Below are 288,358 nucleotides of genomic sequence, written 5' to 3'. Positions count from 1 at the left end.
TAAGATCTACTAATAAAAAGGTGCCTGCGATAGAAGAAATTAATGTTTTGAATGGAAAGATTGATGAACTTATGAAATTATTTGCTACTAAAAGTGTTTCTTCTGATCCTAATGATATGCCTTTGTCTACTTTGATTGAGAATAATAATGAATCTATGGATGTGAATTTTGTTGGTAGGAATAATTTTGGTAACATCGCGTATAGAGGAAACTTTAATCCTAGGCCGTACCCTAGTAATTCCTCTAATAATTATGGTAACTCCTACAACAATTCTTATGGAAATTTTAATAAGATGCCGTCTGAATTTGAGACTAGTGTTAAAGAATTTATGAATTCGCAAAAGAATTTCAATGCTTTGCTTGAAGAAAAATGGCTTAAAGTTGATGAATTGGCTAGGAACGTTGATAGAATTTCTCTTGATATTGATTCCTTGAAATCTATTCCACCTAAGCATGATATCAATGAGTCTCTCAAAGCCATGAGAATTTCCATTGATGAGTGCAAAAAAAGAACCGCTAGGATGCGTGCTAAGAAAGATTGCTTTGTGAAAGCGTGTTCTTCTAATTTCTATGAAAATAAAGATGAAGATCTAAAAGTTATTGATGTGTCCCCTATTAAATATTTGTTTTGCAATATGAATCCTGATAATGATGGGACTGAATATGACCCACCTTTACCTAGAAGGCATTCCAAAAAATCGGAGTTTTTAGATCTTGATGCAAAAATTGTTAAAAGTGGGATTGAAGAGATCAAAACTCTAGATATTAATGAACCCACTATTTTGGATTTCAAGGAGTTTAATTATGATAATTGCTCTTTGATAGATTGTATTTCCTTGTTGCAATCCGTGCTAAATTCTCCACATGCTTATAGTCAACATAAAGCTTTTACTAAACATATCGTTGATGCTTTGATGCAATCTTATGAAGAAAAACTTGAGTTGGCAGTTTCTATCCCTAGAAAACTTTATGATGAGTGGGAACCTACTATTAAAATTAAAATTAAAGATCATGAATGCTATGCTTTTGTGTGATTTGGGTGCTAGTGTTTCCACGATTCCAAAAACTTTGTGTGATTTGCTAGGTTTCCGTGATTTTGATTATTGCTCTCTAAACTTGCACCTTGCGGATTCCACCATTAAGAAATCTATGGGAAGAATTAATGATGTTCTTATTATTGCAAATAGGAATTATGTACCCATAGATTTTATTGTTCTTGATATAGATTGCAATCCTTCATGTCCTATTATTCTTGGTAGACCTTTCCTTAGAACGATTGGTGCAATTATTGATATGAAGGAAGGGAATATTAGATTGCAATTTCCATTAAGGAAAGGCATGGAACACTTCCCTAGAAAGAAAATAACATTACCTTATGAATCTATTATGAGAGCCACTTATGGATTTCCTACCAAAGATGGCAATACCTAGATCTATCCTTGCTTTATCCCTAGCTAGGGGCGTTAAACGATAGCGCTTGTTGGGAGGCAACCCAATTTTATTTTTATTTTTTTGCTTTTTGCTTATTTTTAGGAATAAATATTTGATCTAGCCTCTGGTTAGATGTGTTTTTATGTTTTAATTAGTGTTTGTGCCAAGTTTAACCTATTGGATCTTCTTGGATGATAGTTATTTGATCTTGCTGAAAATTCCAGAAACTTTCTGTTCACAAAAATAATTGTTACAAATCACCAGAACGTGATAAAATATTGATTCCAATTGATACTGATCAATAATCGAATTATCTAGGTCTTCCTATTTTGGCTGATTTTTTGGAGTTCCAGAAGTTTGCGTTAGTTACAGATTAATACAGACTGTTCTGTTTTTGACAGATTCTTTTTTTCGTGTGTTGTTTGCTTATTTTGATGAATCTATGGCTAGTAAAATAGTTTATAAACCATAGCGAAGTTGGAATACAGTAGGTTTAACACCGATATAAATAAATAATGAGTTCATTATAGTACCTTGAAGTGGTGTTTTGTTTTCTTTCGCTAACGGAGCTCACGAGATTTTCTGCTAAGTTTTGTGTTGTGAAGTTTTCAAGTTTTGGGTAAAATATTTGATGGATTAAGGAACAAGGAGTGGAAAGAGCCTAAGCTTGGGGATGCGCATGGCACCCCAAGATAATCTAAGGACACCAAAAAGCCAAAGTTTGGGGATGCCCCGGATGGCATCCCCTCTTTCGTCTACTTCCATCGGTAACTTTACTTGGAGCTATATTTTTATTCACCACATGATATGTGTTTTGCTTGGAGCATCTTGTATGATTTGAGTCTTTTCTTTTTAGTTTACCACAATCATCTTTTCTGTACACACCTTTTGAGAGAGACACACATGATTCGGAATTTATTAGAATACTCTATGCGCTTCACTTATATCTTTTGAGCTATATAGTTTTTGCTCTAGTGCTTCACTTATATCTTTTAGAGCACGGCGGTGGTTTTGTTTTATAGAAACTATTATTCTCTCATGCTTCACTTATATTATTTTGAGAGTCTTAAACAGCATGGTAATTTTCTTAAATTGGGAAATTAATCCTAATATGTTAGGTATTCAAGACTAGTAAAAAACTTTCTTATGAGTGTGCTGAATGCTAAGAGAAGTTTGATGCTTGATGATTGTTTTGAGATATGGAGGTAGTGATATTAAAGTTGTGCTAGTTGAGTAGTTGTGAATTTCAGAAATACTTGTGTTGAAGTTTGCAAGTCCCGTAGCATGCACGTATGGTAAACGTTATGTAAGAAATTTGAAACATGAGGTGTTCTTTGATTGTCCTCCTTATGAGTGGCGGTCGGGGACGAGCCATGGTCTTTTCCTACCAATCTATCCCCCTAGGAGCATGCGTGTAGTGCTTGGTTTTTGATGACTTGTAGATTTTTGCAATAAGTATGTGAGTTCTTATGACTAATGTTGAGTCCATGGATTATACGCACTCTTACCCTTCCATCATTGCTAGCCTCTTCGGTACCGTGCATTGCCCTTTCTCACATTGAGAGTTGGTGCAAACTTCGCCGGTGCATCCAAACCCCGTGATATGATACGCTCTTTCACAAATAAACCTCCTTATATCCTCCTCAAAACAGCCACCATACCTACCTATTATGGCATTTCCATAGCCATTCTGAGATATATTGCCATGAAAATTTCCACCGTTCCGTTTATCATGACACGTTCATCATTGTCATATTGCTTTGCATGATCATGTAGTTGACATCGTATTTGTGGCAAAGCCACCGTTCATAAAAAATTTCATACATGTCACTCTTGATTCATTGCTATCCCGGTATACCGCCGGAGGCATTCATATAGAGTCATACTTTTTTCTAGTATCGAGTTGTAATCATTGAGTTGTAAATAAATAGAAGTGTGATGATCATCATTCATAGAGCATTGTCCCACTAAAAAAAGAGAAAGGCCAAATAAAAAAAAGGCCCAAAAAAGGGGGGACAATGCTACTATCCTTTTTTCACACTTGTGCTTCAAAGTAGCACCATGATCTTCATGATAGAGAGTCTCTTGTTTTGTCACTTTCATATACTAGTGGGAATTTTTCATTATAGAACTTGGATTGTATATTCCAACAATGGGCTTCCTCAAATGCCCTAGGTCTTCGTGAGCAAGCAAGTTGGATGCACACCCACTTAGTTTCTTTTGTTGAGCTTTCATGCATTTATAGCTCTAGTGCATCTGTTGCATGGCAATCCCTACTCCTTGCATTAACATCAATCGATGGGCATATCCATAGCTCATTGATTAGCCGCGTTGATGTGAGACTTTCTCCTTTTTTGTCTTCTCCACATAACCCTCATCATTATATTCTATTCCACCCATAGTGTTATATCCATGGCTCACGCTCATGTATTGCGTGAAGGTTGAAAAAGTTTGAGATTACTAAAGTATGAAACAATTGCTTGGCTTGTCATCAGGGTTGTGCATGATGAGAGCATTCTTGTGTGAGGAAAATGGAGCATAACTTAACTATATGATTTTGTAGGGATGAACTTTCTTTGGCCATGTTATTTTGAGAGGACATAATTGCTTAGTTAGTATGCTTGAAGTATTATTACTTTTATGTCAATGTTAAACTTTTATCTTGAATCTTTCGGATCTGAATATTCATACCACAATTAAGAGAATTACATTGAAATTATGCCAAGTAGCATTCCACATCAAAAATTCTATTTTTATCATTTACCTACTCGAGGACGAGCAGGAATTAAGCTTGGGGATGCTTGATACGTCTCCAACGTATCTATAATTTTTTTGTTCCATGCTATATTATATTCTGTTTTGGACATTAATGGGCTTTATTATACACTTTTATATTATTTTTGGGACTAACCTATTAACCGGAGGCCCAGCCCAGAATTGCTGTTTTTTGCCTATTTTAGAGTTTCGCAGAAAAAGAATATCAAACGGAGTCCAAATGGAATGAAACCTTCGGGAACGTGATTTTCGGAACGAACGTGATCCAGAGGACTTGGACCCTATGTCAAGACATCAACCATGAAGGCACGAGGTAGGGGGCGCCCCTACCCCCTACCCCCCAGGCGCGCCCTCCACCCTCGTGGGCCCCACGTTGCTCCACCGGAGTACTCCTTCCTCCTATATATACCTACGTATCCCCAAACTACCAGATACGGAGCCAAAAACCTAATTCCACCACCGCAACCTTCTGTACTCGTGAGATCCCATCTTGGGGCCTTTTCCGGAGCTCCGCCGGAGGGGGCATTGATGATGGATGGCTTCTACATCATCACCATAGCCTCTCCAATGATGTGTGAGTAGTTTACCACAGACCTTTGGGTCCGTAGTTATTAGCTAGATGGCTTCTCTCTCTCTTTGGATCTCAATACAAAGTTCTCTGTGATTCTCGTGGAGATCTATTCGATGTAATCTTCTTTTGCGGTGTGTTTGTTGAGACCGATGAATTGTGGGTTTATGATCAAGTTTACCTATGAACAATATTTGAATCTTCTCTAAATTCTTTTATGTACGATTGGTTATCTTTGCAAGTCTCTTCGAATTATCAGTTTGGTTTCGCCTACTAGATTGATCTTTCTTGCAATGGGAGAAGTGCTTAGCTTTGGGTTCAATCTTGCGGTGTCCTTTCCCAGTGACAGTAGGGGCAGCAAGGCACGTATTGTATTGTTGCCATTGAGGATAACAAGATGGGGTTTATATAATATTGCATGAGTTTATCCCACTACATCATGTCATCTTACTTAAAGTGTTACTCTGTTCTTATGAAATTAATACTCTAGATGCATGCTGGATAGCGGTCGATGTGTGGAGTAATAGTAGTAGATGCAGGCAGGAGTCAGTCTACTTGTCGCGGACGTGATGCCTATATACATGATCATACCTAGATATTCTCATAACTATGCTCAATTCTGTCAATTGCTCAACAGTAATTTGTTCACCCACCGTAATACTTATGCTCTCGAGAGAACCCACTAGTGAAACCTATGGCCCCCGGGTCTATCTTTCATCATATTAATATTCCAACACTTAGCTATTTTTATTGCCTTCTATTTTACTTTGCATCTTTATCATAAAAATACCATAAATATTATCTTATCAGATCTCACTCTCGTAAGTGCCCGTGAAGGGATTGACAACCCCTTTATTGTGTTGGTTGCGAGGATTTATTTGTTTGTGTAGGTGCGAGGGACTCGTGCGTGGCCTCCTACTGGATTGATACCTTGGTTCTCAAAAACTGAGGGAAATACTTACGCTGCTTTACTGCATCACCTTTTCCTCTTCAAGGGAAAACCAACGCTGTGCTCAAGAGGTAGCAAAACGCTATGCATGAAGAGCTACACAACTTTGAGAGAAATCAAGTGTGGACATTGTTTGAAAGCCCGACAACAACCACAACATCATCGGTACCAAATGGCTGTTTCGCAACAAGCAAGATGAAGATGGACAAGTAGTTCGCAACAAAGCACGTCTCATCGCCCAAGGCTACACTCAATTCGAAGGTATGGACTATTGTGAGACATATGCCCCCGTTGCTAGACTTGAGTCCATTTGCTACTTGCTTATGCTAATCATCATGATATCACCTTGTACCAAATGGACATTAAATGTGCTTTTTCTAATTGGTGAAATTGAGGACGAAGTTTATGTTAAGCATCCTCCCGGCTTTGTGAATCCTAAGAAACCTAATCATGTTTACAAACTTCACAAAGCTCTTTATGGTCTTAAACAAGCTCCTAGAGCATGGTATAAATGTTTGACAAAGTTCCTTATTGAAAAAGGCTTTGAAATTGGAAAATAGATTCTACTCTTTTCACTAAAAGGGTTAATGGAGAATTATTCGTGTGCCAAATCTATGTTGATGATATTATATTTGGTTCGACTGACCCTCACTTTAGTGAGAAGTTTGGAAAGCTAATGTCGAGAAGTTTGAGATGTCTATGATGAGTGAACTCAAATTCTTTCTCGGTTTGCAAATCAAGCAAACTAAGGAAGGTACCTTTGTCTCTCAAACAAAGTACACCAAGGACTTATTCATGAAGTTCAATATGCAAGAATGGAAAGGTATGACTACACCTATGCCTACTAGTGGACATCTTGATTTGACCAAAGATGGTGAATCGGTTGATCAAAAGGTTTATCGCTCCATGATTGGTTCATTATTATATCTATGTGCCTCTCGTCCCGATATTATGCTAAGTGTGTGCATGTGTGCACAATATCAATTGGCCCCCAAAGAATGTCATCTTAAGGCTGTGAAAAGGATAGTGAGATACTTTATACACACACACCAAATTTTGCATTTGGTATCCTAAGAGGTCTTCTTTCGATCTTGTTGGTTACTCCGATTCGGACTATGCCGGAGACAAGGTTGATAGAAAGTCCACTTCGGGTACATGTCAATTTCTTGGTATATCTCTTGTGTCTTGGTCCTCCAAGAAACAAAACTCGGTATGCTTATCCACCGCAGAAGCGGAATACATTGTCGCGGGTTCATGTTGTGCTCAATTGCTTTGGATGACCCAAATTCTTAAAGACTATGGGATATATGTGAAACATGTTCCATTGCTTTGTGACAATGAAAGTGCTATCAAGATTGCTCAGAATCCCGAGCAACATTCTCGAACTAAGCATATTGAAGTTCGTCATCATTTCAGTCGAGATCACGTTGCCAAAGGGGACATTGATCTTAAGCATGTTCGCACCGATAAGCAATTGGCAGATATATTCAGAAAACCGCTTGATGAGAAAGTCTTTTGCCGTTTGAGAGGTGAATTGAACATCATTGATGCTTCAAACATGGAGTAGGAACTCCATTTGGATACATGCAAGGCATGAGCCTTTGACTAATCCTTGATATTTCTTTCTTGTTGCTACTTATATGTCTTGGATATATTCGCACCCTTGCATGCTATCTAACCCTTGTAGGTACTTGGATGAATCTCAATCTATGAGATTGCAACCCACTCACATCTTGAGCAATTTCTACATCACCAAGTCTCTACACAATGGTGGTTGAAGACAAGGAAGCATGAAACCCCTCAAACATATCATTTGACAATTCTATATTAAGTCTTATGATTGTCATTTTGGATACACAAGTGCTCTTCCTTGCAAGACTAACCCATGTAGGTAGATGAACTCAAATTCCAAGTGGTGCTCCCAAATCTTGATGAGCTACATCAACCTTGAGCAACCCACATAAGTTCAACTACATGATCAGGATCAACACCACCACCCAAGGTATGTTATTCCATCTTAGAGAAGCTTTACTCCAAGACATGGGTCAAAGCAACTCAACAAGATGTGAATACATCAAAATGCTTAAACGAAAAATGCTAACCCCATTTTGAACTTAAACGATGAGTATGACCAATGATCAAGTGACCTCACTTGACTCCTAAGTCAATATACTCTAACATAGGTGACTTTGTCACCGACCAATTCTAGATGAAGTTCTCTTGTGTTTCTCCGTGTTCTTGCATTTGTCTCATGCATATTTGTTTCCCCTTTCAAAAACAAAACAAAAATTCATCTAGATTTTTCTTTTCTTTTCTTTGTTCTACTCTGCATTCCCTGCATCCAATTCATTGCAAATCTTTCAGCTAATTCCTTGCAAATCCTTGTGAGATCTTAATTGTCTAGTGAGCTGAGGTGACAAGTGTTTTCACTATGATGAACTCGGTCACACCAGTTTGTTTTCTTCAGTCCAACCGAATTCTTTCGGTGCCACCGAAGCACACAACTCAGTGCTACCGATTTAACTGCAGAAAAGACAGTTTGTCACTTGTTCCTGCATTCTTTTTACTCCAGCTCCACTCAATGATTCTTGTCCTCTACCAGCATCACATTCGACTTGCTGCTTTGCTCTGTGACTCAAGGACCAAACCCATTTGAAACAAAAATCTAGAAGAACCCTTCTTGGAAATTGATGTCAAAGAGGGAGAGAGAGATCACATCAAAAGCTTAATCATTTTTATAAGGGGAGAGAATGCTCAGGGGGAGAGTGTAGAAACCCCAGATGCTTGGTGTTCAAGAGGAGAGAAGTCACATGTCTTTAAGAGGGGAAAGACATGTTCATATTTGATTGTTTGCATTAGCTCTGTTTCTTGTCTTTGCTCTGTTTTTCTGTTCCCTATCTTCTCCCAGTATCACATGCTAGATTCAGGGGGAGCAAGACATCTAAGGGAAGGAAATTCTTGAATTCATTGCACATCTTTACCTTTGGGGACATGTCTATATCCAATAGAGTACTCAGTACTCACTCTCTACATGCCATCCTAGTCTTGGTACTCTTGTGGTTTCTATTGTTTGCTCTTCCTAGTAGGTGTATCTGTGTTATCTAACCTTGTTTACTCAGGTTCACTCCTTCCTAAGCCAACTCAAGACCACAAGGTAATTATATGCATCACAGTCATGTGTATGAGGATTTCTTGCTGTTGTACATACTGTTTGCAAGAAGGACTCATGAGCATGAAGGTACATTTCCCATATTTACATCATTTGCTCTGATGCATATAGCCAAGATACATGTAACTCATTGCTTGCTCTGTCATGATTATGCACTCATATGCTCTTATGTTCCATATTCACATGATTGCATACATGTAGGGGGAGCCTATGCATGTTACATGTCCTTGCAAAGCTTTACTTTTTATTCCCTATATCTTTATCTAAAGCTTTGATGTATGTTGTCATCAATTACCAAAAAGGGGGAGATTGAAAGCACAAGTGCTCCCTAGGTGGTTTTGGTAATTAATGTCAACATATCTCTTGTTGGACTAATGCTTCTACCTAGTATGTTTTAGATAGGTTCAACAATGGAGTGGCATGGACTAGAGGATGTGGAACCTCTTCAGGTTGTTGAGGACAAAGGATTGGCTCAAGCTCAAACCTCAGGACTCTACATTTTCTATTTTATTGATCCAAGATCACATTGAGTCCATAGGAAAGCCAATACTATTAAGAGGGGATGAGGTGTTGCTTAATGGCTTGCTTGCTCAAAGTGCTTAGTGATATGCTCCAAAGCCCTCATCCACTTTCTCACATCCACATATGTCCCAAACCAAAAGTCAAACTTGGCCCCACCGAATCTTTCTATCCGGCGCCACCGAGTTCTATTGACATAGCCACTGCCAGAAACCCTAATCAATTCGGTCTCACCAATAGGGATCTCGGTATCACCAAGATGGGATTGCAAACTCTCTATTACCTATTTGCAACCGAAATATGCAATCGGTCCCACCAAGATTGCAATGCAAACTCTCTGTCACCCCTTCGTAACATTTTGGTCCAACCGAGATGAGCGAATCGGTCCCACCGAGTTTGCCTGACCAACTCTCTATTTGTCTATTACCAAAATCGGTCTCACCGAGTTTGTTTAATCGGTCTCGCCAAGATTACGTTATGCCCTAACCCTAACAAAATCGGTCTCACCGAGTTGACATGTCGGTCCAACCAAAAACCCTAACGGTCACATTATGAACTAAATTGGTCTGACCGAGTTTAACTATTCGGTCCCACCGAGTTTTGTAAATTGTGTGTAACGGTTAGATTTTGTGTGGAGGCTATATATACCCCTCCACCCACTCTTCATTCGTGGAGAGAGCCACCAGAACATGCCTACACTTCCGACATACATTTTCTGAGAGAGAACCACCTACACTTGTGTTGAGGTCAAGATATTCCATTCCAACCACATAAATCTTGATCTCTAGCCTTCCCCAAGTTGCTTTCCACTCAAATCATCTTTCCACCAAATCCAATCCTATGAGAGAGAGTTGAGTGTTGGGGAGTCTATCATTTGAAGCACAAGAGCAAGGAGTTCATCATCAACACACCATTTGTTACTTCTTGGAGAGTGGTGTCTCCTAGATTGGCTAGGTGTCACTTGGGTGCCTCCCTCAAGATTGTGTAGTTGAACCAAGGAGTTTGTAAGGGCAAGGAGATCGCCTACTTCATGAAGATCTACCCGAGTGAGGCAAGTCCTTCGTGGGCGACGAACATGGTGGGATAGACAAGGTTGCTTCTTCGTGGGTGGAGCCCTCCGTGGACTCGCGCAACCGTTACCCTTCGTGGGTTGAAGTCTCCATCAACGTGGATGTACGATAGCACCACCTATCGGAACCACGGATAAAAAATCGCCGTGTCTCCAAATTGCGTTTGCACAATCCAATCCCGTCCCTTTTCATTCTTGCAACTTGCATGCTTTACTTTCCACTGCTCATATACTCTTGCCATGCTTGCTTGATATGTATTGTGAATGATTAAACTTGTGACAAAACTCCACATCAACTTAAGAAAATTAAAAACTGCAACATTTCTTCTTAGAGTCTATTCACCCCCCCCCCTCTAGACACCTCTTCTCGATCCTTTCACACATGTACTAAGTTGCCTATTAATACAATTTTAGCATGAATAATAAACGTTTATAATGATATAAGGAAACATAAATAACAACTTTATTATTGCCTCTAGGGCATATTTCTTTCGGGGATCTCTCCCCCTCTCTCCCGGTGGCGCCGGAACGCCGTCGGGGCAATCATCGTGTGACGGCGATCTACTCCAACAAATCTGTCATCTTCACCAACATGTTCATCACCTTGCCCCATCTATATTCAGCGGTCCGCTCTCCCGTAACCCGTTGTACCCTTGACTTGAACATGGTGCTTTATGCTTCATACTTTTATCCAATGATATGTTGCCATCCTATGATGTCTGGGTAGATTTTTGTTGTCCTATCGGTAATTGGTGAATCGCTCTGGTTGGTTTAATTTGCATGTGGTTATGTTGTCGCCCTTTGGCACCCATCATATGAGCGCGTGTGTGGATAACACGATAGGGTTGGCTGTATGTTGATAGGACTATGCATTGGAGGGCAAGGGTGACAGTAGCTTCAGCCAAAACATAGAAATTGATACATACGGGATTGAAGGGGGACCAATATATATCTTAATGCTATGGTTTGGTTTTACCTTAATAAACATTAGTAGCTGTGGATGCTTGCTAATAGCTCCAATCATAAGTGCATAGAATTCCAAGTAAGGGACGATATGCTAGCAGTGGCCTCTTCCACATAAAAACTTGTTATCGGTCTAGTAACGTAGTCAATTGCGAATGGACAATTCCGCAAATCCTACCACCACTAATCCACACTCGTTTTACTAAACTTAATTGTTTCTTTATTTAAATAGCACCTAACTTTTATTTTCACATTCTTTATTATCTGGCAAACCTATCTTACCACACCTACACAGTACTTCTAGTTTTATTCTTGTTCTCGGTAAACCAAACGTTAAGGGTGCGTTGAGTAGTATCGGTGGTCGAGAGAACTTGAGGGAATACTTGTTCCACCTTTAGCTCCTCGTTGGGTTCGACACTCTTATTTATCGAAAAAGGCTACAAACGATCCCCTATACTTGTGGGTTATCAGGGGTCGCCTGTAGTCTAGCCTTCCATTGATGAATCACGAGCGGCCCACTAGTCCGGCCCATGAAAGATAGGCCGGCAACCCGAGGACCCCTTAGTCCGGGACACCCTCAGTAGCCCCTGAACTAGCCTCCAATGCCGAGGTCAATAATCTTCATCAGCTCCATGCTTCATAAAATCTTCGGCTTGAGGGGCGAGTTCCTTCCGTTACATATATCCAGCTAATGACAGCTCGGCCACCCACAATACTTTGGTTAGCGAGGTACTGCAGAGCTTGTCGTATCGTCTTCTTCACTCAGTTTTTAATGAAGCCCCTCAATTTCTATGTGCTAGAGTAAAACAAAAGGTCCAACAGTCTTTTACAGAAATGCCCCTTACGGGCCAGGTGAAGACACCTATTTAGCAGACCAAGGGTGTGAAAGTTGCCGCATCCCTGTCTCCAAATATCCAAAAAGCCAGAGCAAGCTCTAAACAATGGCGAGTGATCCAGGCTCCTCTTCGCACCCCACGGCCCTCTTGAGACTGGTGAGCTGCTCCGTTTCCTGAATGGGCTTCAGCAGTCTTGAGACGCGGGGGTATCTACCCGCATCAGATCGCGCACCCACCCGCCCCGGATTGACTTCCGCGAACGGCGAGGCTTTCGCATAGAACTTCCCCGTCCCAAGCAGGGAAGAAAGGGTATGCTTCATGCCCTTCCTTCTGTGAGGTTTAGGATTCCCGATTCACCCCTTTTTGAGGGGTCTACTAGAATTTTACGGGATCCAACTCCATCATCTCACCCCAGGATTAATTCTACACATCTCGGGCTACGTCGCCCTCTGCGAGATGTTCCAGGGTTGTGAGGCCCATTTCGAGCTATGGAGGCAATATTGCTGCCTGGTCCCTCTCACCCGAGAGGGGGAGATTCATGAGGTCCGCGGAGCCAAAGTTTTGCGCATTGCTGGGACAAGGTACCCTGTGGGGACTCCCAAAAAGGATGTCGAGGAGTGGACCTCAGAATGGTTCTATATCAAAGACGTCTCTCTATTCGATCCAACCCGGAGGGGTCTACCCAAATTTTAACTCGCCGCTCCAAAGAAGCGGTTTTACTGGCGGCCGAAGAGCTCTTCCGAGAAGGATAGTGCTGAAGTAGCATGCTTGGCCACTCAGGTGAGGTGTCTAACCCATAACAGGTTGACCATTATTGGTGTGGCGGCCCCAGCCATTGCTCGGTGCGTTCAACCCCGCCAACAAAGGGTGCACCCGGTGTGGTGATATAATGGGGCGAATGACTCAACCTATATACCCATAAGGGGCCTGCCGACAAGGCGGCAAGGGCGGTTGTGCTGGCCGATCTCTTCAAGGGAGAAGAGCATGATTTTACTCAATTAAGGCTCAAGGATAGTTTCTCGAGCTATAGACCCATCGAGACGGTGAGGCCGACCATACTTTATAGTTCGGACGACCCCCCCGGCTTATTTTAACTAGTCATCTGATTTATCTGAACAGAGCTGGAGAAGCTGCATCAAGACCGTGCATTGCCTCGCTCCTCAACTGGATAATTATTCTCGTGACGACGACCTGGGGTTTCATGATGATCCCGAAACGTCCATTGACTTCGAGGAGGGAGTCTTCTACGAGAGAGTATCGACGGTTCTAGAGTGGTTGTTTTGGCCGATCACCCCGGGACACTTCCCTCCTCCACTTTAAGTGACAAAAGGCCTTTTGTCGAAACAGACACTCAACTCATGTCGCTCCGAGTATGCTGACTTCTACTCCCAAGGGCCATCGCACAACGCCTCGGATATCGGCGAGATGGGCACCAGTCGCTCCAGCGGCGAGTGGCCGTAGGGCGTCCAAACGTGCGACGGTCATGGGAATTGAGGAGACCGCTCCTCCCCCAAAGAGGTGACATTCACACCATACCTTCGATATCCTTATCTTCAAGAAACACAATGAGTGTCAGTAATTTTCTTTAGTGCAGCCTACAGGAGATGTGTTGAACCATCGGCGTCCAAAGACGCCAAAGAGAAGACGAAGGGTGACCCCAAACTGAGGTCTCCAACTGTGGTAGGTGGGACTTCAGAAGTCCATGTCGAAGAACAACATCCCAGGGATTCAGAGGACGTCTTGGTTACCAATTCCGAGGTTGAAAGCGTGATGAATCACCAACGGAAAAAGGCGTCGCTACGACAATCTACATTCTTCGATCATGAGTTTAATGCTCTTAGTTTGGTAGACGCATACCTTAGAGCTACTTGAATGGGGCTTGAGGGAGTAGTCAAACTTCTATCTGCCAGTCTGCAGTTATGCTATTGGTTTTGATAACCGGACGCATAGCCTAACCCAGCAGCCATCTTAAAATAGCGAGTGTATTTGGGCACTAAACCTAGTAGCCCCAAGCCTTAATTCGGGTGAGACGGCCGAGTTAAGGGTTTGACGTTTGAGAATGTCATACTATCATGCAGACTACTCGGGAGCAGAAAAAGAAGTGGACTGAAGACCTCAAGCTCACATAGACACAGTTGAAATAAGTGGAGGCCGAGCTGGAGAGGGTGAAATTTTTATCCAGAGAGGCACATGGTAAGTAAAAGACTTGATATGTCTAAAACGAATTTGATGGATCAGACATCTTTCCTAATGAAAGATTGTTCCACAACAGGTGAGTCGATAGATCAACTTCAGAAGGATCTGATCACTGCCAGAGAAGCACAAAGGTACGCGGAGTCACAGGAAGAGGCTGGCTACCGCATGTTGACCCGAAGTCATGACAAAAGGTCTAAGCTTTAGGCATAACAAGAATAGCAGACCCAAGAAATTAAGAGCTTGAAATCTCAATGGCTCTATCCCATGAGGAGAACCAGAAATTGAAAGCTGGCATGTTCGGTGAGTGCGACCTCATTTTCAACACATTGAGTGCGCATGTGATGCCGCCATATAAGAAATGACATGTCTCTTTGCAGTTTGATACGTCTCCAACGTATCTATAATTTTTAATTGTTCCATGCTGTTATATTATCCTTCTTGGATGTTTTACAATCATTTTATAGCAACCTTATATAATTTTTTGGGACTAACTAGTTGACATAGTGCCTAGTGCCAGTTGCTATTTTTTGCTTGTTTTTTACTTTGCTGAAAATCAATACCAAATGGATTCCAAACGCAGCGACACTTTTTGGAGATTTTTCTGGGCCAGAAGACACCAGTTGGGCCAAAGAATTACCAGAGGGGGGCTCCGAGGGGAGCACAACCACCAGGGTGCGCCTAGGGTCCCAGGCACGCCCAGGTGGGTTGTGCCCACCTCACTTGCCTCCTACACTTCCTCTTTGCACTAGAAATACCCCAATATTCCAGAAACCCTAGGGGAGTCGACGAAAATCAATTCCAGCCGCCGCAAGTTCCAGAAACCACAGATCCAATCTAGAAAACATCACGAAGGGGTTCATCATCCTCATTGGTGCCTCTCCGATGATGTGTGAGTAGTTCATTGTAGACCTACTAGTCCGTAGTTAGTAGCTAGATGTCTTCCTCTCTCTTTATTTTGATTCTCAATACAATGGTCTCTTGGATATCTATTTGATGTAACTCTTTGTGCTGTGTGTTTGTTGGGATCCGATGAACTTTGAGTTTCTGGTGAAAATTATGTTTCTATCCATGAAAGTTATTTGAGTCTTTTGATCTCTTATATGAATTATTACTTATAGCCTCGTATTTTTCTTTGAATCTTTGGTTTAGTTAGGCCGACAAGATCTATTTTTCTTGCCATGAGAAGAGGTGCTCTGTGATGGGTTTGATCTTACGGTGCTTGATCCCAGTGACAGAAGGGGAACCGGCACCTATGTATTGTTGCTATTAATGATAACAAGATGGGGTCTATTTCTACATAAATATATCTTGTCTAAATCATGTCATTTTTCTTATTGCATTACTCCGTTTCTCCATGAACTTAATACACTAGATGCATGCTGGATAGCGGTTGATATGTGGAGTAATAGTAGTAGATGCTGGCGGGAGTCGGTCTACTAATCTTGGACGTGATGCCTATATAATGATCATTGCCTGGGTATCGTCATGATTATTTGAGGTTCTATCAATTACACAACAGTAATTTGTTTACCCACCATATGCTATTTTTCTCGAGAGAAGCCATTAGTGAAATCTACGGCCCTCGGGTCTATTCTTTATTATATTTACCCTCGCGGTCTATTTTTATTTGCTTTTATTTTCAGATGTATTAGTCCAAAAATACAAAAACACCTTGCTGCAATTTATCATTATTTATTTTGTTTCGCGTTCCCGCGAGATCTATTTATCCAATCTACTACAATTTTACCTATCTTTTTACACGTGAGGGATTGACAACCCCTCTCTTACGTTGGGTTGCAACTATTTGTTCTTTGTGTGCAGGCGCTATTTACATGGTGTTGCGTGCTTCTCCTACTGGTTCGATATCCTTGGTCTCATCATGGAGGGAAATACCTACCGTAGCTGTGCTGCATCATCGTAGTTCAAGCCACATCGAAAGGAATTTCTGGCGTCGTTGCCGGGGAGACATCATCAACATCTATGAGGTTCCTAATCACAAATCTCATCTCCTTGCAGTTTACATTATTTGCCATTTGCCTCTCGTTTTCATATCCTCCACTTCGCAAGAAATTGCCGTTTTGTTCCCCCTCTTTTTCGTTCGCCTTTTTCAAGTCAGATCTCTTGTTTGCTATCTCCACTTGTATTACCATGTGCCATCTCTTTGCTTGCATCTTTGCTTGCTAATAATCTATTGATATGGATCCTCATCCACTTTCTAATCTTTTCAAAAGATCCAATTATGATGTACCAATTGCTAGTGAATTGAGTTCACCAGATTATCTTTATGAAGTTCTGCTTGAGATCTATGAATCTGATAATTGTGATGAAGTGTTGAACGAAGAAATTTATAAAGTGATTCATGATAGCTCCTTGAATGAAAAGCACGATTGCAATGATGTTATTATAAATTCTATTAATGTCAGTTGTGTTAATTATATGCAAACCACCGGGCTTGGGGATGCTAATTTTGATATGTCCACTACTTATTGTAATTATCATGATTGGGGCGATTCTTCTTATGATCTTGAAAATTATTTAAGCCTCATGATGAATATGAAATTGATAATAATGTGTGCAATAATATTGAAGTGGGTTTGGAAGAGCGTCAACTTTAGCTAAAAATAGTCCCACATATTTGGATAGTGTTCAATCTTACGAAATTATTGATAAAAGTGGGTTTGGAGAGGTCATGACTTTATTTGATGATAATCCCACTATTTTGGAAGAGTGTCAACTTTGCATGCATCTGGATCATGAAGAGAATATTTTATGTGATAGTTATATTGTTGAATTTTATTATGATCCTACATGTAATTATTATGATAGAGGAAAATATGGTTATAGAAATTTTCATGTTACTAAATTACCTCTTGTTATGTTGAGATCATCAATGTTTTATTCCTCTTCTTTGCATATATAAGATGTTTCTTGTCTTGATAATTTGTTTGCTTACAACATTCCTATTCATAGCAAGTATGTTAGACTTAAATGTGTTTGTGATATGCTACATCATACTCTCTTCGTGTTTCAATTATTATCTTTCATGTGAGCATCATTGAAATCTTATGCCTAGCTAGGGGCATAAAATGATAGCACTTGTTGGGAGGCAACCCAATGAATAAAATTTATTTTTGTCTTTTTCTTTCTGTTCTTGAGTGTTTGCACAATTGTCCTACTGTTATGATTGTGTTTTTTATGTTTTAATTAGTGTTTGTGCGAAGTGAAGCCTTTGGGATCATGTTGGGTGATAGTTGATTTGATCTTGCTGAAAAACACAAAATTTTGCGCTCACGAAAATAATTCTCTTTTTTTAACAGAAGTGTGATAAAATACTAATTATTTTTACAGACGATTAACATACAAATTTCACACGTTTTCCTAATTTTTCAGAATATTTGGAGTTACAGAAGTATTTGAAATATTCAGATTGCTACAGACTGTTCTGTTTTTGACAGATTCTGTTTTCTTTGCGTTGTGTGCTTATTTTGATTGATCTATGGACTCTTTTGAGGGGTTTGAGCCATAGAAAATTTGAAATATAGTAGATATAATGTAAAAATAAAATATGAATGGTTTTGCACCAATACTTATAGTAGTGGCTTGCTTTCTTATACTAACGGATGTCATGAAGGTTTTGTTGAGTTTTGTGGGATTGAAGTTTTCTGGTTTTTGGTGATATTACGATGGATGAAGGAATAAGGAGTAAGAAGAGCCTAAGCTTGGGGATTCCCATGGCATCCCAAGCTATTATCTAAAGAGAAGCAAGCAACTAAGCTTGGGGATGCCCGAGTGGCATCCCCTCTTTCTTCTAACGACCATCGGTATTTTACTTGGAGCTATATTTTTATTCGTCACATATCATTAGTTTTGCATGGAGCGTCTTGTATGATTTGAGTCTTTGCTTGTTTTGCTTTGTATTTTTAGTCATGAATCCTTTCTGGACACACCTATTTGAGAGAGCCAAAACTATGCTATGACTTGTTAAAATTGCTCTCTATGCTTCACTTAAATCTTTATGAGCTGTGGAATTGCTCTAGTGCTTCACTTATATCTTTTTGTGCATGGTGTGCTTTAGTATTTTTTATTAAATGCTCTCATGCTTCACTTAGATTTATCTGAGAGTTAGTAAAAAAATTAAGAAATTCTCTCATGCTTCACTTAAATTATTTTGGGAGAAGAATTTTTTATTGCTCATCTTCTTCACTTAGATTTGTTTGAGCTATCAAAACCAACATATGAAGTTAGTCCCAAAGTGATAGATATTCAAGAGGGATATGATAAAAACTTTCATGAAGATCATTGGACAAAATAAACATGATTCCTTGTAATAGTTTTGCGATATTATGATATAATATGTGAGTCATGTTGATGAGTAATTATGCTTTAGTAAGAATATTGGTGTTAAGGTTTGTGATTCCCTATGCAAGCGTGAAAGTCAATAGTTATGCAATGAAATTACATCCTACTTGTGGTAGATAATTCGGTGTTAGTTATGCTAAATGCTCGCTTATGAGATTTTTCGTTTCTTGGTTGGATGCTTCTCAATATTTTGCTAGGCTTCATTTTGCACTAAGTATGATTACTTGTACATCCAAAATCCTTTAAACCATTTTTGCCATATGAGTCCACTATACCTACCTATATGCGGTATACTTTTGCCGTTCTAAGCAAATTTGTATGTGCCATCTCTAATTTTCAAAATAAATTTCTCTTTCTTGTGCTCGTACCGATTATGAAACAGTAGGGGGTGGCTCATATATTTCCATGCTAGATGTGTTATTCTCTAGATGAGTGTTTATTCACTTGTCATTGCATGAGAGTACGACAAAGGTATTAAGGATGCCCAGTCCCAAAATGAAAAATGAATTTACTTTATGTTGTCAAATAATAAATTCCTTGGAAAGTGTTGGTATGGAAGGCACCCATGGATACGATTAGCCATGGAAAGTGAAAGTATGGTGGAAAAAGTAATAAACTTTATTTTCTGTTTGGGAACCGCCTATGATATATCTAGCATGGAAACTATTGGGAACGACTCAATCATTTGCGTTGACAGAAAAAGCATGCCACCCAAAATGTTTTTATCTCTTTCTTTTTTTCTTTGAGCTCTGGCACCTCTACAAATCCCTACTTCCCTCTGTGAAGGGCCTTTCAATTTACTTTATGCAATTTTAATTTGAGTCTCCATCTTCTCTTATAAAGCACCAAATAAGGGGCACTATGATCGTACTTGCGCATTGGGTGTAGCTAATATGCCAGTGTGTTTCATGAATGGATCAATGATTGAGCATAATGGGCTAGGGATAACTTGCTTTAGTATTGATATTTTGAAAGACATGGTTGCCTGTTGACATGCTTGAGTGTTGAAATCTTCATTTCAAAACTAGACTATTGCTTTGAATCATATAAAAGTCCAAATGTCCATGCTACAAAGAAAAGAATATGTGATGAACATGTTAGGCAGCATTCCACATCAAAAAATCTGTTTTTATCATTTACCTACTCAAGGACGAGTAGGAATTAAGCTTGGGGATGCTGATATGTCTCCAACGTATCTATAATTTTTTATTATTCCATGTTGTTATATTATCCTTCTTGGATGTTTTACAATCATTTTATAGCTACTTTATATCATTTTTTGGGACTAACTTATTAACATAGTGCCCCAGTGCCAGTTGCTGTTTTTTGCTTGTTTTTTACTTCGCAGAAAATCAATACCAAACGGCGTCCAAACGCAGCGAAATGTTTTGGAGATTTTTTGTTGGACCAGAAGACAGCTATTGGGCCAAAGAAGTACCAGAGGGGGGCTCCGAGGGGAGCACAACCCACCAGGGCGCTTGGGGGCCCCAGACTTGCCCAGGTGGGTTGTGCCCACCTCGGTGGCCTCCCGCACCACCTGTTTGCTCTATAAATACCCCAATATTCCAAAAACCCTGGGGAGTTGACGAAAATCAATTCCAGCCGCCACAAGTTCCAGAAACCACAGATCCAATCTAGACACCATCGAGGGGTTCATCATCCTCATTGGTGCCTCTCCGATGATGCGTGAGTAGTTCATTGTAGACCTACGGGTCCGCATTTAGTAGCTAGATGGCTTCCTCTCTCTCTTTTGATTATCAATACAATGGTCTCTTGGAGATCTATTTGATGTGAGTCTTTTTGCGGTGTGTTTGTTGGGATCCTATGAACTTTGAGTTTATGATCAGATCTATGTTTTTATCCATGAAAGTTATTTGATTCTTTTGATCTCTTATATGCATGATTACTTATAGCCTCATATCTCTTCTTCGAATCTTTGGTTTAGTGAGGCCGACTAGATCCATTTTTCTTGCCATGGGAAGAGGTGCTTTCTGATGGGTTCGATCTTACAGTGCTTGATCCTGGTGACAGAAGGGGAACTGACACGTATGTATCGTTGCTATTAAGGATAACAAGATGGTGTCTTTTTCTACATGTAAAGTATTGGCAACTACTCGATCATTCTCGTTGACAGGAAAAGCATGCCTCCCAAAATGTTTTGATCTATCTTTTTTGGTTTGAGCTCTGGCGCCTCTACAAATCCCTACTTCCCTCCGCGAAGGGCCTTTCTTTTACTTTATGCAATTTTTTTATTTGAGTCTCCATCCTCTCTTATAAAGCACCAACTAAGGGGCACTATGTTTGTACTTGAGCATTGGGTGTAGCTAATATGCGAGTGTGTTTCATGAATGGATTAGTGATTGAGCATAATGGGCTAGGGATAAGTAATTTTAGCGTTGATATTTTAAAAGACATGGTTGCTTGTTAATAGGCTTGAGTATTGAAATTATGATGTCAAAACTAGACTATTGCATTGAACCATATAAAAGTCCAATTGTCCATGCTACAAAGAAAAGAATATGTGATGAATATGTGAGGCAGCATTCCACATCAAAAATTCTGTTTTTATCCTTTACCTACTCGAGGACGAGCAGGAATTAAGCTTGGGGATGCTAATACGTCTCCAACGTATCTATATTTTGTTATTGTTCCATGATGTTATATTATCATTCTTGGATGTTTTACAATCATTTTATAGTAATTTTATATCATTTTTTGGTACTAACCTACTGACATAGTGCCCAATGCCACTTGTTGTTTTCTGCATGTTTTTTTACATCGCAAGAAATCTATACCAAACGGAGTCCAAACGTAGTGAACCTTTTTGTGGTTTTTTTACCTGAAGACATCCAGTGGGCCAAAGAAGTACCGAAGAGGGAGCCCGAGGTGAGCACAAGACACCAGGGTGCGCATGGAGGCCCAGGCGCGCCCTGGTGGGTTGTGCCCACCTCGGTGGCTTCCCGCACCGCCTCTTTGCTCTATAAATACCCCAATATTCTAGAAACCGTAGGGGAGTCGACAAAAATCAATTCCAGCCACCGCAAGTTCCAGAAACACCAGATCCAATCTAGACACCATCACGGAGGGGTTCATCATGTCCATTGGTGCCTCTCCGATGATGTGTGAGTAGTTCTTTGTAGACCTACGGGTCCGTAGTTAGTAGTTAGATTGCTTCCTCTCTCTCTTTTGATTCTCAATACAATGGTCTCTTGGAGATCCATATGATGTAACTCTTTTTGTGGTGTGTTTGTTGGGATCCGATGAAATTTGTGTTTATGATCAGGTCTATCTTTTTATCCATGAAAGTTATTTGAGTCTTCTTTGATCTCTTATATGCATGATTGCTTATAGCCTCGTATTTCTTCTCCGATATTTGGGTTTTGTTTGGCCAACTTGATCTATTTATCTTGCAATGGGAAGAGGTGCTTTGTAATAGGTTCGATCTTACGGTGCTTGATCCCAGTGATAGAAGGGGAACCGACACGTATGTATCATTGCTATTAAGGATAACAAGATGGGGTCTATTTCGACATAAATAGATCTTGTCTACAGCATGTCATTGTTCTTATTGCATTACTCCGTTTCTCCATCTTATATTTACTAATTGGACGCACCATACGAGGTTCCACGTTAATCCTTCAAATTAAGATTATTGTCCGTCCGATCTTGTGTTTTAACTGTCTAGAGCCATCGGATGAGGTCTCATGAGTGCTCACGTCATGTCCCACCTCCCACGTCCTTGGATGAGGATTCATGAGTCCACACGTGATGTCCCACCTCCCACGTCCTTTCTAGCAATCTGTTCCATGAGTTCAAAGAATATCTTCCTCCATGCCACAAAAAAGAGAGAACATCTTCCACGCTGTAAAAAACAAACAATCTCTAGCGGACTCCTTCGTCGCCCGATCCTATACCCCTACCGAGCCGCCGACACACCATCTACCCATGCAGCCCGTGCTCCTCCTCCTCCGGTGCTCCTCCTCCCGTGCCTTCTCGACGCTTCATGTCGTAATCTAATAATTATGATCCAGGCAGCCTCTCGCCGATCCGTTCGTCTGCAGTCTTTGAATCTCGACTGCGCCAACAATGCCGCAAGCCATCTTGGCTGAGGATAAGGTAGTTCCAATCTCAGCTTCCATGCCCGACAAAACTGCAGTCCAATGCATTCGAGAAGGCGGTGCATCGATGGCAGCTCGTATCAGATTTGATAGTCACAAGCCATCTTGGCTGAGGATAAGGTAGTTCCAATGTCAGCTTCCATGCGTGACCAAACTGCAATCCAATTCAGTCGAGAAGGTGGCGCATTGATGGCAGTTTGCTCAGATTTGATAGCCGTCATTTTTGGTGAAGTCGTCTGTCAGATTGCAAGTATGCAAGGGGCAAGAAGGGACTATGTTTTTGTTTTTTGAGGATTTTTTATGTTGTGCTCTTGCAATTTGAGATTTGGTATATGATGAGAAAGTACAACCAATAGTTATGTTCTCAGATATTTTAATCATATTCTTTCTTTAGTTTCAGACCTATGTATTACATGGATGGCTTGGATTTCTAGGTGCTATACAATTCAAAAAGGGATTCACTTAACCAAAGACATGGACATACTTCTGCATTGGTAGCTCAAGCACTTCTTCTAATTTTGTTGAAAAGCGAATTAGTTGTTTGGAGCATTACATGCTTTGTTCAGTCTACATCTCCATGTTTCTTAAAAGCAAAAAATACGTGTTTGTTTAGTGGATCTATTATTTCAATTTTATGCCCATCTAATGACCCAACATGTATGTGCATCTTAGGAGCACAAACTATACTTTATTCTGATGGAATTTTTATGATAGTGTGGTTCCAGACATGGATTGTATATGTATGCATTCAGGAGGTCAAGTTATCCTCTTGGTAGGATTTAATCATATTTTTCTGATTGGTTAGTTTTAATATCGTACTTTTTAAATTGATGTACTATAAATAATTAAGACATAGGTGAGTTGATTGTTGTACAGTTTATGCATCTTTTGTAAGGAGCTCGGACTTGCGTAGTAAGAGTTGTTATGTAATTAAGATCTGACCAAATAACACTAATAAACTTGCTAGAAATTTGTGTGTGTTGACCGAATCCATGATACTAAACTATATGTTTCAAGAATGCCGCCAGTCGGACTCGAACCGAGATGCTTGAGCACTGCTTCCTAATATAATTATGTTATACATGCATATGTAGACTTTCATGCATCATGAGAAGATAAGTTTAGTGTCCATTGGTTTCTTTAACAATATCAGAACCAGGCATACATCTCATATAATGGGTTATATTAAAGGAAAGAATCATGGTGTATGCTCCACATTCATATTTAAAGTGGGTCCCCTCTTTTCTGCATTTCTTCTTTTTTACATAATATGGAAAGTTCTGTAGCAAAAAGGACGCTCACTGAGCACGTGTTACCGATTACCTAATGAAAGCCCAGCTGATGAAGAGGATATCAAGTCGAGAGCCGCCAACGAGGATGTATGTGGCTCGATGAGCTTCTGATCCAATTCGGGTGCAGGTATTGGCTTCATACAACTCTATCTTCTTAACACTAATTTACTATTTTCGCATCATGCATGGATGATGAGCTCATATGACATCAAAGAGCATGGATCATATGATTAGTTGTAAGGGGGCTACAATAAGAAAGGATTACTGATGCTTACCATACATTACGTATATAGGCACACACAGTTTGTTATTGGTATGTATAAATATATGGTCTATGTTTTCATTTTCACCATATACGAAAGAGAGCAAAGCATATCAAAAACAGGAGGAGCGAACTACATCTATTGAATCCATGATTTGCTATACTAATTAATAGGGGGTAAATTAAGCTACATATATGAATCATGTTCTGGGCAACCTGTAGAGCCCTAGGCAAGTACAAGTTGGTCGCCTGCCAGCACACTACTGTCCCACCTAAACTGGCAAGCATGTAACACAGGCAGATTACTAGAGAAGGATTCAATTTGTATGACATTCAGAAGATGATTTTCACAAATAACTGTCAGTTTAATTGTTGTTTTGAAAGTGGTCTTCATGCTCAATATATTTTGTGAACCATTATGGCGAGCTGCATGTATAAATTATAGAAGGAGAAGCGACCGAAGTCCTAAAGTATATTACTGGGACCAGATGACCCAAAGTACTAGAACAGGGAAATAACCAAGAAAAGAACTACAAGAGTTCATGCCAAATATGCATCAGAAAAAGTGGGTAAGAATTGTAGCTCATGTTCTTTCTGCTGGTTTTGTTATAGAAATCTTGCTGTAATAGCACACAAAAAATGCTACGAGCAGTACATAATGCAATAAATTTGTGGAATTTCATTGTTGTATACCTGGTTATAGCAACAACAAGAATAAAAATAGAAGGTAAAAGCTATTTGCTAGGATACGTAGATCTTTCCATTGTAGATTTTTCTATTATCATGGTTTTTAAGATACGAGTTATAACATATAGAGTAGAAGGTTCTTTACCATGTACTCTAGATCGTTAGTTTTATTGCAGTCTATTACATGAGAGTAGATATCTCGTTCTTATCTTGAATTGTTATTATAATTGACACTTGGATGACCACGAAGTATTGTGAAGCACAGAAAAAGGGGTAAATTACAAATTTCAGTAGCACCTTGATGACTTACACTTTTGATTTTGTGACAGCTGGCAACACCATGCAATTGTATACTGCTACATGAGTGTGCGGCAGGTAAAATTGATGTGCTACATGTGTGTATAACTCTAAATGTCAGCCCGTGTAACCCTGAAAATTAGAAGAAAAAACTATTGATGCTTCAACATTATAGCTTTCTAGGTAATCTTTCTGCATGTCTATGTTTTTTTACTACACAAGAATGCATATGGAACTTGGTTATAGAAAATAAAAATTTATCTGGAACTTCCCTCTACCAGCAAGCCATTTCGTTGTTTAAACAGTCCATATTTTGTGGATTTCTTATTTCCTAAATACAAGTCTCATTGCTTTTAGGACATCTAATACATGAATACTAGCATCCAACTTTAGTGCTACTATTATAAGCAATATGTAACATGGCCAATACAAAATGTAGTAGTTTGTTTCTAGATTATGATCACAAGAGAAGTGAGCAGGCATACTCGATGAAAACCGGCCAATAGTATGATATGAAAGCATTCTCACCATGCTAAATAGATACTAGCTCCATATTTTAATTATTCTTCCCTTGAAATGCCATTTTATTTATGTTTTGAACTCAAAACATGCGACATTGTTTACCTCCTACAACTATCTTTATTTGCAAAAGATGTACTTTGAGGCCTTAAGTTGGATATGCTCAGATGGACACAATTTGTTTTGTGTTTCTACTTATTTCTGTCAGATAGCACATATAGATTGTCACTGCAAATTAGTTTGAGGGCCAAAGGGGTGGATTGTAGATATGTCCTACGTGTACAAGTGATTGAAATTGAAGGTTATAACATAAATTAATTGTTGCATACTTCCTCTTTATCATCCAAATGTTTTCCTCCCATGTTATTTAAACAAATATATCAAGGTTTTCTATTTGGCACATATAGGATTATGTTATTATGATATCAGCGTCATCTACTTTAAAATGTCATAGTTTTCCCCAAAAGTTTCTATGTACAGATTGGTATTTTTTGTAATTTCCTCTGATATTATAGTGTTATTCCATATTGCCACAGTGAAATATGACAATGTTTAATGATTTTTTGATTTTTTTTCTATATTAATGATCATTATGGAACAAATGCAATCTATTTATCTAATTAGGTTTGCAAGATACATAGCTTTTTAATCATGTTTTACTTGCATTGCAAATTTGCAGATGGTTATAGAAGCTAATAAATCATTAGTTTTTTATGCATTTCTTTCTTTTGCTGACATACTTTGCTACTCGGGATTTCAAAAGCGTGAAATTGCAATCTTACGTTTGTAATTGTATTTGTTTCCGCATTTGAATTTTCACCATCCATATGTAACAATGTCATGAAAAATAGTGTATCCTATTTGCGAGTTTGAGAAAACATTACTAATGTGTGTTATTAAGATAGAAAGCGGTAGAAACAAACGATGCAAACATTTGTCTTTCAGTGTAACTTGCAAATAAAGATATTTTGCAGTTTTTTGAACTGAGCTTAAAGGACCCATTCAAGGTTTCCTCCCACGCACACAATATATGATGACATGTTAGTGCCACTAGATTTAGATGGCAGGAAACCATAGAACAATTGTACTCAAGCTATAATGAAAGGAAAAGGTTGTATCTTTTTGTGATGGAATATAAATGTATCCCTCTAGAATAAGGCACGATACCTAATAATTCAGCCCTCCGGGAGACTTAAACATTGGAATATTGGTGGATATTGTCATGTTATCATGCATTATCAATTTGTTTCATTTTTATGTAATGTGAGTATCATATCTAACAAGCAGTCTCGAAAGTAAACAAGACAATGCGGTATTACTGAAATATAATTAGTAAACCGCATACTATATGTAAATTTCTAATCAGGACATATTCAAAAGAATATATCATTTGTGCTACACGGTAACCAATATGCATTATTGTCTGTTATAGTTGCAATTATTCCATATTATATTGTTATTAATTTTATAATTTTCATTCCAATAAACATTGCATACAAGAAAGATATTACAGTAATTTCAACTTACATACATCTACCTACAATATGCTAGCCCGTGCCGACGCACGGGTTGACGACTAGTGAACTTAATACACTAGATGCATGCTGGATAGCGGTCGATGTGTGGAGTAATAGTAGTAGATGCAGGCAGGAGTCGGTCTACTAATCTTGGATGTGATGCCTATATAATAATCATTGCCTGGATATCGTCATGATTATTTGAAGTTCTATCAATTGCCTAACGGTAATTTGTTTACCCACCGTATGATATTTTTTTCGAGAGAAGCCACTAGGAAAATCTACGCCCGCGGGTCTCTTCTTTATTATATTTGCCTTCGCGATCTATTTTTATTTGCTTTTATTTTCAGATCTACTACTACAAAAATACAAAACATACATTGCTGCAATTTATCATTATTTACTTTATCTCGCGCTCCCGCGAGATCTATTTATCCAATCTACTACAATTTTACCTATCTTTTTACCCGTGAGGGATTGACAACCCCTCCCTTATGTCGGGTTGCAAGTATTTGTTCTTTATGTGCAGGAGTTGTTTACGTGGTGTTGCGTGGTTCTCCTACTGGTTTGATAACCTTGGTCTCATCACCGAGGGAAGTACCTACCGTAGATGTGCTTCATCATCCCTTCCTCTTTGGGGAAATACCGGCGTAGTTCAAGCCGCATCACAGTTCTCTTGACCGGACGCACCGAAGAGGAGGCCAGCTCATTCAGACGGGACCTACTGAAGGAGCTATCCGCTGCACATGAGCGAGCCCGAAAGGCCATGAAAAGCATGTTCAAGACTTTGTGGCCAAGCTCCCCTCTGGAGCTGCCTTGCTTGCCCACAAAGTCTTGAACATGCTTTTAGCTTGGCCACAAAGTCTTGAACATGCTTTGATGGCCTTTCGGGCTCGCTCATGTGCGGCAGATAGCTCCTTCAGCAGGTCCCGTCCGAATGAGCTGGCCTCCACTTCGGTGCGTCCGGCCAGGAGAACTGTGACGCGGCTTGAACTACGTCGGTATTTCCCCAAAGAGGAAGGGATGATGAAGCACATCTAAGGTAGGTATTTCCCTTGGTGATGAGACCAAGGTTATCAAACCAGTAGGAGAATCACCCAACACCACGTAAACAGCTCCTACACATAAAGAACAAATACGTGCAACCCGACGTAAGAGAGGGGTTGTCAATCCCTCACGGGTAAAAAGATAGGTAAAATTGTAGTAGATTGGATAAATAGATCTCGCGGGAATGCGAGATAAAGTAAATAATGATAAATTGCAGCAATGTACTTTTTGTATTTTTGGATTAGTAGATCTGAAAATAAAAGCAAATAAAAATAGATTGCGAAGGCAAATATAATAAAGAAGAGACCCGCGGGCCGTAGATTTTACTAGTGGCTTTTCTCAAAAAAATAGCATACGGTGGGTAAACCAATTACCATTGGGCAATTCATAGAACTTCAAATAATCGTGACGATATCCAGGCAATGATAATTATATAGGCATCATGTCCAAGATTAGTAGACCGACTCCTGCCTGCATCTACTACTATTACTCCACACATCGACTGCTATCCAGCATGCATCTAGTGTATAAAGTTTATGGAGAAACGGAGTAATGCAATAAGAACGATGACATGTAGACAAGATCTATTAATGTAGGAATTAGACCCCATCTTATTATCCTTAATAGCAAAGATACATAATGTGACGTCCCGATTCGATCGTACACTAATCATACATGCAAATGTGTACGATCAAGATCAGGGACTCACGGTAAGATATCACAACACAACTCTAGACACAAATTGAAATAAAACAATGGAAAACCATTTTGGAGCTCGGCCTCCAGTGAGGCCTCCAAATTCAAATTTGAAATTTCATCGAAATTCATATGTTTACATTTCAAAAAATTCTGAAAAAATACGGATATAGATGAAGGCATAACACACATGTGTGTAAATTTTCAGTTCAAAATACATTGAAATGAGGGTTGTGTAAAAAAGACAAATATGAGGTTGCTTAACACATGATACTATTAATCCTTCCAGGCCATGAATTTGTCTTTTTTGTACAGGTCGCAACTCAAGGTATTTCATCATGAATTTGTACACACATGTGGGTTACATCCTTACATACACGCATATTTTTTTCAGAATTTTTTGAACCATAAAAATTTGGATTTGAATTTTCAAAAATAAAGGCCTCCATGGAGTTCGGCCTCCAAAACGCCTCTCTCATAAAACAAGCTTTATATTAAAAGCCATGGGCCTCGAGGGCTCGAATACATCGCTCGATACACAAGAGTCAGCGGAAACAACAATATCTGAGAACAGACATAAGTTAAACAAGGATGCCTTAAGAAGGCTAACACAAAAGAAGCAACGAACGAAGAGGCAAGGCCTCCTGCCTGGGAGCTCCTAACTACTCCTGGTCGTTGGCGGTCTCCAAGTAGTAGTAGGCACCCTCGGGGTAGTAGTAGTAGTCGACTGTGGTGGCATCTGGCTCCTGGGCATCCACCATCTGGTTGCAACAACTGGAAATAAGAAAGAATGGGGAAAAGGGGTAGCAAAGCAATCATGAGTACTCATACAAAGTACTCGCAAGCATCAGATCCATACTAAGTATGCATTGGTATCAAATGGAAAGGTTGTTTTGTGGACTGAACTGCAGAATGCCAGAATAGAGGGGAAGGCCTAGCCTATCCAAGACTAGCATTTTCAAGCAGCTCCAAGCATCTTGCAGCATGTAGAAGAGCAAGGAATAGCAGTTTATATTTAACAAACATGTTGTAGCATTAATGCCCAGAGATCCTTCCTCGACTCCCTGCGAGGAAGCAATCCCGGAGCCAACATATTCATCACATGGCTCAAGTAACTAGTTCTAGTTGTAATAAATTAGGATACAAATCTGAACGTCCATTACCGTGGACACGGTATTTGATTAGATAACTTCCCTGCAGGGGTGCACCACGTTACCCAACACGCTTGATTACTCTGGCTGGACACACTTTTCTGAGTCAATGCCCGGCCTTGGAAGATCAACACGTCGCAGCCCTACCTAGGCTCAGCAGAGAGGTCCCCTCGGTCTACATCCTAAGCACTCCGGGGTCTTGGGCCCATCGCCCGTTGCACTCCGGGTCGTTGTGTGCATGGTGGATACCAGCACCACCCATGAAGTGGATGGCATGATCCGCCCATGGCACAATGCTGAATTGGACATCTGACAAAGCTTTGGTTGATACAACAATGTCGAGGCCCATACTTATTATCGTGTGGTTGTTAGTGCGTAAAGGCCAACTCAGAACAAATACCCAAACCTGTTAGTGCATTGGGGGCTCGCGGAGACGAGCAGAGACTCACGATAATGTGACCCCGTCGCCCTGTCTCGTGGACTTACGTCAAGGGCCCAGAATGTCGGGCCGTGCCTCATAGAAAACTCGCGGGTGCTCTACGGGCCCGTCCGACTTTCACATTAACTCGCGGGTACCCCTCGGGGCCGACCCAACTTCAACAATGGTCCCATGTAAACTCCGGGTAACCGTGTGTCCACAACATCAAAGGAGAAAACCCGAGGAATCACCCTCGGTGGATTCCACTCGATGTAATCATCAAGGTGAATGTGGGAGGAATCACCCTCGAGGTCCACACTTGAGAGGTTGCACGACAGAGCCATATCGGGAATGGTGAAGGAGGAATCACCCTCGTTGACCGTGACTGAATAGTTACACTATAGAATTATCATCAGGAGTGCGTTACGAGGTATCACCCTCGGCACTTGATAGTAGCTCTGCAGAGTCGAGCAACAAAAGGGGTGTGATGTGATGTGAGGTGTCGGGCTCTGGTCATCGATCGCGTTGATCGAGTCGTCGATGATGAAGCAGGGGAAACAAGGACAAGGTGGGGGTCACTGATGGATCACTAACCAACCTATACTAAGCAGTTTAGGATAAGCAGGTAGGTAACAATAAGCAGGTTACAAAAGTAGGCTATGCATCAGAATAGGAGCAATCAATTACAGTAGGAAAATCTAATGCAAGCATGAGGGGATGGAATGGGCCATATCGGGATGATCAAAGGGGGGCTTGCCTGGAAGCTCCGCTGAAAGGGAAGAAGGGTAATCGTCGACATAGTCAATCACAGCGTCATCAGCGGAGGTTTCGGGGTCTCCGGAGAGAAGAGGGGGATGAAACAATAAATACAGAGCAAACAAGTGCAATACTATGGATGACAAGACAAAAGCAGCGCTAGGGGTGTTCTAACGTAGCGCTAGGAATGTTTTCCTGGTGTTTGGCATTTTCAGACAAACGAACCGGAGGGGGAAGGTTGCAAGTTCGCTATGCTAGGGATGTGCGGCAGACGAACGGACTGTGTAATCGGGTTCCTCTCACTTTTCTGAGCAACTTTCATGTACACAGTATTTTCATCCGACCTATGGTTTATTTTAAATGATTTATCAAAGTTTTAAACATTTTCTGAAATTAATATTAATTCAAAAATAAAAGGGGAAAAGACTAGGGGTACCTAGAAGTGTACCGAGCCAGTGTATGGCAGGTGGGGTCCAGGGCCCAGTCAACTAGTCCAGTAAGCATGTTGACCACTCAACAGGTCATAGGGGTCCACATGTCATTGTCTTAGACATTTATTTTAAATTTGTTTTTCTTAAAACTAACCGTGGGTCCACATGTCATCTACTATTGGACTAATTAACTAATAGTAGTAATCAGACTAACTAACTAAATTAGTCCCTAAACTAGTATTTGAGGCGGCCACACACACAGAACACACACTCACGCGCGCGCACACACACCCACAGACACACACACACACACACTCGGCCATGGCTGTAGCCATGACCAATAGCAGCAGCAAGCGGTAGTTTGTGGTAGTAGCAGCAGCACCAGCAGCGAAGCAGCACTAGCAGTGGCAGTACGCAGCAGCGGCAGCTAGCCGGAGGAGCAACAAAGCAGCAACGGCGACACCTAGCTAGCAGTACAAAAGTAGCAGCAGCAGCGAGAAGTAGCAGGCAGCAAATAGCCGCGGACAGGGGCAGCAGTGGTAAGCGGCAGCAGCAGGCAGAAGCAGCAGAAGAGCAGCTACAGAAGCTGAGAGCAGCAGCGGGAGTAACGGGCGGCGACGGGCGCGCACGGCACGGGGAAGGGCGGGGACCGCGGTGAGGCCGGCCGACAGCAGCAGGCACGGCCGCGGGCGAGCAGGCGGCGACACACAGGGCCATCAGGGGCGAGCAGTGTCGGCGGAGTCAGAGCAGCAAGCAGTGGCAAGGGGCGGCGGACGGCAAGCAGCAGCGAAACGAGCAGGCAACATGGGGCGGTGCAGGGCTGCGCGGGCAAGGGGGTGGCCTTGGCCGGTCGAAGGGAGCGGCCGGACAAGGCTGCTTCCGGCGCGGCCTCGGGAGGACTTGGGCGGCTGTTACGTCGACGGAAACTAGGGAGAAAGGCAGGGGATCGGCGCTGCTCACTTAGGGGAGGTCGGTGGAGAGGTCGTACTGGGCTGGGGTGGACGAGATGACGCATATCGACGGCGAGGACCCGGCTGTCGTAGTTGGGGACGAAGACGCAGGCGGCGGTGGTGTTCCTCTTCGGCTGCGATCCGGTAGTGCACACGACGTGGACGACAGTGGCGCGGGTCGTGGGCACGTCAAAGGGGAGTGGGGGCGGCGCTCACCGGGGTGGTGCACACCGGCGACCACAGGAGCTGTCGGGGCGTGCTGGAGGAGAAGGAGCGTGCGAGGGAGAGGAGGGGAAGTGGATCTGGGGCTGGCTAGGGTTAGTGGGGGGAGAGTGGCAGGGGGAAGAACTCGAGGCGCCAAGGGGGCGGCCTTATCCCCTCGCCGACGGGGACGGCGAGACGGTCCGGCGGGGATGAGCGGGCGCGGGTGCAGTCGGTCGAGCAGTAGAAGGAGGAGGGAGGAGACCGAGAGCTGGGTTGGGCCGGCTGGTGGGTGAAGGCCCACGGAAACAAGGGGGAGGGCTTTCTTTTCCTTTTATTGTTCTTTTGCATTTTCTTTAAAACTTTTCTGTTTTCTAGGTAGTTTTATTTTATTTTAGGTTTTATAAAATATTGTCTAAGCCCCTAAATTAGTATTAGTAGTTAGGACACTGCCACAAATAACTTGGCACTTTAATAAAATAGTTTGCATTTATTTATTCTTTAAAATGCATTTAAATAATTTTTAAGCCACTGTTTTAATTACTTTAGGGTATTTACTCACATTATAAAAATGTGGTTTCAACATCGCAAATATCCCTGGAATATTCGCCACACTTTGAACATTTTACTTTGCATGTTTGAGAAATTTGAATTTTAGACATTTATTTCAAATTTGAATTTGGATTGTGATTTGAATTAACTGAGGATTAGCAACAGTATTGTGATGACATGGCACCATTAACAGAGAATTACTGTAGCTTAATTATCTGGGTGTTACACATACGTGTCGTTTCCCCTTCTGTCACTGGGATCGAGCATCGTAAGATCGAACCCATCACAAAGCACCTCTTCCCATGTCAAGAAAAATCAATCTAGTCGGCCTAACTAAACCAAAGATTCGAAGAAGAAATATGAGGCTATAAGTAATCATGCATATAAGAGATCAAAATACTCAAATAACTTTCATGGATAAAAACATAGATCTGATCATAAACTCAAAGTTCATAGGATCCCAACAAATACACCGCAAAAAGAGTTACATCAAATAGATCTCCAAGAGACCATTGTATTGCTAATCAAAAGAGAGAGAGGAAGCCATCTAGCTACTAAATGTGGACCCGTAGGTCTACAATGAACTACTCACGCATCATCAGAGAGGCACCAATGAGGATGATGAACCCCTCTGTGATGGTGTCTAGATTGGATCTGTGGTTTCTGGAACTTGTGGCGGTTGGAATTGATTTTCGTCAACTCCCCTAGGGTTTTTGGAACATTGGGGTATTTATAGAGCAAAGAGGTAGTGCGGGAGGCCACCGAGGTGGGCACAACCCACCTGGGCGCGTCTGGGGCCCCCAAGCGCCCTGGTGGGTTGTGCTCGCCTCGGAGCCCCCCTCTGGTACTTCTTTGGCCCAACAGGTGTCTTTTGGTCCAAAAAAGATCTCCAAAACGTTTCGCCGTGTTTGGACGCCGTTTGGTATTGATTTTCTGCGAAGTAACAAACAAGCAAAAATAATAACTGCCACTGGGCACTATGTCAATAGGTTAGTCCCAAAAACTGATATGATGTTGCTGTAAAATGATTGTAAAACATCCAAGAATGATAATATAACAGCATGGAACAACAAAAAATTATAGATAGGTTGGAGATGTATTAGCATCCCCAAGCTTAATTCCTTCTCATCCTCGAGTAGGTAAATGATAAAAACAGAATTTTTATGTGGAATGCTGCCTAACATGTTCATCACACATTCTTTTCTTTGTAGCATGGACATTTGGACTTTTATATGATTCAAAGCAATAGTCTAGTTTCAACAAGCAACCATGTCTTTCAAAATATCAATACTAAAGCAAGTTATCCCTAGCCCATTATGCTCAATCATTGATCCATTCATGAAACACACTCGCATATTAGCTACACCCAAGGCTCGAGTACAATCATAGTGCCCCTTAGTTGGTGCTTTATAAGAGAAGATGCAGATACAAAATAAAAATAAAAATTGCATAAAGTAAATAGAAAGGCCCTTCGCGGAGGGAAGTAGGGATTTGTAGACGTGCCAGAGCTCTAAGGGAAAAAGATAGAGATAAAAAAACATTTTGGGTGGCATGCTTTTCCTGTCAATGAAAATTATCGAGTAGTTCCCAGTACTTTCCATGCTAGATATATCATAGGGGGTTCCCAAACAGAAAATAAAGTTTATTCCTTTCCCACCATACTTTCACATTCCACGGCTAACCGAATACACGGGTGCCGTCCATACCAACACTTTCCAAGGAATTTATTATTTGACAACATAAAGTAAATTCATTTTTCATTTTGGGACTGGGCATCCCTAATACCTTTGGCGTACTCTCATGCAATGACAAGTGAATAAACACTCATCTTGAGAATAACACATCTAGCATGGAAACATATCAACCACCCCCTACCGTTTCATGAGCGGTACGAGGACACAAAAGAGAAATTTATTTTGAAAATTAGAGATGGCACATACAAATTTGCTTAGAACGGCAAAAGAATACCGCATATAGGTAGGTATACTGGACTCATGTGGCAAAGCTGGTTTAAGGATTTTGGATGCACAAGTAGTGATCATACTTAGTGCAAATGAAGGCTAGCAAAAGATTGAGAAGCATCCAACCAAGAAACGAAAAATCTCATAAGCGAGCATTAAGCATAACTAACACCGAATAATGCACCATAAGTAGGATGTAATTTCATTGCATACCTATTGACTTTCGTGCTTGCATAGGGAATCACAAACCTTAACACCAATATTCTTACTAAAGCATAATTACTCATCAACATGAATCACATATTATATCATCATATCGCAAAACTATTACAAGGTATCAAGTTTATTTTTTCCAATGATCTTCATGAAAGTTTTTATTATATCCCTCTTGAATATCTATCACTTTGGGACTAGTTTGATATGTTGCTTTTGATAGCTCAAACAAATCTAAGTGAAGAACATGAGCATGAAAAAATTTCTTCTCTCAAAATAATTTAAGTGAAGCATGAGAGAATTTCTTAAAAAATTTACCAACTCTCAAATAAATCTAAGTGAAGCATGATAGCATTTCTTCAAAAATACACACCGTGCTCAAAAAGATATAAGTGAAGCAGTAGAGCAATTCCATAGCTCATAAAGATTTAAGTGAAGCATAGAGAGAAATTCTAAAAATCATAGCATAATTTTGGCTCTCTCAAATAGGTGTGTCCAGCAAGGATACATGACTTAAAATAAAAAGCGAAACAAGCAAAGACTCATATCATACAAGATGCTCCAAGCAAAACTCATGATATGTGACGAATAAAAATAGAGCTCCAAGTAAAATACCGATGGTCGTTAGAAGAAAGAAGGGATGCCACTCGGGCATCCCCAAGCTTAGTTGCTTGATAATCTTGTAGATAATAGCTTGGGATGCCATGGGCATCCCCAAGCTTAGGCTCTTCTTACTCCTTATTCCTTCATCCATCGTGATCTCACCCAAAACTTGAACACTTCAATCACACAAAACTCAATAAAACCTTCGTGAGATCCGTTAGTATAACAAAGCAAATCACTACTATAAGTATTCATATTTTATTTTTGCATTATATCTACTATATTACAACTTTACTATAGCTTATACCCTTCAATACAAACCATAGATTCATCGAAATAAGCACACAACGCAAAGAAAACAGAATATGTCAAAAACAGAACAATCTGTAGTAATCTGAATACTTCGAATGCTTATGTACCTCCAAAGATACTAAAAAATTAGGACAAGGTGTGAAATTTGTAGATCTATCTTGTTTAAACAATTCAGAATTTTATTATGCTTCTGTGAATTTTCAAAATTGTTTTTCTGGACGCAAAAGTTTCTGTTTTTCAAAATGATCAAATCAATTATCACCCAACATGATCCCAAAGTCTTTACTTGGCACAAAAACTAATTAAAACATAAAAACACAATAATAACAGTAGCATAATTGTGCAAACACTCAAGAACAGAAATAAAAAAGACAAAAATAAATTTTATTCATTGGGTTGCCTCCCAACAAGTGCTATTGTTTTATGCCCCTAGCTAGGCATGATGCAAAGATCTAAGTGTTGTCATCTTTTGTTCTAGATCCATAAGATGCCCTCATGATTGATTCATATGGTTGCTTAATTCTTGTTCTAGGGAAGTGTTCCATACCCTTCCTTAGTGGAAATTTAAATTTAATATTGCTTTCTTTCATATCAATCATGGCACCAATAGTACGTAAAAATGGTTTAGCAAGAATAATTGGACAAGATGGATTGCAATCAATATCAAGAACAATAAAATCTATGGGCACATAAATCCTATTTGCAAGAATAAGAACATCATTAATTCTTCCTGTAGGCTTTTTAATAGTAGAATCCGCCAAGTGCAAATTTAAAGAACATTCTTCAATATCAGTAAGACCAAGCACATCACATAAAGATTTAGGAATTGTAGAAACACTAGAACCTAAGTCACATAAAGCAAAACACTCATAATTTCTAATCTTGACTTTGATAGTAGGTTCCCATTCATCATGTAATTTTCTTGGAATTAAAATCTCTAATTCCAACTTTTCTTCCAAGGCTTTCATCATAGCATCAACAATATGTTTAGTAAAAGCTTTATTTTGTTCATAAGCATGGGGTGAATTTATCATGGATTGCAACAAAGAAACACAATCAACAAAAGAGCAATTATCATAATTAAAGTCTTTGTAATCCAAAAGTTTGGGCACATCACTAGTTAAAGTTTTGACCTCTCCAAACCTACTTTTATCAATTTTCTCAACAAGATTTTCAGCCTCCAAATTATCGGGACGCCTTGTAGCTAAAGTTGAATCTTCTTCAGTCCCTTTTATCATCAACCTATATTTTACTAAACAAGGAATCAATAGAAGAAACACCAATCACTTTAAGATCTTCATCATTTTTATGAAAGCAATCGCTAGAAAATGCTTTTTCTAAAAATTCTCTTTTAGCTCTAAGCATAGCGATTCTTTTCTTACTTTCATCCATAGAAACATATAAAGCCTTAATTTATTCATCAACCTTAGGCACAAAAAATTTCATCTTGAGATTTTCTACATCATGCGAAATTCTATCAATGCTTCTAGACATATTATCAATCTTACTCTACTCTTACTCTACTTTTCTTCTATCGTAGTATTAAAATTCTTTTGAGCATTGATAAATTCTTTAATATTATTCTCAAGATCTGAGGTGTTCCCATTATTATTGTAAGAAGGATTACCATAGGAATTACCATAATTATTAAAGGAATTCCCCGGAAAAGGTCTAGGATTAAAATTACCTCTATAAGCATTGTTATTAAAATTATTTCGCGAAACAAAATTCACGTCTATGGCATCACTATTTTGCTCAATCAAGGTAGACAAAGGCGCATCATTAAGATCAATGGGAGCATTTTTATTAGCAACCAACTTCATAAGAGCATCAACTTTTTCACTCAAAGAATTTATTTCTTCTACCGAATTAACCTTTTTACTAGTAGGAGCTCTTTCGGTATGCCATTGTGAATAATTTGCCATAATATTATCAAGAAATTTAGTAGCTTCACCCAAAGTAATTTCCATAAAAGTAACACCCGCGGCGGAATCTAAAAGATTTCTAGAGACAAAATTCAATCCCACATAAAAATTTGTATGATCATCCAAAGATTCAAAACATGAGTAGGACAATTTCTTAGCATCAATTTCATTCTTTCCCAAGATTGTGCAACATGTTCATGCTCAAGTTGCTTAAAATTTATGATTTGTGTCCTAAGGGAAATAATTTTCGCGGACGGAAAGTACTTAGTAATAAAAGCATCCTTTCACTTATCCCAAGAATCGATACTATTGCCAGGCAAAGAAGAAAACCAAATTTTTGCACAATCTCGCAAAGAAAACGGCAATAATTTCAACTTAACAATATCATTGTCCACATCTTTTTTATTTTGCATATCACATAGTTCTACGAATGTGTTAAGATGGGACACGTCATCCTCATTAGGAGTACCGAAAAATTGATCTTTCATAACAAGATTCAACAAAGCAGCATTAATATCACAAGACTCCGCACTAGTGGCGGGAGGAGCAATCGGAGTGCTAATAAAATCGTTGTTCTTGGTATTGGAGAAATCACACAACTTGCTGTTCTCTTGAGTCATCCGGACTACGCAACAAGATTGCACTCAAAAACAGATCTGACGAGAAAACAGCGAACAAAAAAGAGGGCGAACAAAATGACAAATTTTTGCGAAGTGGGGGAGATGAAAATGAGAGGCAAATGGAAAATAATGTAAATTGCAAGGAGATGAGATTTTTGATTAGGAACCTGGTAGATGTTGATGATGTCTCCCCGGCAATGGCGCCAGAAATTCCTTTTGATGCGGCTTGAACTACGTCGGTATTTCCCCAAAGAGGAAGGGGTGATGCAGCACAACGACGGTAGGTATTTCCCTTAGTGATGAGACCAAGATTATCGAACCAGTAGGAGAACCCCGCAACACTACGTAAACGGTACCTACACACAAAGAAAAAATACTTGCAACCCGATGTGTTAAAGGGGTTGTCAATCCCTTTCGGGTAACAGTGCCAGAAATTTTCGAGTTGACGGGAGAAAAATATGATAGATTGGATAAATAGATCTCGAATAAACGCAAAATAAAATAAAGTACAGCAAGGTATTTTTGGTTTTTGGAAATATAGATCTGAAAATAAAAGTGAATAAAAATAGATCTCGAAGGCAAATATGATAAAGAGGAGACCCGGGGGTAGTAGATTTCACTAGTGGCTTCTCTGAAGGAAAATAGCATACGGCAGGTAAACAAATTACTATTGGGCAATTGATAGAACTTCAAATAATTATGAAGATATCCAGGCAATGATCATTATATAGGCATCACGTCCAAGATTAGTAGACTGACTCCTGCCTGCATCTACTACTATTAGTCCACACATCAACCGCTATCCAGCATGCATCTAGTGTATTAAGTTTATGGAGAAATGGAGTAATGTAATAAGAGCGATGACATGATGTCGACAAGATCTATTCATGTACTCCCTCCGTTCCTAAATATAAGTATTTTTAAAGATTCCAATATGAACTACATATGAAGCAAAATGAGTGAATCTACACTCTAAACTACGTCTACATACATCCGGATATAGTTTATATTGAAATCTCTAGAAAGACTAACATTTAGGAACAGAGGGATTAGGAATTAGACCCCCATCTTGTTATCCTTAATAGCAACGATACATACTTATCGTTTCCCCTTCTATCACTAGGATCGAGCAGCACAAGATCGAACCCATCACAAAGCACCTCTTCCCATGGCAAGAAAAATCGATCTAGTCGGCCTTACTAAACCAAATATTCAAAGAAGAAATACGAGGCTATAAGTAATCATGCATATAAGAGATCAAAAGACTCAAATAACTTCCATGGATAAAAACATAGATCTGATCATAAACTCAAAGTTCATCGGATCCCAACAAACACACCGCAAAAGGAGTTACATCAAGCAGGTCTCCAAGAGACCATTGTATTGAGAATCAAAAGAGAGAGAGGAAGCCTTCTAGCTACTAACTACGGACCCATAGGTCTACAATGAACTACTCACGCATCATCGGAGAGGCACCAATGAGGATGATGAACCCCTCCGTGATGGTGTCGAGATTGGATCTGGTGGTTCTGGAACTTGCGGCGGCTGGTTTTCGTCGACTCCCCTAGGGTTTCTAGAATATTGGAGTATTTACAGAGCAAAGAGGCGGAAAGGGAGGCCACCGAGGTGGGCACAACCCACCAGGGTACGCCTAGGCCCCAGGTGGGTCGTGCCCCCCTTGGGGCACTCCTCTGGCACTTCTTTGGCCCAACTTGTGTCTTCTGGTCTAGAAAAAATCACCAAAAAAATTCGCTGCGTTTGGACTCCATTTGGTATTGATTTTCTGCGAAGTAAAAAACAAGCAAAAAACAGCAACTGGCACTGGGCACTATGTCAATAGGTTAGTCCCAAAAAATGATATAAAGTTGCTATAAATTGATTGTAAAGCATCCAAGTTGCTATAAAATGATTGTAAAGCATCCAAGTGCCAGCATGCAACAATCAAAAATTATAGATACGTTGGAGACGTATCAAACTCCGGCGCCCCGACCCAGTCTTGCTCAAGGACTCCCTTTTAGCCACTCCCTCAATTCGTCCATGGTCGGATCTGGCGCGAATAGTAAGTGGGAGGCCTCCATTATCACAAGCAACGACATCAATGATCTGAAGCGTGCCGGTTACCTTCCGGCCAACGTCGTTCATCGGGCTCCTGAAGAGGGTCAGGTTGTCCCCACACCCCAACCAGGCGAGAGGGTGGTGTTCATACCCACTTTATCTGGGACTAGGCTTCTGATACGCCTCCAACGTATCTACTTTTCCTAATGCTTTTCCTCTTGTTTTGGACTCTAATTTACATGATTTGAATGAAACTAACCCCGGACAGACGCTGTTTTCAGCAGAACTACCATCGTGTTGTTTTTGTGCAGGAATAAAAGTTTGAGGACTTCATGTATTCACCGTGTGTTAATGCTTTGTTCTGGTTCTCTATTAAAAGGAGGCCTTAATATCCAATAGTTTCTAGTATGGACCCCGCTGCCACGGGAGGGTAGGACAAATGATGTCATGCAAGTTCTTTCCATAAGCACATATGACTATTTACGGAATACATGCCTACATTATATTTATAAACTAGAGCTAGTGCCGTAATGCCCTAGGTTATGACTATCACATGATGAATATCATCCAACAAATTACCGATCCAATGCCTACAAATTTATCTTATATTGTTTCTTGCTAAGTTACTGCTGTTATCGTTACTGTTGCACTTGCAACAAAAATACTGCTATCACTGTTACCGTTACTATTGCTGCTGTCACTACTGTCAAAACTATCATATTACGTTGCTACTGATCATGTTGCTGCACATAATTAATCTCCAGGTGTGGTTGAATTGACAACTTAGCAGCTAATACTTGCAAATATTGTTTGACTCCCCTTGTGTCGAATCTATAAATTTGGGTTGAATACTCTGCCCTCGAAAACTATTGCGATCCCCTATACTTGTGGGTTATCAGGACTTTTCTAGCGCCGTTGCCGGGGAGCACAGCTATATTTGTTGAGTCACTTGGGATTATTATCAATTTATCACTATGAAGAATCTGAAGGATGGTATGACTAAGATTTATCCCTCTAAGATGAGGGGAGGTAAGGCATCCAATTCTGCTTTAGATTCACCTTATGTTATAGCAAACTTGCAACACCACGACATGCTATTAATCTTGATATGTCGCAAGTTATTGATGATGCTACTTCTACTATGAATGATACTTGTGATGATGCTAGTACCTTTCTTGATAATGATGTGCCACTTGGTGACTTTCTTGATGAACAAATTGCTAGAGTAATACAACATGATGTTGTTGAATCTGATGATGAACTTGAAACTGAAACTCCTGAAACACCTGCTAGAACCAGCCTTCCAAGATATGAATTGCCTAAGGTACCGGAAGGTTATGCTATGAATGAGGAGACAACTAGAGATATTCTTGCTTGTAAGGATAGAGATGATCTAGAGAAATTACTATGCAAGTATAAAGAAAAATCTCTGAATGCTAGAATGCAATATGATCCTAAGTTTGCTACCTCACCTATCTTTATTGATGATAAGGATTATGAATTCTCTATCGACCCAGAGTTAATTACTTTGGTTGAATCTGATCCTTTGCATGGTTATGAAACTTAAAATGTTGTGGCACATCTTACTAAGTTGAATGACATAGCCACCCTTTTTACTCATGATGAGAAACTCACTATTACTATATTCTCAAATTATTTCCATTCTCGTTAAAGGGTGATGCTAAAGCTTGGTACAATACTCTTGCTCCTGGTTGTGTGCGTAGTCCCCAAGATATGATTTATTACTTCTCTGAAAAATATTTTCCTGCTCATAAAAAACAAGTTGCCTTACAGGAAATATTTAACTTTGTGCAAACTGAAGAAGAGTGTCACCCACAAGCTTGGGGGAGGCTTTGCCACTTACTTAATGCTTTGTCTGATCATCCTCTTAAGAAAAATGAAATACCTGATATCTTCTGTAATGGACTAACCGATGCTTCTAGGGACTTCCTAGATAGTTGTGCTGGTTGTGTTTTTAGGGAACGAACTGTTGGACATGCTGAAGAATTATTGAATGATATGTTGAAAAATTATGATGATTGGACTCTTCCCGAACCACCGCCTAAACCCACTCCGAAGAAGAGGGGTATCTTATATCTCAGTCCTAAAGATATGCAAGAGGCAAAGAAATCTATGAAGGAAAAAGGTATTAAAGCTGAGGATGTTAAAAATTTACCTCCTATTGAAGAAATACATGGGCTTAATACACCACCATTGCCTAAGGTGGTAGAGGTAAATTCTCTAATGAAATTCAATGACAATGGAAGTCCTCACAATATGCAACCTATCCAATGTCTTTATGAGTTTGAAAACTACATTAAGAAACAAGATCACTTCAATGCAAATGTTATGAAACAATTGAAATACAATTCTGATATGATTGCTCGCTTGAGTGACTTGTTATTTAGAATCTCAAATGATGTTAGAGGTGTTGGAAAACATGCTTCTACAGTACAAACCCAGTTAGAACAAGTTGCTAAATCTGAAAGAGAATTGCTTGATGAAATGAATAACATACATGACTTTGCTGTTAGAGTTGCAACTAGAGGATGTAAAATGACTCAGGAACCACTTTATCCTGAGGGACACCCAAAAAGAATTGAAAAGGATTCACAAAGGAACAACGCCACTGCACCTAGTCCTTCTAAAAAGAAGAAGAAAAAGAAAATGATAGGACTTTGCATGCTTCTAGTGAACCTAAAGTAGAAAAACCTCCTGATAATGAAAATGATGTCCCTATCTTGATGCTGAAACTCAATCTGGTAATGAACATTCACCTAGTGATAATGAAAAATATAACGCTGATGTTCATGAAGATACTCAACCAAACAATGAAAAAGAACCAGATAATGATGTTGAAATAGAACCACCTATTGATCTTGATAACCCACAACCCAAGAATACACGATATGATAAAAGAGACTTCATTGCTAGATAACACAGTAAAGAAAGAGAACCATGGGTTCAAAAACCTATGACTTTTCCACCCAAGTCAACTAAAAAGAAAGATGATGAAGAATTTGAACGCTTTGCTAAAATGCTGAGGCCAGTCTTTTTGTGTACTCGCTTGACTGATATCTTGAAAATGCCTCCTTATGCAAAGTACATGAAAGACATCATCATCAATAAGAGAAAAATACCGGAAGCTGAAATCTCCACCATGCTTGCTAAGTATACTTTTAAAGATGGAGTACCTAAAAAACTTGGAGATCCGGGAATACCTACTATACCTTGCTCCATCAAAAAGAATTATGTGAAAACTGCTTTATGTGACTTAGGAGCTGGTGTTAGTGTTATGACTTTCTCTTTATATAAAAGACTTGACTTGAATAAACTTACACCTACTGAAATATCTTTGCAAATGGCTGATCAATCAACTGCCATACCTATCGGTATTTGTGAGGATGTGCCCGTTTTGCTGCTAATGTTACTATTTTGACTGACTTTGTTATACTTGAGATGCCCGAGGATGACAACATGTCGAATATCCTTGCTAGACCCTTCTTGAATACTGCAGGGGTTGTTATTGATTGCATTGAAAGCAAGGTCACTTTTCATATCAATGATAATGACCATACGGTGCACTTTCCGAAGAAACAATTCCAAGTGAATGGTATTAATATTATTGAAAACTTTCTGACAATCACTATTGGAAGTTTCCAACTACCTCCACTGATACGTCTCCAACATATCTATAATTTATGAAGTACTCATGCTATTATATTATCCATCTTGGATGTTTTATGGGCTTTACTATGCACTTTTATATTACTTTTGGGGACTAACCTATTGACCCAGAGCCTAGTGCCAGTTTATGTTTTTCCCTTGTTTCAGTGTTTCGCAGAAAAGGAATATCAAACGGAGTCCAAACGGAATGAAACCTTCGGAAAAGTTATTTTTTGGAAAGAAAGCAATACGGTAGACTTGGAGTGCACGTCAGGGGATCAACGAGGAGAGCATGAGGCAGGGGGCGCGCCCACCCCCCTCGTGGGCCCATCGTGGCTCCCCTTACCGACTTCTTTCGCCTATATATTCCCATATACCCTAAAACCTTCAGGGAACAGAAGAGATCGGGAGTTCCACCGCCGCAAGCCTCTGTAGCCACCAAAAACCAATCGGGACCCTATTCCGGCACACTGCCAGAGGGGGGATCGCTCACCGGTGGCCATCTTCATCATCCCGGCGCTTTCCATGACGAGGAGGGAGTAGTTCACCCTCAGGGCTGAGGGTATGTACTAGTAGCTATGTGTTTGATCTGTCTCTCTCATGTTCTTGAGGTGGTACGATCTTGATTTATCGCGAGCTTTGCTATTATAGTTGGATCTTATGATGTTTCTCCCCCTCTACTCTCTTGTAATGGATTGAGTTTTCCCTTTGAAGTTATCTTATCGGATTGAGTCTTTAATGATTTGAGAACACTTGATTTATGTCTTGCGTGGGATAACCGCGGTGACAATTGGTTATTCTATTGATTCACTCGATGTATGTTTTGGTGATCAACTTGCGGTTCCGCCCATGAACCTATGCATAGGGGTTGGCACACGTTTTCGTCTTGACTCTCCGGTAGAAACTTTGGGGCACTCTTTGAGGTTTTCTGTGTTGGTTGAATAGATGAATCTGAGATTGTGTGATGCATATCGTATAATCATACCCACGGATACTTGAGATGACATTGAAGTATCTAGGTGATCTTAGGGTTTTGGTTGATTTGTGTCTTAAGGTGCTATTCTAGTACAAACTCTATGATAGATCGAACAGAAAGAATAGCTTCATGTTATTTTACTACGGACTCTTGAATAGATCGATTAGAAAGGATAACTTTGAGGTGGTTTCGTACCCTACAATAATCTCTTCGTTCGTTCTCCGCTATTAGTGACTTTGGAGTGACTCTTTGTTGCATGTTGAGGGATAGTTATATGATCCAATTATGTTATTATTGTTGAGAGAACTTGCACTAGTGAAAGTATGAACCCTAGGCCTTGTTTCCTAGCATTGCAATACCGTTTACGCTCACTTTTATCATTAGTTACCTTGCTGTTTTTATATTTTCAGATTACAAAAACCTATATCTACCATCCATATTGCACTTGTATCACCATCTCTTCGCCGAACTAGTGCACCTATACAATTTACCATTGTATTGGGTGTGTTGGGGACACAAGAGACTCTTTGTTATTTGGTTGCAGGGTTGTTTGAGAGAGACCATCTTCATCCTACGCCTCCCAGGGATTGATAAACCTTAGGTCATCCACTTGAGGGAAATTTGCTACTGTCCTACAAACCTCTGCACTTGGAGGCCCAACAACGTCTACAAGAAGAAGGTTACGTAGTAGACATCAAGCTCTTTTCTGGCGCCGTTGCTGGGGAGGTGAGTGCTTGAAGGTATATCTTTAGATCTTGCAATTGAATCTTTTTGTTTCTTTTTTTATCACTAGTTTAGTCTATAAAAGAAAATTACAAAAAATGGAATTGAGTTTGCCTCATACGCTTCATCTTTTTAATATCTTTCGTGAGTATGATGGAAAAGAAAATTGTGCCAAAGTGTTAGAAGAAGAATGCATTAAAATGTTTGGGACTAAATCTTTGAACGATGAGCATGATTGCAATGTTGTTAGTATGAACTCCTTGAATATCCATAGTATTAATGATGATTGCACAAGTTATGATGAAAATGTCTCCTATAAGCATGTCAATTTTTGTGGAGTGCATTGGGTTTGCAAGTACACACCAAATAGGGATGATAGATATTGCAAGAGGCATAAGTATTTAGAAACTAAATGCTTGCAAGAAAGGCTAGATGTTTGTGCTGAAAATTTAAATTTTCTTAGCCGTACTTGTGAACTTTGCAATGAACATGATCATTTCAGTACCCAATGCAAATTGTTTCATGATTGTATCGTGTCCAAAAATTGTGATGACTTGATTTCCCTTGCACATCATAATGAACTTAGTTTGCTCTTGGGTTATGAAGAAATGAAACGTATAACTAAGGTTATTCCAGAATTTGCCCTTGATAGAGTTCTTCATTTTGATCTAGAGGAAATTTATATGTATTGCGCGGTGAATTGCATTGAAAATCCTTATATTGCCAACTACATAAAGAAAAGAAAACAAATAGAAGATGAAGAGAATACTAATGAAAGGGAAGAGACTTCCCAATATTCTCCTATTATTTCTTATGATGAAGCAGGTAACGAGGAGGAGCCTTCTATTCAACCAATTTCATTAATAAGGAGCTTCAAAAAGAGGATTGAACCCACACATGATATGGTGAAGAAGAAGAAAAGGAAAAGGAAGAGAGGTAAAAAGATATCTCTCCCAAATAATGTTGCTCCTATTATTGTTGTGCCTCATGAAAATGAATCAAAAATAATTGTGGAAGATGATGCACTTGATGATGATCTCGTTATGCCTATTGCTTGTTGTGATGATTATGATTGGGAAGATAATGATACTTCTTTTGATCTTGAATTTTTTTTGGCACTTGCTTGGAAGAATATGATAATTGCTATACTATTGGTGTTATCCATACTACTAATGATGAGAGTGATTATGCTTATGATATGAAAAGGCCCAAGCTTGGGGATGCTATGTTTGATGAAGATGATGTTTTTGAGAACATATTTGCTGCAATTAATGTTCGTCCCAAGCTTGGGGATGCTATGTCTAATGAAGATGATATTTTTAGCCTCTCAAGTTTCGATATGCAAATTTACAATGACAATAGCATGCCTCCTACTTATGATGATTATATTGATGAAAGTGGGTTTGGAAGAGTGACAACTTTAGGAAGTAATGATCCCACTCTTTTGGAGGATGTTGAATCTTATAATATTTATGAGAGTGGATTTGGAGAGGTCATGACTTTATTTAGTGATGTATCCACTATTTCGGAAGAGGTTTCAATTGATTATCATGAGAACAAAGTTGCTACTTACGATGATTATTGTGATGAAACTTATGCTATAAAAAGTAGTGATGATTATATTTATAAAACTTGTCATGATTATGATTACCCTTTTTCTGAACATTACTCTTTTAATGTGGAAACAGTTTATAGTATTCAAGTCTCTTATGATACTCCCACTATTCCGAATGAGAAGAATTTTGCTTGTGTGGAGAGCAGTAAATTTTCTATGCAAGTAGATCATGAAAAGAATGCTTTAGGTGCTGGTTATATTGTTGAATTCATTCATGATGCTACTGAAAATTATTATGAGGGAGGAATATATGCTTGTAGGAATTACAATAATATCAACTTTCCTGGCTATGTTCTTAAGGTTTTGAAGTTATGCTTGTTTTGCCTTCCTATGCAAGTTGATTCTTGTTCCCATAAGTTGCTTGCTCACAAAATCCCTATGCATAGGAAGTGGGTTAGACTTAAATGTGCTAGTCATATTCTTCATGACGCTCTCTATATGTTTCAATTCTTATCTCTTATGTGAGCATCATTGAAATCATCATGCCTAGCTAGGGGCGTTAAACGTTAGCGCTTGTTGGGAGGCAACCCAATTTTATTTTAGTTTCTTGATTTGTGGTTCTGTTTAGAAATAAATAATCCATCTAGCCTCTGGTTAGATGTGGTTTTATGTTTTAATTAGTGTTTGTGCCAAGTAAGACCTATATGATCTTCTTGGATGATAGTTATTTGATCTTGCTGAAAATTCCAGAAACTTTCTGTTCACGAAAACAATTGCTAAAAATCACCAGAACGTGATAAAATACTGATTCCAATTGCAGAAGATCAATAATCAAATTATCTAGGTCGTCCTAGTTTGGTATATTTTTCTGAGTTCCAGAAGTGTTCGTTAGTTACAGATTACTACAGACTGTTCTGTTTTTCACAGATTCTGTTTTTCGTGTGTTGTTTGCTTATTTTGATGACTCTATGGCTAGTAAAATATTTTATAAACCATAGAGAAGTTTGAATAAAGTAGATTTAACACCAATACAAATAAAGAATGAGTGCATTACAGTACCTTGAAGTGGTGTTTTGTTTTCTTTCTCTAACGGAGCTCACGAGATTTTCTGTTAAGTTTTGTGTTGTGAAGTTTTCAAGTTTTGGGTAAAGATTCGATGGACTATGGAATAAGGAGTGGCAAGAGCCTAAGCTTGGGGATGCCCAAGGCACCCCCAAGGTAATATTAAAGGATGACCAAGAGCCTAAGCTTGGGGATGCCCCGGATGGCATCCCCTCTTTCGTCTTCGTTCATCGGTAACTTTACTTGGAGCTATATTTTTATTCACCACATGATATGTGTTTTGCTTGGAGCGTCATTTTATTTTCTTTTGCTTTGCTTGCTGTTTGAATAAAATACCAAGGTCTGAAATTCTTAAATGAGAGAGAGTCTTCACATAGCTACATAATTATTTAACTACTCATTGATCTTCACTTATATCTTTTTGGAGTAGTTTGTCATTTACTCGTGTGCTTCACTTATATCCTATGAGTAAATGGTCGAATGATTTCAATGTCATAAATCTGAAATTATATATGTTTCATATGCCTTTCCCATGGGGAGTAATGCATTCACATATAAGAAGTAGAGGTGGTAAATTTATTGAAGGTTAGCAAACATTGTATTGGTCACTTGAACAATTCATGAAAGAATATTGAAGGAAGATAGATTTCACATATAAATATACTATCTTGGACATCTTCTATGATTGTGAGCCCCATTAATTATTTTCAAACCTGAGCAAATTAGTTGAAGTTGGACAAGGAGGACAACATAATGAGTTATTCTTGGGTATATATGTATAGAAGTTATATTGTTATGGATCCTCTAACATGTGGTGCTTGCTATTTAGAATCCTTTGCTAGCCAAAATATCTGTACTAAGCGGGAATACTGCTTGTGCATCCAAATTCCTTGAACCAAGTTTCTCCCATGAGTGTCCACCATATCTACCTATATGCGGTATTTACCTGCCGTTCCAAGTAAATTTGCATGTGCCAAACTCTAAACCTTCAAATAATAATCTGTTTTGTATGCCCGAATCGCTCATGTAGAGACTAGGGGCTAGCAGTATATTCCATGCTAGGTGGGTTATTCTCACAATGAGTGGACTCCGCTCATCATTCACGAGAAAATGGCTGGTAACTGGGATGCCCAGTCCTATGATCAAAAGATTAAAAACAAATTCACAAATAATTAAACAAAACTCCCCCAGGATTATTGAAAGTTGGACGGCACCCGTTGTTTCGGACAAGCCGTGGAGTGTGATCGTTGGTGGAGGGGGAGTAAAATCTTTACCTTCTGCGTGGGAACCACCTATGATGTATCTAGTATGGAAAATATTGGGAACTCTTTGTCATTATGACAATGAAAGCATACCTCCCAAAATTATTTTCATCTCAGTTTTTGCTTCGAGCTCTGGCACCTCTGCAAATTCCTGCTTCCCTCTGCGAAGGGCCTATCTTTTACTTTTATGCAAGAGTCATTAGTATTCCGTCTCATTCCAACCTACTCTTTAGTTGGCAAGCATCATGTGATGGAAAGATCTAAGCATAGATGGCCATTCAAATATATTTGATCATGAATTATTACTGTTGACATTACCCTTGAGGTAAAAGGTTGGGAGGCGAAACATTAAGCCCCTATCTTTCTCTCTGTTCGATGAATACTATGTGTTCTAAAAATATGCTTTGAGTGGTAGCAATCATGGAAGACTAAATGATAGTTGAGTATGTGAAGTTTGCTGAATCAAAGATCTGACATAGACTCTTGTTGAAAATAAGATGAATTGCAATTGTTTGATGACTCAGAACATAGTTTGTTAGTTTTCAAGAAAGTTTATGATCTATACTTTAACATGTGAATAGTTTGTTACTTGATCATGCAAGGTTCTATGAGTTGAGCTACTGTTATGACATATAATGATGCTAGAAAAGGTGATTGAAATTATCATTGATCAAACTTATGCACCTGCTAGCATTCACACTTCATAATTTATTTCTTTTATCATTTACCTACTCGAGGACGAGCAGGAATTAAGCTTGGGGATGCTGATACGTCTCCAACGTATCTATAATTTATGAAGTATCCATGCTATTATATTATCCATCTTGGATGTTTTATGGGCTTTACTATGCACTTCTATATTACTTTTGGGGACTAACCTATTGACCCAGATCCCAGTGCCAGCTTTTGTTTTCCCCTTGTTTCAGTGTTTCGCAGAAAAGGAATATCAAACGGAGTCCAAACGGAATAAAACCTTCGGAAAAGTCATTTTTGGAAAGAAAGCAATATGGGAGACTTGGATTGCACGTTAGGGGATCAACGAGGAGAGCATGAGGCAGGGGGGCGCGCCCACCCCCCTGGCGCGCCCTCCACCCTCGTGGGCCCCTCGTGGCTCCCCTTACCGACTTCTTTCGCCTATATACTCCCATATACCCTAAAACCTTCGGGGAACAGAAGAAATCGGGAGTTCCGCCGCCGCAAGCCTTTGTAGCCACCAAAAACCAATCGGGACCCTGTTCCGGCACCCTGCCGGAGGGGGGGGTCGCTCACCGGTGGCCATCTTCATCATCCCGGCGCTTTCCATGATGAGGAGGGAGTAGTTCAGCCTCGGGGCTGAGGGTATGTACCAGTAGCTATGTGTTTGATCTCTCTCTCTCTCGTGTTCTTGAGGTGGTACGATCTTGATTTATTGCGAGCTTTGCTATTATAGTTGGATCTTATGATGTTTCTCCCCCTCTACTCTCTTGTAATGGATTGAGTTTTCCCTTTGAAGTTATCTTATCAGATTGAGTTTTTAATGATTTGAGAACACTTGATTTATGTCTTGCGTGGGATAACCGTGGTGACAATGGATTATTCTATTGATTCATTCGATGTATGTTTTGGTGATCAACTTGCAGGTTCCGCCCATGAACCTATGCATAGGGGTTGGCACGCGTTTTCGTCATGACTCTCCGGTAGAAACTTTGGGGCGCTCTTTGAAGTTCTATGTGTTGGTTGAATAGATGAATCTGAGATTGTGTGATGCATATCGTATAATCATACCCACGGATACTTGAGGTGACATTGGAGTATCTAGGTGACATTAGGGTTTTGGTTGATTTGTGTCTTAAGGTGTTATTCTAGTACGAACTCTATGATAGATCGAACGGAAAGAATAGCTTCGTGTTATTTTACTATGGACTCTTGAATAGATCGATCAGAAAGGATAACTTTGAGGTGGTTTCGTACCCTACAATAATCTCTTCGTTTGTTATCCGCTATTAGTGACTTTGGAGTGACTCTTTGTTGCATGTTGAGGGATAGTTATATGATCCAATTATGTTATTATTGTTGAGAGAACTTGCACTAGTGAAAGTATGAACCCTAGGCCTTGTTTCCTAGCATTGCAATACCGTTTACGCTCACTTTTATCATTAGTTACCTTGCTGTTTTTATATTTTCAGATTACAGAAACCTATATCTACCATCCATATTGCACTTGTATCACCATCTCTTCGCTGAACTAGTGCACCTATACAATTTACCATTGTATTGGGTGTGTTGGGGACACAAGAGACTCTTTGTTATTTGGTTGTAGGGTTTTTTGAGAGAGACTATCTTCATCCTACGCCTCCCATGGATTGATAAACCTTAGGTCATCCACTTGAGGGAAATTTGCTACTGTCCTACAAACCTCTGCACTTGGAGGCCCAACAACGTCTACAAGAAGAAGGTTACGTAGTAGAAATCATCCACCTACTGTTAAAAAAAATATGAAATGCTTATTGTTGGGGACATTCATATCCCGGTTGAGGTAACTTAGTGATTTACTAAAGTTCTTCGGTTTCATGCTAATCGAAAGTGGTTGTTAATAAGACTTGATCAACCTTATTAATGGATCTTTTTTAGAGGTATGAAGTTGATGAAATTTGTAAGCACTAACTTCAGCCCCTACCTTTTGTTTTTTGTTTTATTAGTTAAATAAAATAAAATGCCATGTTTTGTCTGTTTTCTGAATTTCCCGTGCAATAAAAACTGACCCAAAAATAAAAGTTCTCAGAATGCTCTGAAATTTTAATACGATTTTTTCTGAATATTTAAGAATTTCCGGTGCAAATAATATTAGAGGGAGGTGCACCAGGTGGGCAAAACCCACCTGGGTGCACCAGGACCCCCAAGCGCGCCCTGGTGGGTTGTGGTCCCCACGTGGGCCCTCTCACTTATCTCTTTACACCACATCATCACCTACCTCCGGAAAAAATTCTCAATTGCTCTCTCTCTCTCTTGTGTTCTTGCTCTCAAACCCGCGGATTTTGATCTCTTTGCTCGAAGCTCCGTTTCCGAAACTGTTTCGGGGGATTGTTGCTTGGTATGTGACTCCACCATTTGTCCAATTAGTTTTTGTTTTAGTGGTTTATATTTTGAATAATTAGCAACTCTTGGTGCTGCTGTAGATGAGCTTGCATGTTGAATTCTTAGAGTTCTAAGTAGTTCGAATGCTTGCTATGGCCTCTATGTATCCCTATGAGTAGTTGCTATCAATCTAAGAAAGTTTGGTTGACAAACTTTTTGTCACCCAATTTTTTTTAGAAAATTGTACGCGAACATGATGAACTTATTTGGAAGGAGTTCTTCGAGGAGGAGGTCCTCGGGGGCATCCCCTAGTGATAGCTCCGCTCGTTGGTCTTATGTTGAACCAAGTGAAAGTTCCATACGAGATGTGGCCACCAAAACATGCTTATGGCCTTGTGATGAGTATATGTTGCGTGTGGGCATTAAGGAGGATTTTTAGCAATATGTTCACAATGCCGGTCTCGGTCCCTACATTTCAGATAAGTGTGATCAACACCACACTCTCACTGAATCATTTGTCAAAGTATTTAAATTCCATCCTCGTGAGTCTAGGGTGTCATTTAAACTTTATGAAAATTCATTCACCTTATCACTAGAGAGTTTTGCTCACCACTTCAAACTCTCATTCTGGGGTTCGCTTGACGAACCACCAAGGGCTGAGTACCAATCATTCTTGACTAGTCTTTGCTACGGTGAAACGAGGGGAGTGACGCAAGGTAGAATAAAGAGCATCCATTTTCCTGCAATTCAGTACTTTGCTTTATTTAATGGGAAGTGTATTGTAGGCAAACAAGACTGTAGTACACTTTGTGCTCCAGACTTGAGCCTCATACGCACCGCTCTCACCAGTGATAGGAGTTATAATCTTGGGGCGATTGTTGCATGCAGGTTACAACATAATGCTAATAGTGGCTATTTCTATGGTGGAATTTATGCCACCCATTTAGCGAGAGAGTTGGGTGTTTCACCCTTGCCCTTTGATCCTATTCTACCCACACAGTATTTAGACTTTGATGCTATGAAAACTCATAAGATCCTTAAAGGAGATATTCATAATTTCACCTATAACTTGTTGTTTAAGCAAGCATCTGTTGTGCACACATATTTGCCTGCGCCTGATCTTTTTGACTATCACAGCAAGGGAAGATATTTTGTTCTTGAGAGCGAGGCCCGAGCTCACACGCGGCAGTCGAGGCAGCACGGCAGGCCGCGACATCCACACCGAGAGCCTCCGTGAGCTACCACGCCGACTACTATCCAGGCTACTTATCGATTACCAAGTTAGGCCAAAAGCCTAATCTTGGGGGAGTACGTGTTTCTCACCGACATTACATTCATGTTCACACTTATCATTTCAGTTGTCGGTGTTCACACTTTTTCATTGTATTATCCATGCTTAAATTTATTTTCTTGCTTTCTTCTTGTATGTTTGAAAAACCTTAGAAAAACCAAAAAATTAGTTGTAGTTAGTTTACTTTCTATGCATGATTAATTGTAGCACTAAAAAGGAAACCCAAAAAGATTTCCTTGTTCTTCTTTTGTTTGTTGGGAGCTTTCCCGTGTAAATAGTTTTTTCTCGTTTTTGTTTTTCCCTTTTATTTGCTTGTTGAAGAAAACCAAAAACTCCAAAAATATTTCAGTGTGTTTCTATGAATTTCTGTTCTTTTTATTGAGTTGTACCGAGGAGAAGACCACGATGAAAATGTGGAGTGGCTCTCATTTGCATAATTGTTGATCTAATGAAGAGCCCATATTACCTTGTCTTCTCCTGTTGAATAAAATGTTTGCAGACTCCAGCTTAGTCCACGACACTCTTGCACTATTATTATTTTCCCATCGTTTGGTCGTGCAAGTGAAAGGCAATAATGACGATAGTCGATGAACTGGCTGTGGTAGAGAGAAACAGGTATGAACTCGACTTGTTCTATTTGTGTAAATATGTTTAACCTAGTATCCATGATTCAGCCCATTATGATTAAACATGTTTGCAATGACAATTAGAGATTATAGTTTCTCATGCCATGCATAAGTAGCTAGAAGTGAATAATGATTTATCTTGGATATCAACATTGCGTTAAAATGATTGTGATGTAGTATGATGATATGGTATCCCCCTCTGAATGTTCGAGTGGCTTGACTTGGCACATGTTCATGCATGTAGTTGAATCAAGACCAACATAGCCTCTATGATATTTATGTTCATGGTGTTCATATCCTATTCATGCTAGTGTCCAATGTTACTTACGCATAATGCATGTTCATGACCGTTGTTGCTCTTTAGCTGGCCGCTTCTCAACCTGTTTGCTAGCCTTCACCTGTACTAATTGAGAATTCTGCTTGTACATCAAGAACCATGAACCCAAGTTATTCTAGATGAGTCCACCATACCTACCTATATACGGTATTACCCTGCCCTCCTAAGTAAATTTGCATGTGCCACCTCTAAAAAATTCAAATAAAATTCCTCTTTGTGTGCTTGGATCGCTCATGGAACGACAGGAGGTGGTCGGTATCTTCCATGCTAAGCGGGTTATTCTCAGGTCGAGTGTTTATTCACTTCCCATCGCAGGAGAAAAGGGCGGTAATAGGGATGCCCAGTCCCAAACTGCAAAAAAATGATCTCTCAAATAATCAAACAAAAACTCCCAATGGAGTCAAAAACTTTAATTTTATCGCTTGGGAACCGCCACTAGCGTGCTTAGCATGGAAGACATTGATAATTGATGGTCGTGAAGTAAATGAGAAGGGTGCATGTCGAAAAATATCATTTACATCTGTCTTAAAAACTTGAGCTCTCGCACCTCTGCAAATCACTAGTTCCCTCTGTGAAGGGACTATCTATTTACTTTTATGTTGTGTCATCACCTTCTAAAATAAGCGCCAGAACCTGAGAGCACTGCTGTCATGCTGATGTGTTGTGTGTAGCTAATGTTGGGTGCATCATGCACTGGTGCGTGTCGGTCCTAAACAAACAGTTTTTTACCCCTTTCCGCGACGACATTTGGAACCGTCGCCAAGTGAGTGTGTGCGATAGGGTGTCCTTCCCACACGACCCAGAAATCGTCGGGGATAGGCCCTCCTGGGACACAGGCTGGGGCCATGTGCGATCGGGCGAGTCATCGAAACCCAATCATTTCCGTAGGTATGTACATCCCACATGGTGAATCCCAAAAATCATTTCCGTAGGTATGTATATCCCACACAGTGAATCCCAGAAATCATTTCCATAGGTAAGTACATCCCACATGGTAATCCGAGAAAATCATTTCAGTAGGTATGTACATCCCACACGGTGAATCCCAGAAAAACATTTCCGTTTGTATGTATATCACACAGTCAATCCAAGGAATATGTTTCCATTCTTATGTACATCCCAATCCAGGGAAAACGTTTCCGTTCGGATGTAAATCCCACACAGTTTTATGTGTAGGCTCGTGTGTGAAAGGTGTAACTATCACACACTATCTTCCTTGGTTAACTGTCTGCTTTTATCAACTATATCACACACGATTTGATGAAGAAAACTGTGTGGCATTGGGCTATCCATCGCAACAGCTTTTACTGCTAGAACCGTTTGCACAGGTCCATGACACATTTAGCAGGTTTATTAGTTTACAATTAATAATTCCAGTATTACACAAATTCACATTTCAAATCGAACAGCTGTTTGCCAATTTCATATCATGCACATAAATATATTATAACATCACGGTACGGTAGCTACATGAAAACAACACAGTACAACATATAGCTAGTTCAACTTCATAAGAACAATATATTCATTTCCCTAATCGAGATCATCCAGGCTCGTCTTATCCACCTCTGCTTTCAGTTCAGTAAGAACCCGTTTTGCATGGGCCAACTAGGAAAGTGCCTCCTCCTTCGCCAACACCATCTTAGCAAAGTCTTTTTTTAATCTCAGCTCTTTCTCCACCTTCAACTTTTTATCCCGCATCTTGAAATATGCTTCAGCGTTGACAAGACTTTCTCTAAGCCTAGCTGTGTTCACATCCTCATACATGCACCAGAGCTTCGTTAGGCACATCTTCAAAGACTGTGGCCACTCTTGATCAACCCACTCCAAGTAAGAACACTTCCGTTCATCCTATAATATGTAAAACTAGATTAGTAACAATTGTAGGAAATGGGTTTATAGCAACATAGAAAATCACCAATGCTTATTTTGAAAAACTGAAGAAACAAGTTAATTATGACATATCTTCTCAAAAAGATCAATGTGCAAATGAAATAATTGGTACTGAGACAACAACCAAATTCTGGAACATCAGAAGCTATAATTAACTACAATGACGCTACAAGTTCTTACTCATGTACAATAAATAACAAATTGAACATTTTATGAGGAAGGTAAATATAACTGCAACAGCATAGCGACAGTGTTTGGATGACAACAAATTGATACTAACAGGTGTGTACATGCACAAATTTAGTAACATAGAACTAATAGAACTAAGCCCGTCCACTATGTATGCCAAAACTGGTCTAAAGACAACTGTTGCTACATCTCGCACCGGTGCCCTGAACTGGCGAGCTGATGCAGTGGAAAAAAATCAGGGACCCGGACTCCGGAGCACGTAGTTGCTCCGATGCCCAGTTCCTTCGTGCCATAAAGATTTAGTATTTTACTGCTTGGCTGCTCGGATGTGTGGACCAAAGTTGGTTGCACAAACTACAGAAGCGGTGCCAAATAATTTTCTAATGGCACCGCTGATGAGATGGCAACAATTTAAGATACTAGGTACAAACTGTGACACTGTCTTAGGATGCGTTTGGTTGAAGGTGTGGTATGAATGGGTTGGGACCGTGATAGTGTCTGAATCACATCTAACAAATGATTTGTAACAACGGAAGAGGGTCTGACCTTCTCTACACATGCCAGAAACTTCCTCCCAGTGTCCATAGAATCAAACGCAAGTAGCTTCACGCATGGAGATTGATGGTGGCAACGAGCAGGTAGATCTTCAGCCACCCCGCTCCATTCGTTGCCACTTATGGTCTTAGGGTGCTACAAGAGGAAGAAACGACTGAAATCGACCTCTGGGTAAAAATCCTTCATTCCAAGTCATAGCCCGAGAGAGAGAAGGGAGGCATACCCGGGTGGTGAAGGAGTAGTCGCCAGAGGAGGAACCGCTGGAGATGTCTTTGTAGAAGATCATGGCGACCCCGGCGGTAGGATGCGAGACGGCGAGAGCGAGGAAGCGGCCATAGCTTTGCAAGGAGGGAAGGTAGGAGGAAACAGGGGAAATGTGACTTGTGGTCGGGGAGAAAAGGGGGTGGTAAAGGGGGGAAGGGGGGCGGGGGTAGATATTTTGGCGGTAGGCCAAATTTTTGGAAATGTGGAGGGAAACTTTGCACGCGGTGTCGCCGGACCATTCACTTTGAACGATTGTGTGCATCGCAAACGAGTCTTCTGCTTTACGTGCATGGGATGAGTTTGATAATTCAAATTTTGGTCTCAAGGCATGGGCACATTCCCTTTGAACGCGCACGGTGCCGCCGGACCATTCACTTTGAACGATTGTGTGCATCGCAAACGATTCTTCTGCTTTACGCGCATGGGATGAGTTTGATAATTCAAATTTTGGTGGAAATTTCCCCGGGTACATCATTGCATAATTTAACATCGCTTGCTAATTTGGGCACAAAAGAGCGTACAGCAGACAGACCACACTTATTGAATCAAGCAATTTTAGTAATTACACAGAGCCAGTTGACCTAAACATTGCTCTAACAAAAGACCAGCATTAAAAACAAAGCATAAGTACGCATAATTAAAAATCCGCCACCGCGCCGGCCTATGCATCGCCGGTGTGAGATGAGACGTCGATGACTTGTCTTGGCGACATGCCGCTGTTGGTGGACTCCGCGTCCCCCCTGCTGAAGTCGACCGCGTCATCGTCCTCGTCCGTGTCCTCGGCGCCGCCCTCAAGGTTGTAGTACTCGTAGTAGTGGCTACGCCAGAGCTCGCGTTGGTACTCCACCGCAGATTCCTCGACGGACAGACTCTTCTCTACCTCGACCTCGGCCACGCGCAACTCCTCCTCCCGGCGCTCCTCGATCTTCGCCGCCTCCTGCATCTCCAGCTCCCGCTCGACAACCTCATGAAGAAACAGGTGCTCCATGGCCACCGCCGCCTTTTCAGACGTGGGTTGCATGCTGGAGTCCGAGGTGGCCTAGAATATCTTGGTGTGTGTGCATCCTCTATCTTGGCGTGGATGGCCTCGACCCAGGCCAGGGCGACATCAGCGGCACGTACGGCAGCTCGAGCGCTCTCGGCGTTTGCAGCCGCCGTCTTGGCTGCTGCAGCTGCCCTATCGGCTACCGCAGACGCCCTCTCAGCGGAAGCGGCCGAGCTCAATGCGGATGTGGCGGCACTCTCGGCGTAGACGGCCGCGCTCTCGGTGCAAGCGGCGGCGCTCGGGGGGGGGGGGGGCGTGGCCATCGTACGGGCCTCCACGAAGCGTTTCCACGGCGTCATCTTTGCAAGAAGCGGGTGCGGGAATGGGGTTCGGGATTCGTGGATTCGAGGGCTGCCGGCACTAGAGCAGACGAGCCGGCGAAGCTTAAGGAGGGAGACTTAAATAGCCCAGATATTTTCAGCACAAACGGTTCCCAGAAAACAACTGTGTGTGATGTTGTAGATATATTTGTATTAGCTATGAAAGACAAATTTGGAATAAAGTGCCAACGGATGGTGTTTTAAATGAACGAGAAATTTTGTAGTACTAATACAACTTTCATGTCAAATTTTGGAAAATTTCAGGGGTCATTTGACCTTCTAAGACATTTAAGTGATTTTCTAGCCATTTAATGACCGTAATTGAAATTTGAACTACATGTACATGCAACAGCTAACCATAACGGTTTGAAAACTCAAATTTGTGTACTTGTGTGCGATTTAATTCCATGTGCAGTAAATTGGAAGGAATCTTCAAACATATTGGTCTAACGGCTATGATTCTATTAAGCATGGAGTGACATGGCATTTTAATTCCAAAAAAAAATCAGAAACACATGAAACCTTGGTTGATGTAATGTCATGCCACCAAGATGATGTGGTAAAAAAATTTGGCATGTTTGACCAAAGTTTGGACACACACCCATCACAAACCGGAGCAACTCACTAGAAGGCTCGTGGTTCCGAGAGGGAACAATGCATGTTTAATGACGAACGAGAGATAGCTTCCTCTTACGGCCTTCAAATTTTTTTCTACGTCTAACGTGCACTACTACAACTGTAATGTGAAATTTTTGAAAATTCTAGGGGTCATTTTACCTTTTAAAGACATTTAAGTGATTTTCTAGCCATTTAATGACCGTAATTCAAATTTGAACTACATCTACATGCAACGCGTAACTGAAACGGTTTGAAAAATCATATTTGTGTACTTGTGTGCGAGTTAATTCCATGTGCAGTAAACTAGAAGGGATTTTCAAACATATTTGTATCACGACATGGACACATATGCATGAATATGTATGCATGGAGTGGCATGATACATCTCCATCATATCTATAATTTTTTATTGTTCCATGCCAATATTATACAACTTTCATATACTTTTGGCAACTTTTTATACTATTTTTGGGACTAACATATTGATCCAGTGCCCAGTGCTAGTTCCTGTTTGTTGCATGTTTTTTGTTTCGCAGAAAATCCATATCAAACGGAGTCCAAACGGGATAAAAACTGACTAAGATTTTTTTGGAATATATGTGATTTTTGGGAAGAAGAATTAATGCGAGACGATGCCCGAGGGGGCCACGAGGCAGGGGGCGCGCCCTAGGGGGTGGGCGCGCCCTGGGCCCTCGTGTCCACTCCGTAAGGCGGTTGGTGCTCTTCTATCGCCGCAAGAAAGCCAATATCCAAATAAAAATCGTGTCCAAATTTCAGCCCAAACGGAGTTACGGATCTCCGGGAATATAAGAAACGATGAAAGGGCAGAATCAGGGAACACAGAAAGAGAGAGAGACAGAGAGACAGATCCAATCTCGGAGGGGCTCTCGCCCCTCCCATGCCATGGAAGCCAAGGACCAGAGGGGAAACCCTTCTCCCATCTAGGGAGAAGGTCAAGTAAGAAGAAGAAGAAGAAGAAGAAGAAGAAGGGGTGCTCTCTCCCCCTGTTTCCCAGTGGCGCCGGAACGCCGCCGGGGCCATCAACGTGTGACGGCGATCTACACCAACACCTCCGTCATCTTCACCAACATCTTCATCACCTTCCCCCATCTATCTATAGCGGTCCACTCTCCCGCAACCCTCTGTACCCTCTACTTGAAGATGGTGCTTTATTCTACATATTATTATCCAATGATGTGTTGCCATCCTATGATGTCTGAGTAGATTTTCGTTGTCCTATTGGTAATTGGTGAATTGCTATGATTGGTTTAATTTGCTTGTGGTTATGTTGCTGTACTTTGGTGCCCATCATATGAGCGCGCGCGTGGATCACACCATAGGGTTAGCTGTATGTTGATAGGACTATGTATTGGAGGGCAAGAGTGACAGAAGCTTCAACCTAGCATAGAAATTGATGCATACGGGATTGAAGGGGGGGCAACATATTTTAATGTTGTGGTTGGGTTTTACCTTAGTGAATGTTAGTAGTTGCGGATGCTTGCTAATAGTTCCAATCATAAGTGCATAGAATTCCAAGTTAGGGATGACATGCTAGCAGTGGCCTCTCCCACATAAACCTTGCTATCGGTCTAGTAAAGTAGTCAATTGCTTAGGGAAAAATTCACAACTCCTACCACCACTTTTCCACACTCGCTATACTAACTTTATTGCTTCTTTATCTAAACAGCCCCTAGTTTTTATTTACGTGCTCCTTATATTCTTTCAAACCTATCCAAAAACACCTACAAAGTACTTCTAGTTTTATACTTGTTCTAGGTAAAGCGAACGTCAAGCGTGCGTAGAGTTGTATCGGTGGTCGATAAAACTTGAGGGAATGTGTGTTCTACCTTTAGCTCCTAGTTGGGTTCGACACTCTTACTTATCGAAAGAGGCTACAATTGATCCCCTATACTTGTGGGTTATCAAGACCTTTTTCTGGCGCCGTTGCCGGGGAGTTATAGCATGGGGTGAATATTCTCGTGTGTGCTTGTTTGCTTTATCACTAAGTAATTTTTATTTGCTATTCTAAGTTGTTCTCTATCTGTAGTTATGGATATGGAACATGAAATACCAAAAAAATTAGGTTTACTGGCTACTCACGGAGATGGGGAACCTCCTAAAACCCTCGATGCTCATTATGTGAAAGATATTATGTACTACTTCGATAATCCTGAGAAAACCCCATTCAATTATATAATGGGAGACACGTTGGATCAACGTGAATACTTTAGGGATGATCGCTTGACTCAAAAGGGAAACTATTATGGGATCAAATTTATATGTTGTATTGGTATGCTAGACAACTATGCTTGAGATATGATTATACTTGTTGCTCTAGGATGAAGGCTCCACACCTTCCCTTTTCATGCAAATTTAATGATAATGAAACCTTAGCTTCTTATGCTAATGGTATATATGATTACTATGATGTGGAACAAATAGAAGAATTCGTTGCTTTTATGGGTGCTTATGAAATTGAATCTTTGTTTAAAGAGTGTGAAAATCTTGATGATGCTGTTTACAGACCTGAAAATTTTGCTATACTTAAATATTGCTATGAGAGTTATGAATTCAATACCGATATTGATGATTTTATTGAGAAAGTCTCCCCTGTCCAAGAAGAGACTAATATTTTGTATGAGTCTATGGAAGAAGAAATTGATGAAACTGTGAGCTCATTGGATGAAAAAGATGATGAGGAGAGCAAAGAACAAAAGGAGGAAGATCGGATTAGCTACCCGTGCCCACCTTCTAATGAGAGTAACTCTTCAACTCATAAATTGTTTAATTTTCCTTCATGCTTACCGAAGGATGATTGCTTTGATAATTGCTATGATCCCGTTGATTCGTTTGAAATATCCCTTTTTGACGAACTTGATGCTTGCTATTCTTGTGGACAAGATGCCAATATGAATTATTCTTATGGAGATGAACTTGCTATTGTTCCTTATGTTAAACATGAAATTGTTGCTATTGCACCCACACATGATAGTCCTATTGTCTTTTTGAATTCTCCAAAGTACACTATATCGGAAAAGTTTGCACTTATTAAGGATTATATTGATAGGTGCTGTTTTATTACTACACATGACGATTTTGATAGACATAATATGCATGTGCTTGCTGCTCCTACTTGCAATTATTATGAGAGCCGCCTCTCCATGTTTCTAATATGATAAAATTGCAACAAAATGTTTATACTATGCATTGGCCTTTACTATGTGTGCATAAATTGTTTTTTATGACATGCCGATGCATAGGAAGAGAGTTAGACTTCGTTGTTGCATCATATTTGTTACTTTGTACTCACTACTAAATCACAAATCATTGTTAATTAAAATTGGCTTTGATATACCTTGGGATCAGGGTGGATCCATTACTTGAGCACTATATGCCTAGCTTAATGGCTTTAAAGAAAGCGATGCCAGGGAGACAACTCGGAAGTTTTAGAGAGTCATTTATTTATTTTGTGTACTTTTATAAAGTTTAAAAATAAAAATAATGTGCCAAGATTTGCCTTTAGGATGTTTACATTGCTTGTTGATTTGTGCGGTGCAAGACAGAAACTTTGACTGTAGTGCGCGATTTTACATTTTTTACTGGAACGACAAACGGTTCTGAAACTTTTTGCACTGTCTTTCTATACAAACTTTTTATTTTTACTACTTTTTAAAGAATTTTTGGAGTACCAGAAGTATGGTGAATGTTCAGATTACTACAGACTGTCCTGTTTAAGACAGATTCTGTTTTTGATGCATAGTTTCCTTGTTTTGATGAAACTATCAATTTCTATCAGTGGATTAAGCCATGGAAAAGTTATATTACAGTAGCTACAATGCAAAAACAAAATATGCATTGGTTTGCAACAGTAATTAGAGTAGTGATTTGCTTTATTATACTAATGGATCTTACCGAGCTTTCTGTTGAGTTTTGTGTGGATGAAGTGTTCGAAGACCAACGAGGTCTCGATATGACACTACTACAAAAACAGCTATAGCCAATATGGACACTAATGGCGCACTGTACATGTGGTGCGCCATTACTAAATACTAATGGCGCACCATGTGTTGGTGCGCCATTAGTGTGCAAATACTAATGGCGCACCACATCCATGGTGCGCCATTAGTAATTTTTTTTTTCAAAACTACTAATGGCGCACCGTGGGATGGTGCGCCATTACTAGTTCAACTAGTAATGGCGCACGACTCCCACGGTGCGCCATTAGTAATTATGTTTCAATTTTTTTTTCAATTTTTTTTATTTTTTAAACTAGTAATGGCGCACCGTGGGATGGTGCGCCATTATTAGTTCAAACTAGTAATGGCGCACCACTCCCACGGTGCGCCATTACTAGTTGAACTAGTAATGGCGCACCACTCACACGGTGCGCCATTAGTAATTTTGTTACAAATTTTGTTTCAAATTTTTTTTTTGAAAAACTACTAATGGCGCACGCTGGGGGTGGTGCGCCATTACTAGTTGAACTACTAATGGCGCACCACCCCCACGGCGCGCCATTAGTAACTTGGCCCATTCCACCGAATGCACCCCCCCTCCCTGGACCGCCTTTTCAGTTTAAAAATAAAATAAAAGAAAATAATGGAAATGTCAAAAAAATAAAAGAAAATAAGTTTCCCATGTGATATGTGGTCTAGTTGTTGGGAAAATTTACAAATATGAATTTCGACTTTATTTGCAAAATCTCTCTGGAATTTGTAAAATGGGCATAACTTTTGCATACGAACTCGGATTAAAAAATTTATATATGAAAAATCATCTACTCGAAAAGTTACATAAGAATTTAATCGGGGCAACCCCGTTAAACATTTTCAAAATCCTCAAAAACCTAACAGACAAAAAGATACGGGGCTTTCAAGATCTAGAGGCAAAAAAATTCAAAAAATTTCAAACTTACTAGTGGCGCACCGTTTGCTAGGTGCGCCACTAGTAATAGAAAAATATTGGTTTTGAATTTTTTTTGGAATTTTTTTTCAAAAAAATGATTCGTAATATGACAGGGAAGTTTGAAATATTTTTCAAAATTTCATCATACTCATGAATATGAACAAAGTCCTAGACATCAACAAGGTTTAATAGGATTGATATGATAGATATATCAACAAGTGGTTGTTAAGTGAGGTGGTGCTGGGGTTGGATAGAACTGCGAAGTTAAGCGTGCTTGGGCTGGAGTAGTGTGAGGATGGGTGACCTTCCGAGAAGTTTGACCACTTAGTGCGATTTGACTTGAGATTAAGCCATCGTGACCCGAGATTAAGAAAAAAACGAAAAAAATTGAAAAAAAAAATTGAAATTTTTTTGAAAAAAATATTTCTGGAAAAATATTTGAAAGAAAATTGTTACTAATGGCGCACTTCTATGTGGTGCGCCATTACTAAGTGAGATAGTAATGGCGCACCATGGCCTATACTAATGGCGCATCACTTGTGCGCCATTAGTATACCAGATACTAATGGCGCACCAGTGGTGCGCCATTAGTAAAAAATACTAGTGGCGTGGTACTAGTGGCGCACCAGTAGTGCGCCATTAGAAGGCAAAACTGGTGCGCCACTAGTAGGCCTTTTCCTAGTAGTGTGAGGAAAAGGAGGAGAGACAAGAGCTCAAGCTTGGGGATGCCCAAGGCACCCCAAGTAAATATTCAAGGAGACTCAAGCATCTAAGCTTGGGGATGCCCAGGAAGGCATCCCATCTTTCTTCAATAAGTATCGGTATGTTTTCGGATTCGTTTCGTTCATGCGATATGTGCAAATCTTGGAGCGTCTTTTGCATTTAGTTTTCACTTTTCTTTGATGCACCATGCTGGTATGAGATAGTCCATGGTTCATTTATAGAATTCTCATTGCACTTCACTTATATCTTTTGAGTATGGCTTTATAGAATGCTTCATGTGCTTCATTTATATCTTTTGAAGTTTGGATTGCCTGTTTCTCTTCACATAGAAAACCGCCATTTGTAGAATGCTCTTTTGCTTCACTTATATTTGTTAGAGCGTGGGCATATCTTTTGTAGAAATAATTAAACTTTCTTGCTTCACTTATATCTATTTAGAGAGTTGATAGGAACTCGTCATTCACATGGTTAGTCATAAAATCCTACATAAAACTTATAGATCACCGAATATGATATGTTTGATTCCTTGCAATAGTTTTGCGATATAAAGATGGTGATATTAGAGTCATGCTAGTGGGTAGTTGTGGATTGTAGAAATACTTGTGTTGAAATTTGTGATTCCCGTAGCATGCACATATGGTGAACCGTTATGTAATGAAGTTGGAGCATGAGGTATTTATTGATTATCTTCCTTATGAGTGGCGGTCGGGGACGAGCGATGGTCTTTTCCTACCAATCTATCCCCCTAGGAGCATGCGCGTAGTACTTTGTTTCAATGACTAATAGAATTTTGCAATAAGTATGTGAGTTCTTTATGACTAATGTTGTGTCCATGGATTATACACACTCTCACCCTTCCATCATTGCTAGCCTCTTTGGTACTGTGCATTGCCCTTTCTAACGTCGAGAGTTGGTGCAAACTTCGCCGGTGCATCCAAACCCCGTGATACGATACACTCTATCACACATAAGCCTCCTTATATCTTCCTCAAAACAGCCACCATACCTACCTATTATGGCATTTCCATAGCCATTCTGAGATATATTGCCATGCAACTTCCATCATCATCATATACGTGACTTGAGCATTTATTGCCATATTGCTTTCCATGATCGTAAGATAGCTAGCATGATGTTTTCATGGCTTGTCTGTTTTTTCATGTCATTGCTACGCTAGATCATTGCACATCCCGGTACACCGCCGGAGGCATTCATATAGAGTCATATTTTGTTCTAGAATCGAGTTGTAATATTGAGTTGTAAGTAAATAAAAGTGTGATGATCATCATTATTAGAACATTGTCCCATGTGAGGTTATCAAAATAAAAGTGGCCAAAGAAGCCCCAAAAGAAAAAGAGAGAGGCCAAAGAAGCCAACAGAAAAAGAAGAAGAAAAAAGAAAAAAAGAAGAAGAAAAAAACAAAAAAATGAGAGAAAAGAGAGAAGGGACAATGTTACCATCCTTTTACCACACTTGTGCTTCAGAGTAGCACCATTTTCTTCATATAGAGAGTCTCTTGAGTTATCACTTTCATATACTAGTGGGAATTTTCATTATAGAACTTGGCTTGTATAGTCCAACGATGGACTTCCTCAAATGCCCTAGGTCTTCATGAGCAAGCAAGTTGGATGCACACCCACTTAGTTTTAGTTTGAGGTTTCATACACTTATAGCTCTAGTGCATCCGTTGCATGGCAATCCCTACTCCTCACATTGACATCAATTGATGGGCATCTCCATAGCCCGTTGATTTAGCCGCGTCGAAGTGAGACTTTCTCCTTTTTGTCTTCTCCACACAACCTCTACCATCATATTCTATTCCACCTATAATGCTATGTCCATGGCTCACGCTCATGTATTGCGTGAAAGTTGAAAAGGTTTGAGAACATCAAAAGTATGAAACAATTGCTTGGCTTGTCATCGGGGTTGTGCGTGGTTTGAATATTTTGTGTGGTGAAGATGGAGCATAGCCAGACCATATGATTTTGTAGGGATAACTTTCTTTGGCCATGTTATTTTGAAAAGACATGATTGCGTTATTAGTATGCTTGAAGTATCGTTGTCTTAATGTCAAAAGATAGACTATTGCTTTGAATCACTCATGTCTTAATATTCATGCCATGATTAGATTACATGATCAAGATTATGCTAGGTAGCATTCCACATCAAAAATTATCTTTTTTATCATTTACCTACTCGAGGACGAGCAGGAATTAAGCTTGGGGATGCTGATACCTCTCCGTCGTATCTATAATTTTTGATTGTTCCATGCCAATATTATACAACTTTCATATACTTTTGGCAACTTTTTATACTATTTTTGGGACTAACATATTGATCCAGTGCCCAGTGCCAGTTCCGGTTTGTTGCATGTTTTTTGTTTCGCAGAAAATCCATATCAAACGGAGTCCAAACGGGATAAAAACTGGCGGAGATTTTTTTTGGAATATATGTGATTTTTGGGAAGAAGAATCAACGCGAGACGATGCCCGAGGGGGCCACGAGGCAGGGGGCGCGCCCCAGGGGGTGGGCGTGCCCTGGGCCCTCATGGCCACTCCGTAAGGCGGTTGGTGCCCTTCTTTCGCCACAAGAAAGCCAATATCCGGATAAAAATCGTGTCAAAATTTCAGCCCAATCGGAGTTACGGATCTCCGGGAATATAAGAAACGGTGAAAGGGTAGTGTCGGTGTTCTGGCAATGGGGGTCCCCAGACTTGCCTGCCTGCAACCCATGGCGTGGCTCTGCGAGTGAGGGAGTCCTGGACTAAGGGGTCCTCGGGCGTCCGGCCTGTTATTCATTGGACCGGACTGATGGGCTGTGAAGATACGAAGGCCGAAGACTAGACCCGTGTCCGGATTGGACTTTCCTTGGCATGGAAGGCAAGCTAGGCGACCAACTGTGAAGATTCCTTCTTTGGTAAACCGACCCCATGTAACCCTAGATCTCTCCGGTGTCTATATAAACCGGAGAGCATAGTCTGGATAGGGGACATTCATTACCATGATGACATAGGCCAGGCTCCTAGGGTTTAGCCATTACGATCTCGTGCTAGATCAACTCTTGTAGCACTCATATTCATCAAGATCAATCAAGCAAGAATTAGGGTATTACCTGCATAGAGAGGGCCCGAACCTGGGTAAACATCGTGTCCCCCATCTCCTATTACCATCGATCCTAGACGCACAGTTCGGGACCCCCTACCCGAGATCCGCCGGTTTTGACACCGACATAGGTGCTTTCATTGAGAGTTCCACTATGCCGTCGACAAAGGGTTTGATGACCCCTTCAATCGTCGATGATGACGTTGTCCAGGGAGAAACCATTCTCCCCGGACAGATCTTTGTGTTCGGCGGATTCGTACTACGGGCCAACTCGCTTGGCCATTTGGAGCAGATCGACAGCTACGCCCCTGGCCATCGGGTCAGATTCGGATGTTTGAACTATGCTGCGGACATCCGTGGAGACTTGATCTTCGACAGATTCGAGACCGCGGCAATCGCTCCCCACCGCCCCGATGGACATGGCTTAAACCTGTCATCGGGCCGCATTCAGGAGATAGCTCCTGCAGCAACTCTGGCCTTAGATCCGGAGCAGATCAAGTCGTCCCAGGATGGGAAGCTCAACCTCATCACGGGGGCTACCAATTCCCCAGCGTTCGAGCCGCACGCAGATTCTACTGCGTATGATATCCGCATCAGCGGAACCCCGGACTCGTCCCCGGCGACAGGTTCCGAACCCTGCGAGTCCGCAGATATTGAATTCGATCGGGTATCGATCTTCAAGTTCAGCGCCGCAGATGTCTTCCAACACTCGCCCATGGGTGATGTACTAAACTCACTAAAAAACCTATCTCTGGCAGGCGACTCACCATCGAAGAATGTTCGGTTCGAACTTACGGCTGATGATGGAGAATTTTGCTTCCCAGCCGCCACTCCCTTCATAGCCACTGTCGAAGACCCAACCAACACGCTCGACCTCGGCCCCAAAGACATCGACAGTATGGACGACGATGAGGGGCAAGGCCAGAACTCACTACCCGCTAGACGCGGGATGGCCACTTCATGGTACGACGTGTGTATGATAGATACACCCAAGGACGCCTTCGACGATGACAAGGAGGACCCAGCTGAGGATAAACCTCCTGGTACACAGTCCGAACACCGGCGTGCCCTGCGCCGCTCCAAGTCAGGACGCTCAAGAGAAAATAATACTAGCACCGGAGAAGACAACACTCCGGACGATGAAGACCCTGTTGAGGTAGGATCCGAACAGGAGGAACAGGAAGGCGGGCAAGACACTCCTGATGAACAGGCAACATATGGAGACTCAGAGGATAGCAATTATCTCCCACCCTCCGAGGAAGAGGATATCCTCGACAACGAGGATTTTATCGTGCCTAAGGAACCTCTCGAGCAGGAGCGCTTTAAATGCCAGCTCATAGCCACTGCAAGGAGGCTAAGAAAGAAGCAGCTGCAGCTTCAAGCGAGCCAATATTTGCTCAATGATAGATGGACCGAGGTCTTCGCCGCCGAAGAATACGGCCTTATCGGCCCAGACAAGAGCCACACCAAGAGCAGGTGGCCCCCTCAATACGATGGCAGGGCGTTGGGGCCCACACTACCATTGAATAAGGTTGTAGGCCGACCACAGTTCGGCCCGAATAAAGCAGCAGCCCAAGCAGAGCACCATACCAACCCATCCGGCCGTCAAAACAAGAACAAAACAGCTTGGGGGAACACTCGCGACATCCAACAGGACCTGGAGGGTAGAACAGGACACACGAAGTCAACACACAGATCGCGGGGACATGCCCCGACCGGCGATGATGGTTACATATTCGGACACAACAGAGCCGACCACACCCGGTCCAAACTCCGTAAATGGAGTCCGCCGGAGGTGCTTCATAGCGTGGCTCAACATAGAGGAGCCGCACACCGTCTCTGCTTCACTGATGAGGTAATGGAGCATGAATTTCCAGATGGGTTTAAACCCATTAACATCGAATCATACGATGGAACAACAGATCCCGCGGTATGGATTGAGGATTACCTCCTCCATATCCACATGGCTTCCGGATACAACCTTCATGCCATTAAATACATACCTCTCAAGCTTAAAGGGCCAGCTCGGTACTGGCTAAACAGTTTGCCAGAAAATTCTATTGGTAGCTGGGAAGACTTGGAAGACGCCTTTCGAAACAACTTCCAAGGAACGTATATCCAGCCACTAGATGTCGATGATTAAGTCATATTGTCCAGAAGCCCGGCGAGTCAGCCAGGGAGCTCTGGACTACGTTCTTAGTCAAAAAGAACCAAATTGTCGACTGTCCGGACGCAGAAGCCCTCGCAGCCTTCAAACATGGCATCCGGGATGAATGGCCAGCGCGTCACCTTGGCCAGGAAGGACCCAAATCCATGACAGCCCTTACCGCTCTAATGATTCGCTTTTGTGCGGGAGAAGACAACTAGCTCGCTCGTAAAAGCAACAACGCCAGCGGCCCGGGCACTTCCGAAATTCGAGACGGCAATGGTAAGCCACGACGAATGGAACACAATAGTCGCAACAATACTGAAAGATTACGCGACACAGCGGTCAACGCCGGATTTCACAATCTGAAACCCGGTCAACGGAAGAAGCCACTAAAGGCAAACCAGGATGGATCATCCACCCTTGATAGAATATTGGACCGACATTGTCAGATTCACGGTCATCCTGATAAGCCAGCTAACCATACCAACAGAAACTGTTGGGTCCTCAAGCAGGCAGGCAAGCTTAACACCGATAGCAAGGGGAGGATGCCACCAGGCGATAAAGACGACGGAGCGGCTCGATAGCCGAACATCAGGGTCTAGAAGCAGTTTCCCTCCGAAGTTCGACCACTCCCAGAACGGAAATAGCAGTTCGGCTTCCGCCACCCACCTACCATACTGGCGAGATTTACACCACGCATACATCACTACGCACTCAATATACCATGGGCATTGGCGGAAGCACAATATGGACAACCCTGCAAGAATCCCCATAACGTTTTTACCCGTTTTTCTTATTTTTCTGTATCATTTCTTAAGAACAGGTGAACAACACGACAGCATCTACAACGGACTCTATCGGAGTTCGGATCCGTACACTCACCTAAGGGGCTACTTCCGTTAAGGATTCCCCTCCCTGAGGATGGGCGGCGCAGACGTGTGACAGGAGGTCCAAAATAACTTCCGAGCCTGTACTATGCCCTTTTTCCTCTGTTCCCGACCCCGAGCATGTCAAATAGCCGGGCTTGTGGTTTCTTTTTTTATATATACATAAATTCGTCATTGCCGTATTGCTCCGCTCCTAGTAAACCTCGTCCGAACTAATCTTTCATACTCTTTCAACAATGAGTATGGCCTCAATGGCTGCGTTACAGATGCACCTTGGCACCCTGCCAGGGGCTCGGTATGGGAACAAAAGAGTTGCCAGCAAAAGTCCGAACAGCTCTATAGCGTACTTCGGCGTCGCAAGTTCGGCCTTATATGCATTAGCTCCGAATCATTGTCTTGGGTCAATAGTTGGGTTGCCCGGCTCCTATGCTTGCTACCCTACGTTCCGCTCTATCGGCTAGGGTAGTAAAGGGAGAACTACTGCGATTGTGCCCTGGTCTAAACCGGACGAGCACCTCAGTAGAGAAAGCCGAAAACTGACTGTCATGATGCGGCGAGAGCTGATCAACCACTTGGCGACTTCTTGGAATCCTTCGTGATTCTCCGTGTCACACGAGGGATCTTTTTCAGATCAAATATGCAAGGCATTATACGCCGCATACATACCAGGGGCTATGTCATAGCCCCACCATAAAACTCCTATGGCTAAGTGAAAGTGTTAACGCCTTATAGTCCGATTGCCTGGTTTGCTGCATTATCACCTCCTTTACGGACCAAGACGTTGGATAAATATTAATTAAATGCCTTTCCGAACACCCCCGTACTTCCTACGAGGGGGCTGAAGCCGACGACTGGAAAACTTTCAGATTATATTAAAACGGCCGCAGAGGAGGAATTCAAGCTTTGGAGCAAAAAAAGAAAATAGATCAATTATAAAATTGTCTTTTACAATTCTAATACACCTCACTCGAACATTACGTTCTTCGAGCATTGACCTTCTATCAGGCGGCGGCTTCCAGGACGTCTTCAAAATAATGCTCCGGCTCATTACGGTCCTTGCCCTTGGGCGGACTCTTCGCCGCAACGTCGACGGCCTTCATCTTCCCCCAGAACGTCTTGACTCGGGCAAAGGCCATCTGTGCACCCTCAATGCATGCCGACCGCTTCGCAGCGTCGATACGCGGCAGCACGTCAACAAGACGCCGCACCAGGCCAAAATAGCTCTTGGGAACAGGCTCACTCGGCCACAACCAGATTATGACGTTCTTCATGGCGTCGCCGGATATCCTATGAAGCTCGGCCCATTGGGACATCTGTTCATTTGGCAACAGAGGGCGTTTTGATGCGCCAAATTGTGACCAGAAAAGCTTCTCCATTGCATACCCCTCTTGCACGTGCTAAAATTGCGCCGCATCGGAAGAACTCTTCGGCAAGTCCAAAAATTCGGCCGGAGAACTCTAGACCTGGTTTAGCTGAGCATAGTCTGGATCGCCAAACTTAGTCTGAAGCAAAAAGGGCTTACCGGCCACTATATCCTTAGCCTGCCGAATCTCTTCATGAGCTGCCCTATATTCAGACCGAGCTTCACTCGCCTCTCGTATGGCCTTATCAAGTTCAGCAATTTTGGCTTTATTCTCCTTCTCAAGGAATTCACAGCGGCTGGCAGTATTCTTGAATTCAAGCGCCAGTGCGGATATTCTCTCATCACTTTGGCGCCGAGCTGCTTGTTCGGCTCTTAGATCATCCGATGCCTTCTCAGCAGCCGCATCACTACACCGGGCCTGCTTCTTGGCCCGGGCTAGCTCCGCCCGAAGAGCTTCTACGACGGCAGCACCATCTGCAACCACGCACATTTCATATAAAACCCTTTTCGGCGTTAGGCCTACATTACAAGAACATTGGTGTAAGGAATGCTCGAAATATATACCTTGCGAGTCGTTAAGATGCCTGTTGATCAATGCAATGTCATCTTCTTCAATATCCAGCTTTCGCTGCAGTTCGGCCACTTCCGTATTTCGGGTAGCCGCAGGAGGGGAGGCAGCCTGTATTCCAAGTTAAATCAAGGTTAGTAACTGAGCATATCTTTTTGATCCTCCGATCGCTTCCTTCGGAACGCAATCCGAGTCTCAGGGGCTACTGCATATACAACAGGTGCATACTGTCAATATTATTCAATTGGCAAAACTACATCACAAACCTCAAAACCTCTTAGAAGGCTCGAGAAGGCCTTGTTCAATCCGCTTTTCGTGGATAGAACCTTTTTGACCACCATAATCATCAAGGCACGGTGTTTCTCTGAAATGGATGCTCGCCGCAGCATGTCTGTCAGCATTTCCGGCGCTCCGGGGTCTTCGGAAACCGCCGCCGGAGTATGGCATACCTTTGAAGGAATCTGCTTACTCTCCCCCAGAATCGTCTCCGGCTGTTAAACGGACGGTTCGGGGCCGTCATTCTTGATTCCCGAACCCTGGGTGACAGAGGCACCACCTTCGGGTAATGCCTTATTCTTTTCCTGCACTGCTTGACGATTGGGAGGAGCCCTTCGGGACGATACCTCGGTATCATTCCCCCTGTTGGGCGAAGAGGCCGGAGATGGCGTGTCACTCTCCATCATCTCCGGAAGAAGGTCTCCCGAGGAGGAGGACGATTGAGAAACACCAGGCGTTAACCTACGTGGATGTGCATATGTCGGATGATTACTTCACTAATAGGAAAAGAATGAGGTACGTTTAAATTGCCACAGCCTCACTTACGTTTGGCCAGAGGTTCGTCCTTGCCAGAAAGCCTTACGACAACATCGCTCGCCCGGCCCAAACTGCACGATGATGGCATTTTTCCTCTCTTGGAAGGCTTCCCCTCCTGATCTTCGAAAGCAGCCCTCCTTTTGCCATGGAGAGCTTCCTGCGCACCTTTGCCCTTGGGAAAAAGACTTTCGGTTTCCCCGAACACAGCGTTTAATTCGTCCTCAGGGTGGGTATCACCTTCGGGCTCCCCGCTCTCGCCCCCCTCTGCAGACACCTGGTATGGTGTGGGAATCAGCATTCTCGTCAGCAGGGCGGTCGCAGAGTCTTCGGGAAGGGGCGCCGGACACCAGATTAACACCGCTTTCTTTATCTAGTCCGATATAGGGACGGATTGTTCAGTACCTTGTCAAGAGATGCTTGAATAGAAGGTGTTCAGAGTTTGAGTACTTACCGTAGTGTCCGGATGATTGCAGTCAAGGCCGACATCTTCGGTGGTGTCCGGCCATTGCTCTCGTTCCCTGAAATATAATTTCCACATTCCTTCGTGCGTGGTGCCGAAGAAGTGCTAAAGAGGCCGCCGCCCTTCTGGATTAAACTCCCACATACGGAGAGGCCACCGCTGACATGGCAGGGTCCCGCGGACTAGCATTACTTGAACGGCGTTCACAAGACCGATGCCCTTCTTGGTAAGGCTTCGGATGCGACCTTGCAGAGCCTGCACTTCATTGATGGATCCCCAGTCGAGTCCCTTATTGATCCATGAAGCAAGCTGAATTGGAGGGCCGGGTCGGAACGCAGGCGTAGCCGCCCACTTGGAGCCCTGCGGCTCATTGATATAGAACCACCCCTGCTGCCATAGGTCGAAAGATTTGGCGAAAGATCCTTCAAACCAAACCGCGCTGGCAAGCTTGCCTATTGTGACGCTACCGCACTCTGCCTGCTCCTCCTCTGTCACCTGCGGCCTCACGTCAAAGGTCTTGAGCGACAAACCAAAGTGCGGAGGAGTCCGGAGGAAGGCCTCACATGTGACGATAAATGTCGAGATGAGGAGAATAGAGTACGGGGCCAGATCGTGAAAGTCTAGCCCATAGTAGAACATGAGCCCCCGGACGAAGGGGTTAAGCGCAAACCCTAACCCATGGAGGAAGTGGGACACAAACACTACCCTCTCGCCGGATTTGGGGGTAGGAATGACCTGCCCCTGTGCAGGATGCCGATGAAGGATTTCCGGGGTCAGATACCTCGCTGCGCGAAGCTTCGCAATATCCTCCTCTGTGACGGAAGAAGCCACCCACCGGCCTTGACAGCTGGACCCGGACATGATTAGGGCTGGTGGTGATGGGAACCCAAGGGTTGGAACTTGGGGTGGCTAGGGTTGAGGAAGGAGCAAGCGCAAAGGAAGAAGACGAGTCTGGGACCCTATATAAAGGCCCCAAGTACTAAGCGTATCCACCTGGGTCTCGAAACGTACCTATCTCCAGAGAGTTGTACCCAGGGGACGGTTGGGTTACCCACGCCTGCATTAATGAAAATCCCGTGAATAAGGGAACACGATCTCTGCGTTGGCAAGACGTGCCAGTAAACCGCGTCCCGAGACATGGGGCGACGTGCCAGCCAACAGTTGGAAATAGTAACCGGGCAGGCGTGATGCGATGTCGTAAACAGTTATCAACAAATTAGACTCGTGGAATATTGTATTTCCTGCAATTATGTACACAAGTCCTGATATATCTACCACATCCGAAGACTATTCCGGAGTTCGGAAGGAGGAAACCCGCCTTGCAATGCCGAAGACAAACTGCGCGCCGGACTCCTCGTCATTGAAGCCAGGTTCAGGGGCTACTGAGGGAGTCCTGGACTAAGGGGTCCTCGGGCGTCCGGCCTGTTATTCAATGGGCCGGACTGATGGGCTGTGAAGATACGAAGGCCGAAGACTATACCCTTGTCCGGATTGGACTTTCCTTGGCGTGGAAGGCAAGCTAGGCGACCAGCTATGAAGATTCCTTCTTATGTAACTGACCTCTTGTAACCCTAGATCTCTCCGGTGTCTATATAAACCGGAGAGCATAGTCCGGATAGGGGACATTCATTACCATATTCACATAGGCTAGGCTCCTAGGGTTTAGCCATTACGATCTCGTGGTAGATCAACTCTTGTAACACTCATATTCATCAAGATCAATCAAGAAGGAAGTAGGGTATTACCCCATAGAGAGGGCCAGAACCTGGGTAAACATCATGTCCCCCGTCTCCTGTTACCATCGATCCTAGACGCACAGTTCGGGACCCCCTACCCGAGATCCGCCGGTTTTGACACCGACAGCGAGCGGACCCGTACGGCCCATCTTCACCAACAAGCATTCGAGACCCTCGTGAGGGGCCAAGCCTAGCGAGGTGGACGACGCAAGACCTCTTCGGGAGTGGCCTCACCAGGCTGGCTCATGAGGGGCGGAGAGATCATGGCAAGGCAAACCTCGCGAGGTTCTCATGACGTTAGCCATGACTATCGAGACCAGGCGGGCGCCAGTGCACATAGTGTCCTTGTTTCCTCTTTGGTGCTAAGGAGGCAAGCGCAGGCGAGGAGTACCGAGGCCTCAGGCAAAGGTTTCCATATCGGTGCAACGAGACCAAGACCAGCAGGACCGCAAGACGGAGGTCATCGTGGAGCCCAAGCCGGCGTCACCACCAGAGCCTTTGGCAGGCGAATACCACCTTTAGTCAGGATAGCTTGTACTAGCTGTCCCCTTTCAAATTGGCCGTTGTTGGCTCCCTTCCCGCTCAATATTTGGGAAGAGGACCAGGGCCTCTATAAATAGGTCTAGCCACCACAGTAGGAGAGATCCCATCTGAGACTAGGTCCAACCCATCCTCACACCCACCAAGCACAAGAACACCTCACCTCAGGAGGCTGTTCTTCCCCTTGTACTGTTCATCCTCTGCCCGGGAGGCAATCCACCACACCACACTGGAGTAGGGTATTACACCACAACGGTGGCTGAACCAGTATAAATCTTGTGTCTCTTGTGTTGCGAGTTCGTCGAGCTAAGCTTGGAGATTCCGGTGATGCTGAGGGCGTGATTTGGTAGGGGGAGATCATCGTGCGCACCCCAGTGTTCGAACCTTGAGGGTTTTACCGGAACCCGAGATCTGGCATTTGGTGCGCGAGGTAGGGGTGCGCCGGAGTTTTCCTTCCGTCGATTCACGCTCCACCATCTTCACGCCCATTCTCCATGGCCAGCGCCGCTCTTCCGGCCGGATCTACGGGCACCCACGGTGACACCTGGGGGCTCTGAGACCTTGCTCCCGCCTTGCGGCAGGTGTAGTGGCCACCCAAGTTCAAGCCGGAGATGCCGCCGTGCTACGATGGCGCGGCGGACCCGTCGGCTTTCCTGCTGGCGTATGAGGAGGCCGTTCTTGAGGCCGGGGGCGACGACAAGGTCATGGCCAACTGGCTTCCCATGGCCCTCACTGGCGCACCGCGCGCCTGGCTGCTCAACCTCCCCGGATCCACGGTGGCATGTTGGGAGGAGCTACGCGGTCTCTTTGCTGCGCTCTATGCGGCACCGGCGCACCACGCGGTCACGACCATCCTCGGCGGCTCGCAAGCACCGCCCTCGGATCGTCACATCAAGCCGTTCCTTCGTCAGATCGGCGCCACTTCCAAGTGCCCTGGGGCTCCGCCGGGCTGGGCTCCGCCCAAGGCCGACCCCTCCTTCGACTCAGAGGATCATCCCGTCTCCACCATCGGCTCGAGTGTGCTCCCAATGCTTTGCACACCCACCATCTGCAACGTGTCCGTCACCAAGACGCTCATCGATGGCGGCGCCAGCCTCAACATGCTCTCCGTCGAGGCCTTCAGCCTTCTTCACATACCGCTCGAGCGGCTCCGCCCCAGCAAGCCTTTCTTAGGGGTTGGTGGAGGCTCCGCCCACTCCATGGGGCGGATCCGCCTCCCTGTAACCTTCGACACGCGCGACAACTACCGCACCGAGCTGGTCGCCTTCGACATCGCCTGCATCGGCCTCCCGTACAATGCCATCCTCGGGTACCCGGCCCTGGCTCAGTTCATGGCAGCGACCCATCCGGCCTACAACCTCATGAAGATGCCTGGGAGCAAGGGTGTCCTCACGGTAGTTGGGGACACCAAGCAAGCCCTGATGACGCTCAAGCTTGCCCTCAAGACCGCTGCAACAATGCAGCCCGCCGACGCGGACACCTCCAAGGCCAAGGAAGCCGCACCATCCAAGAAGAAGCAGTTGTTCACTCAAGACAAGGCAGAAACCAAGCAGGTGCCAGTCGAGGAGGACGTGTCCTCGGGGGCAACCTTTACCATAGGCGCAACCTCGAGCCTGATCAGGAGGAGGCGCTGGTGAAGTTCTTGCGCGCAAACAAGGAAGTGTTCGCTTGGGAGCCCGATCAGCTGGTAGGGGTTACAAGAGGGGTGATAGAGCACCACCTGTAGGTGTGCCCCAACGTACGCCCCGTAAAGCAGAGGGCGAGGTGGCAGTCCACGGAGAAGCAAACTTTCATCGTCCAAGAGACCCGCAAGTTGGAGGCTGCGGGTGTCATTTGCGAGGTTCAGTACCCCGAGTGGCTGGCGAACCCCGTCGTTGTGCCAAAGAAAGGCGGGAACGAGCGTATGTGCGTCGACTTCACTAACCTCAATAAGGCCTGCCCCCAAGATCCGTTCCCGCTTCGCATCGACCAGATCGTCGACTCCACCGCTGAGTGCGAGTTGTTGTGCTTCCTGGATGCGTTTTCAGGATATGACCAAATCAAGATGGCGGTAGAAGATGTGGAGAAGACAGCCTTCCTGACCCCGTGTGGGGTGTATTGCTACACTTGCACGCCGTTCGGGCTGCGCAACGCAGGCGCAACCTTCCAACGGCTCATGCACATAGCCTTGGGTCGACCGCTCGGGAGAAACATTGAGGCTTACGTCGACGACATCATGGTGAAGTCTCGGGAGGCGAGAACTTTGATTTAGGACCTGGAGGAAACCTTCGCGAGCCTCCCCCAGGTGGACTTGCGACTCAACCCGGAGAAGTGTGTGTTTGGCGTCCCTTCCGGCAAGATACTGGGTTTCCTTGTGTCCCATAGGGGGGGTCGAGGCCAACCCAGAGAAGGTCAAGGCCATCAAAGACATGAGTCCACCGCAAACCCCCAAGGAAATGCAGAAGCTTGCTGGACGGGTGACTGCGTTGGGACGTTTCAATTCCAAGCTGGGAGAGCACGCCCTACCCTTCGTCAAGCTGATGAAGAAGAAGGGCCCATTCGAGTGGACCCCGAAGGCCGACCAAGCATTTCAAGACCTCAAGAGATATCTGACCAGCCCTCAAGTGATGGTGGTGCCGCGACCTCTCGAGCCCCTAGTGCTTTACCTTGCCGCCACTCCCTACTCTGCCAGCGCGGCTTTAGTGGCGGTTCGGGAAGAACACCAAGGCAAGGGCGCATCACGCCGAGCTATGCCCCCAGCAGGGACGGTGTAAGACCAGGAGGGCGCCGCAAAGGCCGCAGCTGCGGCAGCAGAGGATCAAGCTCAGCAGGACGACGCCCCAGAACCTGCAGGGACCCCGACAAGCGATCAGGCATTGGGGGCTCCACCACCTCAGGAGGCACCCCAACCCCCGAAAGGCGCAAGCCTCATCGGTGCACCCGCCCTCGTCGAGCACCCGGTCATCCCATCAAGGTCGTCTCAGCCTACCCATTGAAGAGGGTGCTCAGGAGCCCCAACCCTGCCGGGAGAGTCGCCGAGTGGAACATCGAGCTGCAGGCATTCCAGTTGGAGTTCAGCACCACTAGGGTCATCAAGGGAGCCGCACTCGCTGACTTTGTGGCAGAATGGACAGACGCCCGGCGCTTGAAGTAGGCGAGGATCGTCCCCTCTCACTGGGAAGTGAGGCGCCCGACGGCTGGGTCATGTATTTCGATGGTGCCTTCACGTGACAGGGCGCGGGGGCTGGGGCAGTGCTCATCTCGCCCACTCAGGACAAGCTCTACTACGCTGTACAGCTCTGCTTCCAGCAGGGCGAGAAGGTCTCCAACAACATTGCAGAGTATGAAGGCCTCATAGCCGGCCTGAAGGCTGCAGCGGCCCTGGGGGTGAAGCGTCTCACCATCAGGGGCGATTCGCAACTCCTCGTCAACTTCTCCAACAAGGTATACGAGCCGAAGGACGAACACATGGAGGCATACCTCACGAAGGTGCGCAAGATGGAGAAGCAGTTCCTGGGCCTGGAGTTGTAGCACGTGCCCCATGGCACCAATAAGGAAGCCGACGACATCGCCAGAAGGGCATCCAAGCAACAGCCCCAAGAGCCCGGCATCTTCGAGGAGAGGCTCTTCAAGCCATCGGCAACACCACCGCTTTCATGGACAGCGCAGCCTCGGGAGGAGCTCCCACAGCCACCTGCCACGGGAGCCCCAGCCTGTGGCCTGACCTCGGGAGCGCGTCTACTCTTGGCACTCGAGCCCGAGGAGGGACGCTGGACCAAAAAATTCAAGGAATATCTGATGCAAGAGGCATTGCCGAAGAAGGAGGAGGACGCGGAGCGTGTGGCCTGGCAAGCCACGGCATACTGCATCCAGGATGGTGAGTTATACAGGAAGCGGCCAAATGAAGTTTCTCTACGTTGCATCTCCAGGGAACAGGGGAAAGAGCTGCTAGCCAACATACACGGTGGGGACTGCGGGCACCACTCATCGTCACGAACCTCGTCGGCAAGGCGTTCCGCAGCGGATTCTACTAGCCTACGGCGCTCAACGACGCAGCTGAGCTGGTGAAGTCCTGTGAGGCCTGCCAATTGCACGCCAAGCAAATCCATCAGTCATCTCAAGGCCTCTAGACCATTCCACTCTCGTGGCCGTTCATAGTCTGGGGACTGGATATCCTAGGCCAGTTCCCTCAAGTGCCTGGGGGCTACCGATACCTCTACGTTGTCATCGACAAGTTCACCAAGTGGGCGGAGGTGGAAGCCGTCCGCACCATCCCAGCTGGCTCTACGGTCAAGTTCATCAAGGGCCTCATGAGCTGTTTTGGGGCCCCCAACCGCATCATCACCGATAATGGCTCGCAGTTGACCAGTAATCTCTTCAAAACGTACTGTGCTAACCTTGGAACGCAGATCTGCTACGCTTCAGTGGCGCACTCCCGGAGCAATGGTCCAGCCAAACTCGCCAACGCGGAGGTCCTGAGAGGCCTCAAGACCAGGACCTTCAGGAAGAAGCTCGAAGCCTGCGGCAGGGGCTGGCACGACAAGCTCCAGTCCGTGTTGTGGTCCAGCTACACCACCTCCACCAAGCCAATGGGCGAGACCCCATTCTTCCTCGTCTACGGAGAAGAAGCGGTTCTCCCTCACGAGGTCAAGCATCACTCCGCACGGGTCCTGGCGTTTGATGAGACGCAGCAGGACGCCACGCGGGGGTGGACCTCGTGCTGGGGGAGGAACACCGCCGCGAAGCTGCACTGCGGGCGGCAAGGTACCAGGAGGCGCTGCGGCGGTACCACTGTCACAGCGTTCACTCCAGGATGCTCGAGGTGGGTGACCTCGTCCTGAGGCGGGTGCTCTCCAGGGAAGGGCTGCATAAGTTGTCACCCATGTGGGAGGGCCCGTTCAAGGTCGTCCATGTCTCCAGGCCTGGAGCCGCACGCCTGGAGACGCAGGATGGGATACCCATCCAGAACGCGTGGAACATCCAGCACCTCCGTAAGTTCTACCCTTGAAGAAAGGCCCAGCGCCTATGAAGAAGGCCCAGTGCCTGTGAAGGTCTCCACTCGTGACAATCTCACGTAATAATGAGTGGGGCTGTACACGGCCCGGAGTCTCAGGAGTGTCGCCCTCGGGCCAAGGGGCTCCCTCCCACGTCTTAGTGGCAGCACTTAGCTCCGCGCTGGTGAGAAGACATGAAGACTAGACTAGGTGCCGGACGCGGCTTTTCATTTGCTTTCTGTAGTTTGCTCGCCACCCTTTAATTGAAGTTTGCTTCTAGTGTTCTTTGCTGATTTGGTTCCGTCGCCTTCTGCCTCTGTTTCTGTCTTCAATTTCGCATGTACTCTCTCTCGCATACCTCATGAGGGGGCTGGACAGGTGCCCCCATGAGCATTTTTCCTTTTTCTGCTTTTTGCGAGGCACCCTCGTTCGAGCTCGCAAGCTGGCGCACCTCTCCTAATCCTTGCCCCTCGGGTACCGCAATACGAAGCGCTGGGTCAAGGCCAGCGGCACTTGCGACCAAGGCTCGGGTAAACGATAAGCCTCCTAACAAGTTTTTTGCAGTTCCTAAGCGCCTACCAGGCCAAGGAGGCCTCGACACGCACCAGGAAGCAAGCACCTCAAGAAGAGGAGACTACTCCGAGCACGTCAAGCTAAGTTATCTCTACATAAAACGACGATGTAGCGACACAGCACAGGAACAATAGACATAGCATAATAATTGAGAAATCATAGTTCGTTGCACGCCCCTCCGTGGCCCATACTGGTTTCTTTCTTAATACAGGAAGGAAAGGAAGAACGAAATAAAAGCAGCGCGTGCCCCTACAGCGGTCCGCGAGGGCGGGCTCTTGGCGGCGTCCCGAGCTCAGTCAGACCCCTCCTCGCGGTTGGCGGAGGCGCGGTAACGAGACGACCCGCTGCCGCCTTCGAAGCGGGCGCGGCGGCTGGTCGTAACCACCGCTATTGGAGCTGTCGCCGGAGGAAGAGCCACCGTAGCTGGACGAGACATGGTCGCTACCAAGGGCGGGTTCGCCCTCATCCTCGTCACGAACATCGCCAAGGCCGAGCACCTCGTAGTCGTCGTTGACCTTGGGGCAGCACCCGGCGCAGCGACAATCTTCCCCAAACACCCTCACGTAGAGTGTCGCGTCGCCATCGTACTTGAAATGCAGGGTGCACCGCCATCCCAGGCCACACGCGCGGGCAAATGTCTGCCAGTCACGGGCCAGGGCTATGTTGCCCGGGACGGAGACCTCAACCGTGACCCAGGAAGCCCTGCTGCAGCAGCTGTCTGCCTATAGCCAGAGCCCGCCTGGACCTGCGGCCGGCAGCTAGTCAGTGAATAAGCGCGGGAGCTGAAGCCAGTTGCCGGCCGGGTTCTCCGACCAGACGACGAACTCCAGGAGCACCTCCGCCGAGTGGAAGCGCGGCCGGGGAGGCCGCGCGACCATGGCACGTATCCCTTCACCGACAGGGCTGCCACGACCGAGGCAACCCCTACCACGCGAAGCGGCATTGCCGCGGCTGCGGGGGGCCGCGGTGCGGGTCGCAGTGTGCTTGCGGGGACGGCCGCATCCGCGCTTGGGCACCGGAGAGCCGGGCCCCTCCTGACGGGCCTTCCCCTTCTCCGCGGCGGAGAACCTCTTTGACGGCGCCATTGATGTCACTATTGGCAATGGAGCAAAGGGGGAGAAGCGAGCGGAATGGGAAGAGATGGGCAACAGGGGCCTCTGCCTCCCTCCCCATTTATAGTAGGAGAAGGCCAACCAGCGCCCCTCACGATCACACGTAATGATGGTTTTTCCTTGCATGGAGTAGGTGTTGGAAATATGCCCTAAAGGCAATAATAAATTGGTTATTATTATATTTCCTTGTTCATGATAATCGTTTATTATCCATGCTAGAATTGTATTGATAGGAAACTCAGATACATGTGTGGATACATAGACAACACCATGTCCCTAGTAAGCGTCTAGTTGACTAGCTCGTTGATCAATAGATGGTTACGGTTTCCTGACCATGGACATTGGATGTCGTTGATAATGGGATCACATCGTTAGGAGAATGATGTGATGGATAAGACCCAATCCTAAGCATAGCACAAAAGATCGTGTAGTTCGTTTGCTAGAGCTTTTCCAATGTCAAGTATCATTTCCTTAGACCATGAGATCGCGCAACTCCCGGATACCGTAGGAGTGCTTTGGGTGTGCCAAACGTCACAACGTAACTGGGTGACTATAAAGGTACACTATGGGTATCTCCGAAAGTGTCTGTTGAGTTGGCATGGATCGAGACTGGGATTTGTCACTCCGTATGACGGAGAGGTATCTCTGGGCCCACTCGGTAATGCATCATCATAATGAGCTCAAGGTGACTAAGGAGTTAGCCACGAGATCATGCATTACGGTATGAGTAAAGTGACTTGCCGGTAACGAGATTGAACAAGGTATTGGGATACCGATGATCGAATCTCGGGCAAGTAACGTACCGATTGACAAAGGGAATTGTATACGGGATTGATTGAATCCTCGACATCGTGGTTCATCCGATGAGATCATCGTGGAACATGTGGGAGCCAAGATGGGTATCCAGATCCCGCTATTGGTTATTGACCGGAGAGGCGTCTCGGTCATGTCTGCATGTCTCCCGAACCCGTAGGGTCTGCACACTTAAGGTTCGGTGACGCTAGGGTTGTAGAGATATTAGTATGCGGAAATCCGAAAGTTGTTCGGAGTCCCAGATGAGATCCCAGACGTCATGAGGAGTTCCGGAATGGTCCGGAGGTGAAGAATTATATATAGGAAGTCAAGTTTCGGCCACCGGGAAAGTTTCGGGGGTCACCGGTAGTGTACCGGGACCACCGAAAGGGTCCCGGGGGTCCACCGGGTGGGCCACCTATCCCGGAGGGCCCCATGGGCTGAAGTGGGAAGGGAACCAGCCCCTAGTGGGCTGGGGTGCCCCCCATGGGCCTCCCCCTGCGCCTAGGGTTGGAAACCCTAGGGGTGGGGGGCGCCCCACCTGACTTGGGGGGCAAGTTTCCCCCCTGGCCGCCGCCCCCCCCTTGCAGATGGGATCCAGGCTGGCGCCCCCCCTCCCAGGGGGTCTATATATAGTGGGGGGAGGGAGGGCAGCAGCATGACAGCCCTTGGCGCCTCCCTCCTCCCCTGCAACACCTCTCCCTCTCGCAGAAGCTTGGCGAAGCCCTGCCGAGATCCCGCTACATCCACCACCACGCCGTCGTGCTGCTGGATCTCCATCAACCTCTCCTTCCCCTTGCTGGATCAAGAAGGAGGAGACGTCGCTGCTCCGTACGTGTGTTGAACGCGGAGGTGCCGTCCGTTCGGCACTCGGTCATCGGTGATTTGTATCACGGCGAGTACGACTCCATCAACCCCGTTCATTGGAACGCTTCCGCTCGCGATCTACAAGGGCATGTAGATGCACTCCTTTCCCCTTGTTGCTAGTATACTCCATAGATGGATCTTGGTGATGCGTTGAAAAATTTTAAATTCTGCTACGATTCCCAACAGTGGTATCAGAGCCAGGTTTATGCGTAGTTACTATGCATGAGTAGAACACAAAGCAGTTGTGGGCGTTGATGTTGCCAATTCTTCTTGCCGTTACTAGTCTTATCTTGATTCGGCGGCATCGTGGGATGAAGCGGCCCAGACCGACCTTACACGTACTCTTACGTGAGACAGGTTCGACTACTCCATAGATGGATCTTGGTGATGCGTTGAAAAATTTTAAATTCTGCTACGATCCCCAACAGTGGTATCAGAGCCAGGTTTATGCGTAGTTACTATGCATGAGTAGAACACAAAGCAGTTGTGGGCGTTGATGTTGCCAATTCTTCTTGCCGTTACTAGTCTTATCTTGATTCGGCGGCATCGTGGGATGAAGCGGCCCGGACCGACCTTACACGTACTCTTACGTGAGACAGGTTCGACCGACTGACATGCACTAGTTGCATAAGGTGGCTAGCGGGTGTTTGTCTCTCCCACTTTAGTCGGATCGGATTCGATGAAAAGGGTCCTTATGAAGGGTAAATAGAAATTGGCATATGACGTTGTGGCTTTTGCGTAGGTAAGAAACGTTCTTGTTAGAAACCCATAGCAGCCACGTAAAACATGCAACAACAATTAGAGGAGGTCTAACTTGTTTTTGCAGGGTATGCTATGTGATGTGATATGGCCAAAAAGGATGTGATGAATGATATATGTGATGTATGAGATTGATCATATTCTTGTAATAGGAATCACGACTTGCATGTCGATGAGTATGACAACCAGCAGGAGCCATAGGAGTTGTCTTTATTTTTTGTATGACCTGCGTGTCATTGAATAACGCCATGTAAATTACTTTACTTTATTGCTAAGCGCGTTAGCCATAGAAGTAGAAGTAATCGTTGGCGTGACAACTTCATGAAGACACAATGATGGAGATCATGATGATGGAGATCATGGTGTCATGCCGGTGACGAAGATGATCATGGTGCCCCGAAGATGGAGATCAAAGGAGCAAAATGATATTGGCCATATCATGTCACTATTTGATTGCATGTGATGTTTATCATGTTTTACATCTTATTTGCTTAGAACGACGGTAGCATAAATAAGATGATCCCTCACTAAAATTTCAAGAGACGTGTTCCCCCTAACTGTGCACCGTTGCGAAGGTTCGTTGTTTCGAAGCACCACATGATGATCGGGTGTGATAGATTCTAACGTTCGAATACAACGGGTGTTGACGAGCCTAGCATGTACAGACATGGCCTCGGAACACATGTGAAACACTTAGGTTGACTTGACGAGCCTAGCATGTACAGACATGGCCTCGGAACACAAGAGATCGAAAGGTCGAACATGAGTCGTATAGTAGATACGATCAACATGGAGATGTTCACCGATGATGACTAGTCCGTCTCACGTGATGATCGGACACGGCCTAGTTTGACTCGGATCGTGTATCACTTAGATGACTAGAGGGATGTCTATCTGAGTGGGAGTTCATTAATCAGATGAACTTAATTATCATGAACATAGTCAGAAGGTCTTTGCAAATTATGTCATAGCTTGCGCTTTAGTTCTACTAGTTAAAATATGTTCCTAGAGAAAATTTAGTTGAAAGTTGGTAGTAGCAATTATGCGGACTGGGCCCGTAAACTGAGGATTGTCCTCATTGCTGCACAGAAGGCTTATGTCCTTAATGCACCGCTCGGTGTGCTGAACCTCAGCATCGTCTGTAGATGTTGCGAAACATCTGACAGACACGTTTTGATGACTACGTGATAGTTCAGTGCGTAATGCTAATGGTTTAGAATTGTGGCACCAAAGACGGTTTTTGAAACGTCGCAGAACATACGAGATGTTCTGAAGACTGAAATTGGGATTTCGGACTAGTGCCCATGTCAAGAGGTATGAGACCTTTGACAAGTTTCTTAAGCCTGCAAACTGAGGGAGAAAAGCTCAATTGTTGAGCATGTGCTCAGCTGGCTGAGTACCACAGTCGCTTGAATCGAGTGGGAGTTAATCTTCCAGATGAGATAGTGATGGTTCTCCATAGTCACTCCCACCAAACTATTAGAGCTTCGTGATGAACTATAACATATCAGGGATAGATATGATGATCCTTGAGCAACTCGCGATGTTTGACACCGCGAAAGTAGAAATCAAGAAGGAGCATCAATTGTTGATGTTTAGTAAAACCACTAGTTTCTAGAAGGGCAAGGGCAAGAAGGGATACTTCATGAAACAGCAAATCATTTGCTGCTCTAGCGAAGAATCCCAAAGTTAAACCCAAACCCGAGACTAAGTGCTCCTGTAATGAGGGGAACGGTCACTGAAGCAGAACTACCCTAGATACTTGGTAGATGAGAAGGCAGGCAAGGTCGACAAAAGTATATTGGATATACATTAAATGAATGTGTACTTTACTAGTACTCCTAGCAGCACCAGGGTATAAGATACCGGTTCGGTTGCTAAGTGTTAGTAACTCGAAATAAAAGCTGCGGAATAAACGGAGACTAGCTAAAGGTGAGATGACGATATGTGTTGGAAGTGTTTCCAAGGTTGATGTGATCAAGCATCGCATGCTCCCTCTACCATCGAGATTTGGTGTTTGCGTTGAGCATGATTGGATTATGTTTATCGCAATACAGTTATTCATTTAAGGAGAATAATGGTTACTCTGTTTATTTGAATAATACCTTCAATGGTCTTGCACCTAAAATGAATCTCGATTGTAGTGATACACATGTTCGTGCCAAAAGATATAAAATAGTAATGATAGTTCCACATACTTGTGGCACTGCCATTTGAGTCATATTGGTATAGAACGCATGAAGAAGCTCCATGTAGATGGATCTTTGGACTCACTCGTTTTTGAAAAGATTGAGACATGCGAACCATGTCTATTGGTATATATGCATGAAGAAACTCCATGCAAATGGATCGTTTGTACTCTCTTGATTTTGAATCACTTGAGACATGCAAATCATACCACATGGGCAAGATGACTGAAAGGCCTCGTTTTCAGTAAGATGGAACAAGAGAGCAACTTATTGGAAGTAATACATTTTGATGTATGCAGTCCAATGAGTGCTGAGGCATGCAGTGGATATCGTTATGTTCTTACTTCACGGATGATTTGAGTAGATGCTGAGAATATTTACTTGATGAAACACAAGTCTGAATTATTTAAAGGTTCAAGTAATTTTAGAGTGAAGTTGAAGATCGTCGTGACAAGAGGATAAAATGTCTATGATATGATCATAGAGATATCTGAGTTACGAGTTTGCCACACAATTAGGACATTGTGGAAAGTGTTTCACAGTTAATACCGCCTGGAACACCACAGTGTGATGGTGTGTCCGAACATCATAACTGCACCCTATTGGATATGGTGCATACCATGATGTCTCTTATCAAATTACAACTATCGTTTATGGGTTAGGCATTAGAGATAACCGCATTCACTTTAAAAGGGGCACCACGCAATTCCGTTGAGACGACACCGTTTAGAGAAACCTAAGTTGTCGTTTCTTAAAAGATTGGGGCTGCGATGCTTATGTGAAAGAGTTTCAAGCTGATAAGCTCAAACCCAAAGCGGATAAATGCATCTACATAGAAAACCCAAAACAGTTGGGTATACCTCCTATTTCAGATCTGGAAGCAAAAGTAATTGCTTCTAGAAACGAGTCCTTTCTCGAGGAAAAGTTTCTCTCAAAAGAATTGAGTGGGAGGATGGTGGAGACTTGATGAGGTTATTGAACCATAACTTCAACTAGTGTGTTGCAGGGCACAGGAAGTTGTTCCTGTGGCACCTACATCAATTGAAGTGGAAGCTTATGATAGTGATCATGAAACTTCGGATCAAGTCACTACCAAACCTCGTAGGTCGACAAGGATATGTACTACTCCTGAGTGGTACGGTAATCCTGTCTTAGATATCATGTTGTTAGACAACAATGAACCTACGAGCTATGGAGAAGCGATGGTGGGCCCATATTCCGACAAATGGTTAGAAACCATGAAATCCGAGATAGAATCCATGTATCAAAACAAAGCATGGACTTTGGTGAACTTGCCCGATGATCGGCAAGCCATTGAGATAAATGGATCTTTAAGAAGAAGACGGACGTGGAAGGTAATGTTACCGTCTATGAAGCTCGACTTGTGGCAAAGAGTATTTTCACAAGTTCAAGGAGTTGGCTACGATGAGATTTTCTCATCCATAGCGATGCTTAAGTCCGTCGGAATCATGTTAGCATTAGCTGCATTTATGAAATCTGGCAGATGGATGTCAAAACAAGTTTCCTTACCAGTTTGAGTAAGGAAAGGTTGTATGTGATACAATCAGAAAGGTTTTGTCAATCCTAAGGATGCTAAAAGGTATGCTAGCTCCAGCGATCCTTCCATGGACTAGAGCAAGCATCTCGGAGTCAGAATATACGCTTTGATGGAGTGATCAAAGTTTTTGGGTTTGTACAAAGTTTGTTAGAAACTTGTATCTACAATAAAGTGAGTGGGAGCACTACAACATTTCTGATAAGTATATGTGAATGACATATTGTTGATCCGAAATGATGTAAAAATTTCTGGAAAGCATAAAGGGTTGTTTGAAAGGAGTTTTTCAAAGGAAGACCTGGATAAAGCTGCTTACATATTGGGCATCAAGATCTATAGAGATAGATCAAGACGTCTGATGATACTTTCAAAGAACGCACACCTTGACATGATTTTGAAAGAGTTCAAAATAGATCAGCAAAGAAGGAGTTCTTGGCTGTGTTGCAAGGTGTGAGTATTGAGTAAGATTCAAGACCTGACCACAGCAGAAGAGAGAGAAAGGACGAAGGTCGTCCCCTATGCTTTAGATGTAGGCTCTACAGTATGCTATGCTGTGTACCGCACATGAAGTGTGCCTTGCCATGAGTTGGTCAAGGGGTACAATAGTGATCCGGGAATGGATCACATGACAACGGTCGAACTTATCCTTAGTATCTAGTGGACTAAGGAATTTTCTCGATTATGGAGGTGAAAAGGAGTTCGTCGTAAAGGGTTACGTCGATGCGAACTTTGACACTAATCCGGATGACTCTGAGTAGTAAACCGGATTCGTATAGTAGAGCAGTTATTTGAAATGGCTCCAAGTAGCGCGTGGTAGCATCCACAAGATGACATAGATATTCGTAAAGCACACACGGATCTGAAAGGTTCAGACCCGTTGACTAATAACCTCTCTCACAAGCATGACATGATCAAACCAGAACTCATTGAGTGTTAATCACATAATGATGTGAACTAGATTGTTGACTCTAGTGAACTCTTTGGATGTTGGTCACATGGTGATGTGACCTGTGAGTGTTAATCACATGGTGGTGTGAACTGGATTATTGACTCTAGTGCAAGTGGGAGACTGTTGGAAATATGCCCTAGAGGCAATAATAAATTGGTTATTATTATATTTCCTTGTTCATGATAATCGTTTATTATCCATGCTAGAATTGTATTGATAGGAAACTCAGATACATGTGTGGATAGATAGACAACACCATGTCCCTAGTAAGCCTCTAGTTGACTAGCTCGTTGGTCAATAGATGGTTACGGTTTCCTGACCATGGACATTGGATGTCGTTGATAACGGGATCACATCATTAGGAGAATGATGTGATGGACAAGACCCAATCCTAAGCATAGCACAAAAGATCGTGTAGTTCGTTTGCTAGAGCTTTTCCAATGTCAAGTATCATTTCCTTAGACCATGAGATCGTGCAACTCCCGGATACCGTAGGAGTGCTTTGGGTGTGCCAAACCTCACAACGTAACTGGGTGACTATAAAGGTACACTACGGGTATCTCCGAAAGTGTCTGTTGAGTTGGCACGGATCGAGACTGGGATTTTTCACTCCCTATGACGGAGAGGTATCTCTGGGCCCACTCGATAATGCATCATCATAATGAGCTCAAGGTGACTAAGGAGTTAGCCACGGGATCATGCATTACGGTACGAGTAAAGTGACTTGCCGGTAACGAGATTGAACAAGGTATTCACTACAGGAATCAGCTATTTTGCCGTCTGCCATGGCGGATGGCAAAGGCACGAACGGCGGACGGCAAAGGCCTTTGCCGTCAGCCGCGGACGGCAAAAGGCTCCGGCAAAGTAGGCTACGGTAAACAGCTACTTTGCCGTCTGCTTCCTGGCGGCTGATGGCAAAGGCTCTTTGCCGTCTGCCGCGAACGGCAAAGAGGGCGGACGGCAATAATTGTGCTCTCAGTCCGTTAAGTGGCTAACGGCAGGCCTTTGCCGTCCGCCGCGGACGGCAAACTTTCTAGTGCCTTTGCCGTCTGCCAGCGGATGGCAAAGTTTCTACTGTCTTTGCCGTCCGCCGTATGATGACATCTACACGTCACTACATGGCAGGCCTTTGCCGTCCGCCGCTGACGGTAAACTCTTTGCCGTCTGCCACTGTAGGCAAACTAACCAAATGGGTCAGCTCCCAGGAAGCACAGCTGGATGCCATGTGTCCTCTTTGCCATCCGCGGCAGACGGCAAAGAGGCCGGTGCCGTCGGTGGCAGACGGCAAAGAGCCTGCATATTGGCTCTTTTTTCTGTTTTTTATTAAATCCAACAATTTTCACAGAAAATATATATGACATATATAAATATATTTCACAAGGCAATTACAGAGCAAACATATAAGATATCCAACATGCATAGTTCCATCATACATAGTTCCATCACATAACTTCATCACATAGTTCCACCATACATAGCAAGTTCAACATAGAGGCATCCAACCATATATATTACAATAGTTTCATCCAACGATACATGCATAGTTCAACGATACAAAACAAACAGAGAAAGGGATAAGGAGCACTCCATCTATGCAAGCTTTCGTCAAGTGAATGAAATCTGCAAAATGAAAAATAAGAAAGTTAGAAATAGGTGACTAGAATAAGAAGACTAGAACAAGAAGAGTAGAACAAGAAGAAGACTAGAACAAGAAGAGTAGAACAAGAAGAAGACTAGAACAAGAAGAGTATGTCATTTATGAGCTAACTTACGTGAAATGGATCATATATGAGCTAACTAAGTTGAAATGGGTCGTTTATGAGCTAGCTAAGGTGAAATGGATCATTTATGAGCTAACTTAGTTGAAATGGGTCGTTTATGAGCTAACTAAGGTCAAATGGATCGTTTTTTGAGGTAACTAAGGTGAAATGGATCGTTTTTTAGCTAACTTGGGTGAAATGGATCATTTATGAGCTAACTTAGTTGAAATGGATCGTTTTTGAGCTAACTTAGGTGAAATGGATCATTTATGAGCTAATTTAGTTGAAATGGATCTTTTTGAGCTAACTTAGGTGAAATGGATCATTTAAGAGCTAATTTAGGTGAAATGGATCGTTTTTTAGCTAACTTGGTGAAATGGATCGTTTATGAGCTAAATTAGTTGAAATGGATCGTTTATGAGATAACCTAGGTAAGATGGGTCATTTTGGAGTTAACCTAGTTGAAATGGGTCATTTTAAAGCTAACGTAGGTAAAATGGATCATTTAGGAGCTAATCTAGGTAAAATGGGTCATTTTTGAGCTAACTTGGATGAACTGGATCATTTATAAGCTAACCTAGGTAAAATGGGTCATTTTAGAGCTAACTTAAGTAAAATGGATCGTCTATGAGCTAACTAAGCTAATTATGCAATTTTTGACATAAGTAAGCTAAGTACAGATCCTTTTAGAGCTAACTTAGGTAAAATGGATGGTTTTGGAGGTCAGTAAGCTTATTAAGTCATTTTGGAGGAGAAGAAGCTAAGTCTAGGTCATTATGGTAAGCATTGGAGGAAATAAAGCTAAGTCTAGGTCTTTATGCATGTGTTAAGCAAAACACTAGATAAACTTACAAAGATCCAGGAGGTGTAGGAGCGGGGTGGCTCGTGTCGGTAGCTGGAGAAGGATCGTGCGATGCTTGTCTGGAGTTACGCTGCACCAAAGATCATTTCCAATGTCTTGTTAGCATGATGACACTCAAATGTTAAGACTAGCAAGTAATGTCCATTCAAATAAAACTCACCGTGGTCCCAGGAGTAATCACTGGCATCGGCGGAGCGGTCTGACCTGTCTTCTCGCACACATACTGCACATTTGGTTTTGACGACTCAGTCATACTAGTTAGTAATGAGACAAACACTACATGAATGTTTTGGCTAATCTGCAGAAGAAACTTACCACAAGGAGCTCGTACATGGCCCTTGCCTGCATGTCATTCCGTGCCCTCTCCTCCTCCATCATCTTTGTCGTCCTCTCCTCCAACTCCCGCTGCCTCTCCGCCGCCTCCGCCAGAAGTTTCTCCGTTCTATCTCTCTCACTCTGTATAGCAGCCTGCAACACCACTCACATGACCATTTGTAATCATTGATGGAAGCGCACACAATGTAATGGAGAAAGATAACTAAGTACGTATCACTAACCTTGATGGCGAGTTGCACTGGCCGTTCACGAGGCCTTATCTCAGGAGCGGAGCTCGACTGGCGCGCCTTGATCTCCGGGAGAGTGCTAGGACAATGGATAAGTCCATCTCCAATGGCTATGGAGCCATGGGACCTCCCGCCACCAGATATCATCACCAGCTCTGGATCAATGGGACCCTGGCTCGGGTTAAAGTCCTCCCCTTTCCTCGCCTTCCCCTCATCTCTATATCTCACGAGCTTGTTGTGGGAGGAGATGTTGGTGAAGTTGTTTGCATCATCGAGGTCAGACTGAGAGAAAGCCTTGACTTTCTTGAAAGAGGCAGTGTGGGCCATGGCATACAGGTCGTACACCTCTGGCACCTTATCCGCCTTATTGTAGCGTGCCTGAAAGAGAGAAACAATGAAAATTAGTAATTAAAGGTCTCAAGCTAGCATGATGAATGAATTGCATGAATCATGAAGCAAACCACATACCCAGTTGCGCCCGAACTGATATAAGTTGGAGCTGCCTTGATGGTGTGGCACACCTTCCATTTGGGCACGTTTGTCCTTGGCCTCGTTGTGGAGGGCTAGCCATTCTTTTGAGCACCACTCATCGACCAACACCTCCCAACAATCCATCCGATCCGCACACCAACTCGGAGGCGCCTAAGTTAGCAAATAGAAACTTGAGCGCTACGGCTAAGAATTACTAAATGAAGGAACTTAAGTAGAAGGCCTTAAGAATTACCTTCATGTACTGCTCCTTACTCAGGAACTTATCGCGGCACGCCGGCTTGGTCTTCTTGATACCACACAAGGCGTAGTAGTCTCGAACAGCCTGCACCCGAGCCTCGTGCCATAAGTTCTGGAGTAGGCGCTTGCAGACGTTCTCGATAACATGTGCCGCGTCCTCCTTGTATCCCTCCTCACACCTGTAGAATGTCTGCAATCAAATGAGACAATATTGATTAGTACAATTAATAACTAGCTAGTTGAAGATTTTTAAATGTGTAAAGGAGAAATTACCTAGAACTTTCTGATCACCATGTCTGCCCTCGTGTCGCACACGACACAGTCGATAATATCATCCGGCGGGGCCGGGGCAGCCACGTAGTGCTCCCAGCTCAATCCAAGCTCTGGAAGCCGACCCTCACTAGGCAACGTGACAAACCCCGGGAAGTTTTGCCGGCAAAGAACTCCAAGGAGGGAGTTGGGCCGGCGGACACTATGATGGTTGTCGGGTGGTTGGTGCGACATATGCCAAGGGATGGCTTATCATTGTGGGAGCCAATAAAACGTCGCCGGTGCCTGGAAACGGGATGAGGCGAAGACATGCACGCCGGCGAATCTTACCCAGGTTCGGGGCTCTCCGAGGAGATAACACCCCTAGTCCTGCTCTGCGGTGTCTCCGCATGATCACTAGATCGATAAAAGGTTGCTACAATCACTCCTAGAGCTGTTGAGATCAAGGGAGAAGAAGAACAAGGCTAGCTCTTGCTTCTCTCTATCTATGGTGTGTGTGCTATGCTTAGAGGGCAACTCTATGCTCAGAGGCCAACTATGCTTGGGTGCGAACCCTTTGCATGGGTGCTCTGGGGGGGTTATATAGGCCTACCCCCCGGGGGTACAACGGTAATCCGGCTGGGCTCTGGCCCCAGCCGTCAGTGTCTACGCTCGCCGGCTTCTCCGCCGGCTGCTGGGTCCCGCTGGCTGGTGGGTCCCGCCGGCTGCCGGCTACTCGGTCGACAGGCCGACCCCACCGCATAGGGTCTTGTCGGCGGCTGCTTACTGTAGCCTCGCCTGTGATGACGAGGGCTTTGTCGAGGTAAGCGTGGCTACAGTGGGCCGCCTTGGGGGCTATCACTGTAGCCTTACCTCGTCTTGTCTCCTTAATGGGGCTCCTGCTTCGAGGAAGGGAGTAGCCGGCTTCTGGAGGCCGGCTACGCTCTTGGCCGACTGGGAAAGGCCGGGCCGCCTTCACGCCTCTCTCTGGCCGAAGGGGCCCGCCGCCCGCGGGCCGTACGGGAGTCGGTCGTGGGTGACGTGGAGGCGAACATGGCTACAGTGCCGAGCCGCACGGGAGACGTCCGTCCCGTACGGCCTCCTGTAGCCACGCCTGCCTCGGGCTTCGGGGGTAGTGGGCCGCACGGTGGCCACACCCCGTCACGTCGTCGTTATGTGGAAGTGGTTTGGAGTGGTTGTGGTCTTGGCCGGCTCCTAGGAGTCGGCGTCCTTCTTGGCCGGCTTCTTGGAGTCAGCCACCCCGTAGTCGTCCTGGGGAGGAGTTGGTGAGGCTGGGTCGCCTTCCGGGAGTCGGCTTTAGTGGTAGCCGGCCAGGGAAGGCGGCCCAATGCTCGGAGTTCTTGGAGGCCCGAAGGCCTGATAATTTTTTCGGAAGAACCAGGGGCAGTCGGTTAGGCTACCCGTGGCTATTTACTCCGACAGTAGTCCCCGAAGCTGATTGGGCTTCGAGGTAGATAGGGGTTTTGAGAAGCTCGATCAGCTTCCTATCGTGACAAGCCGGCAGCTGGGAGCCGGCCTTGGTCAGGCGCGCCGCCTGAGTCGAAATCTTCTGGAGTCGGAGGGCAGGAACCCGCTGGCACGTGCACCGGGCCGCGGGCCGGCCACGGGCCGTCGGCGAGCCACGTGGCCGGAAAGCCTGCCAGCCCACGCACGTGACGGGACGTCGCCGCAGGGAGGGGGCCCGCCACGTCCGCGCCCCGGCCCAGGCGTGGATCCTTTGTATCCCGAAACCGCCTGCACGTGCCGTGCGGCAGTTTCGGCTCGCATTCATGCGCAATAATCGCGAGACGTGGGGGGAGTGGGCGCAGTTAATCCCACGTCTCCCCCCCGCGTCCGGCCTCTTCGGCCTCGTGAGGCTATAAGTAGGGGGAGGTGGAGGGCGGCAGGCCCTCGCACGCTCCTCCTGCTTCCACCGTCTTCTTCCCTCGCTCGTTCTCGCGACAGCACCTCGCCGCCGCGCTCTTCCACCGCACGCTCCTCCGCCGCCGTGCTAGCTCTCGCCATGCCTCCCCACGTAGAGCAGCTTGGCAGGGATTGGGACGGCTCCATCATCCATGACGACCACGTCGACTTCCTCCGCGACACGCGGCGGCTGCCCGGCGCGGACAAAGTGGAGGTCCGCCTCGCGCCGGCGAAGGAGATCTCGCCGAGGCCGCAGGAGGACGAGCGGGTGGTCTTCCGCTCGCACTTCTTGCGCGGCTTCGGCCTGCCAGTGAGCGCCTTCTTCCGCTCCTGGCTCGACTTCTATCAGCTCCAGCCGCACCATCTCACCCCAAACGCGGTGGTGCTGCTGTCCGCCTTCGTCACCCTGTGCGAGGGCTACCTTGGCGTCCTCCCCACCCTTGAGCTCTGGGGGGAGTTCTTCCAGTCGAAGCTGGGCACGCGCATGCGGGCCGTGCCGGCTCAGACTGGCGCCTTCATCACGTCGCGGAGATCGGCCGCCGACAACCCCTTCCCCGTCATCACGCTGATCCAATCGGTGAAGAAGTGGCAGAAGTCATACTTCTACGTGCGGAACATCGCTCCGCGGGGCGACTACATCAACCTGCCGGCTTACGTAGCCGGCCCACCGGCGGGTAGGCTGCCCCAGTGGTCCTTCCGGGCTGGGACGCTGTCGCAGGCAGGAAACGCCGCCATCGCCGGACTGCGGGTGATGGTCCAGTCGGAGGGCCTGACGGGGCCCGACCTCCCGGCCGCGTTCGTCATGCGCCGGGTTCTTCCGCTCCAAAGCCGGCCTCATCTGATCTGTCAGATGAGCGGCCAGCTCGATCCGAGCCGAATGTGCACCAAGGAGATGCCGCGCCACGAGGTCGCCTACATGGTGAACTACCTCGCAAACTGCCAACTCTCTGAAGAGTGGCAATTCGGCAAGGAGCCATATAGCCGTGCCTATCCTCCGCCTACGGTACGCTCCCCTTGTCTCTTTTTCTCTCTCTCTCTCTCAGCCTTGTTGCCGAGTATCTCTTGGCCGACTCTGACTTAGTCGGCTTGTTCTTCGACAGAGCCCTCTACTTCGGCCGGCCAGCGGGACAGACGCGGAGCGTCGCTTCGTCCCCGACCGGACCGAACACGACCTGGAGGACCCTGACCTGGGGGCGGTCCATATGGACGACGCCGTCGAGCCGGTCGGTGGCCAAGCCGGCGGCGAAGCAGGCGGCTCTGGGTTCACTGCTACCTTCGACGACTGGCCGGACGAGGATGAAGCCGAAGCCGTCCCGCGCCGCTAGCCGGCATTCGGACGCGGCGCGGGCTCCTCCGGCGCGCAGCCTGCTCGGGGTGGAGGCCAGAAGCGTCGCGCCGCCCAGGGCTTGTTCAGCAGCCGAACGAAGAAGCCCAGGGGCGGGGCAGCAGCCACCAGGCGGGAAGAGGCGGCCGCGAAGGCGGCTCGCTTCCGCAAAGTGGTGAAGCAGCCGCAGACCGTGTCGGCGTAAGCTCTCTTTCTCCGTGTACTCTCTTTCTTTCTTTTCTTTGGTGGTTCTTGAACCTTTGTCTTCTTCTTCAACGATCAGAGCTCCGCTGTCACTTGAGCGGGCGGCTGCCGGCTCCGTCGTCAAGTCGCCAAGGGGCTCTGGGAGCACCACCCGCCGCGTGGACCCCCGCGCCGACCTCCAGGAGGCGACGGAAAGGAACGCGCGGGAGTTGCGGGAGGAGCAGGAGGCATGGGAGGCGGAGGCACGGAAGGCAGCCGCCGCCCAGGCGGCTCGGGAGGAAGAGGCGGTGAAGGCGCTCGCCGAGGCCGCAGCCAAGGCCCAGGCAGAGGCTGAGGCCGTGGCGGCGGCAAGGGAGGCCTTGATGGTCACCCCCCTGCACATCATGGCGCCTGGGGACGTGGAGACCTTGCCAGGGGGAGCCAGCGGTTCTCAGCCGGGGCTGGGAGGAAGCGGCGACGACGTCATCATTTTGGAGAAGGGGCCGGAGCCGACCCCGCCAACTGGGGCGGCCCAAGGCGGTCGGCCTGATCCGCCGCCTGCACAGTCGGCGGAGGGCGAGCCAGCCGCGGGGGCTGAGGTGGCGGTCCGGGTTCCGCCAAGCCGGCGTGCAGGGAAGGCCGCGTCGGAGCCGCAGAAGGCCGCGTCGGAGCCACAGCCGGCCGTGGGCTCCAGCTCGTCGGCCCGAGACGCGGAGGCGGCCAGCGCTACCTCGGGGTGGACGCCATGCGGAAGGACAGCCATGGTGAACGTCGCTGCACAAGACGTCCGGACCCGGCTCCAAAGCCAAGCCGCGGCGCTGAGGCAGTTCACCGACGAATTCCTCGCAACGCGGGCAGCCATCCGGGTTAGTATTCCCATCTTGTTCTTTCTTGATCTTGATTTCTCTCGTGGGGGCGCACCAGCGCACCCACTGGGTGTAGTCCCCGAGTTCCGAGTCGGCTGCTGAGCAGGCGGCTTGGAACTTCTTGGAGGTTTTGTCTTTGCTGTTTTTGTTCTCACTTCGGTCTTCTGTCCGTCTTGCAGGACTACCACAACCTCCGAGCGGCCGCCTTCAACTCCCAAGCTCGGGAGCTGACTCAGAAGACTGACGACCTTACTGAGAGCCGAGGTACGTGGCTTGATCTTTATCTCATGTGGGGGCGCGTCAGCGCACCCACTGGGTGTAGTCCCCGAGATTCGGGCCGACTGCTGAGCAGTCGGCTCGGATCTTCCTTGATGATTTCTTATTGTTCTTCTTCTTCTGCCGTCTCTGCAGCGGCCAACGCCAGTCTGAGGGCACAGCTGGGGGAGTCCCAGACTGCTCTTCGTGCCAAGGACGCCGAGCTCGCCGCCTTGGTGCAGGAGCGCGACCGCCTGGTCAAGAAGCTAGCCGACCAGGAGGAAAGCCACAAGGCGGCACTGAAGGCGACGTAGGACCGCGAGGCCACTCTCCAGGCCGAGTTCGAGACAGAGGCGGCCGGCTGGGCAGAGGCCAGGCAGACTCTGGTCTCCGGCTATGGCCAGATCGAGGATCTGGTTGACGGTAAGCCGTCTATCTCTTCGTCCTTTCTTGCCATCTGCCACTTTGGCTTGTTTTCTGATTTTGGTGTTCTTCTCTTCCTTTCTTCTTCGCGTAGAGTATTTCCCTGGCTATTCGACGGCCGCCAACCAGGCCATCGAGGCCCGTCGCCAAGCGAAGAGGCAGGCCGGCTTCGAGATCTCGCCAACCGCTGGCCGCTCGCTGGAGGAACAGCTCCTGGCGATCCAGGCTCGCATCCAGCCGGCTCACCGGCTGCTCCGCCGGCTTCAGCGTGCCGGGGCGCAGGTCTTGGCCACCCTCTGGCCTGGCCAAGCGGTCCCTCGCACCCCCAGTCGGACCGCCGACTGGCTGGAGGTGGCAGTGGGCCGCTTCGAGGCTTGGAAGGCCTCGGTGGCTCGCTCCAGCGCCAGGCGGGCGCTGGAGTTCGTCAAGGCCTGGTATCCCGGCCTGAACCTGGAGCAGCTGGCTACCTGGCGGCAGCAAGCCGACACGGAGCTGGAGCTGGAGGCGGCGCGGCCGGCCATCATTCGGCGGGCTTCGGCGATCGCCGACTACACCGACACCAGTGTCTTCGCCCCTGAGGTGGACGACAATGGAGTCGCCCAGCCGGAAGATTGGTTCGGGCTGGACCCGGCGTACGGCGAGGACTCGGAAGAGGAGATCGACTCCAGCGACGAGGGCGAAGAGGAGGAGGAGGAGGGTGAAGACGCCGAGCCGGCTGGTGGAGCAGCCGGCCAGCCTCATCCTGACCGCACCTCCAGCACCACGTCGCGCGCGAGTGCGTCGCCTGCCGTAGGTGGTAGCCAAGCCGAGACCAGCTAGGCAGCCACTCCTTCAGCCGGTGAGGCCGCCTTCACCGTCCAGCTCGGCCTTCATGTCGTGCCCTAGTCTTCTTTCTTTTGTTTTCCTGTCTTGTACTTTTGAACAATGTTTGGTTAAGTCTACACAATTCCACCCACTGGGTGTATTCAAACTTAAGTCTGTTGCCGGCCTCTTGGCGGCTTTTATGTATATATAGTTTATGCAATTTGGCCTTTCCTTGTACTTTTTGCTTTTTGTCCTTCTGCTTTTTCCTTTGCCGCCCTCCCTTGGTTGCCGCCTCCCCAGTCAAACAGTTGCTCTGCAATCTGTAGCCGGGGAGTGCCTAGCCGATTGGGGAGGGGGAAGTACTTTAGCTCTGCTGGACTAAAGCTAAGTTTTTTAGGAAGCCGGCCAGCCGGCTGCTTTGACAGCCGGCAGGCATATTTGGAGGCCGTCCCTTTGCTATATAGGTTAGTTGTTCCTTAGCCGTTTTTCGTGCAGGCGTCCTTTCTGTCTTCTCTCTTGCTAGTCGGACAGTCAGTTCTTTGAGCTGCGACTTTCAACAAGAGAGGACTTGGGAGCCGGCGCACTACTTTTCTGACTTTAGGAAAAGCTTGCGATATAGCTCAAGGCGGCCAGTCCACGGGCCGACTAGTCGAACCCGGTGCCGGACAAAAATTCTAAATGTAATAATACATTCATGGATATGACACTCGTCATTCATAGATAAACAACGGCAGTCCCCGAGTACTGTTCGGGGGGCCTGTTGGTTTGTGCTTAATACAAAAGGGGAGCGTGATACATACTGCTTTTCAGCTGTAAAATCGTCTTAGGAGGTTTGCGTTCCATGGTCACTCCGACTCCTTGCCGGAGTCATCTCTCTTGCGTGCTCTTGGTTTTTGCGCGTCGATCAAGTAGTAGGAGTCGTTGCCGAGTGCCTTGCTGACGACGAAGGGGCCTTCCCAAGGGGCCGAGAGCTTGTGCTGGCCGGCTGTTCGCTGGATCAGCCGGAGCACAAGGTCGCCCTCTTGGAAGGATCTTGGCTTGACCTTGCGGTTGTAGTAGCGGCGCAGTCCTTGCTGGTAGATGGCGGACCGGCTGAGGGCTAACAGCCGGCCTTCTTCCAGTAGGTCGATGCCGTCTTCTCTTGCTTCTTTGGCTTCCTCCTCCGTTTACATGGTGATCCGAGGCGAGTCGAACTCGATGTCTGTGGGGATGACACCCTCAGCACCGTACACGAGGAAGAATGGAGTGAAGCCGGTTGACTTGTTGGGTGTAGTGCGCAGACTCCAGAGGACAGCCGGCAGCTCTTCGAGCCAGCAGCCGGCCGATCGCTCCAGTGGTACAACCAGTCGGGGCTTGATGCCGGAGAGGATGAGTCCATTTGCTCGCTCGACCTGGCCGTTTGACTGCGGGTGGGCAACGGACGCTAAGTCCAGTCGGATGCCCTGCGTCGCGCAGTAACGTGCCAGTGCTCCTTTGGCGAAGTTCGTGCCATTGTCGGTGATGATGCTGTGCGGCACGCCGTACCGAGTAGTGATGTCGGTGATGAATGTTACGGCAGTCGACCCGTTCAGCTTCTTAATCGGCTTGGCTTCGATCCACTTTGTGAACTTGTCCACATCAATGAGTAGATGTGTCAGGCCGCCGCGGGCTGTCTTGAAGGGGCCCACCATGTCCAGTCCCCAGACGGCAAAAGGCCAGGTGAGGGGAATGGTCTTGAGGGTGGAAGCCGGCAGGTGTTGCTTGGAACTAAAAACTTGGCATCCTCTGCAGCTCTTGACTATTTCTTTAGCATCCTCCAAGGCAGTCGGCCAGAAGAAACCATGGCGGAAAGCCTTGGCCACAAGGGATCTTGAGGCTGCGTGGTGGCCGCATTCGCCTTGGTGGATGTCTTTGAGGATTGCCACTCCTTTTTCTGGCTCGACGCAACGCTGGAAGACTCCAGTGACGCTGCGCTTCACAAGCTCCCTGTTGATTATTGTGTATGCTGCGGCTCGTCGTTGCACTAGTCTTGCTGAGATCTCATCAGCCGGCAGCTCTCTGCTGACTAGGAACTTGAGGATGGGCTGGGCCCATGAGGGAGCTGTGACTTCTTTTTCTGTTAATGTGGCCACCATGACTCGGGTGGGTGGGTTGGGTGTTGAATTGGAGTCGGCCACCGCTTCTTGTGTCGTTGTAATCCCCGGGCCGACTGCTGCAGTCCCCAGGCCGGGTTCTGAAGTCCCCGTGCCGGGTGCGACTACGGCAGTCCCCGGGCCAGTCGTCGAGGTCCCCGTGCCGCCTGCGGGATTTCTCTAGTCGGATCCGGCTGTTTCTGGCGCAGGCGGTATGAAGATGGAATCCGACTCTGGAGACGGCTTGATGGACGGCTTGAGGAGGCGCTGGAGGGAGACGCCAGTCGGTATGGCTTGTCGGGTGGAGCCGATCCGTGCTAGGGCATCTGCTTGGTCGTTGTCGGCCCTTGGCACGTGAAGGAACTCGCACCCTTCGAAGTATCCGCTCATCTGTTGGACGAGAAAACGGTAGCTCGCCATGTTCGCGTCCTTGGCGTCCCAGTCGCCAGATGATTGCTGGACCACTAAGTCGGAGTCGCCGTAGCACAGGATCCGGCGTATGCCAAGCTCTTTGGCTAGCCGGAGCCCATGTACGAGCGCCTCCTACTCGGCCACGTTGTTGGAGGCGGCGAAGTGGATCTGCAGCGTGTACTTGAGCTTGTCGCCTTTGGGAGAGGTGAGGACGATGCCGGCTCCCAAGCCGGTGCGCATCTTGGACCCGTCAAAGTGCATCCGCCAATGAGTATAGTCGGGAGCCGGCGGTAAGTACTGGGTCTCGGCCCAGTCGACGAGGAAGTCGGCCAATGCTTGCGACTTGATGGCGGTGCGGGGTTGATAGAAGATCGTGTAGGGCGCCAAGGCAATGGCCCATTTGGCCACCTGGCCGGATGCATCCCGGCTTCCTATGATCTCGGCGAGCGGGGCAGTGCACACGACCGTGATGGGGAGCTCTTGGAAGTAGGGCTTCAATTTCTTGGCAGCAAAGTACACCCCATAGCACATCTTTTGGTAGTGCGGGTAGTTTTGCTTGGAGCTGGATAGTACTTCGCTGAGATAGTAGACCGGCCTCTGGACCAGCTGGGCTCGGCCTTCCTCCAGGCGCTGGACCACAACAACAGTGCTGACGACTCGGCTAGTCGCGGCGATGTAGAGGAGCATGGGCTCCTTCTCAGTCGGCACAGCTAGGACAGGCGGAGTGGTCAACATTTTCTTCAACTCATGGAAGGCTTGGTCGGCTTGATCATTCCACTCAAAGTGAGTGGACTTCTTCATGAGTCGGTATAGGGGGAGAGCCTTTTCTCCTAGTCGGCTGATAAAACGATTCAGGGAGGCTAAGCAGCCAGTGAACTTCTGCACATCTCGCAGTTTGGTGGGAATCTCCATCCTCTCGATGGCCTTGATCTTGACGGGGTTGCACTCAATGCCGCGTTCGGAGACCAGGAAGCCTAGCAGCTGGTCGGCTGGCACTCCGAACACGCACTTCTTGGGATTGAGCTTGATTTGGAATCGGCGCAAGTTGGCAAATGTTTCTTTCAGGTCTTCCAGCAAGGTACCGCGCTTCTTTGTCTTCACCACAATGTTGTCTACATAGACGTGGGCATTTCTGCCGAGTTGTTTCAAGAGACATTTCTGCATGCAACGCTGAAAAGTGGCACCGGCATTTCTCATGCCGAATGTCATTGTCAGGTAGCAGAAAGCTCCAAAGGGTGTGATGAAGGCAGTCTTCAGGCGGTCAGCCGGGTCCAACTTGATCTGATGATACCCTGAGTATGCATCCAAAAAACTTAACAGCTCGCATCCGGCTGTGGAGTCTATCACTTGGTCAATCCATGGCAGAGCAAACGGATCTTTTGGGCAGGCCTTGTTCAAACTCGTGTAGTCTATACACATACGCCACTTGTTATTCTTCTTCAGAACCAAAACTGGGTTGGCAAGCCACTCTGGAAAGAACACTTCCATGATAAAGCCGGCTGCGAGGAGCCGGGCTATCTCTTCTCCCACAATTCTTCACTTCTCTTCTGACAGTCGGCGGAGGGGTTGCTTGACCGGCTTCGCGTCAGCTCGGACATGTAATTTGTGCTCGGCGAAATCCTTCGGGACACCCGGCATGTGCTTTGGGGACCATGCAAAGATGTCTCGATTCTCACGGAGGAAGTCGACGAGCTCGCCTTCCTATTTACTGTCCAAGTTCGCCCCAATCACGGCGAACCTCTCCGGGTGCTCCGGGTCTAGAGGTATCTTCTTCGTTTCTTTTGCAGGCTGGAAGGAGCCCTGCGCATCACAATCCTTGGGGTTGGGGGACAAGGCCGGCTGCTTGCCGGCCATGGCCACAACCCGTTCCAACATCTTCTTCTCTTCTGCCACCACGAGGGACTCGGCCAGCCGGCTACTGGCCATGGCACACTCGATGGACTTCTTGTAGTCGCCGGCTACCGTGATGATCCCCTTCGAGCTCGGCATCTTCATCTTCAGGTAGGCGTAGTGGGGCACAGCCATGAACTTGGCCAAAGCAGGTCGGCCAAGCAGTGCATGATAGGGGCTCTCCAAATCCACTACCTCGAACCATATTGCTTCCTGGCGAAAATGATCTTTGTCTCCGAAGAGAACATCCATTTTGATCTTGCCGATTGGAGAGCAAGATAGGCCGGGTACGATACCATGGAAGACGGTGCGGCTTGGCATGAGCTGCATCGCTTTGATGTTCAGCTTGTCCATGGTATCGCGGTACAGTATGTTGATACTGCTTTCGCCGTGTATCAGGACGCGGGAAAATCTGGCAGCTCGCCTCTCCGTCGCAAGGGTGACGTCCAAGACCATAGCATAGGAGCCAGGCGAAGGCATCACCTCTGGGTGGTTGGCCTGGCTCCAGCTGATTGGCTTTTCTGACCAGTGCATGAACTCGGCGGTGCTAGAGGCGACTGCATTCACTTCTTGGTGCTGTCGGCGTCGGCTGCGCTTGTTGTTGGCTTGACTAGTGAAGACGACGTAGGCGTCGTGCGCTTCGGGGAACTCGTCTTGGATGGCGCTGACTGCCGGCCGAGCCGCCGGCTGCTGGGGGGCTGGAGGCGGCTGGCCGGGAGGCGGAGGCGGCAACATTCCCTCACCCTTGGTGATGCGAGTGAGCCAGTGGCATTTCCGGGTTGTGTGGTTGGACGGCTTCGCGCCGCTGTGGAACTTGCAGGCGGCATCGAGTGCTTGTTCGTAGGAAAAAGACGGCTGCCAGGGCGGCCGGCCACCCTTCTTCTTGGGAGCGGGCCGCTCTTCGGGCTGCTCGTCTTCAACTGTGGCCACCTGCCGACTGGACGAAGTCGGCATGGGGCCCTTGCGCTTGTGGTCGTTCTGGTAGGGGCGCCGATTAGGGTCGCCAGCCGCCGTCTTGGGAGCCGGAGCAACTACTTTCCCCGAGGCGTCCACTCGGAGCTCGGTCTTCATTGAGGAGTCGGCAGTGGCGTATTTGTCGGCGATGACCAGCAACTCGTCGAGGGAAGCCGGCTCGTCGCAGAGGAGTCGGTGCTTGAGGAGGGTGCCCTGCCGGCACCCCGCGGTGAAGTACTCGATGGCCTGGACCTCGTGCACTCCCTCGCAGGAGTTGCGGAGCTCGGCCCATCGCGTCAGGTAGTCGCGGGTCGACTCGTTGGGCCCCTGGACGCAGAGGGAGAGCTGGCGAGGCTTGGGAGGCCGCTTGTAGGTGCTGGTGAAGTTGCGGACGAAAACTTCGGTGAAGTCCAGCCAACTGTTGATGCTGTAGGGCTTGAGGCTGTTGAGCCATGTGCGCGCCGTGCCCTGCAGCATCAGGGGGACGTACTTCACGGCGACGCGCCGATTGCCGTTGGCGATGCTGACGGCCGTGGAGTAGTCGATAAGCCAATCTTCCAGCTTCACCGAGCCGTTGTACTTGGGCGTGTCTCTGGGGAGCGAGAACCCTTTGGGGAAGGGCTCGTCGCGGATGCGGGGGCCAAAGCATGGCGGGCCGACATCGTCTTCTTCTTCTAATGCCAAAGATCGAGCAAGGCGGTCGATCCTGCGGCGGGCGTCGTTCTCGCCGACTCCTTCTCGGCGGCCGAGTCAGTCGCCAAGAGTCGGGTGCGTGATAGGCGGCGGAGTGAGGCGTCTTTCTCTTCGAGGCGGGGGAGGAGGCAGATTTCCTTGGTGCTCTACAGCTCGAGGGCGGCCATCCGCGTCGCGCTCGATGGTGATGCGAGTCCGGCTGCGGCTGGCAGCCGGCTCCTTGTCTTTCTTCTGGCGCGCGCCGCTCGCAGTCGGCGCGCGCCGCTCGCAGTCGGCGAGCGGGACGTCGCGGCGTGCTACCGGCGCGGGGGATGACTATCAGCACGGGCGCCGGCTTCGTGCCGTTCTGCAGCCGCGTCGATCAGCTGCTGGATCCGTCTTGTCATGTAGGGGAGCTCATCGGCTCCCAGCCCATTGAGCTCCTCTACGGCCGCCTGAGCGGCTCGCAGATTCTCAAGCGGGGTGGCGTAGACGGGGCGATCTGCGCCCAACTGTTGGCAACGGCTGCGCCGCGCTTCTGGACGAAGCCGGCTCGGCTCGGGCCGCTAGGCGGCGGCGTGCCGAAGGCGGCGCGGTCGACTTCGCGCTGGTGGGCCTCGGTGAGGCGTCTCATCGAGGCTATCTTCTGGCCCTCCGCGATGAGGGCAAGGCGGCGTGCCTCCAGGGTTTCGGCGTCGGCGTCGGCCGGGATGGTGACGGAGAGGTCGTGCATCGCCGCTTGCTGGGTGTCGCGGGCATTCCCGCCCGAGTTGGAGACGTGGCTGATGACCAGCACTTCGGTGACAGCGCTGCTGCCGCTGTCAGCTCGAGGGAGGGGGTCGTCGAAGACCACCACGTCGGAGGGAGGCGTCAAGCGACGCGGTGTCGGAGTCGATGAGCATCGGGTCGGTGGAGCCGACAGACTCCATGTCCACAGCAGGCTCGCCGGAGACGTGAAGTTGGTCGAGGAGGCTGACGAGGCGGCTCTCGGGGTAGTCGGTGCCTGCGTCGGACGCAGGCTCGTCGGAGATGCGAGTCTCGCCGAGCAGATCGGCGAGGCGGCTCGCTGCGCAGGCGTCGTCGACGCCTTGCAGCGCGTCGAGGCAAACGCCATCGGGCGCAGCAGGCTGGCTGCGCTCGCGGGGGAGGAAGAGGGTTCCCGTCCAGAACAGGTCTCCAGACGACGGTGCACCTGGCCCCACGGTGGGCGCCAAATGTCGGGTGGTTGGTGCGACATATGCCAAGGGATGGCTTATCATTGTGGGAGCCAATAAAACGTCGCCGGTGCCTGGAAACGGGATGAGGCGAAGACATGCACGCCGGCGAATCTTACCCAGGTTCGGGGCTCTCCGAGGAGATAACACCCCTAGTCCTGCTCTGCGGTGTCTCCGCATGATCACTAGATCGATAAAAGGTTGCTACAATCACTCCTAGAGCTGTTGATATCAAGGGAGAAGAAGAACAAGGCTAGCTCTTGCTTCTCTCTATCTATGGTGTGTGTGCTATGCTTAGAGGGCAACTCTATGCTCAGAGGCCAACTATGCTTCGGTGCGAACCCTTTGCATGGGTGCTCCGGGGGGTTTATATAGGCCTACCCCCCGGGGGTACAATGGTAATCCGGCTGGGCTCTGGCTCCAGCCGTCAGTGTCTACGCTCGCCGGCTTCTCCGCCGGCTGCTAGGTCCCGCTGGCTGGTGGGTCCCGCCGGCTACCGGCTACTCGGTCGACAGGCCGACCCCACCGCATAGGGTCTTGTCGGCGGCTGCTTACTGTAGCCTCGCCTGTGATGACGAGGGCTTTGTCGAGGTAAGCGTGGCTACAGTGGGCCGCCTCGGGGGCTATCACTGTAGCCTTACCTCGTCTTGTCTCCTTAATGGGGCTCCTGCTTCGAGGAAGGGTGTAGCCGGCTTCTGGAGGCCGGCTACGCTCTTGGCCGACTGGGAAAGGCCGGGCCGCCTTCACGCCTCTCTCTGGCCGAAGGGGCCCGCCGCCCGCGGGCCGTACGGGAGTCGGTCGTGGGTGACGTGGAGGCCAACATGGCTACAGTGCCGAGCCGCACGGGAGATGTCCGTCCCGTACGGCCTCCTGTAGCCACGCCCGCCTCGGGCTTCGGGGGTAGTGGGCCGCACTGTGGCGACACCCCGTCACGTCGTCGTTATGTGGAAGTGGTTTGGAGTGGTTGTGGTCTTGGCCGGCTCCTAGGAGTCGGCGTCCTTCTTGGCCGGCTTCTTGGAGTCGGCCACCCCGTAGTCGTCCCGGGGAGGAGTTGGTGAGGCTGGGTCGCCTTCCGGGAGTCGGCTTTAGTGGTAGCCGGCCAGGGAAGGCGGCCCAATGCTCGCAGTGCTTGGAGGCCCGAAGGCCTGATAATTTTTTCGGAAGAACCAGGGGCAGTCGGTTAGGCTACCCGTGGCCATTTACTCCGACAATGGTGGTCCCAACCCCTGCAGCATGACAAGGCCAACGCATTAGTTATTTGAAGAAACGTGAATGCACAAGGTACAAAAATATTAAATGCACTTACGTACCTCTCCCCATCAGGGAAAATCAACCACCTCTGCTCGTGGGCCGAAGGCCAGTCGACCCGAGGCTCGTGGGCCCAAGACCCGTGGACCGGAGGCTCGTGGACCGGAGTCCGTGTAGCCTCCTCCTCGGACGAGTCCACCCTAGCAGTCATGTGCTCGGGTGAAATAGCTTGGGGTGGCGGCGAGGAAGGCGCCCTAGCAGTCACCCTACCTCCTCTCCCATGACCACGTGCCCCACCTCCTCTCTTCCTACCTCGTCCCCTGCTGGGCACCGCGGTCGACGAAGAAGGGCCTGGCGGTGTGGCCATACTGTCCAGCAACGCTCGGCGGAGAGGTGCGTCTGGAATGGAAGACCTCAGACCACGCGCCGATGAAGAAGGGGCCTTGGCGCGCTCCCGACCAGCGCCCACCATCTTTCAACACCTGCCATGACAAACAGTAAACGAAATTAGTACAACATAAAAAAAGACCGGCATGAATAATAATATGTGTATCACTTAAGTGTATCATCATCAAGTACAACATAAAAAATTTAATACCTGACACTACTAATAATCTTGATCAGTATCCTCAATAAATGCATAATCATCATCATCACTATAATCAATGACGGGCTCATAGGGTTCAGTGGCATCAACATGTGGAAGGCCACCTTGACGTAATCGGTCAAGCAATGACAGGTCATCCGCAGCAGTAACCTCTTCTTGTACCGGCTCTTCTTGTTCCTCCTCTGGGGTGATGTCGGATTCACTGTCGCTGTCTACTTCAATGTTTTGGGGTGCAGTATAGTGGTTCTTGAAACGCTTGTTGGAAAGACGTGTCTCTTGGAAGAATTCTCCTTCATATGTGTCTGGGTTAATGTGAGGTTCATAATCCTCTTCCTTTGGGGGAGATAGTCTAGCACGTGGCGGCACTTCATAAACGACATCCCAACCTTTCAGATTTGGATTAGTTTGGCAGGCTCACGGTAGATATAATACTTGGGCCGCCCGTTGAGCCGTAATATAGACATCAGGAACATCTAAATGGGTGCTTTGGTTGATTTCAACTAGCCCTATGTGTTCATGAGTCCTTCTAGTCTCCTTCGGCTGAAACCAATAACATTTGAAGACTACGACATTCGGTGGGTTTTCACCATAGAATAGAAGTTCATAAATTGCTTCAACTCTCCCATAATACTCGGTACCTCCTTCGCCGATAGCAGATACACAACAATTTGTAGACTTTCGGTCGGCCATAGATAGCTCTTTGCCATAGGTACGAAAGCCATACCCGTTGATGTCGTATTTGTCAAATGAACGGACCTTATAGTCAAAACCATTAGCGACATGTCTCAATTCGGCGTCCATAGACTCTGAATTAGCCTACAAGTTTAATATGAAAGGATTGTTGCATTACGCACAAATTAGCGAATGAAACCGGGATAGCCGCCTACAAATTAGCCTACAAGTCTAATAGAAATTACCGTTTGTTTGAACCAAGAGATGAAACCGGGATAGCCGCCTCCTTGCTTTGCGAGAAGCTCATACTCTTCGACAGAATCCTTTTGGATCACCGCTCCATACGAGAATAAGGCGACGTATCGACTGTATGAAATATCCAGGAATAAGAGCAGTTCAAAGGAAATAGAAGTTGCGAAACTATGTACCGAGAACTTACTCGATGTACGGCCGCACTTCTATCTGGTTGTTGAAGATATACAATGAAATGGTCCGCCATTGTTCGTTATCCAAAGATACTGGATTTGAAACACTGGCTGGTGCGAGATTCCCTTTGAATAGGCTGAGGTTGGATCCACCCTTTTTAGGGTCGTCAGCATTGTACCGAGGCTTCGGATTATGCAAATGACGATTTTTGGCTTCGTAGTGTGCTGTCACGAAGTTTGCCGCCTCCTCAGTGATGAATGCCTCAGCCATCGATGCTTCAATTCTACGTTTATTTTTACATTTTTCTCGAAGCGTCTTCTGCATCCTCTCAGTTGGGTAGCACCAACGATTTTGCACGGGCCCCCCCAATCTTGCCTTGGTCGGGAGATGCAAAATCAAATGTTGCATTGGATTAAAGAAGCCCGGTGGAAAGATCTTCTCTAACTTGCAGATCAACTCCGGCGCCAACTCTTCCATTTCTTCTAGCACGCCAGGCGATAGTTCTTTCGCACAAAGAACACGGAAGAAATAGCTGAGTTCTGCCAGTACTAGCCATTCATCCTCAGGGATGAAGCCACGCAACATCACCGGCATTACCCGCTCAATCCATATGTGCCAATCATGACTCTTGAGACCAAATATCTTCAATTTATCAAGACTGGCTCCCCTCTGTAGATTCGCTGCATACCCATCGGGGAACATCAACTGCATTTTCACCCACAAGATAATTTCCCTCATAGCTGGCCTTCCAAGATTGAACCATGCCTTTGGCTTCGTCCAGTTCTGCTTTCCTTTCGGTTCTTTCATGTTTTGTAACGGCCTATCACATAGCGCCTCCAGATCGACTCTAGCCTTAGTATTATCCTTTGATTTCCCATCTATGCCGAACAATGTACCAAAAAGTGCCTCGGCGATATTCTTCTCAGTGTGCATCACGTCGATGTTGTGTGGGCAAAGGAGGTCTTTGAAGTAAGGCAGAACCCATAAGCATGTTTTGTGAGTCCAGGCGTGCTTAGAATTATACCCCTTGAAGTACCCTGGACGCTCTGGATCTGGCTCGAGAGCGTTTAACTGATCCAGGGTCTGTTGGCCTGTCAATGCAGGTGGTGCAGAGTTTTTGACAACTCTACCTCTGATGAAGTTCTTCTTGTCTTTCCTGAACTTATGGCGAGGATTCAGGAACTGTCTATGCATGTCGAAGCAAGAAAACTTGCGACCAGCCTGAAGCCAACGAAACTCAAGAGGTCCCTTGCATGTGGGGAACGGGAACCTTCCATGCACACACCAGCCAACGAATAGCGCATACGCCGGCAAGTCATGCGTCGAGTACATGTACCAGACACGCATTATGAAGTTCCGTTTGCTATAGGCGTCGTATGTCTTGAACCCATTATCCCAGGCTTCTTGCAATTCGTCCTTAAGCGGTTGCATGTACACATTCATATTTTTCCCCGGATAGTTGGGCCCTGGAATTATCAACGTCAGGAAAATGTTCTTTCTTTGCATAATTTGTCCGGGGGGAGATTGAGTGGAAAGACAAATACGGGCCAACAACTGTATTGGGCTGCCGTCATACCAAACACACTGAACCCATCCGTGCTGATGCCGACTCGAGGATGCCTCGGATCTGCCGCTTTGTCACCATGTAATTCATCAAACTTTTTCCACGCAACACCATCCGATGTGTGTACAATCATCAGATTCCCATCTGCATCTAGTTCGGTTCTTTTGCCCGTTTTGTGCCATGTCATCTGTCTGGCCGTCTCTTCGACCATGAAAAGACGTTGAAGTCTTGGTACGATTGGCATATACCGAAGAACAATAACGGGGATTTTGGCCTGTGTCTTCTCACCCATACCGTTGTCTACCACAACATACCTAGAAGACTTGCAAATGGGACAATAGTTCAAGTCCGCATAGTCAAGCCTAAACAAGACACATCCTTTCTCACAGGCATGTATCTTATCATAGGGCATCTTCAGTGCACGGAGGATTTTGTTCGACTGGTACAGGTTTGCAGGCATTACATGGCCTTTGGGTAGAAAGCGTCCAAATACTGTCATCATTGCATCGTAGCATTCTCTGCCCAAGTTGAACTGAGCCTTCAGAGCCATTACTTGTGAGATGGCATCCAACTGACAAAGCTCAGTGTGCTCATGGAGCGGACGTTTTGAAGACTCCAACATTTCATTGAAGGCCTTTGTAGATTCCTCCATCTCCTCGTCCGAATCCCGAGCATCATCGAAGTATTGCACAATGTTTTCCATCCCGGTACCATGCTCGTCGGTGCGACGACGATCCACCTCAGCTCGGTCACGTTGGGCAAACTCACCATGAAATGTCCACACCGTATAATCGGGCGTAAAACCACTCTTCTGCAGGTGTTTGCCCATTTCAGCCTCTGTCCTCTTTTCCCAATTGCCGCACCGTAAATAGGGGCACCAGGTTTTCCTCTGGCCATTTGCAAATGCGGCTCGCACAAACCCCTTGGTTTTTGTGAACCATTCAGTGCTCCATTTGTTCTGACCAGTGTGACCGATGTACATCCATGCACGATCACTCATCTTGACTTTCAGAGCTACTAGACACACAACAAATATATATATATATATAATTCACCATGTATATATTCATCAGTTGATCTACTTTGTCAATTTTATTACGTCCATGCAACCTACACTCTAATAGGTAATGATAGGTCCTAATCCCACCCGAGTATGTTTAGATTGGGTTCATTTTCCCTTGCTATGCTCCGGATCCTACGCAAAATTTCGGCAGCACCTCCCCGCTGTTCTCCTGATACACGTCTCTGCAATAAACAGAGAGGATGTGTACCCGGAGAACAATAGGGGAGGCACTGACGAAATTTATGCGTCGGATCCGGAGCAAAGCATATGGGAAAACGAACCCAATCTAAACATACTCGGGCTGTCCATGGATAGCGTTGGACAATTCGAAAGAATCAAGGTTATAAATATGCAAATGCATGCATATTTATAACTATGACGCTTTCGAACGGGAGACACATATTGGTTACGCATACTGATGATTCAAGACACATATATAGCTAGCTATCAAGTTTCATCGGAATATATCAAATAATTAATGGGGGAGGAGGACATGTCATTTGTGCTCACCCACGAACGAAGGGGCAGAGCTCGTCAAATGCATGGCGAGGTCGTCGAACACCAAACCTCGCAGCGATGAAACAACTGCACATTTAAAACTACCCGATCAACACAATTATATATGATGTTTTTCATAACAAAATCAAAAAATATATGACCTAACTAATAATTCACAAATATATGACCCCGTCGGCTTCTGGAAGGCCAAAGAACACCTTTTCGGGAGGTGTCGGGGGTCGGGGTGTCGTGTCGGTATCGGGATGCCGTGTCGGGGTCGGGGTCTCGGGTCGGGGGGTGCCGGGTCGGGGTCGGGGTGCCGTGTCGGTGTCGGGGTCGGGGTGTCGGGTCAGGCTCGATGTCGGGGTGTCGTGTCGGTGTCGGGGTCGGGGTGTCGGGGTCGGGGTGTCGGGTTGGGGTGCCGGGTCGGGGTCGGGGTGCCGTCTCGGTGTCCGGGTCGGGGTGTCGGGGTCGGGGTCGGGGTGTCGAGGTCTAGGGGTCAGGGTGTCGTGTCGGGGTGCCGGGTCGGGGTCGGGGTGCCGTGTCGGGTCGGGGTGCCGTGTCGGGTCTGGTTTTTTCCTCTTTTTTCCTTTTCTTCTTCTTCCTATTCTTCCTATTCTTCCTTTTTTTCCTTCTTCTCCTTCTTCTTCTTCTTCTTCTTCTTCCTCCTTTCCTTTTTCCTCTTCTTCTTCTCCTCCTCTCCTCTTTTTTCTTCTTCTTCTTCTTCCTCTTCTTCTTTTTTCTTCTCCTCCTCCTCTTCTTCTTCTTCCTTTCCTTTTTCCTCTTCTTCTTCTCCTCCTCTCCTCTTTTTCTCTTCTTGTTCTTCTTTCCTCAAACTAAACTAAACCTAAAACTAAACCTAAAACTAAACCTAAATCTAAAACTAAAACTAAAACTAAATCTAAACTAAACTAAAACTAAACTAAATCTAAAACTAAAACTAAATCTAAACTAAACTAAAACTAAACTAAATCTAAACCTAAAACTAAATCTGAACTAAAACTAAAAAGGAAAAAAACACAAAAAAACAGAAAAAAGGAGGGGGGCCCACCTGGGGCAGGGCCGGTGGAGGCCGTCGCCGGTGGAGGAGGGGGGCGGGGCGGTGGAGGAGGTGGCCGGTGGAGGAGGTGGCCGGGGCACGGGGGCGGCCTGGGGCGGCGGGGGGCCGGGCCCGGGGCGGTGGGGCGTGGGGCGGCGGGGGGCCGGGGCGGGGGGGGCGACGGGGCGGTGGGGGGCCGGGGCGGTGGGGCGACGGGGCAGCGGGGGCGACGGGGCGGCGGGGGCGACGGGTGGTGAGGCGACGGCGCCGGGCGGCAGTGGCGACGGGGCGGGGGGCCGGTGGGGCGGCGGGGTGGTGGGGCGACCGGGCGGCGGCGAGTGGTGGGGGCGGCGGCGCGCGGCTGGCGGCGGCGGCGGTGGGGTGGGAAGTGGTGGCGGGGCGCGTCGGCGAGGAGAGAACAGAGTAACGGGCGGGGGGGGTACGGGCCGTTAGGTAGTGTCTTCTTTGCCGTCCGCCTCTCTTTGCCATCCGCCCTTTTGCCTCTTTGCCGTCCGCTGGCAGACGGCAAAGAGGTGGGCCGTAATTTTTTTCCAAATGGGCGGGGGGTGGAGGCCACCTCTCTCTTTGCCGTCTGCCAGCGGACGGCAAACTCGCGGACGGCAAAGAGCTTCTTTGCTATCTGCCATTTCTTTGCCGTCTGCAGACGGCAAAGAGCTGGTAGATGGCAAATTAGCTGATTCCAGTAGTGATTGGGATACCGACGATCGAATCTCGGGCAAGTAACGTACCGATTGACAAAGGGAATTGTATACGGGATTGATTGAATCCTCGACATCGTGGTTCATCCGATGAGATCATCGTGGAACATGTGGGAGCCAACATGGGTATCCAGATCCCGCTGTTGGTTATCGACCGGAGAGGCGTCTCGGTCATGTCTGCATGTCTCCCGAACCCGTAGGGTCTGCACACTTAAGGTTCGGTGACGCTAGGGTTGTAGAGATATTAGTATGCGGAAACCCGAAAGTTGTTCGGAGTCCCGGATGAGATCTCGGACGTCACGAGGAGTTCCGGAATGGTCCGGAGGTGAAGAATTATATATAGTAAGTCAAGTTTCGGCCACCGGGAAAGTTTCGGGGGTCACCGGTAGTGTACCGGGACCACCGGAAGGGTCCCGGGGGTCCACGGGGTGGGGCCACCTATCCCGGAGGGCCCCATGGGCTGAAGTGGGAAGGGAACCAGCCCCTAGTGGGCTGGGGCACCCCCCATGGGCCTCCCCCTGCGCCTAGGGTTGGAAACCCTAGGGGTGGGGGCGCCCCACCTGACTTGGGGGGCAAGTTTCGCCCCTGGCCGCCGCCCCCCTTGCAGATGGGATCCAGGCCGGCGCCCCCCCTCCCAGGGGGTCTATATATAGTGGGGGGGAGGGAGGGCAGCAGCATGACAGCCCTTGGCGCCTCCCTCCTCCCCTGCAACACCTCTCCCTCTCGCAGAAGCTTGGCGAAGCCCTGCCGAGATCCCGCTACATCCACCACGACGCCGTCGTGCTGCTGGATCTCCATCAACCTCTCCTTCCCCTTGCTGGATCAAGAAGGAGGAGACATCGCTGCTCCGTATGTGTGTTGAACGCGGAGGTGCCGTCCGTTCGGCACTCGGTCATCGGTGATTTGGATCACGGCGAGTACGACTCCATCAACCCCGTTCATTGGAACGCTTCCGCTCGCGATCTACAAGGGTATGTAGATGCACTCCTTTCCCCTCGTTGCTAGTATACTCCATAGATGGATCTTGGTGATGCGTAGAGAAATTTTAAATTCTGCTACGATCCCCAACAGTAGGGACTCGTCAAGTCGGGCGGTTGCCGAGGCAGCATAGGGAAGCGGAGACGCCCACGTCCAATGAACCACCACACGTCGACCAAGGCCGTAGGTTGTTGGGGCCCGCGGATCTCCGCACTTGCCCTTTGGCTTCGCCTCGAAGCCAAGTCCGAGCGCGCCTTGGGACTGGGGGCTACTGTCGGTGTTCTGGGAACGGGGGTCCCCAGACTTGCCTGCCTACTGCCCACGGCATGGCTCTGTGAGCGGGCCTGTATGGCCCATCTTCACCAACAAGCATTCGAGACCCTCAATAGGGGCCAAGCCTCGCGAGGCGGACGACACAAGACCTCCTCGGGAGCGGCCTCACCAGGCTGGCTCGCGAGGGGCGGAGAGATCAAGGCAAGGCAAACCTCGCGAGGTTCTCATGATGTGAGCCATGACGATCGAGACCAGGCGGGCGCCAGCGCGCACAGTGTCCTTGTTTCCTCTTTAGTGCTAATATGGCAAGCGTAGGCGAGGAGTACCGAGGCCTCAGGCAAAGGTTTCCATATCGGTGCAATGAGACCAAGACCAGCAGGACGACAAGACCGAGGTCATCGCGGAGCCCAAGCCGGCGTCACCACCAGAGCCTTTGGCAGGTGAAGACCACCTTTAGTCAGGATAGCTTGTACTAGCTGTCCCCTTTCAAATTGGCCGTTCTTGGCTCCCTTCCCGCTCAATATTTGGGAAGAGGACCAGGGCCTCTATAAATAGGGCTAGCCACCACAGTAGGAGAGATCCCATCTGAGACTAGATCCAACCCATCCTCACACCCACCAAGCACAAGAACACCTCACCTCAGGAAGCTATTCTTCCCCTTGTACTGTTCATCCTCAGCCCGAGAGGCAATCCACCACACCACACTGGAGTAGGGTATTACATCACAACGGTGGCCCGAACTAGTATAAATCTTGTGTCTCTTGTGTTGCGAGTTCGTCGAGTTAAGCTTGGAGATTCCAGTGAGGCTGAGGGAGTGATTTGGTAGGGGGAGATCTTCGTGCGCAACCCAGTGTTCAAACCTTGAGGGTTTTGCCGGAACCCGAGATCCGACAGGCAGAATCAGGGAGCGCAGAAAGAGAGAGAGACAGAGAGATAGATCCAATCCCGGAGGGTCTCTCGCCCCTCCCATGCCATGGAAGCCAAGGATCAGAGGGGAAACCCTTCTCCCATCTAGGGAGACGGTCAAGGAAGAAGAAGAAGAAGAAGAAGAAGGGGGGCTCTCTCCCCCTCTTTCCCGGTGGCGCCGGAACACCGCCGGGGCCATCATCGTGTGACGGCGATCTACACCAACACCTCCGTCATCTTCACCAACATCTTCATCACCTTCCCCCATCTATCTACAGCGGTCCACTCTCCCGCAACCCGCTGTACCCTCTACTTGAACATGGTGCTTTATTCTTCATATTATTATCCAATGATGTGTTGCCATCCTATGATGTCTGAGTAGATTTTCGTTGTCCTATTGGTAATTGGTGAATTGCTATGATTGGTTTAATTTGCTTGTGGTTATGTTGATGTCCTTTGGTGCCCATCATATGAGCGCGCGCGTGGATCACATCATAGGTTTAGTTGTATGTTGATAGGACTATGTATTGGAGGGCAAGAGTGACAGAAGCTTCAACCTAGCATAGAAATTGATGCATACGGGATTGAAGGGGGACCAATATATCTTAATGCTATGGTTGGGTTTTACCTTAGTGAATGTTAGTAGTTGTGGATGCTTGCTAATAGTTCCAATCATAAGTGCATAGAATTCCAAGTCAGGGATGACATGTTAGCAGTGGCCTCTCCCACATAAAACTTGCTATCGGTCTAGTAAAGTAGTCAATTGCTTAGGGACAATTTCACAACTCCTACGACCACTTTTCCACACTCGCTATACTAACTTTATTGCTTCATTATCTAAACAGCCCCTAGTTTTTATTTACGTTCTCTTTATATTCTTGCAAACCTATCCAAAAACACCTACGAAGTACTTCTAGTTTTATACTTGTACTAGGTAAAGCGAATGTCAATCGTGCGTAGAGTTGTATCGGTGGTCGATAAAACTTGAGGGAATATTTGTTCTACCTTTAGCTCCTCGTTGGGTTCAACACTCTTACTTATGGAAAGAGGCTACAATTGATCCCCTATACTTGTGGGTTATCATGGCATGGCATTTTAATTCCAAAAAAAATCAGAAACACATGAAACCTTGGTTTATGTAATGTCATGCCACCAAGATGATGTGGTAAAGAAATTGGCATGTTTGACGAAAGTTTGGACACACACCCCTCACAAACCGGATCAACTCGCTAGAAGGTTCGTGGGTCCGAGAGGGAACAATGCATGTTTGATGACGAACTGGAGATAGCTTCCTCTTACGGCCTTCAAATTTTTTTCTACGTCGAACGTGCACTACTACAACTGTAATGTGAAATTTTGGAAAATTCTATGGGGCATTTGACCTTTTAAAGACATTTAAGTGATTTTCTAACCATTTAATGACCATAATTCAAATTTGAACTACATCTACATGCAACGCCTAACCAAAACGCTTTGAAAAATCATATATGTGTACTTGTGTGCGAGTTAATTCCATGTGCAGTAAATTAGAAGGAATTTTCAAACATATTGGTCTCACAACATGGACACATGCATACGTATGCATGGAGTGACATGGCATTTTAATTCAAAAAATAGAAAAATGATGAGAAGCACATGAAACATTGGTTGATGTAATATCATGCCACCAAGATGATGTGGTAAAGAAATTGGCATGTTTGACGAACGTTTGGACACGCACCCCTCACAAACTGGAGCAACTCGCTAGAAGGTTCGTGGTTCCGAGAGGGAACAATGCATGTTTGATGACGAACGGGAGATAGCTTCCTCTTACGGCCTTCAAATTTTTTCCTATGTTTAATGTGCACTAATACAACTGTCATGTGAAAATTTGGTAAATTTCAGGGGTCATTTGACCTTTTAAAGACATTTAAGTGATTTTCTAACCATTTAATGATTGTAATTCAAATTTGAACTACATCTACATGCAACGCCTAACCATAACGGTTTGAAAAATCATATTTTTGTGTACTTGTGTGCGAGTTAATTCCATGTGCAGTAAATTTGAAGGAATTTTTAAACATACTGGTGTCAAGGCATGGACATATGCATGAAGTGCATGCCATGGCATTTTAATTTGAAAAAAATAAAAAATCATCAGAAAAACATGAAACCTTGCTTGATTTAATGTCATGCCACCAAGATGATGTGGTAAAGAAATTGGCATGTTTGAAGAAAGTTTGGACACACACCCCTCACAAACCGGAGCAACTCGCTAGAAGGTTCGTGGTTCCGAGAGTGAACAATGCATGTTTGATGATGAACGGGTGATAGATTCCTCTTACGGCCTTCAAATTTTTTCAACGTCTAACGTGCACTAATACAACTGTCATGTGAAAATTTGGTAAATTTCAGGGGTCATTTGACCTTCTAAAGACATTTAAGTGATTCTAACCATTTAATGACCGTAATTCAAATTTGAACTACATCTACATGCAACGCCTAACCAAAACGGTTTGAAAATCATATTTTTGTGTACTTGTGTGCGATTTAATTCCATGTGCAGTAAATTCGAATGAATTTTCAAACATATTGGTGTTAAGGCATGGGCACATGCATGAAGTGCATGCCTTGGCATTTTAATTCCAAAAAAATACAAAATGATCAGAAAAACATGAAACCTTGCTTGATTTAATGTCATTCCACCAAGATGACGTGGTAAAAAAATTGGCCTATTTGAGGAAAGTTTGGACACACACCCCTCACAAACCGGAGCAACTCACTAGAAGGTTCGTGGTTACGAGAGGGAACAATGCATGTTTGCTGACGGACGGGAGATAGCTTCCTCTTACGACCTTCAAATTTTTTCCTACGTTTAATGTGCACTAATACAACTGTCATGTGAAAATTTGGAAATTTTCAGGGGTCATTTGACCTTTTAAAGACATTTAGGTGATTTTCTAACCATTTAATGACCGTAGTTCAAATTTGAACTACATCTACATGCAACACCTAACCAAAACGGTTTGAAAAATCATATTTTTGTGTACTTGTGTGCGAGTTAAAAAATCATCAGGCAATGTAAATATCTGGTGTCCAAAAAAGAAAATGTAAAGATCTGGCAAGACAACCGGCCCCCACATGATTGGCACTCTATCTCGCGGCTCGAGGTTTGGTAGGTGACTGGCAGGGATCATTAATTAGACATGGTTCTGTATTGGAAACCATCAGCTATTATGTTCACTCATGGATTTGCTGCGGGAATTGTGTGTAATTCAAACTACAGTACTCGTAAATTCCGGCGACTGGCGTGTGTACTGTCCCCGTCGATCTAGATTCCGGTCGCCAATATATACTACCTTGCTCACGTCGTCCCGCCTACATTCTCATCTACATCCTCCCCTCGCTCGCCCTCTCTCTCTCTCTCTCTCTCTCAAATCTCAACCATGGCGCTGCCAGTGTGCCCACGCGCCGACGAGGAATCGCCGCCCCCCGAGGATGCTCACTCGATTAGCAGCGACGAGGACCCCTACGCGCCGCCTGACGAGGTTGTGCCAGACCCCCCAACTTTGGTTTGGTTTTGGGGCCAGTACAATCTTTGTCTGTGGAAGTCACTGCTGCCGGCTGAGAAAGCCAAGAAAGTGGCGTTCAAGAAGGAGATGGCGGAGGAGGAAGCCAGGTACTAGGTGGCATGTGAAGCCCGTGATGCCGCCCGGAAAAAGGAGGCGGCGGAGCTTTGGGGGCGGGCGCATTGTCGTGTCGAGGAGGTGTAGAAGACGGGTACTTCGCGAGGAAGGTCATAGGCGCTGGGCGCCTCGTCGCTGCGTGGAGATGGGCCGATAAGCTCCAGCGTGCCACGGGACGAGGAGCTCCGGTGGGTGCCCAACGAAATGGCAAGATCAGTCACGCGCGTCCGCCAGCAAGAGGCAGATCGGTACGTCAAGCGCTGCGAGGCGGAGGAGTCAGAGTACTGCCTCCGCACTGGGAAGACGCCGCGCACCAGGGAGCAGCTGGTGAGGGACTGCCGGAATACTGGCCCCAGGAAGGATTATTAGTTTTAGTATTGTTCGTTTTCAATTTTTTGCATTGTACCTAGTAGTTAAGTATCATCACGTATATGTGATGATATTATATCACTATTCAAGATATCTTCTGATATTTCGATAAATCGGCCGATTTATCGCTTATCGTGGTCTGATTGATAAGGTAAATCGGTCGATAAATCAACCGATATGGCGATAAATCGGGCGATATGCCGATAAACTGGCCGATTTACGCCTTATCGTAGGTCGACCGATAAGTTCCCGATAAGCGATATCCCCAACATTGTATTATGTATATATATATATATTCTGTGATGATCTAATGAACAATTAATATATATATATAATGAATTCCATTTTCTATCTGTTTTTGTATACTAATTTGAATCTAGCTGTTATCATCCACATATACAGAATGGAAAGCGTATATACACACATTGAAAGAGAACGTGTAAGAATGGAAAACAGAGTACACACATTGAAACAGAGCAATAAACAGAGCAATACTATGATTGCTGTGAATACAAAGCTATCCACGTCGAAACAACTTTTCAAAATAAAATGCATCCATGAGACCATGACCAGCAGCCCTTACCTAGGGTAGTTCTTGGCTTTGCCTGAACTCGTGCAGGCGCTCGTCCAAGCGGTCGACACGCTTGCCGTACATCTGGAGCGCGATCTCGAGCTCCAAGTTGGCTATTTCATCGAAGATCACCAGCTCGAGGATGCGACGGCCATGTTCCTCTACTGCGCCCAGGTGGACACCGGGCCAAGGAGGCGGTCGAGCCTACGGACCAGCGCGTTCGCATCCAGCGGGCCGCGGACAAGGCGAACGGCGGCACCCATGCGAACGGCGCGGCGGGCGTCCGGTGCAAGTACGGCGTGGCCGGCATCTGGTGCAAGTACGGCGCTGAGGGCCTCTGCCCAATCCTGGCAAGGAATGGGGGTACTTACGGGACGTGTACCCAGCTGCACGCCATGTCGACAGTAGGCAAGCGCCGATGGATCCGCTCTTGCTGTGCGGCGCGCCGCGCCTCTCGCTCTGCGGCGCTCCAACGGTCTCGCCGTGCGACGAGCCGCAGCCTATCAGCGCGGACGCGCCTAGCTTGCTCTACGGCGCGCCATCAATCATGTTGTGTGGCGAGCTGCGGCCTGTCGGCACTAGCATGTCTATCTGGATCCGCGGCGCTCAAGCACCATGCGCCAAAGGTCTGCTCAACCCTGGCGATGACGTGCATCACAGCATCGTCCATCGCGTTGCCGGGGAGCGCCTTGGCCTCGACGGGCCGTGGCACCTGCTCGTTTTCCTGGTTGACGAGGTTGATGGGAGAGGCGGCGCTTTGGTGGGTTGGCATGCTTGGAAAAGGTGTATGTGCTACAGGTTGCGCTTGTCGCCTCCGTGCGTCGCGCGCCCCCGATGCGCAATATAGCAGGGTGGCGGGAAACAGGTGAGGAAATGGCGGGAAACGGTGGTGTGTTCATAAAACGCCATCAATTAATGGAAACTTAGCATCGAGCTAGCACAAGAAGTAGATGATGATCAGATGAACACGAACCACACTAGGGTTCCCGTCGGTGATGAACTCATCAATCCCAAACGGTTAAATACTAGCAAGCGTTTGCCCACAACACACACGGCCTATTACATCACAAATAGGTTGGATGGATCAATTGTATGCCACGTATCGCACATTGTCAAAAAGTAATGCGGTAGACCTTCTTTAACATGTGTTAAAAAATAAAAATAAAATAAAAAACAAGGACCTCGAGGTTAAATTAGCTAAGGGAATGGGGCATTTCGGTCATTTGACCGAAATGACCCATCCCATCACCTAATTTAACATCGACACAACTTCCCATCCAGTCACCCTCCGATGGCTGCTCCAGCCTGAGCACACTTAACTTGATAGTTTTCTTACATGAGCTACTGGTGGAGCAGCTAGTCCTTGCTGATAGGAATGCCTCTTCGCATCCTTATGGCGTATCCGGATGACCGCCCGTCCCACAATGGCCAATAGATGTTGTGTAGACAAAGCATAACACATACATCTTATTAGAAGCAATCATCTGCGTTATTATCGGTCTTCGCACACATTTCTGATTACATACTTGTTTGCCGTGTATCACACACATCTTGTTATATTGAACCATTTCTGTTCTCTGGCCTAATCACAAACAGTTCATCTGAGTGAACCGTATGATGTACATCGCACACACATTGATCAGGCTGTCTGTTTCTTTTGTGTTGCCTAATCACAAACAGTTCATCCGAGTGAACCGTATGCTGTGTATCGCACACGCCTCCATCTGGCTGCCCGTTTCTTTTGTGTTGTCTCTTTGCAAACAGTTCATTGAACTGAACCGTATGCCCTTCATCGCACAAGCAACTAAAACCTGAACCATGTTTGATGCATCCGTCATTGCAAATGTTTTACACATTTCTAATGGTTTTCATACAGCACCGTTTGCGATTATGGCATCGCACACAGTTTCTCGAAGGGTCTCTGATCGTAGTGTCGCGTTAGCAGCATCCTACAGTAGTGATGAGTGGATATTTTCTACCATGAATTACAATGTTTAGTCGCTGCTTGAACTTTGGAGGTGCTCTGCATTTATGTTTTGCGGTCTGAGAAAGGGCTAGCAAGATACCATTATTGTCATGTTATATCATGGTTGTTTTGATAACGTGTTGCCATTCGAGATATCTTATTATTGCTCGCTAGCTGATTATGCCATTGATGAGTTAATATAATTTTTAGGAGTTATTGTCGGCATAGTTAGTTATAATGTTGGTTGAAAACCTGGGTGTTGTTTAAGCTTATTTATGCAAACAAGAGCAAAAGAGTCCGTATAAGTTTTTCTTTTTCACTTTCAGTTTATCAACTGAATTGCTTTAGGACAAGCAAAGGTTTAAGCTTGGGGGAGTTGATACGTCTCCAATGTATATACTTATCCTAACGCTTTTCCTCTTGTTTTGGACTCTAATTTGTATGATTTGAATGAAACTAACCCCAGACTGACGCTGTTTTCAGCAGAACTACCATGGTGTTGTTTTTGTACAGAAATAAATGTTCTTGGAATGGAACTAAACTTTGCGAGCATTTGTTGTACAATAAAAGAGAATTTATGGAGCCAAGAGCCACCGGAGGGGGGCACCTGGGTGGGCACAACCCACCAAGGTGCGCCTGCCATCCCAGGGGCGCCCAGGTGGGTTGTCCCCACCTGGTGGCCCCGCAGACCCTGAAACCGATGCTATAAAATCCTATTTTTCCAGAAAAAAATGAAGGAGAAAGAACTATCGCGGTCCACGAGAAGGAGCCGCCGTCACCTCCTGTTCTTCGTCGGGAGGCAAGATCTGGAGTCCGTTTGGGGCTCCAGAGAGGGGGATCTTTGTTCTTCATCACCACCAACCCTTCTCCATCGCCAATTCCATGATGTTCCCCACCGAGAGTGAGTAATTACTTCGTAGGCTCACTGGTCGGTGAGAAGTGGGATGAGATTCATCATGTAATCGAGTTAGTTTTGTTAGGGCTTTGTCCCTAGTATCCACTATGTTCTGAGATTGATGTTGCTATGACTTTGCTATGCTTAATGCTTGTCAGTTTGGGCCTGGGTGCCATGAATTCAGATCTGAACCGTTTATGCTATCAACATTATATCCATGTTCTAGATCTGATCTTGCAAGTTATAGTCACCTACTACGTGTGATGATCCGGCAACCCCGGAGTGACAATAATCGGACCACTCCCGATGATGGCCGTACTTTGAGGAGTTCGTGTATTCACCGTGTGTTAATGCTTTGTTCCGGTTCTCTATTAAAAGGAGGCCTTAATATCCCTTAGTTTCCAGTATGGACCCCGCTGCCACGGGAGGGTAGGACAAAGGATGTCATGCAAGTTCTTTCCACAAGCACGTATGACTATTTACGGAATACAAGCCTACATTATATTTATGAATTGGAGCTAGTGCCGTATCGCCCTAGGTTATGACTGTCACATGATGAATATCATCCAACAAATTACCGATCCAATGCCTACGAATTTATCTTATATTGTTCTTGCTAAGTTACTACTGCCATCGTTACTGTTGCACTTGCTACAAAAATACTGCTATCACTGTTACCGTTACTATTGCTGCTATCACTACTATCAAAACTATCATATTACTTTGCTACTGATGACGTTGCTGCAGATAATTAATCTCCAGGTGTGGTTGAATTGACAACTCAGCTGCTAATACTTGCAAATATTCTTTTGCTCCCCTTGTGCCGAATCTATAAATTTGGGTTGAATACTCTACCCTCGAAAACTGTTGCGATCCCCTATACTTGTGGGTTATCAGCTTCCCGCTCCATCCCTTCACCAGGGGATTGATGTTCCTCTATGGTCTAGATTTCCACGATCTGGCCCCGAACTCCTTTCTCCACATCTCGGCCTTTATCGTCATTTGTGAGGCCTTTCTGTGGGTCCAGCCACACTTCGGCCTGTGGCTGAAGGTCTTCAATGTCAAGCCAAAGATAGTCGACGGCCAGCAAGTGATCTATAGGGGGGACAATGATTAGCAAGCTCGCGCGGGTCGAGTGGCCAGATGGCACGTTCATAGACTCCATCAAGGTTTGGCAGAAAGAGTGGTTCTACATCACCGAACCACATGACGCGGCCTGGGCTATGGCTCCCGAATTCAGATCCGTACCTCCCGTGAGACTAAGCACGTGGACCAAGATGGGCCTCAATTGGGGTCACCCATGGAGGCGGAGTCGCTGCAGAAGCGTGTCTCCAGCATGATAAGGGCGGGATCCAAGCTGACCAATGTGGTTTAGGTGATGCTATGTCGCCGCCTTCTTCCCTGCCAACAATGGGCCGCCCCAATGTGGACTTACAAGCCCGAGTATTCAGCCACCATGCTCTGTTTCTATGGAACCACCCATGGAAAGTTGTGGAAGGTGTTGTTTAAGCCTCAAAAGGAGTAGCCAGCCAAGGAGGAGGACATTGGCCTCGACGCCGCGCACCCTCCTAGGAAGGTAACGAAGCTTTATTCTTTTATGTTCAGGTATTTGCCTTTTAACAAGGGATCTGACTCTTTATTTCCCTCACTCGCAGGGCTGGCTTGATAAAGCCGTGCAAATCAACAATCTGGCCCCGCTGCCCAAAGACCCCAGGTCAGCCTTGCTAGAGAAAATTTTGACCGTGACGTCGTACAAGGAGTAAGAGAAGAAAGAGAAGAAGAAGATCGAGATGAGGGAGGCCGGAGAAGGCATCCTCCCAAGAGAGAACCCAGACACCATGTCCAGGGAAACCCAAGCCCCCTCCGCTCACGAGGGCGAGTGGGAAGACGATGGGGAGGAGAGAGACTCCTTCTGAATAAGGAAGAGGGTGGTGTCAGAAGACGTCGAGGGGGAACAACCTCCTCATGCCCCAAAGAAGCAACACAAGGCCAAGTTGGTCCTGCCTGACGACAGCTCAGACTCCTGGGAGGAGTCCATAGAGTCCAATGAGGTTCCTGTAGGAACCTCAGGGTGAAGCTCCCTGCCAAAAGGTACGAATCCGAAGACTCCCAGGGCGTTTGCTTTGTTAGCTTATTACTAGTCGTATGCATATGTTTCATATTACAGCCCACCACGCGACCTCCCCACAGACCAGGTCTCATAGGGGAATTCTCCACCAGCCGAGCTGGCGAAGAGCGGGACCGCATCATGCTCCACGCCCCTCCAGTGGTAGGGGATACCGGGGAGGTGTTGTTTTATAACCCACAAGTATAGGGGATTGCAACAATTTTCGACGATAGAGTATGTCGGATTCAGGGTTCCGCAGACCCTTGAGAGGTTCGAACTCTAGGGTGCGTGCGAAGAACTCCCTCTTCCTAGTTTGCCTGCTCAACGATTCCACAACCTAGCTCGACGAACCCAAGGGACAAGGGACACAGCAATTTATCCTGGTTCGGGCCACGTTGAAATGTAATACCCTACTCCAACTTTGTGGTGTATTTCCTCGAGGGGCTAAGTATGAACTAGTAAAGTGTTTGAAAAGCCTCAGGAGTTGAGGTGTTCTTGAGCTCGAGGAGCTGGTGAGTGTGTGGATGATCTGAATGATCCCTCCCTCTCTATGGTGGTGGCTAACTCCTATATATAGTGGCCTTGGTCCTCTTCCCAAATGTAGGCGGGAAGGGATCCTACAACGGCCAAATTTGAAGGGGGACAACTAGTACAAGCTATCCTGACAAAAGTAGTCTTCGTCTGCAAAAAGGCTCTAGTGGTGACGCTGTAGTGGGCTCCGCGATGACCTCCGTCCCGTCGTCCTGGCGGTCTTGGTCTCGTTGAGCCGATATTGAAACCTTTAGTTGATTCATCGGGACCCTGCGCGTGCACTTGCCTCCTTAGCACCAAAGAGAAACTGGTACGCTGCGCCCGTTGGCGCCTGCCTGGCCTTGGTCGTCATGGCTGATGTCATGTGAACCTCGTGAGGTGCCCTTGCATTGATATCTCCGCTCCTCGGGAGCCAGCCTAGTGAGGCCGCCCCTCATGGAGGTCTTGGTGTCGTCCACCTCGCGAGGCTTGGCCCCTCGCAATTGTCTTGGGTAGTTGTTGCTGAAGCTGGGCCGTACCGGGCCGTCGATGGAGCCATGCCATGGGCCGCAGGAAGGCAAGTCTGGGTACCCCCATTCCCAGGACACCGACAGTAGCCCCCGGGCCCATGGCGCGCTCGAACTTGGCTTCAAGGCGAAGCCAAAGGGCAAGGGCCTAGCGCTGCGGGCCCCAACCGCCTGCAGCCTTGGTCAACGCATGGCAATTGATGGGACGTGGGCGCCTCCGCTTCCCCATGCTGCCTCGGCAACCGTTTGACTTGACGTGACTCTGCTGCATGCACAGAGAAATCATCATTACGTGCGATCGTGGAGGCCGGCAGTTGGCCTCCTCTTGGCTATAAATGAGGGGAGGGTTGAGGCCCCCTTTGCTTCATCTCCTTCTCGTCGCCCGCTCTCTCTTCTTCCTCTCTGCCTTGCCGTCTTGCTGTAGTACCCATGGCGCCGATGAAGAGGTTCTCTGCCGCGGAGAAGGGGAAGGCTCGCCAGGAGGGGCCCGGCTCGCCACCACCCAAGAGGGGACGGGGTCGTCCCCACAAGCATGACGTGACCCCTGCTGCGGCTCCTTGGGGGAGCGGGTGTACCTTGGTGGCCACAGCGGTGTTTCCTCTCGTGGTGGGAGCCGCCCGGGGCGGGGCGGCCCCTGCGCCAAGGGGAGGCGCGCCGTGGTTGCCCGGCCTCCCCGGCCGCGCTTCCATTCGGCGGAGGTTCTCTCGGAGTTCGTCATGTGGTCGGAGAGGCCGGTCGGCACCTAGCTCCAGCCCGCGCTCCTTTGTCGGCGAGCTGCCGGCCACGGGTCTCGACAGCCTTTGGCTGCAGGCCGATGGCTACTGCAGCAAGGCCTCGTGCGCCGCAGTGGAGGTCTCCGCCGCGGGCAACGTGGCCATGGCCCGCGGCTGGTAGGCATTCGCCCGCGCACACGGCTTGAGTAGGAGGTGCACCCTCCAGTTCAAGTACGATGGCGTCACGACCCTCTTCGTGAGGGTGTTTGGGGAAGACGGTCACTGTGCGGGGTGCTGCCCGGAGGACAGCGGCGGCGACGATGAGCTTGGCCTGGACGACGATCGTGACGACGCGGAGGGCTAGCTAGCCCTTAGCGACGGCCGCGGTTCGCCCAGCGGCGGCAGCTCCTCCTCCAGCGAGATCACCAGCAGCGGCGGTTACGACTAGCCGCCACGCTGCCAGGCTCGCTTCAAGGGCGGTGGCGGGTCATCCTGCCGCCACGCTCTAGTGAAGCATGTGGAAGGCTCGGGCTGACCCGGGTCGGGGAGGCCCTTGGAGCCAGGCCTGGTGAGCTGTTGCGGGTGTGCGAGCCGCTTTTGTTTAACCTTTCCTTTCTTCCTGCATTTGAAAAAAGAGTACGGGGCCCTGCAGGGGTGTGTAATGAACGATAGTATTTATGCTGCTATGCTATGTTTATTGTTCCGATGTTATGCTGCACTGCCCAGGCTCCAAATGGGTAAGGTAGGTTAACTTAGCTTGATACGTTCACGGTGGCTTCCCTCCTCGCGAGAGCACGTGCTTCATTACCTGGCGAGGCCGTCCTTACCGGCGGCTTGAGAGTCATCGACCTCAGGGGGCATCATGAAGCAGCGGAGTTGTTAGAAAACTTTGCTGGGTGCCTTATGCTTCCTCGCACGAGCCCTTAGGCATGAGCCAGCCGCGGCTTAATGCACCGCATCGTAGTACCCGGGGGGCACGGACTTCAAGAGGGTGCGTAGACCACGAGCTTACTCGAGGGTGTCTCGCGAGGATAGAAAAAGCCAAAGCTCTGGGGGAGCAGGGCTATGGCGAAGCGTGTTTGCGGCGCGGGGCGAGCCCGTCGCACGCACGCACCTGCCCAGCCCCCGCGCGCGAGACGCACGAGGAAGAGCGACGGGAAACTGCCGCTCCTGCTGGACCCAAACAAAGATGCAAGGGAAAAGACGAAGGGGAAAGACGGCTTTGACAACTGAGAACACAAGAACTCCAAATTTCATTAAAAGCATCACAAACCAACTACAGAAAGCAAGCAAATGAACAGACGTGTCCGACACCTATTCTAGTCTTCTCACCAGCACGGAGCTAAGTGCTGCCACTAGGACATGGGAGGGAGCCCCCAAGGCCCGAGGGAGGCTCTCCGGAGACTCTGGGGCATGTACAGCCCCACCCATTATTACGTGAGAATGTCACGAGCGGAGACCTTCACAGGCACTGGGCCTTGCTTCATGAGTGGAACTTCCGGAGGTGCTGGATGTTCCATGCGTTGTAGATGGGGATCCCTTCCTACATCTCCAGGCACGCGGCGCCAGGCCTAGAGGCAACCCTAAACGGGCCCTCCCACATGGATGAAATCTTATGAAGCCCTTCCCTGGAGAGCACCCGGTGTAGGACGAGATCACCCACCTTGAGCGTCCTGGAGCGGACGCTGCGGCAGTGATACCGCCGCAGTGCCTACTGGTACCTTGCCTCTCGGAGAGAGGCTTGACAGCGGCGTTCCTCCCCAGCACGAGGTCCATCCCCCGCATGGCGTCCTGGCATGCCTCGTCAAACGCCAAGACCCGCACGGAGCGATGCTTGACTTCATGTGGGAGAACCGCTTCAGCTCCGTAGACGAGGAAGAATGGAGTTTCGCCGGTCGGTTTGGTCGCGGTGGTGCGGATGGACCACAGCACGGACTGGAGCTCGTCCAGCCAGCCCTTGCCACAGGCTTCGAGCTTCTTCTTGAAATTCCTTGCTTTGAGGCCCCTCGGGACCTTTTGTGTTTGCACGCTCGGCATGGCCGTTGCTCCTGGGGTGCGCCACTGAGGTGTAGCATATCTGCTTCCAAGGTTAGCACAATACGTTTTGAAAAGATTGCTAGTGAACCGCGAGCCGTTGTCGGTGATGATGCGATTAGGGACTCCGAACCGGCTCATGAGGCCCTTGATGAAATTGACCGCCGAGCCGGCCGGGATGGTACGAACTGGCTCCACCTTCGCCCACTTGGTGAACTTGTCGATGACGACGTAGAGGTAGCGGTAGCCCCCATGCACTCGAGGGAATGGACCCAAGATGTCTAGCACCTAGACCGCAAACGGCCACGAGAGCAGGATAGTCTGGAGGCCCTGAGCAGGCAGGTCGAATTTCTTGGCATGGAACTGGCACGCTTCATAGGACTTCACTAGCTCGGTTGCGTCGTTGAGTGTCGTGGGCTAGTAGAATCCGCTGCGGAACGCCTTGCCTACCAAGGTGCGTGATGCCGACTGATGTCCGCAGTCTCTGCCGTGTATGTCGGTTAACAGCTCACACCGCTGCTCCCTGGAGATGCACTGCAAGGAAACATCGTTTGGTCATTTTTGGTATAGCTCACTATCTTGAATGCAGTAGGCTATGGCCTGCTGAGCCACGCGCTCCGCGTCTTCCTCCTTCTCTGCTAGGATTCCCTGCAGCAGGTATGCCTTGAACTCTTTGGTCCAGCACCCCTCCTAAGGCTCGAGCACGAGGAGCAGGCACGCTCCTGAGGTCGGGCCGTGGGCGGGGGCTCCCGAGGTTGGTGGCAGGGGAAGTTCCTCCTGAGGCAGTGTTGGCTCCGTAGCCGGAGGGGCTGCTGAAGGCTTGAAGAGCCGCTCCTCGAAGACGCCGAGCTCCTGTGGCTGGCGCTTGGATGCCCTATTGGCGATATCGTCGGCTTCCTTATTCGTGCCGCGAGGTATGTGTTGCAGCTCCAGGCCCACGAATTGCTTCTCCATTTTGCGTACCTCCGCCAAGTATGCCTCCATGTGTTCATCCTTCGGCTCGTACACTTTGTTGGAGAAGTTGACGAGGAGCTGAGAGCCGCCCTTGATGGCGAGGCGCTTTATGACCAACGCGGCCACGGCCTTAAGGCCGGCAATCAAGCTTTCGTACTCTGCGATGTTGTTGGAGACCTTCTCGCCACGTTGGAAGCAGAGTTGCACGGTGTAGTATAGCTTGTCTTGGGTGGGCGATATGAGGATGGATCCGGCCCCCGTGCCCTGACGTGCGAATGCGCCATCGAAGTACATGACACAGCTGTCCGGTGCTTCGCTTCCTGGCGAGAGGGGCCGATCCTCGCCCGCTTCGGGCCCTGGAGCGTCGGTCCATTCCGCCACAAAGTCAGCGAGCGCGGCACCCTTGATGACGCTGGTGGTCCTGAATTCCAGTTGGAATGCCTGCAGTTCGATGTTCCACTCGGCGACCCTTCCCACAGCATTGGGGCTCCGGAGGACCGCTGAGACGACCGTAATGGGGTGGCCTTGGAAGTAGTGGCGCAACTTGCGTGAGGCAATGAGCAGCGCGAGCAGAAGCTTCTGCGGCATGGGGTATCGTGACCGTGCATCACCGTAGGATCGAAAGTATGTCTAGAGGGGGGTGATTAGACTACTTGACCAAATAAAAATCTAGCCTTTTCCCAATTTTAAGTCTTGGTAAATTTTAGGAACTTAGAAAAAGTCAACCCTTCAACCTACACATGCAAGTCTAAGAGTATAGAATCGGAATGTAAAACATTGCATATGAAGGTAAAGGGAGGAGTTTGGAGAGGGCAAACACAATGTAGATGCGGATATTTTTCCGTGGTTCCGATAGGTGGTGCTATCGTACATCCACGTAGATGGAGACTTCAACCAACGAAGGGTAATGGCTTTGCGAGTCCACGGAGGGCTCCACCCACGAAGGGTCCACGAAGAAGCAACCTTGTCTATCCCACCATGGCCATCGCCCACGAAGGAGTTGCCTCACTAGGGTAGATCTTCACGAAGTAGGCGATCTCCTTGCCCGTACAAACTCCTTGGTTCAACTCCACAATCTTGACGGAGGTTCCCAAGTGACACCTAACAAATCTAGGAGACACCACTCTCCAAAAGGTAATAGATGGTGTGTTGATGATGAACTCCTTGCTCTTGTGCTTCAATTGATAGTCTCCCCAACACTCAACTCTCTCTCACAGATTTGGATTTGCTGGAAAGATGATTTGAGTGGAGAGCAACTTGGGGAAGGCTAGAGATCAAGATTCTTGTGGTTGGAATGGAATATCTTGGTCTCAACACATGAGTAGGTTGTTCTATCTCAGAAAATGTATGCTGGAAGTGTAGGCACGTTCTGATGGCTCTCTCCATGAATGAAGAGTGCGTGGAGGGGTATATATAGCCTCCACACAAAATCTAACCGTTACACACAATTTACCAAATTTGGTGGGACCGAATCAGAAAACTCGATCAGACCGATTCAGTTCAAAATGTGAATGTTAGGCTTTTCGGTGGGACCGACATGTCAACTCGGTAAGACCGATTTCATTAGGGTGAGGGCATAACGTAATCTCGGTGAGACTGATCACATAAACTCGGTAGGACCAATTTCTTTAATAGGCAAACATAGAGTTGGTCAGGCAAACTCGGTGGGACCGAATCGCTCATTTCGGTGAGACCGAAACGTTACGAAAAGGAAGCAGAGAGTTTGCATTGCGAACTCGGTGGGACCGATCGCTCATCCCGGTTGGACCGAAACTTTACGAAGGGAAACAGAGAGTTTGCAATCCCATCTCGGTGAGACCGAGATCCCTATCGGTGAGACCGAAGTGACTAGGGTTTCTGGCAGTGGCCATGTCAAATGAACTCGGTGGCGCCAGATAGATCAAATTTTAGGGCCGAGTTTGACTTTTTGGTTGGGACATATGTGGATATGAGAAAGTGGTTGAGGGCTTTGGAGCATATGACTAAGCATTTTGAGCAAGCAAGCCATTAAGCAACACCTCATCCCTTTTAATAGTTTTGGCTTTTCCTATGGACTCAATGTGATCTTGGATCACTAAAATGAAAATGTAGGGTCTTGAGCTTGAGCCAATAAGAGTCCTTAGCATTTTGAGGGGTCCACATTCCTAATCCATGCCATGCCAATCATCGAACTTTCTGGAATGATCATCTTGAAATAGCATTTGTTCAATGAGCTATATGTTGTTAGTAATTACCAAAACCACCCATGGATAGTTGACTTTCAATCTCCCCCTTTTTGGTAATTGATGACAGCATATAGATCAAAGCTTCGACAAATGATAATAAGATTGAAATACATCGCCACTTTGAGAAGTATGTGATAAGAAAGAGTTCCCCCTAAATTTGTGCATTATTTAAAATTAGCTTTTTAATGCAAATGCACAATCGATTAGGATCATGGGTTACTCTTCCATGTCACATACATCTTGGTGGAGCGCTCAAGATGATAGAAATTAAAAACATGCACTCATCACCAAGCAAAGTGAATGATCATATATGAGATATAAAAGATAATATAATCCAAGCAAACATTAAAGTTGAATATGATCAAGCACATGATCATACAAGTATCTCTCACAAAGACATAAAGAGTATTAAACAAGCACACACAAAAGTATCAAGAAAATAGCAAGAGAGACAAAGAAGCGAAACACTCTCTCTCGAAGCCTATGATCTATACATTTCTCCCGCTTTGGCAACAAGTTACCAAAAAGTTTGAAAATGCATAGTGCTATGTGTCTCTCTAGGCTTGGCTTCGGGAGGTGGTGTTGAGAGGACTCCAAGGACGAAAGCATCTATAGACGTTGTTGGAGCTGGTGGAGTGGCAACTGGAGGTGGCACTGAAGTTGTTGCTGCTGGTGCTGAAGTAGTTGCTCCAGCGTCAGCCATGGGCACTGCAGGAGACCTCTGACCTCTAGGCACTCTCTGAAAGGCATCTGTGGTAGCCTTCCCTTTCTTCTCCTCTGCTTCCTCCTAGAGCTGCTCAAGAGCTCTCTGTATCTCTGTTACTTTAAGATCAAGATCATAGAACTTGGTCTCAGTGATCCTCTCCAAGATCTCCTGATTTTGAGTCAGGGTGGACAAGCCCTTCTCAATCCTCAAAGTTGCTTGAATCAGATATGCAAGCCGATCTTGTTTTGACTTCAGAAATACTTGAGATGCCTCCTCAACACTTGGCATCTTTGCAGCCTTCTCAGCCTTTGCCTTCTCTCTCTTCTCTTGTGCTTGCACAGATGTAGGATCATCCTCATTCATCACAACAGTGTTGTCCTCAAATTTTGGTCACAAAGGTTAATGCTCCTTGTCCAATAAATAAGTTCCTGTGCCCATCTTGGAGTTGATGAGCACCTGCATCTATGGAGCATACCCACAAGATCTCTTCTAATCTGCAGCTGTCCTCTTGATTGTTTCAACAATGAGACTCATGACCTTGAATTTTTGAGGTACATCAAATATCTGCAGCAAATTGATTGAATCACCTCTGATCATATTGTGATCTCCATATTTGGGCAACAATGTATGCCTCAAGATTGTGTTGATTGTAGCTAGACCAGACAACAAGTAATGTACATATCCAAATTTATGTGTATCCAATGCTTTGTCTAGGATCTCTTTGTACATGTTTTCCATAGAGTTGTGGTCTTTCTTCTTCTTGGCATAGACATCCAAGTCATCTTCATGCTCTTTAGGGGCTTTGATCAATTTTTCCCACTCGTCAACAGTTGAGTAGTACCTTGTACCTTCAGACATCCATACAATTCTACCATCTGGATAGAATGAGCTGTGGAGTAGAATTGCATGATGAGTTCATCATTCCATTTTGTCAGCTTTTGACCTACAAACTTGTCAACACCACCTGCTTTGAAGCTTTCATGTACAACTGGAAAATAGTCTTCATTCTCATCAATGTATTCCTAATCAACCCACTTCATATCTTCTTCTTCCATCAGAATGGTTTCATAGAAATCTTGTTGTTCTTTGGTGTGGAACCTGTAGTCCACAGCAGTCTTCCTTCTCACAGCATAAGGGTCACTTTGTCTCCAAAGTCTGAGACCTGCATCTTTCCTGATCTTCATATCTTCTGCCACTCGATGGCTATCATTGTGATATGGAATCTTTGGTTTAAGTTTCCTTAGCACTTGGGCTTCAGCATCTTCTTCTTCCATCTCAGGCACTGGGGCCTTGTTCTTCTCTTCAGCTGGAATGTTCCTAGTGCTCCTCTTGGACTTAGATGTCTTTTGAGCTTGAGCAGTAGCTTTGGGGGCAGTCTTGGGCTTTCAAGGAGCAGCCCCTGACTTAATAGCGTCCCCCATCAGCTTTCGGAACTTGGGTGCTGGTGCAACATCCTCTTCCTCTTCATCTTGTTCTTCAGATGAATGCCTTTAAAATTTTGCCATGGGGTCCACCTTCTTGCACCATCTTCCTCTCTTTATCTCCTTCTTCTTCTTATCCTCACCAGCAGCCTCTCCTCCAATTGCTTTGGAAGGTTCCTGAGTGGAGGCCCTGGCCTTAGACATTGGAACTCTCTTAGCAGGTGCCTTCTTGTGCAAACCAGGCTTTGTTGCAGCAGCAGTTCCATATTCTTTCTTCAGCACTTTCTTTTTGGAGCTGACTTCCTCCTCTGTAGCCAGATAGTCCTCATCTTGAGAGTCTAAGGTTGTCTTCTTCCTTGTTCTAGTGGCTGCCTTGGGCAAATTGCTTGGAGTGCTCCTGCTGCCCTCATCATAGCTGCTTGAGGGACTAGTGCCCTCACTCATGTGCACTTGCTCTTCTGATTTGTTCTGGCTATCACTCTGGTCAGACATTCTGGCAAGCAAACTGACAGCAGACCCTGTGAATAGGTATAGATGAGATGGAGTGGATGAGCATCACAAAGTGCAGAGTTTTTGCAAAACAGATGAGTCAAAAACTTAGATTTAGTTCTCCACAGAAAGCATTTCAGAGCTAACGATTTGTTGAACTCGGTGACACCGAAGCAACTTTTGGAGTCTAAACTAGTGAACTCGGTCAGACCAAGACACAGTTCGGTGGCTCCGAGATTGCTAGGGTTTCACTGAGAGTTGAATTCGGTCGCACCGATTAGCAACTTTCGGTCAGACCAAAAAGTGCAAGTGCAATGGCCTAAGACAAATCGGTGAGACCGACTTCCACAACTCGGTCAGTTCGAGATGAGTTCGGCAGAAACCTAACCCTAAATTTTCGAATCAAACCTAATCTAAGGGACGTTTTCTCTAGATAGATTGATCTCATACGTGGTAAAGAACATGGCATTGCATTGTCCTAAGAATAGGAGTAAGGAATTAGCACAAAAGATCGAACTCATACCCTAGTTCGGCGGTGAGTTCACTACGGCAGCAACGGTGGGGTTCAATCCCGTTGACAACGACGTAAACCAGCGACGGGAGGTCGCTGGCGATGAGAAGACGATCTAGAGACCCGAGGCGGCCGAGCAAGACACGCGCGGGCTGAGGGGTTTTAAAGAAATTTCCAAAATCTCACCCGTGGGCATATATATCCTGACCTTGTCGGTGTGACCGAGTGGAACAACTCGATGGCACCGAGATAAAGAATCACAAGCGGTTACTGCAACTCGATATGACCGAAAAGTTCAAATCGGTTGCACCGAGATTGAAAACCTAGATCAACTCAGTGAACTCGGTGTGACCGAAGAAGATGGATCGGTCATGCCGAAATGCACAGAGAGGTTTTGGAAGTTTAAGTCTATGACGAATCGGGGACTCCGAGTGCTCCTCACACAGAGTGGTTCGAATCTGACTTGATCAAACTTTGTGATGTAGTAAGAATAGAGTTTGAGACGAGAAAAGCATATATAGCTAGAGGAGGTTCTTAGGCATTCTTGTCCATCCACTTGGCAAAAGAGAAAAATCCAAACAGTCAAAGCAACAAGTGGATGTCCTTGAATGAGTAAAATATGCAATCAACATGCTGACACAATAAAATGGCAAATGAAATATGTGACAAAGCATGCACAAACGCTCTAGCATCTATCAAGCAACTGGCGATGACTAGGTCATCTATATATGAGTATATTGACTTAGGAGTCAAATGAGAACATTTGATCATAGGTCATACTCATCATTTATGCGCAAGTGGGGTTGCCACTTTTACATAAAGCATTGTTGTGTTCACACCATTAGAGTTGCTTTAGCTCAATTGATTAGAGTAAAGCTCCCCCTAGACGTGAGATCCCCCCTAAGAGGGATGAACTAACATTGGGTTTGTCGATGATGACTTCATGTAGATGTTGAAGATGTGGATGCTCAATGTTGATGTAGATCATTCGGAGCAATCCATTGGAGTGAATTGCACTTTTACTACCTACACGGGTTAATCCCACAAGGAACAAACAGGGATATACATAGACATAGAGTGATGTACACACAAGATGATGTCCATGAAAGCATTAGGTTACCTTGTCCCATGTCTTACCAACAAGAGGGTTTGTGACTCCTTGAACTAGTGCAAGATGTGGAAGTTGTTTGCACTTGTCCTTGCCAAGATGATATGAGTGAAGTATGTTGGCGGAGTCACCCTCAAGAACTCTCTAGTTCTTCTTCTTCGGGATCCACATCATCTTGATGGGAATCCTTGGGATTGTAGTCGTACTTGATGAAGTAGAACTTGATGTAGTCTTGGGAACCCACTTGACCAAGGCCTTAGGAGCTTCTTCAAATGCATCAATCTCCTCTTGAAGCTTATCTTTGCCTTTTTTTCTTGTGGTCTTGTGGTGGAAGATCATCTTGAGCTTGTGTCCCTTGGAAAGAAGTAGGATCATACTTCTCTTGTTGAGGAACAAACTTCATCTTGGGGTATTGATCTTCTTCCCACTCAACTCCATTGGCATTAAACTTTTGTTCAAAACCAATGCCTTGATTTTTCCAGTGCCTTCCTTGCTTGTGTACAATTTCCTAAAATTGCTTACTCCCGGCAAGGCTCTTGTAAACACCTTTCTCTATGATTCCCTTCAATAAGCTATTTTCTTGCTCAAGTGTAACTAAGCTAAGAGAATCGTTAGTGGAATCAAGAGAACTACTAGAAGTAACAATATTGGATTTAACATGATTGTTGTTACTACTAGAAGAAGAATCTTTCTTACTCTTGTTGCTAGATTTAACTTGTGGCATGTAAGTAGACAAGAGTAAATGCTTGGCAATGTAAGAAGAAATTTCCTTGCGAAGATCTTCATTGATTGCTTTTAAGAACTCATGCTCTTGCTCAAGGTTGAGCTTTTCAAAGCGTAACTTATCATGAGTCTTTAAAAGTTCTCGATGATCTTCCAAGGTAGTTTCATGAGCTAACTTAAGAGTGTTTAGTTCTTTAGTTAGATGCTCAATCTCCTTCTTATCATCATCATTCGTTTTATCTTGATTAGCATGATTAACAGCACATTCATCATAGTTTTCATCACTGGAGTTGTCAACAAGTAAATCATCATCACCTAGCAAATCATCTTCATCACTGTTGAAATCAACATACTCGGGGTGTGATACCTTTGGGACTTTAGCCATGAAGCATCTCCCAATTCCTTCATTTGGTGAGTCAAATATGTTGTAGGAGTTGGTTGACACAAGTGCTAGACCGGCAACACCTTCATCTTGAGTATATTCGGAGTCGGAGTGATAACTTCTTTCGGAGTGATGGTCGGAGTCGGAGCCGGATATCCATTCACCAACATGAGCTTGATGTCTTCGTTTTGTGTAGCTCCTTGATGACTTGTCCTTCCTTTCCGAATCCTTGCTTCTCCGAGAGGTTATTCGCTCATAACGATCATCACTACTCATTCTCTCTCTTGGTGGTGATTCTTCTCTTCTACTTCTCCTTTTGGGTGAATCTTCTCTTCTTTTGTAGGGGGTCGTACACTCATTGGAGTAGTGCCAGGGTCTTCCGCAATTGTAGCAATTACGCTCACTACTTGAAGATCTTTTGTCATTGTAGGAACTTGACTTGAAACTTCTTTCCTTGCTTCTACTCTTGTAGAACTTATTGAAGTTCTTCACCATTAGGCTCAATTCCTCATTGAAGGTTTGTTCCTCACTTGATGATGTAGGAGCATCACATGAGGCTTTCTAAGCACCACTTGACTTGTTGTGAAGCTCTTCCTTATCCTTGAGTGACATCTCATGAGTAACAATTCTTCCAATGACTTGCGTTGGGTTGAGATCTTTGTAATTAGGCATCATTTGGATCAATGTGCACACGGTATCATATATTCCATCCAAGGCTCATACGATCTTCTTGATGATGAATCTATCAGTCATCTCCTCACTGCCTAAGCCGGCAATCTCATTTGTGATGAGAGCAAGCTTAGAGTACATTTTAGCGACACCTTCACGATCCTTCATTTTGAACTTGTCAATTTGACTTTGAAGCACATCCAATTTGTATTCCTTGACAGAGTCGGTACCCTCTTGGATAACAATCACAGTATCCCAAATTTCCTTTGCATTCTCAAGACGGCTAATTTTGTTGAATTTTTCGGGGCACGATTCGTTGAAGAGAATATCGCAAGCTTCAGCATTGTATTACAGCATCTTCAACTCTTCCGCGGTAGCTTCACGGTTCGGTTCTCTCCCATCAAAGAATTCACCTTCCAAGCCAATACACACAATAGCCCAAACGGCGGGGTTATGTCCAAGAATATGCATTTTCATCTTATGCTTCCAACTAGCAAAATTAGTACCATCAAAGTAAGGACCTCTACGGTGGTAATTTCCCTCGCTAGACGCCATACTCTCCTAGGTTGTGAAACCAAGGCAATGATCACCAAAAGCTATGGAAATCAAGGCAAATGGAGACCAAAGCTCTGATACCACTTGTAGGATCGAAAGCATGTCTAGAGGGGGGTGATTAGACTACTTGACCAAATAGAAATCTAGCCTTTTCCTAGTTTTAAGTGTTGGTTGATTTTAGCAACTTAGAACAAGTCAAGCAATCAACCTACACATGCAAGTCTAAGAGTATAGCATCATAATGTAAAACATTGCATATGAAGGTAAAGGAAGGAGTTTGGAGAGGGCAAACGCAATGTAGACACGGATATTTTTTCCGTGGTTCCGATAGGTGGTGCTATCGTACATCCACGTTGATGGAGACTTCAACCCACAAAGGGTAACGTCTGCGCGAGTCCACGGAGGGCTCCACACATGAAGGGTCCACAAAGAAGCAACCTTCTCTATCCCACCATGGCCATCGCCCACGAAGGACTTCCCTCACTAGGGTAGATATTCAAGAAGTAGGCGATCTCCTTGCCCGTACAAACTCCTTGGTTCAACTCCACAATCTTGAGGAGTCTCCCAAGTGACACCTAACCAATCTAGGAGACACCACTCTCCAAAAGGTAATAGATGGTGTGTTGATGATGAACTCCTTGCTCTTGTGCTTCAAAGGATAGTCTCCCCAACACTCAACTCTCTCTCACAGATTTGGATTTGCTGGAAAGATGATTTGAGTGGAAAGCAACTTGGGGAAGGCTAGAGATCAAGATTCTTGTGCTTGGAATGGAATATCTTGGTCTCAACACATGAGTAGGAGGTTCTCTCTCAAAAATGTATGCTGGAAGTGTAGGCATGTTCTGATGACTCTCTCCATGAATAAAGAGTGGGTGGAGGGGTATATATAGCCTCCACACAAAATCTAACCAATACACACAATTTATCAAACTCGGTGGGACCGGATCAAAAAACTCGGTTAGACCGATTCAGTTAGAAATGTGAACGTTAGGCTTTTCGATGGGACCAACATGTCAACTCGGTGGGACCGATTTCCTTAGGGTTAGGGCATAACGTAATCTCGGTGAGACCGATCACATAAACTCGGTAGGACCGATTTCTGTAATAGGCAAATAGAGAGTTGGTCAGGCAAACTCGGTTGGACCGAATCGCTCATTTCGGTGAGACAGAAATGTTAAGAAAAGGAAACAGAGAGTTTGCATTGCGAACTCGGTGGGACCGATTGCTCATCTTTGTTGGACCGAAACATTACTAAGGGAAACAGAGGGTTTGCAATCCCATCTGGGTGAGACCGAGATCCCTATTGATGAGACCGAAGTGACTAGGGTTTCTGGCAGTGGCTATGTCAAATGAACTCGGTGGCGCCAGATAGATCAAATCGGTAGGGTCGTGTTTGACTTTTGGTTTGGGACATATATGGATATGAGAAAGTGGTTGAGGGCTTTGGAGCATATAACTAAGCATTTTGAGCAAGCAAGCCATTAAGCAACACCTCATCCCCTTTTAATAGTTTTGGCTTTTCCTATGGACTCAATGTGATCTTGGATCACTAAAATGAAAATGTAGAGTCTTGAGCTTGAGCCAATAAGAGTCCTTAGCATTTTGAGGGGTCCACATTCCTAATCCATGCCATGCCAATCATTAAACTTTCTGAAATAATCATCTAGAAATAGCATTAGTTCAATGAGTTGTATGTTGTTAGTAATTACCAAAACCACCCAGGGATAGTTGCACTTTCAATCATGCAGTACTTTGCTGACGAAGTACACCGGGTGCTCAACGAGGGCGGGAGTGTTGGTGAAGTCTGAGGCCTCCTAAGGCGGGGGCACCTCCTGAGGATGGGGGGCCTCAGGAGCTCGGGCATCCGTTGGGGCAACTGCAGCCTCAAGAGTGCCGTCTTGTGGAGCCTGGTCATCCGCAGGTTCCATTGCGGCTTTAGGGGCATCCTCTTTGTGCTGCATCATCTCGACTGAAAGCGCGGTGCCGTGTGGCAGTCCCTTGGCCTGGCGCTCCTCCTGGACGGCCACCAGTGCTGCGTTGGCGGAGTGAGGCATGGCGGCCAGGTAGAGCACCAGGGGCTCAAGAGGACGCGGCGCCACCATCACTGGTGGGCTGGTGAGGTATCTCTTGAGGTCTTGAAATGCCGCATCCGCCTCAGAAGTCCACTCAAATGGGCCCTTCTTTTTCATCAGCTTGAAGAACGCGGGGGGGGGGGGGGGCTCCCCTAGCTTGGAGATGAAGCATCCCAGTGAAGTCACGTAGCCCGCCAGCTTTTGCATTTCCTTGAGAGTCTGCGGCGGACTCATTTATTCTATGGCCTTGACCTTCTCCTGGATTGCCTCGATTCCTCTGTGCGACACAAGGAAACCCAGCAACTTACCAGAGGGGACGCCAAACACGCATTTCTCCGGGTTGAGCCGCAGGTCCACCTTGCGCAGGCTGGCGAATGTCTCCTCCAGATCCTGGATGAGTGTGTTTGACTCCCAGAATTTCACCATGATGTCGTCGATGTAGGCCTCAGCGTTCCTCCCAAGTTGCCGGCCTAGGGCGATATGCATCAACCGCTGGAAGGTCGCCCCAGCATTACGCAGCCCGAACGACATGTGGGTGTAGCAGTACACCCCGCATGGGGTCAAGAAGGCCATCTTCTCAACGTCTTGCACCGCCATCTTGATCTGGTGGTAGCCCGAGAAAGCATCTAGGAAGCATAGCAGGTCACACTCGGCGGTGGAGTCGACGATTTGATCAATGCGCGGAAGCGGGAACGGGTCTTGAGGACAGGCCTTGTTGAGGTTGGTGAAGTCGACACACATGCGTTCCTTCCCGCCTTTCTTGGGCATGACGACCGGGTTTGCTAGGCATTCTCGGTACTGCAGCTCGCGGATGACACCAGCCTCTTGTAGCTTGCGGGTTTCCTGGACGATGAAGGACTGCTTCTCCATGGACTGTCGCCGTGCCTTCTGCTCCACCGGGCGTACGTTAGGGAACACCCTCAGGTGGTGCTTGATTATCCCCCTCGGGACCCCAACTAGCTGCTTGGGCTCCCAGGCGAACACCTCCCTATTTGCGCGCAGGAAGCTCACCAACGCCTCTACTTGGTCCGGGACGAGGTCGGCACCTATGGTAAAGGTGGCTCCTGATGCCCCATCCTCGTCGACTGGTACCTGCTTCGTCTTTGCCCGATCTTGAGAGAACAACTTCTTATTTTTAGCCGGCACAGCCCCCGGGACCTCAGGGGCCCTCCCCGCTTCCAGCTGCGCGGCGGCCACGGCCCTGAAGACGAGCTTGAGAGCCGCCAGCGCCTCCTTGGTGTCCATAGCCACGGTGAGGACGCCACTGCTTCCCGGCATCTTCATGAGGTTGTAAGCAGGGTGAGTCGCCGCCATGAACTTGGCCAGGGCTGGGTACTTGAGGATGGCGTTGTACGGGAGACCAATGCGGGCGATGTCGAAGTCGATGAGCTTAGTTCGGTAGTTGTTGTGGGTGTCGAAGGTGACAGGCAGGTGGATTTTCCCCAGGGGGCAGGTGGAGCCGTCGACGACTCTAGAGAATGGTTTGGTGGTGCGCAGCCAGCCGAATGGCATGTGAAGCAAGCCGAAAGCTTCCACGGAGAGCATCTTCAGGCCAGCTCCGCCGTCGATGAGGGTCTTGGTTACCGTCATGTTGCAGATGGTGGGGGTGCAAAGCATCGGGAGCGCGCCCGCGCCTGCTGTGGTTGTGGGGTGGTCCCTGGAGTCGAAGGTGAGGTCGGCGCTGGTCGACGCCCGCCCTGGAGGAGCTCCCTATTGTACGCGGGCAGCACCCACTTTGGAGAAAGAACTGCTTGACGTGGTGGTCTGAGGGCGGCGCCTGAGAACCACCAAGGAGGGTTGCGATAGCATGGGGCGCCGGTTCCGCGAAGCGCGCGACGAAGAGGCCGCCCAGCTCCTCCCAGGAGGCCACAGAAGACCCTGGCGGGCTGAGAATCCAGGAGCGCGGTATGCCAGTGAGGGCCATGGGGAACCAGTTGGCCATGACCTTTTTGTTACCGCCGGCCGCCCAAATGGCCTCCTCGTAGGCCTAGAGGAAGCCTACCGGATCTGCCGTGCCATCGTAACGAGGCATCTCCAGCCTGAACTTGGGCGGCCACCATACCTGCCACAAGGCGGGGCTGAAAGCTTGGAGGCCCGCGGCGCTTTTGTGGGCGCTCGTCGGTCTGGTCGGGGAAGAAGCGGTGCCCGCCATGGGAGCCGGTTGGCAAGGCAAAGCGGACGGAGAAGCAAGGCTTCGACGCACCCCTACCCTGCGTACCAAATGTTAGATTCAGGGTTCCGCAGACCCTTGAGAGGTTCGAACTCTGGGTTGCGTGCAAAGAACTCCCTCTTCCCAGTCTGCCTGCTCAACAATTCCACAACCTAGCTCGACGAGCCCAAGGGACAAGGGACACATCAGTTTATCCTGGTTTGGGCCACCATGTGGTGTAATACCCTACTCCAGCTTTGTGGTGGATTGCCTCGAGGGGCTGAGGATGAACTAGTGCAGTGTTTGAACAACCTCAGGAGGTGAGGTGTTCTTGAGCTCAAGGATCTGGTGAGTGTGTGGATGATCTGAATGATCCCTCCCTCTCTATGGTGGTGGCTAAGTCCTATATATAGTGGCCTTGGTCCTCTTCCCAAATGTAGGTGGGAATGGATCCTACAACGTGTTGGGGAACGTAGTAATTTCAAAAAAATTCCTACGCACACGCAAGATCATGGTGATGCATAGCAACGAGAGGGGAGAGTGTTGTCCACGTACCCTCGTAGACCGAAAGAGGAAGCGTTATCACAACGCGGTTGATGTAGTCGTACGTCTTCACGATCCGACCGATCAAGTACCGAACGCACGGCACCTCCGAGTTCAGCACATGTTCAGCTCGATGACGTCTGTCGAACTCCGATCCAGCCGAGTGTTGAGGGAGAGTTTCGTCAGCACGACGGCGTGGTGACGATGATGATGTTCTACCGACGCAGGGCTTCGCCTAAGCTCCGCAACGATATTATCGAGGTGTAATATGGTGGAGGGGGGCACCACACACGGCTAAAATATCGTATATCAATTGTGTGTGTAGAGGTGCCCCCCTGCCCCCGTATATAAAGGAGCAAGGGGGAGGCCGGCTGCCCTTGGGGCGCGCCAAGGAGAGGGGGGAGTCCTCCTCCTAGTAGGAGTAGGACTCCCCTTTCCTAGTCCAACTAGGAAGAGAGAGAGGGAAGGAAAGAGAGGGAGAGGGAGAGGGAAAGAGGGGCCGCGCCCCCCTCCCCTAGTCCAATTCGGACTCCTCATGGGAGGGGGCGCGCCACCTTCTGGCTGCTGCTCTCTCTCTCCCCTCAGGCCCACTAAGGCCCAATACTTCCCCGGGGGGTTCCGGTAACCCCTCCAGCACTCCGGTTTTATCCAAAACTTCTCCGGAACACTTCCGGTGTCCGAATATAGTTGTCCAATATATCAATCTTTATGTCTCGATCATTTCGAGACTCCCCGTCATGTCCGTGATCACATCCGGGACTCCGAACAACCTTCGGTACATCAAACATATAAACTCATAATATAACTGTCATCGTAACGTTAAGCGTGTGGACCCAACGGGTTCGAGAACTATGTAGACATGACCAAGACACCTCTCCGGTCAATAACCAATAGCGGAACCTGGATGCTCATATTGGTTCCTACATATTCTACGAAGATCTTTATCGGTCATACCGCATAACAACATACGTTGTTCCCTTTGTCATCGGTATGTTACTTGCCCGAGATTCGATCGTCGGTATCTCGATACCTAGTTCAATCTCGTTACCGGCAAGTCTCTTTACTCGTTCCGTAATACATCATCCCGCAACTAACTCATTAGTCACAATCCTTGCAAGGCTTATAGTGATGTGCATTACCGAGTGTCGGAGTGACAAATCCTAATCTCGAAATACGCCAACCCAACAAGTACCTTTGGAGACACCTGTAGAGTACCTTTATAATCACCCAGTTACATTGTGACGTTTGGTAGCACACAAAGTGTTCCTCCGGTAAACGGGAGTTGCATAATCTCATGGTCATAGGAACATGTATAAGTCATGAAGAAAGCAATAGCAACATACTAAACGATCGAGTGCTAAGCTAACGGAATGGGTCAAGTCAACCACGTCATTCTCCTAATGAGGTGATCCCGTTAATCAAATGACAACTCATGTCTATGGCTAGGAAACATAACCATCTTTGATTAACGAGCTAGTCAAGTAGAGGCATACTAGTGACACTCTGTTTGTTTATGTATTCACACATGTATTACGTTTCCGGTTAATACAATTCTAGCATGAATAATAAACTTTTATCATGATATAAGGAAATAAATAATAACTTTATTATTACCTCTAGGGCATATTTCCTTCAGTCTCCCACTTGCACTAGAGTCAATAATCTAGATCACATCGCCATGTGATTTAACGTCAATAGTTCACATCACCATGTGATTAACACCCATAGTTCAGATCGTCATGTGACCAACACCCAAAGGGTTTACTAGAGTCAGTAATCTAGTTCACATCGCTATGTGATTAACACCCAAAGAGTACTATGGTGTGATCATGTTTTGCTTCTGAGATAATTTTAGTCAACGGGTCTGTCACATTCAGATCCGTAAGTATTTTGCAAATTTTTATGTCTACAATGCTCTGCACGGAGCTACTCTAGCTAATTGCTCCCACTTTCAATTTGTATCTAGACCGAGACTTAGAGTCATCTAGATTAGTGTCAAAACTTGCATCGACGTAACCCTTTACGACGAACCTTTTGTCACTTCCATAATCGAGAAACATATCCTTACTCCACTAAGGATAATTTTGACCGTTGTCCAGTGATCTACTCCTAGATCACTATTGTACTCCCTTGCCAAAATCAGTGTAGGTATACAATAGATCTGGTACACAGCATGGCATACTTTATAGACCCTATGGCCGAGGCATAGGGAATGACTTTCATTCTTTTTCTATCTTCTGCCGTGGTCGGGCTTTGAGTCTTACTCAATTTCACACCATGTAACACAGGAAAGAAACTCTTTCTTTGACTGTTCCATTTTGAACCACTTCAAAATCTTGTTAAGGTATGTACTCATTGCAAAAATTTATCAAACATCTTTGATCTATCTCTATAGATCTTCATGCTCAATATGTAAGCAGCTTCACCGAGGTCTTTCTTTGATATTTCCGATCAACAATATGTCATTCACATATACATATCAGAAATGTTGTAGTGCTCCCACTCACTTTCTTGTAAATACAGGCTTCACCGCAAGTCTGTATAAAACTATATCCTTTGATCAAATTATCAAAGCGTATATTCCAACTCCGAGATACTTGCACCAGTCCATAGATGGATCACTGGAGCTTGCATATTTTGTTAGCACCTTTAGGATTGACAAAACCTTCTGGTTGCATCATATACAACTCTTCTTTGATAAATCCATTAAGGAATGCAGTTTTGTTTATCCATTTGCCAGATTTCATAAAATGCGGCAATTGTTAACATGATTTGGACAGACTTAAGCATAGATACGAGTGAGAAACTCTCATCGTAGTCAACACCTTAAACTTGTCGAAAACCTTTTGCGACAATTCTAGCTTTGTAGATAGTAACACTACTATCAGCGTCTGTCTTCGTCTTGAAGATCCATTTAATCTCAATGGCTCGCCGATCATTGGGCAAGTCAATCAAAGTCCATACTTTGTTCTCATACATGGATCTCATCTCAGATTTCATGGCCTCAAGCCATTTTGCGGAATCTGGGCTCACCATCGCTTCTTCATAGTTCATAGGTTCGTCATGGTCTAGTAACATAACCTCCGGAACAGGATTACCGTACCACTCTGGTGCGGATCTTACTCTGGTTGTCCTAGGAGGTTCAGTAATAACTTGATCTGAAGTTCCATGATCATTATCATTAACTTCCTCACTAATTGGTATAGGCGTCACAGAAACTGGTTTCTGCGATGAACTACTTTCCAATAAGGGAGCAGGTACAATTACCTCATCAAGTTCTACTTTCCTCCCACTCACTTCTTTCGAGAGAAACTCCTTCTCTAGAAAGGATCCATACTTAGCAACGAATGTCTTGCCTTCGGATCTGTGATAGAAGGTGTACCCAACTGTCTCCTTTGGGTATCCTATGAAGACACATTTCTCCGATTTGGGTTTGAGTTTATCAGGATGAAACTTCTCCATATAAGCATCACAACCCCAAACTTTAAGAAACGACAACTTTGGTTTCTTGCCAAACCACAGTTCATAAGATGTCGTCTCAACGGATTTAGATGGTACCCTATTTAACGTGAATGCAGCTGTCTCTAATGCATAACCCCAAAACGATAGTGGTAGATCGGTAAGAGACATCATATATCGCACCATATCTAATAAAGTACGGTTACGATGTTCGGACACACCATTACACCGTGGTGTTCCAGGTGGTGTGAGTAGTGAAACTATTTCACATTGTTTTAACTGAAGGCCAAACTCGTAACTCAAATACTCTTCTCCACGATCAGATCGTAGAAACTTTATTTTCTTGTCACGATGATTTTCCGCTTCACTCTAAAATTATATGAACTTTTCAAATGTTTCAGACTTCTGTTTCATTAAGTAGATATACCCATATCTGCTTAAATCATCTGTGAAGGTCAGAAAATAATGATACCTGCTATGAGCCTCAATATTCATCGGACCACATACATCTGTATGTATGATTTCCAATAAATCTGTTGCTCTCTCCATAGTTCTGGAGAATAGCGTTTTTAGTCATCTTGCCCATGAGGCACGGTTCGCAAGCATCAAGTGATTCATAATCAAGTGATTCCAAAATCCCATCAGTATGGAGTTTCTTCATGCGCTTTACACCAATATGACCTAAACGGCAGTGCCACAAATAAGTCGCACTATCATTATTAACTTTGCATCTTTTGGCTTCATTATTATGAATATGTGTATCACTACGATCGAGACCTAACAAACCATTTTATTGGGTGTACGACCACAGAAGGTTTTATTCATGTAAACAGAACAACAATTATTCTCTAATTTAAATGAATAACCGTATTGCAATAAACATGATCAAATCATATTCATGCTCAACGCAAACACCAAATAACAGTTATTTAGTTTCAACACTAATCCCGAAAGTATAGGGAGTGTGCGATGATGATCATATCAATCTTGGAACTACTTCCAACACACATCGTCACCTCGCCTTTTACTAGTCTCTGTTTATTCTGCAACTCCCGTTTCGAGTTACTACTCTTAGCAAATGAACCAGTATCAAATACCGAGGGGTTGCTATAAACACTAGTAAAGTACACATCAATAACATGTATATCCAATATACCTTTGTTCACTTTGCCATCCTTCTTATCCACCAAATAGTTGGGGTAGTTCCGCTTCCAGTGACCAGTCCCTTTGCAGTAGAAGCACTTAGTCTCAGGCTTAGGACCAGACTTAGGCTTCTTCACTTGAGCACCAACTTGCTTGCCATTCTTCTTGAAGTTCCCCTTCTTCCCTTTGCCCTTTTCTTGAAACTAGTGGTCTCGTCAACCATCAACACTTGATGTTTTTCTTGATTTCTACCTTCGTCGATTTCAGCATCACGAAGAGCTCAGGAATTACTTTCGTCATCCCTTGCATACTATAGTTCATCACGAAGTTCGACTAACTTGGTGATGGTGACTAGAGAATTCTGTCAATCACTATTTTATCTGGAAGATTAACTCCCACTTGATTCAAGCGATTGTAGTACACAGACAATCTGAGCACATGCTCACTGCTTGAGCTATTCTCCTCCATCTTTTAGCTATAGAACTTGTTGGAGACTTCATATCTCTCAACTCGGGTATTTGCTTGAAATATTAACTTCAACTCCTGGAACATCTCATATGGTCCATGACGTTCAAAACGTCTTTGAAGTCCCGATTCTAAGCCGTTAAGCATGGTGCACTAAACTATCAAGTAGTCATCATATTGAGCTGGCCAAACGTTCATAACGTCTGCATCTGCTCCTGCAATAGGTCTGTCACCTAGCGGTGCATCAAGGACATAATTCTTCTGTGCAGCAATGAGGGTAATCCTCAGATCACGGATCCAATCCGCATCTTTGCTACTAACATCTTTCAACATAATTTTCTCTAGGAACATATCAAAAATAAACACAGGGAAGCAACAACGCGAGCTATTGATCTACAACATAATTTGCAAAATACTATCAGGACTAAGTTCATGATAAATTTAAGTTCAATTAATCATATTACTTAAGAACTCCCACTTAGATAGACATCCCTCTAATCATCTAAGTGATTACGTGATCCAAATCAACTAAACCATGTCCGATCATCACGTGAGATGGAGTAGTTTCAATGGTGAACATCACTATGTTGATCATATCTACTATATGATTCACGCTCGACCTTTCGGTCTCCGTGTTCCGAGGCCATATCTGCATATGCTAGGCTCGTCAAGTTAACCTGAGTATTCCGCGTGTGCAACTGTTTTGCACCCGTTGTATTTGAACGTAGAGCCTATCACACCCGATCATCACGTGGTGTCTCAGCACGAAGAACTTTCGCAACGGTGCGTACTCAGGGAGAACACTTTTATCTTGAAATTTGAGTGAGAGATCATCTTATAATGCTACCGTCAATCAAAGCAAGATAAGATGCATAAAAGATTAACATCACATGCAATCAATATAAGTGATATGATATGGCCATCATCATCTTGTGCTTGTGATCTCCATCTCCGAAGCACCGTCATGATCACCATCGTCACCGGCGCGACACCTTGATCTCCATCGTAGCATCGTTGTCGTCTCGCCAACTATTGCTTTTACGACTATCGCTACCGCTTAGTGATAAAGTAAAACAATTACATGGCCATTGCATTTCATACAATAAAGCGACAACCATATGGCTCCCGCCAGTTGCCGATAACTCGGTTACAAAACATGATCATCTCATACAATAAAATATAGCATCATGTCTTGACCATATCACATCACAACATGCCCTGCAAAAACAAGTTAGACGTCCTCTACTTTGTTGTTGCAAGTTTTACGTGGCTGCTACGGGCTTAGCAAGAACCGTTCTTACCTACGCATCAAAACCACAATGATAGTTTGTCAAGTTGGTGTTGTTTTAACCTTCGCAAGGACCGGGCGTAGCCACACTTGGTTCAACTAAAGTGAGAGAGACAGACACCCGCCAATCACCTTTAAGCAACGAGTGCTCGCAACGGTGAAACCAGTATCGCGTAAGCATACGCGTAATGTCGGTCCGGGCTGCTTCATCTCACAATACCGCTGAACCAAAGTATGACATGCTGGTAAGCAGTATGACTTATATCGCCCACAACTCACTTGTGTTCTACTCGTGCATACCATCAACGCATAAAACCTGGCTCTGATACCACAGTTGGGGAACGTAGTAATTATCAAAAAAATTCCTACGCAGACGCAAGATCATGGTGATGCATAGCAACGAGAGGGGAGAGTGTTGTCCACGTACCCTCGTAGACCGAAAGCGGAAGCGTTATCACAACGCGGTTGATGTAGTCGTACGTCTTCACGATCCGACCGATCAAGTACCGAACGCACGGCACCTCCGAGATCAGCACACGTTCAGCTCGATGACGTCCCTTGAACTCCGATCCAGCCGACTGTTGAGCGAGAGTTTCGTCAGCACGACGGCATGGTGACGATGATGATGTTCTACCGACGCAGGGCTTCGCCTAAGCTCCGCAACGATATTATCGAGGTGTAATATGGTGGAGGGGGGCACCGCACACGGCTAAAATATCGTATATCAATTGTGTGTCTAGAGGTGCCCCCTACCCCCGTATATAAAGGAGCAAGGGGGAGGCCGGCTGCCCTTGGGGCGCGCCAAGGAGAGGGGGGAGTCCTCCTCCTAGTAGGAGTAGGACTCCCCTTTCCTAGTCCAACTAGGAAGAGAGAGGGGGAAGGAAAGAGAGGGAGAGGGAGAGGGAAAGAGGGGCCGCGCCCCCTCCCGTAGTCCAATTCGGACTCCTCATGGGAGGGGGTGCGCCACCTCCTGGCTGCTGCCCTCTCTCTCCCCTCAGGCCCACTAAGGCCCAATACTTCCCCGGGGGGGTTCCGGTAACCCCTCCGGCACTCCGGTTTTATCCGAAACTTCTCCGGAACACTTCCGGTGTCCGAATATAGTCGTCCAATATATCAATCTTTATGTCTCGACCATTTCGAGACTCCTCGTCATGCCCGTGATCACATCCGGGACTCCGAACAACCTTCAGTACATCAAAACATATAAACTCATAATATAACTGTCATCGTAACGTTAAGCGTGCGGACCCTACGGGTTCGAGAACTATGTAGACATGACCGAGACACCTCTCAGGTCAATAACCAATAGCGGAACCTGGATGCTCATATTGGTTCCTACATATTCTACGAAGATCTTTATCGGTCAGACCGCATAACAACATACGTTGTTCCCTTTGTCATCGGTATGTTACTTGCCCGAGATTCGATCGTCGGTATCTCGATACCTAGTTCAATCTCATTACCGGCAAGTCTCTTTACTCGTTCCGTAATACATCATCCCGCAACTAACTCATTAGTCACAATGCTTGCAAGGCTTATAGTGATGTGCATTACCGAGTGTCGGAGTGACAAATCCTACTCTCGAAATACGCCAACCCAACAAGTACCTTTGGAGACACCTGTAGAGTACCTTTATAATCACCCAGTTACGTTCTGACGTTTGGTAGCACACAAAGTGTTCCTCCGGTAAACGGGAGTTGCATAATCTCATAGTCATAGGAACATGTATAAGTCATGAAGAAAGCAATAGCAACATACTAAACGATCGAGTGCTAAGCTAACGGAATGGGTCAAGTCAATCACGTCATTCTCCTAATGAGGTGATCCCGTTAATCAAATGACAACTCATGTCTATGGCTAGGAAACATAACCATCTTTGATTAACGAGCTAGTCAAGTAGAGGCATACTAGTGACACTCTGTTTGTCTATATATTCACACATGTATTATGTTTCCGGTTAATACAATTCTAGCATGAATAATAAATATTTATCATGATATAAGGAAATAAATAATAACTTTATTATTGCCTCTAGGGCATATTTCCTTCACAACGGCCAAATTTGAAGGGGGACAACTAGTACAAGCTATCTTGACAAAAGTAGTCTTCGCCTGCAAAAGGCTCTGGTGGTGACGCTGCAGTGGGCTCCGCGATGACCTCCGTCCTGTCGTCCCGGCGTTCTTGGTCTCGTTGCACCGATATGGAAACCTTTAGTTGATTCCTTGGGACCCTGCGCCCGCGCTTGCCTCCTTAGCACCAAAGAGGAAACTGGTACGCTGCGCCCGCTCGCGCCCGCCTGGCCTTGGTCGTCATGGCTCACGTCATGTGTACCTCGCGAGGTGCACCTTGCATTGACATCTCCGCTCCTCGGGAGCCAGCCTAGTGAGGCCGCCACTCAGAGAGGTCTTAGTGTCGTCCGCCTCGCGAGGCTTAGCCCCTCGCGAGGGTCTTGGGTTGTTGTTGCTGAATCTGGGATGTACCGGTCCATCGACGGAGCCACGCCATGGGCCGCAGGCAGGCAAGTCTGGGCACCCCCGTTCCCAGGACGCCGACAGAGTATTCAACCCAAATTTATTGATTCGACACAAGGGGAGCCAAAGAATATTCTCAAGTATTAGCAGCTGAGTTGTCAATGCGACCACACCTGAAAGACTTAATATCTGCAGCAAAATATTTAGTAGCAAAGTAGTATGGAAGTAACGGTAAAAGTGGCAAAAGCAATAGTAGCAGTTTTGTGGCAATTATAACATTGGCAACAGAAAAGTAACTTAGCAAAGATCAATATGAAATGAACTCGTAGGCAATGGATCAATGATGGATAATTATGTCGGATGGCATTCATCATGCAACAGTTATAACATAGGGTGAAATAGAACTAGCTCCAATTCATCAATATAATGTAGGCATGTATTCCGAATATAGTCATACGTGCTTCTGGAAAAGAACTTGCATGACATCTTTTGTCCTACCCTCCCGTGGCAGCTAAGGGATATTAAGGCCTCCTTTTAATAGAGAACCAGACCAAAGCATTAGCACTTAGTGAATTGTAACGCCTGGATAATTAAGCTACAGTGAACCTCTATTAATGATGACACATCACCACGATTACTGTTGCTGATCTTGCGCTAGTTCAAAACGATTCAAATTCAAATTTAAGTTAAAGGCAAACCACAAAAGTTTTCAAACAATAAAACTAAAATGTTCAGGATGTGCCAAATAATTCATAAGTAATTATGTTGGATAAACCACATCTTTTATAAAATGTTTAAATACTCTAAAATAATTAAAACAGTAGTTAAAGCAATTAAATAAATGCTTTTTAAATTGTAAAAATATTAAACTATTTTATTTTGAAGCCAAACTAATTGTGGCAGTATCGTAATTAATAATACTAATTTAGGGGCTAAGTTCATGATTTACAAAACTAAAAATAAAAGGTATTTAAAATAAAACATAAACTATAAAAAGAAAAATAGAAAAGGCAGAAAGACAAAGGAAAAGTAAAGGGCAAAGCCTAGTGTGCTACTGGGCCATAGTAAACTACGGTGCGGCCTAGCCCATCCCGTAGCGATCCCCTACCTCCTGTTCACGGGAGGGACATCGTGGCTCACATCCATGCCTCCATGGTGGATGATGGCGTTGTGTCGATCATCCGGCCAGCCCCCGAGTTGTATAAGACCGTCCCGATGCCCATCGGCGAGCCCTAGCGCAAATCCTCTCCCTTCCCCACTCCGCTTTCTTCCTCCCCCGCCATGGTAGTCTCTATCGTCACCATCGATCCGTCGCCCACCAAGCCACAGAGTGCTCCACGCCGTACCGCCATGTCCAGGAGATCCACCTCGACGTCCTCTTCCTCCTCACCAACGCACGCAAGGCCAGGCGCTCTACATCGTCGACATCAACTTCGTCTTCTTCATCGGTGCTCGAAGCTCGCCGCCAATGATTCACGGCCTCCTGCAGCTACTAAACTCCCACCGGCCTTTCTGGCGCCTCACGGTGAGCTCCCGGTCGAAACCCCTCTCCTCTAGGCTTGGTTCGTTGTTTCCTGCTGCTACTACCATCGCCACAGAAGCTCTGTCGCCGCCGTCGAGCTCGTCACCATCAGTATCATGTACTCTAGGGCCAGGCAAGCATGTCAACGTGCTCGTGGCGTCCCTGTGGTGCCGCCTGAGCCGTTTGTTTGGTCATTCTCCCCGCGTATCCCCGTATCCGTTGAGCTCTTGCTCCGGCCGCCGCTCGCTATCATTGCTTCGGCCAAATTCGGCCATCTCCGCTCGTGTCGTTGATTTCATTCAACAGACGACGTCGCGCCCGATTTGCTAGGTAGCAGCGGCCGCTCAAATCGTTGCCGGAGATGCCCATTTGGTCCTCATCATCGTCCTCTGTACTCGCAAGCCGCACGCAGCTCGCACGCCGGCGTCCCACACGCGTCCGCCTCCGCCCGTGCTCACTAGCCCCGTGCGTCGCTCGCTTCCATACGTTCCGCCGCGGCCTGCCCCCGCCCTGGCCGCGCGCCGGCAGGCCGCGCCCGCTCGGTCGTTCCTCCCGCTCGCCCCTGCTACTGCCTGCCGCTGCTACGCGGCTGTTTTGGTGCTGCTCCTGCTAGTTAGTTGTTGCTGCTGCTCCTAAGCGCTGCTCCTGGCTGCTAGATACTGCTGCTTGCCGCTGCTGATTCCTCCTCCTGCTGCTGCTCTTTCTGCTACTGCTGGTTAGTTGTTGTCGCTGCCGTGTTTGCTGCTCTGAATAGCTGCTGCTAGCCATGGCCGTGTTGTGGTGTGTGTTAGTGCGTAAGTGTGCATGGAGCCGGCCCTATGTAGTTAGATTAGCTTGGTTTATTTGTTGACTAAGTTAGCTTTTAATTAATTGTTTAGGTACAGTCAATGACATGTGGGGCCCACCGGTCCTTTGACCAGTCAACAGCCCACTGTTGACTGCTGACTAGGCAGTCAACAGGGCCGCGCCTGTCATCCCCTATAGCACCCTGCTGTGTACATCTCAATGTGTGCACATAGCATTTTGCTATTATTTTTGATTTAGTATTAATTCCAGAAATTGCAGCATATTAATAAAACTTTGAAAACTAATAGAAAATAAACCGTAACTCGGATGAAAATACTTTGTACATGAAAGTTGCTCAGAATGACGAGACGAATCCGAATACGTGATCCGTTTGTCAGCCACACATCCCTAGCATAGCAAACCTACAGCAATCCACCTGCGGTTCATCTGTCCAAAAACGTCAAACACCGGGAATACTTTCCCGGATGTTTCCCCCTTCGCCGGTATCGCCTACTACTGCGTTAAGTCACCCTAGCACCGCGTATTGCCATGTTATGCTTTGTGATGCTTTGATTGCTCTGTTATTTATTGTGTTCCCCCTTCGTTACTTCTTTCCGGTAGACCCCGAAACCACTGCCGTTACCCCCATGATCGACTACATCGACGACGACGACTCCTTCTTGCCAGAGCAACCAGGCAAGCCCCCCCTTGATCACCAGATATCGCCTATTTCTTCTCTCTACTGCTTGCATTAGAGTAGTGTAGCATGTTACTGCTTTCGGTTAATCCTATTCTGTTGCATAACCTGTCATTGTTGCTACAGTTGTTACCCTTACCTGGAATCCTAAATGCTTAGTATAGGATGCTAGTATTCCATCAGTGGCCCTACATTCTTGTCCGTCTGCCATGCTATACTATCGGGCCGTGACCACTCGGGAGGTCATCACGGGTATATACTTATATACATGATTTATGATACATGTGGTGACTAAAGTCGGGTCGGCTCATAGAGTGCCCGCAAGTGATTCCGATGTGGGGGCTGGAAGGATAGGTGGCTCCATCCCGGTAGATGTGGGCCTGGGTTCCCGACGGCCCCCGATTGTTACTTTATGGCGGAGCGACAGGGCAGGTTGAGACCACCTAGGAGAGAGGTGGGCCTGGCCCTGGTCAGCGTCCGCGGTTACATCAAAATAATACGCTTAACGAGATCTTGGTATTTGATCTGAGTTTGGCCACTGGCCTATACGCACTAACCAACTGCGCGGGAACAGTTATGGGCAGTCGACGTCGTGGTATCAGCCGAAGCCTTCGTGACGTCAGCGACTGAGCGGTGCGCGCCGGGTTGGACCGCGTAACGCAACTTCCTTTGTAATGGAGGTTGCTAGGTCTGCTCACCGGCCGCGTTCGCAACGTGCAGGTGTGCAATGGGCGATGGGCCCAGACCCCTGCGCGCATAGGATTTAGACCAGCGTGCTGACCTCTCTATTGTGCCTAGGTGGTGCTACGACGTGTTGATCTTCCGAGGCTGGGCATGACCCAGGAAAGTGTGTCCGGCCAAAGGGGATCGAGCATGTTGGGTTATGTGGTGCACCCTGCAGGGAAGTTTATCTATTCGAATAGCCGTGATCTTCGGTAACAGGACGACTTGGAGTTGTACCTTGACCTTATGACAACTAGAATCGGATACTTAATAAAATACACCCTTCCAAGTGTCAGATACAACCCGGTGATCGCTCTCTAACAGGGCGACGAGGAGAGGATCGTTGGGTAGGTTTATGCTATGCGATGATACTTAGTGAACTTACCATCTGCTCTCTTCTACATGCTGCAAGATGGAGGCTGCCAGAAGCGTAGTCTTTGATAGGATTAGCTATCCACCTCTTATCCTGACATTCTGCAGTTCAGTCCACCGATATTGCCCCTTTACATAGATACCCATGCATAAGTAGTGTAGATCCTTGCTTGCGAGTACTTTGGATGAGTACTCACGGTTGCTTTTCTCCCCCTTTTCCCCCCTTTCCATTCTTCCTGGTTGTCGCAACCAGATGCCGGAGCCCAGGAGCCAGACACCACCGTCTATGACGCCTCCTACTACACCGGAGGTGCCTACTACTACGTGCAGGCCGCTGACGACGACTAGGAGTAGTTTAGGAGGATCCCAGGCAGGAGGCCTGCGGCTCTTTCTATCTATATCCCAGTTTGTGCTAGCCTTCTTAAGGCAAACTTGTTTAACTTTTGTTTGTACTCAGATATTGTTGCTTACGCTGACTCGTCTATGATTGAGCACTTGTATTCGAGTCCTCGAGGCCCCTGGCTTGTATTATGATGCTTGTATGACTTATTTATGTTTTAGAGTTGTGTTGTGATATCTTCCCGTGAGTCCCTGATCTTGATCATACATGTTTGCGTGCATGATTAGTGTATGATTGAATCAGGAGCGTCACAGGTTGGTATCAGAGCCGACTGCCTGTAGGAATCCCCCTTCCACACTCCTTGGCTGAAGTCGAGTCTAGACATTGCAAAACTTTTACTAACATGGCTGTGTGTCTTACGGGCCCACGTCACCATTGGGTGGTATTAGGATCTTTTATTCCTCGTCTATACTCTAGGACTCTTATCTCTCTTGTACTCGGGTTAAATTGTTTTACTAACTCTAACTCTAGGTTCTCGTAACTACTTCCTCTCGGAGAGCCACTCGATATAGATGATTGCTTGATGCACTAGAAGATTTCGAAGTTACTCTCCGATGTTCCCGCGATACTTTGTGCCATCGCGCTTGCAATTCCATTCCATCGATAAACCCCAATGGATAACCAAGTACACTTGCCATTCATACAATCATTCCCCGTTGATCTTGTTATTACATGATACCCAGAAATTCTATCTAATGTTCCGAGAATATTTTTGTGCCTACTGCCTTGCAGTTCTTTGCCACATGAATACCCCTATGGATAATTTCTCGCACTTACCAAGTATCCACTCATCCCCAGTTGATTCATGTATGTCACCAATCTTTGAAATACCATTCGATCTTCCAAAAATCCTCAGCAGCCTATTGCTCTTGAAATTCTTGCTTGCTTACATTATGGTTAATCCCATAAGTCTAGTAATCTTATTGGCATCCTTTGTCACTATCATTTTGAGTCCGTTGATTCAATATGCTGTGAATGCTCGCAATCCTCAAGATTTATCCTTCCAGCTCAGACATCATTTTAAACATGAGCTGGTTCTCGACCAATCGGATTGCCATCGATTGTACCCCTAAGCCTACGCAACTTATCAATCCTTAATCAGAGCATTTGCTTCTGATCCCTTGTTCAAAAATCATAATTCTTTTGCATTTGAGCTTCGAATTAGTCAGTTGTTTCTATATTCTGATCTCCTTGCATTATTTCTTCCTCTGGTTGAGTACCAATGCTCACATCAGATCCCTTGAGGACCACTGGATCCTTTGTTGGATTCTATCCGATAGCGTCCTTCATATTCAATCACTTTGGAAGTTCTTTCTCCATAGGTAAATCCTATCCTCCGATTGACCAACCATGCTCTGCTTTCTAGCTTGTGTTATTTACTCATGAAGTTTGTGGTATATGTTCCTAAGAGACCCTGATGGGTTGAACCTATGCCTTTTCTAATTTGTGTGAACCCGGAAAGTACTACGGGTCATACTCTACTGTTGTTATGTCAGATAAAATTTCAACACAACTTCGTTGAAGGCGAGAAGTGAATGAAAGGTTAGGCATTAGAGAAGTGGGAGTCGAGCTTGAACTTTGTGTTAATGCCCATGGACACGATGTAAATCCTATAATGGAAGCTTCTTGCAATAATAACTATTTCCTTGAAAATAGCATCTGGATATGTGAATTGATCCTTTGCAATCGTGGTTCCGACCATGTTTTCTCTTTGATTCCATTTCTCGGGCAAGTTAAAGTACTTGTCTTCTATAGATCAATACATCTCCGCAACCTCTATTTTGATCTTCCTTCGAGTATTACCCTCCGCTATATCAAAAATATCAAAGAACTATGTCGCTTCCTATGAGTCTACATCAAGTATTGCTTCTCACCAATTTCAGATTCCCCCCAGGTTTTGAGTTATTAGTCACTCGAAAACACCGATAAGTGAATCGATTCCGCACGCCCATTCAATAACTCAAAGTAATTTTCGTTGCTTACAAGTTTAATAATCCTTCAAGTCATTCCCTAGCCTGATCGGCTATATCATTATTGTGCTAAATTTTAACCGTGCTACCTGGTCCTTATTCCCGGACCACAATTTTCGGCGATGAGCTAAGCTTACATCGATCCTTGTCTTATCGTTTCACCTCGAACAGCAAGCGTGATTCCGAGTTAGTGTCGTATATGTGGTTCCAATAATCTTTCTCTGCATTAGTCCTGTTGCTTGATGTAGCCAATGTTCAATTGATTCTTCGTGGAGCCTCTCATCAAAATTTGTCATGATTATCATCAGCATTCTGAGCTCTTCTAGGATATCAATTGAATTCATGATGGTAAGTACCATCCTCGTCCCTTGGTAATTTGAGTTACCATCGACAACATCTTTAACTTCCTTTCATCACAAACTTGTTCATGTTATGGATGCAACTTGCTATCAGTTTGTAGTATGTTCTTGAAGTATTACTATCCTTTATGTCAAGGATGCTGCAAGGATTGCTCCACCACTTAAGAATTCTTGGTATGGTGCTACTTCTCACCATCACCATTCTTTCTTGGTTCCCATGTTGATTCTAGCCGGGATACCAACAGGTGAACGGTGCTGCTTGGATTCTGTACTTCGAGCAACCCTATTGCTTTGAAGCTAATGGTCGACATTTCATTCTTAGACCATTGGTTATTGAATCACCATTCTCACATTGATCGCGGCACCGACCCCATATTTCGGGTGCACCTTTTAAACAATGTTTAAATATGTATGTTTTCCTCGAGCATACATCATTATACCATTTGATCTCACAAATGTTATCTCCTTGTTCACATATTTGTGAAATCCATCTTGTTGGTAATCTCGATGAATTGTCGCTGAGACCATCAGCCAGCCTCTCATCCTATCCGTGGTTTAATGATGAACTCTTGTTTTGGAACTCGCTTCCATAGATCATTTTCGAGAATCTCACAATGTCATCTTGTCAAATTGTGTTGCACCTTTTCTTCTCAGGCATCCTGAGTATGAGGTATCCTAACACCAATCGGATCTGAATCTCGGTCAGATATGATGGTTGGGACATATTTCCAAGAGTTATAATATTGGTCTCTACATAACCCGGTAAGGTGGTGTCTTTGCTTAGCACCCCTGGCCAGAGGACCTGTTGTTATAGTATATGTATCCTGTTATCAAGGTTAGCCATTCTTCCATGAGAAAATTGTAAGACTTATTCTATAAGTTGTTCCTGATGGATCCTTTGTGAATCCAAAGTCTGATCTTTACCCAATGACCATGTCAATGCTATCTCGAGGCATGTCGGTGGTACTCCGATTTTTCAATAAGAACATTTGAAGCACAATGCTAAATTTTCTTTATCATTTATCCTAACACCGTTGTATGGGTAATGTCATGAAATTTCTCTCCCCTCACCTAACGGGTTTTCTACTTAATATCCTATCATGGTTATCATGCTCTGCTTGTCCTTGAGAAGGATATACCCAAGACATATGTGTTTAAACACATTTTCCTTTTGATTGTTCTGTTTGATCTGATAATCGTATTTCCTTTCCATTGTTTTGTTTAACCTTTCTTGTAATCTGACTTAACTAAGAAGTGAGAATTCTCCTGCTTATATAAACACCTTGGTGTACAATTCTGTCAGCAAGACCCTGTTACTATTGTTGATGACATTCCAGTAACCACCGATGGACGAGAACTTTGCCTATTGGTCCGCCTCGTTTCGACGAGCAGGAAAATGGTTCTCTTCATCCCTTGCCCTTGGTACTGATGTTGTTGCCGACATAACTAATAGGCTATCCTCTGACATACCTTGCTTACATGATTGCGCAAGACGTCATCGCCCTTCCTACTTTTAACCCACATGGTGGGCCCATAACCCATAGTTCCACATGATAGAAACCTGACTCTCCTGCACACCCTGTTGTCAACGTTATTCCTCGCGCTTGACTTCTTATGTAATTCACGGGCCACCTGCCAAGTGATCTATTCTGGTATCAGACGCAATACTTATTCTCGTTGCTCTGAACCCCCTTCACCTTCTGATTAGGCCATCCAACGATTGCCTGCCCATTGGAAACTTCTCATGGTACCTTCTTACTTTACTCTCAATATTTTCTTAAGTATCTATTCGAGAGTTACTTTCTACCACATTCCCTGTGTTATCTGCCAGATAGACAACCTTGTAAGGTCCGTTCTTCCGAAGTTACCCCTTGTCCTTAAGAACGATGGAGTTCTTGAAGAAAGGATGCCGACTTCATCCTGATGACCTGGAGCGGAGAAATGAAGACATCAACGTAGTGGATAGACCTCTAGAAGAGCAACCAAGACCGAGAAGATTAGAAATTTCGTAACCAAATCTTTCCCCCTTACTCGACCTCCTAAAATCTCGAGGCGAGATTTCTTGTAGTAGAGGAGAATTGTAATGCCCGAATAATTAAGCTACAGTGAACCTCTATTAATGATGACACGTCACCATGATTACTGTTGCTGATCTTGCGCTAGTTCAAAACGATTCAAATTCAAATTTAAGTTAAAGGCAAACCACAAATGTTTTCAAACAATAAAACTAAAATGTTCAGGATGTGCCAAATAATTCATAAGTAATTATGTTGGATAAACCACATCTTTTATAAAATGTTTAAATAATTTAAAATAATTAAAACAGTAGTTAAAGCAATTAAATAAATGCTTTTTATATTGTAAAAATATTAAACTATTTTATTTTGAAGCCAAACTAATTGTGGCAGTATCCTAATTAATAATACTAATTTAGGGGCTAAGTTCATAATTTACAAAACTAAAAATAAAAGGTATTTAAAAGAAAACATAAACTATAAAAAGAAAAATAGAAAAGGAAGAAAGACAAAGGAAAAGTAAAGGGCAAAGCCTAGTGTGCTACTGGGCCATAGGAAACTACAGTGCGGCCGAGCCCATCCCGTAGCGATCCCCGACCTCCTGTTCACGGGAGGGGGGTCGTGGCTCACATCCACGCCTCCATGGCGGATGATGGCGCCGTGTCGATCATCCAGCCAGCCCACGAGTTGTATAAGACCGTCCCCATGCCCCTCGGCGAACCCTAGCGCTAATCCTCTCCCTTCCCCACTCCGCTTTCTTCCTCCCCCGCCATGGCAGTCTCTGTCGCCACCATCGATCCGTCGCCCATGAAGCCACAGAGTGCTCCACGCCGTACCGCCATGTCCAGCAGATCGACCTCGACGTCCTCTTCCTCCTCACCAACGCACGCGAGGCCAGGCGCTCTACATCATCGACATCGACTTTATCTTCTTCATCGGTGCTCGAAGCTCGCCGCCAATGATTCACCGCCTCCTGCAGCTACTAAACTCCCACCGGCCTTTCCGGCGCCTCACGGTGAGCTGCCGGTCAAAACCCCTCTCCTGTAGGCTTGGTTTGTTGTTTCCTGCAGCTACTAGCATCGCCAACGAAGCTCTGTCGCCGCCGTCGAACTCGTCACCGTTAGTATCGTGTACTCTAGGGCCAGGCAAGCACGTCAACGTGCTCGTGGCATCCCTGTGGTGCCGCCTGAGCCATTTGTTTGGTCATTCTCCCCGCGTATCCTCGTATCCGTCGAGCTCTTGCTCCGGCCGCCGCTTGCTGTCATTGCTTCGGCCAACTCCGGCCATCTCTGCTCATGTAGTTGATTTCGTCCAACGCGCAACAGCGCGCCCGATTCGTTAGGTAGCAGCGGCCGCTCAAATCGATGCCAGAGATGCCCGTTTGGTCCTCATCGTCGTCCTATGTACTCGCAAGCCGCACACTGCTCGCACGCCGGCGTCCCGCACGCGTCCGCCTCTACCCGGGCTCACCGGCCCCGTGCGTCGCTCGCTTCCTTACGCTCCGCCGTGGCCTGCCCACACCTTGGCCGCGCACCGGCGCGCCGCGCCCGCTCGGCCGTTTCTCCCGCTCGCCCCTGCTACTGCCTGCCGCTGCTACGCTGCTGCTCCTGCTAGTTAGTTGTTGTTGCTGCTCCTAAGCGCTGCTCCTAGCTGCTAGATACTGCTGCTTGCCGCTGCTGATTCCTCCTCCTGCTGCTGCTCTTTCTGCTACCGCTGGTTAGTTGTTGTCGCTGCCGTGTTTGCTGCTCTGAATAGCTGCTGCTGGCCATGGCCGTGTTGTGGTGTGTGTTAGTGCGTAAGTGTGCATGGAGTCGGCCCTATGTAGTTAGATTAGCTTGGTTTATTTGTTGACTTAGTCAAATGTGAAGATGACATGTGGCCCCCAATTAACTAAGTTAGCTTTTAATTAATTGTTTAGGTACAGTCAATGACATGTGGGGCCCACATGTCCTTTGACCAGTCAACAACCCACTGTTTACTGCTGACTAGGCAGTCAATAGGGCCCCGCCTGTCATCCCCTATAGCACCCTGTTGTGTAAACCTCAATGTGTGCACATAGCATTTTGCTATTATTTTTGAATTAGTATTAATTCCAGAAATTGCAGCATATTAATAAAACTTTGAAAATTAATAGAAAATAAACCGTAACTCGGATGAAAATACTTTGTACATGAAAGTTGCTCAGAACAACGAGACGAATCCGAATACGCGATCCGATTGTAAGCCACACGTCCCTAGCATAGCAAACCTGCAACAATCCACCTCCGGATCTGTCCGAAAACTTCAAACACCGGGAATACTTTCTCAGATGTTTCCCCCTTCGCCGGTATCGCCTACTACTGCGTTAAGTCACCCCTAGCACCATGTATTGCCATGTTATGCTTTGTGATGCTTTGATTGCTCTGTTATTTGTTGTGTTCCCCCTCCATTACTTCTTTCCGGTAGACCCCGAGACCGCTGCCATTACCCCCGTGATCGACTACATCGACGACGACGACGACGACTCCTTCTTGCCAGAGCAATCAGGCAAGCCCCCCCCCCCTTGATCACCAGATATCGCCTATTCCTTCTCTCTACTGCTTGCATTAGAGTAGTGTAGCATGTTACTGCTTTCGGTTAATCCTATTCTGTTGCATAACCTGTCATTGTTGCTACAGTTGTTACCCTTACCTGGAATCCTAAATGCTTAGTATAGGATGCTAGTATTCCATCAGTGGCCCTACATTCTTGTCCATCTTCCATGCTATACTATCGGGCCGTGACCACTAGGGAGGTGATCACGGGTATATACTTATATAAATGATTTATGATACATGTGGTGACTAAAGTCGGGTCGGCTCATAGAGTACCCGCAAGTGATTCCGATGTAGGGGCTGGAAGGACAGGTGGCTCCATCCCAGTAGAGGTGGGCCTGGGTTCTCGACGGCCCCGACTGTTACTCTGTGGCGGAGCGACAGGGCAGGTTGAGACCACCTAGGAGAGAGGAGGGTCTGGCCCTGGTCGGCTTCTGCGATTACATCAAAATAATACGCTTAACGAGATCTTGGCATTTGATCTGAGTCAGGCCACTGGCCTATACGCACTAACCAACTATGCGGGAACAGTTATGGGCACTCGACGTCGTGCTATCAGCCAAAGCCTTCGTGACGTCAGTGACTGAGCGGCGCGCGCCGGGTTGGACTGCGTAATGCAACTTCCTTTGTAATGGAGGTTGCTAGGTCTGCTCACTGGACGCGTTCGCAACGTGCAGGTGTGAAATGGGCGATGGGCCCAGACCCCTGCGCGCATAGGATTTAGACCGGCGTGCTGACCTCTCTGGTGTGCCTAGATGGGGCTGCGACGTGTTGATCTTCCGAGGCCGGGCATGACCCAGGAAAGTGTGTCCGGCCAAAGGGGATCGAGCATGTTGGGTTATGTGGTGCACCCCTGCAGGGAAGTTTATCTATTCGAATAGCCATCATCTTCGGTAACAGGATGACTTGGAGTTGTACCTTGACCTTATGACAACTAGAACCGGATACTTAATAAAACACACCCTTCCAAGTGCCAGATACATCCTGGTGACCGCTCTCTAACAGGGCGACGAGGACAGGATCGCCGGGTAGGTTTATGCTATGTGATGATACTTGGTGAACTTACCATCTACTCTCTTCTACATACTGCAAGATGGAGGCTGCCAGAAGCGTAGTCTTTGATAGGATTAGCTATCCCCCTCTAATCCTGACATTCTGCAGTTCATTCCATCGATATTGCCCCTTTACACAGATACCCATGCATAAGTAGTGTAGATCCTTGCTTGCGAGTACTTTGGATGAGTACTCACGGTTGCTTTTCTCCCCCTTTTCCCCCATTCCCTTTCTTCCTGGTTGTCGCAACCAGATGCTAGAGCCCAGGAGCCAGACGCCACCGTCGACAACGACTCCTACTACACCGGAAGTGCCTACTACTATGTGCAGGCCACTGACGACGACCAGGAGTAGTTTAGGAGGATCCCAGGCAGGAGGCATGCGCCTCTTTCGATCTGTATCCCAGTTTGTGCTAGCCTTCTTAAGGCAAACTTGTTTAAGTTATGTCTGTACTCAGATATTGTTGCTTCCGCTGACTCGTCTATGATCGAGCACTTGTATTCAAGTCCTCGAGGCCCCTGGCTTGTATTATGATGCTTGTATGACTTATTTATGTTTTAGAGTTGTGTTGTGATATCTTCCCGTGAGTCCCTGATCTTGAGCATACATGTTTGCGTGCATGATTAGTCTACGATTGAATCGGGGGCATCACAAGTGAATTCATGAACTCCTCAAACTACGGTCATCACCAGGAAGTGTCCCGACTATTGTCACTCCAGGGTTGCCGGATCATAACACGTAGTAAGGTGACTATAAATTGCAAGATAGAATCAAGAACACAAATATATTCATGGAAACATAATAGGTTCAGATCTGAAATCATGGCACTCGAGCCCTAGTGAAGAGAATTAAGCATATCAAAGTCATAGCAACATCAATCTTATAATATAGTGGATACTAGGGATCAAACCCTAACAAAACAAACTCGATTACATGGTAAAACTCATCCAACCCATCACTGTCTAGCAAGCCTACAATGGGATTACTCACGCATGGCGGTGAGCATCATGAAATTGGTGATGGAGGAGGGTTGATGATGATGATGGCGATGATTTCCCCTCTCCGGAGCCAAAACGGACTCCAGATCTTCCTTCCCGATGAAGAACAGGAGGTGGCGGCGGCTCTGTATCGTAAAACGTGATGAATCCTTCTCTCTGAATTTTTTCTCCCCGAACGTGAATATATGGAGTTGGAGTTGAGCTCGGTGGAGCTTTGTGGGACCCACAAGACAGGGGGCGCCCTAGGGGGGCACGCCCTCCACCCTTTTGCAGAGGTGGTGGGTCCCCTTCGGTTGATTCTTTCGCCAATATTTTTTATTTATTCCAAAAATATTCTCCGTGAAGTTTCAAGTCATTCTGAGAACTTCAATTTCTGCACAAAAATAACACCAAGGCAATGCTGAAAACAACGTCAATCTGGTTTAGTTCCATTCAAATCATGCAAATTAGAGTCCAAAACAAGGGCAAAAGAGTTTGGAAAATTAGATACAATGGAGTCGTATCAACTCCCCCAAGCTTAACCCATTGCTTGTCCTCAAGCAATTCAGTTGACAAACTAAAGTGATAAAGAAAAACATTTACAAACTTTGTTTGATCTTGTTGTTGCAAATATGTAAAGCCAGCATTCAAGTTTTCAGCAAATATTATGAACTAACCATATTCACAATAATATTTAGGTCTCACATTTACTCATATCAATGGCATAATCAACTAGAGAGCAATAATAATGAATCGCGGATGACAACACTTTTTCAAAACAACAAGATGGTATCTCACTAGCCCTTTCTGAGACCACAAAACATAAATGCAGAGCACCCATGAAGATCAAGGACTGACTAGACATTGTAATTCATGGCAAAATAGATCCAGTCACAGTCATACTCAATATAAATTAATAGCAATGCATACAAATGATAGTGGTGCTCTCTAATTGGTGCTTTTTGTAGGAGGATGATTACTCAGCATAAAACTAAATAGATAGGCCCTTCGTAGAGGGAAGCAGGGATTTGCAAAGGTGCCAGAGCTCGAGTTTTTTAAATAGAGATAAATAATATTTTCAGCGGTATGCTTTCATTGTCAACATAACAACCAAGAGATCTCGGTATCTTCCATACTAGATACATTATAGGCGGTTCCCAAACAGAATGGTAAAATTTATACTCCCCCACCACCAACAAGCACACTCCATGGCTGGTCCGAAATAACGGGTACCATCCAACTAAACAGTCCTAGGGGAGTTTTGTTTGCAAATATAATTTGATTTGATTTGAGCATGGAACTCGGGATCCCGATTACCAGCCATTTTCTCGTGAATGATGAGTGGAGTCCACTCATCGTGAGAATAACCCACCTGATATGTACATTTTGCATCATGTTTTCTTACTGTTATTTATGATGTTTTTATCCATAATAATGCTTTTTGGAGTAATTCTAATGCCTTTTCTCTCATAATTTGCAAGGTAGACACCAAGAGGGAGAATTCCGGCAGCTGGAAATCTGGACCTGAAAAAGCTACGTCAGGCTACCTATTCTGCACAACTCCAAATAATCTGAAACTTAACAGGGATTTTTATGTAATAAATAAGAAATACTGGAGCCAATAACTACCAGAGGGGGGCCACCAGGTGGGCACAACCCACATGGGCGCGCCAGGGCCCCCTGGCGCACCATGGGGGGTTGTGGCCTCCTCGGCCCACCTCCGGCGCCCATCTTCTGGTATAAAAGTCATTTTGACCTAGAAAAAAATAAGAGGAGGACTTTCGGGAAGAAGCGCCGCCGCCTCGAGGCGGAACTTGGGCAGGAGCACTTTTGCCCTCCGGCGGAGCGATTCCGCTAGGGGAACTTCCCTCCCGGAGGGGGAAATCATCGTCATCATCATCACCAACAACTCTTCCATCTTGGGGAGGGCAATCTCCATCAACATCTTCAACAACACCATCTCATCTCAAACCCTAGTTCGTCTCTTGTGTTCAATCTTGTTACCAGAACTATAGATTGGTGCTTGTGGGTGACTAGTAGTGTTGATTACATCTTGTAGTTGATTACTATATGGTTTATTTGGTGGAAGATTATATGTTCAGATCCTATATGCTATTTAATACTCCTATGATCATGAGCATGTTTATTATTTGTGAGTAGTTACTTTTGTTCTTGAGGTCACGGGAGAAATCATGTTGCAAGTAATCATGTGAACTTGATATGTGTTTGATATTTTGATAGTATGTATGTTGTGATTCCCTTAGTGGTGTCATGTGAACGTCGACTACATGACACTTCACCATATTTGTGCTTAAGGGAATGCATTGTGGAGTAGCAATTAGATGGTGGGTTGCGAGAGTGATAGAAACATAAACCCCAGTTTATGCGCTATTCCGTAAGGGACCGATTGGATCCCAAAGTTTAATGCTATGGTTAGAATTTATTCTTAATACTTTTCTCGTAGTTGCGGATGCTTGCGGGAGCGTTAATCATAAGTAGGTGGTTTTTTCAAGTAAGAACAACACCTAAGCACCGGTCCACCCACATATCAAATTATCAAAGTAGCGAACACAAATCGTGCCAACGTGATGAAAGTGACTAGATGAAAATCCCGTGTACCCTCAAGAATGCTCTGCTTATCATAAGAGACCGTTTTGTTACTATTATCGTTACTTGCTTGTTACAAATTATGTTGCTATCAAACTACTCCCCTACTCACAATTTGAACACTTGCAGACATTACCTTACTGAAAACTACTTGTCATTTCCTTCTGCTCCTCGTTGGGTTCGACACTCTTACTGATCGAAAAGAGCTACAATTGATCAGCTATACTTGTGGGCCACCGAGGCTATTTTCTGGCGCCGTTGCCGGGGAGCGAAGCGCCTTTGGTAAGTGGAATTTGGTAAGGAAACATTTATATAGTGTGCTGAAATTTATTGTTACTTGATACTATGGAAGAAAATCCTTTGGGGGGTTTGTTCGGGTATCTTCAACTCTTCTGGAACCACAATTAGTTACCCCTCAACCTACTGCACCTACTAAAAATATTGAATATGAAATTCCTTCGGGTATGATAGAACAACTGCTAGCTAATCCTTATGTAGGAGATGGAACCGAACATCCTGATATGCACTTGATATATGTAGAACAAATTTGTGGATTGTTTGAGCTTGCAGGTTTACCCAGGGATCAAGTTATGAAAAAGGTTTTCCCTTTATCTTTGAAGGGAAAATCATTGGCATGGTATAGGCTATGAGATGATATTGGATCATGGAATTGGAATCGTTTGAAATTGGAGTTCCACCAAAAAAATTATCCTATGCATCTAGTTCATCGTGATCGGAATTATATATATAATTTTTGGCCTCGTGAAGGAGAAAGTATCTCTCTAGCTTGGGGGAGGCTTAAGTCAATGTTATATTCATGCCCCAATCATGAGCTCTCAAGAGAAATTATTGTCCAGAATTTTTATGCTCGGCTTTCTCGTAAAGATCAAACCATGCTTGATACCTCTTGTGCTGGTTCTTTTATGAAGAAGACTATTGAATTCCGGTAGGATCTTTTGGAAAGAATTAAATGCAACTTTGAAGATTGGGAACTCGACGAAGGTAAAGAGTCAGGTATTAAAATTAAATATGATTGTGTTAAATCTTTTATGGATACCGATGTTTTTCAAAAGTTTAGCACTAAATATGGACTTGACTCTGAGATAGTAGCCTCATTTTGTGAATCATTTGCTACTCCTATTGAACTCCCTAAAGAGAAGTGGTTCAAATATCACCCACCTGTTAAATAAGAAATTAAAGAACCAGTATCTTTTAAAGAAGAAACTATACTTTATAATGTTGATCCAGTTGTTCCTTCTGCTTATATTGAGAAACCACCTTTTCCTGTTAGGATAAAGGAACATGCTAAAGTTTCAACTGTGGTTAACAAAAGCTATATTAGAACACCTAGACCTGATGAACAAATTAAATTAGAACCTAGCATTGCTATGGTTAAAGATCTCTTAGAAGAAGATATAGATGGGCATGTTATTTACTTCTGTGAAGAAGCTGCTAGAATAGCAAAACCTGATAAAAGGGATAAACATAGACCTGTTCTTGGCATGCCTGTCATCTCAGTTAAAATAGGAGATCACTGTTATCATGGTTTATGTGACATGGGTGCTAGTGTGAGTGCTATTCCTTACACTTTATATCAAGAAATTATGAAAGACATAGCACCTGCAGAGCTACAAGACATAGATGTTACTATTAAACTTGCTAATAGATACACCATATCACCTTTTGGGATTGTTAGAGATGTTGAAGTCTGGTGTGGGAAAATAAAATACCCTACTAATTTCTTGTTCTTGGTTCCCCACAAGATGACTTTTGTACCATTATCTTTGGTAGACCTTTCTTGAATACAAATAATGCTAAGATAGCTTGTAATAAACAAAGTGTTGGTGTTAGCTTTGGTGATGAGTCTCATGAGTTTAATTTTTCCAAGTTTAGTAGAAATCCTCATGAAAAAGAATTGCCTAGTAAGGATGAATTAATTGGTCTTGCCTCTATTGCTGTTCCACCTACTGATCCTTTAGAACAATATTTGCTAGACCATGAAAATGATTTACATATGCATGAAAGAAATGAAATAGAAATTTTTTTCTTTGAACAACGTCCTCTGCTTAAACACAACTTGCCTATTGAAACTCTAGGAGGCCCTCCTCCACCTAAAGGTGATCCTGTGTTTGAATTAAAACAATTGCCAGACACTTTGAAATATGCTTATCTTGATGAAAAGAACATATATCCTGTTATTATTAGTGCTAACCTTTCAGAACATGAGGAAGAAAGATTATTGAAAGTTCTAAGGAAGCACTGGGCTGCTATTGGATATACTCTTGATGATTTATAGGGCATTAGTCCCACTCTATGTCAGCACAAGATTAATATGGAACCTGATGCTAAACCCGTTGTTGATCACCAACGTCGGCTAAATCCGAAGATGAAAGAAGTGGTAAGAACGGAAATATTAAAACTTCTGGAAGCAGGTATAATCTATCCTATAGCTGATAGTAGTTGGGTAAGTCTTGTTCATTGTGTTCCTAAGAACGGAGGTATTACTGTTGTTCCTAATGATAAGAATGAACTTATTCCACAAAGAATTGCTACAGGCTATAGAATGGTAATTGATTTTAGAAAACAAAATAAAGCAACTAGAAAAGATCATTACCATGTGCCTTTTATTGATCAAATGCTTGAAAGATTATCTAAGCACACACACTTTTGCTTCCTTGATGGTTATTCTGGATTTTAAAAAATACTTGTTTCTCAACCTGATCAAGAAAAGACCACTTTTACTTGTCCCTTTGGAACATATGGTTATAGATGTATGCCTTTTGGTTTATGTAATGCACCTGCTACCTTTCAAAGATGTATGGCTGCTATATTCTCTGATGTTTGTGAAAAGATTGTTGAGGTTATCATGGATGACTTCTCTGTTTATGGGAAGTCTGTTGATGATTGTTTAAGCAATCATGAGCGAGTTTTGCAGAGATGTGAACAAACAAACCTCGTCTTGAATTAGGAGAAGTGCCACTTTATGGTTAATGAAGGCATTGTCTTGGGTCATAAAATTTCTGAAAGAGGTATTGAAGTGGACCAAGCTAAGGTTGATGCAATTGAGAAAATGCCATGTCCTAAAGATATAAAAGGTATTTGTAGTTTCCTAGGTCATGCTGGTTTCTATAGGCGATTTATCAAAGAGTTCTCTAAATTTCTAGGCCTCTTACTAGTCTCTTGCAGAAGGATATTCCTTTTGTTTTTGATGATGATTGTTTAGAAGCTTTTGAAACAGTCAAGAAAGCCTTAATTTCTGCACCTATTGTTCAACCACCTGATTAGGAACTTGCCTTTTGAAATTATTTGTGATGCTAGTGATTATGCCGTTGGTGCTGTTCTAGGACAAAGAGTTGACAAGAAACTGAATCTTATTCATTATTCTAGTAAAACTCTAGACAGTGTTCAAAGAAATTGTGCTACTACTGAAAAAGAATTCTTAGCAGTGGTGTTTGCTTGTGATAAATTTAGACCTTATATTGTTGATTCCAAAGTTACTTTTCACACAGACCATGCTGCTATTAAATTTCTTATGGAAAAGAAAGATGCTAAACCCCGACTTATTTGTTGGGTTCTCTTGTTGCAAGAATTTGATTTACATATTATTGATAGAAAAGGAGTTGAGAACCCAGTAGCTGATAATTTGTCTAGGCTTGAAAATGTGCTTGATGACCCACTACCTATTGATGATAGTTTTTCTGATGAGCAGTTAGCTGCAATAAATGTTTCTCATAGTTCTCCTTGGTATGCTGATTATGCTAATTACATTATTGCTAAATATTTACCACATAGCTTTACATACCAACAAAAGAACAAATTCTTCTATGATTTAAGACATTACTTTTGGGATGATCCACATCTTTATAAAGAAGGAGTAGATGGTATTATTAGACGTTGTGTACCTGAGCATGAACATGCTAGAGATAGAACCGCTCACAAGGTATTGCAGTCTGGATTTTATTGGCCTACCCTCTTCAAGATTGCCCGTATGTTTGTCTCATCTTGTGATGAATGTCAAAGAATAGGTAATATTGGTAAGCATCAAGAAATGCCTATGAATTATTCACTTGCTATTGAACCATTTGATGTTTAGGGATTTGATTATATGGGACCTTTTCCTTCCTCTAATGGGTATACACATATTTTGGTTGCTGTTGATTATGTTACTAAATGGGTAGAAGCTATTCCAACCAGTAGTGCTGATCACAACACCTGTATTAAAACGCTTAAGGAAGTTCTTTTCCCAAGGTTTGGAGTCCCTAGATATTTATTGACTGATGGTGGTTCACACTTTATTCATGGTGCTTTTTGTAAAATGCTTGCTAAGTATGATATTAACCATAGAATTGCAACACCTTATCATCTTCACTCTAGTGGTCAAGTTGAATTTAGCAATAGAGAAATAAAATTAATTTTGCAATAGACTGTCAATAGGTCCAGGAAGAATTGGCCTAAGAAATTAGATGATGCACTTTAGGCTTATAGAACAGCATATAAAAATCCTATGGGTATGTCTCCATATAAAATGGTTTATGGAAAAGCTTGTCATTTTGTCGGATTTTGGGTTCCGGCAAAACCCTTGAGGTTCGAACACTGGGGTGCGCACGAAGATCTCTCCTCCCCCTTTCACTCTCCCTAACCGCGATCTCAAGGCTCCGCGCGTCGAACTCGCAGAACAAAGGACACAAGGTTTATACTAGTTCGGGCCACCGATGTGGTGTCATACCCTACTCGAGTGTGGTGTGGTGGATTGCCTCTTGGGCTGAGGAAGAATAGTTACGAGGGAAGAACAGCCTCCTGAGGAGAGGTGCTCTTGTGCTTGATGAGTTTGTGTGGATGAGGATGATCTGAATGGCCTCGGATCCGTTGCCTCCTATTGTGGTGGCTAGCCCTATTTATAGAGGCCCTGGTCCTCTTCCCAACTAACTAAAGGTGGTCTTCGCCTGCTAAAGGCTCTAGTGGTGACGCCGTCTTGGGCTCCACGGTGACCTCCGCCCTGCCGTCCTGCTGGTCTTGGTCTCGTTGCGCCGATATGGAAACCTCTGCCTGATGCCTCCGGACTCCTCGCCTGTGCTTGCCTCTTTAGCACCAAAGAGGAAACAAGGACACTGCACGCGCTGGCACCCGCCCGGCGACCGCCTCACCCCGGTCATCATGGCTTGCGTCACAAGAACCTCACGAGGTGCCCCCTTGCCTTGATATCTCCGCCCCTCACGAGCCAGCCTGGTGAGGCCGCTTGGACTTGGCTTCGAGGCGAAGCCAAGGGGCGCTCGGACTTGGCTTTGAGGCGAAGCCAAGGGGTAAGTGCGGAGCACCGCAGGCCCCAACAGCCTGTGACCTTTGTTGACGCATGGCGATTGATGCGACGTGGGCGTCCCCGCTTCCCCACACCGCCTGGGCAACTGCTCGACTTGACGAGTCCCTGCTGAATGCAGAGAAAAATCATCATTACCTGTGATCGTGGGGATCACCGGTTGGCCTTCTCCCACTATAAATGAGGAGGGGGCGGAGTCCCCGTCGCTCATCTCTTCCTGCTCCGCTCGCTTCTTCTCCCTAAGAGGTTCTCGACCGCAGAAAAGGGGAAGGCCCGCCAGGAGGGGCCCGGCTCACCGCCGGCTAAGAGGGGGCACGGCCGTACCCGCAAGCATGCCGCCGCCCCCATCCTGGCCCCTCGCGGCCGCGGCCGCGCCTCTGCGCGCGGTGGGAGTCGCCCAGGTCGTGGCAGCCCTGTTGATGAAGGGAGGCGCGCCATGGTCGCGCGGCCTCCCCGGCCGTGCTTCCACTCGGCGGAGGTGCTGCCGGAGTTCGTCGTGTGGTTAGAGAACCCGGCCGGCACCTAGCTTCAGCTCTCGGGCTTCTTTGCCGGCGAGCTGCCAGCCATGGGTCCAGGCGGTCTCTGGCTGCAGGCGGACAGCTGCTGCAGCAAGGCTTCATGGGTCGCGGTCGAGGTCTCCGTCGCGGGCAACGCAGCCCTGGCCCGCGGCTGGCAGACGTTTGGCCGCGCGCGCGGCCTGGGCCGGCGGTGCACCCTCCACTTCAAGTACGATGGCAACGCGACCCTCTATGTGAGGGTATTCGTGGAAGATGGTTGCCATGTTGGGTGCTGCCCTGAGGACAACGACGGCGGTGAGGTGCTCAACCTCGGCGACGGCCGCGACGAGGGTGAAGGCGGGCTTGTCCTTGGTGCCGGCCATGGCTTGTCCAGCTACGGTGACTCTTCTTCTAGCGACAGCTCCAGCAGCGGCGGTTACGACCAGCCGCCGCGCCTGCTTTGAGAGTGGAAGTGGGTTGTCTCGTCGCTGCACCCCAGTGAAGCGCGAGGAGGGGTCTGGCTGAGCCCAGGAGAGCGCCATGGGACCATCCTCGTGAACTGCTGCGGGGGCACGCTCCACTTTTGTTTCGTTCTTCCTTTTCTTCCTGCATTAAGAGAGAGACAAGTATGGGGCCCCGCAAGGGCGTGCAAGGAACCATGATTTCCAAGTTGTTGTGCTATGTTTATCATTCCTGTGTCGTGTTGCAGCATCGGCGTTTTATGTAGGCGCGTAGAAATAACTTAGCTTGGTGCGCTCGAAGTAGTTTCTGCCTCGTGAGGCATGCATTTCCCAGTGCTTGGCGAGGCCTCCTTGGCTTGGGAGGCATCTCGGAACTGCAAAAATTCGTTAGGAAACTCTTATTCTTCCGAGCCCTGGTCGCAGGCGCAGCCAGCCACGACCCAGCGCTTCGCATCACGGTACCCGAGGGGCACGAATTAAGAGAGGTGCGCCAGCTTGCAAGCTCAAGCGAGGGTGCCTCACGAAGAACAGGAAAAACGCTCAAAAAGGCACCTGTCCAGCCCCCTCGCGAAGCATGCGAGGGAGAGTACGGGTCAAAACAAGGAACCGAGGGCAGAAACGGAGGCAAAAGGCGATGGAACCAAGTTGGCAAGGAACACCAGAAAGCAAATTTTCATTAAAGAGGGGCAAGCCAAGTACGGAAAGCAAATGAAAAGTTGCGCCCGACACCTAGTCTAGTCTTCTCACCAGCGCGGATCTAAGTGCTGCCACTAGGACGTGGGAGGGAGCCCCCGAGGCCCGAGGGTGGCACTCCTTAGACTCCGGGGCGTGTACAGCCCCACTCATTATTACGTGAGAGGGTCACAAGCGGAGACCTTCACAGGCACTTGGCCTTGCTTCACAGGCGCTGGGCCTTGCTTCATGGGTAGAACTTCCGGAGGTGCTGGATGTTCCAGGCGTTTTGGATGGGGACCCCATCCTGCGTCTCCAAGCGCACGGTGCCAGACCTGGAGACGTGGGCGACCCTAAACGGGCCCTCCCACATGGGTGAAAGCTTATGCAGCCCTTCCCTGGAGAGCACCCGCCTTAGGACGAGGTCACCCACCTCGAGCGTCCTGGAGCGGACGCTGTGGCAGTGATACTGCCGCAGCGCCTGCTGGTATCTTGCCGCCCGAAGCATGGCTTCACGGCGGCGTTACTCCCCCAGCACAAGGTCCATCCCCCGCATGGCGTCCTGTTGCGCCTCATCAAACGCCAGGACCTGCGTGGAGCATGCTTGACCTCGTGAGGGAGAACCGCTTCTGCTCCGTAGACAAGGAAGAACGGGGTCTCCCCTGTTGGCTTGGTGGCGGTGGTGCGGATGGACCACAACACAGACTAGATCTTGTCGTGCCAGCCCCTGCCGCAAGCCTCGAGCTTCTTCTTGAAGGTCCTGGTCTTGAGGCCTCTCAGGACCTCCGCGTTGGTGCGTTTGGCCTAACCATTGCTCCTAGGGTGTACCACTGAAGCATAGCAGATCTGCGTTCCAAGGTTAGCACAATATGTCTTGAAGACATTGCTAGTGAACTACGAGCCGTTGTTGGTGATGATGCGATTAGGGACCCCGAATCGGCTCACGAGACCCTTGATGAACTTGACCGCAGATCCGACGGGGATGGTGTGGACAGCTTCTACCTCCGCTCATTTGGTGAACTTGTCGATGGCGACGTAGAGGTAGCGGTAGCCCCCAGGCGCTCGAGGGAACGGGCCTAAGATATCAAGCCCCCAGACTGCAAATGGCCACGAGAGCGAGATGGTCTGGAGGCCCTGAGCTGGCTGATGGATCTGCTTGGCATGGAATTGACAGGCCTCGCGGGACTTCACCAGCTCAGTCACGTTGTTGAGCGCCGTAGGCCAGTAGAACCCGCTGCGGAACGCCTTTCCGACGAGGGTTCGTGACGACGAGTGGTGTCCGCAGTCTTTGCCGTGTATGTCAGCTAGCAACTCGTTCCCCTGTTCCCTGGAGATACAATGCAATGAAATGTCATTCAGCCGCTTCCTGTATAACTCACCGTCCTGGATGTAGTACGCCGTGGCCTATCGGGCCACGCGCTCCGCGTCCTCCTCTTTCTCCGGCAGCGTCCCTTGCGTCAGGTATTCCTTGAACTCCTTGGTCCAGCACCCCTCCTAAGCCTCGAGTGCCAAGAGTAGGCGCGCTCCCGAGGTCGGGCCGCAGGCCGGGGCTCCTGAGGCAGGTGGTTGGGGGAGCTCCTCCCGAGGCGGTGCCGGCCTTGAAAGCGGAGGTGCTGCCGACGGTTTTAAGAGCCACTCCTCGAAGACGCCAGGCTCTTGGGGTAGTCGCTTGGATGCCCTTTTGGCGATGTCGTCGGTCTCCTTGTTGGTGCCATGGGGCACGTGCTCCAATTCTAGACCCAGGAACTGCTTTTCCATTTTGTGTACCTCCGCGAGGTATGCCCCCATGTGCTCGTCCCTTGGCTTGTATACCTTATTGGAGAAGTTGATGAGGAGCTGTGAGTCACCCCTGATGGTGAGGCGCTTAACCCCTAGGGCCACCGCAGCCTTAAGGCCAGCTATGAGGCCTTCGTACTCCGCGATGTTGTTGGAGACCTTCTCGCCTTACTGGAAGTAGAGTTGCATGATGTAGTAGAGCTTGTCCTGAGTGGGTGAGATGAGCACCGCTCCAGCCCCCGTGCCCTGGCGTGTAAACGGGCCATCGAAATACATAACCCAGCCGTCGGGCGCTTCACTTCCCGGCGAGAGCGATCGGTCCTCGCCTGCTTCATGCCCTGGGGCATCCGTCCATTCCGCCACAAAATCGGCGAGCGCAGCTCCCTTGATGACCCTGGTTGTGCTAAACTCCAGCTGGAATGCCTACAGCTCGATGTTCCATTCGGCTACCCTTCCAGCAGAGAGGGCGGGGCGCCACCATCACCAGAGGGCTGGTCAGGTATCTCTTGAGATCTTGAAATGCTCGGTCAGCCTCCGGGGTCAACTCAAATGGGCCCTTCTTCTTCATCAGCTTGAGGAATGGTTGGGCGCGCTCTCCCAGCTTGGAGATGAAGCGCCCTAGCGATGTCACGCAGTCGGCAAGCTTCTGCATCTCCTTGAGGGTTTGCGGTGGGCTCATGTCTTCTATCGCCTTGACCTTCTCCGGGTTGGCCTCGATCCCCCTGTGGGACACGAGGAAGCCCAGCAGTTTGCCAGAAGGGACACCAAACACGCACTTCTCCGGGTTGAGTCGCAAGTCCACCTGGCGGAGGCTCGCGAAGGTCTCCTCCAGGTCTTGAATCAAAGTTCTCGCCTCCCGAGACTTTACCACAATATCGTCAACATAGGCTTCAGTGTTCCTCCCTAGTTGCTGACCCAGGGCGATGTGCATCAGCCGTTGGAAGGTCGCACCTGCGTTGCGCAGCCCGAACGGCATGCAAGTGTAGCAGTACACCCCGCACGGGGTTAGGAAGGCCGTCTTCTCCACATCCTCTACCGCCATCCTGATCTGATGATAGCCTAAGAATGCATCCAGGAAGCATAGCAGGTCGCACTCGGCGGTGGAGTCAACGATCTGGTCGATGCGTGGAAGTGGGAACGGATCTTGGGGACTGGCCTTGTTGAGGTTGGTGAAGTCGACAGACATGCGCTCCTTCCCACCTTTCTTTGGCACGACAATTGGGTTCGCCAGCCACTCGGGGTACCGAACCTCGCGAATGACACCTGCTGCCTCTAGCTTGCGGGTTTCTTGGACGACGAAGGACTGCTTCTCCGTGGACTGTCGCCGTGCTTTCTGCTTCATACGGCGCACATTGGGGCACACCCTCAAGTAATGCTCGATCACCCCTCTTGGGACCCCTACTAGCTGTTTGGGTTCCCATCTGAATACTTCCTTGTTTGCACGCAAGAACTTCACCAACGCCTCCTCTTGATCCGGGTCGAAGTTGGCACCTATGGTGAAGGTGGCTCTAGAGGACCCATCTTCCTTGACCGGCACCTGCTTGGTTTCTGCCTGATCTTGAGTGAACAACTGCTTCTTCTTAGCTGGTGCGGCCTCCTTGACTCCGGAGGTGACCTCGTCGGCCGGTCGTGTTGCCGCGGCGGTTTTGAGGGCAAGCCTGAGCGCTACCAAAGCTTCGCTGGTATCTCCAACTACGGTGAGGACGTCCTTGCTCCCGGGCATCTTCATGAGGTTATAGGCCGGATGGGTTGCCGCCATAAACTGAGCCAGAGCCGGGTACCCGAGGATGGCGTTGTACGGGAGGCCAATACGAGCGATGTCGAAGTCGATCAGCTCAGTGCGATAGTTGTCGCGGGTGCCGAAGGTCACCATAAGACGGATCTGCCCCAGGGGACTGACGGAGCCGCCGCCGACCCCGGAGAAGGGCTTACTAGGGCGGAGCCGCTCAAGCGGTACGGGAAGGAGGCTAAAAGCCTCCAAAGAGAGCACGTTGAGGCCGGCGCCACCGTCGACGAGGGTCTTGGTGACAGCTACGCTGCAGATGGTGTGCGTGCAAAGCATTCGGAGCACGCCCGAGCCGACGGTCAGGTCAGCCTTGGGCGCCGCCCAACCCGGGGGAGCCCTCTACCGCGCGGAAGAAGCGCCGATCTGGCGAAAGAACGGCTTGGTGTGACGGCCAGAGGGTGATGCTTGCGAGCTGCCGAGGAGGGCTGCGACAGCGAGGGGCGCCGGTGCCGCGAAGCACCCAGCGACGAGGCTGCGCAGCTCCTCCCAAGATGCCACCGTAGATCCTGGGAGGTCGAGCAGCCAGGCGCGCGGTGCACCAATGAGGGCTATGGGAAGCCAGTTGGCGACGATCTTGTCGTCACGCCCAGTCTTCAGGACGGCCTCTTCATACGCCAGCAGGAAGGCCGATGGGTCCGCCGCGCCGTCGTAACGTGCCAGCATCTCTGGCTTGAATTTGGGTGGCCACTGCACCCGCCGCAAGGCGGGGGCTAAGGCTCGGAGCTCCCTGGCCCCGCCGCGGGCATCCGTCATCGCAGCAGGAAGAGCAACGCCGGCCATGGGGGCAAGGCGCGGTGATGGTGGAGCGTGGATCGACGGAAGGAAGGCGCGCCAAATTTTGGATTTCGGGTTCCGGCAAAACCCTTGAGGTTCGAACACTGGGGTGCGCACGAAGATCTCTCCTCCCCCTAGCACTCTCCCTCACCACGATCTCAAGGCTCCGCGTGTTGAACTCGCAGAACAAAGGGACACAAGGGTTATACTGGTTCAGGCCACCGATGTGGTGTAATACCCTACTCGAGTGTGGTGTGGTGGATTGCCTCTTGGGCTGAGGAAGAATAGTTAGAAGGGAAGAATAGCCTCCTAAGGAGAGCTGCTCTTGTGCTTGGCGAGTTTGTGTGGATGAGGATGACCTGAATGGCCTCGTATCCGTTCCCTCCTAGTGTGGTGGCTAGCCCTATTTATAGAGGCCCTGGTCCTCTTCCCAAATGCTGGTGGGAAGGGATGCCACAACAGCCAAATTTGAAGGGGGGTAACTAGTACAAGTTATCCTGAATAAAGGTGGTCTTCGCCTGCCAAAGGCTTTGGTGGTGACGCCGTCTTGGGCTATACGGTGACCTCAGTCCTGCCGTCCTGCAAGTCTTGGTCTCATTGCACCGATATGGAAACATTTGCCTAATGCCTTGGGACTCCTCGCCTGCGCTTGCCTCTTTAGCACCGAAGAGGAAACAAGGACACTGCGCGCGCTAGCGCCCGCCTGGCGACCGCCTGGCCCCGGTCGTCATGGCTTGTGTCACAGGAACCTCGCGAGGTGCCCCCTTGCCTTGATCTCTCCGCCCCTCGCGAGCCACCCTGGTGAGGCCGCCCCCGAGGAGGTCTTGCGTCATCTGCCTCGCGAGGCTTGGCCCCTTGCGAGGGTCTTGAGTGTTTGCTGGTGAAGATGGGCCGTATAGGGACACTGGTGGAGCCACGCCGTGGGCTGCAGGCAGGCAAGTCTGGGGACCCCCGTTCCCAGGACGCCAACACATTTGCCTCTTGAGTTAGAACAAAAAGCATATTGGGCCATCAAAGAACTCAATTATTATTTCAAACTTGCTGGTGAAAAGAGGTTATTTGATATTCGCTCTCTAGATGAATGGAGAACCCATGCTTATGAAAATGCAAAATTATTTAAAGAAAAAGTTAAAAGATGGCATGACAAAAGAATTCAGAAGCATGAGTTTAAAGTCGGAGAATATGTTCTTTTGTATAACTCTCATTTTAGATTCTTTGTAGGAAAACTCCTCTCAAAACGGGAAGGCCCATATGTCATCGAGGAGGTTTACCGGTCTGGAGCTATCAAAATAAATAATCCCGAAGGTACTAACCCGAAGGTTGTCAATGGGCAACGAATAACGCATTATATCTCAGGTATGCCTATTAACGTTGAAAGTAATATTATCCAGACTTTCACATGGAAGAGCACATAAAAGAGTCCTTCCGGAACACTCCAGAATCGTGAAAATAAGGAGGTAGGTGATACGGTAAGTAAACGGACTCCGAAAAATCTGCAAAAATATTTTTTATCAGTTTTGGAATATTTTAGAATTTTGGAAATAAGAAACTCCCAGGAAGCGTCCCCTGGTGGGCACAAGACACCAGGGCGCGCCTGGCGCGCCCAGGTGGGTTGTGCCCACCTGGGACACCTTCCATACTCCGTTTTTCTTCCATATGCTTGTCCTCCAAGATTAAAAAAAATCAATATATACTTCCCGAACCTGTTAATCACCGTATCGCGAAGAAATCCTCTGTTCTCTTCTTCCCTTGCTGTTTTCTGTCAGATCCCATCTACCATGGCTGCTTCAAGCTCCTCCAAGGACAAGTTCTTCAAGAACGTCATCAACCCATATTTGTGGTAGCTGGTGCAGCACCCTCAGGTCATTGAGATGCATGAGGGGGTGCTTCACCTTCGCGATGTGCCCTGTCCCAAGGGGGCGGGAACCGTGGAGGCTAGACTTGAAGCTATGGAGCAAGATGTCTTGCGGTGCAAGGGGATGGTGGAGCGTGGACTCCATGCCAATCACCTAATGATCACGGACCTCTCTCGGGATCTCAAGGTGGATGGAAAGCCCATGATGGACATCATCTTCACCCTCAACGAGCAAATCAACTTCCTCCAAAGCCAGATCTATGACCTCCAGAACCAAGTCTTTGAATATGAGGAGAGGTTTAAAGGTATGAGTTTGGCTGCTAGTTGCAGGACCCGTGAGACTCACTCTTCCTCTTACGATGGTGGATCACTTCCATGGAAATCCGAGGACAAGACCTCTTCTTCATCACCACCACCATCTTCTTCACCACCAAAGGAGAACTGAGTACCGGGTATGGGCACCCCCCTTGGCTTCCGCCAAGCTTGGGGGAGGTGCCACGGTATTGTATCATCCACTATCTTTTGCACTTATCTTAGTTCGATCTTTTTGCTTTAGCTGACATAAAGTTTAGTTCGATCCTTTCTTATTTGAGAGTTTGCTTAGTAATCTATCATTGTAATCGTGTGCAAGTTATATAATAAAATTTAGTTTGAGTTTTTGCTTTCTTTACTTTCATGTTGCAAATAAAGAAAATAAATAAGAAAGAAAGAAAGAAAAAGAGAAAGGAGACAAATAAAAGAAAGGAAATAAATCAATAAGATCATATACTAATCCTATGGTAGGTGATAGCACCACATAAGGAAAAGTATAAGTAGAAAATTTTATTAGAGATTGACAAGCATAGCATTAGTCAATGATGCAACTCATGAAAGAATTAATAAGGGAAGAGAAGATTCACATATAAATATACTATCCTAGAAATCTTTTGTGATTGTGAGCCCTCATCAAAATATTATATGCCAAAATTGTTGACGTTGGACAAGGAAGACAACTTAATGGTTTGTGTTTGTTTATATTCACATAGAAGTCATATTGTCATAGATCCTTTAACATGTGATGCTTGCCCCTGTCTTTGCTAGCCAAAAATTCGGCACTAAGTAGAGATACTACTTGTGCATCCAAAAACCCTTAAACCCAAATCTTTTTCAAGTGTCCACCATACCTACCTACGAATTGAGCAAGATCCCTCAAGTAAGTTGTCATCGGTGCAAAAAGGCAATAAAAATTGCTTCTAAATGTGTGAGATCATTTAGTGTAAGAGAAAATTGAGCGTTGTACGAACTTGTATGACAAAGAATAAAAGCGACAGACTGCATAATAAAGGTTGTTGTCTTAAGGGGCAATACAACGTGACGTTCTCTTGCACTAAGGGATTGAGCATACAAACAAATAAGCGCATGGAAACCTCTGCTTCCCTCAATGAAGGGCCTATCTTTTACTTTTATGTATTTACTTTTATGCAAAGAGTCAAAGTTTTCTTCTATTCCTTTTTATTTTTCTCCTTTGGCAAGCATCATGTGGAGGAAAGATCTAGGCACATATGTCCAGTTGAATATAGATAGAATGAGTTATTATTGTTGACATCACCCTTGAGGTGAGCATGTTGGGAGGCGAAACTATATGATGGTTGAGTATGTGGACTTCCCTAAAGGCTCCGACACGTGACCCTTCCTGAAAAGATGATGAATTGTAGTTGCAAAGTTGATTGAGAACATAGTTTGTTGGTTTCTAATAGAGTTTTTGCTTTATACTTCGATTATGTGATGAACTATTACTTATTCATGAGAAGTATATGATAAAAGTTCTATGATAAAAGTCGTATGTTTAATTTTGTTGCTATTATAATAATTAACATGATGCTTCTATGTCTGTATTTTGTTTTTATCGACACCTCTCTCTCAAAGCATGTGGACGTGTTTTTCGATTTTGGTTTTCGCTTGAGGACAAGCGAGGTCTAAGCTTGGGGGAGTTGATACGTCCATTATGCATCATGTTTTCTTACTATTATTTATGATGTTTTATCCATAATAATGCTTTTTGGAGTAATTCTAATGCCTTTTCTCTCATAATTTGCAAGGTACACACCAAGAGGGAGAATTCCGGCTGCTGGAAATCTGGACCTGAAAAAGCTATGTCAGGTACCTATTCTGCACAACTCCAAATAAGCTGAAACTTCACGGGGATTTTTTTTGGAATAAATAAGAAATACTGGAGCCAATAACTACCAGAGGGGGCTACCAGGTGGGCACAACCCACCTATGCGCGCCAGGGCCCCCTGGCGCGCCCTGGGGTGTTGTGGCCTCCTCGGCCCACCTCCGGTGCCCATCTCCTGGTATAAAACTCATTTTGACCTAAAAAAATAAGAGGAGTACTTTCGGGACGAAGCGCCGCCGCCTCAAGGCGGAACTTGGGCAGGAGCACTTTTGCCCTCCGGCGGAGCAATTCCGCCGGGGGAACTTCCCTCCCGGAGGGGGAAATCATCATCATCGTCCTCACCAACAACTCTCCCATCTTGGGGAGGGCAATCTCCATCAACATCATCAACAACATCATCTCATCTCAAACCCTAGTTCATCTCTTGTGTTCAATCTTGTTACCGGAACTATAGATTGGTGCTTGTGGGTGACTAGTAGTGTTGGTTACATCTTGTAGTTGATTACTATATGGTTTATTTGGTGGAAGATTGTATGTTCGGATCCAATATGCTATTTAATACTCCTCTGATCATGAGCATGTTTATCATTTGTGAGTAGTTACTTTTGTTCTTGAGGTCACGGGAGAAATCATGTTGCAAGTAATCATGTGAACTTGATATGTGTCCGATATTTTGATTGTATTATGATTCCCTTAGTGGTGTCATGTGACGTCGACTACATAACACTTCACCATATTTGGGCCTAAGGGAATGCATTGTGTAGTAGCAATTAGATGGTGGGTTGTGAGAGTGACAGAAACTTAAACCCCAGTTTATGCGCTATTCCATAAGGGATGATTGGATCCCAAAGTTTGATGCTATGGTTAGAATTTATTCTTATTACTTTTCTCTTAGTTGCGGATGCTTGCGGGAGGGTTAATCACAAGTAGGAGGTTTGTTCAAGTAAGAACAGCACCTAAGCACCGGTCCACCCACATATCAAATTGTCAAAGTAGCGAACACAAATCGAACCAACATGATGAAAGTGACTATATGAAAATCCCGTGTACCCTCAAGAACGCTTTGCTTATCATAAAAGACCGTTTTTTCCTGTCCTTTTCCTCAAAAGTATTGGGCTACCTTGCTGCACTTTTCTTACTATTATCGTTACTTGCTTGTTACAAATTATGTTGCTATCAAACTACTGCGCTACTCACAATTTCAGCACTTGCAGACATTACCTTGCCGAAAACTACTTGTCATTTCCTTCTGCTCCTCGTTGGGTTCGACACTCTTACTTATCGAAAAGAGCTACAATTGATACCCTATACTTGTGGGTCATCACCACCTAGCATGGAAGATACTGACAGCCCCCAGTCGCCACATGAGTGATTCGGGCATACAAAACAGATTATCATTTGAAGGTTTAGAGTTTGGCACATGCAAATTTACTTGGAATGGTAGGTAAATACCGCATATAGGTAGGTATGGTGGACTCATATGGAACAACTTTGGGTTTTATGGAAGTGGATGCACAAGCAGTATTCACGCTTAGTACAAGTGAAGGCTAGCAAGAGATTGAGGAGCGACCAACTATAGAGCGAAAATAGTCATAAACATGCATTGAGATTAACCAACATTGAGTGCAAGCATGAGTAGGATATAAATCACCATGAACATAAATATCCTGGATGCTATGTTGATTTTGTTTGAACTACATCTGTAAACATGTGCCAAGTCAAGCCTCTCTAATCATTCAAAGGAGGATACCATCCTATCATACTGCATCACAACCATTTTAAAAGCATGTTGGCATGCAAGGTAAACCATTATAAGATCCTAGCTAATTAAGCATGGCATGAGTAATTATAATCTCTAATTGTCATATCAAACATGTTTCATCCATAATGGGCTCAATCAGGAACGATGAACTAGTCATATTTACATAAAAAGGTCGAGTTCATACCAGCTTTTCCTCATCTCAATCATTTCATCATATATCGTCATTATTGCCTTTCACTTGCATGACCGAAGGGTGTGGATATTAATAATGGTGCATGTGCATTGGACTAAGCTGGAATCTACAAACATTTATTCAAAGGAGAAGACAAGGTAATATGGGCTCTTTGTTAGATCAACAATAATGCATATGAGAGCCACTCAATATTTTCATTGTGGTCTTCTCCTCTCGACCCCCAAAGAAAAGAAAACAATTTCAAAGAAACACACTGTAATGTTTTGGAGTTTTTGTTTTTTGAAGAAATTAAAAACAGGAACGAGAAAAACTATTTACATGGGAAAGCTCCAAAAAGTAAAAGTAGAATGAGAAACCTTTTTGGGGTTTTCTATTAATACTACTACTACGTCAACATGGAAAGTAAACTAAACTTCAACTAATATTTTTGGTTTTCTCAAAGTTTTTCAAACATACAAGAAGAAAGAGAGAAAAACAAATAAACTAACATGGATAATACAATGAAAAAGTACGAACACCGGCAACTGAAATGAGTGTGTGAACATGAATGTAATGTCAGTGAGAAATACGTACTCCTCCAAGCTTAGGCTTTTGGCCTAAGTTGGTCTACGCCCATGGATCAAAGTAGCCCTCTCCGGTGTACACAGGAGGATCCTAGGGGTTCCAATGGTTAGCGAGCTCCTGCGGCTCCCACTGATAAACAGGCTCCTGATACGTGTCAGGTGATGGTTCTGGCTCGTGAACTGGGGATCGCGTCCGCTCCCAGTATGCATAAATGTCCTTGGGTATGATGAGGTACATGCCTGAATGAATATTAAACAAAGAAGCTGCAGGCAATGTAATAATCTGACAAGTCTTTTTGCTAAATACCAGATTATAGATGAGTCTCTTGTCCTTACCATAGCGAATAAAATCATGTGCTACCATACTTTTATAGTCTAGATAAATAGTGGGTAGTATCATCTTCTCCTTCTCATCGTGCCTAATAGGTATCTCAAAGCGTTTAGCGAAGCGTGAGGCATAGATACCCCCAAAGATAGGACCCTTCGAACGGTTTAAACTCAACCGTCAAGCAACCATGGCGCCCAAACTAAAAGTTCTATCGTGAAGTAAAGCATCGCGCAAAATAGCAAGGTCAGGGGCACTAAGGCCTCCACTATCCTCGCGACCAATTAAACATCTCCCAGCAGATAATGAGTAGTAGTGCAAAATAGGAAAATGTAAACTAGACACTCTCGCTTCTGACACCTTTCTCCTTTCCCCTACGGTAACTTCATCAATAAAAGCTTCCACATCTCTAGGACGTGGTTCATCGATGCTGCCCTCATAAGGTAATTTACAAACCTCACAAAATTCATAAAGCATCATCTCCTTATGCTCATCATATAAATAAAATTCTACCGCGGGTGGTGATCTCCAAGCATGAAAGTGAAAATTTTGCACGAACGTATTAGTGAGTAGGAGGCACTGATCACACTTATCATGGAGAAAGTCAGTGATGCCTGCATTATCAACCAAATAATAAAAATCATCATAAATTCCGGCCGCATCCAAGAATGCATCACACGGCCATTCACACGGTCGAACCTCCGTTGTGCGAGGAAGGTTGTACTTGGGCTTTTCCTTCTCTTCATTTTCTTCTTCCTTCGAACCCCGGCTCGAGGAGCCTCTCAACAATCTCCTCATCATTTTCTTCCTCTAAAAAATTTCTGAAATTTTTAGTGACTCAAAAGACAAGTGAACCAAGCTCAACAAAATTGATAGCAACTACTCCTATAAGTGCCTAGAGGCTATATCATGCATCAAAACTACTTTGGACAATATAAATTTGACATGCAAGCTCAAGAACAAGGTCACCACAGCAGCAAAAAATTTGCAATAAATAAAGCACTATTACAAAAACTAATTGGACCATTGGAGGAGTCACATACCGAAGAACAATCCCCCAAAGCAGTTTTGCGAATGGAGCTTTGAGCAACGAGATCGAAAATGGCAGCAAAATGAGCAAGAACACGGGTTTGAGCTACAGGATGATTTTTTCTGGAGGAAGACGAAGTGGATGGGTGCTGGAATAAGTGAAGGGGACCCATGTGGGACCCACAAGGCAGGGGGCGTGCCCTCCACCCTTGTGACCCACTGGTGCATCCCCCTGGTGCATGCTCAGTGCCAGAAATTCTAAAATATTCTATAAAAAATCATACTAAATTTTCACGGCATTTGGAGGACTTTTATTTTCGGGACATTTTTTATTGCACGGATAATTCAAAAAACAGACAGAAAATACAATTTTTGCTTTATTTATTCTAAATAACAGAAAGTAAAAAAGTGGGTACAGAAAGTTGTGCTTTCTAAATTCATCCATCTCATGGTCATCAAAAGGAATCCATTAACAAGGTTGATCAAGTCTTATTAACAAACTTCTTTTGAATAACATGAAACCGGAGAATTTTCAAATAACACTAGGTTACCTCAATGGGGATATGCATGTCGCCAACAATAAGAATATAATATTTGTTTTTGGCAGTAGGAATAGGGAATTCAAAACCTCCAATAGTAATAGTTGAAAATTTTCCAGTAGAATTGATACTATCACTGGTACGCGTCGGTGTTGTACAAACGGTTTTTAACCCCTTTCCGCGACTGCATTTGGAACCGTCACCTAGTGAGTGACGGCGATAGGGAGGTCCTTCCCACACGACCCATAAACCGTCGGGGATAGGGACCCTACAGTACTCCTACTAGTTTGTGCTCGCATTGCCATCGCAGTCGGTATTCTGTGGTGCTAGGATTACGATACGCGACCCATCACAAACAGTTCACTATTATAGAACGTGTATGATAAGCATACAATCACACACATTCGCTTTTCCCAAACCGTATGCGATAACTAATTAAGAAGATTAGCTAATCGAAGTACGAGTCTCGGACAGGATTACGAAATGTCGGACCATCGTAACATCGTCGTACACGACAACTATCGCACATGCTATTCTGTGGTGCAATGTTTACGATGCATACTTCATCAGAAATAGTTCATGGCTGCGAATCGTGTATGATAAGGCAACTAACACAAACATTTAGTTTGCCCGCACCGTTTGTGATATTGTCTGACATCGCACACGCTTTGCAAACGGCAACTGTGTGCATGCTTGCACACATTTCCTCTCTGTGAACCGTCTCGGATTATGGTGTATATCGCAAACGTTTGTATTTTGCCAACCGTGTGTGTCGTAACGACCTGGAGAGCATAATTTCACCGTAATTTAATTGCTGCTCTTTCAAAGTGTACCGGATTTGAATTTGAATTTGAATGTATGCTACAGATTTATTCATATCCATCAGGTTCAACCAACCAATGCCTTATTCGATTCATAGGTACATATGTTCAAGAATTACATAATAACCAAATAAAGAACGATGAACCACAGTTGTATACTTGTACTATTAAAGACGGTAAAGAAAGAGGCGAAATACATTCTGGTTGTTGAACAAGGTGAAGAGGAATGCCCGTATTGTGCCCTCCTCCATGCAGAAGGCACGCACGACTCTAGTCCAACCCCTTGTGATGGACGACCGCCCATCCTTCACGGTCTTCATGAAAACATCTAGATAATCATCGTGTTCTGGTAGAAATACTTTAACCTTTGCATGCCCACCAATCATGTAGTTTGAGAGGTAATCTTGAGTAAACTGGTTTGGCAACCACTACAAAGGAAAAAGATTCAGACATTGTCATCTAACAAAACTCATTATGGGCAGTAAAAAGAGGGATGTAGAGTTCTTACTTACCATCCTGCAGTTTGTTGTTGTCTTGGATAAAGTGTAAACAAATAGTTTAATTGCCATCTTTGGACCCATTTTACTAAAATTCTTTATCAGCTTCCTCACTTGATGCTGGTTCATTGATATCTCTTGCCCCATACGCAGAAAGGGTCAAAGTGCGGATCTTTACCAATGACATATGTACCTAAAAGCACCAAGTTAATATTAGAAGCTAAACATCAATTGCACAATGATGTTGTACAACACTCTTTTATAATATCTTATAACATCCAATATACTCACATATTAGATGAATTAACATCTTATATTATGGGCCGGAAGGAGTTTAGTGCATTCTTACAAATTATCGGCTGATTAACTGCTATTGTATTCATGGATTATAGTTAGTTTGAGCTAGTTTGGGCTCAAATAGCCCTAATGTATATCTAAACATGAGGGCTAGTTTGAGCTAGTTGCATGTATAACCCACCCAAAAAAACTATCCAACCCAAGAGGTGCTAATTGGAGCTAGTTCTCCTAGTGCATTTATTGTCAATCTAACACTTCCATCCAAACAAGTCTTTGGATGGAGTTAGCTCAGGGTTAGTCATGAGCTAGAAACTAACTCTAACCTTTAGCTAAGTTGAGTATCCAAACAGGGTTGTGTTGTTGTTGTTGTTGTTGCTACTGCTCTTCTACATATATTTAGACATCATGAGAACATTAATGTAACAGTCTTCCTTGTTGCTATGTAGCCTAGGATTGCATATTTAGACATTAAGTACAATGCATGTTGCTATGTAGCCTCAGATATATTACATATGGCCCTAGTTAACCTAATGATAAATGGGTTGCAGATATATTCAGTTAAAAGTCCGAGTCACCGATTAGTCCCTTATCAGCCCCAGGCCTATACGGTACCAGCTACCGATATCTTGAACAGTAAAGATATATAAGCCATGGGATGACACTAACCTCGATGGAAAACAGCAGTCGTTCCCAAAATTGTCCTGTGTAGGTACATCGAGAAGCATGTTAAGCACAACAGGCTAAACATCAACCAAAATTATCCATGGCAGACAAAATAATCTCCAAAAGATAGCTTCAATGTGCAGGTTTAAGCATGCTAGTAAAGAAAAACAAGTGGAAAGGTGTGTTAACTGCAACATGCCTAACATTTAAAATGGAAATTGTTAAAAAATGGAAATGTGTGTTAACCACAAGATGTAGCAACCAAATGTAGTCATTCATAGTGTTATTGTTGAAACTGGTACTGATGAAATTGAACTGCACAGTTCCTACTTGCACATATAGAACATCATGTTGTGAATAACTAGAATAAACAAGGCATACTACGAACAACCAAAGATAGCATTTGGAACTGGACATATGCTAAATACAAACAACCGAACAATCAAAAAACTTTAAAAGAGGCAACTGCTAGCTATAACAGGCTAACAGCAAGCAAATATATGCATTCCTATCGGTATGTTTAAAACTGGATTGATGAAATGTACTGCACAGTAAATAATTGCACATATAGAGCACCACATTGTGAACAACTGAAATAAACAAGGCATACTACAAACAACCAGATATAGCAATTAAAACTGGACATATTCTCACTACACTACAAAAGGGACTCAACAAAACAAAACATGGGTTTCCCCCTGTGAAGAGGCACGGCAAAAAAAATCATGGGTTTCCTCACTTATCACAGATGGGCTCTATCCCGTGGGAAGAGCACGGACCCTCGATGCGCTCCATGTCGTCGTAGATGGGCTTCTTCCCCTTGGAAGAGCACGGCTATAGGGTGCCCTCCCTGATGACGCAGACGGGGGCTTTCCCCTTGGAAGAGCAGATGGGCTCTTTCCCCTTGGAAGAGCCGGAGAGGGTGCCCTCCTCGTGGTCGCCATCGATGAGGTCTGACTTGGAAGCTGTGGATCCCAAGCCAGCGTCACAGAACTTGTCCTTCAAAAATGACAAAAGGGGCTCGATGGCGATGTAGGATGGCAAATTGTTGACAGCGAGCCAGAGGAGATCAGCAGCGGGGCCATGGATGAGATCGACGGCGGTTGAACCCGAGGGGTTGGGGTGGGCCACTTAACCTGTGACATAGCCTGCCTCAGGCCATCACTGTCGATGACCTCGATGTCGTAGCCAACGGCCGAGACATGCTCGCATACTCTAGCCCGCTGCTTGAGTGCGTGCCGCAAGTAATGGTCGTCAGCTTCCTCGGCGACATCGGGTGAAGAGACCGCGCTACACCTCTTTTCGGTCAGTCGCTCCTTGAGCTCCACGGGAAGCGTAGCCGGGCTTAGGCTGCGACGCTATAGAGTGTGGGATGGGGATGGGGATCTATGGGAAAGGGGGCGTTTGGCAGGCATCATCTAAGAAACTCAGGGCGGCCTGGGTATGGAGATCGGTGGGTAAGCTACATGGGCAAACCGGCAGATGTTGACAATGGAGGCCTTGCAGCGGCGACGGGGACCTTGCTAGGGTTTCGAGCGAGGGAGGGTGTGTGTGCGCGCGCATGCCCGAGGAGGTTTTGGTGTGTGTGTGTGTGTGTGTGTGTGTGTGTGTGTGTGGAGGGGGCGGGGGTGTATGAGGAAAAGACGTGGGTACTGAAAATTTTACTATGCGGGATGGCGGGAGTCAAACGCGGGAGTGAAATGCCGGGGCTATTTAAAATTTTGATGATGGTTCATCGCACACGGTTCGGAGATAACAACCGTGTGTTATGAAACAAAAAAACCCTCGAGCCGGGCAGATATTTTCGAGGGATGCAGGCGGGATTGGGAACAAGAAACAGCACACACGGTCGAAACACAATAACTGTGTGTTATCAAACGGAAAAAAGCTGCAGGCGGGTAGATAGTTTTGAGAGGGGAAGCCTCGTGGATCCCAATGCACACGGTTAGTTTGAGTGAACCGTGTCTGTTGCGTCATCCAACTTGTCTAATGTTCATAAATTTCGCGAAAAATGACACGGAAGAGGGTCAGAACACGAACACACCTGCATGTGGACCAAATTTATGTATGAAAAGGGTGGTTTCATTTTCAAATACCAAATGCAACTTTGATGTGGCTGTGGCACCTATCTCACAAAACGCATGGTATTGCTTGCCCACACCCCCATGATGCCGGCATGAAGGGAATCCTAAGCTATGAATGCATGCCTCCTCCCCCCCAACCGAGGTTCACCTAGCAAAGTGCGAAGTAGCTAGCAGCCCCCTCCCTCGTGTCGGCACGAAGGGAATCCTAAGCTATGAATGCATGCCCCCCCCCAACCGAGGTTCACCTAGCAAAGTGCAAAGTAGCTAGCAGCCCCCCTCCCTCGTGTCGGCACGAAGGGAATCCTAAGCTATGAATGCATGCCCCCCCAGCCGAGGTTCACCTAGCAAAGTGCGAAGTAGCTAGCAGCCCCCCTCGTGTCAGCACGAAGGGAATCCTAAGCTATGAATGCATGCCCCCCCCCCAATTGAGGTTCACCTAGCAAAGTGTGAAGTAGCTAGTAGCCCCCCCCCCCCCTCGTGTAGCCATGAAGGGAATCCTAAGCTATGAATGCATGCCCCCCAAACAGAGGTTCACCTAGCAAAGTGCAAAGTACGTAGCATCCCTCCCCCCTCCCCCCCACACACACTTTCAGTCGACGGGTCAGAGAGGCATATCTCACCAAGATGGATCGTAAAACGGACCAAGAATAATCCACCTTGGTCGTACAACCCCTCTCTTGTTGTTGGTCAAAGTGATGGTGTCCATGTGACCCCGGAGATGGGCTAGCTCGCCAATAATCAAGCAAGTAGCTAGTCCCCGAAGACAACCACTGTAGGCGTGTGGCCCAAAAATATGTATGGAGAGGTGTGTTTTTGAGTAACAATGTAACAACTTTGATGTGGCACCGTGATTTCGAACTAGAAATCCCCACACTGAGTAAGGGTTAGGTTGACGATGCATATGTATGTTACACCACACTTCAAGCCAACAACGGAGATTCATGCATGCATGTGTGCATAGTATATGCGCTCAAACTTAATTAGGCCTGAATCTCACCCTGACCTATACTACGATAACATGAACCAAATGAAGAATCCGCCATGGTAACCTATCTTGTTGTCAGACAAGGTGATCATGGATATCCACGCAAGCCCACGAATATATAGGCTTGTCGCCGATAACCACGCGAGGGAGTGTACCGTTTGAGGCAACCACTACATGCATATGTATGGAGGTGATGTGTGCATGCATGTTTGAATACCATTTCACAACATTGACGTGGCGCATGTGCCAAAAATCATACACTAGCTCCCCAAACAGAGCGAGATCTCTTCATGACGTTTCATTGTACTAGCCACTTCGACTTGATGGGAGGGATTCATGAGTACACATGCATGTGTGTGTGCTCAAACTGTATCATGCATGTCAGCCTAGAGCATGACCTCTCTCTCTATATATATACACACACACACACACACATAAACACTATTTTGATCACAGGATCAGAATAATATTCTGATCACAACCTGAACTGCCTGAGTAACTGGCCGGAACTTCCCTTTGTACGAACTCGACCTTCGGGCTATCTTTGCAACCGTGCCTTCTACCGCGATTTTTTCTGATCATTTGTGTTGTTTGTGATGTAATTGTAATGTGGACACGTTTTTTACAACTAAACACGCGTTCTAAATAGGAATCACGCACATTGGCGGATTTGCTCTCGGGTCATGATGAACTTGGGTCTGTTGCGAGTTTAATGCATGCTGTTGGTGTTGTCGAAGCTCTGGCATGATGGGAAATGTGTTTTGGTACGATTTTGTTGCACAATTTTTTGTTATTTCAAATGAATTTGAAACCGGCCGTGTTCTTCATCGGCCCGAGATGCATCCTCCGCCATCGGCGATTTCTTGTTTTCCTGTCTAGTTTGCTCGCTGATTTGCATACTATAGTTAAATTCAAGGCTTAGTACGTCGTCAATTTCAATCGGGAGGGTCTATACTGAAGGGTGGGGTGGACCAAATTTGACATGGGAGGAGGCCGTTAAGAGAGACCTGAAGGATTGGAGTCTCACCAAAGAGCTAGCTATGGACAGGGGTGCGTGGAAGCTTGCTATCCATGTGCCAGAGCCATGAGTTGGTTGCGAGATCTTATGGGTTTCACCTCTAGCCTACACCAACTTGTTTGGGACTAAAGGCTTTGTTATTGTTATTGTTGTTGTAGGGTCTATACCGTTTGATTTCTGGCGTTTTGATGTTGGCACTCCCGCGGCAGTTGCACGTTTTTTTTGTAGTTTTTGTATTTGCCCTCTGGTATTTTTTCTTGTAGAAAGGTAGTTGGCAGATCATTTAAAAGGGTGTGCGGGCATGTTCTAATCAGGCGTAGATGATTTTATGCTTCGGATGAATTCGTTCGTTCATCTTTTTTGTGTCATCTAGTGGCCGTCTTACAAGCTGGACCTCTGCGTTGTTCATACCTGAACATCTAATTTTTCCTCTATTTTGCAAGGTTATGCAGCAAGTCCTTTGTATTTCTTTCCTTTTTAATGTCATTTTTCATTCTTGCATTGGTTTTGATTTTATGACTGAGTCACATGAGCAACCATTGAATTGTTTGGCCGATGGATATGCATATATGTTTTTTATTATTTTTTCTAGTATGTCCTCGTTATCTAATAGTTTGTTCGACTTCAGTTATTAACTATCCTGAACTTCTGTATGCTAGTACGAGGTTTTAGATAACCCCGGACTTCTATATCATCACTCTTTGAACTTCTTATTCCCAAGGTCTGTAGTAGAAGCTGGACTTCTGTTGTATTAGTGATTGAACTTCTGTGTTTCTACGTTGGAAGGCGGTACAACATTGTGCTCTATATTTCTTTGCTTTTTTGTAATTTTAAATTTTTTTGAATTGGTTTTGAGTTTGTCTAGTCTTTTCCTTACAAATGCGATAGCGTGTATTTTTTCAATGACTCTACTCTCTGCCTTACAAGTTGGACTTCTGCACCTTTTATGCTAGAACTCCCGTCGTTTTTATGCATGTTTTTTAGGTGATGTTGCAATATGATATGTTCGGTTGGTGTTGTTATAAAATTTTTGTGTATGTTTCTTTGTTTTTCAGAGTACTCATATATGTAAATGTGGAGCTTGTCCATGGACACATGGATCCTCTTTTTTATATTTATTCTGTCTTCGGGATTCTTTTTTTGGATCTTCCATGTTCTGTGGTAGAAGTTGGACTTCTGTGGTACCAGTGATTGAACTTCCTGGTTTCCACATTGCAAGGCGGTGCAGCATCACGCTCTATATTTTCTTGTTGTTGTTTTTTTTTGTAATTTTCAATTTTTGAATTTGGGTTTGAGTTTGTTCCGTGGGAAGCTATGGGATTATTCCCAAATATGCATGCATACCTTTTTATTTTTTGTAACATGTTTGCATACTTCAAACAGTGATAGAACTTCAGTATGTGTTTAACCTGAACTTACAAGATTTTTGCTTCTGTGTAATTTGTTCTTCAACATGTTCATTTGATGTTTTTTTCAAACCCCCGAACTTTGGTGTTTTTATAACTTGAACTTCGTCAGTAATTGTTGATAAATTTTTTGGGATTAATCTTTTTTTAATCATTGAAAACAACATTGCGTCCTGTCAAAACCCAGCGCGCAGCAATGCGGTAGCGCGAGGCCGAGCAGGGGGCAGGGGGGTCGGGACCCCCCTCCCCTCCCCCTACGAGGCCGAGACAGGAACAAGCCGGAGCTGGTGATGATGCGGCGTGCAGCGTCGTCGCATGCGGAGGCGAGTCTGTCACATCCTTGAACCCACTATCTATCTTAGGGGTGTGGCTCTGGGGTGCGTGTGGTGGGGGTGGAAAAAGAATGACCGCATTGCGTCCTGTCAAAACCTAGCGCGCAGAAATGCGGTAGCGCGAGGCCGAGCAGGGGGTGGGGGTCAGGACCCCCCCTCCCCTCCCCGTGCGAGGCCGAGATAGTAACGAGCCGGAGAAGGCGACGACGCGGCGTGCCACGTCATCGCATGCGGAGGCGAGTCTGTCACATCCGTGACCACACTATCTATCTTAGGGGTGTGGCTCTGGGGTGCATGCGATGGGGGTGGAACCAGAATGACCGCATTGCGTCCTGTCAAAACCTAGCACGCAGCAATGTGGTAGCGCGAGGCCGAGCTGGGGGGAGAGGGGTCGGGACCCCCTCCCCTCCCCTGCGAGGCCAAGACAGGATCGAGCCAGAGCAGGCGACGACACGGCATGCCGCGTCGTCGCATGCGGAGGTGAGTCCGTCACATCCGTGACCCCACTATCTATCTTAGGGGGTGTGGTTCTGGGATGCGTGCGGTGGGGGTGGAAACAGTATGACCGCATTGCGTCCTGTCAAAACCTAGCTCATAGCAATGCGGTAGCGCGAGGCCGAGCCGCATGTGTACTTTGTGTGTATTTGAATTTTTAACTTATATATTGTTTTTAAGTTGTGTATTTTAGTTAGCTATGGACTTCATCTATTTTTGTACTTGAACTTCTTCTTTTTGTTTCTTAGCGTTTATTTATTCATATGCCTTTACTTCTCTGATTAGTGTACGTGAACTTCTGTTCTTTATTTTTTGAACTTCTTTCTCTTGTTTGTAGGTGCTTCTCTGTGTATGTATTTTTCTTCCCTTGGTATAGTACTTGACCTTTCTACTTTGCAGTGAATTTTTTGTTTTAAGGATACCAGCAGATTTTTTATGTGATCTTAACTTCTAAAAATAGATGCATTCAAATGGTGCATTCATTTATCAATAGATGCATTTACTTTTTTAGTTGTTGGGGGGGAAAATTGTAATTACCACGGCGCTGCAACACCCCACTACAGAGAGGCATTAAGTCTCTATTTCCCTCGCCACCACCTATCAGAAAACCCCCTTCCCTCTCGCTCGCTCTCTTCTCCCTCTCTGTCGCTCCGCTGCCTCCAACTCCCCCCGACTTCTCCGCCACTGTCGCCTGCGCTCATGCGTGGAGTAACCGCCGTGCGCCACACTCCTATTTCTCCCCCATGCCCCGCTGTCGCTCGCCCAGCCCGCTCTCCCTCGCCCAGCCCGCTCACTTCTCCTTTGAAGCGAGGGCTGCAACTGCCACCGGTTCCAGAGTGCGCGTGGCTTCTTGGGGGTGGAAGAACCGCCACGGATTCGTGGGTGCGGGGGTCGTTCGGAGAGTCACAAATGCTGCCTCCCCCCAATCCTTGCTCTTAGTGTTCGCCAGATCTGACGAGGGCTCTCTTTTTCTTCTGTGCTCTCGCATCCACGTCCTCCCCTTTGTTCTGATGGTTGGGTTGGAGATTAGGTAGGGTTCTTGTGTGTGTGGTGGCTGGATTCCATCCCCTGTGTTCATATTTGTTTGTGAGATGCTTGTGTGTGCTATTTCTCCCTTCAGAGTTGAGTGGATTTCATTTCCCCTTTGCTGGTTTCAGAAGTCAGATGCATGTAAGAGAGGGTGTGGTGTGATGCTGGATCTGATGTATCTAATTGTCTTAGTGTTGTTGATTTTGAAGTCTAGATTGTGTCTATCACATGCTAGTTACTTTATGGATTCTTTTTTTGTTTGTGCATGCCTAGATGTGCTACTGTTCATGTTTTCATACTTGTTGATATGTTCTAGTTATTTCATCCTAGGGTTTGATTTAGTTGTTTTTTGTATTTGTTGTATGATTTTCTACCTGCTAACTATATGCATTCTATCCCCTGTTTTTAGTAGGTTGTTCTAGGGTTTGGAGTTCCATTCATCAAGGGGTTGTGTTGCCATGGCTTCAAAACCTTCTCCAGGTATTTTATTGTGGTTGGATCTTGTATTTTAAATAGCAGTTTTCTTATATATGTCTGCCCATATCTTCACTTAGTTGTCTTGTTGGACTGCCCTTTCTTAAAAGTGTGAACTTCTAACAAAGGTCATGTGTATGCATTTTACCCTTAGTTTAAGTTAGTATAGTGTTGCTTAATTTTTATTTGATGAATTGTTGGTGAACTATGTCACCAAGTGCTGTTGGACTTCCCAAATGTTCCATATTTATAGTGTATATCTTTGTTTTCTTGTGTGTGATCATTTTCATGGTATTTATATTTAGTTTGCCTGTGAAATAGTATTTCTGGTCATGCTACATCTTTTTTATGTGCTACTTGCTTGGGTCAGATAGTTGAACTTCTGGTTTTAATTATTGTTTGTTTATAATGAAATTTGGTTGAACTTCTGCTCTGCGCATTTGTTTTACTGCTTTGTTATATATTGTTGAACTTCTGGACATTCATCTTATATGTAGTAGCCCCTCCGGTGTAAATTGTTCTATATTTAGTATGTAAATTTGTAGATTGTTCGCTGTGTTTACTGCTTTGTTAGGTATTGTTGAACTTCTGGGTATTGGAATTGATGTAAAAGTAGAACTCCATTTGGTGTACGTTTGCGGATAAGAACTCACCTGCCTTTTTACTTGCATTTTTTGTAGTTGGTGATGAATTGAATAGTTCTGAAAAAATGCCTGCGATCAAGATGGAGCTTCAGAAGTTAATACTCATGCTCCAATATCTGATGCGGCTAAATCACCCATTATTCGTTTGACTGTGATTACTGAGGTTGCTTTGAGCCTTGCGAATATTTAAAACCTCGAGGATCTTGCTTTTGCAGTTCTTGCTTCACCTAGTATGTGCAAGTCCTTTTCTTTTCATTTTAAATTCTCGAGCCATGTTTTTTTAGCTTCTTCCCCTCGGGTGTTTTTGACTTTGTTCCTGACTTTTTTTTGTTTTGCTTTTTTTTGTTCTTGCAGATGTGTCCACAGAGGAGGAAGCTGTGAACACCATCAACGATGTTCTATCTGAGTTGGATTTATCAGGAAACACTACTGCTGCGGAGCAGGGTGCTCCGTCAGTCGAAGGTTGTGATTCCGTTCCGGATCCTTTGGGCTCTCTTCAGATGTCAGAGACGCAGTCGCTGTCTGTTGATGGCACTGAACCTGTCACGCAACCTGAGGATGTGCCTCTTCAGCTTCTTCTGGAGGACCAACGCAAGAGGAAGAAGCAAGAAGATTTTGAGAAGAAGAGGGCGGCCTGCTGTCGGTGTTAAAACCGGCGGATCTCGGGTAGGGGGTCCCGAACTGTGCGTCTACTATCGATGGTAACATGAGACGGGGGACACGATGTTTACCCAGGTTCAGGCCCTCTCTATGGAGGTAATACCCTACTTCCTGCTTGATTGATCTTGATGAATATCAGTGTTACAAGAGTTGATCTACCACGAGATCGTAATGGCTAAACCCTAGAAGTCTAGCCTATGTGAATATGGTAATGAATGTCCCCTATCCGGACTATGCTCCCCGGTTTATATAGACACCGGAGAGATCTAGGGTTACATGGGGTCGGTTACATAGGAAGGAATCTTCATAGTTAGTCACCTAGCTTGCCTTCCACGCCAAGGAAAGTCCAATCCGGACACGGGTATAGTCTTCGGCCTTCATATCTTCACAGCCCATCAGTCCGGCCCAATGAATAACAGGCCGGACACCCGAGGACCCCTTAGTCCAGGACTCCCTCAGTAGCCCCTGAACCTGGCTTCAATGATGAGGAGTCCGACGCGCAGAATGTCTTCGGCATTGCAAGGCGGATTCCCTTTTCTCTGAACTCCAAGATAGTCTTCGGACGCGATGATTGTATCCGGACCTGTTACACAACCGCAGAGAGAAAATAATATTTGCACGAATCTAACCTATTGACAGCTTCTTTACAACACGACATCGTGTCTGTCCGGTCATAATTTTGAACCGTTTTTCATCTGCCATCCCACGTTTCAAGACGCGGTTGCTATTGGCATGTGCTGTCGAAGCGGAGATCGTGTCCCCTTATTGCGGGATTCTCATCAATGCGGGCATGGGTAGCCCAACCGTGTCGTTTATACAGCCCTTGGGAACAGGCGAATCATAAGGCGAGTGAGGAGGCGTTTAATATTTGCCGCCTTTATAAGGGGATAAGGATTCCCTCTTCCTCTTCTCACGCTCTCTCCGCCTTTCCGATCTCAAGCTTCTGCGCCCAAGTTCTCATCTCCTTTCCACTCAAGCAACCATGTCCGGATCCGGCGGTCAGGGCAAGTGGATGGTCTCCTCCGTCAAGGAGGAGGACATTACTGAGCTTCGGGCGGCCGGATATTTAGCGAAAGAGATCATCCATTGTCTGCCGGCCAAAGGACAAGTCGTCCCCACGCCGGATCCCACAAAGAGCGTAGTATTCATCCCCCATTTCTTCCGCGGGCTAGGGTTTCCACTCCACCCCTTCGTCCACAGGCTAATGTATTATTACGGGGTAGATTTCCATGATCTGTCCCCGAATTCCTTCCTCAACATCTCGGCGTTTATCATCGTGTGCGAGGCCTTCCTCCGCATCCACCCCCACTTCGGGCTGTGGCTCAAAGTCTTCAACGTGAAGCCGAAGGTGGTAGACGGCCAGCACGCGGAGTGCGGAGGAGCCATGGTGAGCAAGCTGCCCAACGTCTCCTGGCCGAAAGGTATTTTTGTGGAGACAGTGAAGGAGTGGCAGAGATAATGGTTCTACATCACAGAACCCCGCGGCACCACCTGGGTCGCGGCTGCAGAATTCCGCTCCGGTGCTCCCATGCGGCTCACCTCTTGGGTCGAGAAGAGCCCGGACTGGTGTTTGTCTGATGAGCTGATAGCATTGCAGACGCCTATTCAGAGCATGATAGCTAAGGATGTCAAGCTAATCGATGTGATCCAGGTGATGCTAGTTCGCCGGATTCTTCCATGCCAGCGCAGAGGACGGCCTCTATGGGATTTCAACCCGAAGAAGCATCGGACCCTGGTGAGGCTCTTCGAGACCACCCACGAAGATGCCTGGAAGTTGCTCTTTAAGGGCAACGAGAAAGCGCCGGCCACGGATTCAGACCGTGGTCACAACTGTAAACACCCCGCCAGCGAGGTATCCCGAACTTAAATGTTTCGAGGATGATTTCTGAGATTTCAGTATTGCTCCCTTAGGACTAGGTGGAGAGGGCGAAGCGGATCCAGTGTCCGGCTCCGCTGCCCGAAGAACTGGTCATCCCGCGCCTGGCGAAGATGCTGGTGTCGGCGCCATATAAGGCGCCGGAGAAGAAGGCCAAGGGGGCCAAGAGTGGCCCCCGTCGCAAGGGGACTTCGGACGCGACGCCCGAAGACGACGAGGCCCATTCCTCAGTCCCTGAGGACAATGACGAGGAAGAGGAGGAGGAGGAGGAAAACAACCCTCCTCCCGAGGAGAAGAAGAAGAAGAGGGCGGCCTCGGCACATCCGGAGGCGAAAGCGCCCAAAAAGGGGAAGGGCGCCCCAGCGGTCAATACCGCGTGGGACGTTGACAGTAGTCCGGAACGATGCCCCCGCACTAAGCCCCAGGCCGCATCGTAAGTGACACGGCTTATTTATGCGCACATCCAGCCCTTTCTCTTTATTATTTTAACATGGTTAACTACACCATTGCAGTCCGGCCCATGACCTTATCCAGTGATCCTCATCTGGAGGTTCGCTGGCTCCATAGGAGATGGCGAGCATGTCGCCACCGGCTGCTTACTCCCCCGGGGCCAGGGACGACACCGAAGTGCTGTCCCGGAGGACCGCTCCGAAGGGAGGAGCCCAGGACGTTGTCCGGGAGGCGCCACAAGGCGAGACCTCCACTGCCAGACACACGGGGGAGCCAATCCCCATGAAGACTGGCGAGGAGGGCCATATCCAGTTCGACCCTCAGCCGAATACGATTCCGGAGACCCATATGGCTCCGGAGTCGGGTGAGCAGCCCCCTTTGAAGGAGGGGGGTGCGCTGCCTCCACCGGTGGCTCCTGTCTATCCAGGAGCGCAGGATGATCTTATGGGGGCGCTACGAAGCGCCTCCGTCATGGACGAGCACCGTGTCCTTATGGGTGCGGTGATCGAGAAGGATCAGTCCGCCAAGAGCGGACTTAATGAAGCCTGTAGCAGCCTGTCAACAGGTTTCGAGGTAAGAAAGAGAAAAACCCCGTGTAGTCCGTAGCCCCTGAGACGCTGTCCGGTGTTTGGCGGGAAGAACCGGACAGAGGATCAATCCTTACTTATAAGAGGCTGACTGAATATGTATTGATAAGCAGGCGTCCCTGTTGGCCACGACCTCGCATGCTGCCGAGGTCTCTGAACTGAAGCGGAGGCTGGAGCGGACCGAGAACGAGCTCTGCGAGGCTAGAATTCTGCGAGGTTAAAATTCGGCTCCAGGAGAAGCAAGGTGAGAAACGACCTGCTATATGTTCGGGAAAGAATAAGGGTTGTATATTGACAGTGGCATTGTGGTACGTGCAGAAGCCGCGACCGAGGTCGAGGCCCTCAGGAAGGCCCTGGGCGAGGCCGAGGAGAAGGTTGTCCAGCAGCAAGCCGCCCGTAAGAAGCTAAAGGCCCGGGTCAAAGAAGTCTAACAGGAGCTCCACGATGCGGTTAACAAATGTGATACCTTGGAGAATGATGCGTCGGCTCAAGGGGCCGAGCTCACCAAGGCTCGTCAGAGCGCGGAGACCGCATGGAATGAGGCCCAGGCCGCCCTCTAGGAGATCCCGAAGCCCAAGAAGATCACGGCGGGTAAGGCTTTTAAGATGCAAAGCAAGTATGCGGAGAAGCATTACCTTTTACTAACCAGGGTTCGGAGTTCCCCAGGGGCTTTTGCTGATCTACCATGCAGTGTATCAGACGCCGTGGAGTTCTACTGAGCCGAAGGAGGGGGTTCCACGGAGAAGCTCTTCCGGTCGCAATATGTGGTGTCAGAGCCTCCTGTGTCCTTCACCGATCAGCTGAAACAGCTGGTGGAGCTGCACAGGGTGGCCGAATTAGCCATGAGGGATTTGACAATACGGCTATGGCCAGCTGATGCCATGCCTGGCAGCGACTTCGGACTCGTGAGGCGGATGGTGAACGCATGTCCTCGGCTGGACGTCGTCAAGCGCTCCGCCTGTATTGAAGGTGCCGGTATGGCCTTCACTCGCTGCAAGATGTGGTGGGCGAAGATGAACGCTGTTGAAGTTGCCAGCGGGCCACCGGAGGGCAAGGAGCACCGCACACCCGAGCGATATTTTGCGGATGTCGTAGAGGGGTCTCGACTTGTGCCGGCGCAATGTTCGCAGGACATTGTATTTGAATAAATGTATTCATGTTGCCTTTGCCTTGTATTATGGGAAAAAGCCGGTTTTTGTAAAATAATTTTATTATGCTTTGAATTGTTTCCTCCTGTGCGGCCGTGTTATTCGTAATCTGAGGGTTGGCCAGTCGTCGGCTTCTGCCCTCGCGTAGGTAGTACGGAGGTGTTCGGGATGGATTCTAAACAATCTTGATCCAATTATATGGTCCTTTGGAGGAGTTGTTTAGCGCAACGAACAAGGCAATCGGACTGTACGAATTAAACGCCCTCACTTAGCCATAGGAGTTTTATAATTAAGCAAGTGCGCAGCCCCTTGTCCAAGCCAGGGTGCTGTCAGCATTTGATCGGGAAGTGCCGATCTTTCGCATGACGCGGAAAAAATCTCCAACGATTTTGTAACCCTCGAACAGCTGACCGGCTCTCGCCGTATCATGACAGTTAGTTTTTGGCTTTCTCTACTGAGGTGCTCATCCGGTCAAGGCCAGGGCACAATCGCAGTAGTTCTCCCTTTACTACCCTAGCCGATAGAGCGGAACGTAGCGTAGCAAGCACAGGAGCCGGGCAACCCAACTATTGACCAAAGACATGATTCGGAGCCAATGCATATAATGCTAAATTCGGGGTGCCGAACTTATATATAAGAACTATTCGGACTTTGCTGCTGTATTGTGGGGCAACAAGTAGCCCCTGGCGAATATGAAACGTATAGAAGAGTATCGATGCAGCAAATAAGCAGATCGAAATAAAACAAAGTAAGAAGCGAAAACCACAGAAACTGGGCCACGAACAATTTTTATTATAACTGGATGGATACATCAAGGCGTATCTTGTACAGATGATGCGAGAAGTATTTGGGCTATTCAACATGCCGGGATCAGTAGGGCGCAGCGTGCGGGTCCTGAGAAATAAGTATGAATACCGTCAAGAAGAACATATCGAGGTTACCCTACACACCTGTCCTGCTTGGCTCCGTTGTATACCAATCCTTCTAAAGGACTCGCGATCAGGGCCGCGAAAAAAGGAACCTAAAACAAGAAAAAATTAAAACTACGTGTGTCCGGGATCTGTCTGGCCGAACTGTAGACCCCGGGTTATCTTGTGCCTCCGTCGATGTCCATGGAATTTTGAGTGCGGAATTGTGTACGCGTGGTACGAATGCCACTACCTCATTGGGACTGGGACGGAGGCCGAATTGCTAGTCGAGCTCTTGACGAGCCGCGTCGTCCTGTTGCAGTGAAGTCCGGAACCTCTTAATGATGTCCGAGGGCTCGACAGCCGTACTATGGTGCTGCTTGAGAAGGCCGCTCTGTACTTCTGCTGCTAGGGCAGCGGTGTGCTCCCCTATTCGGAGGGAGCGTTCCGTATTGCCATTGACTGTTATGATGCCGCGTGGACCGGGCATCATGAGCTTGAGATAAGCATAGTGTGGCACTGCGTTGAATCTAGCAAACGCAGTTCGTCCGAGCAGTGCGTGATAGCCCCTGCGGAAGGGGACGATATCGAAGATTAACTCTTCGCTTCGGAAGTTGTCCGGAGAACCGAAGACCACCTCCAGCGTGATTGAGCCCGTACAGCGGGCCTCTATGCCTGGTATGACTCCTTTAAAGGTAGTCTTTGTTGGTTTGATTCGCGAGGGGTTAATGCCCATCTTCCGCACTGTGTCCTGATAAAGCAGGTTGAGGCTCCTACCACCGTCCATCAGGACTCGTGTTAGGTGAAACCCGTCAATAATTGGGTCGAGGACTAGTGCGGCTGAACCGCCATGGCGGATACTAGTTGGGTGATCCTGACGATCGCATGTGATCGGGAATGATGAGCACGGATTGAATTTTGGGGCGACTGGCTCTACCGCGTAGACGTCCCTAAGTGCTCACTTACGCTCCCTTTAGGGGATGTGCGTAGCGTATATCATGTTCACCGTTTTGACTTGAGGGGGAAATTTCTTCTGCCCCCAGTGTTCAGCTGCCGGGGCTCTTCGTCCTCGTCCTCACTTTGTGATCCCTTTTCTTTGTTTTCGGCATTTAACTTGCCGGCCTGCTTGAAGACCCAACAATCCTTGTTGGTATGATTGGCTTGCTTATCCGGGGTGCCATGAATTTGGCACGGATGGTCGAGTATGCGGTCCAGGCTGGAAGGTCCTTCACTGTTTCTTTTGTAGGGCTTCTTCCGTTGGCCGGACTTGGAGCCACTGAATCCGGCGTTGACTGCGGTGTCATCGGTGTTGTCGCCATTGCTTCGGCATTTGTGTCTATTACGCCGGAGCTTTCCGGTGTTGTTCTTGGCCTCAGTGGGGCCTGCCTCGCTGGCTGTGTTTTTACTACGAGCCAGCCAGCTGTCCTCACCCGCACAGAAGTGGGTCATGAGTGCCGTGAGGGCTGCCATAGACTTCGGCTTTTCGTGGGCGAGGTGGTGTGCTAGCCATTCGTCACGGATGCTGTGTTTGAAGGCTGCTAGGGCCTCCACATCCGGACAGTCAATGACCTGGTTCTTTTTGGTTAGGAACCTAGTCCAGAATTTTCTGGCTGATTCTCCAGGTTGTCGAACTATGTGGCTTATGTCATCGGCGTCCGGTGGCCGGACATAAGTTCTTGGAAGTTATCAAGGAAAGCCTCTTCCAAGTCTTCCCAGCTACCGATGGAATTCTCAGGCAGGCCATTTAACCAGTGCCGAGCTGCCCTTTGAGCTTTAATGGGAGGTATTTGATGGCTTGGAGGTCATCTCCTCGAGCCATATGGATATGGAGAATGAAATCCTCGATCCATACTACGGGATCGGTTGTGCCGTCGTATGATTCAATGTTGACAGGCTTGAACCCCTCGGGGAATTCGTGATCCAGTACTTCATCTGTGAAGCAGAGAGGGTGTGCGGCGCCTCTATATCGGGCCGCGTCGTGGCGTAGCTTTGATGGAGTCCGTCTGCGGGATTCGGCCCGGGTGTGGTAGGTTTATCACGTCCGAATAGGTAGCCGTCGTCGTGCCTCTAGGCACACCCTCGCGATCTGTAGATCGATCTTGTATGTCCTGCTCTATCGTCCAGGATCTGCCGGAGGTCATACGTGTGACCCCGAACTCTTCCGTCTCTATTTTTACGAGGCGGTGGGGCAGGCTGCTGTTCGGCCTGAGTTGCCACTTTATCCCGGCCGCGGGTTGGCCGGTCGGCCGCCCTGTCTCGACCACGTGGTGGTCGTTCCGCATTATGCGAGGGAGATGTGTGCTCCTGTGCTTCCTCATCGAATTGAGGTAGCAGTCTACGTTTCGGATAGCTCTTGGCTGGGCGCCCGAGGGTGGTCGTTCCGCATTACGTGAGGGAGATGTGTGCTCCTGTGCTTCCTCATCGAATTGAGGTAGCAGTCTATGTTACGGGTAGCTCTTGGCTGGGCGCCTGAGGCCATATTCTTCGGCTGTCAGGACATCAGTCCATCTGTCGACGAGCAGATCTTGTTTAGCTTGAAGCTGCTGTTGTTTCTTTTCCAGGCTCCTTGCAGTGGCTATGAGCTGAAGCTTAAAGCGCTCCTGCTCCAGAGGATCCTCAGGCCGTTGCCGAGGCTTGTCTCCTCCTCGGAGGGTGGACGGTAACTATCGTCCTCCGAGTCATCTTCTATGGCCTGTTCATTAGGGTTGTCTTGCCTGTTGCCGTGTTCCTCCTGATCGGATGCAGCTCCGACAGGGTCTTCATTGTTTTCGGCGTCGCTTGGAGTACTATTTTCTCCGGTGCCGGTGTTGCCGTCCTTTGAGCGATGAGGCTTAGGACGGCGTTTGGGGCGTCGGCGCTTGAACTGCGTCTCAGAGGTTTTATTCGCATCTGGCTCTTCTTTGTTGTCGCCAGATCCTTTGGGTGTATCAACCTTGCACACGTCGTATGAAGAGGTAGCCGTCCAACGTCCAGTGAATGGCGGGTCTTGGCCTAGCTCCTGATCAGCATCGTCGTCCATACCGTCGATGTCTTCGGAGCCACAGTCAAGCACGTCGGTTAAGTCATCGACGGTGGCTATGAAGTGGGTGGCGGGTGGGAAGCAAAATTATTCGTCATCTGTCTCTAGCTCGAACTGGACGTAGTTCGGCTGTGAGTCCTTCTCGAAGGACAAATTCTTTAAAGATTTTAGCACGTCACCCAAAGGTGAGTGTTGGAAAACGTCAGCTGCGCTGAACTCGAAGATCGCAACCGATCTAGCTCGGTGTCCGCAGGCGTACACTGTCCGGAACTTATAGCCAAAGACAAGTCTGAAGTTCCGTTAAAGCGAATATTGCAGGGCGTCTAGTCCATGTGCGGCTCCAACACCGCGGACTCTGCGGCCTCGGATGGCACGATCTGCTTTGGCTCTAAGGCCGTTGCAGCAGCAGGAACCATCTCCTGGGTGTGATCCGATGACAGATTTAAGTCACGTTCATTGGGGTGAGGGGGAGCGATGGCCGCAGGCTCAAATCCCTTGAAGATCAAGTCTCCACGGATATCCGCGACATAGTTTAAGCTTCTGAATCTGACCTGATGGCCAGGGGCGTAGCTGTCGATCTGCTCCAGATGGCCAAGCGAGTTGACCCATAGTACGAAGCCGCCGAATACGAAGGTCTGTCCGGGGAGGAAGGTTTCTCCCTGGACAACGTCATTACTGATGATCGAAGGGGCCATCGAGCCCTTTGCCGATGGCACAGTGGAACTCTCAATGAAAGCACCAATGTCGGTGTCAAAACCGGCGGATCTCGGGTAGGGGGTCCCGAACCGTGCGTCTAGGATCGATGGTAACAGGAAACGGGGGACACGATGTTTACCCAGGTTCGGGCCCTCCCTATGGAGGTAATACCCTACTTCCTGCTTGAAGATCTTGATGAATATGAGTCTTACAAGAGTTGATCTACCACGAGATCATAATGGCTAAACCCTTGAAGTCTAGCCTATGTGAATATGGTAATGAATGTCCCCTATCCGGACTATGCTCTCCGGTTTATATAGACACCGGAGAGATCTAGGGTTAAATGGGGTCGGCTACATAGGAAGGAATCTTCATAGTTAGTCGCCTAGCTTGCCTTCCACGCCAAGGAAAGTCCAATCCAGACACGGGTATAGTCTTCGGCCTTCGTATCTTCACAGCCCATCAGTCCGTCCCAATGAATTACAGGCCGGACACCCGAGGACCCCTCAGTCCAGGACTCCCTCACCCACCTTCAGAAAGGTTCTGATGTTCCTGAATCTGTTGATGTTGCTGAGTTCACGGTTGGGCATTGCTCTGTTGCTGAGGAAGATGTGTCGTGTGGCACTGATGGCACAGTTGTCCCTGTTAGGAAGAAAATCAAGAAGACCGCAGCGAGGAAGCATTTAGTTGGTGAAGTTACTCCTCAGAGGAGCCCACGTGTTTCAAGGTCTGCAGAACTTGCTGAAGATGAAGGGCTAGGCCTCGATGGTACGCCATGCCGTAGTCCTCGTGTGCTTGCCACTGCCGCACCTACACCTTCTCTGCTTGGTGCTGGTGCATCTGGTAAGGGGAAGAAATGCGGCGTCAAGCCCAAGGTTGCACCTGCAAAGGTCAACAAGGGTGAGAAGAAGCGTTCTCGTGTTAATCCAGAGGACAAGGATGATGCTGATTTCAATGTTGATGAAGAGGACAACGATGATCATAATGCTGCCGAATCAGGTATGAATGTCTCATGTTTACCGCTTTTTAGAGCATTTGTCGCTATTGTTGTAGTTTTATTGTTTTTAGCACTGCCTTGGCGTACATAGCTGACCTTTTGCTTCATATAGACGAATAAATTAGCCGAACTGCTTTGCTTTTATGGTATTACTACCTTTGTGTACATAGTTGGACTTCTGGATATATACATGAAGAAATTAGCTTAACGTGTTGGTATACATGCTTTATTACTGCCTTGGTGTACATGGTTGAACTTCTGCTATGTAAATTTCCAACATTTTGAAAGCATCTTTACTTCTGGTCATACATGGTTGTACGGCCTATGTAGACATAGTTGGACTTCTGAAATGTATGGCGTATGTAGGCATTAGTGGAATTTTGGTGTAGCTTGTGTATCTCATTGTTCTAACTTTTTTCCTTGTCATTGTATTTCTTTTCAGTATCATCTTGTGGAGCGGCCTGAGAGGACGAAGAGAGGAGGCAAAGCTCCCGAAGAAGGTGGCCAAGGAGGAGATGAGGCAAAACGTTTTAACAAGACGGTTTGCTGCTCACTAAGAGAGGTCAAGACGTATGCGAAAATGCTACAACTTAGGCACAAGACGAGGGTTATCAGGGCTGGTTTTGGTTGTGTGTTTGACTTGAAGGTTGATTCCGACATTTCTCGTCCTTTGATGGGCAACATCTACACGAGGATTGACCCTACAACCATGATTCTGGACATGGGTGAGGCAAACAAGGTTCTGCGTATTACAAGTGATGCTATTCACCATCTGTTTGGATCCCCTCAAGGTAATCGTACCCCTCCTAGGCCCTTGAATGATGGGTTTGACGATGTTGTTATGAGGCTGAAGGGCAAGCTTGGGTACGGTAGGAGTGACGACATCAAGACAAAGGATTTGCAGAATATCCTCGCGGAACTTGTGAAGGATGAGACGAAGGATGATCTTGCTCTGCAGGTGTTTTACCTGATTGTTTTCATGAAGGTGGTTATTACTGGAACATCTACACGAGTGTCCAGTGAGGCAGCAATGGTTGAGAATCTTGTGTTTGAGGATATGGCAGATATGGACTACTGCTAGTTGGTTGTTGATGATATTCGAAGTGTTGTTGTTAGGTATCAGCAAGGTACTAGCAGAGGAAAAGCTGTCACAGGTTGTGCCATCGCGCCGCTTCTTATGTATCTGGACTGCCTTATCATTGGCAAGACGCCTAATATTGACTTGAGGACCCCTCGCTTCAATTTCATGGATCAGGTCAAGCTTCTTTAGCTTGCTGCAGCTGACTTGGTCAAGAAGGGTGATGATGACCCAGCCAACTGGGTGTTTGGGAAATTGCCTGTGAGTGTTTATATGCATCATTCTTTCCTGTGTAGTTTAACTTGAACTTCTGGTACTGTCTTCTATATTTTTGTTCCCATGTTCCTTCATTTGTTTTCTGACGCGTTGACTTTTGTTTTCGTATGTAGTGGAAGACACAAGCTGAGGTTGTGTTCTTTAGGCGTATCGAACGTCCTGTTCTTACTATGCCTCGTGCCGCCGGCCTAGGTAGTGGAACTTCTCCGAGATTTGAATTCTCCCGGGATGTTAATACTGGTGCCCCCTGTAGATCCAGGAGGTTTTTCTGCCCGTGTGAGTGTTGCAGGTGGCTTGTCTGCCGAGAGTTTGTTTGAAGCTGCCAATGTTTCCCTTGTTAGGATTGACGGCCTTCTTGAAACTGTTTGTGGGGAGTTGGCCCGTGTTCCTTCAACTGTTGAGTGTCTTAGTCGCGTTGATGGGATTCTTCCTCCCGGACACGGATTTGATGCTGAGTCTTCGAAGAAGGTCTTGTCAATTGAAGCTAGATTTCTTGAAGAGCTTCGTCAGAGCACCTCCCACCTCCAGACTAGCTTTGGGCTGTTCAAGGAAATGCATGATGCTCGTTGCAAGCCTTTTGAAGATGAGGCAAGTGTTGTTGTGACACAGATTCAGAGGCAGGATTCTGTTCGTTTGGGTCGTGAAGGAGGCCACGTGGAGCATACCGAAGAGGTTTGTTTGTGTTGGCTTTTGGTATTTCTTTGCACTAATGTCTATTGTTAGCTTTCAGTTTTTACTGTTTTTAGTCAAGGCGACCCTTCTTGATTTCATGTGTCGTAAACTTTTTCTTTTTAGTACTAGTGTTTCCTAGGTGACCTTCTCTATTTATAAAACCTGAACTTCAAGTGCTACAACACCTGAACTTCTATGACTTGGGTGACTGGCCCTTTTTGTTCCCTTTTGTATTTAGAGTAGTTTGATATCTGACCTGCTATGTTTAGTATATTTGGACTTCCATTATGTGTCACTTGGCATAGTTGACCTTCTCTGATTATGTAATGTGACTTTTGCTGATTAGGTATTTGTTTTCTACATGATTTTTTGTAGGCTGTTGATGATGGTGCTAGGGTTCAGGAGGATGTTTTACCTGTGCATGAAGCTGCTCCTGTGCATGAAGCTGCCCCTGTGCATGAACTTTCTCCCGCTAGTGATGTATTAGTTGATGACGTTCATGGCAGTGAAAATAAGGTACCATTTTTCTTGTCCATTTGTCTCATTTTTTATTTTACTTGTTTGTGCATCTTATCACTATGTGGCCCTTTGTAATGACTTTCTGTTCTTGCTGCAAAATGATGATGCTAGTGTTCCTCCAGAGAAGGTTGCAGACAAGTCCATGTCAGGCACTGGCTGCTCCGATGGGGTGGACCCGACTGAACCTCAGTCGTCCATTGGCGCTGAGGTTTCTGATGCTGAGCAGGGCAAGAGAGCTGAGGTTTCTGATGCTGAGCAGGGCAAGACAGCTGAGGTTTCTGATGCTGAGCAGGGCAAGACAGCTGGAGATATCATTTTGGAGAAAGATCCCGTTGAGGCTGCTGTTGAGACGGGTGGTAGTGCTGCTGCAGGCCCGGAGAAGTCTCATGCAGCAGAGCCATCAGTTGCTGTTGATGCTGTTCAAACACAACCAACGGTTTTTGTCGTTTCAGATTCTCCAGCTACTCCAGCTGCTGCTGGTGTCCTTCCCGACGACGCTGCAAAGTCTACTGGAGATAACGATGAAGAGACTGAAAGCGATAGCTATGGAGAGGAGGCTGATCATTCCAGTGATGCCACTGGTCTAGGAAAGAATCCATAAAGATAGGAGCATGCTTCTCTCTTCTTTCCCCATCCCCGTCCCTTTTGTTGTTTGTTTTTGTCCATGATATCCCTGTGAACTACCTGTGTGGTGCAAGTTGAACTTTTGGTTTGTGCTTTGTCGTGTGGTTTGTAAATAAAGTTAAGTGAACCTGTTTCTATGTGGGGGAAGGTTTGTAATGCATGGGTTGTGATGTTTTCTGGTGTAGCAGCTGAGATGTCCTTGTGTTTGAATGTTGTGCTTGAATGTTGCTATTAATTAAACTGTCGTGAATCTATGTGCTTGAATGTTGCTCTTAGTTTCTATTTCTTTTGCTGAGCAGATAGCAACCTTGTTGTTGTCCGAAAGAAGGTTGATGACTTTTATTTCAGTGTAACTAGGCTTAAGAATGATCGTTCCAAGAGGTGAGTGCAGCTGGTCAATATTTTACATCCATCTACCCCCTATGCACTGCCTGTGGTTTCATACCTGAACTTTTTTACTCTATGTTGCTAAACTTCTATTTTACTTCTCTGGTGCTGAACTTCTGGCCTTTTTGAACTGCCTGTTGTGATGTAGCTGAACTTCTGTGCTTGTGTGTGTTATGAACTTCCTGAGTTCCTGATGCTGAACTTCTCTTACTTTCTATTGCTTTTTTAGATCAATGCTTATGTTCCAAAACAAGGAGTGTGAAGCTTCCGTTGAGGATGTCGCAATATCTTTTGCTCCTCGCGGAATGCTTCGATCTAATGTGGCTGAGGTTGCACTCTACTGTCTACGTGCGAAGTACCAGGGATCAGACAAACTCGTCCTTCCGTATTGGGTTCCTGTAAGTCAACCATATAGTGATTTCTTTTCTTTTTTCCTCCATATCATTTTAGTTAAAACTTGTTTGTCTCATTTTTTATTTTCATATGTTGGTGTTGTCTGCATTATTTTAGGACAAGATTTTCAGAGGTCAACTCGATTCCCGTGTGAGCAAGTACTTCCTGGCGACTGGTCCAGATAGCATGGATGCACATGATTATGTATGCAATATCTTGTTCTTTGCCTCTGTATTAGTTTTGCACCGCGATCCACTGTGTTAATATTGTTTTATTTTTCTTTCGACCGTTTGATATTAATTCTCAGTTTTTAATGATTCGTGTGTTTATGTTGCTTCAGGTTGTTTTCCCCACTTTTGACCCGCCTGAAATTCCTGCTTCCAGGGGTGGTGTTGGTCATTGGGTTTTGATATTTCTTGACCTAAAGAATTCAGGGTTCCAGCTTCTCGACTCCTACTATGGACCAGACGATGACTATGTGGTATGCCTGTTTCGGCGGATGACTAATAACATCAAGAAGTTTTGGAACGATGCTAGCAATGACAGGGCGACACCCTTCAGTCCCCAGTAGAATAACTAGTATGAGTTCCACTTTTCTCTTTATCACTTCTGCTTAACTGTAGTTGTACTTAAGCTGCGACGTCTTTTATTCGTTGGCTTTCTTTTTTGTTCTAACACTATTCTTTTTTGTGTTTGATGGCGGTACCGACTGCGGATTCTTCATGCTTAAGAATGTTAATTCGTTTCATGATGGGGTTCTTGCAAATTATTCCCATAAAAATATCGCGGATAACAGGAAGACGTGGCTGTACTCAATCGCTTCTTCTAACCTGTTTGAGACAGACTTCCAAGCTTTGTTTGGCTACTACACATGTATGTCTTGGAACTTGGACTACTTACTTGTACTGCATCTTTTATTCTACATGAACTTCATTTTTTTCTTGAACTTGAACTTCTGCTTGTGATCTGGCTGGGCTGCTGGTTTCAGATGGAGAGGAGCATTTCTTGTACATGAACTTCATTTTTATATTGTTTATTTTGCTTGTGTGTTTTGTTTCAGTATTTTTTTCCTTCCATTGCTTACTTGGACACGAGCATTTCTTCTACTTGAACTTTAGAGATGATGCCTTTCTATGCTTTTGTTAGCTGTAGTTCAATGTTTTCCAATTCATCGGTTTATCTTTAACTATGCCTTTTGTTGTGCTTGAACTTCATTTAGTTTTTAAATGCAACTAATTTTTGTAGGTCAGGTTGAGTAGTAACCATGTCATCTATATTAGTTGGACTGCACATTGTGCTGTGCCTGAACTTCAGTTATATTTAATGGTGTTTTTTCTCTTCCTTTTCTTTGACAGTGGATCCGTTGGACTTGACCGATTACCACTACTCATTCCTCGGGTCACAGGAATACCAGCCTAGGGAGGAATCGATGAGTACAACTCCGAGAGAAGATGATAGACCTCGAACCCTTATTCCTTCCAAGTTGGGGAAGCGGGCTGGCGGTATTTGTGGTACTCCAAAAACCCCTTGCTCCAGGAAGGTTGGTGCGGTCGAAGCAGCCGAAGCAGAAGTGATTTCATCTGATGATGATTTTGAGAAGATTGCTTACCCGAAGAATGGTAAATCTGCTACTGGTACTGTTGCTGGGAGAGGTGGGAAGAATGATGTCATCACCAGGAGGAAACCGACAATTGAGTCTGGCAACATAACTTCCTCCAAGAGAGCATCAAGATTGCCTTTGAAGTGGCGTTCTGTTGTCGCTCCCCTAAAAAAATACAGTTACCCTCATCTATCCGAGGCCCGGAAGTTGAGACAGTATGTGCTTAGTGAAGACGGTCTGGAGAAGTATTCTGAGTGAGTTTTCTTCTTCTTAACGTTGTTGCTGCCAGAGAGGCTACTCTGTGTCTGAACTTCTGTTATTGTAGTCTGTGGACTTTTGTTCATTTCTCCCTTGCCTTGCAGTTATAGTGTCTGAATTTATGTTGTTATAGTATCTGAACTTCTGTTTATCTCTCCTTGCCTTTGAGTTATAGTATCTGAACTTCTGTTTGTTATTGTATCTGAACTTCTAGTATTTTTCCCATCCTTTTAAATCTGCAGCACAAGCTACTGCATGTTTACCATCCCTGGGAATGTGATTGACCTCACAGGACGTGTCCTTTATACTCTTTTCGGTGAAGGGCAGCAGATGGAAGGAGACATAATGGATTATGTCATAAATTTGTGGAAGGATAAGCCGGAGACCTCTGAGATATTCACTAGTGCTGACAGGGTTGTACTTAGTCCTACTTCATATAGGTTTTAATTCTTTGCACCCCTATCTCCCTTTTTTTGCTCTAGTTTTGTTGTAGTAGCATTTCAGAGGTGTTTTAATTGTGTTTTTGTGAATGCACAGTACTGCCTGGAGTATGATTTCTTCGCTGCAACAGTCCCAAAGTTCAATGCAAAAAAATCAGTTGATCTGCTCCAAATGTTTGTTCGCAAGGAAGAAGACCTTCTTAACGCAAAGCTGGTTAGGTTTTCATAACTCTTGCTTTTTTTAATTTTATGTACATCATTTTGCTGAGTTTGTTAAGAAGTTTGTGTCCATCCCGGTTGTTCAATACCTATGATTTATAGTTTGTGTTCACCGTTTCTTTCATTCTTGGCAGGTTCTTTTGATACTATTCAAGCCAATTGACACAATGGCGCACTACAGTGTGTATGTGCTGAATAGATATCGTGGGAGCATTGACATCCTTGATTCACTTCCTTACAGTAATAAGGGAACATCACGAACAAGTTTCCACGGAGACTGCCAAAATATCGTGAGTGTTTCTTAGCCTGAACATCCTTTCATATTTGCTTGTTTGACACGGAGTTTATTATGCCTTGTGTTGACAAAATATGTTTCTGTCTCTGTTTTGGTAATACTGCTTGAACTGACTATCATTTGACAGTTGAACTTCTGCTATTTGTTTAGTTGGATCTTATGCAAGTGTCGCTTTTTATATACCTGAACTTAACTATTTTGGTTAACATATTTTTTACTTCATCTTATTTGTTATTTCTGGCAGATCAAGAGATTTGTTGGGTTGCTCGAAGAGGAGTACGGCAAGGCTGCGTACAAAGCGAGCAAGCAGCCTAACTGGGTGACTATTGCAAAGAGGCCGACTTTTATCAATATTCCAAAGCAAAAGAATAATGACTGTGGTTTCTTTGCCGTGAAGTTCTACTCTTCATATGATGGGGATGAGCTTGTTGATGATTTTGGTGATGTGGAAGTATGTTTTGCTGAGATGCTCCTGCTGTGGTTTTAGCTATCCGTTACTAAACCATCGTTTCATTTCTTGTTTGCAGGCTGCTGCAGATGATTGGAAGGCTGAGTTCATGCACACTCTAATGTTTAGCGAGAAGAATGAAGTCATGCGTGCAGAGCTCCCTAAAGCGCTCCAGTCCTTGGGTCCGTGAATTCGAAGCATTAGTTTCAGTGTAGATTTGATTTCGTACAGATTTTAGGTTTGATAATGATTGGAACGATTCCGCAAAGATTTGGTTGTAAGAATTTTTTAGTGATTTGTATATCTATAGCTGCAGCACTATTACTTATGATATTGTGGACAAATGTATTTGGTGTGAAGAATGATTTGGCTTGTGAATTTCAATGTACTGCATCATTTTCAGTATCCATGTGTTGCATGTTTTTCCCCAATAGATGTACCTGAACTTCTCCCTCGGCTATGGTTGAACTGCTTGTTTTTTTGTGTTGTCTAAATTTGGGCCCCAACATATGATCTTTGATTTGAACTTCTGCTTGAGATCTGGCTGGGCTGCTGGTTTCAGATGGATAGGATTTTCCGTGTTGTGTAATGTATTGTTATTTTTTAACCCAACCAATACGTAACCTTTTGCACAGAATCTACATTCTTTTTGTGATTTTTCAACTGCAAATGGATTTCAACTCTAACTTTGTGCAAAAATATTCTCATACTACTTAACTTTTCTTTATGTTTTGTCGGCATTGTACATGAACTTCTGCACGTATCCAAACAGAACTTCATATCTGAGCGCGTTGTCTTAGGCTTGCTAACCTTAGTTCATACGGCAAAACTTTATTTTTTAAGCATATTTTTTCCCTACATCGATTTTATATACCAGAACTTCTTCTGTAAACTGACCTGAACTTCAAATTGTATAATTATTGCTGGTTACTCTTTTATGGAATACAACACCAGCACCTCCTGCCATAATATACCAGAACTTCCACTGTAATGTTACTTGAACTTCATACTGTATATTTTTCATTTTTATTCTTGCATGCACTTTGCATGGAATACATCACCAGCACAACACTTCCTCTCGTAATATAGCAGGACTTCTGCTGTAATGTTACTTGAACTTCATAGTGTATTTTTCCATTTTGTTACTGCTTGCTCTTTCATGCAATACATCACCAGCTCAGCACTTCCTGCCATAATATAGCAGGACTTCTGCAGTAATATTACTTGAACTTCATAATGTATAATTTTCATTTTATTATTCGTTGCTCTTTCATACTTTACATCACCAGCACCTCCCCTTATACTATACTACTACTTCAGGAGTAAGCTTACTTGAACTTCTACTTTATAATTTCTTTGAAACTTCAGCAATAAAAGTTCAAGTAAGCTTCTCCTAAAATACTGTTTCAAAAGTGGAATAATATTCTGCACATTGACATGACATAAGTTTGCTTTGTTTAATTGACCTAGTTTAACTGTTCATCAGCCTTGCGCTCCTCCTAGGCTTTGGTTGTAGTGGTTTTTGCTTGACATGTACCTCTTCGTCTTCATCTTCCTCTTTATCTTCCTCTTCATCGTCCTCTTCCTCTTCATCATCCTCTTCCTCTTCCTCCTCGCATTCCACTTCCTCTTCGTCTTCGTCTTCGTCTTCTTCGATGGTGTCTTCATCTTCGTCTTCCTCTTCATCTTCCACCACTTTCTTTTTGCTGGCTCTAGGTTTTGCTTTCTGTTTCTTCTCTGTCTTTTTGCTTGTCTTTTCAGCATCTGCACGCTTCGGGCATGTTCTTGCATTATGTGGTTCATACTCCTTGCATATGCTACAAAGTCTGCTGCTTGCTTTCTGTGGGTGTGGTCCCTTCTTTTGTTCTATAACTTTGGGCTGTTGTTTTTGAACTTTGGGTTGCTTGACCTCCTCGGCATTGTTTCTTTCTATGAGTGTTGGACAGGTGAGCTTGTTGTGTCCTGCAACCATTTTGCACACATTACATTGCCTGTGTCCAAGTGGCACTCCGTTCTCATCGAGCACGATGACTCTTCCTGCAGGTGGTGCCTTTATTTGAGCTCTCTTGTCACTTTTCTTTGCTACAGAAATTTTCTTCCTGCCCTTTGTTTCAGAGTACAGCGGCAGTTTCATCATCTCTTGTTGCCGCTACTGCATTAATTGGTCAACACCCTGCTTGCATTGGTTGGCTTGAGCAGCGGCGTTGAGCATTTCAACTGCATAATAATGAAGGTCATCTTCAATTTCAGCATCCTCTTCAGCCATCCTTTCGTCAGCATCGGCTCGATTTGCTGAATGTATTGCATCAAGCTCTTCCACGAGCCTCTTGTGAACATAGAAGGCTCTGTCATATTGTTGGTCACATCTCATCGCTTTCTTGTTAACCATCAAATTTAGCTATAGCAAGATGTCTTGCCTCGATGGTCTTGAGCTGCCATCCGATGCAGTTGTGTTGTAGTCCCTTGTATCAAAGGTTGGTTGTGATTTTGCAGTCTTTGTGTACCGTTTGAGGATATACTTGTGTGGAAATTTGTCAGGCTTCAGGTAGTCCAGTATGTTCATTATGTGAAGGCAGAACATGCTTGCATTTTGTGATGAATGCAGAATACATAGTTTGTGAGCCAGCAATGAGTTTCATATATTTTGATATAATACTACTAGTTTAGCTATTTATGAGTTTGTTTTTCCGCTCACCTGTGTGTGTCCAAAGCTTGCATTCACACTCGTATAGTTCATTCTCTGGATCAACTACAACCTGGAATTCATGCTTTGACCAGGAAAATCTTTCTTCATCATCATGACCAGCCTTGTTGTGGTAGTACACAAGGTACTTAGTGGGCTCTGCTATACGCTTTGCGCGAAATAGCGTGGCTTTTCTCATCCTAGTCTTCATCTCGGTGTACACGGCTCTCGTGTACTTGATAGACATGTCTTCCTCGTAGCCGTAAGTTGTTTTTGTCACAGGATTTGTCTGGACATGTCAAAAAATAAGATATTAGTCGAAGCAGAGTCATGGATTTCATTTTTTTATATTCAAAGTGCACATGTTGAAGGAAAACACAATATGATGGGGGTGTTTTTTCGTTCTTCATACCATGCTGGTCATTGTTTGCTCGTTCTCCTTCTACATCCGAGTTTGTATGCAAGCATTTATCTGCCTAGCAAACTTGTGTAGGTTCTGGGTCCCCTTGGCAAACCCTTTCTTGAGCACGTGGTTCATGCTCTCGCTTCGTTGTGTGGAAGTCATTCTAGCACAGAAAATATTCTTGTAATATGCTAAAATGCACATTTTCCTATCACTCCACAGCTGGATCATCATCTGGTCGTTCTCCAGGTTGTACTTGTGCATGAGTTCAGCCTAGGCAGCTTCAAACTCCGTTGGCATCAGCGGCCAGTTTAATATAGCTGTGAACTCCTCTTTGAATGTTTTATACTTTTTGTACAGCAACGCGAGGTATTCCTTGTACTTCTTCATGATGTGCCAACTGTATAGCTTGTGGACGGTGTTTGGAAACGATTGTGGTATAGCTTTCGCCATCGACGGGCACTGGTCTGCATGAATTAAAAAGAATGAAACTTGCTTCTTTTTGCACTGATGGTGAACTTATGTTGTACAAGTACTTGAACTTCACATGTAGCAGTATGGCTATCTAAAAACGTCACATGTATTTTTTCTTACAGCAGTGTTGTTGAACTTCTGTGGTACCAGTGCTTGAACTTCACAGGTAGCAGTAGGACTACCTAGTAGTGTCACACTCAAAATTTTCTTAAAGCAGTGTTCTTGAACTTCTGTGGTACCAGTGCTTGAACTTCACATAAATAACTATATTTTTCTGAAAAGATGATGAAACTTAGAGATTTTTTTGAACTCACCTGTTAGAATGTAAGTTGGGTGCTTGTTGTCCATGCACCGTACAAATGTATCGAACAGCCACTTGAATGACTTTGCATCTTCGTCTCTGATCAGGGCAACAGCAAATATTGTTGACTGCAAGTGATGGTTTGTTCCGACAAACACTCCCAGAGGCATACGAAATTTGTTGGTCTTGTAAGTTGTGTCGAATGTTACGCAATCGCCAAAGTCTTGATATGCTCCTCGGCAGCTTGCATTGGACCAGAAAATGTTTTTAATTGACTTGTCCTTGTCTACTTGTATGTCATAGAAAAACTCATCATTGATTGCCTTCATGTCTTTGAAGAATGAAACAAGTTTCAATACATCATCCAAATCATCTTTCCTTGCATTCATGGCTTTCCTGCAAATTACATGCAAACATGCTTTTGTTATTTTTGCTAGCAAAGGGTTGTGACCTAGGATTCCATGTACATTGCTGTATGTGGATGTTTGAATACTTACTGATTTAGTAGGTCTCGTCCGGTCATGCTTATGAAGTAGCTTCCATCTTCATTTTTAGATAACGTGGACATGATTGTTGTGTGCTTGACATCATGGTACTGCAGGAGCTTTACGTACTCCAAAATAGTGGGGTCATAATTCTTGTGTGAGTCCAAGAATACCAGAATGTCATCAGTTTGCAGGAGTTGGTGATTATGATTGTACTCAATGTCCACTGTCACGCATGTGTTATCCTCCTGGTCCTTCGCCCTCATTCTTGCATTGCAGCCTATCCTTTGCGATGTTTTGTTTCGCTGCCTATCAGCCTCTGGAATAGAAGTTGTGTGTTTCCCTTGGAACGCGCAAACAAAACACTTGTGATTGTCATTCCCTCCCATCTTCCTGATTCCAAAACCAGCGTGTCTGGCATATCTGTTATAAAATTCCCTTGCTTTCTCTACATCTTGGAATCGCATATTTAGTCTTGGTATTAGATAATCCGGGAGATCCGGCATCTGCAGAAAAAGAAAAATAATCCAAACGGCACGTTAAAATGCAGTTTATGAACTTGTTATCCTGGAGGGAGCAGAAAATTTGCAGATAATACAAGATGCGTATATAAATATTTTGTTTCACTTACATGCGTGTATGATCGCAACTCCACTGGAACCTACTGCTATCCCTCTGGGATGGGGCACGATGGAGTAATCATAGCAGGATGCAGGAGTGGATCACGAGGAGGAAGGAGGGCTGAAGATGGCCTCTCTCTTGTTTGCGTCCTTCTTGCTTGAGGTGGTTGTGGAGGTATTGCGATCCTGGTCTTGGTTTGCTCTTTTGTTTTGTGAATCAATCTATCTACCTTATGTCCCGTACAATTCGGACTTGTTGCAGGAGTAGCAGGATCCAACGGTGGTAGTGTGCAGAGCACTCTCCTCCGTGTGTGTGTACCTGTTGGATTTGTCCTGGGATCCGGTTTAGTTGCTTCCCTTTGGCATTGACGAGGCACACCAGGATAACCTCCAGAGTTACACGCAGGACTTGAGCTAACCCCCTCCTCCATCGGTGTGCTTGGGATTCTGGTGGATGCAAAGAATCCGCGGGGGATTTCCGGCATCACCCAATTAGGTGGAGAAGCAAAGTTGTGCGGATAGGGATGTGACCCAGCATCTTGAAAGTCTCCATGTGTTTCGGGTGTCATCCATTTTTGGTCTGGAGCAGGTTGGCAATGATGTTGGTGCGTTTGAGGTGTGACCCATTCAGGGGGTGGTGCAACGCGTACAGGCTTAGGATTGTGTAGTTGCTGCTGGGAACTTCTAAGCTTCCTCATGCGTCTCTCGTCTAGCTGACATAAATGAAAAAAAATTCTATTAGCACACAAGTTACATCTGCCTATACCTTTGTAACTGAACTTAGCATTATTCACACCCTGAACTTCTCATATAAAAGTGTTGTTCATGTACATATTTTTCCCTAGGACAGGCATCACACTCTTAACTGAGCTGAGCATCTGCCAATACTTTTGTACCTGAACTGAGCACCCTTCACAGAATGAACCTCACATTTTGTTAATTCTACACTATTTGATTACTTATATGTACCTGAACTGAGCACTCTCCATAACCTGAACTTCTTGTTTTGCAAAGGGGAAATACTGTCTACAGTTAAAAAACTGAACCTTCATGAGTTTGAATGGTTGAACCACTAGTGCATACCAACCTGGCCTTCATGCGAGATCACATGCATGTTCTAATTTTCCTTTTATTTTTTTGCACAGAACCAGATACATACCAACCTAAACTCTTATACACTTAATAATTGAACTTCACATGGCTTTTCACATGTGAATGTGAAAAACCTGGCAGATTTCACACGCACATTTTCTACAGTTTTGTAGCCTGGACTGAGGCTCACACACTACCAGAACTTCACATGGCTGTAAGCAGGCATATTTTCTACTGTTTTTGTAGCCTGGACTCAGGCTCATAAACTACCTGAACTGCACATGGTTGTAAGCAGGCAGATTTTCCAAATGCTATGCAGCCTGGACTGAGGCTCACAAACTACCTGAACTTCACATGGCTGTAAGAAAATAACAAAAAGAAGGAAGAAGTTCAACCATACCCTAGCTAGAAGTTCGGCCAACCTTTTTCCAGCGGCTGATAGGCCACCTTGAGAACAATTCGTCGTGGAGGTAGGAGAGGAATTCCATGGCAATCCATGTCTTGCAGAGGGCGCGAAGTTCATCTGCACGAAGCAAGAAGGTCAGACAAGGGAAAGATTGAAGAAGAAGGCAACAAGTGGGAGGAAGTTCATGTACTTTTGCTGAATTTGAAGGCGCCGCTGATGCCGCCTCTGCCGAGGAGTTGCTCTGTTGGCCACGCCGTTCGCCGTAGCTTGCGTCGGGGCCGTCATCTGGTCTGCCAAGGCATCGGGCGGTGAGGATGGAACAAGGATGCGGCTTCCGGAAGTCCATGGCGGCTTCGCCACGTCCAGGTGACGCGGGCTCCCTCGTGCCGGTGTCCACCGTCGCTCACTCACCCACGCCGGTGGTTGGCCAGGAGGTAGGACGGAGGTGTGGCGGCGGATCCGGTCGACCAGGAGCTGGAGACGGAGGGGAGGCGGCGGATCTGGCTGGCCAGGAGCTGGAGACGGGGGGCGGTGGATCTGGCGAAGATCGGCGGCGAACGAGGGCGAAGTTCGGGGATCGAGGGGAGGAGCGGCGAGGAGGGGGGTTGGTCGGCTCGGGATCGGGGGATCAGGTGGATCCTGTCATGGCGGCTCGGGATCTGGTGGGATTTTGTCTGGTCGGGTCGGGCAGTTCATGGAAGTTCAGGAGGGGTCCATCGGGCCCTTATACGGGCCCTTATATATACAGCCGGTCTATTCTACTAATATTAGTAGAATAACTATTCTGATAACACTTCCGCACTGCACGCTTAACGCAAGTGCATGTCATTGTTTGAACAAAGTGTGTTGCAGTACTCAGGCGAGTGAACTTCCCATCGCAAAAAACTGCACGCTTTGTTTTTTTGGTACTATTTTTTCGCTCTAGTTTTTTTAAGGTTTATCGAAATGAGGTGTGTAATATGCCGTTGAGAAGCTATGGATTAGGCACAACTTCGCCATGTTAAACACTTTTCGAGATTTCGCATGGTTTAAGAGCAGTTTTGAAAACGATGTGACGCACGACGAGTGGCGGCGACCTTTTTTCGCGTTTTTCTGAACCACTCGTCGGAATGAAGCAAATGATACACCGTTGGAAAGATATCATCGAGGCGCATCATTTTTGTATCTATTATTTTTCTAATTCGTTACGGTTTAAGAGCAGTTTCAAAATTACTAAATCACGGAATTCTGTTTTTTCAAAAAAAATCAAATTTTCGGTACTGTTTTCATGTCAGTTTTTTAACCGTTGGTCGAAATGGCGCGTGTAATATACCATTGAAAAGCTATGGACGAGGCGCAACTTTCATATGTTGAAATGTTTTTGAGATTCCTTAAGGTTTTAAGTTAATTTTGAAAATCATGCGGCGGATGACGAGTGGCAGCAGCCGTTTTCGCGAAATTTTTACAAACCGTTGGTCGGAATGATTCGAATCATACACCGTTGGTAAGATATCGACCAGACGCAACTTTTTCATGTAGAACACTCTCTCTAATTTCTTACAGTTTCAGAGCAATTTTGATTTTAACGAAATGCGGACACTCTGCAAAATCGTTGTGTGTACTGTATCAGACAGAAAACCGCACTGCTTTTAGACTAAATACCGCACTTCATCAGACCGACAAGTACACTGCATGATTTTTTTGTGGGACATAAATTTTCCCATACGAGTTTTTGTTTTTGTTGTCTTTTTCTCAACTTTCTTTTATGAATGAGAGTGGACCGCAAAGACAAGGGCAAGTGAGCCACGACATATATCAATGTGAACCGCATTACCATCTTGTTGTTTCGCTATTTTTTTGCATTTTCATGTTGGGGAAAAGAGAACAGCATCACTCTCAAAACTGAACCACATCCGAGGACCAAACGCACTACAAAATGAACCACACACATTTTTTGTTTTCTTTTTATTTTTAGAAATTCTTCCGCACTTCGAGGATGAGGCGAGTGAACCGCTAGGACAAGGCAAGTGAACCACACTATTTTTTGCTTGTTTTTGTTTTTTATCCACCATCGTGTGTCCCCTGAAATTTAACATCGGAGTGAGCTGCAACGAACTGCACTGGGCCGTAGGCAAGTGAAACCAAAGTGAGCTGCTAGGGAAACCGAAGTGACCTGCAAATACCTTTTCAAGTCATTTACAAAAATAGAGTGCTCTGCACGAACCTTTTGAAATAAAATTCAAAATAGATTGAACTACATTTTCCTTGGGAGTGGACTCTATTAAGACAAGAGTGCATAGAACTTTTATCTTTTTTTTTCTTGGCGCCCTAGGCCGGCCGAGCGCACCCAAGAGTTTTTTGTTTTTTTCTTTAATTTTTTTGAACCACACACGCCATCAATCTATACTGCTCGATGTTTCTATAAACATAATTTATAAAGCGAGCTGCATTTTTTATGGAGTGAACTTCTAGGCCCACCGAAGCAAACCGCTCACACCCATACTACCAGGGAACATTTAGTTGTGTGTCTCTTCTATCTTGGATCACAAGGAATAGAGTGAACCACAACGGATAGATGAGCGAACCTCTCCAAGAATTACATGATCCAGACATGGCAAAAGAGTGATCTGCATATTAAAGGCAACAAGTGAACTGCACGATAAAAAAAGAGAACAGCCACGCGATGGCAAGATGAAATGGTAAAGAAAATCCCCCCACATAATAATACACAGCACTGCACTCATGCAACCGCAATTTTGATCCTAGAGGACTGCACGCAATTTTGATCGACTCCGACAATAAACCTGAAAACTCTGAAAAAACGTGCGGACTACACATAGCCAAAATCTAAATAAAAAACATACCAAAAAAACAAGTGGACTGCACGCCTGCTACTACTCTTCCATAGGTCATCGTCGCTGCCATTGAGGGTGGATGCGCCATGGAGGAGACCACCTCCCCACTAATGCTGCTACTTCACAGTCTTCGGTGGTGTGGGCACTCTCGCAGGAGTGGACTGCATGCGATGCATCGGGTGGAGACCATCGAGAGCAGAGGAGGCCGATGCCGGAGGTGGGGAGAAGGGAGCCGATGTGGTGGCGGGGTATGTGGTCGCCGGAGTCACCCGTCCATGGCCACCAACTAGACGAGGAGGAGCCCACCACCGGATCCGTCCTTCCCACAAGGAGGAGGTGTGGCCTTAGCACACACGCGACCACCGGCCACTCCTAGCGCGGGATCCGACCACCACAGGCACATGGGCGGCCGCCACCCCCGCCCTCCCCAGCAAGGCCTGCGCTGCAACGCCCACGCCACTGCACCAAGAGCCCGGCGCGAGCGAACTGCATGCTGAGGTGGTAGGATGCGTCCTCCCAGAGGAGTAGTCGGACAGGGTGGAGTACGGGGGGCGACGCGGGGCTGCCGGCGGTGCTTCTGGGCAGAGGAGGGGAGGTGGAAGAGGATTTGGTGTAGAGGCATGGCAGGGAGCTCATTGGGGTGGATTTGGCCTGACATCGGACCAGTCGCGGCAGGATCAGGGCAAGCTTGACGGGATGACCCGGTAGTGGTGGTGGCTCGTATCCTCTACCATGGATGTTGGTGGAGAAACTTAGGGAGGGGCGGCGCCACATCTCCAGCAGAGCAACTCCACCACTGGTTAGTGCTGCGGCCGGGATCCATGGCCGCGGGCGGCCAAATCTGGCGCGAGAAGGGCACTGTGGCTAGAGATTGGCATGGAGGAGGGAAGGGATCCATCAAAAATCTAGCAAGGTAGATGGCTTGCATCACAAATCCGGCGACGGGCGGACCGGATCCATCGAGAGGTGGCTCGGGGAAGAAATGATGACACCGTCGCCCTCTTATGACGTCGTGGGTGCCAGAGGGGAGGCGCGCCATTGGGGGATGTAACCAGGGCGGCCATCCACCGAGTCGGCTGGGGAGGAGCCGAACGGAGGCTCCGGTCCTGGGAGGAGAGTGTGGGACCAGGGGGAGGAGGCTGGATGGGACGACGCCGTTGGGGAGAGGGGAGAGGGTGGAGGGGTGGTTGGGGTAGGGGATGGCAGGGGTGGGATTGGGGGATGAAGGTGGAAGGGGATCGAGGAGTGATGCTGTGTGATGCCCAGATAATTAGGCTATAGAAAAACTCACCTAATGATGTCATGCGATCTCTGATTACTGTTGCTAATCTCTCGTTAGTTCAAACCGACTCAAAAATAAATTCAAAATATGGCAAACAACAAAAGTTTTCAAACATTAGAACAAAAATGTTCAGTTAGTGCCAAATAATATGTAGGTAATTGTTGTGAAGGAAACTCATTTTTAGAAAATGATAAATGGCTCTAAATTAAATAAAATATAAAAGGAAAAGAAATAAAAGAAAAGAAAATACAAAAGCAGAAGACAAATAAAAAAAGGAAGAAACCTGCTCCCCTGGGCCGAAAGGCCCAGCTAGCCAACAGCAGCCAGCCCGCCCAACCGGCCCAGCTCCCTGCACCGCGCCCTCTTCCTGTTCCTCGGTTGCGAGCCGGTACAGGGCGCGGTCGCCACCGGACCCCCTCGCCGGCGTCGAGGAGGGGATAAGATCGCCAGCGCCCCCGCCTCCTCGGGCCCCTCTTCCACTCACCCCGCTCTCCTCCCAGATCTCCGCCTCTCCCTCTCCCCTTAGATCCACCTCGCTCCCCCCTCGTTCCCCACCGCATCCGAGCGCCGCCATGGCCTCGCCGCTGTAGAAGACGCGACCACCGTCGTCCGTTCGTCGCCCCGGCAAGTCCTACAGCTCCGCTGTGGTCCTCTGCTTCCACTACACCGCTGGGTCGAGCCCCGGACCCCCTCGCGTTGCCGCATTCTTCTTCTTCTTCGGCTCGGCCACAGCGTCGTCCTCGCCTTCGATCTACGCCGCCGGTCCTCCCCGAGCCCTCTGCCCAGACCCCACGCTCCCCCGGTGAGCCTCTGCGCCGGATGCGCCCTCCCCTGCCTCCTCTGATCACCGGTAGCGCCCGTTCCACGCTCACCCGAACAAGCCGCCACCTGGCCTTGTCGCCGGCGTGGCCACGGTGACCATTTGGTCCCGTGTGTACCACCGTTCCGCTTCTCGCGTTGAGTAGACGCTGTAGTCGCCTCACGCTGGTCGTTTAGCACACTGCAACTCCGAACCCGACGTTGACCGAACTCCGTCGTCCGCCTCGCTGCTCGCCGCCGTCATTTTTGCCCATCTCCGGTCGTGCTAGTGCCACCGCTGGATGCGCCGGTTCGTGCGCGTTCGAACGCGGCCATCCGCGTCCAAAATGATGGCCTGTGGCCATTTTCCGGCGGATGCCGAGCTCCGGCCACCGCTCAGCTCGACGCCGGCGATAGCTCCGGCGACCTCGGGACGAACCGCCCACGCCACTAGATGCGCCTCTTCGCGCTCGTTCGAACGTGCCCATGCGCGCGCAGATCCGTGCCCTGTGCGCATTTTCCGGCGAACTCCGGCGGGTCAGCGCCGTGCATTTGGTCGCCGGCGGCGAGAGCCGCCCGTGCTGACCTGGCGCGGCGGGTCCCACCGCCTGGGCCACTAACTGGTGGGCCCAAGGCCCCCTGTTGACCAGTTGACTGAGTCAACTTGCTGACTGGGCTGGTCCCAGTAGCTGACCAGTGGCCCCCACCCTATGAGCTAATTAAATTAGTTAAATTAATTAATCCAGGCTAATTAGTCACTAATTAATGGGGCCCACACTTAGTTAATCATAATTAGTTTAAAACAAATCCTATTTCACCTCTGTCTCAATGACAGGTGGGTCCCACTGGACCCACAAGTCAGTTTTAACTCCAGTCAACCGCACTATTGACTGCTGACATCACACATACGTCATGCTGACGTCATCCCATACTATTATGGATAATGTTGATTTAAATTAATTAAATAAATTCCAGAAAATGATTAAATCTTTAGAAAATCATATAAAATAATCCGTAACTCGGATGAAAATACTTTCTACATGAAAGTTGCTCAGAACGACGAGACGAATCCGGATACGCAGCCCGTTCGTCCGCCACACATCCCTAACATATCAAACACGCAACTTTCCCCCTCCGGTTCATCTGTCCGGAAACGCAAAACACCGGGGATACTTTCCCGGATGTTTCCCCCCTTCGCCGGTATCACTTACTACCGCGATTGGGCACCCCTAGCAACGCTCATTGCCATGTCATGCATCGTCATGCATTTGTTTGCATTATATTTATTGTTTCTTCCCCCTCTTCTCTCGCTAGACTCCGAGACCGACGCCGCTGCTACCCAGTACGACTACGGTGTTGACAACCCCTCCATCTCGGCTGAGCTTCCAGGCAAACCCCCCTTGATCACCAGATATCGCCTATTCTTCTCTATACTGCTTGCATTAGAGTAGTGTAGCATGTTACTGCTTTCCGATTAATCCTATTATGATGCATAGCATGTCTTTGCTACTACTGTTGTTACCTTTACCTGCAATCCTACAAGCTTAGTATAGGATGCTAGTATTCCATCTGTGGCCCTACCTTCTTGTTCGTCTGCTGTGCTATACTACTGGGCTGTGATCACTTCGGGAGGTGATCACGGGTATATACTATATACTTTATATATGATACATGTGGTGACTAAAGTCGGGTCGGCTCGAGGGGTACCCGCGAGTGATTCACAGATTGGGGGCTGAAAGGACCTTTGTCCCGACGGCCCTCTGGGTGGATCTTTGTGGCGAAGCGACAGGGCAGGTTGAGACCGCTTAGGTGAGAGGTGGGCCTGGCCCTGGTCGGTGTCCGCGGTTACATCAATTAACACGCTTAACAAGATCTTGGTATTTGATCTGAGTCTGACCATTTGGTCTATACGCACTAACCAACTACGCGGGAACAGTTATGGGCACTCGACGTCGTGGTATCAGACGAAGCCTTCGTGACGTCAGTGACTGAGCGGTGCGCGCCAGATTGGACCGCGTAACGTGACTTCCTTTGTAATGGAGGTTGATAGGTCTGCTTTCGGCCGCCCTCGCAACGTGCGGGTGTGCAATGGGCGATGGGCCCAGACCCCTGCGCCATAGGATTAGACCGGCGTGCTGACCTCTCTGTTGTGCCTAGGTAGGGCTGCGACGTGTTGATCTTCCGAGGCCGGGCATGACCCAGGAAAGTGTGTCCGGCCAAAGGGGATCGAACGTGTTGGGTTATGTGGTGCACCCCTGCAGGGAAGTTTATCTATTCGAATAGCCGTGTCCCTCAGTAAAAGGACGACCCGGAGTTGTACCTTGACCTTATGGCAACTAGAACCGGATACTTAATAAAACACACCCTTCCAAGTGCTAGATACAACCCGGTGATCGCTCTCTAACAGGGCGACGAGGAGGGGATCACCGGGTAGGATTATGCTATGCGATGCTACTTGGTGAACTTACCATCTACTCTCTTCTACATGCTGCAAGATGGAGGTGGCCAGAAGTGTAGTCTTCGACAGGATTAGCTATCCCCCTCTTATTCTGGCATTCTGCAGTTCAGTCCATCGATATGTCCCTTTACACATATACCCATGCATATGTAGTGTAGCTCCTTGCTTGCGAGTACTTTGGATGAGTACTCACGGTTGCTTTTCTCCCTCTTTTCCCCCTTTCCTTTCTACCTGGTTGTCGCAACCAGATGCTGGAGCCCAGGAGCCAGACGCCACCGTCGACGACGACTCCTACTACACCGGAGGAGCCTACTACTACGTGCAGCCCGCTGACGACGACCAGGAGTAGTTAGGAGGATCCCAGGCAGGAGGCCTGCGCCTCTTTCGAACTGTATCCCAGTTTGCGCTAGCCTTCTTAAGGCAAACTTGTTTAACTTATGTCTGTACTCAGATATTGTTGCTTCCGCTGACTCGTCTATGATCGAGCACTTGTATTTGAGCGCTCGAGGCCCCTGGCTTGTATTATGATGCTTGTATGACTTATTTATGTTTTAGAGTTCTGTTATGATATCTTCCCATGAGTCCCTGATCTTGATCGTACACGTTTGCGTGCATGATTAGTGTACGATTGAATCGGGGGCGTCACAAGTTGGTATCACAGCCGACTGCCTGTAGGAATCCCCCTTCCACACTCCTTGGCCGAAGTTGAGTCTAGTCGATGAAAATTGTTTTACTAACATGGCTGTGCGGCCCATGGGCCCATGCCGCCATTGGGTGGTGTTAGGATCTTTTATTCCTCGTCTATACTCTGGGACTCTGCTCTCTCTTCTATTCGGGTTAAATGATTTTTCTAAAAACAAAACTAACTTTAGGTTCTCGAAAATACTTTCTCCCGCAGAGCCCCTCACTCCAGATAATTACTTGGCGCACCAGAAGATTTCGAAGATACTCTCCGATGGTCTCTCAAGACTTTGTGCCCACCGCTTTTGCTGCTCCCGACCACCGATAAATCCTTATGGATAACTACTTACGCTTGTCGTTCATACCTTAGTTCCCAGTTGCCCTTGTTATTACTTGATACCCTAAAAATTCTCTGATATTCCGAGAATCCTTTGAGCCTACAGCTTTGCAGCTCTTTTCCGCATTAATACACACACGAAAAATTCCTCGCACTTATCGGGGATCCGTCCATCCCCAGTGGTTCAGGTGTTTCACAAAATTCTTCGAAATGCTATCTGATCTTTCGAGAATCCTCTGCAGTCTATGGCTCTTGAAATCTTGTCAGACTGCATTATGGTTGCGTTCCATATGACTAGCAATATTCATTAGCATCCTTTGTCATTATCATTTCGAGTCCCTTGATTCAATATGTTGAGAATGCTCGCAATCCTCAATCAGATCCTAGAATTCATCCTTCTGGCTCAGACGTCATATTAAAGATGAGCTGGTTCTCAACCAATCCAATTGCCGTCGATTGTACCCCTAAGGCTATTCAACTTATCCATCCCTAATCAGAACATTGCTTCTGATCCCTTGATTTGAAAATCATAATTCCTTTGCATTTGAGCTCTGGATTAGTTAGTTGTTTCTATAATCCAATGCCTTTGCATTGTTACTTCCTCTGGTTGTGTGTCGATGCTCACATCAGCTCTGTTATGGACCGACATATCCTTGAACGGATTTTATCCGACAGCGTCCTTCATATTCAATAACCTTGTGAGCCTTCCCTCGGATACATAATGCCTTTGGTAAATTGTATCCTCTACTTTCTCAACCTTGCTCTGCTTTCGAGCTGTTGATATTTACTCTTGAAGCTTGTGGTATATGTTTCTAAGGTACCATGATGGGTTGAACCTATGCCTTTTCTTAATCTGTGTGAACTCAAAAAGTTTGCACGGGTCATACTCCTCTGGTAATTCACCAGGTAGGTTTTCACACTCAAATAATTTTTATAAGAGGTGAATGGAAGGTTATACATTGAAGAAGTGGGAGTCGACCTTGAACTTGTGTTCATGCCCATGGACACGATGTAGATCCTATCATGGAAGCTTCTTGTAATAATAACTATTTCTTTGATATAATATCATCTGGTATCTGTGAATTGATCCTTTGCAATCGTGGTTTCGACCATGATTATTCTCCTTTGATTCCTTTTCTCGGGCAAGTTAAAGTACTTGTCTTTTGTAGATCATTACACATGTCCAACATTTATTCTGTCGTACTTTCGAGTATTACCCCATGGTATCCCGAGGATATGATGCTAATGCCCTACCTCTTTTGAACTCTTGGTGATGTAGTACCTTTTTCCTGTCATAGTCACTCCACAGGTTCTGGGTTGTCGTCAACCGAGAACACCGCATAGTGAATCGAATCAACACTTCGGTACTCCTAGTACTTTGTTGTTGAGAAGTTTAATACTCCATCATGTCATTCCTAGCCTGAACGGCTATATCATTATTGTGCTAAATTTTAACTGTGCTACCTGGTCCTTCTTTCTGGAGCACAATTTTCAACGATGAGCTGACCTTACGTTGATCTTCCTCGCCGTATCATTTCACCTTAAACAACAAGCTTGATTTCGAGTTTGTGTCGTACCCTTGGTTCCAATAACCTTTCGCTTCATCATTCCTTTGACTTGATGTCATCGCCGATCGATTACACCTTCATGAAATCTCTCGACAGTTGTGTCGTGATCATCATCAACATTTTGAGCTCCTCCAGGATATCAATTGAATTCATGATGAGAAATACAATCCTTCCCTCGATGATTTGTGTTATCATCGACCATTTTATTGCCTTCCGCTCAACACAAACTTGTTCATGTTTTGAGTTGTATCTTGATTTCCTTGCTATCTAGCTTATATTGTGTTCTACCTTGAAATATTACCATCTGTATGTCGAGGATGTTGTGAGAATTGTTCCACCTCTTGAGAGTTCTTGATACAGTTGATACTTCTTGCCATATCCGATCATTCCTTGGTCCCCGTGTTGTTTCTAACTGGAGAACCGATAATTGAACTATGATGTGCGACTTCAAAACTTCTAGCAACCCTATTGCTTTGAAGTTAGTGGTCGACATTTCATTCTTAGACCATTGGTTATCGAATCACCATTCTAAACATTGATCATGCTACCTAAGCCCATACTATGGGTGCACCTTCCAACCAATGGTTAATGGTGTATGTTTTCCTTGAGCATACCTCATTATACCATTTGATCGAACAAATGTTATCTCCTTGTTCACATAATTGTGGAAATCCATCTTGTTGGAAATCTTGATGAATTGTCGCTGAGCCCATCAGCCCTTCCTCATCCTCTCCTTGGTTTAATGATGAACTCTTGTTTTGGAACTCGCTCCCATAGTTTATTTCCCGAGAATCTTACATTGTCATCTCGTTTATTTCTGTTGCCCCTTTTCTTCTCAGGCATCCTAAGTCGGAGGTATCCTGACACCAATCGGATCTGAACCTCGGTCAAATACGATGGTGGGAACCTTTTTCCAAGAGTCATAACATTGGCCCTTATATGACCTGGTAAGGTGATCTCATGCCTATCACACCTGGCCGGAGGACCTGTTATTATAGTTTCCTTTTTAGCGAGGTTAACCATTCTTCCATGAGGAAATCATAAGACTTATTTTATAAGTTGTTCCTGATGGATCCTTTGTGTATCCAAAGTCCGGCCTTTGCTTGAAGACCATGCCAATGCTACCTTGAAGCATGTCTGTGGTACTCCGGTTTTCAATAAGTACATCTGAAGCACAATGCTAAATTTTCTTTATCAATTATCCAAACACTGTTGTATGAGTAATGTCATGAAATTTCTCTCCCCTTTCCTAAAGGGTTTTCTACGTTATATCCTATCATGGATATGATGCTCTGTTTGTCCTTGGGAAGGATATACCCCTGAAATATGTGTTTAAACACATTTTCCTTTCCATTGTTCGGTTTAATCTGAAGATCACATTTTCCTTTCCATTGTTTTGCTTAACCTTTCTGGTGTTCTATATGATCTAAGCAGTAATATTCTTCTGCTTATGTAAACACCTAGGTGTTCAATCGTGTCGGTAAGACCCTGTAACTATTGTTGATGACATTCCGGTAACCACCGATGGACGAGAACTCTGCCTATTGGTCCTCCTCGTTCAATAAGCAGCAAAATGGTTCTCTTCGTCCCTCGCCCTTTGTACCGATGTTGTTGCCGACATAACAGACATGCTATCCTCTGGCATGCCTTGCTTACATTATCGTGCAAGACGTCATCGCCCTTCCTACTTTTACCCCACATGGTGGGCCCATAACCCACAGTTCCACAGGACCAAAACCTGACTCTCTTGTACAACCCTGTTTCTAATGGTTATTCCTCATGCTTGGCTTCATATTTAATTCACGGGGCACCTTCCTAGTGCTCTATTCTGGTATCAGATGCAATACTTACACTCGCCGCTCCGAACCCCCTTCTCACTCTGGTTAAGACTTCGAGCAATTATCTATCCGCTTGGAACCTCTTATTGTACCTTCGTACCTTACTCTCGATGTATTCTATATGTTCAACTCGAGAGATAATCTTATGCTCATTCATGGGTTAACCCCAGATTGTTTCCCTCATAAGCATTCTGTCGTAGCCGAGCTGCCCCTTACCTATTCGTAAGTACGTTGGAGTTCCCGAAGAAAAGGATGACTTCACCATGATGACCTAAAGCAGAGAAATGAAGACGTCAATGTAATGCATCGACCTCTTCAAGAAGAGCAACCAAGACTGAGAAGATTCGTTAGAATTTCGTAACCAGACCTTTCCCCCTTAGTCCCCCTTTAAATCTCGGGACGAGATTTCTTGTAGTGGAGGACAATTGTGATGCTCGGATAATTAGGCTACAATAAAACTCTCCTAATGATGCCATGTCATCTCTGATTACTGTTGCTAATCTCTCGTTCGTTCAAACCGATTCAAAAATCAATTCAAAATATGGCAAACAACAAAAGTTTTCAAACATTAGAACAAAAATTTTCAGTTAGTGCCAAATAATATGTAGGTAATAGTTGTGAAGGAAACTCATTTTTAGAAAATGCTAAAAGGCTCTAAATTAAATAAAACAGAGAAGGAAAAGAAATAAAAGAAAAGAAAATACAAAAGTAGAAGACAAATAAAAAAGGAAGAAACCCCCTCCCCCTGGGCCGAAAGGCCCAGCTAGCCAACAGCAGCAAGCCAGCCCAACCGGCCCACCTCCCCGCACCGCGCCCTCTTCCTGTTCCTCGCTTGCGAGCCGCTACATGGCGCGGTCGCCACCAGACCGCCTTGCAGGCGTCGAGGAGGGGATAAGATCGCCAGCGCCCCCGCCTCCTCGGGCCCCTCTTCCACTCACCCCGTTCTCCTCCCAGATCTCCGCCTCTCCCTCTCCCCTCAGATCCACCTCGCTCCCCCCCTCGTTCCCCACCGCATCCGAGCGCCGCCATGGCCTCGCCGCCGTAGAAGATGCGACCACCGTTGTCCGTTCGTCGCCCCGGCAAGTCCTACAGCTCCACCGTGGTCCTCTGCTTCCACTACGCCGCTGGGTCGGGCCCCGGACCCCCTCGCGTTGCCGCATTCTTCTTCTTCTCCGGCTCGGCCACTGCGTCGTCCTCGCTTTCGATCTACGCCGCCGGTCCTCCCCGAGCCCTCTGCCCAGTCCCCACGCTCCCCCGGTGAGCCTCTACGCCGGATGCGCCCTCCCCAGCCTCCTCTGATCACCGGTAGCGCCCGTTCCATGCTCACCCGAACGCGTCGCCACCTGGCTTCGTCGCCAGCGTGGCCACGGTGACCATTTGGTCCCGTGCGTGCCACCGTTCCGCTTCTCGCGTCGAGTAGACGCCGTAGATGCCTCACGCTGCTTGTTTAGCGCACCGCAACTCTGAACCCGACGACGACCGAACTCCGCCGTCCGCCTCACTGCTCGCCGCCGTCATTTTTCCCATCTCCGGTCGTGCTAGTGCCACCGATGGATGCGCCGGCTCGTGCGCGTTCGAAGGCGGCCATCCGCGTCCAAAATGATGACCTATGGCCATTTTCCGGCAGATGCCGAGCTCCAGTCGCTGCTCAGCTCGACGCCGGCGACAGCTCCGGCGACCTCGGGACGAACCGCACACACCACTAGATGCGCCTCTTCGCGCTCGTTCGAACGAGCCCATGCGCGCGCTGATCCGTGCCCTGTGCGCATTTTCCGGCGAACTCCGGCGGGTCAGCGCCGTGCATTTGGTCGCCGGCGGCGAGAGCCGCCCGTGCTGACCTGGCGCGGCGGGTACCACCGCCTGGGCCACTGACTGGTGGGCCCAAGGCCCCTGTTGACCAGTTGACTGAGTCAACTTGCTGGCTGGGCTGGTCCCAGTAGCTGACCAGTGGCCCCCACCCTATGAGCTAATTAAATTAGTTAAATTAATTAATCTAGGCTAATTAGTCACTGACTAATGGGGCCCACACTTAGTTAATCATAATTAGTTTAAAACAAATCCTATTTCACCTCTGTCTCAATGACAGGTGGGTCCCACTGGACCCACAAGTCAGTTTTGACTCTAGTCAACCGCACTGTTGACTGCTGACATCACACATACATCATGCTGACATCATCCCATACTATTTTGGATAATGTTGATTTAAATTAATTAAATAAATTCCAGAAAATGATTAAATATTTAGAAAATCATATAAAATAATCCGTAACTCAGATGAAAATACTTTCTACATGAAAGTTGCTCAGAACGACGAGGCGAATCCGGATACGCAGCCCGTTTGTCCGCCACACATCCCTAACATATCGAACACGCAACTTTCCCCCTCCGGTTCATCTGTTCGGAAATGCAAAACACCGGGGATACTTTCCCGGATGTTTCCCCCCTTCACCAGTATCACTTACTACCGCGATTGGGCACCCCTAGCAACGCTCATTGCCATGTCATGCATCGTCATGCATTTGTTTGCATTATATTTATTGTTTCTTCCCCCTCTTCTCTCGCTAGACTCCAAGACCGACACCACTGCTACCCAGTACGACTACGGTGTTGACGACCCCTCCTTCTCGGCTGAGCTTCCAGGCAAGCCCACCCTTGATCACCAGATATCGCCTATTCTTCTCTATACTGCTTGCATTAGAGTAGTGTAGCATGTTACTGCTTTCCGATTAATCCTACTCTAATGCATAGCCTGTCTTTGCTACTACTATTGTTACCTTTACCTGCAATCCTCCATGCTTTGTATAGGATGCTAGTAGTCCATCTGTGGCCCTACCTTCTTGTCCGTCTGCTGTGCTATACTACTGGGCCATGATCACTTCGGGAGGTGATCACGGGTATATACTATATACTATATACTTTATACATGATACATGTGGTGACTAAAGTCGGGTCGGCTCGAGGAGTACCCGCGAGTGATTCATGGATTGGGGGCTGAAAGGACCTTTGTCCCGACGGCCCTCTGGGTGGATCTTTGTGGCGGAGCGACAGGGCAGGTTGAGACCGCCTAGGTGAGAGGTGGGCCTGGCCCTGGTCGGTGTCCGCGGTTACATCAATTAACACGCTTAACGAGATCTTGGTATTTGATCTGAGTCTGGCCATTTGGTCTATACGCACTAACCAACTACACGGGAACAGTTATGGGCACTCGACATCGTGGTATCAGCCAAAGCCTTCGTGACGTCAGCGACTGAGCTGCGCGTGCCAGATTGCACCCCGTAACGTGACTTCCTTTGTAATGCTGGTTGATAGGTCTGCTTCCGGCCGCCCTCGCAACATGCAGGTGTGCAATGGGCGATGGGCCCAGACCCCTGCGCCATAGGATTTAGACCGGCGTGCTGACCTCTCTGTTGTGCCTAGGTAGGGCTGCGACGTGTTGATCTTCCGAGGCCGGGCATGACCCAGGAAAGTGTGTCCAGCCAAAGGGGATCGAGCGTGGTGGGTTATGTGGTGCACCCCTGTAGGGAAGTTTATCTATTCGAATAGCCATGTCCCTTGGTAAAAGGACGACTCGGAGTTGTACCTTGACCTTATGACAACTAGAACCGGATACTTAATAAAACACACCCTTCCAAGTGCCAGATACAAGCCGGTGATCGCTTTCTAACAGGGCGACAAGGAGGGGATCGCCGGGTAGGATTATGCTATGCGATGCTACTTGGTGAACTTAGCATCTACTCTCTTCTACATGCTGCAAGATGGAGGTGGCCAGAAGCGTAGTCTTCGACAGGATTAGCTATCCCCCTCTTATTCTGGCATTCTGCAGTTCAGTCCACCGATATGGCCCTTTACACATATACCCATGCATATGTAGTGTAGCTCCTTGCTTGCGAGTACTTTGGATGAGTACTCACGGTTGCTTTTCTCCCTCTTTTCCCCCTTTCCTTTCTACCTGGTTTTCGCAACCAGATGCTGGAGCCCAGGAGCCAGACGCCACCATCGACGACGACTCGTACTACACCGGAGGAGCCTACTACTACGTGCAGCCCGCTGACTATGACCAGGAGTAGTTAGGAGGATCCCAGGCAGGAGGCATGCGCCTCTTTTGATCTGTATCCCAGTTTGTGCTAGCCTTCTTAAGGCAAACTTGTTTAACTTATGTCTGTACTCAGATATTGTTGCTTCCACTGACTCGTCTATGATTGAGCACTTGTATTCGAGCCCTCGAGGCCCCTGGCTTGTATTATGATGCTTGTATGACTTATTTATGTTTTAGAGTTGTGTTGTGATATCTTCCCGTGAGTCCCTGATCTTGATCATACACGTTTGTGTGCATGATTAGTGTACGATTGAATCAGGGGCGTCACATGCTGGGAAGAAGGTGGAAGGGGATCGGGGTGTGACACGGAGGAAGAAGGTGAGGTGGGTCGAGGGATTGTTAGTGTTAGCAGAATAAGGCGAGGTGTTAGCAGAATAAGACTCTTAAGGGTGTTAGCAGAATAGACCCACCCTATATATATACATATATATATATATCGTATTACAAGCAAAAAGAATAATCCCGTCCTAAGTCAAATTAACCTCTCTTGTTGTGAGGCAAAAAGTAGTGATGGACCAAGCGGGCCCAGAGATGGAAAGCATCGATATCGCTGATAACCGCTTAAGTGGGTGCGAGAGGACAACCACCACCGCTTTGCATGTGGACCAAACATATATATGTTGAATACCCAAAATGCACAACTTTGATGTGCCACATGCCTCAAAAACCGTAAACCATGCACCCACACAGAGCGAGATTCATGAAGCGTACTACATATGATGGTCCCCTTCCCCCCTCTTCACTGCATACTATATGCGCCTGTCATAATATGTACAACCCAAAAGAATCCTCATCGATGGTAAAATTAATTAACCTCTCCCGATGTAGGTCAAAGTGATGCATGCATGCATCGACGATGGCCTCGTGGGCCCAAAGATGGAAGCATCACACATGAGTGTCCTAGCTAGGATAACCACCGCATGCATGCATGTGGCCCAAAGAGGTGTTTTTTGATGTTTGAATAGCCAATTTCACAATTTTGATGTGGCACGTGCCTCAAAAACCGAAAAATCCTGACACTGAGTGAGGTGTACTTGTTCACGGACGCGTACGTATAGTATATATTCTAATCCCCTCCCACTTTTTGACGCGTACAATATAGCACCATAATACAAACAAAAAAGATTATACCTTGCTGGTCAAATTAACCTCACTGCCGGCTGTTCGTCAAAGTGATGGACGACGACCTCGCGGGCCCCCAGAAAGCGTCACACGCGAGTATCGAGTGTCGTGTAGGACAACGATCGACTGCATGTGGCCAAAACATGTATGTATGAAAGGGTTGTGTAATGTTTTAAATAAAGAATTCAAGACTCTGATGTGGCACCGGCCTGCCTAACAAAACGGCCAACCCACACGGTGGCTCACAACTCGTAGTGTACTGCGATCCACCTGCCACCCCAGACGCACACACCCACACACACACCGTGAATCCACCGCAACTATGATGCATGTTAAATTAGTTATCCCGCGGTGAACATATGTTACCAAAGGAGGGACGTTTTAATTTCGAAAAAATCACAGAGATCATTAAGACGTTTTAGTACATTAATTGATTGATTTTCTATGGGTATAATGTGCAAAAATCAAACTTGAGCTACATGCACACGTGACAGTGCACCTAAATGGATTGCAAAAACACATGTGTCTCACTGGGTGCATGTTTACTCCCCGTGCAACAAATTTCAAACATTGAGAATCTTGATTTTTAAATTATAGTACATCCAAACTTATTTGAAGTTCATGAAACTTATCGTGTTGTCATATGGACACCGATACAAAGTGGCACTGTACTTTTTTGTCAAATTTGAGACCAGTTTTGATGTAATCTTTATCTAATTACAAACGGGAGATTATTAATAATTGGGAACCAATATCCCAAACGGATTATTTATTCGAACCATGAGCGTTAGAACAACAATGGATACGTTCCATGCTTCGGTTAAGCAATAAAGCGGCAGTATTAATCATCCAAATAGAAAAACAACATTCATGACGCCGCGTGACCCGTGTGCCATGCGAGCAGGCGTGAGTTGACGGGACACATGAGAACAGTCCGCTGTGCAGGCAGACCGGGGGTGCGTGCAGGTGTGTGAATTGATGGAGGCGTGCTCGCTACGCAGTGTCATTGGGAGGCGTGCGAGTAGTTGTGTGAATCTTTGGTAGGCATGTCAGCAGTCCAGTGCGCAGGCTCACCGGGAGGCGAGCCATCAGTTTGACCGCCACCCGCCTCTCTCCCACAACGCCCTCTACTCCATATTAATGGTGCGCCCAAGCGGCCGCACCACCCATCCTCGCCACACACACACACACACAATCCTCACTCTCTCTGGTTGCATCCTCGATGCCGCTCTCAGTCCTCAAATCCATCAGTGTATGAGGATGCCGCCGAAGCGCCCCATCGGAGGGAGTGGCGACGCCGGGGCTGCTAAAGCACCGGAGCACGGCGTGGAGGTGGAGACAGAGGTTGTCGGCACCGCCAGAGAGTTATCACTGCACCCTGACATCATCGATGGCGTCGAGCTTCCACAGCCAGAGGCAGAGTTCCACACTGACTCTGGTGACGACCCCGGTGACGACTCTGACAACCACTCCGGCAACAACTCCGACGACGACGGACAGCTGGTTAGTCATCTATACCCATTTATCTGTCAAATAGATCATAGGGTTTCTCTGGTTACTCCTGCCTCCCCCTTTTTGGAATAGAAATCCTATGGTTATGTTCTCCGAATCGATGAAATCTGAGTAAGTTTCGTTAGATCCGTGTAGTGTATTGATTGTTTGAATGGTACAAGTGATAAGTGATTAGTTGTTTCATCTGTGCAAATGATTTCTGCTAGTAATCCGACCAGGGTTAGTGTTCGTGCTAATAATTCCTAGCCAGGACTTGACAATTGATTTTGAATGACCTACATATGTTTGTGCCATTATTTTCTTCAAGATTGATCTGTACATAGACGACTGTGCTTAAAAATCGAACCATAATCTCTGGATATGTATAAATAAATAGCCATAAATTCCTAATCCTACTTCATGGCATGTAATCATTGATTTGATGCCAATTTTTTTTACTATTTGTTTAGGTGTTGTCTGACGATGTGGACAACGAGGATGAAGATGGCTAGAGGAGGTAAAAGAGGCAAATCCCGAGGGAGCTTTATGCGGGAAAGCATAACAGGTCTATTAGGATCTGGAACGGTGGCTATCGATGCCCATTTTGCAACCACAAGCTTCATGACGTGTATCTAAGTGTTCTGGCGCATGCAAGAGGACGGGTCGTTGGCTCCTTCAAGCAGAAGTATTCTCGCAGGGTGGCTCACGGCGCGTACTCCGAGTACTTGGAGAAGCTTCAGGATCATGCCGACATGTGAGATGAGATGTGGGATCGAACTATGTACGCTTGATTATGCTTAATGACGGTTGAACTATGTACTTATAGTTGAACTATGCTTGTGTACGTGTACACTTATTATGTATGTCTGAGTGTGTTTAATCTATGTTTACTTATGTCTAACCATGGGATATGGATGCAATCAGTTCGGTTGATGGAATCTACCTCCGTCTTGGTTTATTGGTCCCCTTTGTAATTTGTGTTAAATTTTCACCAAAGGTTTAACTGACAAAATGTTAGTGCAGGTCGGCAAAAATTATATCGTTGGACGGGTATTTGAGCATAGTGTTCAATGATATAATTTTTGGTGACATGTATAAAAATTTCTTAGTTAAATATTTGGTCAAAATTTGGTAAAAATTACAAAGGGGACCAATAAACCAGGACCGAGGTAGTACGTCAATCACACATGGTTCCCAAAATTGGAACCGTGTGCAATGACTTTCATTATGCCTGATGCATCAATCACACACGGTTGGCTCTAGCAAACCGTCGCCTACAAAATTCTTTGTGGGGCAGAAAACCCTCACCACCCAATTCAAAAAAAACCTTGCCATCCCCACGTCACAAAAACCATCACCCCTCCCGCCACCCCCTCCGGTCCCCATTCACACCTGCACAAGCTCCTCCGCGTCTATGCATGGCACCGCCTATCGCGGCGGTAAACACTTAGCTCGACGCATGCCGCCGACGCCAGGCTGCCAGCAAAGCCCACCGCATTTCGCCACTTCCGCATGCCAACGCCTATCGCCATCGACTTTCTTGACACTGCTCGCGGTTGACCCAGCTCCGCTCGGTTGGGGAATCTGCCGTACTGAGGGTTCTTTCGCATGGACAACAAGGTAACTAATTTAATGAGATATTATCTCATCTCTTATCCCAGTTCATCTGCCTCCTTTAATCACCCGGCCGAAATCGTCGTGAATTCATTTTTATTTGAGCTGATTTGAGGGTTTTCTTCTGTTCATAGAGTGTACAGTGCGCAGACACATCAGGACCTTGGGGCCTCCGCCAGACATTCCATCTCACCGTACCATATGACTTGAGGATGCACGCGGCATGTTCAATCTCACCCTAAATCGGCTGGCATGGCCTACTTTCCTGAACATATTCTAAATATTACTACATTTCGATAAAAGGTGCCACATGCACCATATACGTCAAAGGGGATTTTTTCCCTCTTCTTTCTATATTAGGAAAATTAATGATGTATTGTTATTTCGATCACTCTCATATTTCCGTGACATCATGTTTACCCTATCTGTTTAATTATAAATTTTTGTCCTACGATTTCGACTGCTGTACAGTTCTTTCAATTTGGGCCCATATTTGCATGTTACCATATTTTCTTTAACAATCCTACCATTTTCTGCAGCGCGTCCCTTGCTATGCAACAGAATCTGTAGTGCACAATCTTTCCCTTTACATTAATCAAGACTGTAGGGATGTCATACTGCACACAAACCATGGATTTAGAATCGTTGCTACTGTAAGACTTGATGAACGTGGTGACTCCTATTTTGGCACTGGCTTTTGGAGAGAAATTTCTAAGTTTTATGAACTGAAACCTGGCAATATAATTGCACTGCACATAAAAGGGCCTAGTCATGAGATATATGGTAACTTCCCTGACGATATTATCCGTCCAGACTTTGTTCGAAGTAAGTTAACTATTTGCATGTTGACTTACCCAGCAATATCAAATAATCGTTTAGTATTTAAGCAACCAACTGTTATTCCCTTTTCTTATTATATTCCTACCTAATAACTTCTAGTTACCAATACACTTTTCTATTGCCCTGTTTTAACTAAATATTCCCTGTACTCCCATTTCTATCAAAAAACGCCGCTGACAAGGAGACTCCGAAGGTGGAGAATGGGGCTGCCAACAAGCAGAGGCGGGGCGAGCTAGAACCGCAAGCGACTCCAGCAGGCCTAGACTTCATCAGCAGCCTCCCCGATGATATGTTGACAGTCATCATTTCCCTCCTCCCAATCAAATATGGGGCGTGGACAACTGTCCTTTCCCAGCGGTATCGCCCCCCTATGGAACTCCAGCCCTCTCGGCCTCATTGACACCCATGAGCTCTGCCATGGCTACCGCAAAATCTTGGATGCGTTCTCCAACATCCTCGGCAGTCACCTTGGCCCAGCCAGAGGCCTTAGAATGGGCAAGTTCCGTTCCAAGGGCAAGGACTGAGCCAAGCTTGACGACTGGTTCCGATCCCCTGCCCTAGATCAGCTCGAGGAGCTCACTTTTGATGATGGGCATATGCGGTCGCTGCCAATGTCCGCACTCCACCTCGCACCCACGCTGCGCATCGCCAAGTTCAGGAACTGCCATTCCCCTCCCCCCTTAATGACGTGCCCGCTCTTATTCTACCATGACTGAAGCACCTCAAGCTCATTATCGTCTGCCTCTCAAATGGTGACATGGAGCGCCTGCTCCGTGGGTGTACTGCACTCAAGTACCTTCATCTTTAGGCGGTCAATGGGTTGAGTACCTTCCACATCACCTCCATGACTCTCTGGACTATTTATGTGTGTTGCTAGTGCGGCAGGAAGACATCACAAGATGTGTACCACGGTATGGTCAATGAGGACACACCTGCACTTGAGAGATTACTTGTAGTTGATCAAGAAGGTCCAACAAGAATCAATGTCATTTCTACGTCGAAATTGACAATGGTGGGCTACTCGTCTGACAAATACTCCGAACTTGTTATTGGATCCACACCCGTTCAGGTACAACGGCCTCCTTCTACCTCTCCTTCTACAAATTAACATTATTTCTAATTTTGAAGATGTTTGTTCATCTGTCATTTGGAAAATGATTCCTACAAGCTTGATCCCGAAACTGCGCACAGTGAAGGTCTTGACACTAGAATCTATCGGCCCCAACCTGGAGCAAGTTGTCAGTTTCCTGAGATGGTTTCCGTGCCTAGAGAAGCTATATATCGAGGTGATGTTCCTTTCTTATTAAATGTTAACCATAAGGGAGTTCAATTTGTGACACCTTTTTCCAAGTTTACAATGACAATGTACTACGATTTCTGGAGGATTCTTTTGGAGGATTTCAGTACATACATGCCCCCCCATATTGGTTGCTTGATCCATATGGTTACAATCAATAAGCATTTCTCCTTTGCTTTCATCTGTACTAGTTTTCTTAGGGAACTTTTCATCCACTCCAACCTCTTGTGAAAAGGCTACATTTTTCTAGAATGTAATCAAATGCCCATGTTAATCATGTCAGATCGAAGATGGCATGTTAGTGCATTTTACAAATCCTACAAACCAAATAGGCATGTAGTAATGTTCAAAACTGCATGTAGGCACAACACGTTTTCTTCTTTTGCAGATAAGATTAGGCCCAGTGGTGGTAATGTGATACAATATAACAATCACGTCAAATGCCTAGATCTGCATCTCTCATAAATTACTTTGAAGTCCTACCGAGGGACCTTACCGGAGATTATATTTGCCAGGTTCTTTTTTCTCAGAGAAAGGGTGCTGAAGGAAATGAGGTTTGCCCTACATTTATTTCGCACAAATGAATGGTTTGTTGATCAGCGCCGGTGCCTGTGGCAGAATGGAATAGGCTCCAAAAATGTTGAATTTCATTTTGGAACTTTATATGACAGAGTAATAAGAAGTCATCGTGTCAACCCCATACATGACTTCTTAGTGGCTGGCCCCTTTGCAAAAAATATGAGGTTTCGAAACCAGACTTAGAAGTGGTAATACTAGTTTGAACCTCTCTCGTATCCATGCTCAGCGGATCAGCGTGAGCGTTTGCAGCTGATGAGCTGAATTTCATTTCTAATATCAGTTTGAACCTTGTAATCTTCGAATTTGAGCCATATAACTCTGGAATTTGAACCTTGTAATATTTCAAGCTTTTGTGGTACAATCGTTGAAATGGCATCGTATGAGAATCGTATATTGCTAGCACTATTTTGACCGTAATATGCAATGGTCTTAGATTTTATTAACCATTCTCGAATCTGTTTACCTTGTCGATCTCACAGCACATGATCTGTATAGCTAACTCGACTGCGATCTTCGACATTATTGCACACAGTTGGTTTCTTCAACCTTATGCACTGTAGAGTGCAAAATTAAATATCGCACTCGAGTGTCCATCATCACCCTTCCATGTAACTTTGACCTCATCACCCACGGGTAAACTTATGACCGAAGTCATTCCACACACTTTGTTTTTACAAAGCCTTTTGCCAACAAACGCCCATGATTTGTCCCTCTTCTGACGCATGGCCAAACTAGCCGGGCGGGAAGCTTGCGCAGTAAACAGCGCGGTAGCGCGGGAACAGGCTCACCGACGATACATTTGGCGCCTCTTCGAGCCCACGCATGCCGTGCGGTGTTGTCAAGTGTGCACTGGAATCCTCCGCTATGAACGCCGTGACAACACGTGAAGATTATAGGTCGGCCGACAACCATTTATTACAGCGGCCATTTAACCCTTGTGTCTCGTCAACCTTCCGATCGCGCCCCACCATTGCAAGAAGCACACCCACCACGAGAAATTCTTAGAGGGTATCCTGCGCGACTCCAATGGCGCTCCAAGCGGCTGTCGACGACGAGCAGCAGTTCACCATGCGTGCCATGGTGGACACCTACAGAAGGTTCCTGGACCTGTCTGTTCTATACACCAACGACCCGGTCTGGGTGGAGCACTCCATCCACATCATGGAGTTGTTGCTTGTTGAGGAGAAGTACAAGGTGGTCGGGTTCGACCTCGAGTACACCCACGCTCGTGCCAGGTCTCGTCCCAAGGTCGCCGTCGCCCAGATGTGCGTGCGCCACCACGTCCTCGTCTACCACTACTTCCTGGCCACTAGGCCTTGCGAGCATTTTGGCAGGTCTGTCAACGGCCCCCACTACATGTTCGCTGCGGTGGACATCACCAACAATGTAAAGGCGCTCGAGAATTCGGGCATCGCTTGCCAGAATCTTGTCGACATCTAGGGCCAATACAAGATCAGGGGCAGCTAGGAGCATGAGAAGGACTCACTGGTTCACCTCGCTGAGGCCATCATCGACCCCTACTACAGAGACATGAAGGATTCGTGCAACAAGGACGAGTGTGCCTGTCACTTGGCCTGGATGGAGAAACTCGACAAAGCTCACGTCGTGTACGCGGCCAAGGAGGCGTACACGAGCTACGACATGTACAGGCGGATCGTTCACATGAGGAAGTGCCTCCTTCCCCAAAACGGCCAGGGATCCAGCCGGAAGCAGAGCAATGGCAAGCATCGTCGCAACAATAAGTAGATGATTAGATCCTCATTTCTCCTAGTTTAGTATGCATGTATTGCTTACTTTGGTGTGTGGAAATGTTATATGTGTAGTCACTTGTGTAATTGTATGCTTAATCTGGTTAAGCAATGCTGTCTTTTTAAGTATATATGTTGATGCTCTGTAGACAGAGCGTAGATGTTGTGCGGACAAAGAAAATCACATCGCACACAGACTAAACAATGGAACCCGTCGGTGATGTTTTCATCAATCACTCACAATTGTATACCAGCAATCGTTTGCTCACAACACACATGGCTTGTTAGCAGCAATCGACTGTGTTGTTATCGGTCTTCGCACACGTTTCCGATTACAGACCTGTTTGCCGCGTATCACACACATCTTGTTAAGTTGAACCATTTCTGTTCTCTTGTCTCAACGCAAATAGTTCATCCGAGTGAACCACATGCCGTATATCGCACACACCTTGATCTGGCTGACCGTTTCTTTTGTGTTGCCTAATCACAAACAGTTCATCCGAGTGAACCATATGTTGTATATCGCACACACCTTCATCTGGCTGCTCGTTTCTTTTGTTCCTCCTCATCACAAACAGTTAATTGAACTGGATCGTATGCCCTACATCGCACATGCAACTAAATCTGAATCGTGTTTGATGCATCCTCCATCGCAAATGTTTTGCACCTTTTTTGACGGTTTTTTACACCACAGTTTGCAATTATTGCATCGCACACAGTTTTGTCGAAGGGTCTCTGATCATAATGTCGCGTTAGCAGCATCCTGCAGTTTTCGGTAAGTGTACCGTATGCCATACCATTAACATGAAAAGTGACATTGCCTTTGTTGCAAACAATAACAGCCCTTGCAGTATCCAAAAATGGTCTACCAAGGATGATTGACATATTGTCATCCTCGGGAATATCAAGTTTAATAAACTCCGTTAAGATAGTAACGTTTGCAACCACAACAAGTACATCCTCACAAATACCGATGGGTATAGCAGTTGATTTATCAGCCATTTGCAAAGAAAGGCATAACACTAACACCGGCTCCAAGATCACATAATGCAGTTTTAACATAATTTCTTTTAATGGAGCATGGTATAGTTGGTACTCCTGGATCTCCAAGTTTCTTCAGTATTCCACCCTTAAAAGTATAATTAGCAAGCATGGTGGACATCTCAGCTTTCGTTATCTTTCTTTTATTTGTAACCATATCTTTCATATACTTAGCATAAGGAGGCATTTTAAGCATATCAGTCAAACACATACACAAAAAGATAGGTCTAATCATTTCAGCAAAGTGCTCAAAATCATCGTCATCCTTTTTCATGGATGGTTTAGGAGGAAAGGGCATTGGTTTTTGAACCCATGGTTCTCTTTCTCTACCATGTTTTGTAGCAACAATGTCTCTCTTATCATAACATTGATTCTTTGATTGTGGGTTATCAAGATCAACATCAGGTTAAATCTCTACATTATTAGCATTACTAGGTTGAGCATCAACATGAACATCATCATCAACATTAGCACTAGGTCCATGTTCATCACCAGATTGTGTCTCAGCATCAGAAATAGAAATATAATTGGGATTCTTAGGTGTGTCTATAACATGTTCACTAGAAGCATTCAAAGTCCTATCAATTTTCTATTTCTTTTTATTATTAGGACTAGGTGCATCATTATTAGTTCTCTAAGAGTCTTGCTCAACTCTCTTAGGATGATCCTCAGGATACAAAGGTTCCTGGGTCATCTTACCACCTCTAGTCATAACCCTAACGGCATTATCATTATTCTTACTATTCAACTCATTAAGCAAATCATCTTATGCCTTAAGTACTTTTTCTACTTGAGTTGTAACCATGGAAGCGTGTTTACTAATAAGCTTAAGATCATTAACGGTTCTACTCATATAATCACCCAAGTAGTCAAGCATGTAGGCATTACGTTTTAATTGTCTACTAACATAAGCATTGAAGTTTTCTTGTTTAACAATAAAATTATCAAACTCATCCAAGCAATGATTAGCAGACTTATTATGAGGAATATCACCTTCATCAAATCTATAAAGAGAGTTTACCTGTACTGCCTGTGGCGGGTTATCAAGACCATGTATTTCTTCAATAGGCGGTAAATTCTTAACATCTTCAGCTTTAATACCTTTTTCTTTCATAGATTTATTTGCCTCTGCATATCTTCAGGACTGAGAAATAGAATACCTCTTTTCTTTGGAGTTGGCTTAGGAGGTTGTCCAGGAAGTGTCCAATCATTATCATTACTCATTATATTATTCAATAGCAATTTAGCTTGCTCAACAGTTTGTTCCCTAAAAACACAACCAGCACAACTATCCAGGTGGTCTCTGGAAGCATCGGTTAGTCCATTATAAAAGATATCAAGTATTTCATTTTTCTTGAGAGGATGATCACGCAGAGCATTAAGTAATTGCAGAAGCCTCCCCTAAGCTTGTGGGAGACTCTCTTCTTCAATTTCCACAAAGTTAAATATTTCCCTTAAGGCAGCTTGTTTCTTATGAGCAAGGAAATATTTTTCAGAGAAGTTGTAAATCATACCCTGGGGACTAAGCACACAACCAGGAGCAAGAGAATTATACCATAACTTAGCATCACCCTTTAACGAGAAGGAACCAACTTAAGAATATAGTAATAGCGACTTTTTTCCTCATGAGCAAATAGGGTGGCTATATCATTCAATTTAGTAAGATGTGCCACAACAGTTTCAGATTAATAACCATAGAAAGGATTAGATTCAACCAAAGTAATTAACTCAGGATCCTTATTAGTAACAAAGATAGGTGAAGTAGCAAACTTAGGATCATATTGCATTCTAGCATTCAAAGACTTTTCTTTTAGCTTAGCTAACAGTTTCTTAAGATCATCTCTATGATTGCAAGCAAAGAAGTCTCTAGCAGTTTCTTCATCCATAATATAACCCTCATGTACAATAGGCAATTCATATCTAGGGGGAGAATCATAATCTTCAGTTTCAATAATATCATTAGTTTCAGTAATTTCATTCTCTCTAACCCTACTAAGTTGTTCATCAAGAAATTCACCTAGTGGCACAGTATTATCAAGCAAAGAAGTAGTATCATCATAAGCATCATGCATAGCAGAACTGGCATCATCAATAACGTGCGACATATCTGAATCAATAGCAGGTGTAGGTGTTGTAAGATTACTTAAAACAGAGGGTGAATCAAGTGCAAAGCTAGATGGCAGTTCCTTACCTCCCCTCGTAGTTGAGGGAAAAATCTTGGTTCTTTGATCTTTCAAATTCCTCATAGTGATCAACAGATATAAATCCCAAGTGACTCAGGGAATAGAGCTATGCTCCCCGGCAATGGCGCCAGAAAAAGGTCTTGATAACCCACAAGTATAGGGGATCGCAACAGTTTTCGACGGTAGAGTATTCAACCCAAATTTATTGATTCGACACAAGGGGAGCCAAAGAATATTCTCAAGTATTAGCAGCTGAGTTGTCAAGTCAAGCACACCTTAAAGACTTAATATCTGCAGCAAAATATGTAGTAGCAAAGTAGTATGGAAGTAACGGTAACAGTGGCAAAAGCAATAGTAGTAGTTTTGTGGCAATCGTAACAGTGGCAACAGAAAAGTATCTTAGCAAAGATCAATATGAAATGAACTTGTAGGCAATGGATCAATGATGGATAATTATGTCGGATGGCATTCATCATGCAACAGTTATAACATAGGGTGACACAGAACTAGCTCCAATTCATCAATTTAATGTAGGCATGTATTCCGAATATAGTCATACGTGCTTATGGAAAGAACTTGCATGACATATTTTGTCCTACCCTCCCGTGGAAGAGGGGTCCTAATGGAAACTAAGGGATATTAAGGCCTCCTTTTAATAGAGAGTCGGACCAAAGCATTAGCACTTAATGAATACATGAACTCCTCAAACTACGGTCGTCATCGGGAAGTGTCCTGACTATTGTCACTCCGGGGTTGCGATATCATAACACGTAGTAGGTGACTATAACTTGAAAAATAGGATCAAGAACACAAATATATTCATGAAAACATAATAGGTTCAGATCTGAAATCAGGGAACTTGGGCCCTAGTGACAAGCATTAAGCATAGCAAAGTCATAGAAACATCAATCTTAGAACATAGTGGATACTAGGGATCAAACCCTAACAAAACTAACTCGATTACATGGTAAATCTCATCCAACCATCACCGTCTAGCAAGCCTACGATGGGATTGCTCACGCACGGTGGTGAGCATCATGAAATTGGTGATGGAGGATGGTTGATGATGACGATGGCGATGATTTCCCCTCCCCGGAGCCCAAAACGGACTCCACATCTGCCATCCCGAGGAAGAACAGGAGGTGGCGCCGGCTCCGTATCGTAAAACGCGATGAATCCTTCTCTCTGATTTTTTTCTCCACGAACTTGAATATATGGGCTTGGACTTGAGGTCGGTGGAGCTTTGTGGGACCCACAAGACAGGAGGTGCCCTAGGGGGGCGCGCCCTCCACCCTTGTGAACAGGTGGTGGGTCCCCTTTGGTTGATTCTTTCGCCAATATTTTTTATTTATTCCAAAAATATTCTTCGTGAAGTTTCAGGTCATTCCGAGAAATTTTATTCCTGCACAAAAATAACACCAAGGCAATTCTGCTGAAAACAGCGTCAGCCCGGGTTAGTTCCATTCAAATCATGCAAATTAGAGTCCAAAACAAGGGCAAAAGAGTTTGGAAAAGTAGATACGATGGAGACGTATCATTATCCCAAAGGACCCCTCCCGGCCTAGATATAGGGGGCGGTGGTGACGATGTCATGGTCGGGGCTAACACCTCGGTCACCGAAGACCGGGAGGGGAGATCCTTCCTGGTGAACAAAGAGGGTGAGCTCGATCAATCCGAGCCCTCTGTAACACCCCGCATGTAACTTGCCATATTTGTAACTCCAACTCTTGCCATTTTCGGCTATGTGTTATGATATTTCCTCCGTGGTCGGGTTTTGTCTTCCGTTTTGCATTTTGTTCATGCCTTGCATTTCATATCATGTCATCATGTGCATTGCATTTGCATACGTGTTCGTCTCATGCATCCGAGCATTTTCCCCGTTGTCCGTTTTGCAATCCGGCGCTCCCATCTCCTCATGTGCACCCCTCTTGTTTTCTTTCGTGTGCGGGTGTCAAACGTTCTCGGAATGGACCGAGGCTTGTCAAGTGGCCTTGGTATACCACCGGTAGACCACCGGTCAAGTTTCGTTCCATTTGGAGGTCGTTTCGTACTCCAACGGTTAACCGGGCATCCGCAATGTCCATTTGTGTGTTGCAGCCAAACCCCCTCAAAAACCAGCCCAAAACCCACCAAACTCTCTTCCATGCTGTAGGTCGTTCGATCACGCTCGTGTGGGCGAAAACCGCACCTCATTTGGACACTCCTAGCTCCCTCTACCTATTTATATGTGACCCTCCCGAAAAACGTATCGCAGACGAAACCCTAGGGAAATCCCCGTGCGCCGCCGGACACGTCCGCTCCGGCCGGACGAAGTCGCCGCCGCCGCCCGGCCAACCGCGCCGCACCACCTGTCCCCATCGGCTCTCCCACCGCCGCGGCCCGACCGCCCGAGCCGCCGGCGCTCCCGCGCGCCTCCCCGGCCTCGCCGCCGCCGGCCGCCCGCCGTGCCACCACCGCCCCTCGCCTACGGCCGTCGCCGGCGCTGCCCGCCGCAGCTCGCCGTGCGCCGCCACCGGCGCCGACGCCCGCGCCGCCGTCTCTCCTCCGGCCGACGCCCGCGGCCTCCCTCTCCTCCTCCGTCGCCGGCGGCAGGGCCCCGAGCCCGAGCTCCTTCGCCGATCCGATCTGGGTCAAAGCCAGAGGTTGACCCGAGACCCCTGATTTTTCCTAAGTTTTTGCAATTTCATATTATGTACCCATGTTCATAGCGTCATAACTCTCTGCGCATAGCTCCATTTCGCACGTGTTATATGTCAAATTGTTCGTTTCGTGATGCTCTACATTTTGTTCAATTGCACCATGTTCATTAGAGGCCATCTTGATGCCCAAATCTCTGTTGCAAGAGAGCTATTTGCTGTTATCTGCTGGTTCTTGATAGAACTTGGAGATTTGTCATTTTTGTATCTTTTAATCTGCGCATCTTATGGGCATAAGCTCTGCATGTGTTTTGTTGTATGCCATGCCATCTTTCCAAGGGTGTATGCCATGTTTTTTGTGATCTCTGTGGTGACTAGAACAAGCATGCAAACTAGGCCCCGTAATGTTTCTGATTTCAGGGACTTAGTAATTTCTCCAAGTCCTTGTCTGCTGTTATTTTGTTGCCATGTAAACTTGAGGCTACAGAGAGATCCATGCATATTTTGGAGATGTTCAGTAAGGTTGTTTTGTTGATATAGTTGAAATTGATCCAGTCCTGCCCTTGTTTGCAATTATGGAGTGACATAGCACGACTCAATCTTGATCTACTTTTGCTATAAAATATTTCTGGCAGATTCTTAACATGATATGCTATTTTGCCAAGCTTGTTGTAGTTGATCCACATAAGCTATGTACTTGCTCTTGCCATGGATAGCTTCATAAACATGCCATCTTGCTGTAGGTATGCTTGTTTTGTCATGCATTGCTCTGTAGTGAGTGCATCAACCTCACCAAGATGCCTTCATATTATTATTTCTGCCATGCTCTGTTTTCTGCTAAGTGTGAAACCTGATAACGAAACTTGCTATGTTTACATGCTTGCCATCATATCTTCTAGTCATTTTTGGCTTATGGTCACTAAGGGACTTTTTTCATATGCATTTAGTAGAATACTGCCATGCCTTGTTTTGCCATGTTAAGTTCCTGTAGCATGTTGATTTCGTGCTCTGAACATTGCTACCTGATGCTGTTTATGCCATGTCCTTCCGGAGTACGCATATGCATCGCATATCATACATGTTTTGCATCATATTGCTTGTGCATTTCTCGTGGTTGATTGTGGTTTCGTTGCTTGTGTTCTTGTCTTGGGTAGAGCCGGGAGACGAGTTCGTGAACGAGGAACCTGTTGAGTACGCTTACGAGGATCAAGCTTTCGACAACTCTGAGAACCTTGCAGGCAAGATGACCACCCCTCGAAATCACTTCTATCCTTGCTTTGATAGTTGTTTGCTCTATTGCCATGCCGCGCTACCTATCACTTGCTATATCATGCCTCCCACATTGCCATGTCAGCCTCTAACCATCCTTTCCTAGCAAACCGTTGTTTGGCTAAGTTACCGCTTTTGCTAAGCCCCTCTTATAGCGTTGCTAGTTACAGGTGAAGTTGAAGTTTGTTCCATGTCGGAACATGGATATGTTGGGTTATCACAATATCTCTTATTTAATTATTGCATCTATATATTTCGTAAAGGGCGGAAGGCTCGGCCTTTTGCCTGGTGTTTTGTTCCACTCTTGCCGCCTTAGTTTCTGTTATACTGGTATTATGTTCCTTGAGTTGCGTTCCTTACGCGGTTGGGTGATTTATGGGACCCCCTTGACAGTTCGCCTTGAATAAAACTCCTCCAGCAAGGCCCAACCTTGGTTTTACCATTTGCCACCTAAGCCTTTTCCCCCGGGTTTTCGGGAGCCCGAGGGTCATCTTATTTTAACCCCCCCCCGGGCCAGTGCTCCTTCGAGTGTTGGTCCGAACTGAGTAGACTGCGGGGCCCCCTCCTGGCAACTCGAGGTCTGGTTTTACTCATAGGATGTCTCATCCGGTGTGCCCTGAGAACGAGATATGTGCAGCTCCTATCGAGATTTGTCGGCGCATCGGGCGGCTTTGCTGGTCTTGTTTTACCATTGTAGAAATGTCTTGTAAACCGGGATTCCGAGACTGATCGGGTCTTTCCGGGAGAAGGTTTATCCTTCGTTGACCGTGAGAGCTTATGATGGGCTAAGTTGGGACACCCCTGCAGGGTATTATCTTTCAAAAGTCGTGCCCGCGGTTATGACGCAGATGGTAATTTGTTAATGTCCGGTTGTAGAGAACTTGTCACTTGACCCAATTAAAATACATCAACCGTGTGTGTAGCCGTGATGGTCTCTTCTCGGCGGAGCCCGGGAAGTGAACACGGTTTGAGTTATGAATGACGTAAGTAGGAGTTCAGGATCACTTCTTGGTCATTTCTAGATGACGACCGTTCCGTTGCTTCTCTTCTCGCTCTCTTTTGCGTATGTTAGCCACCATATATGCTTATTGCCGCTGCAGCTCCACCTCATTACACCGTCCTTTCCTATAAGCTTAAATAGTCTTGATCTCGCGGGTGTGAGATTGCTGAGTCCTCGTGACTCACAGATTCTACCAAAACAGTTGCAGGTGCCGACGATGCCAGTGCTGATGATGGGATCGATCTCAAGTGGGAGTTCGATGAGGAACGTGGTCGTTACCATGTGTCTTTTCCTGATGATCAGTAGTGGAGCCCAGTTGGGACGATCGGGGATCTAGCATTTGGGGTTATCTTATTTTCATTTGGATCTTGACCGTAGTCGGTCTATGTGTGTATTTTGGATGATGTATGAATTATATTCAAGTATTGTGTGAAGTGGCGATTGTAAGCCAACTCTTTATCCCATTCTTGTTCATTACATGGGATTGTGTGAAGATGACCCTTCTTGCGACAAAACCACAATGCGGTTATGCCTCTAAGTCATGCCTCGACACGTGGGAGATATAGCCGCATCGTGGGCGTTACAAGTTGGTAATCAGAGCCATCCCCGACTTAGGAGCCCCCTGCTTGATCGAATCGCTGGCGTTGTTGAGTCTAGAACAAAAATGTTTTGAGTCTTAGGATTATATATATCGGAGAGTAGGATTCTTTTTACTCCTCAGTCCCTTCGTCGCTCTGGTGAGGTCTCCTGACGTAGAAGTTTTGACTCTTCTCTCCTCAAATTTCACTAAAAAAATTTAGGATCACGCGGGTATCTTGGAATCGTTCCGATGGTTTTGTGACGAGAACATTGTTCTTGGTGCCTCCTGACATTTAGGGGTTGTGGCAGTGTCCCGGGGAGTTGAGCTCCGAGGTGTTGTCGTCACAATTTTATCGTTGCAGTTCTGGAATACCTGAGTTTCGCCGACATCGAAATCTCTTTTATGCAGTTGTTGGTGAGATCACCTCGACGCCACCCAGTACTGGGGCGGGAGTTCGGGAGTATTGCACTCGTATAACGGAAGTTTTTCGAAGGTTGAGGTAAACGATTTCCGAAGGTTTCTTGGTTATGTGTTGACGGATGGATACAGCTGGATCTAGGGATTGCTAGTTGGGTGATATATTTTGTGTCCGCTTTATCCCCAACACCAGATTGCATAACCAGAAAGTTTCGGGAGTTTATAAGTGGGAATTCAAGTAGCCTTAGGATATCTTCTTGACAGACGCATGATATGAGATTGGGGTTCGACGTCTAGTGATCCGCCTGTACACGGTTGATTTTACAGTGGTCTCGTAGTGTCTTAAAGAGTCCTTGGCTATGCCGACTCGGGGACGCTTCGTATGTCATGTGCACAGCCTTATACATGATGGTGCTGTACGATTGAGCCCGTGTGGGCCCCACCACGAAAACTTCGGACGAAATCTCTATCATATGTTTGTTCCAGCTTATTCTGCACGCCAATACTTTGTTTTGTTTTGTATTGTGGTATTCGAGTTGCTTCAAAGTCATATGTTGATTCCATATCTTTTTCAAGTGGCTTCTCAACTTATGGAAGTGTGATGATTTACTATGGAATTCATTCGTTCATCCTCGTTCGAATGTTTATTGTGAAGACTTTATGTTGCAATTTCTATCCGTTGATTCTACTTATCTATTTGTCTATCAAGATGCTAACGGATGTCACCCTCTTCAGGATGGCTCCGCCAACGCGTCAGAATCCGGATCGCAATGAAGGGAGTCAAGCGAACCCTCCGCCACCACCTCCGCCTCCGGAGGCATGGCAAGCTATCCTGGCAGCCACCAACGCCAATGCTCAGATGATTCTGCAACTATTGCAAGAACGCACCCAAGGGCAAGGCAATCAAGGTCAAGGCAACAATCAGCCTCACTTCGCTACACTCAACCAGTTTCTCGCAAATCAGCCCAAGTCTTTCAGCTACTGTGCCGAGGCCACGGATGCCGATGATTGGCTCGTGGACATCAACAAGCATTTTGAATGTAGCAATGTCAGGCCTGAGGACTATGTCAAGTTCGCTTCTTTTCAGCTCAAGGACCAAGCTGCTGATTGGTTTCAGCAATACAAAGATTCCAGAGGAGGTCGTGTGATCACTTGGACTGACTTCTGTCGGGACTTCAAAGCGCACCACATTCCACAAAGTGTTGTTGAGAGCAAGCGTGAGGAGTTCCGCAATCTCAAGCAAGGCAACATGTCTGTGTATCAATACAACATCCAGTTTCAGAAACTTGCTCGCTTCGCTAAACAAGACGTTCCTGGTGAAAAGAGCATGATCTATCACTTCAGAGGTGGCCTTAGAGAGGATCTGCAGTTAGCTCTCGTTCTTGTTGAGCCTACTCAGTTTGATCAATTCTACAATATGGCACTGAAGCAAGAGGCTGCTCAGCTCAAGTGTGAGGCTTCTAAGAAGAGAGTCAGAGACGTAGTTCAGTCTTCTTCTTCCTCACTTGTGGCAGCTAAGCAACAGAAGTTCTGGTTGCCTCCTCCTCCTCCGTTTCGTCAGCCTTACCAGCAGAAGAACAAAGGTGGCCATGGTTCTTCCAACTCTTCCAACTCTGGCTATCAGAACAAGTCTCAGAATCAAGCTCCAAAGTCCAATGCTCCTTATCACCGTCCACTCTCAGAGGTGACTTGCAACAAGTGTCAGCAGAAAGGTCACTATGCTAACAAGTGCTTCAACCAAAGGCGTCTGCCTCCTCCTCCTCCTGTCAGATCTTCCAGCAATGAAGTGGTCAAGCATAATCCAAAGTCTGCAAAGGTGAACATGATGAATGCAACTCAAGCGGAGGAATCTGCTGATGTGATAATGGGTAATCTCTCAGTTAATGATATTCCTGCAAAAGTCTTATTTGATACTGGTGCATCGCATTCTTTCTTGTCATACCCATTTGCATCGAAGCACAATGTTGACATAGAGATTTTATCCAAAGTTATGCAAGTTGTTTCTCCGGGAAAGCTTTTGACTTCTAGTTTGGTTGCTCCCGATGTTTCCATCAAGATGGGCGACTATAAATTTCTGTCTTCTCCAGTTGTTCTTGGTGACTCGGATATTGATCTAATTCTCGGGATGGACTGGCTTTCTAAGCACAAAGCTCAACTTGATTGTGCTGCCAGGGAAATTCAATTAACACACTCTTCTGAGGATGTGATTATTTATGCCGCTCGTGATGAAACCATTCGGTTTTTTCTCTCAATGAGAAGGGCGAATTGAATGCCATCTCTCAAATTCCAGTCGTTTGTGAGTATCAAGATGTCTTTCCAGAAGAGTTTCCGGGTATGCCTCCTCACCGGCCAGTTGAGTTCGTTATCGAACTTGAGCCAGGCACTGAACCCGTTTGCAAGCGTCCATACAAGCTTGGACCCAATGAGCTGAAGGAATTGAAGAAACAGCTCGATGAACAAGAGCGTCTGGGTTTGATCAGACCGAGTTCTTCTCCATGGGGTTGTGGTGTTCTTTTTGTCAAGAAGAAGGATGGCACGGACCGACTTTGTGTCGACTACCGTCCATTGAACAAGAAGACAATCAAGAACAAGTATCCACTTCCCAACATCAACGAGTTATTCGAGCAACTCAAAGGTGCTAAAGTATTCTCCAAGCTTGACCTTCGTATGGGTTATCATCAGATTCGCATTCGTGAAGAAGATATTCCCAAGACAGCATTCAGAACAAGCTTTGGTTCTTACGAATATACTGTCGTGTCTTTCGGCCTTGTCAATGCTCCTCCAGTTTTCTCTCGGATGATGAATTTCAGCTTCAACCCCTATACCAATGAATTCGTTCTGGTGTATCTCGATGATATCTTGGTCTTCTCCAAGAATAAGAAGGATCATGCCAAACATTTGCGATTGGTGCTCGACAAGCTCAGAGAGTATCAATTCTATGCGAAGTTCTCTAAATGTGAGTTTTGGCTCGATGAAGTTCTTTTCCTTGGTCACATCATCTCTGCCAAGGGCATCGCTGTTAACCCCGAGAAGGTGTTCGCAATTGTGAATTGGGAACCTCCTGAGAATGTCAAGCAGCTCCGCAGTTTTCTTGGTCTTGCAAGCTATTGCCGAAGATTCGTTGAGAATTTCTCCAAGATTGCAAAGCCTCTTTCCAACCTCCTCCAGAAGCATGTGAAGTATGTCTGGTCTCCTGAGTGTGACGTTGCTTTCAACACTCTCAAAGAGAAACTCATCACCGCTCCTGTCTTAACTCCTCCTGATGAATCCAAGCCATTTGAAGTTTTCTGTGATGCTTCTCTCCAAGGTCTCGGTGTTGTGTTAATGCAAGAGAAGAAAGTTGTGGCCTATACCTCTCGTCAGTTGAAGCCCAATGAGAAGAACTACCCCACTCACGATCTTGAGTTGGCGGCAGTTGTCCATACATTAATAACGTGGAGACATCTCTTGTTGGGAAGACAAGTGGACATTTTCACCGATCACAAGAGTCTCAAGTACATCTTCACTCAGCCCAACCTCAACCTCAGGCAGACTCGATGGGTCGAAATGATTCAAGAGTACAATCCGATTATTGAATATACTCCAGGCAAGGCCAATGTCATTGCAGATGCTTTGAGCAGGAAGGCTTATTGCAACAACTTAATCCTCAAGCCATTCCAACCGGATCTTTGTGAAGCTTTCCGCAAGCTGAATCTCCAAGTTGTTCCTCAAGGTTTTCTTGCCAACCTCATAGTCTCTCCTACTTTGGAAGATCAAATTCGTGAGGCACAACTTCTTGATGCCATGGTGAAGAAGGTGAAACATGGTATCGACAAGGGTCTTTCCAAATACAAGTGCTATCGCATTGATGACAGAGACACCTTATTCTTCGAGGACCGGATTGTGGTTCCTAAAGGTGATCTAAGGAAATTCATAATGAACGAGGCGCACAATTCTCTCCTTTCCATTCATCCTGGAAGTACGAAGATGTATCATGACCTCAAGCAGTCGTATTGGTGGACTCGAATGGAGCGAGAAATCGCTCAATTCGTGAATGAATGTGAAGTCTGTCGAAGAGTGAAAGCAGAACACCAACGACCAGCTGGTCTCCTTCAACCTCTTGCTATCCCAGAATGGAAGTTTGATCATATTGAAATGGACTTCATGAATGGATTTCCAAAGTCCAAGCGCGGAAATGATGCTATCTTCGTTGTCATCGACAAGCTTTCTAAAGTGGCTCATTTCCTTCCAATCAAAGAATCTATCACAGCAGCTCAGTTGGCAGAGCTATACACCTCCAGAATTGTCTCCTTGCACGGCATGCCACAATTGATTTCTTCAGATCGTGGAAGCATCTTCACCTCTAAGTTCTGGGACTCCTTTCAGAAGGCCATGGGCACAAACATTCGCTTCAGCACAGCTTTCCATCCTCAAACTAGTGGCCAAGTCGAGCGAGTCAATCAAATTATTGAAGATATGCTCAGGGCTTGTGTCATTTCCTTTGGCATGAAATGGGAAGATTGTCTTCCATATGCTGAATTCTCCTACAACAACGGCTTCCAAGCAAGTTCGGGCAAAGCCCCATTCGAGATTCTATATGGCAGAAAGTGCCGTACTCCTCTCAATTGGTCAGAGACTGGTGAACGCCATCTTCTTGGCAATGACTTAATCACTGAAGCTGAAGAAATGTGTAAAGTCATCCGTGATAATCTCAAAGCCGCGCAATCGCGCCAGAAGAGTTACTATGATAGTAAGCACCGTGATTTGGCTTTCGAGATCGGAGACCATGTCTACCTCCGCGTCTCTCCAATGAAAGGCACTCGTCGCTTCGGTATCAAAGGGAAGCTTGCCCCTAGATACGTGGGTCCTTTCAAGATCATTGGCAAAAGAGGCGACCTCGCCTATCAACTTGAGCTTCCTTCCAACTTTGCGAACGTGCACGATGTGTTCCACGTGTCACAGCTCCGCAAGTGCTTCAAGACGCCTGAGCGCACCATCAACTTCGAAGAGATTGACCTCCAAGAAGATTTGTCTTATCATGAGCACCCCGTTGCTATCCTTGAAGAAACTGAGCGCAAGACTCGCAACAAGTCAATCAAATTCCTGAAAGTGAAGTGGTCGCACCATTCCGACCGGGAAGCCACCTGGGAACGCGAGGACCATCTTCGTTCCGAATATCCGGAGTTCTTTCAGTCCTAGATCTCAGGACGAGATCCTCTCGTAGTGGTGGAGTGTTGTAACACCCCTTATGTAACTTGCCATATTTGTAACTCCAACTCTTGCCATTTTCGGCTATGTGTTATGATATTTCCTCCGTGGTCGGGTTTTGTCTTCCGTTTTGCATTTTGTTCATGTCTTGCATTTCATATCATGTCATCATGTGCATTGCATTTGCATACGTGTTCGTCTCATGCATCCGAGCATTTTCCCCGTTGTCCGTTTTGCAATCCGGCGCTCCCATCTCCTCCGGTGCACCCCTCTTGTTTTCTTTCATGTGCGGGTGTCAAATGTTCTCGGAGTGGATCGAGGCTTGTCAAGTGGCCTTGGTATACCGCCGGTAGACCACCGGTCAAGTTTCGTTCCATTTGGAGGTCGTTTGGTACTCCAACGGTTAACCGGGCATCCGCAATGTCCATTTGTGTGTTGCAGCAAAACCCCCTCAAAAACCAGCCCAAAACCCACCAAACTCTCTTCCATGATGTAGGTCGTTCGATCACGATCGTGTGGGCGAAAACCGCACCTCGTTTGGACTCTCCTAGCTCCCTCTACCTATTTATATGTGACCCTCCCGAAAAACGAATCGCAGACGAAACCCTAGGGAAATCCCCGTGAGCCGTCGGACACGTCCGCTCCGGCCGGACGAAGTTGCCGCCGCCCGGCCAACCGCGTCGCGCCACCTGTCCCCGTCGGCTCTCCCACCGCCGCGGCCCGCCCGACCCGGGGCCGGCCCCCGCGGCCCGACCGCCCGAGCCGTCGGCGCTCCCGCGCGCCTCCCGGGCCTCGCCGCCGCCGGCCGCCGTGCCACCGCCGCCCCTCGCCTACGGCCGTCGCCGGCGCTGGCGCCGACGCCCGCGCCGCCGTCTCTCCTCCGGCCGACGCCCGCGGCCTCCCTCTCCTCCTCCGTCGCCGGCGGGCAGGGCCCCGAGCCCGAGCTCCTTCGCCGATCCGATCTGGGTCAACGCCAGAGGTTGACCCGAGACCCCCGATTTTTCCTAAGTTTTTGCAATTTCATATTATGTGCCCATGTTCATAGCATCATAACTCTCTGTGCATAGCTCCGTTTCGCGCGTGTAATATGTCAAATTGTTTGCCTCGTGATGCTCTACATTTTGTTCAATTGCACCATGTTCATTAGAAGCAATCTTGATGCCCAAATCTCTGTGGAAAGAGGGCTAGTTGCTGTTATCTTTTGGTTCTTAACAGAACTTGGAGATTTGTCATTTTTGTATCTTTTAATCTGTGCATCTTATGGGCATAAGCTCTACATGTGTTTTGTTGTATGCCATTCCATCTTTCCAAGGGTGTATGCCATGTTTTTTGGTGATCTCTGTGGTGACTAGAACAAGCATGCAAACTAGGCCCCGTAATGTTTCTGATTTCAGGGACTTAGTTATTTCTCTAAGTTCTTGTCTGCTGTTATTTTGTTGCCATGTAAACTTGAGGCTACAGAGAGACCATGCATATTTTGGAGATGTTCAGTAAGGATGTTTTCTAAATATAGTTGAAATAGATCTATTCCTGCCCTTTTTTGCAATTATGGAGTGCCATAGCATGACCCAATCTTGCTCTAATTTTGCTATAAAATATTTCTGGCAGATTCTTAACATGATATGCTATTTTGCCAAGCTTGTTGTAGTTGATCCACATATGCTATGTACTTGCTCTTGCCCTGGATAGCTTCATAAACATGCCATCTTTCTGTAGGTATGCTTGTTTTGTCATGCATTGCTCTGTAGTGAGTGCATCAACCTCACCAAGATGCCTTCATATTATTATTTCTGCCATGCTCTGTTTTCTGCTAAGTCTGAAACCTGATAACGAAACTTGCTATGTTTACAAGCTTGCCATCATATCTTCTGTTCCTTTTTGTCTTATGGTCAGTAAGGGACTTTTGTCATATGCATTTAGTAGAATACTTCCATGCGTTGTTTTGTCATGTGAAGTTCCTGTAGCATGTTGATTTCGTGCTCTGAACATTGCTACCTGATGCTGTTTATGCCATGTCCAGTAATTTCACCAAGTCTGTGAACCTGTTATCTTTTGCACTTTTGCCGTGCTTGTTTGAGCTTTTTATGTTGTGAACTAGTCGTAGCTCAGTGTTCATCTTTTGTCAAACATCTCCTGTGGATTACTATCAGATGCTTTGTTGCTATGTTGGAGTAATGTAGCTTTGTTACTTGTTGCATTTTAAGTGCTATCATGCTGTTAATCGCAGATTCGTGTCATTCTTGTTTTGCTTGCCATTTGCAAACCGTGTATCCGTTTCCGGTTATCTTTATATCGATTTCGACCGAAATCATCTCATCTTTCCAGTGGCATGCTTGGTTTGCCAAGTTACTGCCTTGTTCATCATTTTCCTTCCGGAGTACGCATATGCATCGCATATCATATCTCGCATATCATACATGTTTTGCATCATGTTGCTTGTGCATTTCTCGTGGTTGATTTTGGTTCCGTTGCTTGTGTTCTTGTCTTGGGTAGAGCCGGGAGACGAGTTCGTGAATGAGGAACCTGTTGAGTACGCTTACGAGGATCAAGCTTTCGACAACTCTGAGAACCTTGCAGGCAAGATGACCACCCCTCGAAATCACTTCTATCCTTGCTTTGCTAGTTGTTCGCTCTATTGCCATACCGCGCTACCTATCGCTTGCTATATCATGCCTCCCACATTGCCATGTCAGCCTCTAACCATCCTTTCCTAGCAAACCGTTGTTTGGCTAAGTTACCGCTTTTGCTCAGCCCCTCTTATAGCGTTGCTAGTTGCAGGTGAAGTTGAAGTTTGTTCCATGTCGGAAGATGGATATGTTGGGTTATCACAATATCTCTTATTTAATTATTGCATCTATATATTTGGTAAAGGGTGGAAGGCCCGGCCTTTTTCCTGGTGTTTTGTTCCACTCTTGCCGCCTTAGTTTCTGTTATACCGGTATTATGTTCCTTGAGTTTGCGTTCCTTACGCGGTTGGGTGATTTATGGGACCCCCTTGACAGTTCGCCTTGAATAAAACTCCTCCAGCAAGGCCCAACCTTGGTTTTACCATTTGCCACCTAAGCCTTTTCCCCCGGGATTTCGGGAGCCCGAGGGTCATCTTATTTTAACCCCCCCCGGGCCAGTGCTCCTTCGAGTGTTGGTCCGAACTGAGTAGACTGCGGGGCCCCCTCCTGGCAACTCGAGGTCTGGTTTTACTCGTAGGATGTCTCATCCGGTGTGCCCTGAGAACGAGATATGTGCAGCAAATATCGGGATTTGTCGGCGCATCGGGCGGCTTTGCTGGTCTTGTTTTACCATTGTAGAAATGTCTTGTAAACCGGGATTCCGAGACTGATCGGGTCTTTCCGGGAGAAGGTTTATCCTTCGTTGACCGTGAGAGCTTATGATGGGCTAAGTTGGGACACCCCTGCAGGGTATTATCTTTCGAAAGCCGTGCCCACGGTTATGAGGCAGATGGTAATTTGTTAATGTCCGGTTGTAGAGAACTTGTCACTTGACCCAATTAAAATACATCAACCGTGTGTGTAGCCGTGATGGTCTCTTCTCGGCGGAGCCCGGGAAGTGAACACGGTTTGAGTTATGAATGACGTAAGTAGGAGTTCAGGATCACTTCTTGGTCATTTCTAGATGACGACCGTTCCGTTGCTTCTCTTCTCGCTCTCTTTTGCGTATGTTAGCCACCATATATGCTTATTGCCGCTGCAGCTCCACCTCATTACACCGTCCTTTCCTATAAGCTTAAATAGTCTTGATCTCGCGGGTGTGAGATTGCTGAGTCCTCGTGACTCACAGATTCTACCAAAACAGTTGCAGGTGCCGATGATGCCAGTGCTGATGATGGGATCGATCTCAAGTGGGAGTTCGATGAGGAACGTGGTCGTTACCATGTGTCTTTTCCTGATGATCAGTAGTGGAGCCCAGTTGGGACGATCGGGGATCTAGCATTTGGGGTTATCTTATTTTCATTTGGATCTTGACCGTAGTCGGTCTATGTGTGTATTTTGGATGATGTATGAATTATATTCAAGTATTGTGTGAAGTGGCGATTGTAAGCCAACTCTTTATCCCATTCTTGTTCATTACATGGGATTGTGTGAAGATGACCCTTCTTGCGACAAAACCACAATGCGGTTATGCCTCTAAGTCATGCCTCGACACGTGGGAGATATAGCCGCATCGTGGGCGTTACAAGTTGGTAATCAGAGCCATCCCCGACTTAGGAGCCCCCTGCTTGATCGAATCGCTGGCGTTGTTGAGTCTAGAACAAAAATGTTTTGAGTCTTAGGATTATATATATCGGAGAGTAGGATTCTTTTTACTCCTCAGTCCCTTCGTCGCTCTGGTGAGGTCTCCTGACGTAGAAGTTTTGACTCTTCTCTCCTCAAATTTCACTAAAAAAATTTAGGATCACGCGGGTATCTTGGAATCGTTCCGATGGTTTTGTGACGAGAACATTGTTCTTGGTGCCTCCTGACATTTAGGGGTTGTGGCAGTGTCCCGGGGAGTTGAGCTCCGAGGTGTTGTCGTCACAATTTTATCGTTGCAGTTCTGGAATACCTGAGTTTCGCCGACATCGAAATCTCTTTTATGCAGTTGTTGGTGAGATCACCTCGACGCCACCCAGTACTGGGGCGGGAGTTCGGGAGTATTGCCATCACTCGTATAACGGAAGTTTTTCGAAGGTTGAGGTAAACGATTTCCGAAGGTTTCTTGGTTATGTGTTGACGGATGGATACAGCTGGATCTAGGGATTGCTAGTTGGGTGATATATTTTGTGTCCGCTTTATCCCCAACACCAGATTGCATAACCAGAAAGTTTCGGGAGTTTATAAGTGGGAATTCAAGTAGCCTTAGGATATCTTCTTGACAGACGCATGATATGAGATTGGGGTTCGACGTCTAGTGATCCGCCTGTACACGGTTGATTTTACAGTGGTCTCGTAGTGTCTTAAAGAGTCCTTGGCTATGCCGACTCGGGGACGCTTCGTATGTCATGTGCACAGCCTTATACATGATGGTGCTGTACGATTGAGCCCGTGTGGGCCCCACCACGAAAACTTCGGACGAAATCTCTATCATATGTTTGTTCCAGCTTATTCTGCACGCCAATACTTTGTTTTGTTTTGTATTGTGGTATTCGAGTTGCTTCAAAGTCATATGTTGATTCCATATCTTTTTCAAGTGGCTTCTCAACTTATGGAAGTGTGATGATTTACTATGGAATTCATTCGTTCATCCTCGTTCGAATGTTTATTGTGAAGACTTTATGTTGCAATTTCTATCCGTTGATTCTACTTATCTATTTGTCTATCAAGATGCTAACGGATGTCACCCTCTTCAGGATGGCTCCGCCAACGCGTCAGAATCCGGATCGCAATGAAGGGAGTCAAGCGAACCCTCCGCCACCACCTCCGCCTCCGGAGGCATGGCAAGCTATCCTGGCAGCCACCAACGCCAATGCTCAGATGATTCTGCAACTATTGCAAGAACGCACCCAAGGGCAAGGCAATCAAGGTCAAGGCAACAATCAGCCTCACTTCGCTACACTCAACCAGTTTCTCGCAAATCAGCCCAAGTCTTTCAGCTACTGTGCCGAGGCCACGGATGCCGATGATTGGCTCGTGGACATCAACAAGCATTTTGAATGTAGCAATGTCAGGCCTGAGGACTATGTCAAGTTCGCTTCTTTTCAGCTCAAGGACCAAGCTGCTGATTGGTTTCAGCAATACAAAGATTCCAGAGGAGGTCGTGTGATCACTTGGACTGACTTCTGTCGGGACTTCAAAGCGCACCACATTCCACAAAGTGTTGTTGAGAGCAAGCGTGAGGAGTTCCGCAATCTCAAGCAAGGCAACATGTCTGTGTATCAATACAACATCCAGTTTCAGAAACTTGCTCGCTTCGCTAAACAAGACGTTCCTGGTGAAAAGAGCATGATCTATCACTTCAGAGGTGGCCTTAGAGAGGATCTGCAGTTAGCTCTCGTTCTTGTTGAGCCTACTCAGTTTGATCAATTCTACAATATGGCACTGAAGCAAGAGGCTGCTCAGCTCAAGTGTGAGGCTTCTAAGAAGAGAGTCAGAGACGTAGTTCAGTCTTCTTCTTCCTCACTTGTGGCAGCTAAGCAACAGAAGTTCTGGTTGCCTCCTCCTCCTCCGTTTCGTCAGCCTTACCAGCAGAAGAACAAAGGTGGCCATGGTTCTTCCAACTCTTCCAACTCTGGCTATCAGAACAAGTCTCAGAATCAAGCTCCAAAGTCCAATGCTCCTTATCACCGTCCACTCTCAGAGGTGACTTGCAACAAGTGTCAGCAGAAAGGTCACTATGCTAACAAGTGCTTCAACCAAAGGCGTCTGCCTCCTCCTCCTCCTGTCAGATCTTCCAGCAATGAAGTGGTCAAGCATAATCCAAAGTCTGCAAAGGTGAACATGATGAATGCAACTCAAGCGGAGGAATCTGCTGATGTGATAATGGGTAATCTCTCAGTTAATGATATTCCTGCAAAAGTCTTATTTGATACTGGTGCATCGCATTCTTTCTTGTCATACCCATTTGCATCGAAGCACAATGTTGACATAGAGATTTTATCCAAAGTTATGCAAGTTGTTTCTCCGGGAAAGCTTTTGACTTCTAGTTTGGTTGCTCCCGATGTTTCCATCAAGATGGGCGACTATAAATTTCTGTCTTCTCCAGTTGTTCTTGGTGACTCGGATATTGATCTAATTCTCGGGATGGACTGGCTTTCTAAGCACAAAGCTCAACTTGATTGTGCTGCCAGGGAAATTCAATTGACACACTCTTCTGAGGATGTGATTATTTATGCCGCTCGTGATGAAACCATTCGGTTTTTTCTCTCAATGAGAAGGGCGAATTGAATGCCATCTCTCAAATTCCAGTCGTTTGTGAGTATCAAGATGTCTTTCCAGAAGAGTTTCCGGGTATGCCTCCTCACCGGCCAGTTGAGTTCGTTATCGAACTTGAGCCAGGCACTGAACCCGTTTGCAAGCGTCCATACAAGCTTGGACCCAATGAGCTGAAGGAATTGAAGAAACAGCTCGATGAACAAGAGCGTCTGGGTTTGATCAGACCGAGTTCTTCTCCATGGGGTTGTGGTGTTCTTTTTGTCAAGAAGAAGGATGGCACGGACCGACTTTGTGTCGACTACCGTCCATTGAACAAGAAGACAATCAAGAACAAGTATCCACTTCCCAACATCAACGAGTTATTCGAGCAACTCAAAGGTGCTAAAGTATTCTCCAAGCTTGACCTTCGTATGGGTTATCATCAGATTCGCATTCGTGAAGAAGATATTCCCAAGACAGCATTCAGAACAAGCTTTGGTTCTTACGAATATACTGTCGTGTCTTTCGGCCTTGTCAATGCTCCTCCAGTTTTCTCTCGGATGATGAATTTCAGCTTCAACCCCTATACCAATGAATTCGTTCTGGTGTATCTCGATGATATCTTGGTCTTCTCCAAGAATAAGAAGGATCATGCCAAACATTTGCGATTGGTGCTCGACAAGCTCAGAGAGTATCAATTCTATGCGAAGTTTTCTAAATGTGAGTTTTGGCTCGATGAAGTTCTTTTCCTTGGTCACATCATCTCTGCCAAGGGCATCGCTGTTAACCCCGAGAAGGTGTTCGCAATTGTGAATTGGGAACCTCCTGAGAATGTCAAGCAGCTCCGCAGTTTTCTTGGTCTTGCAAGCTATTGCCGAAGATTCGTTGAGAATTTCTCCAAGATTGCAAAGCCTCTTTCCAACCTCCTCCAGAAGCATGTGAAGTATGTCTGGTCTCCTGAGTGTGACGTTGATTTCAACACTCTCAAAGAGAAACTCATCACCGCTCCTGTCTTAACTCCTCCTGATGAATCCAAGCCATTTGAAGTTTTCTGTGATGCTTCTCTCCAAGGTCTCGGTGCTGTGTTAATGCAAGAGAAGAAAGTTGTGGCCTATACCTCTCGTCAGTTGAAGCCCAATGAGAAGAACTACCCCACTCACGATCTTGAGTTGGCGGCAGTTGTCCATACATTAATAACGTGGAGACATCTCTTGTTGGGAAGACAAGTGGACATTTTCACCGATCACAAGAGTCTCAAGTACATCTTCACTCAGCCCAACCTCAACCTCAGGCAGACTCGATGGGTCGAAATGATTCAAGAGTACAATCCGATTATTGAATATACTCCAGGCAAGGCCAATGTCATTGCAGATGCTTTGAGCAGGAAGGCTTATTGCAACAACTTAATCCTCAAGCCATTCCAACCGGATCTTTGTGAAGCTCTCCGCAAGCTGAATCTCCAAGTTGTTCCTCAAGGTTTTCTTGCCAACCTCATAGTCTCTCCTACTTTGGAAGATCAAATTCGTGAGGCACAACTTCTTGATGCCATGGTGAAGAAGGTGAAACATGGTATCGACAAGGGTCTTTCCAAATACAAGTGCTATCGCATTGATGACAGAGACACCTTATTCTTCGAGGACCGGATTGTGGTTCCTAAAGGTGATCTAAGGAAATTCATAATGAACGAGGCGCACAATTCTCTCCTTTCCATTCATCCTGGAAGTACGAAGATGTATCATGACCTCAAGCAGTCGTATTGGTGGACTCGAATGGAGCGAGAAATCGCTCAATTCGTGAGTGAATGTGAAGTCTGTCGAAGAGTGAAAGCAGAACACCAACGACCAGCTGGTCTCCTTCAACCTCTTGCTATCCCAGAATGGAAGTTTGATCATATTGAAATGGACTTCATGAATGGATTTCCAAAGTCCAAGCGCGGAAATGATGCTATCTTCGTTGTCATCGACAAGCTTTCTAAAGTGGCTCATTTCCTTCCAATCAAAGAATCTATCACAGCAGCTCAGTTGGCAGAGCTATACACCTCCAGAATTGTCTCCTTGCACGGCATGCCACAATTGATTTCTTCAGATCGTGGAAGCATCTTCACCTCTAAGTTCTGGGACTCCTTTCAGAAGGCCATGGGCACAAACATTCGCTTCAGCACAGCTTTCCATCCTCAAACTAGTGGCCAAGTCGAGCGAGTCAATCAAATTATTGAAGATATGCTCAGGGCTTGTGTCATTTCCTTTGGCATGAAATGGGAAGATTGTCTTCCATATGCTGAATTCTCCTACAACAACGGCTTCCAAGCAAGTTCGGGCAAAGCCCCATTCGAGATTCTATATGGCAGAAAGTGCCGTACTCCTCTCAATTGGTCAGAGACTGGTGAACGCCATCTTCTTGGCAATGACTTAATCACTGAAGCTGAAGAAATGTGTAAAGTCATCCGTGATAATCTCAAAGCCGCGCAATCGCGCCAGAAGAGTTACTATGATAGTAAGCACCGTGATTTGGCTTTCGAGATCGGAGACCATGTCTACCTCCGCGTCTCTCCAATGAAAGGCACTCGTCGCTTCGGTATCAAAGGGAAGCTTGCCCCTAGATACGTGGGTCCTTTCAAGATCATTGGCAAAAGAGGCGACCTTGCCTATCAACTTGAGCTTCCTTCCAACTTTGCGAACGTGCACGATGTGTTCCACGTGTCACAGCTCCGCAAGTGCTTCAAGACGCCTGAGCGCACCATCAACTTCGAAGAGATTGACCTCCAAGAAGATTTGTCTTATCATGAGCACCCCGTTGCTATCCTTGAAGAAACTGAGCGCAAGACTCGCAACAAGTCAATCAAATTCCTGAAAGTGAAGTGGTCGCACCATTCCGACCGGGAAGCCACCTGGGAACGCGAGGACCATCTTCGTTCCGAATATCCGGAGTTCTTTCAGTCCTAGATCTCAGGACGAGATCCTCTCGTAGTGGTGGAGTGTTGTAACACCCCTTATGTAACTTGCCATATTTGTAACTCCAACTCTTGCCATTTTCGGCTATGTGTTATGATATTTCCTCCGTGGTCGGGTTTTGTCTTCCGTTTTGCATTTTGTTCATGTCTTGCATTTCATATCATGTCATCATGTGCATTGCATTTGCATACGTGTTCGTCTCATGCATCCGAGCATTTTCCCCGTTGTCCGTTTTGCAATCCGGCGCTCCCATCTCCTCCGGTGCACCCCTCTTGTTTTCTTTCATGTGCGGGTGTCAAATGTTCTCGGAGTGGATCGAGGCTTGTCAAGTGGCCTTGGTATACCGCCGGTAGACCACCGGTCAAGTTTCGTTCCATTTGGAGGTCGTTTGGTACTCCAACGGTTAACCGGGCATCCGCAATGTCCATTTGTGTGTTGCAGCAAAACCCCCTCAAAAACCAGCCCAAAACCCACCAAACTCTCTTCCATGCTGTAGGTCGTTCGATCATGATCGTGTGGGCGAAAACCGCACCTCGTTTGGACTCTCCTAGCTCCCTCTACCTATTTATATGTGACCCTCCCGAAAAACGAATCGCAGACGAAACCCTAGGGAAATCCCCGTGAGCCGTCGGACACGTCCGCTCCGGCCGGACGAAGTTGCCGCCGCCCGGCCAACCGCGTCGCGCCACCTGTCCCCGTCGGCTCTCCCATCGCCGCGGCCCGCCCGGCCCGGGGCCGGCCCCCGCGGCCCGACCGCCCGAGCCGCCGGCGCTCCCGCGCGCCTCCCCGGCCTCGCCGCCGCCGGCCGCCGTGCCACCGCCGCCCCTCGCCTAGAGCCGTCGCCGGCGCTGCCCGCCGCAGCTCGCCGTGCCCCGCCGCCGCCGTGCGCCGCCACCGGCGCCGACGCCCGCGCCGCCGTCTCTCCTCCGGCCGACGCCCGCGGCCTCCCTCTCCTCCTCCGTCGCCGGCGGGCAGGGCCCCGAGCCCGAGCTCCTTCGCCGATCCGATCTGGGTCAACGCCAGAGGTTGACCTGAGACCCCCGATTTTTCCTAAGTTTTTGCAATTTCATATTATGTACCCATGTTCATAGCATCATAACTCTCTGTGCATAGCTCCGTTTCGCGCGTGTAATATGTCAAATTGTTTGTCTCGTGATGCTCTACATTTTGTTCAATTGCACCATGTTCATTAGAGGCAATCTTGATGCCTAAATCTCTGTTGAAAGAGGGCTAGTTGCTGTTATCTGCTGGTTCTTAACAAAACTTGGAGATTTGTCATTTTTGTATCTTTTAACCTGTGCATCTTATGGTCATAAGCTCTACATGTGTTTTGTTGTATGCCATTCCATATTTCCAAGGGTGTATGCCATGTTTTTTTGTGATCTCTGTGGTGACTAGAACAAGCATGCAAACTAGGCCCCGTAATGTTTCTGATTTCAGGGACTTAGTTATTTCTCTAAGTTCTTGTCTGCTGTTATTTTGTTGCCATGTAAACTTGAGGCTACAGAGAGATCCATGCATATTTTGGAGATGTTCAGTAAGGATGTTTTCTAAATATAGTTGAAATTGATCCATTCCTGCCATTGTTTGCAATTATGGAGTGCCATAGCATGACCCAATCTTGCTCTAATGTTGCTATGTTTACATGCTTGCCATCATATCTTCTGGTCCTTTTTGGCTTATGGTCAGTAAGGGACTTTTGTCATATGCATTTAGTAGAATACTTCCATGCGTTGTTTTGCCATGTGAAGTTCCTGTAGCATGTTGATTTCGTGCTCTGAACATTGCTACCTGATGCTGTTTATGCCATGTCCAGTAATTTCACCAAGTCTGTGAACCTGTTATCTTTTGCACTTTTGCCGTGCTTGTTTGAGCTTTTTATGTTGTGAACTAGCCGTAGCTCAGTGTTCATCTTTTTTCAAGCATCTCCTGTAGATTACTGTCAGACGCTTTGTTGCTATGTTGGAGTACTGTAGCTTTGTTACTTGTTGCATTTTAAGTGCTATCATGCTGTGAATCGCAGATTCGTGTCATTCTTGTTTTGCTTGCCATTTGCAAACCGTGCATCCGTTTCCGGTTATCTTTATATCGATTTCGACCGAAATCAGCTCATCTTTCCAGTGGCATGCTTGGTTTGCCAAGTTACTGCCTTGTTCATCATTTTCCTTCCGGAGTACGCATATGTATCGCATATCATATCTCGCATATCATACATGTTTTGCATCATGTTGCTTGTGCATTTCTCGTGGTTGATTTTGGTTCCGTTGCTTGTGTTCTTATCTTGGGTAGAGCCGGGAGACGAGTTCATGAACGAGGAACCTGTTGAGTACGCTTACGAGGATCAAGCTTTCGACAACTCTGAGAACCTTGCAGGCAAGATGACCACCCCTCGAAATCACTTCTATCCTTGCTTTGCTAGTTGTTCGCTCTATTGCCATACCGCGCTACCTATCGCTTGCTATATCATGCCTCCCACATTGCCATGTCAGCCTCTAACCATCCTTTCCTAGCAAACCGTTGTTTGGCTAAGTTACCGCTTTTGCTCAGCCCCTCTTATAGCGTTGCTAGTTGCAGGTGAAGTTGAAGTTTGTTCCATGTCGGAAGATGGATATGTTGGGTTATCACAATATCTCTTATTTAATTATTGCATCTATATATTTGGTAAAGGGTGGAAGGCCCGGCCTTTTGCCTGGTGTTTTGTTCCACTCTTGCCGCCTTAGTTTCTGTTATACCGGTATTATGTTCCTTGAGTTTGCGTTCCTTACGCGGTTGGGTGATTTATGGGACCCCCTTGATAGTTCGCCTTGAATAAAACTCCTCCAGCAAGGCCCAACCTTGGTTTTACCATTTGCCACCTAAGCCTTTTCCCCCGGGTTTTCGGGAGCCCGAGGGTCATCTTATTTTAACCCCCCCCCCGGGCCAGTGCTCCTTCGAGTGTTGGTCCGAACTGAGTAGACTGCGGGGCCCCCTCCTGGAAACTCGAGGTCTGGTTTTACTCGTAGGATGTCTCATCCGGTGTGCCCTGAGAACGAGATATGTGCAGCTCCTATCGGGATTTGTCGGCGCATCGGGCGGCTTTGCTGGTCTTGTTTTACCATTGTCGAAATGTCTTGTAAACCGGGATTCCGAGACTGATCGGGTCTTTCCGGGAGAAGGTTTATCCTTCGTTGACAGTGAGAGCTTATGATGGGCTAAGTTGGGACACCCCTGCAGGGTATTATCTTTTGAAAGCCATGCCCGCGGTTATGAGGCAGATGGTAATTTGTTAATGTCCGGTTGTAGAGAACTTGTCACTTGACCCAATTAAAATACATCAACCGTGTGTGTAGCCGTGATGGTCTCTTCTCGGCGGAGCCCGGGAAGTGAACACGGTTTGAGTTATGAATGACGTAAGTAGGAGTTCAGGATCACTTCTTGGTCATTTCTAGATGACGACCGTTCCGTTGCTTCTCTTCTCACTCTCTTTCGCGTATGTTAGCCACCATATATGCTTATTGCCGCTGCAGCTCCACCTCATTACGCCATCCTTTCCTATAAGCTTTAATAGTCTTGATCTCGCGGGTGTGAGATTGATGAGTCCTTGTGACTCACAGATTCTACCAAAACAGTTGCAGGTGCCGACGATGCCAGTGCGGATGATGGGATCGATCTCAAGTGGGAGTTCAATGAGGAACGTGGTCGTTACTATGTGTCTTTTCCTGATGATCAGTAGTGGAGCCCAGTTGGGACGATCGGGGATCTAGCATTTGGGGTTATCTTATTTTCATTTGGATCTTGACCGTAGTCGGTCTATGTGTGTATTTTGGATGATGTATGAATTATATTCATGTATTATGTGAAGTGGCGATTGTAAGCCAACTCTTTATCCCATTCTTGTTCATTACATGGGATTGTGTGAAGATGACCCTTCTTGCGACAAAACCACTATGCGGTTATGCCTCTAAGTCGTGCCTCGACACGTGGGAGATATAGCCGCATCGTGGGCGTTACACCCTCCCCGAAGATGGTTCCGGAGCCCCCCGGAGTCGTCCATCCCACCATCGGCTAAAGGGGAGCCGGGGCCCCACCACCAATGTCAAACACCGGAGATCGGGTTGCGGCTGGGTGGTTGGAAGTGATGGGGGAGGCTTTCAATAGCTCCTCCATCATTGCGGAACACCGGGCCCTGATGAGCGTGGTTTTACAAAGCATTCAATCCATTAACAGCAGACAGAAGGAAGCTTTTGGCGGCCTCCTAACGGGCTTCGAGGTAAGCAATGTAATATTCTTTTGGTAAATTGAATTTTTGAGCAAGGTTATGCAATCCCCGTATATATAGCAACCCAGAGCCCTGGTTGAGTTTTGAAGAAAACTCAAACGGGGATCGAATAGTCAGAGAATGCATGTGATAGCCAAAGTCTAAATGTGGCCCCCGAGACTCTGTCAAGGTTGAAGAAACCTAGCGGAGGATCAAAAATCGTTGAATCGGGAGGTTAAAGCATGTAAACTGTTTTGTAGGCCTCGTCATTGGCGGCGGCTGTCAATGCCGTGGAGCTGGCCAAAATGAATCGGAAACTCAAGAGCTCCAATGAGGAGCTCAAACGTATCCACAAGAGGTTCGACGAATCGCAAGGTTAGTCCGAGTGAGACTTAATAGTTTGGATTTCCTTATCCAGCAAGGTATTTCGGGATATCCGTAAGCAAGAATTGCTTGATTATGACTGCAGCTATCACCGCGAAGGTCGAGAACCTCAAGGCCGAACTGAAGAAGGCCAAGCAGGAGGCTGCTGAACAGAAGGCGGCGGCCAAGCGAGCGGCTGCTGGGCCGTCAGTGGTGAAGACCGTCAGTGACAAGCACGAGGACAGAGTGGCCGAAGTGCAACAAGAGCACAACGATGCTGTCACTAAATGTTAGGACCTTGAGCAGAAAAATAATGGTCAAGCCACCAAGCTGTCCAAGATAAGGCAGGAGATCCAGGAGGTGAGGACGGAGATGCGTGGCGCCCGATAAGAGCTCCGCCAAGTGAAGCATGTTGCAGATGGTAAGTCGTACTTACTGTAGAGTGTCTTTGGTGGTCACAGGTTCGCTTTGCTCAGACAAATGTGGCATTCCTCAGGCGCATTTGCGAATCTTTCGAGGAGTGCGGCGGATGCGGCAAGAACTTTCCGGCTCCGCAGGGCGATGCCGAGCACAAACTGTTCTGGGCGTAGTTCCACATGCTCGAACACCCTCCCATCCTGAGTAATCAAATGAAGCAGCTGATGGAGTTGCACCGTGATACGTCTCCAACGCATCTATAATTTTTTATTGTTCCATGCTATTATATTATCTGTTTTGGATGTTTATATGCATTAATATGCTATTTTATATGATTTTTGGGACTAACCTATTAACCTAGAGCCCAGTGCCAGTTTTTGTTTTTTCCTTGTTTTAGAGTTTCGCAGAAAAGGAATACCAAACGGAGTCCAAAGGGAATAAAACTTTCGCGTGATTTTTCTTGGATCAGAAGACACCCAGGACACTTGGAGTGCAAGTCAGAAGAGCCTCGAGGCGGCCACAAGGACGGAGAGCGCGCCCAGGGGTGGGGCGCGCCCCCCAACCTTGTGGGCCCCTCGAGGATCCCCTGACCTAGATCTTCCTCCTATATAACTCTTATACCCTAAAAACATCCAGCGGAGCAACAAAAACAACTTTTCCACTGCCGCAACCTTCTGTACCCGTGAGATCCCATCTTGGGGCCTTTTCCGGCATCCTGCCGGAGGGGGATTTGATCACGGAGGGCTTCTACATCAACACCATTGCCTCTCCGATGAAGCATCAGTAGTTTACCACAGACCTATGGGTCCATAGCTAGTAGCTAGATGGCTTCTTCCCTCTCTTTGATTCTCAATACAAAGTTCTCCTTGATGTTCTTGGAGGTCTATTCGATGTAATAATCTTTTGCGGTGTGTTTGCCGAGATCCGATGAATTGTGGATTTATGATCAAGCTTATCTATGAATATTATTTGAATCTTCTCTGAATTCTTATATGCATGATTTGATATCTTGGCAAGTCTCTTTGAACTATCGATTTGGTTTGGCCAACTAGATTGCTTTTTCTTGCAATGCGAGAAGTGCTTAGCTTTGGGTTCAATCTTGTGGTGTCCTTTCCTAGGTACAGTAGGGGCAGAAAGGCACGTATTGTATTGTTGCCATCGAGGTTAAAAAGATGGGGTTTTCATCATATTGCTTGAGTTAATTCCTCTACACCATGTCATGTTGCCTAATGCGTTACTCCGTCCTTTATGAACTTAATACTCTAGATGCATGCTGGATAGCGGTCGATGTGTAGACTAATAGTAGTAGATGCAAAATCGTTTCGGTCTACTTGACACGGACGTGATGCCTATATTCATGATCATTGCCTTAGGTATCGTCATAACTTTGCGCTTTTCTATCAATTGCTCGGCAGTAATTTGTTCACCCGCCGTAATAATTTCTATCTCGAGAGAATCCTCTAGTGAAACCTATGGCCCTCGGGGTCTATTTTACATCATATAAGTTCCGATCTACAATTTTAGTTTCCTATTTACTTACTTTGCAATCTTTTACTTTCCGTTCCATCAACCAAAAATACCAAGAATATTACTTTACCATTTATCCATCTCTATCAGATCTCACTTTGCAAATAACCGTGAAGGGATTGACAACCCCTTATCACGTTGGCTGCAAGTTGGTTTTTGTTTGTGCAGGTATTCGGTGACTTGAGCGTTATCTCCTACTGGATTGATGCCTTGGTTCTCAAAAGCTGAGGGAAACACTTACTCTACTTTGCTGCATCACCCTTTCCTCTTCAAGGGAAAAACCAATGCTAGCTCAAGAGGTAGCAGGAAGAATTTCTTGCGCCGTTGCCGGGGAGATTTACGCCAAGTCAAGTCAAGATTCGATCTCCCGTCAACTTGCCAATTTCTGGCGCCGTTGCTGGGGAGATCTACGCCAAGTCAAGGCATACCAAGTACCCATCATAAACTCTCATCCCTCGCATTACGTTACTTGCCATTCGCCTCTCGTTTTCCTCTCCCCCACTTCTAAAACGATTTTCCATAAGATTCGCCTTTTCTTCGCCTCTCTTCCGTTCGTCTTTTCATTTGCCTTGATGTCTTATTTGGCTCATTTGCTCGTTTGGTTGGAATAATCGTGTATTTATTGCAAATCAGAGAATCTAAGATTTATGGGTCCTCATCCGCTTGCTAATCTTTTTAAGATATCCAATTATGATGAACCAATTGCTAGTGAGTTTTGTGCACTAGATTATCTTTATGAAGTTTTGCTTGAAATTCATGAATCTGAAAATTGTGATGAAGTACTTTATGAAGTGATTCACGATAGATCTTTGAATCAAAAGCATGATTGCAATGATTTTACTATAAATTCTATTAATGTCAATTGTTTAATGATATGCAAAACCCCAAGCTTGGGGGTGCTGGTTTTGCTATGTCTACTATTTGTTGCAATGATCATGATTGGGGTGATTCTTCTAATGATCTTGAAAATTTATTTAAGCCCCATGATGAATATGAGATTGATAACAATGTTTGAAATAATATTGAAAGTGGGTTTGGAAGAGTGTCAACATTAGATCCCACATATTTGGAGAATGTTCAATTTCGTGAATTTTTTGATAAAAGTGGGTTTGGAGGGGTCATGACTTTAGTTAATGTTAATCCCACTATTTTGGAAGAGTGTCAACTTCGCATGCATGTGGATCATCTAGAGAATATGTTATGTGATAGCTATATTTTTGAATTTGAGTATGGTCACACATGTAATTATTATGAGAGAGGAGAATATTGTGGTAGAAATTTTCATGTTATTAATTTACCTCTCGTTATGTTGAGATTGTCTATGTTTTATTCTTCTTCCTTGCATATGCTAGTTTTTGCTTGTCTTGATAATTTGTTTGCTTATAAAATGCCTATGCATAGGAAGTCTGTTAGACTTAGATGTGTTTGTCACGTGCTATATGATGCTCCCTTTGTGCTTCAATTCTTGTCTTTCATGTGAGCATCATTGAAATCTCATTTCCTAGCTAAAAAGGCTTTAAAGAAAAGCGCTTGTTGGGAGACAACCCAATATTTGTCCTTGCTGTTTTGAAATAAATAAATCATCTAGCCTCTGGTTAGATGTGGCCTTGTGTTTTAATTAGTGTTTGTGCCAAGTAAGACCTATGGGATATCCTACGGTGATAGTTGATTTGATGTTGCTGAAAAGAAGAAACTTTTGCGCACACAAAACAATTCTTATTTTTAGCTGGAGAGTGCTTTTTAGTTGATTCATTTTGCAGAATATTAATAAAAAAATTATCTAGGACTTCCCATGTTCTCGGGATTTTTAGAATTACAAAAGTATTCGAAATATCCAGATTGCTACAAACTATTCTGTTTTTGACAGATTCTGTTTTTTGCGTGTTGTTTGCTTATTTTGATGAATCTATGGCAAGTATCGGGGGGTATGAACCATGGAAAAGATGGAATACAGTAGGTATTACACCAATATAAATAAGAATGAGTTCACAACAGTACCTAAAGTGGTGATTTATTTTCTTATACTAACGGAGCTTATGAGATTTCTGTTGGAGTTTTGTGTTGTGAAGTTTTCAAGTTTTGGGTAAGGATTTGATGGACTATGGAATAAGGAGTGGCAAGAGCCTAATCTTTGGGATGCCCAAGGCACCCCAAGGTAATATTCAAGGATGTCAAAAAGCCTAAGCTTGAGGATGCCCCGGGAAGGCATCCCCTCTTTCGTCTTCGCCTATCGGTAACTTTACTTGAGGCTATATTTTTATTCAACACATGATATGTGTTTTGCTTGGAGCGTCTTATATGATTTGAGTCTTCGCTTTTCAGTTTGCCACAATCATCCTTGCTGTACACACCTTTCTAGAGACACACACACGAATCGTGATTTATTAGAATGCTCTATGTGCTTCACTTATATATTTTGAGCTAGGCAATTTTGCTCTAGTGCTTCACTTATATCTTTTTAGAGCACGGCGGTGGTTTTATTTTATAGAAATTGATGAACTCCCGTACTTCACTTATATTATTTTGAGAGAGTATAAACAGCATGGTAATTTGCTTTGGTTATAAAATTAGTCCTAATATGATAGGCATCCAAGAGGGATATAATAAAAACTTCCATATATAGTGCATTGAATAATATGAGAAGTTCGATTCCTAATGATAGTTTTGAGACATGAGGATGGTGACATTAGAGTCCTGCTAGTGAGTAGTTGTGAATTTGAGAAATACTTGTGTTAAAGTTTGTGAGTCTCGTGGCATGCACGTATGGTGAACCGTTATGTAACGAAGATGGAGCATGAGATGTTTTTTGATTGTCTTCCTTATGAGTGGAGGTTGGGGACGAGCGATGGTCTTTTCCTACCAATCTATCCCCCTAGGAGCATGCGCATAGTACTTTTTTCGATGACTAATATTTTTGCAATAAGTATATGAGTTCTTTATGACTAATGTTGAGTCCATGGATTATACGCACTCTCACCTTTCCGCCATTCCTATCCTCTCTTGTACCGCGCAACTTTCACCAGTACCATAAACCCACCACATATCCTTCCGAAAAAAAGCCACCATACCTACCTATTATAGCATTTCCATAGCCATTCCGAGATATATTGACATGCAACTTTCCACCGTTCCATTAATTATGACATACATCATCATTGTCATTTTGCCTTGCATGATCATGTAGTTGACATTGTATTTGTGGCAAAGCCATCATTCTTCATACTTTTTATACATGTCACTCTTGATTCATTGCACATCCCGGTACACCACCGGAGGCATTCACATAGAGTCATATTTTTTGTTCTAGTATCGACTTGTAATTCTTGAGTTGTAAGTAAATAGAAGTGTGATGATCTTCATTATTAAAGCATTGTCCCATGTGAGGAAAAAAAAAGGAGAAAGGACAAATAAAAAAGAGAAGGCCCAAAAAAAGGGAAAGAAAAAATGAGATAAAAAGAGAGAAGGGACAATGTTACTATCATTTTTGCCACACTTGTGCTTCAAAGTAGCACCATGATCATCATGATAGAGAGTCTCCTATGATGTCACTTTCATATACTAGTGGGAATTTTTCATTATAGAACTTAGCTTGTATATTCCAACGATGGGCTTCCTCAAACGCCCTAGGTCTTCATGAGCAAGCAAGTTGGAAGCACCCACTTAGATTTCTTTTTTGAGCTTTCATAAACTTATAGCTCTAGTGCATCATTGCATGGCAATCCCTACTCACTCACATTTATATTTATTAATGGGCATCTCCATAGCCCGTTGATATGCCTAATTGATGTGAGACTATCTCCTTCTTTTTTTCTTCTCCACAACCACCGTCTATTCCACCTATAGAGCTATGTCCATGGCTCACGCTCATGTATTGCATGAAGTTGAAAAAGTTTGAGAACGTCAAAAGTATGAAACAATTGCTTGGCTTGTCATTGGGGTTGTGCATGATTTAAATGTTTTGTCTGATGAAGATGGAGCATAGCCAGACTATATGATTTTGTAGGGATAATGTAACACCCCATATGTAAAACTTCCATATTTTGGCAATGTATCCAACCTTTTCATGACCTATTCCAAGTGGTTTCCTCCTTGTTGGTTTCACTTTTGGGTTTTGCTTTGTTTTATGTATTGCTTTGCCTTGCTATTCTTGTCATATTCCTTTTTTCCATCATATGCACTACAAAAAAAAGACACATCCGTGACATTTTGGGCCGAACGAAAATATTTTCTGTCATGCTTATGACACTTCTATGACGATAATTGTGACAAAACCCAGTATCATCTAGATGTGGTGGGCTCCTACTTCTATGACAAAAACTCACGGCAGAAAATGGGCTTTTCGTCCTGGGTGGGCCGGAGACGCAACTGCATGACATTCTTTGGGTCGTGCATGACGGAAAAAACCATGGTAGAAGCGAGGGCGAGGAAAATATCGGGGACTTCCCGGTTACGGTGGGTGGTCGGGGGCCGAGCGATGCGCGTTTCTCTCATACATGTATGCGCGTGTGTGCGAGGCATTGCGCTCTGACTGAACCCGAGCGAGGAGTTGGGCTCTAACTGAACCCGAGCGATTGCACTAGCTACGTTACTGAACCCCGATCGATCCCTTGCTGTTAACTGAACCCGAGTGATTCCTTCGCTACTGCTGCTAACTGAAGCCGATCGAACACTGCTGCCTCCTTCCCTTGATGAACAGTGAGTGTTGTTGGGGGGTTGGGATGAACAGTTCAGCATCAATGCTAATATGGATCCGAAATAGGAAAGCGTGCTCATCGAGTTCATTCGTGAGAACCGGGACATCTTTGCATGGAAGCCTTCACACATGCCAGGCGTACCGAGGGAACTCGCTGAGCACACTCTCAATATTGATCCAAAGTTTAAACCGGTCAGAAATTCATTCGCCGTTTCAATGAAGAGAGGCGCAAGGCTATTGGTGAGGAGGTAGCCTGGCTCTTGGCGGCTGGGTTCATTGTTGAAGTTTTTCATCCTGAGTGGTTGGCTAACCCGGTGCTAGTGCTTAAGAAAAATGGCACATGGCGCATGTGTGTGGATTATACGGACTTAAACAAGGCTTGTCCAGCTGATCCTTTTGCTCTTCCTCGTATTGATCAGATTATTGATGCTACGGCAGGTTGTGAGCGTTCGAGTTTTTTGGATGCTTATTCTGGTTATCATCAGATCAAGATGGCAGTTAAGGACCAGGAGAAAATAGCCTTCATCACTCCCTTTGGAGCCTTCTGTTACGTGTCTATGCCTTTTGGGCTCAAGAGTGCCCAGGCGACTTACCAGCGGTGTGTGCAGAATTGTCTTCATGATCAGATTGGGCGCAATGTTCATGCCTACGTGGATGATATTGTGATGAAGCCCAGGAAGAAGGAAACCTTGATAGATGATTTGAAAGAGACCTTTGATAATCTACAGGTCTATAAGATGATGCTTAACCCGGCCAAGTGTGTCTTTGGTGTGCCAGCAGGCAAGCTCTTGGGTTTTCTGGTTTCAGAACGAGGTATTGAAGCTAACCCGGAGAAGATAAAGGCTATCACCTCTCTGGCTAAACCGACGTGTATCAATGATGTTCGGCGTTTGGTGGGTCGTATAGCAGCCTTAAGCCGGTTCATAAGCCGGTTGGGTGAGAAGGCCATCCCTCTTTACCAGATGATGAAGAAGACAGATCACTTTGTTTGGAGTGATGCTACTAATCAGGCGTTTGAGGCCTTGAAGAAACAGTTGGCTGAGCCGCCGGTTCTTGCTGGCCCCATTGATAAAGAGCCTTTGTTGCTATATGTGGCTGCCAATAGCCGAGCTGTCAGTGTAGCCATTTTGGTGAAAAGGAAGGAGTCGGGCAAGGAGCATCTGGTTCAGCGGCCGGTTTACTACATCAGTGAGGTGCTTATTGAGTCCAAGCAGAGGTATCTGCATTGGCAGAAGCTTGTATATGGGGTGTTCATGGCTAGTCAAAAGCTCAAACAGTATTTTCTCGGTCATCCCATCACTGTGGTTAGTTCTGCTCCTTTAGGGGATATTATTCAAAACAGAGAAGCCACAGGTCGGATAGCCAAGTGGGCCATTGAACTTGGACCCCATGGTTTGAAGTATATGCCTCGCACAGCCATCAAGTCTAAAGCACTTGTGGATTTTATCAATGATTGGACAGAGTTGCAGATGCATGAGGAGAAGCCGGATAGCACACATTGGACTATTCACTTTGATGGATCCAGGCAGTTGGAGGGATCGGGGGCTGGAGTTGTCTTGACTTCCCCACGAGGTGATAAATTCTCCTATGTTCTCTGGTTGATGTTCCCTTGTACTAACAATGCAGCTGAGTATGAGGCCTTACTCCATGGTCTTCGGATGGCTAAGGAGATGAACTTAAGTCGGGTGAGGTGTTTCGGTGACTCAGATCTGGTAGCTCAGCAAGTTTCTGGAACTTGGGATTCCAAGGATCCACTCATGGTGGCATATCGTCAAGAGGTTGATGCTATCGTGGGTCACTTCAAAGGTTATCAAGTTGAACATGTTGATCGCAGGAAAAATGAGGCGGCTGATGCTTTGAGACGGTTAGGGTCCCAGCGTAAGCCGGTGCCACCTAACACTTTCCTGGATAGTCTACATAACCCTCCAGTCAAATTGCCTACAGAAGAAGATCTTGCCATTCCTGGCCCGGAAGCACAACTGGTGGCGGCTCTTCATGCTATTCCGGATTGGACGGTTCCATATTTGGCTTATATGACCCGGGGCGAGTTACCTGAGGATGAAACTTTGGCCAGGCAAATAACCCGGCGGTCTAAGTCAATGTCTATTGTCAATGGAGAGTTGCATCATCGCAGTATCACAGGGTCGTTTCAACGTTGCGTTTCTCCTGAGG

General features: G+C 46.3%; 1 protein-coding gene and 1 long non-coding RNA gene across 2 annotated transcripts; one reads left to right on the top strand and one right to left on the bottom strand.

Moving 5' to 3' along the window:
* Nucleotides 1-221,194: 221,194 nt before the first annotated feature.
* Nucleotides 221,195-222,446, top strand: LOC120962464 (uncharacterized). The gene is made up of 2 exons (XR_005753218.2): nt 221,195-221,836; nt 221,909-222,446. It is a non-coding gene; the product is annotated as an uncharacterized lncRNA (long non-coding RNA).
* A 706-nt stretch (nt 222,447-223,152) lies between these two features.
* Nucleotides 223,153-226,603, bottom strand: LOC109752629 (protein FAR1-RELATED SEQUENCE 5-like). Its single transcript, XM_020311529.1, has 7 exons — nt 226,274-226,603; nt 226,195-226,209; nt 225,410-225,472; nt 224,152-224,645; nt 223,864-224,050; nt 223,668-223,782; nt 223,153-223,346 (listed from the first exon to the last, which is right to left on the bottom strand). Exons 1-7 carry the CDS (start codon nt 226,601-226,603, stop codon nt 223,153-223,155), a joined length of 1,398 nt encoding a protein of 465 aa, XP_020167118.1.
* Nucleotides 226,604-288,358: the final 61,755 nt, after the last annotated feature.

Source organism: Aegilops tauschii, chromosome 4 (assembly GCF_002575655.3).
Source record: "Aegilops tauschii subsp. strangulata cultivar AL8/78 chromosome 4, Aet v6.0, whole genome shotgun sequence".
Taxonomy (NCBI): domain Eukaryota; kingdom Viridiplantae; phylum Streptophyta; class Magnoliopsida; order Poales; family Poaceae; genus Aegilops; species Aegilops tauschii.
Note: the sequence above shows the minus strand (reverse complement) of the source record. Positions and strands in the feature narration are given on the sequence as shown.

Excerpts from the sequence above, each read along its gene's own strand:
- LOC109752629 (XM_020311529.1), bottom strand. The coding sequence starts at position 226,603 with ATGGACTTCCGGAAGCCGCATCCTTGTTCCATCCTCACCGCCCGATGC. Across the intron at positions 224,051-224,151 it reads GGACGAGACCTACTAAATCA|GAAAGCCATGAATGCAAGGA; the intron begins GTAAGTATTCAA and ends TGTAATTTGCAG. Across the intron at positions 223,783-223,863 it reads ATCAAGACTTTGGCGATTGC|TCAACAATATTTGCTGTTGC; the intron begins GTAACATTCGAC and ends CATCACTTGCAG.